This window comes from Podarcis erhardii (genome assembly GCF_964252035.2).
Source record: "Podarcis erhardii genome assembly, chromosome: 13".
Lineage (NCBI taxonomy): Eukaryota > Metazoa > Chordata > Lepidosauria > Squamata > Lacertidae > Podarcis > Podarcis erhardii.
Genome location: NC_138502.1, coordinates 36,696,126 through 36,902,832, shown reverse-complemented (window position 1 = coordinate 36,902,832; position 206,707 = coordinate 36,696,126). Strand labels below are relative to the sequence as shown.

The 206,707-nt window shown below is 47.5% G+C and overlaps 4 protein-coding genes and 2 long non-coding RNA genes across 16 annotated transcripts; 2 read left to right on the top strand and 4 right to left on the bottom strand.

Annotated features, from left to right (window-relative positions):
- Positions 1-3,480: 3,480 nt before the first annotated feature.
- On the bottom strand, positions 3,481-5,643 carry LOC309328320. Its single transcript, XR_014150771.1, has 3 exons — positions 5,506-5,643; positions 4,950-5,050; positions 3,481-3,630 (listed from the first exon to the last, which is right to left on the bottom strand). It is a non-coding gene; the product is annotated as an uncharacterized lncRNA (long non-coding RNA).
- A 385-nt stretch (positions 5,644-6,028) lies between these two features.
- Positions 6,029-28,003, top strand: LOC309327977 (E3 SUMO-protein ligase ZBED1-like). The gene is given in 7 exon segments (XM_081837705.1): positions 6,029-6,371; positions 6,374-6,399; positions 7,370-7,439; positions 8,857-9,119; positions 22,746-22,810; positions 23,172-23,329; positions 25,402-28,003. Coding segments are annotated over 7 exon segments (2,835 nt in total). The 5' UTR covers positions 6,029-6,145; the 3' UTR covers positions 27,429-28,003.
- A 3,328-nt stretch (positions 28,004-31,331) lies between these two features.
- CLEC11A (C-type lectin domain containing 11A) lies at positions 31,332-50,847 on the bottom strand. Its single transcript, XM_081838176.1, has 4 exons — positions 50,581-50,847; positions 44,115-44,331; positions 33,437-33,628; positions 31,332-32,429 (listed from the first exon to the last, which is right to left on the bottom strand). Exons 1-4 carry the CDS (start codon positions 50,692-50,694, stop codon positions 32,029-32,031), a joined length of 924 nt encoding a protein of 307 aa, XP_081694302.1. The 5' UTR covers positions 50,695-50,847; the 3' UTR covers positions 31,332-32,028.
- Positions 50,848-57,592: 6,745 nt separating this feature from the next.
- SHANK1 (SH3 and multiple ankyrin repeat domains 1) lies at positions 57,593-170,839 on the top strand. Of its 7 annotated transcripts, none has more exons than XR_014150684.1 (24): positions 57,593-58,163; positions 88,341-88,583; positions 95,614-95,817; positions 100,097-100,168; positions 100,975-101,083; positions 101,190-101,341; positions 104,407-104,574; positions 104,810-104,926; positions 107,177-107,254; positions 109,261-109,327; positions 111,377-111,662; positions 114,400-114,566; positions 118,251-118,364; positions 122,795-122,870; positions 143,382-143,464; positions 144,792-144,916; positions 146,300-146,435; positions 148,208-148,291; positions 151,018-151,041; positions 151,282-151,338; positions 153,319-153,443; positions 154,120-154,222; positions 155,077-157,603; positions 163,208-163,349. XR_014150684.1 is itself a non-coding variant. In XM_081837562.1 (24 exons), exons 2-24 carry the CDS (start codon positions 88,374-88,376, stop codon positions 163,773-163,775), a joined length of 5,574 nt encoding a protein of 1,857 aa, XP_081693688.1. In that variant the 5' UTR covers positions 57,596-58,163; positions 88,341-88,373; the 3' UTR covers positions 163,776-170,839. The 7 variants fall into 7 exon arrangements, 5 of the variants coding, with proteins under 5 accessions (XP_081693690.1, XP_081693688.1, XP_081693692.1 ...); XR_014150685.1 differs by having other exon boundaries at positions 155,077-157,608; positions 163,208-163,346; XM_081837562.1 differs by having other exon boundaries at positions 57,596-58,163; positions 155,077-157,525; positions 163,208-170,839.
- LOC309328278 lies at positions 146,350-164,085 on the bottom strand. 5 transcript variants are annotated; one of them, XR_014150721.1, is made up of 3 exons: positions 163,955-164,085; positions 147,204-147,379; positions 146,350-146,470 (listed from the first exon to the last, which is right to left on the bottom strand). It is a non-coding gene; the product is annotated as an uncharacterized lncRNA (long non-coding RNA). The 5 variants fall into 5 exon arrangements; XR_014150722.1 differs by having other exon boundaries at positions 147,230-147,379; XR_014150724.1 differs by lacking the exon at positions 146,350-146,470 and adding an exon at positions 146,923-147,070.
- An 8,359-nt stretch (positions 170,840-179,198) lies between the features above and the next one.
- Positions 179,199-188,680, bottom strand: LOC309328200 (uncharacterized protein C19orf81 homolog). Its single transcript, XM_081838248.1, has 6 exons — positions 187,117-188,680; positions 185,598-185,662; positions 183,140-183,230; positions 181,923-182,043; positions 180,546-180,685; positions 179,199-179,442 (listed from the first exon to the last, which is right to left on the bottom strand). The coding sequence occupies exons 1-6, from the start codon at positions 187,221-187,223 to the stop codon at positions 179,235-179,237; spliced, it is 732 nt and encodes a 243-aa protein (XP_081694374.1). The 5' UTR covers positions 187,224-188,680; the 3' UTR covers positions 179,199-179,234.
- Positions 188,681-206,707: the final 18,027 nt, after the last annotated feature.

The window sequence follows — 206,707 nt, the reverse complement described above, 5'->3', positions numbered from 1 at the left end:
GTTACGGCGCTCGTCTCACTTTACTGGTCGAGGGAGCCGGTGTACAGCTTCCAGGTCATGTGGCCAGCATGACTAAGCTGCTTTCTGGCGAACCAGAGCAGTGACGGAAACGCCATTTACCTTCCCGCCAGAACGGTACCTATTTATCTACTTGCACTTTGACATGCTTTTGAACTGCTAGGTTGGCAGTACCTTCCATTTATTATTCACATATGCATGTGTGTGTATACATACATAAAAAGGTAAAGGTAAAGGGACCCCAGACCATTAGGTCCAGTCACGACCAACTCTGGGGTTGCGGCGCTCATCTCGCTTTATTGGCTGAGGGAGCCGGCGTACAGCTTCTGGGTCATACGGCCAGCATGACTAAGCCGCTTCTGGCAAACCAGAGCAGTGCACGGAAACGCCGTTTACCTTCCCGCCGGAGCGGTACCTATTTATCTACTTGCACTTTGACGTGCTTTCGAACTGCTAGGTGGGCAGGAGCAGGGACCGAGCAACGGGAGCTCACCCCGTCGTGGGGATTCGAACCACCAACCTTCTGATCAGCAAGTCCTCTATGGTTTAACCCACAGTACTACCCACGTCACCGTATACATACATAGACACATACATATAGTTTGTTAGGGCATCTTTTCATTTATTTAAAATATTCTCTCTGCCTTTCAACTCTGGGAGTCCTCAGGGTGCACCCAAAATCAAACAAAGCACAATTTCCATTAAAGAATAAATGATCATATAATCAGAATTAAAGCAGCATGGGCAGAATTACATTTTTTCAAACCACTAAAAAACAATCAGGAACCAAATTCACCCCTTTTGGCCACTAGATGTCAGATTTGTCCCATCATTTTAGCTTTAATGTTGCCACTTCAGATGTTCCTGAGCTGATGGCAAGAGTTGCAAAGCAGGGAATTGTAAGGGGTGTGGCCCAGGAGGGGGTGTGGCCTGTGGAGAGTGCCATGGACCAGAGTGTCCCAGAGGGCCACATTTGCTCCCCGCGCAGGCACAAGTTCTCCACCCCGGTTTTAGTACATGCTCCAGTCCTCTCTCTGAGGCTGCAGCACTTGGGAGGCAGTTAAGGAGCTTAATCAGTTAATCACTATTGCTAAAGGATTAGACTCCGGCAGCAGTTCTCAACCTGTGGGTCCCCAGATGTTGTTGGACTACAATTCCCATCATCCCTGAGCTCTGGCCTTGCTAGCTAGGGGTGATGGGAGTTGTAGTTCAACAACATCTGGGGACCCACAGGTTGAGAAAGGCTGGTTAGAGGAAGAAATGCTGACCATCCTCATCAGGGACTTGGGAGGGGGCCCTCTGAGAGCAGCAGAAAAAGCAGGAGTGGTTCATTACTGCTAGCCCAACCCTGGACAGAGGTGGATACTAGGCTATGTTTGTTTAAGCACTTTCCTCCTTATCCAAATTATTTCATTCACTCCCCAAGTGTGCTGCCTTTACAGAATAAAACTTAAGTGGCTGGCTTTGGCATGTTTGACTCAAGAGTAATTCCCTCAAAATAAATGAGGCTTCCTTCCTACTTAGGAAAAAAAACCCTTGCTATTCCATGTCCCCCACCCAGTCACTAGCAGTCTGCTTGTATCATTGGGCTGGTTATTTTTTAATATGTCGTAACTGCATCTGTTTGTTAAATTTATGTCTGAATCTGTAATTCTGTTGAATAGTTGTAGTTGTGAGATAGCAGAAACACAAGGCTACTTTGCTATAAAGCAAGCACAGAAAGGCAGGCTATATAAATCCATCCATCGCCTCCTCTTTCTTGTAAACAATGAAACTCCATCTCCCAGCTTTTGAGTCTTTAGCGGGATCAGGAACCTGAGCCCTCCAGGCGCTGTTGGACTTCATTTCCCATCAGCCCCCACCAGCATGGCCAGTGGTCTCAAACAGGAGCTGTACTCCGACAATTGGAGGGCCACAGGTTACCCACTCTTGCCTTAGCTAATCCCTGCCCATACTTCTCCAAGAATATATATCTGTAACCACGATGCCTAGATGCCAATCTACTGAAGAATGAGCACATTCCACCAGCTGTGAAAAAATCTAGACCACCTTGGAACAAAACATTCACACCCTTTATTTTCTGCAACCAATTTAAATGGGTGGTTATGCCCTCTCTACTGTTACCAGTGTAATAAATGATTCCCCCACCTTTTTTTCCTGCAGTCACAACGTATTCCTCATCACATTTGTGCTGTAATTCGTTTAATCTCTCATTATAATGGGGAGGCCGGGAGAAAGACGGTTCAAGTAAATGGGTGAACATTTATTGGAGAGAGTGTGTTAAAGACAATTACATTGATTATGGGGGAGAGAGGGAAAGGGAGGAGGAAACTAATGGAACAAACACCTCTTCCCTGTCATAGCCCATAGTCAGCACATTCGAAACCACCACTATAATCAGTGTAATATAATATCACCTTCATTAGAAGTCAATGTTTAAAAACTGTGCAACTAAGATTGTGCTATGCAATCTTCCACCATCTTTTCCTTCCTCAGTTGATGCACCGCATATACACACTCCTATTCCACAGGAATTACTGTAAACAGGAAGGGACAGAGCAGAAAGACAAGTCACAAGTGTCAGAAAGACTGGCAAGCCATTTTCTGCTCCAATAAATGTCCCAAATGCACCAATGGGTAGGGAAAAGTCCTTTATCTCAGCACATAGCTTCCTGTCAAAATCAGATGAGGAGAAACAGCGACAGATTGAAGGAATGGATCTGGCTTTGACAAATAGGAACCAGTGTGGTTACAGTACTGTGTGCCCTTTCTCTCAATATATCTGCAATAGATTGGCAAATAGTTAAGTTGCTGGCTAAAGTGTTTTGCATTGATTGGTTGTGTTTCTTCAGAAGTGTTTTTTATTATTTTGAGCAATTGTAAAAAAAGGGGGGGAGTGGGTTGTTGGAATCACTTTATGGATCTTTATATACATTCATCGCAGCTAGTTCAAGACTTTTTGCTGCCTGAGTTGTAGGACAAAGTTTCTATTTAAAGCAGTGTATCTCAAAACTTGGGTCTCAGCTGCTTTTGAACTACAGTTCCCTTCATCCCTGACCACTGGTCCTGCTAGCTAGGGATGATGGGAGCGGTAGCCCAAAACAGCCAGAGACCCAAGTCATAGAAACCCTGATTTAAAGCATTTTTATCCTGCTCTTCAGCTAGAAAGACTCCCATTGCAGCTTACATAGAATCAATTATAAGAAGACAGTCCCACTCCAAGACAGGTTTATAGTCTGAAAAGACTCAATTCAAAAGAACAAAGCGATGAGGAGGAAAGTGGAGAAGAAGCTTAGTCACACACCTGTTCTTAGAGCTGAATAGCTGATCTTTCATCAGAGATGTAATAGCCCCATCTCTCCCACTGCTGCAGCCTCATGGGACGGGATGTGTCTGCATGATCTTTTAGAACTACTGTGGCTCCTTTGGCATGAGCAGAATAAATACACTTAGGATCGTATCTTCCAAAAGTTGCCACTGCTTTATTTTGTGAGCATTCACAGGATCTTCCAAGTTTTTCCCCTCTCCCCCAACATCAAATACAAAAACTTGCAGTCATACTGAGAAAGATCCCTTCCCTTGTTAATGCTATCAGCTACATTTATATCAGCTCTGGAATGACAAATAAACACCTAATCAGTGCACCCTGCATAGAGATGGCATCTCCCCATCGACACTCCAAGGGCAGAAATGTTTGTTTTCAAATGCAGCTCAGTATGCATGAAAGCTAGTTTTTAAAAAATGTTAAAGCTGCTACAGCTTTTTAATTAATGGCTTCAAGTTTCTAATCAATACTTTTAACTACCGTACTATTTATTGTTTTAGTTTGTTGCCTCTGTTTTTATGCTGAAATTTTATTGCATCGTATTCCTTTTTCAGCCACTCTGGAAACAGATATTTATGCTGAAGGGAAGGGGGTTATAAATACTGTAAAAGAAATAAACATTGCAGCCTTCAGAAAAACCAAACATTGTGTAACATAATCAGTCCTTGGATTCCTTTGTATTCAAGGCTCTGTACCTACCCTCAAATAAGAATTATTTAACACATATTTTAAATGCATTTCAGGTTTGCATCCCATGTTAGTAATAATCAGAGCAGACCCACTGAAATTTAATGGGCATGACTATAACTCAGGTCCCTTAATTTAAATGGGTTTACTCTGAGTAGAACTTAATTGGCTCCAATGCCAGGTCTCAGCTCCCTCCCATCACAATAGCTCTTTTTTCCCCCGCTGAAAGAGCCATTTTTATTCCAGCAGGATTTTGCCTTCTGTAGCTGATCTGCGAAAGGCATTGTTATCAATACAGTGGTACCTTGGGTTACAGATGGTTCAGGTTACAGACTCTGCTAACCCAGAAATAGTGCTTCAGGTTAAGAATTTTGCTTCAGGATGAGAACAGAAATTGTGCTTGGGCAGCGCAGCGGCAGTGGGAGGCCCCATTAGCTAAAGTGATGCTTCAGGTTAAGAACAGTTTCAGGTTAAGAATGGACCTCCGGAACAAATTAAGTACTTAACCCGAGGTACCACTGTAATCTCAGCCAATGTTGCACTCTCTCTCGCTCTCTCTGTGTGTGTTGCTCAGAGCGCCTTTACTGCCCTGGCTGGTTCACCAGTTACAACCCCTTTTTAACACAGATGACTTGGCCACTGTGTTCCAGGTTGTGGTAACTTCCAAACTGATTCACTGCAACACACTCTCCCTGGGGCTGCCCTTGGAGGATAACTCAGAAATTTCACTTGGTCCAAAACACAGCAGCCAGACTGCTGGCTGGGGTTCCATTTAGAGCTCATGTTACCCTTATTTTGAAAGAGCTGCATTGATTGCCAGTTCGATTCCGAGCCTAATTCAAAGTGTTAATGTTGGTGTTTAAAGCCCTACAACTCAGGGACCCAAATATCTGAAAGACCCGCTTCCTTCCCTACAGACCTTCCTGGGTGCTGAAATAGGCAGAGGGGGCCCTCTTGGTAGTTCCTCCACCCTCAGAGGCTGAGGGCCATCTCCGTGGTGGCCCCTAAGCTGCGGAACACCTGCAAGAACAAGAGCATGGGTCTGGCACCCTCATTGTACACCTTTTGGACAATGCCAAAGAGGAACTTTAGCCTAGCTTTTAATACTTGAGGTGTATGTTTTCAGGGCCCACCTCGCTTTTATGGTTGAAAACTGTTTTTAAATGTTGCTTCTAATGTTGCAGACATTAGGGTGAAGTGCAAGAAATAAATTTATTATTATTAAATTATATATTACAGTATTATTATTATTAAATGCATTTTTCCTGTGCATATTTTACATCTTTTTATTATGTATGTATAAATATTATACATATTTTTATTATGAGGTTGTTGCCTGTATTAATATAATTTTACTTATTTTAACTGCTGTAAGCTGCCTTGAATCATGCATGGGCACTAGCATGGAGAGGGAGTTTTATATAAGAAATAAAATATTCATTCATTTCATAATATATATACAGATATATACACACCACTTGCTTGTAGGGAGAGTGAAACCTCAAAGCAGTTTACAATAAAATAAAATAAAATAATCACTTAAAATAATCACTTAAAATGTTAAATTTAAAACGCTGATACTCGTCGTCCCAACCTTTCTCCCTCACCCCTCATAACCCATTTCAAAGCTAACTGAACTGCCAACCGAGAACCTTCACTCGAGGAACACCATTGGCCGCTTTATTCACCATGAGCAACCCCATTGGCCAGGAGAGCTCTGAACCCGCCTCCCCCAATTTAACGGAATCCCATCCTCTGAAGCGCGGCTCTTTTTTGTGGTTCCTCCCCCCACCCCCACCCCTCCTTCCTCTCCTATTGGTTCTCAACGGCTTCCCTAGGCGCCCGCCCCTAGAAAGGGAGGAGCGTCTCTCATTCCCCACCCCTCCCGCTCCTCGTGCCCCTCTTCTCATTGGCCGCCAACTCGGCGGCGGGTGGGGGGGAGAAAGCCCGCCTCTTCTTGCCTTCCGCGCCGATGGAAGGCGCTTCCATAGGCTGGGGTGGCGGCGGAACTCTGGGCCGCGCTCTCATTGGCCGCTGACCGCCCAGCCGGTGGGAAGGGATTGGCGGGGCCGAGCGTTCCATAAGGAAAAAAGCGAGAGGGGCGGCGGAGCGCAGATGCTGCTGCGAGCGGCGGCTGCGGCCGGTGTCGCGCGGCTGGCAAGTTTGCAGAACCGGAAGCGGGAGGGAGGAGCGAGGGCGGGAAGGAAGGAGGGCGAAGGGCCGCCTCCCCGCTCCGCCCGCGCGCTCCTCGACCCTCCCTCCCACGAGGGCGCCCGCCTGGAGGAGCTGCCGCAGCGGCATCGATCCAGCTCCGCCCAGGCAGGGCGAGACTTGGCCGGCTTCTCGGGTTCCTTCCTTTGAGGAGGGAGGTGGGGCAGGCTGAGAATAAGTGGGGGGGGGACATTTTATTTATGCAATAAGGGTTGGGGGCGTGGAGGTGAGAGGGGAGCTGCTGCTGCTGCTGCTGTTGCAGTGACTTGCGAGGGGACGGGCATTGATTTGCAAGAGCGGGGCTTGGTGTTGTAGGTGGACGGGTGTCCGGGGGGGCTCTGCATGCAGACGGACTGGGGGGGGGAATGAGGCGGAGAAGCACTATAGGGGAGCCTGGGTGGGGGGGTCGGCGTCAGGTTTAGGGGCGGTGGGGAGCTGGATTTGGGGCTGAGCCCGTCCAAAGTGATTGCCTCGTTGTGGGATTGGAGCTGTTCTCCAGCGTGGTTCTGAACGGGGTAGGGGAGCCAGCCAGTATTGGGATCACAGAAGCCCCATCTAGTTGTAAAACTGCATGGGGCCACGAGGGTCATCCAGTCTAACCCCCTGCGAGGCAGGAATTTGGAGCCCAACGTGGGGCTCGAACCCACAGCCCTGAGACTAAGAATCTCATGCTTTACTGATGGAGCTATTTGTGGGGGACTAGTGAGGGGAAGGTGACTGTGATCCACAGGGAAGGTGATGGGCTCCTTCTGAAGAAAGGAGGTGTTGGAGTTTGATATCAGCATGGCCAATGTTCTAGGTTAGAGGAAGAGGGTAGATTCAGGGTTGGGGAGGGGGGTGTCTGCTGGAAGAAGGTATTGTTTGTGTGAAGAAGGTGGCCATTGGTGTGGTTTGGGCAGAAGTTGATGTGGGGGGTCAGTGTTGTTCTGGGATGGGGAACCTGTGGTAGCGCTAGATGTTGTGGGACCATTGGTCCTGCTGGCTGAGGCTCATGGGAGTTGGATTCCAGCGGCATTTGGAAGGCTACCGATTCCCCTTCCCTGCTCTTTGGGAAAGGATTTAAGGTGACATGGATTTCTGGTGTGAGAAGTACCAACTCTTAACACTTACTCCCTGTTAACATTATAGGCTTCACGATTGTACCACACCATGCAAGTAGCTGAGGATGTCTGCACCAATTTTGAGGATGAGCTACTCTGTAAGTAAAAGTAAAACCTTTGTTTCTGCCCCATCCCAAACATATATGATCCCTTTCCCTTTTTGTAAAGGAGCTCCTAGCCCACTTAGTCACAAATAATAAATTATTATTTTAAGTGCCTGTGTTAAGCCATTTGTCATCTTATCCCGGGAGGGAGAGGAAGAACCACCAAATTCTCTGAAGCTTCCCTGACTGGCCACCTTCAGATATTTCTTACTCGCCACAGGTGATCAGTTGAGTGGCACTTTCACAGCCTGCCTTTCTTCATTTCTAATCTGTGATATAAAATATATTTGATTGCCAAATACTCAAAGAGATTGCGCTCGCATGCACTCTTTTTAAACTAACCTAGCTGTCTACTGAAGGGTGATGCTTTAGTGACAGTGAGTGACACAAGCAGTGCAGGCTAGGAATCCCCATTGACCCGCCTGTGTCAGTGGTTGACAAATTTTGACGGTCCTTTAGAACCAAACCAAATTTCTCATCTCTCCTGCTCTAAACCCCTGCAGAAAGCCTAGCACAACTCTAGACAGGCAGTTTCCCCCAACTGCTGTTTAAAAACAATTGAGAGTTTTTCAGTCAGCTTTGCCATCTGGGCATAATCCATCAACTTGGTTTGCCATTCTTCTCTGGTAAGGACTTCCAACTCTGGGCCAATAACATCCGCGCAGCTGTTGTTCTAGACATAAAAAGTCTTTTCTGCTCCTTCGGAATGTCAGTACCTGTAATTCCTAATAAAAAAGCTTCTGTTTTTTTAACAAAAGTTATTTTAAACATTTTTTTATTTCATTATATATCATCTCCCAAAAAGCTTTTCTTACCTTATAAGTCTACCACACATGATAAAAGGTACCTTCTTTTTCTTTACATTTACAGCAAATATTTGAACTTGTCTTGTACATTTTTGCTAACTTTGTAGGAGTCAAATACCACCAGTACATCATTTTCATATAATTTTCTTTCAATGTGGAACACGCCATAAATTTCACATCTGATTTCCATAATCTTTCCTGAAAAACTCAGAAACCAAGAGGATGAAAACTTTATAAAATAATGGGGGAAATTTATAAGTTATCTAGGAGACCACTGTAAGCAGATGGAAACAAGAGCAGGATTTTAACTCACTTGTTGCGTAAAAAACAGTATATGCTCTGATATAAAAAAGTATGCAGTTGTAGACATTTAAGATAAACTCCATGGACAGGCATGGGGGGAAGTTGTGAGATTTGGAGAATCTCTATAGACAGTATGATTTTATTGCTGTGTATTTATTTGTATTTTTCTATTTGTAAAATGAATAAAATGTCATGGGGGAAATAAAAGAATTGAGAGTAGCAGAACCTGTTGACATGCCGAAAGTCAGCCTGCGATTTGTTGGTGAAACCAGATCTGCTTCCATTTCTCTTTTCCCCCACAGTCTGTGAAGACTGCCGCCTTTACTTCCGGGACTCCTGCCCGCAGCACGGACCCCCTACCTTTGTGGCTGACAGACCCGTTCCAGAAAGGGCTCAGTCCCGGGCCCTGCTCTCCTTGCCGGAAGGACTTCTAGTCAAGGAGCGTTCCCAGGGGGGCCTCGGAGTCTGGAGTGCCCTCCCAGCCCTGCCTCGTGGCTGCATCTTTGGCCCCTACGAAGGGGAAGTGGTACGGGAACATGGCGACTGCACTCGGTATTCCTGGGCGGTAAGAGGCACGATTCTCCCATCGTTTCCCCACAACTTAAAACGTGTAGCCTGGCTTCCCAACTCCACCAGGCACAATAACACACCAGGCGGATCTCTCCCAGGGCAAAGCACTCTTGTCTCCTCCATGCTGCCTTGTTTGCTAACAGAATTTCATTTACATACCATAGAATTATTCTTTGAGGTTAAACACAGTAAGGAAATACGAAAGCTTTCTATGCATTAACAACGCAGCACTTCCAGTTGGATCCAAACTAAGTTAGCTATGCTTTAGTTCAGGAATAGGGGACCTTTCTTCAAGCAGAAGGCCACACCCCCCTCTTTCCCCCTCTTGTCTTCCTAATTGTTTAAACCAATTCAGGAACCAAGAACTTATACATCGACCACTAATAATGAACCATATGTTGTCGACATTACTCCGCATTTATTATGCTATTTTTGTGATACACAAATGACATGAGAAAACTTGGTACAGTGGTTCCTCGGGTTACAGACACTTCAGGTTACCGACTCCGCTAATCCAGAAATAGTACCTCTGGTTAAGAACTTTGCTTGAGGATGAGAACAGAAATCGCACGGCGGCAGCGGGAGGCCCCATTAGCTAAAATGGTGCTTCAGGTTAAGAACAGTTTCTGGTTAAGAACAGACCTCCGGAACGAATTAAGTTCTTAACCCGAGGTACCACTGCATACTTATTTGTATAACATTATTCTTGTTTATAAAACCCAATAATAAGATTAGCAGAGGAATTCTCCCCAAAATATGAACACTGGATATGGAAACAGGCATCAATATTTGTATAAAGTTGTTGTGATCGGTATATTTAAAATGAAAATACACAATTTAAAAGTAAAGCAGAGGGCCACATTTCCTTCCTGAGCAGCCTCCCAAGGGCCGCATTCTATTTTTTTTAAAATAATATTTATTAAAGATTTCCAAATATAGCAAAAAAAAGAAAAACATCCAATTTTAAAACCTTATTTTCAATGGCATCTTTCCAGGACTTCCCCTCCCCTCCCCCTCTTGTATTCCAATTCTTTCAAATAATTCAACAAATTCTTACCCCAAGTTTTAAAATTATTATCATTATCCCAGTTTAAAGATATTTTCCCATCCCCTAAAATCGACCTGTTCCCTTCCACGAGTTCCCCTCTTTAGTATGCAATACAGATTAGAATAAAAAAAAATAGAAAAAAGAATAAAATGTAATTTAACACCCTTTGGATTCCAAATTTCCCTCCCCCCCTTTCCCGGTTGCGTTCCCAATGTCCATCAATGTCTACTGTCATCCTGGAGCTCCCACATCTAAGCCATAATCTTTCACCAGTCCACTTTGCCGTCTTTTTAATAGTCTTTGCCGTCTTTTGGTCATCTTTAGTTTTGAATGTCCAATCTTGGAAGGAGTCTGTCTCAAAAAGGTCCATTTTTTCCATCCAGATCTTTGTATTTAAGAGTAAAAACTCCAATTTTATTTCTTTAGACCTTTCAGATCTGGATGTCCCAAATGTTCCCACTTCCAACTTTGTCCAGTTCTTGTTATTCTTGTTGTTCTTGTTGATCTCTCTCCTCCTTTTTTTTTTTTTCCTGCTCTCCTGCACAAATGTTCTAATTCCAAAAGCTTCTAATTCCTCTGCAGAGGCTTTGTTATTCAGGAACGAAACATTACGTCAAGTCCCTTCCATTCTTCAATAGATAAATCTATTGTCTCCTTTAGTGTATAGACCTCTGTAGACAAAATAGTGTTCCATTTCTGCAGTTTCCCAGGAGATAAAAAGTCCTATTCAAATTCCATGCCAGCAATACTTGTAGTGTCCCACAGCTCCTCTAGAGGGATTATAGTAACTCAGTTTCCTTCCCGATCACACCCAACAGTCAAAGTAACTTGTTATTCCTTGTTTTAAACAATTTATATCCAATTTGTAACAAATGTAACCAGCAAAGTCCTCGTAACAAAGTTCTCTTTTTGTTCTTCCGCTTTGACAGCTGTCAAAACCTCTATTTCTCCTCTCCCGGCGCTCTCACGGCTCGCTCCCGGGGTTTCGGGGGGGGGTGCATTTTAATTCACATTCCACTTTTCTCCTCCAGCCCAGTCTTGTAATTTTCCATCGCGAAATTAATAACTTTATCAAAATAAGGTTGCACTCGATCTTAGTTGTCAAATCCTTTGCTTTAACTCCTCTACAACGGGGGAGGCTGACTTCCTTTTTGCACCTCCCCCGCTCGCTCCGAATTTTTTTTAAAATTTTTTTCCCCTTTTTAATCCAAGTTCCAATTACTCATGGGTTATTCTTTTAAGTCCAAATTTTCAATGGAAGAAGCCAGCGCTCTGCGTCGAATGGCATGCGGCTTCGCTCGGCAGGGAAAGCGGAGGACTCATAGCACCACCCCTCCCCCTGTCACCCGCTCCGTAGCCTTTAAAAAGGCTCCTTCGCGGGTCGGGGGGCGCAAACGGTGCCCGCCGAGTCACCATGCCCATGGGTTTCAGCGCCCATGGTTTTTGAGGGTCCCCGCGTCACCGGCGCGGTAGGACCCAGCCCCTGCCGAGCAGGCTCCCTCCGGAGCTCGGAGGGAGTCCGCCATTCGGCGATGGCGCCAACCCGGAAGTCCCCAAGGGCCGCATTCTAGTGGTGGGTGGGGCCAGAGGCAGAAAGTAGGCGGAGAAAGAGATGTGACCATTTGTACAACAAGCTACGTTCAAGCCGTGCACAGTTCAGAGAATTCCACATTCACATATCTCCATCTGGGCAAGAGGCATCTTCAAAGACTCATTCCATCCCCGCAAAAGCCCTGGGGGAGCAGGGTGGAACAAGGCCAGTAAGGGAGAGATGTGGCCTGGCAGGCAGGATGAGGCTAGAGGGCCACATTGGGACCCTCAGACCTGAGGTTCCCCATCCTTGCTTGGGTCACAAATCAATCACTAACTTGTCCTGTCGATTTCCATGGGACCAGAGCATGCCTAGCTTTATCTGGATCCAACCCAACTAGGGGAAACTGGCGAAGAGGGTTGCCTGCTTCAGCTGAGTAATAGGAAAATCTCCCTACCAGAAACTTCTTCCCAGTTCTTCTTCAAAGTCAACCCTAAGGAAATTGCCATCACTGACGTGTACACTGGTACCTCGGGTTACATACGCTTCAGGTTACAGACTCCGCTAACCCAGAAATAGTGCTTCAGCTTAAGAACTTTGCTTCAGGATGAGAACAGAAATTGTGCTCCGGCAGCAGCAAGAGGCTCCATTAGCTAAAGAGGTGCTTCAGGTTAAGAACAGTTTCAGGTTAAGAACGGACCTCTGGAACGAATTAAGTACGTAACCAGAGGTACCACTGTACCTTGGGTTAAGAACTTTGCTTCAGGATGAGAACAGAAATCGCACGACGGCGGCAGGAGGCCCCATTAGCTAAAGTGGTGCTTCAGGTTAAGAACAGTTTCAGGTTAAGAACAGACCTCCGGAACAAATTAAGTACGTAACCAGAGGTACCACTGTATTTTGCAGTATGAGAGCATATTTGTTTCCCTTCCTTTTTGCAAATCTGGGATATTTTTGGCAAGGTTTGTTTTGCGACTAAGGGTAACGGTGCACTAACTGGAACAGGATGAGATCCAGAGGGGGGGAAAAATCGAGCTGTGGTGCCAGAAAATAAAAGCCTTATCTTCAGCCAAGTAAGAAATGCAGGATGGCTTGTGTAGTCATACAGGCACTGCCAGGTTTTATTTCTTTGAAAAGTTTCTATCCCTTGTGGCATCACAAGCAAGCTTGCAAATATAACACTGATGTGTCGCAGCTACATTTGTTATTAAATAACTCTTAACGTTGCGGTGTGTGGTGGATTACATAAACATAAAGCCTGAAAACTGAAAATATAGGGTATCAGCATTTTGTTATGTTTTGTTTCAAAATGCCCGGTTGCTGTGGGAAGATATATACAGTGGTACCTCAGGTTAAGTACTTAATTCGTTCTGGAGGTCCGTACTTAACCTGAAACTGTTCTTAACCTGAACACCACTTTAGCTAATGGGGCCTTCTGCTGCCACCACGCCACCAGAGCACGATTTCTGTTCTCGTCCTGAAGCAAAGTTCTTAAGCTGAAGCACTATTTCTGGGTTAGCGGAGTTTGTAACCTGAAGTGTATGTAACCTGAAGCGTATGTAACCTGAGGTACCACTGTATGTGTGTTTCATTGTGTCAAAGGCCCAATTCAGAACAGAAAGGGGAGAGTGCACTCCAATCCAAAAAGAAAGGAAACTTTAAGGTGTGCAAAAATATTGTTTCCTTTTCACAATGCCTTTGAGGAAAATTTTACTCTGGGCCACCATAAAACATAGCACTGTTCTCTCTTTATTTCCCCCCTGAGACAGCTCCCCCCACCCCCTGAAATGCAGTGGGCCAAATAAGACTCTTTGTGTCCCTGGAAGTTATTTGGCTGTTTGTTCTAAAGCCCACTTCATGCGTTTCAAGAGTGAAATACATCTTTGCAAAGATGTGCACACGGGCATGTGTTTGCCTTCTTCACATGGGTTTAGCATCCGCATTCTTTTGCAAACAATAAGCGGTTAAGAGGACCCGTGTTTTTCAGCTTTTAGAGGGAGCGCTGACAAAGAAATTCCTTACAATTCCAGTGTAAATAATTGTGTTGCAGTGTGCGTTAGCCAGCTTCCGCATCCGAGCAAATTAAATGCAGAAATGTTTATTTCAGGCCCTGTCTGCACTGTGCGTTTAAAGCAGTATCATACTGCTTTTAACAGTTGTGACTTCCCACAGAGAACCCTGCCGTTTGTTAAGAGTGCTGAGGAAAGTTGTTAGGAAATCCCTATTCCCCTTACAGAGCTACAATTCCCAGAGTGCTTTAACAACCAGTCCCCCTTTCCAGGGAACTTTGGGAGCTGTAGTTTTGTGAGGGGAAGAGGGCTCTCCAAACAGCACCCTTAACAAACTACCATTCCCACTTCCGGGTTGGCACCATCGCCGAATGGCGGACTCCCTCCGAGCTCCGGAGGGAGCCTGCTCGGCAGGGGCTGGGTTCTACCGCGCCGGCGACGCGGGGACCCTCAAAAACCATGGGCGCTGAAACCCATGGGCATGGTAACTCGGCGGGCACCGTTTGCGCCCCCCCCCCGACCACGCGAAGGAGCCTTTTTAAAGGCTACGGAGCGGGTGACAGGGGGAGGGGTGGTGCTGTGAGTCCTCCGCTTCCCCTGCCGAGTGAAGCCGCATGCCATTTGGCGGAGAGCGCTGACTTCTTCCATTGAAAATCTGGACTCAAAAGAATAACCCGTGAGTAATTGGAACTTGGATTAAAAAGGGGAACAAATTTTTTCTTAAATTCGGAGCGAGCGGGGGAGGTGCAAAAAGGAAGTCAGCCTCCCCCCTGTTGTAGAGGAGCTAAAGCAAAGGACCTGACAACTAAGATCGAGTGCAACCTTTTTTTTTTGATAAAGTTATTAATTTCGCGATGGAAAATTATAAGCTGGGCTGGAGGAGAAAAGTGGAATGTGAATTAAAATACAACACCCCCCCCCCCGAAAACCCCGGAAGCGATCCGTGAGAGTGCCGGGAGAGGAGAAATAGAGGTTTTGACAGCTGTCAAAGGAGCTGTCAAAGCGGAAGAACAAAAAGAGAACTTTGTTACGAGGACTTTGCTGGTTACATTTGTTATAAATTGGATATAAACTGTTTAAAACAAAGAATAATAAGTTACTTTGACTGGTGGGTGTGATCGGGAAGGAAACTGAGTTATTATAATCCCTCTAGAGGAGCTGTGGGTCATTACAAGTATTGCTGGCATGGAATTTGAATCGGACTTTTTATCTCCTGGGAAACTGCAGAAATGGAACACTATTTTGTCTACAGAGGTCTACACACTAAAGGAGACAATAGATTTATCTATTGAAGAATGGAAGGGACTTGACGTAATGTTTTGTTCCTGAATAACAAAGCCTCTGTAGAGGAATTACAAGCTTTTTGGAATTAGAACATTTGTGCAGGAGAGCAGGGGGGGGGGGGAGAGGAGAAGAGAGAACAACAAGAATAACAAGAACTGGACAAAGTTGGAAGATAGACCCCTTCCAAGATTGGACATTCGAAATCAAAGATGACCAAAAGACGGCAAAGACTATTAAAAAGACGGCAAAGCGGACTGGTGAAGGACTATGGCTTAGATGTGGGAGCTCCAGGTCGACAGTAGACATTGATGGACATTGGGAACGCAACCGGGAAAGGGGGGAGGGAAATTTGGAATCCAAAGGGTGTTAAATTACATTTTATTCTTTTTTCTATTTTTTTATGTTAATCTGTATTGTATACTAAAGAGGAGAACTCGTGGAAGGGAACAGGTCGATTTTAGGGGATGGGAAAATATTTTTTAAATTGGGTTAATGATAATAACTTTAAAACTTGGGGTAAGAATTTGCTGAATCTATTTGAAAGAACTGGAATACAAGAGGGGGAGGGGAGGGGAAGTCCTGGAAAGATGATATTGAAAATAAGGCCTTAAATTTGGATGTTTTTCTTTTCTGTTATATTTGAAAATTTTTAATAAATATTATTAAAAAAAAACAAACTACCATTCCCAGGATTCTTTGGGAGAAGCCATGGTTGTTTGAAGTGGTATAACACTGCTTTGAATTTAAAGTGCAGAGATGGGGCCATACATTCTTTAACGTGTCTAATAATGTGTGCACCTCTTTATTCCATTTTTGAGATTTGGGGGTATTGGAGAAATTGGGGTTTCTATAAATATGTGAGGAGAGTAAGAAAGAAAGGAGGGGTGTTTGTGTTAAAGCCCTAAACGGCCTCGATCCTGTATACCTTAAGGAGCGTCTCCTCCCCCCCCCCATCATCCAGCCTGGAGACTGAGGTCCAGTACTGAGGGCCTTCTGGCGGTTCCCTTGCTGCAAGACGTGAGGTTACAGGGAACCAGGCAGAGGGCCTTCTTGGTAGTAGCGCCCACCCTGTGGAACGCCCCCCCAGCAGATGTCAAGGCAATAAACAACTATTTTACTTTTAAAAGACAACTGAAGGCAGCCCTGTTTAGGGAAGTTTTTAATACAGTGGTGCCTCGCAAGACGAAAAGAATCCGTTCCGCGAGTCTCTTCGTCTTGCGGTTTTTTCGTCTTGCAAAGCAAGCCCATTAGCGGATTAGCGCTATTAGCAGCTTAGGGGCTTAGCGGATCAGCTGATAAGCGGCTTAGCGGATCAGCTGTTAAGCGGCTTAGTGGCTTAGCGGATCAGCTGTTAAGCGGCTTAGCGGATCAGCTGATAAGCGGCTTAGCGGCTTAGAAAAAGGGGGGGAAGGGGGAAAAAGCCGCAGGAACTCGCAAGACATTTTCGTCTTGCGAAGCAAGCCCATAGGAAATTCGTTTTGCGAAGCACCTCCAAAACAGAAAACCCTTTGGTCTAGCGGGTTTTCCGTCTTGCGAGGCATTCGTCTTGCGGGGCACCACTGTATCTGACACTGTATTTTTTAAATATTTGGTTGGAAGCTGCCCATAGTGGCTGGGGAAACCCAGCCAGATAGGCGGGGTATAAATAATAAATTATTATTATTATTATTATTATTATTACTACCAAGCATCCTTTGGCATTTGCTGAGGGCTGATGGGTGCTCAGGCCTGTTCCAGTTAGGCCCGACCACCTTTCCCCCCGGCTTGATTATTCCTTGCAGTGTGTGGCTTCCAGCCACCCACCATTTTACCTTTCCAACACTACTGTGTAGCGGCATTTAGGAAACTGAAAATGGCAGATGGCTTTGTTGCTGCTGGCTGCCACTACCACCAGTAAGCAGGCAGTACGGGGTGGGGGGGGCATTAGGATTTGCGGGAGGGTCCTTCGTGTCAAGGCGCACTAAATGGCACTTTGCCAAGGATCGCTCAACCCAACTACTGGCCCTGGCAGGAGGCCATGAAAATACTGTGATGGGTAAAGGACAAAAGGAAGCTATCATGCTCCTGGCTTACCTGGGCCTTGCCAGGATTTATGTTAAGAGGGCAGGGGCAGAGACAGAACAGAGCTATCTGCAACCCAATTGGTTAGTTAGTTAAGCATTTTTATTTACTTACTTGATTTGGGGGGAGGCAACTTCCCCCCTGCCCTGCCCATGCAGTGGCTTATTTCTGGGTTTTTTCTCCACAAATCTGATAGTGACAGTCACCTTTTTTAATTTTATCCCACAACCATGAGGACTACAGACTTGCTTAAAAAGTAAAGCTGAGCTTCTCAGAAAGTTTTGCTTTTCACACCATGCCATGTCTTAGCCATGCAATACCATAGGTGACTACAGTCATACCTCAGAAGTCGAACAGAATCCGTTTGGCTTCTAAAATGTTTGGAAACCAAGGCGCGGTTTCTGATTCACTGCAGGAGCATCAGACTTTCAGGTTCCAAAGAACGTTCACAAACCGGAACATTCACTTCCAGGTTTGCGGAGTTTGGGAGCCAAAATGTTCGGCTCGCAAGGCGTTCGGAATCCAAGGTACAATTGTAAAGGTAAAGGTAAAGGGACCCCTGACCATTAGGTCCAGTCTGGGGTTGTGGCGCTCATCTCGCTTTATTGGCTGAGAGAACCAGCGTATAGCTTCCGGGTCATGTGGCCAGCATGACTAAGCTGCTTCTGGCAAACCAGAGCAGCGCATGGAAACGTTTACCTTCCCGCCGGAGTGGTACCTATTTATCTACTTGCACTTTGACGTGCTTTCGAACTGCTAGGTTCGCAGGAGCAGGGACCGAGCAACGGGAGCTCACCCCGTCGCAGGGATTCGAACCGCCGACCTTCTGATCGGCAAGTCCCAGGCTCTGTACTTGATCACTATAATGGCCTTTGTGGTCCACTGCAAATCTAGTAGAGAATCTAGTTGTGCAGCAGTACCCCCATTTGGAGGCCACAACTCCCCATCATCCCCCACTATTGGCCATGCTGACCAGAACTGGAGTCTCAAGAACATCTGTAGGGCCACCAGTTCCCCTTTCCTGGTTGTCAGACTCAGGGAGACTCTGGCTTAAATTTCCCACTTGGCCACCAAGCTGACTTGGGCCAGTTGCCGTCTCTCAGCCCAACCTACTGTGTTGTGACAATAAAGGGAGTGGCAGCAGGGGTAATATCTCCCTGAGCTCCTCGAGGAGAGTGGGATAAACATGTGACAAATAAAATCCCAAACCAGTTTCCTTTGGCCGCCAAGACCAAAGGGTTGAGTTGGTTGTGCCCCAAAAGGTCCCTGAAGAAAGATTTATGTTTTGACACAATGTGGGGCTCCAAAAATGTACCTCTGGGTCACCTTGAGGCTTCCTCCCTTTTTCCACAGATGCCTTCGTTTTGCCACGAATTATAGCATTATGAAACGAAACAAGAACACAAATCCCCTTGACTAAATGGTGGCTGTATTTGTGGGCACAATGATGTCATTCTTCAAAGGCATCTGTGGTTATTTGAGCACCTGATTCTGGGTAGGATTGAGCTGTAAATATGCAAAGATCAGCCTTAGATTGAGGTGCCACCTTTCAGTTTGGAGTCCCCTATGCTTTTGTGCTAACTTTGACTTGTAGTAGCTGTTCAAAGCTCTGAGCAAACTACATGCAGCAATGTATGTATCTTTGAATTAAAGATGCCAGTTTATTTCAAATTTTGCATAAGCTGGAGGGGGGAGAGAGATTTGGAGGAGGGAAATTAACACTTTCCTCTCCTATGGCAAAAAATTCTTTAAAGGAGGCAAATCTCTCATTTATGTCAATGGGGAATTTCCCTCCAATGTAAATACTGGCTTCAGGGAAGGAATTTTCTCCGAACGGCAGCAGGGAAAGAGATGGTTAAACCGCCTCTCTGTGCTTGCTTTGATGCTATAGATTTATCACCACCCCAACTAATACCTGTGCATATCTTTATTTATTACAAGTTCAATGCAAAGGCATTTAAGTCTAGTTTTGGCTCCAGGGGAAATCTTTCCTAGCTGTGCTGAAGATCTTTTGCTCCGTCAGAACTATGGCACTACAAAATAAAATCCACAATTGGATCTCCTGCTGCGATTTCCATTTAATTTGCTTATGTTCATCATTTAGGCCATATTTCTGACCAAAGCGCTCTCTCTTCAGGAGTTGGACAACAATATAAACTGCAGTTACAGATAGGTAGCCGTGTTGGTCTGCCATAGTCAAAACAAAACAAATTCCTTCCAGTAGCACCTTAAAGACCAACTAAGTCAGTTCTTGGTATGAGCTTTCGTGTGCATGCATGTGTATCTGAAGAAGTGTGCATGCACACGAAAGCTCATACCAAGAACTGACTTAGTTGGTCTTTAAGGTGCTACTGGAAGGAATTTGTTTTGTTTTGAATATAAACTGCAGAAAGTGAATTTTCCTAAAACTTTATAAATTACGAAAATTCAAAGGGAAGCAAGAACATTTGGAAAACGCAAAACTGCCAGCGTTAAATGAATCACAGACGGCAACAACGAAGCAGAAAATCAGCAGCATATCCAATAAAACCTCATTAGTCAAAGGATACTTGAAATAGATAGGTCTGCAAATCCAGATTCAGCTACTGTTAATGATTATGATAGATAATGGCCACTGGAGGAAGGCAGCTGAATAAGAGCTCGCTGGGGAAAGGGATTGATTGTTGAACTACTCTGCGACTTGCAGTTCTGTGATAGGGGTCTCCTAGCAATGCTTGGCCCCCTTCGCAAACTACAGCTCCCAGAATTCAGTGGGGGAAGCCATGACTGCTTAAAGTGGTATGAGGCTGATGTTAGGGTTGCCATATTTCAAGAGGTAAAAAACTGAACACAAAATGTTGAGATTTTTTCGGGCCATCGCTCAATACCCCACCGCTGCTGCCACGCCAGAGCCTGAACCAGAGCCATCCGTGCACACACACACACACACACACACATTAAACCCCAAAACCAGGACATTTGCTTTAAAATGTAAAATTCCCCCCGGATGGGCATGTAGGACCCCCAAAAGAGGACATGTCAGGGAATTCTAGGACATATGGCAACCCTACTCATGGGAATTGGAGTCTTAACAAATATCCAGAAGGCCGCAGCTTCCCCAGACCTGCTCTAAGCCTTATAAAGGCTGATTGTGGGCTATGGATCTTTCCACCCGTGCAATAAAAGGTTTAGTTCAGCTGATCCTCAAACCCAAGCACCTTCACCCCAAGACTAGCACAAGTCCTTATTCAGTGTCAGTCAATTCTCTTCTGTCCACACTGATGAGGTGGTCGGGAGAGTTGTTTCTGTTTTTAAATGTGGTTTTTCTGCTACATTTTTAACATTATTTTTAAACCGCAGAATTGTAAAGTTGGAAGAGACCCCGAAGATCATATAGCCCAACACCCTGTAATGCAGGAATATGCAGGTGTCCCCATACGGGGATTGAACCTGCAGCCTTGGTGTTATCAGCACCGTGCTCTTAACCAACTGAGCTATCCAGGCTGATAGAACCTGACCAAGGCCACAGAACTCAGGCCTCTTGCACCAGACTCTCTGTCCATCTCACTCAGTATTGTCTACTCTTGATAGGCAGAGAGGTCTTTCCCAGCCTGGCCAGGTAATATCAGTCATTGGACCTGGGATCTTCCGAAAGCAAAGTGCATGCATGCTCTAGCAATGAGCTATTTCATCTTCCCTCTGTGTTGCCCTTGCCCTCAGTTTTGACATTTCAGCAACCCCAGGAGTTCGAGAGCTACGTAAGGCTGGGAAAAATTGCAGCATGCCCTAGCCACCCAATAAGCTTCCTGGCCGAGTGAGGATTTGAACCCTGGACTCTCCAATCTGAGCACAACACTCACCGCATTGCAACAGCCGCTTGCATGCAATTAATCCTTCCTTTGCTTCTTAGGAGAGAGGAAGAAGATAAAGCTCTCGTTTTTAAAAATGAAATAAAATGCAGATGTGGGGAAAAGGTTATTTGTCACAAGCTGCCTTCAGTATTGGAGACCTCTGAGTATCAGTCGCTAGGCAGCAACAGCAAGAAGAGGGCTATTGTTGCCCTATCAAGAGGCAGCTGGTTGGCCACTGTAGGAACACAGTGATGGACTAAACAGGCCTCTGGTGTGATCCAGCATGCTCTTTTAATGTTCACCTGAGCCAAGATTTGCAAAATGGCAGATTTGCTTCTCTTTGGTACATGGAAAGGCTCAAGGGGAATATTTTTCCAGGTGTGTTTTGGGTGATCAGGATACACAGTCTCCCTGCAACCCTAAAGGAGGGCAGGAAACCGGAATCCAAAGCTGCTCAGCAAATTGGTCCATGTGGAAGGATGGGCAGAAGGTTGGTTGGGAATACAGTGGTACCTTGGTTCCCAAACGCCTTGGCTCCCGAACAAATCAGTTTCCGAATGCCACAAACTCGGAAGTAAGTATTCTGGTTTGTGAATGTTTTTCAGCAGCCGAACGTTCACCGCAGCTTCCGATTGAGTGCAGGAAGCCACGCCTTGGTTTTTGAATGGTTTGGGGAGTCGAACAGACTTGGAACGGATTAAGTTCGAGAACCAAGGTTCCACTGTAACTGATAAGACCTTGGATGACTTGCAGTTGATGTGTTGCATGGGTTTCTGGCTCCCAGTTGCTCAACAAAGGCAGTTTCAAAAAGGCTGTTGGCCCTACATACACACAAAATTGACTGGAGTAGATATTGATTTGTATTAGCTATCTGTAAATTATCTCTGTGTTTGACTTTATGGGCTGAAGGGATCAATTGGCTCCTTTTCCTTAGCTTTTCTGGATTGAGATCTCTGGGTCACTATTTTGTACCAGGCTTCAGTTAGTAGGCCCTGGGGGTAGTCTAGATAATAATATTTTTTTAAAAATCTGAAAACTTGCTCACACCTACTTTAAGGCATTTGACGCTTTTCAGATCCACTGTAGATGGCGCTCTATTCCCTTTCGAAATGCTTTCTGGCTTGTCTCTGGCTTGCAGACCTGAAATCCACCTTAGGCTGCCAAAAGTGATGGGTTAGTGTACAGTGAGAGTGACACACACACACCTGGGCCCAGATCGTGGCACACTTTTAAGCCATCCACTTGGAAGCCCAGCCCTGTCCCTTGGGGCTGGGGTGCCTGCGATATCAGGCAAATTCTTAAGGGTGCATCGAGAACTATTTTGCAGGAGGGTTTCACATTCCTACTGGGAAATTCAGATTTGCACATTTGGAGTGCAGTAAAAGCACCCGATATCACCCTATGTGCAACAAATCCACTTTAGGGGAAAAGAAATAAGACTTTTTTGTGGTTGGGAAAGTGCCAGGAAAATGCACCGGGAAGTCCACTTTAGGGGACAAATCTACTTTAGGGGAAAAGAAATAAGACTTTTTTGTGGTTGGGAAAGTACCAGGAAAATGCACCGGGAAGTGTGGAAAGAATGAATGATGGGGGGGGGGGGCAGGGAGAGAGATATAAAGAGCCTGCTGGGAATTCAGGATGACTGCTTACTGTCATGTAACCTCCCCACAAGCAGATCAGAATGGGTGATCAGTTAAGACTAGATATAATCTAACCTTTGCACAAGTTTTGCGCAAGCAAATCTAGGATGGATGCTCTGTAAATACATACAGAGGAGCCTTAAGGTAGGGGTTGGGTGAGAGTGGAGCTTTCGTTTTGTTCTTCTTCTCCTTCCCTGATCTTTCCATCCCTCCTTCAGGTGCAGGACAACGGCTCCTACTTCTTTGTTGACGCGTCGGATGATTCTAGATCCAACTGGATGAGGTGAGCCCCTTGGGAGAGAGGCCTAGCAGAAGTAAGGAAGGGAATATACACCCGTCCCAGCTTAGCTGCGTACATTATATCCATGGAGCTACACACACACACACACACACACACACACACCCCGGTGATGAATTAGGTTTGGCAGCTTTTCAGCCCCCATAGGATGCTGGAGTGATCCCCGTGGTGAATGCTTGTTTAGTCATAGGGGAGTGCTTCCAGCCTCCTTGCAGACTGTGGGTTGGCTTTACCCTGGAGTCGTACTGCTGCGGCTACCACTTGGTGCATCCACCAGCGAGTAAAGCATGACGCATGCCCCCCCCAAAAAACCACAGTGTGACTCATCCCCGCTTCCTCCCTGCAGATATGTGGCATGCGCCTCCACCGAGGAGGAGCAGAACCTGACTGTTTTCCAGTACCGGGGCTGTATCTACTACCGGGTCTGCCAGACCATACCTGCCGACACAGAGCTGCTGGTGTGGATAGGAGAGGAGTATGCACGCACGCTGGGATTACGCTTAGGTAGGCAAAAAGAAGAAGAAGAAGAAGAAGGGGGAGTGGGACATGTTGCAAGGCCTACTGTCTTCCCTTCTCCCTGCAGTCTTGTAATCACCTAAGGAAGCTGCTGAGCACCAGGTCTGACAATTGGGATACTCTTGACCGGTGTCGGTTTTTCCAGGATCTCCTGCAAACGTCCTTCCCACTCCCTACTGCCTGGTCATTTTTAAACTATTGAGGTGTCAGGAATCAAACCTGGGATCTTCACAGCAACGTGCCGTGAGCCCAGTTAGGGACAAAGTGCACCCAAGAGCCAAATGATCGGGGTTATCCTCTTTTTAAACATACCCCATGACCCTCCCAATGCTAACAGCAGCCACAAAACATTACCCCATTGAGGAAATAGTTCCTGAGTTTCATTCCTTGCATATGACCTAGAAACAGGAGATAAATTCGGCTCTGGATTTAATAGTTCTGTTGTGTGGAGTTGGGGTTGGGGGTCCTCTTTGCATTGCAGTGTGCATTCCTTCACTGAATTCAAAATGGGGCAAGCCAGCCTCACTGCTTTGAGGGCTCTTCTCATTCTCCCGAGTGGGGTCACTGGGCGTTTTGTACCCCAAGTCTTGCCCCAGTGGTGCCACTGTAAGGAATACTGTGGCATCTTGGCTTGTGGTCATATTCCTAGGCTCCCAGATTACCCATTAAAGGGTCTCTCTGGAAGAATATATTTACCCCACAACTAGCCTTCATTTCCCATTATTGCCAAGTTTTTGTTGTTGTTAATGCCACATTTATTTATTTTTAAGTTTTTTCCTGCAACAGAACCAAACCAAAGCAATTCACAGTACATTCGTACCTTGGATCCTGAACGCCTTGGTACTCAGATGTTTTTGCTTTCGAACGCTGCAAACCTGGAAGTGAATGTTCCGGTTTGCGAACGTTCTTTGGAACCCGAACGTCCAGCGGGGCTTCTGGAGCTTCCTGCACTTTGGTTTCCAAACGTTTTGGAAGTCAAATGGACTTCCGGAACGGATTCTGTTCAATTTCCAAGGTACGACTGTACAATGTTGCTTAACTGTAGACCCAGCCTAGCACACTGTTTGAAGATCTGGTGTACACAGCTTTGGGATGGAGTGGCAAGGGGTCGTTGACTTGCCGTGTTCACCTTTGCAGCCCCCTTTTCCCCCTGCACTTGGGTGGGTAAGGAAGAAAACGCCCTCCCTGTTCTCCCAAGCTTGGAGCCAAGGAAGGCATTCTCCCTAAGCCTTGTGCTGTGCTCAGAACAGTTCCAAAGCTCAGCATGGCACCAGGTACAAAAGCAGGAGAAGTATAGTGTCATGGCAACTGCACATGCGAAGTGGCTGTCACAGTTCTAAGTTTGTGGGTCCCTACTGACCAGCCACTGGGAATAAGGAGGTACTTTGGAATTCGGATCCGTAAGAACATAGAAAAAGCCTGCTGGATCATGCCAAAGGCCCATCTGGTGCAGCATCCTTTTCTCACAGTGGCCAACTGGATGCCTGTGGGAAACCCATAAGCAGGATCTGAGCACAAGAGCACTCTTCTCCTGCAGTTTCCAACAACTGGTACCAAAGAAGCATTGCCGCCTCTTGACACTACTGCTTGGTGGGTCTGATGCCAGTTGTGTTTCATCCACATCCGGGAGGTGCAAAGGTTCCCCACACATAGAATCACAGAATTGTAGAGTTGGAAGGGACCCTGAGGATCATCCTTGCAAAGCAGGAATATGCAGCTGTCCCATACGGGGATCGAACCTGCAACCTTGGTGCTATCAGCACTGTGCTGTAACCAACTGAGCTATCCAGTTTGGTCTATTTTTCCAGCAACAGAGATGGAGGTCTCTTTAGCCATAGCCAGATGGTTGAACAGACTTAACAGGGCCCTAACCTGGAGTGTTGGTTGGGGGGGAGGTGAGGGACTGTGCTGCTAAATAGCATGGAGGGGGAGTGGTGGGAACTCCCATGGCACAATTTGCTCACCCCACAACAGCAGAGGGACTGTTCCAGGGTTGGCTGCCTTGCACCTCGGCAGATGTAGCGGACCCTCACCTTTGCGCTGTTATCTCTCCCTTCCAGGCGAGCATTTTAAGTACGAATTTGGCGAGAAGGAGCTGCTGATGAAACTCTTCCAGGAGCTGCACCTCAAGACCCCGCCGCCACCTCCCGCTCCCCACGCCCCTTCTTCCCGCACCCAGTACCTGTGCGGAGACGCCGCCGCCTCTCCCCTGCTGCCCCTCCACAAGCCAGGCCTCCCCCCGGGAGGGAGCCCTTTCCCGCTGCTGGAAGGAACGCAGAACCTGGTGGGGCTGGGGAGGGCGCAGAGCCGCTACTGGACTTTCTTTGGGTTCCAGGGGGACGCCTACGGCCGCATCCTGGACAAGAGCAAGATCATCTGCAAGCTGTGCGGAGTCCGCCTCAGCTACAGTGGCAACACCACCAACCTACGCCAGCACCTCATCTACAAGCACCGCTGCGAGTACAACCAGCTGGTTGGGACCCAGACGGCCGCTCTGGACAAAGGCGTCCTGGGGACGGCGAGCGAGTTTGGAGCCCCCCGGCCTCCCGCCCCAGGCAGGACCACGCGAGCGGTGGCCGACTTCATCGTGCTCGACCTGATGCCCGTGGAGGTGGTGGAAGGAGAAGGGTTTGGGCAGATGTTGGGAGTCCTGGATCCCAACTACAAGCCCCCAGATGCCGCCTCCCTGGCCCACACGGTGCTGAGGGACATGCACACCCACGTGAAAGGGAAAATCTGGGAGCTGGTGCGGACCCTGCCCCAGTGCTCGCTCAGCTTGGACATCTGGCGCCACAGCAACACCCTCACCTACCTCACTCTCACCGTACACTACGTGGACGACTGCTTTGAAGCCCGGGCGAGGGTGCTCTCAAGCCGCCCCATCCCCGAAGAGCCCAGCACCGACAGCCTGGCGGAGGCCCTCAGCGAGGCGGCCAAGGAGTGGGGGGTCCGCGAGAGCACCTCGTACACAGTCGGGGGCCTTGGGCTCACTACCCAGCAGGCTGCGGCGGCGCTCGGTTGGACCGCCCTGCCTTGCATCGGGCAGGCCTTGCGAGCCGCCATGGAGGCTGTGCTGAGCCAGCCGGCAGCGCAGGGTGCCTTTGAGCGGCTGCGGCGCCTGGCGTCCTGGGCGCTGGCCGGGGCAGGCCGCAGCGAGAAACTGTGGGCCCAGGAGCCCCTCCTGCAAGCGCACCTCGGCCGCTTCCTGCGGGACGGGGGCAAGTGGCACAGCGCCTATGCCGTCCTGCAAGGCCTGCTGGAGCACAGCGACCCTCTGGCGGGGCTCGGCCCCGACGGGGAGGCGACGCTGCGCCCCCAGGACTGGGCTGCCCTTCGGGACGCGGCCAAGGTCCTCAAGCCCATGGCCATTGCTACCTCGACGTTCACCAAAGACCCCTTTTCCAGCCTGTCCCTTGTCAAGCCTGTGCTCACCAGCCTTCTCTATAAACACCTGGTGGGCAGCGAGTGGGACTCCGCCTTGGCGCTGGAAGCCAAGGCCGCGGCCCAGAAGGAGCTGAACCAGCACTTCTCCAGCCCAGACGTCAACCAAGCCCTCAACCTGGCGTGCGCCCTGGACCCGCGCTTCCGCGGCCTCGACTTCCTGAGCCACTCGGACCGCGTGGAAACCCTTCACTTGCTCAAGGCAGAAGTGTCGCGGTTGGCAGAGTCGCCGGCAGCACAGGCCTCTGGCCCGCCGGGCATGGCCTTGCCCCCATCACCGCCGGCCAAGGTGCCAAAGCAGGACGCAGGCATCGAGTTCCTGCTGGGGGACCTGTGCAGCATGCGCGCCGCCTCGGGCGCCAGCTCGGCACATCAGCAGGTGGAGCAGGAGGCCAGCAGCTTCCAGTCCAGCAAGGCCTCCGCCCTCGGCCAGGACCCTCTGCAATGGTGGAAGACGCACCACACACAGTACCCGCTGCTGGCCCGGGCGGCCCGCAAGCTGCTTGGCGTGCCTGCCACCTCGGTGCCCGCGGGCTGGCTATTCAGCAGCGCTGGCGACGCCATGCACACCAAGCGGCAGGCCCTGACGCCAGAGCACGTCGATATGCTGGTGTTCCTCCACGGCAACCGAGCCATGCTCTATTAGGACATGGGGAAAGAAAGTCGGTGGCTTGGGTGGGCAGGGCACCCTTCTTTGCCTGCCCCCCGATGGTGCAAGGGTGGCAAAAATGCTTCCGGAGAACCCTCTTCCCTTCCTTCTTTCCTCCCTTCTTTCTTTCCCTGTGGGACAGGCTTAATGCTCTGTGGTTTTGAGAGAGAAGAGGGTGAAGAGGAGCAGAACAAACCATTTGGGCGCTTTTTTGAAGAGGGGTGGTGGTGCCTGTCCAACAGCCAGAAACAGCCTGGAGCGAAAAGATAATAGATATGGCCATAGTAGTCATTTTGAAGAGCAGGAATGGTCCATTTTAAGGTTGGGGGGGGGAGAGGAGGCTGAGGACAGAAGTGGTCCATCAAAGAGGTGGGAGGCCTGATGTAAAGGAATAGTCCACGTGCCACAAGGGAAAAGGGGTGTGTGAACATGAGGGAGGAGGTGCGTATGGCTTGCACAGCGCGTCTCTCGCTTGCATTGCAGCCCCATTTTTCTCTCCTGCTTGGTAGAAGATGCGCAGCAGCAAAGGACAGGGATGTTCCATGAAAGGAAAGGAGAGGGAGCATCTGAGGACAGGATAGTTGGGGGGTGGGGAGGAGTAGAGGTGGGGCTGGAATATTCCATGTGTGTAGGGGGGGAGAGGTGGAGCTCTGACTGAGAGCGGGAGGATTTTGGGGAGTTGGATTTGGCAGGGACTCCGATAGAGGAAACCACAGGAATTGAAAAGCAGGGGGAATACAGAAGGAGCTCACATAGGAAGGTGGAGGAAGTGGGACAAAATAGCAGAGTGGAATATTCCAAGTGGGCTGGATTGTAATTAGCCATATATTGCAAGGGGGGTGGGGTGGAGGATTGCAATTGGGGGAGGGGAAAGAGGCAGTTTTTCCACAGTAGGTATTGTGGATTTCCAATTCCCTCCCCTTAAAAAAAAATTATATATACAATATTTATGTATATTGGTGTTCAGGTGTTCTTTGAGCTTAAAGGCAGGGGATGTTGATGGTTTAATATCCCAAGCAGTAGTTTGAGGAGGGATCTAATCAGAAAACAAACATCTGCCCCTTTTCATTTCCTTTTTCTAGGGTACTGGGCAGGGTGGGGGCATGGAGAAAATTGTGTCTGGGAAATCCCTTCAGGCCCCGAGCTGTCTCCCTTTGCACCTGAAATCATGTGATTGCCTTCTTTTCTCTTCCATGGCGTGGGGTGGGGGTCCCAGGCACAGATTAGAAAGACTCAAAAACAGAGTAAAGAAAAAAGAGGGTGTTTAGAGGACACTGGCCCTCCCCTCTTTGGGATCAGAGATGCCCCCCCTCTGGTCTACCACCCACCCTTCTGGGGCAAGCAGTCAGTTAGCATAATAAACCAAAGAAAGTATTATCCCATTCCTTTCTACTCTCCCCCCCCCCCCAGGTTCGTTACATACACCCCTAGTCCAGTTTGCATGTGGCTGAAATGTGTCTCTCCAGAACATGGAGGAACAAAGCTGAAAACATGAATGCATGTCTTTTCTCTTTCCTGCCCCCTCCCCTTAATGTCACCCCCACATTTGGGGGGGGGGGCGTGTGCAGGCAGCTTGGAGGAACAACTTGGGTTTCATTTTTTTAACCTCCTCCCCCCCCCCCCGCCCGCTCCCCATTCAGTATTGGAACATGTTTTCTTTTGTGTGTTTTTTTCAAAAATTGAAATTGGTGCTTCAACAAGAAAATAAAAGTATGCTTTATTTTAAAAGGGCGCTTCTGGTTTTCTTAAGAAGGGTGAACAGGAAGGGGGGAGGGGGGAGAAGCAGCTGAAGAGATTTACCCCAAGGCAGCAGGTTCATACCCTATGGCAGCGGCAGCCTTCACCAGCTGGGACCCTCCAGATATTTTGGATTAGCACTGCTCCCTGGAGCTGATGGGAGTTTTAGTGATTGAATCATGGATTGTAGAGATGGAAATGACCCTGAGGATCATCTAGTCCAACCCTGTCTTGGTAGCTCAATTGTTAGAGCACGGTGCTGATAACACCAAGGCTGCAGGTTTGATCTCTGTATAGGACAGCTGCCTATTCGTGCATTGTAGGGGGTTGGGAAAAAATTATCCTCAGGGTCCCTTCCAACTATGCGATTCTATAATCCCCTGCAATGCAAGAATATGCAGCTGTCCCATGGGGGGATCGAATCTGCAACCTTGACGTTCTGTCAGCACCACGCTTCCTAACCAACTGAGCTAACCAGTGATCATCTCAAAGCACCTTATGGTGGAGGCCGCCCTAGAAAGCGGCACAGTATAAGGGAGCTACATACAAGAGAAAAACTCCACTGGCAACGGTGAATTTAAATTGCCATCTGACTCCACAGTTCAGCCTATAACTTCTCTCATGTGGCGTCTCAGCTTTCCCCTCATCTGCCCACACTTTGCAGGTGCCAGAGCCCTCAGGTTTTTAGCATTCCCCTCTTTGAGCTCCTAAAGTGCACTCAGCGACAGCTTATAGGCCCTAGTGAGGGAAAGAGGCACACGGTGAGGAATTTCACCTTTGTGTCTTGCTAAACATCCTTCAGTGGGGGGAGAAAGGAAGGCCCAGCTCCCTCATAGAGCTGGCCAGCAACATAGGGTGATAAGACACATGAGCCTAAACTCGCTTAGGCCTAAAACTCACTTGCTAGGCACTATGTACGTTTCCGAGCACAATTCAAATTGTTGGTGCTGACCTTTAAAGCCCTAAACGGCCTCGGCCCAGTATACCTGAAGGTCTCCACCCCCATCGTTCTACCCAGACACAGAGGTCCAGCTCCGAGGGCCTTCTGGCAGTTCCCTCACTGCAGGAAGCCAAGTTACAGGGAACCAGGCAGAGGGCCTTCTCGGTAGTGGCACCCGCGCTGTGGAATGCCCTCCCACCCGATGTCAAAGAGAACAACAACTACCAGACTTTTAGAAGACATCTGAAGGCAGCCCTGTTTAGGGAAGCTTTTAATGTTTGATGTATCACAGTATTTTAATATTCTTTTGGAAGCCGCCCAGAGTGGCTGGGGAAACCCAGCCAGATGGGCGGGGTATAAATAATAATAAAAAATTATTATTATTATTATTATTATTATTATTATTATTATTATTATTATTATTATGTCCTGTTGAACTTGGTGGGGCTTACTTCTGAGTAAATGTCCTTAGGATGGCGCTGCGAGAAAGGTCTGGGGTGCAGAGGGAAGCAGAGAATTTGAAAGCAAGTTTGTCACCCGTCAGTATTTTTGCCTATATAGGGTAGGTCTGCTGTCCCTGATGTTTTAAATATATGAATATAATTGCTTCAGAATAAAGGTTTGCCGTGCTGAGGAATTTATGAGGGGGCTCGAAAAGGGGTTGATGCAGAGGAGCCGTCAAGATAAGCTGTGAATGAATTTGTGCAGGTCTGTTTAATTCTGAAGCAGCCATTTTGTACCCAAAGTTCCCACTCCTCATTGTAGCTTGAAGGGATGCAGTTCAGACCTGGGAAAGTATTGAGCACACTCTCCTCTTAGGACTGCTCTTCTGGTCAAATGGGAACTTTTCTTTCACTCAAGAGTAGGCCCAAGAGGGCCCAATCCATACGAGGGAGCAGAGAGTTAACTACCACCATCAGTTCACTGCCACTGACTCCAACACACCAATTATTTTTCACGGAAAAATTGGCCGTGCCACCAAGGCCACACTGCGTGACAAACGCCATGTTTAGTTTGACCCTCAGAGTGGAGAGAGAGAGAGAGAGCTGCGTTTTCCCAGGCATGATGGCTTCTCGACCTGGAACTGAATGGTCTTAAGCGTGCAACAGGCTTATGGGGGTAGCCAGTGGGGTAAGTAAATAAGTAAAAATATGTAACTAAAAGTAGAAATTGTAGAAAGATTTCTGAGCACTTGGGGGCAAAAGAAAGTCACGAAAAACAACTGTTGTTGAGACATTTCATTCTGAATCTGCAAGACAGAACCAGACAGAGGATGATGACACGGGTGGGTGCCCTGCCCCTCATAACATAAATTCTGACTAGACCCATGAACAGGTTTCGGGAACATAGCCACAATTCCAATAACAAAAAAATCCCCACCCTCACTTTGAGGTGTGTTGCATGCCAGGCCCCCTAAAAACATTTTAGTACCCAAGAGATCCTGTTAGAATTACAATTGCCGAATCGCCATGCAGTAGATAAAGCAAAACTCTGGGACATGCAGGGCATTTTTGGCAGCCGGAACCTGTGCACATTTCCATTGCCATTTTAAGAGAACGAGGGAAGTGTTCATGGTGAGTTCTGGCACCTCTTTTTCGGGGGGGGGGGGGACACTAGGGACTTGAAAAATTCCTGTTTGCAAGACACAGCATTTCCTCCTCTCTGAGGGGGCAAGTTGCTTTTTATTATGGTGTGGGGGCTACAAAATAAGTGGGATGTTTTGGCTAACAGAGCCACCAGTAAGAGTGTGTGGTGCGTGCCTTGGGGTAAGGTTGGGGGTGCGAAAAATGGGGCAGAGCACACTGCCTTCCAGAGGTTGTAGCCCCACATAGCCCAGACATGTTAGCCATTGCACTGTAAGCGGAAGGATACCTATGGCGACCATGCGCACCTGGGACTGGACCTGAGACAGCCGCCCCCCTAGAGGCGGTACTCGCAGACGTAATACATCCGCCGCTCGCAGTCATTGTCCCACCATTTCCCGTCGTCTGAGCTGAGGGACACGCAGTTCTCCCGGGCGCCGCCGTTGGGTTGAGTCACCAGGAAGTCGCGGTACCAGTCGAAGACGGACACGCGCTGCCCGTTCTCGAAGAGCCACAGCCCTTCTGAGCGCCGGTCGTTGATGCCCACCCAGACAGGCCAGTTGTTAGGCTGGAAGGCGTCATAGAGGTAGCGGCGCAGGAAGGCCAGCTCGGTGGCGTCTGCTGGCATGGCCAGGTTCCCTCCCCTGAGCTCGCACAGTTTTTGTGATGCATCGTAGACCTCGAAGTTCTTGAAGATCAGGAAGCATTTGGCGTGGGTCCGGCGGCCTCGCAAGCAACCTTGGGATAGGGCAGAGAGTGTCATGGTTACAACGGCAACTGCTGCTACCTATGGCTTGCGATTCCATCAAGTGGAATGCAAGGAGATGGGTCTCTGCCCCAAGAAGCCTGCAGTCTGAACATGGGGGCAACAGAGGGTGAATGGCCTTGAGAAACGCCTCCATCCTGAAGAATGGAGGCCTTTCATGGCCTATTTTTTTTAAAAAAAAATTACAGTCAAATGAAATCGCGGGCAGGAGGGAAAAGGACAAAATAATTAGAACAGAGAAATTTTGTGATAGATAAAGATCTAATGCAGTAGAAAAGGTTTGAGTAAAAACGCTGCAGAGCTGAGGGTGGGAAATAGTGTGTTTGATTTGAAGGTCAATGTGAAAACGTTTGAAAAATAAGAATAATAAATTATAGAAATATAAAGAGAGAGAAACCCCTCCACCCTCACATCTCAACCTGAGCTTAGTGTGCTGGATTCGAACAATCCCCCTCTGTCCCTGAATAACCTTTGCTTTGATCCTTATGCTTCATCAGCTCTGAGCAGTATATGAAATCCTGACTCTCTGACACACATACATACACACACACACCACACAATCTTGACACCCAAAGAACGACAGCTTTTTGAGCTAAAGGAGGGATTTGGCAACTGGCAGCCTCAGGCGCTCGATCCAGCTCTCAACATGGCTTTGCATTTCCAAAGGCTCTGCCTGTTATTGCCCTTTAGCCGCTTCCTGCCCTTGTAAGCTGAGGGCCAGAAGCAGACATGATGCTGGAGATCTGTGGCTGGCCTTCCTGATCGCTTTTGTCTTTAAAACAAAAGCAAAAAACACTTTACTGGAGAGATAGCTTAGTCTGTAGAACATGAGACTCTTCATTTCAGAGTCGTGGGTTTGAGGACCACGTTAGGCCAAAGATTCCTGCATTGCAGGGAATGGAATCAATGGTAGTATAGGGCTGCTCCCTGTTTTCCTAACCACTCCCAATGGGCATTGCCTCCCTGCCCCTATCCTCACCATCGATTCGTCCGAGCTCTTTCTGGTTGCGCGTGGCGACTTCTTTCAAGGAGTCGAGCGACTCGTGAGCCTCCGTCACGCTCCCCTTCAGTTCAGCCAGGCCTTGAGAAAACTGGGAGACCTTCACGTCCATGAGGTGGAACTGCACATTGAGGCGGTGGACGGCTGCATCCAGGCTGTTCAGGCGGGAGACTGCTTGGACAACAAGGAAGGAGGAAGACGAAGAGGAGAAACAAAGGCAAATTTTAAGGGTCTGGAAGCAGAGGAACAGATACAGTGCTATATTTCTACAAAAGAGGTGCTGGAACCCATCATGAACGCCTCCCTTGTTCTCTTGTAATGGCAATGGTGCCCACCTGACAATTCCGGTGAGTTTCAACTGAAGCCCTGAACAGGAGGAATGCTCTTGTAAGGATATAATCTCACAGGTGGGGAAGCTGTCTCTCTAGATGCTGTTGGACTCCAACTCCTATCAGCCCTGGGCTGCATGGCCAATGGCCTGGGATGATGGGAGCTGTAGCCTAGCAACCTCTGGAAGGCCACAGGTTCCCCAGCCCAGCCCATAAGTTCCAGTGTTCTGCATATTTTATTTTATTTATATCCCACCTTTCCTCCCAAGAAGCTCAAGTGGTATATGAGATTCTGGTCACCACATTTTATTCTCGGAATAACCCTATGACATAAATTAGACAGTGGCTGGCCCAACACCACCCAAATGAGATATTTAAAGAAGATTAGGAATGTTTTGTAGATTATTTGCAAAATTATAAGCATATTAAAAGGTTAACAGTAACAGAGTACTGTTAAACGGAGTAAATTCAGCAGTAATAACTATGCAGATATAGAAAATGAAAAGATAGAGATCAATTAGAATATGTAGAGGAAAAGAAAATAATGAAGTGAACCATGGGAAGGGCGGGGGAAGTCGAAATTAAATGTGTATTTGGTATTTGATTACTATTTATTGTTCTTATTGTAAAATGAAGATGATAAATAATTAAAAACAACAACAAATCACCCAATGAGCTTGAAGGCCATGTGGAGATTTGAACCCTAAACTTCTGGGGCCTAGTCCAACACTCTAACGACTCTTTTTCTTTGGCAATCACTCATAGCCAAGTAAGATTATCTTCCATGAACACGATCTTAACAGGGAGTCCGCAAGCGATTGTGGAGGCCAATTCTGGATCCACACATCCTTCCATGGTGGAGACATAGGTTTCCAGACGGGATTTGATCATGGTGAGGGTTTGCCAAGCGTGCCTTCCTCTTAGCGCGTTTCTTCCTTCCGTCCTGAGTTCAAGCGTCTTCAAAGCCCATGACTCCTTTGGTAAAGGCTGTTCTCCAGTTGGAGTGCTTGCAGGCCAGTGTTTCCCATTTGTCAGTCTTCATACAACATTTTTTTAGATATGCCTTGAGAGAGTCTTTAAACCTCTTTTGTTGACCACCAGCATTACGCTTGCCATTTTTAAGTTCTGAATTGAGTAGTTGTTTTGGAAGATGATAATCAGGCATCTGAACAATGTGACCAGTCCAACAAAGCAGATGTTGAAGAATCATAGCTTCGACACTGGTGATCTTTGCTTCTTCCAGTACACTGGCATTAGTTCGCCTGTCTTCCCAAGTGATGCGTAAAATTTTTTGGAGATGCCGTTGACGGAATCTTTTGAGGAGTTGGAGATGGCATTTATAAGTTGTCCATGTTTCACACTGGCCACCTGCTCTCACAGTTGCCAACCAGATGCCCATGGGAAGCCCATAAACAGCACACTAGAGCAACAGACCTCTCTCCCATGGTAAATCCTCAGCAGACAACATTTAGAGGAGCACGACCTCTGCTTCTGGAAGTAGCATATGATGCTGTCATGACTAAAGGCCATTGATTCTCCATGAATCTGTTTTATCCCGCTTTTATGTAATCTATGGTGTTGGATTATGGTGCTGGAGGAGACTCTTGAGAGTCCCATGGACTGCAAGAAGATCAAATCTATCCATTCTGAAGGAAATCAGCCCTGAGTGCTCACTGGAAGGACAGATCGTGAAGCTGAGGCTCCAATACTTTGGCCACCTCATGAGAAGAGAAGACTCCCTGGAAAAGACCCTGATATTGGAAAAGATGGAGGGCACAAGGAGAAGGGGACGGCAGAGATGGTTGGACAGTGTTCTCGAAGCTACCAGCATGAGTTTGACCAAACTGCGGGAGGCAGTGGAAGACAGGAGTGCCTGGCGTGCTCTGGTCCATGGGGTCACGAAGAGTCGGACACGACTAAACAACTAAACAACAACAATGTAATCTAAGAAGTCATTGCAACCTCTGAGACTGAATTCCATAGTTTAACTATGTATCGTTTAAAGAAGTTCCTCCTTGTTTTTGTCCTGAATCTCTTCAACTTCATTGGATGTCACTGGGGTCTAATATTATGAAATGAAAACTATTCCCCATCCACTTTCTCTACACAGAATTGTAGAATTGCAAGTCCAAAGGGCCCCCAAGTGTCACCTAGTCCAACCCCCAGGATTACAAGAATCTAAACCTTGCATAATGATATACACCTGGGGTGTGTCATTTTAGGGGGCGAAGCTTAACTTTTGCAAATGTCTTCATTGAGGGGTGTTAAAAATATGTTTTTGTGTCCGAGGAATTCAAATCTATTATTTTTTGCGACTACACAACATTTAGCTTTGTAAGTCTACGTTTGATGAAGAAGCACATAAACTCTCTTCTGGAAAATTTTAATGTTACCTCCTGTAAATGTCAGGTAATGCTAAATAATGATTCTATAATAATATTCATATACCATATGACTACAAATACTTAGCAATCGTTTCTAATTATTTCTGTGCAGTTTTACAAACATTTTACGTACTAAGCAAAATGAAATTATATTAATTTAAGCAAGATAACTTTTAGATTCCCAAGTCATGTTATAATTTTTTAGCACCCCTCATTGTTGAAATCTGAAAGGTGAAAAATTCAACATGCCTTCCACTGTTCTGCTCACCTCTTCTCTACACAACCGCAAAAATGCTCAAAATGCTGTCTCCTTTCCTCACATAGGCAAGATGCTCCAGCCTCCAGGTCATGTTGATTGCAGTGGCGTCGCAACGGGGGGCGATGCGCCCCGGGTTCCACATCTGGGAGGGTGACAAGGCAGCACCCCACGAGGTGCTTGCCCTGCCGCCCCAGCCTGCGCATGGTGGCCCAAGCAAAGTTGAATGCATGTGCTGTACGTAGCAACGCCACACATGCGCTGTACATAGCGGTTTGCCACTGGTGCCACTCGAGCGCTATACGGACAGGGGTGGGATCCCTCCATCACCGCTATAGCCGCAAGCAGAGGATACCGGCATCATCCATACGGTGCTGAAGTGGCGGTGGCAAGTGCGGCGTTGCTATGTACAGCGCAAGCGTCGTACGTAGCGACGCCACACATGCGCTCTACATAGCGATGCCCCACCCCAGGTGTCACGGCACCTTTGTTCACCCATGCTTGATTGTCCTCTTCTGCACCTTATATAACTCTACAATATCCTTTTTGAGGTGCAACAACCAAGACTAGACACGTTATTCCAAGCATGGTTGCATGATCAATTTGTGTAAAGGCAATATGATACTGGCAGCTTTACCTTTTATCTTTCCCTAATGATCTTCAGCACTGAGTTTGCTCCTTCCTTCCTTCCTTCCTTCCTTCCTTCCTTCCTTCCTTCCTTCCTTCCTTTTTCATGGCAGCTACACGCATGGGTTTCCCAGCAGCTATAGAAGAGACTGTAACCAGAGTATGGTCTGTCGATAGGCAGCGCAAACTGCCTGGCAATTGTGAGGCTGTTCACACTGCACTGCTAAGGAAAGACACTTTTACTGCAACCCAGCAACCAGTTCCCTAAAATCCAAATTGACTCTTAGCAAAGTGAAAATCCAATGCAATCTCTCTGCTATTCTCCTTGCGCACACTCTTAAGGAGGCGGTAATGCAGTTTGAGGCTCTTTATCACTTAGAGGTATGTTCAAGCCAAGGTGCTTTCCAAGACAAGGAGCAGCCAAATTTCCCATTAGTGTCCTTTGTCTGGCTGACCCACAGCAATGACCAAACCTTACCATGATGCCCCTGTAGCAGCAAAAACAGATGCCTTTGTTTGCCCCACCTGCAATAAAACATCTCTCCAATATCTCTCTCCACAGCCACAGCAGGCGCTGTAACTCTCCAACAGTTTGACTTTGCCCCTTTCACCCCAAACAAGGCCCACTCTTCTATTGTCTCCCCAACAAGAGGGATGTCAATAACCATTCTCTTAAGTAAGACCCTCTCTATAGAGGCCAAACCCTCCCAATGTCCCTATTTTCCAGGGACAGTGCCGGATTTACAGAAGCCATCCCAGTTTCTGATTTGATCCCGGAATGTCCCACTTTTCCTTAGGATGTCCCACTTTTCATCAGAGAAATGTATGGAGTTATACAACCCATGAAAAGGGACGCAGGTGGCACTGTGGGTTAAACCACGGGGTGAGCTCCCGTTGCTCGGTCCCTGCTCCTGCCAACCTAGCAGTTCGAAAGCACGTCAAAGTGCAAGTAGATAAATAGGTACCACTCCGGCGGGAAGGTAAACGGCGTTTCCATGAGTTGCTCTGGTTCGCCAGAAGCAGCTTAGTCATGCTGGCCACATGACCCGGAAGCTGTACGCCAGCTCCCTTGGCCAATAAAGTGAGATGAGTGCCGCAACCCCAGAGTTGTCCGCGACTGGACCTAATGCTCAGGGGTCCCTTTACCTTTACCTTTATACGGCCCCTGAGCCAAGGAGATAAGTAACTAGACAACCTTTAGGAGACACCAGAAGGCAGCCCTACAGCTTCCATCTTCCCTGATTGTTGGCCACAGAGTCTAGGGCTGATGGGGGTTAATCCAAAAACATCTTCAGGGCTGGAGTTTCCCCACCCTTGAAGTAGAGCAAATTGAAGTGACAGCAGCTTCCCATTGAGTCCACGGAGATAGTTGGTACAGCATCACTCTCGTACTCTCAGGGTTGTGGGTTCGATCCCCACATTGGGCAAAAGATTCCTGCATTGCATGGGGTTGGACTAGATGACCCTCGGGTCCCTTCCAACTCCATGATTCTAAGTTAGAAACTGTTCTGAGTTGGAGACTGCCTTTACTGCCTATGTTGAGTTTCTTTAAAAGAAAATTACCTACTGCTAAGAACACGGCTCTGCTCCCTACACAAACAGTAAATTATCACATCATGGGGCCATGTTTCTTGCTGTGGTCAAATTATAAATGCAGGCAGTTCAGCTCAGCTAAGGAATGGAATGAGCAGACTGGGTAGCTTCTAAGGATTAGGTTATGGGGGGGCGTGCAAGCACATCTGTATAAGCCTCTCTGTGCAAGAGACAGATAAGAGAGGGTGGTCTGTGGGTGATGTAGGAGGGATATAGGTGGTTGTGGTCAACTGGCGAGGGGTGTCTGGCCTTGAATAGGCTCTGTGTGCATGTGGGGCAATTGGAAGGAAGAACTCATCAGGGCAGCCAACACCACAGGCAAGAAAGGGGTATGTTTGATGTGTGTGAGGCAGCACACTAGACACAGCCATTAAAAGATGCCTTTGCATTTCATGTGCAAATTTTCAGAAAATGCAAATTGCATCAAGGGGAAAGGCCAATCAGGGCAGGCTGGCAGAGAGGGGTTTAACCCTTTCCTCCTCTGGCAGAAAATCCTTCCTGTGAAAAGGGGTGCTTGCAATGGAAAGACCAAGGGTCAGCAAACTTTTTCAGCAGGGGGCCGGTCCACTGTCCCTCAGACCTTGTGTGGGGCTGCCAAATACATCCCTCAAGACAGCGGAGGTTTGGGATCAGAGTTTTACCTTCTCCTAGATGGGCTCCCTTTCCAGGTGGATGAGCCCCATCTGCCCTTCACTTCCCTCTGCAGAACGTGCAGAAACCACCTTCTTGACCATCGGACCCACGATTGGTGTCACCCACTCAATCTGCTGGAGTCTGTCCTGGCATGCAGGGAAAGCCTCATCTGGTAACCCCACCTGGCTTAGCTGGCCATACACAAATTTAGGAATATTTCCTACACTTTAAAGGGAAAGATCAATGGGGAAGACAGCAACCAGCTGACCTGTGGACCTGTTCTGCCTGTTGCCCAGTTGTTAACTGTTGATAGACAAACTCGATGTCCCTCTCAGTCTCCTTTCTTTTAAGGGTTCTTTCTCTTTACATCAGGCTTGGACTGGACAGACCTTCCTATGGAGACGTGTACTCTGACAGGCTTATAAACAGAGGACTCTGTAAAGTAGGACACACATGGCCACGTTGGTCAAGCAGTGGGGGATTTCATCCTATCTTCCACCACCCTTAGCGGCTAGTCCTCATTGGGACGATAGGGCAGAACTCAGGGAGCCCAACAGTACACAGAGCTAATTCCAGTTTCGGAGAAGTAGGTTGACAAGCAGTGCCCCTCCCTGGACTGGTTCTGGCTTTGGCTTGGAGTCAATTTGATTCCCTCCCCCTCTTTCTTTTTTCCTTTCCCCTCCTGTGATGAGGCTGCATTTTAATGTTTTAATGTTGTATGTAACCTAGTTTTTTTAAGATGTATTGCAACTTGTTATTATTGGTTGTTAGCTGCCCTGAGCCCAGCCTTGGCTGGGGAGGGCGGGGTATAAATAATTTATTATTATTATTATTATTATTATTATTATTATTATTATTATTAATTATCTATGCAAGAAGGCAGCCAGGTGGTGGGTGGCTGTGGTTGGTAGGACAGTGCCCCATTTGCCCTACAGAATATGTCCCCCACTGTTACCCACCCCACCCCATCACAGCTTGAACTGAAGAATCAAAACGTGTACAAAAAAACCCTAAATATATAAAGGATTCCTTCCCTGCAACCCAGTTTTTTGTCTCCCATTTTTAATATAGGGGATAATCATGCTAACCTACCTTGCAGGGTTGTTAAGATAATATATGGGGAGTGCTCCAGTGTGCTAAATATAGTCCTTATTCATCTTCAGCTTCCGCGTTTATTTATTTGTTAAAAGCATTCCTGGATTACTTGATGGTTGAAGGAAACTGCTTAACTCAAGTTAGCTCGACTTGAGCCAAGTGCGATTGAAGTGGGAACAAAGAGCCAAGATGCGCCTTCTGTATTTTTATTTTTAAACCGTCTGTGATCATTCGCAGTCTCCTTTCTTTGAACGTTTTACTTCTATGGTAACTTTCATTTCAGCCACTAAGTCTCGAAGGTTTTCACAGCTACAGCTCGCCAGCAATGGAACCGACGGTGGCAGGGTTCCCCACCCCGCCCTGGTTTCTCTCCTAATGCTGAGGAAAAAAATGTTGTCTTTCCAAGGATGGAAAAATCCACATCAGATTTCTGTGAACCTCAGTGCTAGGTAGCTGGGTGATCCCCCACCCCAGCCCTAGTATTGCGCTTTCCCAGAATCCTTTTCCAGAACAAAGGCCAAATGAAACATGGCACACCAACCAAGGTGTGCAATTTTATCCTGCTGCTGGTGGTGGTGGTGGGGTGTGTGTGTGTGTGTGTGTGTGTGTGTGTGTGTGTGTAAGTGTTATAAATGAAAAGAGCTGGCAGGAAGATTGGACTCTTCAGCAGGAAATGGGGGGTGCTTAACCCTTTCCCCTCCAGACATTTTTTTAAAAAAAATCGAAGTCAGGAGAGGAGGAACTGGGGAGGGAATTTTTGAGCAGAGGTGCAGACTGAGGGGAAATAGTTGGGAAGTCTCCTTTGCCCTCTCTGCTCCACACACACACACACACACACACACACACACACACACACACTTCTTTTCCTCAAGATTCCAGGCTCCCCTGTGTGCTTTTCCTTTTAAAAAATGCCAGGGCAAAGTTACACACAGCTTTCCATCCTGGGTACTTTGGCCCTAAAGGAGTACCAGCGATGCTGCGCTTCAAGCGAAATTTACAACAGCCAATTATTTGTGATGTGAAGGATAGCTGTCGCTCTGAATTTTAAGGAAGGAGAACTGTCGCTCTGAATTACGTGTGCAACATAAACCTTGTTTCTTCTAGGGAAAAGCTTCAGAGATGAGTAAGGAGGGGGAGAGAGATGATTTAGGGTGGGGAAGTGGGGAGTGATTAACCCTTTCACCACAACACGTATTTGCAAGGGCTTGGGAGCCCCTCATGTGTAAGAATGGTTTGGGGTAAGGGCACCATAGAGCAAAAAGTGATGGGTGGGGACTGCCCCACTCCAACCTCCCTCCCTCGTGTAGCTGTTTTTCCCTGTACGAAACCGTCTTCAGAGTTTTGTCCATATGTGAACTGTAGGTCTGTCTTTAGAAGTGCCCAGTGCCCAGTGCCAAAATTGTAGGCACTTGCCATTCGCACTTGACATCAGGGATATGCACAACATTTCGTAACCAGTTAAAAAGATCTCAGGTAACAGGTGATGAGCATGATTATTATTATTATTTTACTTTCTTAGACCTTGCACTGCTGCTGCCCGTAAGTGAATACAGTACTGGACTAGATAGACAAATAGTCTGTCTCACTAGGCCATATACTTTTAATTCCCAAAGGAATGCTATCTGCCACTATGCTATTCTGGTTAACTGCCAGAGGCAACTGGCTAGTGGTTTTTGCAGGACACCAAATGCTGGTCTGAATCCAGCAATGCAAAACCGATGGGCTCGTGCCATCAGCTCTACTGAGATTCCAGCTCCATGGGTCTCCTCTCAATCATTTCGTAGCAGCCATTCCATCTGGCTGCAGGAGGAGGCGGAGAGACAGGAAGCAGGGCCACCCCACTGTCTCAGCTGACAGCTCCCTTTGGCTCCTCCTGTCCCTGAATTCTTTCCATTGCAACTGGTCAGTATGACAACCACTATGCAGCCTGGTCAACGGGTGCCTTAAAAACGGAGCGCGCTTGTTTTCCTCTCCCCTCACCATCCCTTTTTCCTTTTGTGTCATGTCTCTTGTAAACTCAGCTGGCAGAAGACTGCCTTGTCTTAACAGATCTTACGTTAGTTGCTCTGGGACTCTTTTTTGGCTTGGAAAGCAGGATAAAAATACTTCAAATAAATAAATAATCTTAGCACTTACTTCCCTGTGGGATGCTTGCTGGCAGGAGAGATTGCTCTTACCGCTGTGCCTAAACTTTTGATTGCCATTGTGAATATTAGAATTCTAGAGAGGTTGGGGGTATTCCTGGCAGTGCAGCAAAGGGTGATTCCCCCCCCTCCTCCTCCTTCTCCAGCCAAAAGCAGAGGTTTTTATAAAGTGAAAGGAAGTCATTGATGGGTAGGGTTTACTGTTGCTTCCAGCCAAGACCCAAGAAATCAGGATTTATGTTAGGAATTGATTGGAGTTAGATGTAATTGGCTTCTGTGCCTGAGGACAAGCAGAAAGCAGTGGCTTCAGAAAAGAGTGGAAGATACATCATTTGGCAGCATGGGACGACAGGCGAGGGAAGGCTCGAGAAACAGGGTATGTTGAGCTTGCTCAGAATGACTGCTAAGGGAGGGCACAATAGCAGTTTTCAAATCGGCTCATGGCTGAGCTGGGATTCGAACTTGGGCCTCCCTAGAGTAAGCCCAACAACTCCAGAGAGATTCCAAACAAACGAACAAACAATCCTATTAAAAATAGAGAGCCTATGAGCTGTAAAGGAGCTGTGAAGGCTACGAGGATAGACAATGCGGAGCCTATCAGCCCCAGCCAGCATGGAACCGGTAAAAGATTATGGGAGTTATAGTCTAACAACATCCACAGATCACCTTGTTTGTTTGTTTGTTTGTTTGTTAAATTTGTATGCTACTCGTAGATCTCAGGGTGGTTCACAACATAAATTTGCAATATAATAAACACAAAATACGTCATAAAAAGAAGAACAAACACAATCCAAAAATGCCCCTTCCACAACACATCAGATCAATCAGCCAAAGGCCTGGTTGAAGAGGAACGTTTTCGCCTGGTGTGCCTAAAGATGTATAATGAAGGCGCCAGGAGAACCTCCCAGGAGACAGCATTCCACAAGCAAGGAGCCACTGCAGAGAAGGCCCCGTTCTCGTGTTGCCAAGCTCTGGACCACTCGTGGAGGAGGCACACTTAGAAGGGCCTCAAGGATGATATCAGGATCTGGCTAAGTTCATATGGAGACAGGCGGTCCTTGAGGTATCACGATCCTGAGCTGTTTAAGCAGGACCAGCGGTCAAGGATGATGGCAATTGTAGTCCAAAAAAAGCTGTAGACCCAGGTTTGGGAAACACTGGTCTAGACCAAGAGCAGGGAATTTCGAGGGGAGGTGCAATTGTGGGACTGCCTTCGGAGGAAGCCATGGCTGTTTAAAGTGGCATGATACTGCAGCAACAACAGCAATACTCCACCCACCTGGCTGGGTTTCCCCAGCCACCCTGGGCAGCTTCCAGCACATATACAAACATAATAAAACTAAAAACATAATAAAACTTTAAATCTGTAGTGCAGATGGGGCCCAAAGAGAACTACCATACACTGCTCCCAAGCCTGGAGGGCTCCACCACGGCTAGCAGAAATCGATAGATCTATCTTCCATTCTTTTAAGAAATCTCCCTTCAAAGCCAGCTAGAAGAGGATTCTCATTATGTTAACTGGGGTTGTGAAACTGCAAGGCGGGGAACATCACCTTTTTAAAAGGAACGGGGACCTGAGTGCTTTGTGTTACTCACACACATAGGTGAAGTCATCCTCTTCCTCCTGCTGAGCCGGGGGTGCTGTGGTTGGTGACAGCTGTGTGGTACGAGGAGGCTCTTCTACGGGTTCCTCCTCCTCTGCATTTTCGTCTAAGATCTCCTTGCCAGCTGGGTCCCCCACCTCAGTTAGGGTGATCTCCTGTGCAGACTCCTCTCCGGTTGTTTCTGAGAGCTCCAGAACCTCTTGCAGGTGCTGGGAAAAGGGGAGGATAGATGAGGAGGGTTAAATAGGAACAGGCATCCTCAGGCTCAGGGATGGGAGAACAAATGCTGCCCTCCAGGTCTCTCTGCCTAGCTCCTCTGGACTCTTCCGAAGCCATACACCCTCCCAAGCCACACCCCTCACCAGTTCTGATTGATTTGCACCTGGAACAACTGATTGGTTCAAAATTGGGAAAGGAGTACAACAAGGCTGTATATTGTCTCCCCACTTATTTAACTTATATGCAGAATTCATCATGTGAAAGGCTGGACTGGATGAATCCCAAGACGGAATTAAGATTGCCGGAAGAAACATTAACAACCTCAGATATGCAGATGACACGACCTTGATGGCAGAAAGTGAGGAGGAATTAAAGAACCTTTTAATGAGGGTGAAAGAGGAGAGCGCAAAATATGGTCTGAAGCTCAACATCAGAAAACTAAGATCATGGCCACTGGTCCCATCACCTCCTGGCAAATAGAAGGGGAAGAAATGGAGGCAGTGAGAGATTTTACTTTCTTGGGTTCTATGATTACCGCTGATGGTGACAGCAGTCACGAAATTAAAAGATGCTTGCTTCTTGGGAGCAAAGCGATGACAAACCTAGACAGCATCTTAAAAAGCAGATACATCACCTTGCCGACAAAGGTCCGTATAGTTAAAGCTATGGTTTTCCCAGTAGTGATGTATGGAAGTAAGAGCTGGACCATAAAGAAGGCTGATCGCCAAAGAATTGATGCTTTTGAATTATGGTGCTGGAGGAGATTCTTGAAAGTCCCATGGACTGCAAGAAGATCAAACCTATCCATTCTGAAGGAAATCAGCCCTGAGTGCTCACTGGAAGGACAGATCCTGAAGCTGAGGCTCCAATACTTTGGACACCTCATGAGAAGACAAGACTCCCTGGAAAAGACCCTGATGCTGGGAAAGATTGAGGCCACAAGGAGAAGGGGACAACAGAAGACGAGATGGTTGGACAGTGTTCTCGAAGCTACCAGCATGAGTTTGACCAAACCGCGGGAGGCAGTGGAAGACAGGAGTGCCTGGTGTGCTCTGGTCCAGGGGGTCACGAAGACACGACTAAATAAGTGTTTTTGTCTGAGCTCTGCTTTGCCTACCAGAATGGAAGACAGAAAGGGGTGTTTGCACACCCTCAAACATTTTTCCAATGAAAAGAGGGATGTGCCGATTATTATTATTATTATTAATACTCCACCCATCTGTTTGGGTTGCCCCAGTCTCTCTGGGCGGCCTCCAACATATTTGAAAATGTAATGAAACACGAAACATTAAAAAAAAAACTTCCCTATACAGGTGTCTTGCCTTCAGGTGTCTTCTAAAGGCTGTATAGTTACTTATCTCCTTGGCTCAGGGTTTGCATAACTCCTTACCCCCCAACATTATTCCTGCATTGCAGTGGTTTGGACTCGATGTCACTTGGGGTCCCTTCCAACTCTACAATTCTATGATTGCTCCAATGAAAATGTGGACGTCCTAAGGAAAACCAGGACATTCTGGGATCAAATCAGAACTTCCAACAACTGCTGGGGCCCCACGTTTGAGAAACATGGATCTAGTAGTACAAGCCTGCATAATAACCCTGTAGAATGCAAGCCACTGGCCACCTCTTGCAGATTTTTGCAGCCCCAGGCTGACAGCAAAGCTGGAGGCAGATAGGCTACAGTCAGGTTGGGAGGTAACAAGTAGGAAAGGGCTATTGCTCAGAGAAAAGACATGTGATATGTCCCTGGTTCAATTCCCCAAGAACTCCAGGTGTGACTGGGAATGTTCCCTTTCTGAAATCCTGAAAAGCCACTGCTAGTGTCAACAATGGTCCCATCACCTCCTGGCAAATAGAAGGGGAAGAAATGGAGGCAGTGAGAGATTTTACTTTCTTGGGCTCCATGATCACTGCAGATGGTGACAGCAGTTACGAAATTAAAAGACACCTGCTCCTTGGGAGAAAGGCGATGGCAAACCTAGACAGCGTCTTAAAAAGCAGAGACATCACCTTGCCAACAAAGGTCCGTATAGTTAAAGCCATGGTTTTCCCAGTAGTGATGTATGGAAGTGAGAGCTGGACCATCAAGAAGGCTGATCGCCAAAGAATTGATGCTTTTGAATTATGGTGCTGGAGGAGACTCTTGAGAGTCCCATGGACTGCAAGAAGATCAAACGTATCCATTCTTAGGGAAATCAGCCCTGAGTGCTCACTGGAAGGACAGATCGTGAAGCTGAGGCTCCAATACTTTGGCCACCTCATGAGAAGAGAAGACTCCCTGGAAAAGACCCTGATGTTGGGAAAGATGGAGGGCACAAGGAGAAGGGGACGGCAGAGGACAAGATGGTTGGACAGTGTTCTCGAAGCTACAAACATGAGTCTGACCAAACTGCGGGAGGCAGTGGAAGACAGGAGTGCATGGCGTGCTCTGGTCCATGGGGTCACGAAGAGTCGGACACGACTAAACGACTAAACAACAACAAGTGTCAACAATACTGAGCTATGTGGACCCTTGTTCTGACTAGGTATAAGGCAGTTTCTTATGTTCCTTAAAACAGGAGGAAGTGTAACTAGAGAGGGCATTCGACGCATGGAAGGAGCATTAGGTGGAACCTCAGAAACCACCCAGGCAAAACTTTAGATCAGTGGTTTTCAATGTGGGTGGTACTGCCCCCCTGGGGGGGTTGTGGGATTCCCGGGGGGGGGTCCTCTAAGAGGCAAGGGGGTGACAGGAGGATGCTGGAGGTGTAAATGGCTATATCAGTCATTGAAAACCTGGTATCGCTGGACCAAGTTAATCCGTTTTGTAAAATTAATTAAATTAAATAGTTTTGATTGGAGTTTGAATAAATGTGCAATTAATTGTTGCGGTTCTCAGTTTCAGAAAGCTCAGTCGGTGGAGCATGGGACTGCTAATCTCACAGTTAATCTCTTGAGCCCCACATCGGGCAAAATATTTCTGCATTGTAGGAGGTTGGACTAGATGATCCTTGTGGTCCCTTCCACCTCTACAATTCTACGATTCTCTGATTATCTCCCTTAATGAATCATGCATACTGCTTTTCTGAATAATGCTTTTTATAGGGTAGGGGGTGCTGGGATAATTTTATGGACCCTTGGCCCAGTAAAGTTTGGGAACTCCTGCTTTAGAGATGCTTAAACAGCTATGTTTGTCAAGATATTAAGTAAAAGAAACAGACGGAAACAGGCAGAGCAAACAGTGAGATCGCAAATGCACACTAGATAATCACTAAGCTTTGACTTGGCCATCCACGGAAGATGCTAAGCCAAGTCCCAAAACTTGGTTGCTGCTTCTAAAAGAGTTCCATGTTTTAGCGTCCAAGAGGATTCAGAAATCCAGGCTTTGTTCCAGACCTCAGCCACAAGAACGCAGCAGCTCGATGGCATCTGGTCAGCTGGCAATCAAGCAAAACACAAAGCCTTGCTCAAATCGAAATATCCCTTTAAGAAGGAAAAAGCATGCAAACACCCAGTGTGGGGTTTTTTGTGTTTTTTGTTTCGACATCACAGCACAGGTGAGGTCATCCTGTTCCTATCATCCTGCCCTGGATTTCCCAGGGCCTGTTAAGCGCACGAATTTCAGATGCGTAAGACAGAGGCCTCAACTCCTCTGCCAAAAGGAAATAAGAGTCCGTGTGGTGAGAGCAGACTGAGTTCAATGGCTGTAGGGCTGGATGGGAGAGGACAGAATCCAAGCTGTAAGATTATTCAGATCAGGGACCCAAGAGAGGCGTTCAGGGCAAACGAAGAGTTTTGTATAAATTACTTGAGTAGGAACATGCATGTACAGTCAGACCTACCGGATTTTTTCCTGGCTGCCTGAGTAGGTCTAGCTTGGAAAGAGAGAGAGAGAGAGAGTGTGTGTGTGTGTGTCTTAAGTAATATGTTTGGGTTGGAGGCTGGAACTGCCCCAGATCCTAGTATGTCTAAGAAAAAAACACAGAGCAGGCGTCTAAACATTACGCAACTGGAGTGGCCACGTGTCCAATTTTACAGAGGGCAGACCTCTATTTGAAAGCTGTCAGAGAACTGTCTCTTTTAAAACTGTCCTCTGTTTGAAGGACTGTCAGGTCCGGTATAAGCATAAAGAACTGTGCAGCAGTGGCCTTGAAGTTTGCCCGTCAACTGTTATCAGATACCCTCCAACATTTCTCTGATGAAAATAGGGACATCCTATTCCATAATAATAATAATTTTATTATCTAGGTAAAGATAATTTTATTATCTATACCCTGTCCATCTGACTGGGTTGCCCCAGCCACTCTGGGCAGCTTCCAACATATATAAAAACATAATAAAACATTAAACTTTGTTTTAAAAAACTTCTCTATATAGGGCTGTCTTCAGATGTCTTCTAATGGTTGTACAGTTTCTTATCTCATTGGCTTGGGGGGGGGGGTGTCACATAACTCCCTACCCTCCAACATAAGGGGAAATAGGGGTGTCCTAAGGAAAAGTGGGACGTTCCAGAATCAAATCAGAAACCAGGGCAGCTTCTGTTAGTCCAGGACAGTCCCTGGAAAATAGGGACACTGGTTGGGTCTGTTATCACTGACAGCAGACCTAGCAGGCACAGTGGTCACTTGGCCACAGTTTTCCCCACGACGACAAGGTGGACTGTATTTTTATTTCAATTACAGTAATTATTTGCATCTAGACATATAAATTAGCATATGCAAGTTTTGTGAAAGCCTGTCCTCTTCGGTCCCCCAAAGAATTCTGGGAGCTGTAGTTTGTTAAGGGTGCTGAGAGTTTTTAGGAGGCCCCTATTCCCCCTCACAGAGCTGCAGTTTCCAGAATGGTGTAACAACAGATTCTTGGAGACAACCAGGGAAATGAATGCAATAATCGTCATGTCTGAATGTAGCATTCCCACATAGCAGTTGAGAGCGAGGTTGATGGTGGGTCCCACTCCATCCCATATGTGTTCACTGGGGCTGCATACACGCCATATACCAAAAGGCATGTTTCCTTCATCCACCCAAAGAATCCTGGGAACTGCAGTTTTAACCCCCCCCCCCCGCCCACAGAGCTACAATTTTCAGCACCCTTAACAAACTACAGGTCTCAGGATTCTTGGGGGGGGGGGTTTAAACATTTGGTGTGCATGAAGCCTTAATGTCTACACAGGGCTTCACTTTCCTTTGTTCATTTCCCAGTCCAACACATTTTGCTGCCTGAAGCAAAGCCATAAATTGATTGTTTGACAGATTGCAGTGGGGAGCAGGGCATGAGAACCCCCCCGTATCCTTTTGGTGATGCCTAATGGATTCTGGGAAACATTTGCATCTTGCATAAGGGCAGGCCGGACATTCTGGAAGCAACATAGGATCTGTATGGATCTAGGGTAGCCATATTTCAATAAGTAAAAAAATAAGGACACAAACAATTGTTGAGGTTTTTTTGGGGAAATCACCCCAAAGGTTGTTGAGATTTTGGGGGGAAAGCACACAAAATGTTTTTGAACATTTCTCCCCTGTTTGCGAAAACCCAGACATTTTCCCGATTTTTATAAATTCCCCCCGGATGGTAATTTCAACCTTGGAATCCCAGGCATGTTCGAGAAAAACCAGGCATATGGCAACCCTATACATATCATAGGGATGCGGGTGGCACTGTGGGTTACACCACAGAGCCTAGGACTTGCCGATCAGAAGGTTGGCAGTTCGAATCCCCGCGACGGGGTGAGCTCCCATTGTTCGGTCCCTGCTCCTGCCAACCTAGCAGTTCAAAAGCACGTCAAAGTGCAAGTAGATAAATAGGTACCACTCTCGCGGGAAGGTAAATGGCGTTTCCGTGCGCTGCTCTGGTTCGCCAGAAGTGGCTTAGTCATGCTGGCCACATGACCCGGAAGCTGTACGCCGGCTCCCTCGGCCAATAAAGTGAGATGAGCGCCGCAACCCCAGAATCGCCCACACCTGGACCTAATGGTCAGGAGTCCCTTTACCTTTTTATAATTATCATACATCCCTTCCCCACAAGCAATCCTGAGGACTGTAATTTGTTAAAGGTGCTGGGAACTGTAGCTCTGTAAACTACAGTTCCCAGGATTCTTTGAGGGGTTGTGTGGTTTAAATGTATGGTTTGCACTCACACGCTGTTTCCATCATGGCAGCTGCCTCTCTCCCCCCCAACCTGGAGTCCCCTGGCCCAGACCACTGTCTATGCTGCCCCTGTATTTGTCTGTGTGTTAGGAGATGGGGTGGAGAGTTTCTCACCTTCAGCATCAGGGCTCTTCTTTCCTCCTCAGAGCTGAGCTCATCCCTCTGTCCCTGAGCCGCCCCCAGCAGCAACCCCAAGAGTAGCAGCTGCATCAGAGGCCAAATCTCCATGACGCTGTCTCTCTCCAACCAGGACTTGGCGTACAAATGAAACCGGCGTTGCTGGGGGAGGGCGAGAGGTCAGTTATCCCGAATCTCCCACCCAATGAACTCAAGAACGTACTGGATCTCTCTCTCTCCTTCTTTTCCCTCTTTCTCTCTTGGATTTCAGGCTCACTCAGGCGATGGTTGGGGCAGAAATGGGGGGAGGGAGGGACAGAACTCCAGCCAGCCAGAAGCCGGAATGTCTAATTCAATCCAGATGCGAAAAGCAGGCCAGGCCAAAGCCTCACCCAAGTTGGATTGCGAGAGAGAACTGTGTTATGTTGGGGTTGTCACCTGGCCAGCATAAATCTGGATTAATTTATTCCGTTTTGGTTAGCTTTTTTCTAACAAGAACAAAAGTTTAAAATATATTCATTATCTGTGGGGTTTTCCGCTACCCCTCATTTACTTAACCTACATATATTTATATCACACACTTTCATTGGGTGGCTACAGAAGAAGGTCCTCTGTTTGAAGCTCTGTCTGGAAAATGCCCTCTTTTTGAAAGCATCCTCACTTTCAAGTGCTGTCCAATCCAAACCTGGTTTAAAGAAAAGGAACCCGGATAAAGTTCTTGAAACTGTCCATCAACAGTCAGCCCCTGGACCAAAAACGCACACAGATCACCTGGCAACAGTCTTCTTTCTCCACTAGAGTGAGGTGTCTTGTATTTCTATTCAAATGGTAACAGCTCTTTCCCAATGTCTGTGTATTAATTAATTTTATAATGAATGATTTTAGAGTGTTGTTTGTGCTGTACTTTTGTACTGTTTTATTGTTGTTAGCCGCCCTGAGCCCGGCTTCGGCTGGGGAGGGCGGGATATAAATAAAATTTATATTCTTATTCTTATTCTTATTCTTATTCGTATAAATTAGCAATTGCAAATTTCATGTCAATGACATGAAATTTGGGATTTCTCACTCTCTTTTGGGAGAGTGGAATAACTGCCCACCCAACACCTTCACCATAAGTTTACGGTCCTTGGGCAGCTTAACAAGACAGTAAGGACAGAAACATCACTTATTATTATCATTATAAACAAAAACAAACAAATTAATGAAGCAAATTAATTCAGAAAACTGGAGGGGAAAAACAGTCATTCATTTAAATAAACAATAAAGAGTGTGTGTTTATTTGCACACATTTAGAATACGTTTCAACAGGAAGTGACCTCCGCGTAGGCACTTTTGTCAGCTCCTTCCACAGTGCAGATGTTGTGCGTTTGTGTGTATGTCTCCCTTGGTCAATGAGCAATGAGTGTCCCTGCTTTGTGTCTGTGGGTCGCTCCCAACACATTACTCTTTCTGCATGCAGTGTGTGTGATAACCTTTCCCTTAGTGGGTGGTGGAAACGGGGATGCCGAACTAGTCTGATCTAGCAAGGCTGTGAGCAATTAACCCCCCAGCCGCAGCTTAGAACCTCCCTTAGCTACTAACTCACATCGCTGAGGCCACCAGGGGATGAGGAATCAGCTGTCAGACATTGCTCTGTCACACCTGGATGCAGACCCAGCTGAGGACTGCTGCTCCTCCAGCAGCATTCTGTATGTACAGTGTTTTAATTGCTACGAGCTCTGCTGGAAGCCAATTTTGGGCTAAAAGGCAAGGCTGATCAATATAGCATAATGTAACATTGCAGTGTGGAGTGCTCATGTTCAGGGTGCCTGCCAGCCAGCCAGCCATGCCCTTTTGCAGGATACTCCATTCCATTTCCCTTCCCAGTGGTGGAGCGGAGCGAGAATGCAAGGGAACACAGCTATAGGACAGAGCAAGAGCAATGCAGTAATCTGCCGGAAGGCCCAGAGCAAATGATGGGGTGAATGAAGAGATAAAAGAGGCTCTCAGGTCCTTTTCTTTCATGTGGGCTCGTATTTCCACACTAGCGGTTTGAATGGTAACCCTTCCTTGCAAGAATGTTTGTACTTCTAATTTAAAAAGCTGAAGATCTTTGGAGTCTTTTGCACATTTAACCTTTGCAGCCAGAAATAAGCACCGCTGAGTTCAATGGAGCTTCCTTCCATGTAATCAAAGAATCACGGAGTTGGGAGGGTCATCTAGTCCAACCCGCTGCATCTCAGCTAAAGCATCCATTTGTATAGGAGCTGAGGCTGGGCTACAAGAAAAGTTAAGCCGTTCTTGAAAGGCTAGTGATGAGGTGGTAAAATTCCTTTGTTCTGGATACTCCTTGGGGGTGTGGTTGTGGCTGCTGCCCTCTTACATGCCAAACTTCATCACTGCCACTGCACCTCCTACCCAGTTTTCTGTTTCCAACCATCAGTCAGCATACCACGCCCAGTGAGCACACTCAGTCTGAGCACACTCAGAGCACACTAATGCCTGCTTTTGGGATCCTCTCCCCACTGAGGGTTTTCCTCCCGCAACATGCACTCTGTTTCAGCAAATCTTGATGTGCTCCCAAGCCTGCTGCTAATCTCCTTGTACGCTGCTGGTGTTGTTTTGGCTGCATAAAGCTCTGCTCTCCGAGAATGAGCTGCTATTAGAAGATACAGTGGTACCTTGGTTCTCAAATGCCTTGGTTCTCAAACAACTTGGAACCCAAACACTGCAAACCCGGAAGTAAGTGCTCAGGTTTGCGAACTTTTTTCAGAAGTCAAACGTGCCCAATTTTGAGTGTTACTCTTCCGTTTTGAGTGCTACACTTCTGTTTTGAGTGTTACACTGAGGTTTGTCTGTTTTCGCTATTTATTTTGTATTTTTTGTGGCTCTTTTTGTTTTTGTGACTGTGTGGAACCCAGTTCAGCTACTGACTGATTGTGTGTGTGACTGCAGTACATTGTTTATTGCTTTCATTTTATGGATCAATGGTCTCGTTAGATAGTAAAATTCATGTTAAATTGCTGTTTTATGGGTTGTTTTTAAAAGTGTGGAACGGATTAATTCATTTTGCATTACTTTCTATGGGAAAACGTGCCTTGGTTTTGGAACACTTTGGTTTTGGAACAGACTTCCGGAACGGATTAAGTTTGAGAACCAAGGTACCACTGTACAAGATACGTATCGTAGTCTTCTTCTTTGGCAATCACTCGTAGCCTAGTAAGATTGTCTTCCATAAACAGGGTTTTAACAATGAGTCCGTAAGTGACTGCAGAGGCCAATTCTGGATCCACACGTCCTTCCACAGTATTGTAGTATAGTACAGCTGATAGTAGTATCATAGTATAGAAGGGGTGATGGGAATTGTAGTCCAAAATAGCTGGAGGTGGTGAGCAGATGACAAATAAATTACAATCCCAGTGGGGCAGGTCCGTATTTGCCAGTGGATAGGAGTGTATTTACATGTAATTCACCAGTCTTTCTGAACACCAACTTTGTGTGCATTTCTATGGCCCAGGCATGTCAGATAGCAAGTTTCACATGCAGTGTGGGGAAATTACAGATGTCAGTAACATTTATTGGAACATATACAGAGTCTGAATATTGGCCCATCTAGCTGGGATCTCTCCCAGCCCTGCTTGGCAATCCTGGGAATTAAACACAGGGCCTTTTGCATACAAAGCTTAGAATCATAGAACTGTAGAGCTGGAAGGGACCCTGAGGATCATCTCTTCCAACCCCCCTGCAATGCAGGATCCTATATGGCAGGGGTAGGCAACCTAAGGCCCATGGGCCGGATGCAGCCCAATTGCCTTCTAAATCCAGCCCGTGGACAGTTCAGGAATCAGCGTGTTTTTACATGAGTAGACTGTGTCCTTTTATTTAAAATGCATCTCTGGGTTATTTGTGGGGCCTGCCTGGTGTTTTGACATGAATAGAATGTGTACTTTTATTTAAAATGCATCTCTGGGTTATTTGTGGGGCATAGGAATTCGTTCTTTTTTTCTTCTTCCAAAATATAGTCTGGCCCACCACATGGTCTGAGAGACTGTGGACCGCCTCCCTGCTGAAAAAGGTTGCTGACCCCTGCTATACGGAGATTGAACTTGCAGCCTTGGCATTATGCTCAGCACACTCCAGCCAACTGAGCTATCCTGAGTGTCTGCGCTCTGCCCTTTCCTCCCCAATTAGTCTATGTCCCAAGGATGTCAGTGTGTACTCTCTTCTTCACACATTGTATATGCTAGCCATGCCAGAGACTATGGCCCATGCCTATCACTGGCTATACTGCAGAGTCACACATAAACCAGGATCAATTGCTCGGTCATGTGTGCTTTAAATGTGTCCATTGCTGGCTATAGTACAGCATCACACACATTTTAAACTATATTGTCCTTTATAACTGGCAGAAGAGACCTGTTTTTTATTTTCCTGAGCTTTTCTAGCTGCAACTAGGTTTCACATTGCTTTTATAACTTTATGGCTTTCAGATTATTTTATTTTTGAATGCACTTTTTCATTGTTTTATTTTATTGCGGGGGGGGGGGGGAGAGCCACCCTGGGAATATGATGGAACATTGGTATAAAAATACTTATATTATGGAAAACTGCTCAAGACCTCAGATTGGACAGATGATATATCTCTTTATGGAACATGGCGATTATAGGGCAGTGGAGGGGGGGAATCACACATAATCTGAAATTTAGGCAAGGACTCCTTTTATATGGTATGGCATACTTTTATTTACTACAGTGGTACCTCGGGTTACATACACTTCAGGTTACAGACTCCGCTAACCCAGAAATAGTGCTTCAGGTTAAGAACTTTGCTTCAGGATGAGAACAGAAATCGTGCTCCGGCGGCGCGGCAGCAGCAGGAGGCCCCATTATCTAAAGTGGTGCTTCAGGTTAAGAACAGTTTCAAGTTAAGTACAGGCCTCTGGAACGAATTAAGTACTTAACCCGAGGTACCACTGTATATGGCAAAGAGACCTTCTCTTGGCAATTATCTCCATAAGTTTCGGATACTTGGAATGATAACTTGACTGCTTCTTTATTTTCCCTTCATATAATGTGCATACCTGGAATGGGGCAGGCTTTCCTGTAAATTCCTCCAGTTTGCCTTTCCTGCTGTTTCTGTTTCTACTTTTTGTTGTGCTATAACCGTTAAAAACACAATAAATGCTACTTACAATAAAATGCATGCTTATAACAAATAAATTATGAATGAATGCCAGGATTCATGTACTTTATACAGCAGGATGAAGGAAGCTTTGTTCCCTCTGGATGTTGTTGGACTCCCAATTCCCATCAGCCCCAGCCATCATGGCCAATGGTTAAGAATGATAGGAGTTGTGGTCTAGCAATATTGGGAGTCCTGTTGTACAGCCTTGTGTGTACAACATATTATCTGCCTTTATGAGTCTCATTTCTCAGTATTGCTATGATACTATTGAGTATCATAGCCAGGCATTGCCTTATCGATCCCACAGGCATCCCTACCTTTTAATACATTCCACAAGGTTGGTCCATTAGGGGAACCGGGACACGACCTCACCAACCTCAGCTGGGATCCCTCCAGCCTTCATACTTACAACCAGGCCCAGAGGGTGGTACTGACTGTGACAGCTTCCTCCTCCTCCTTAGTCTCAGCCTTGTCCTGGTACACCTCAGTAAGGAGGAGGATGGGGGCAAAATTAGTTGCCTCTGCCTGTCATTGCCTATGGCACCACCTACTGTTGGCTCCCCTGCCTCAAACCCTATCAGCTCCAATAAGTGACAGACACCACTGCCATCAATGCTACCTTTTCCAAGCCACCTCGTTGGAAGTTTGGTACCTCCAGCTAAGAAGGGAGCCTAGGGATGAGGATGGGGGTTCTAGGGATCTTTGCTCATCTTGGGATAAGCAAGTAGGACTGGTACCCAGCAATGGGACAGATATGGGGAAGGCCATGAGCCATTCTGGTGGTACCCAGTACCTGTAAAGGTAAAGGGACCCCTGACCATTAGGTCCAGTCATGACCGACTCTGGGGTTGCGGTGATCATCTCGCTCTATTGGCCGAGGGAGCTGGCGTACAGCTTCCGGGTCATGTGGCCAGCATGACTAAGCCACTTCTGGCGAACCAGAGCAGCGCACCGAAACGCCGTTTACCTTCCCGCCGGAGCAGTACCTATATATCTACTTGCACTTTGACGTGCTTTCGAACTGCTAGGTGGGCAGGAGCAGGGACTGAGCAACGGGAGCTCACCCCGTCACAGGGATTCGAACCACCGACCTTCTGATCGACAAGTCCTAGGTTCTGTGGTTTAACCCACAACGCCACCTGCGTCCCACCAGTACCTGTAGGTGAGGCCAAATATTCAGCAAGGAGACGGACACCTGGAGATATGGGCATGGAAGTGGGATCTGGGGTGTAAAGATGGTGCTCCGATGCAGTGTGTGTGTGTCTGGGGCCAATATCCATACCTGCCAGCCAAAGAGGATGAAAAGTACAAAGGGGAAGAGAAAGGAACTGCACCTTTTGGTCAAGGTCAGTTTGCTCTCACTTTCTGCCTCTGAAAGCCCAAACTGATGTAAACCTCACCTGTCGAGGTGGCTGCAGGTGGGGAGGAAGAGACTGGCTTGGTTCTAGAGATGCTGGCAGGGTCGGAGAAGGCTCCTGGAAGGGAGAGCAGCCGCGCGATTATAAACGGAGGGATGGAAATGAGGCTGATCCCCGAGGAAGCAGCAGCAGCAGCAGCAGCAGAAGAAGAGATCTGAGATGATGGATAAATGGGACGTAAAAAAGGAGGAGAGGAGGCACCCGCGGGCGCCTCAGGGGGGTGGGAATGGGGGGGAGGTTGCAGGGAGGGGGTGCGGGGTGAGGACCTGGGGGTTAGCGAGAGGAAGAGTGGATGGGCGTGTGCAAAGGAGATGCGGGGTTGGGGCTTAAGTGGCCGAAGATGGGGAGGGGGTGTGGTTGCCGGATCGCGCTCCTTCTCCAGCGGCCCCCTCCCAAGATTCACACCCACGTGACCTTATGAATGAGATTGGGGAGGGAAGAGGAGGTGGGCTCGCCAGAACCGTGCATTCCTGAACAGCAAAAAAAGGGAGCAGGGGTGGGGGCGGGGCGGCTGAAAGAGAGAGAGAGAGAGAGAGAGAGAGAGAGAGCATCCTCGCTCCAGCGCTGGGAGGGTGGGAGGCAGGCAGGCAAGCAAGGGAGGGAGCGGCTGGCAGGCAGCGCAGCCCTGGGAGACTGCCCGGATCGCAGGCAGCAAAGGGCGCCGCCATGCAAGCCTGAAAATGCCCCCCACCCCACCCCACCCCCCAAAGACCACTCTCTCTCTCTCTCTATCTATCTAGATAGGCACCTTCCCTTTTTCTCCTTAGCCCGCTTTCTCCCGCGCCCCTCCCTTTCCCCGAGGAAACATCTGGACCCCCATCGCTCCCCGCCCACCTCCCCGCGCAAGGACCGCAAGGACACTACCCGGCGGAGAGAGGCGGGCGGCGGCGGCGGCGGAGGAGGAGGAGTAGTGGTGAGCCGGAGGAGGGGTGGGGGGGACCGGGCGAGGGTCCCCCCCGAAAGGAGACCATGTGCTGAGCGGCTCCCATCCTTGGCAGGTAACGTGGGGCGATGGGGTGGGGGAGGTTAAGCTGGGAACCGGGGAGAGCGCGCGTGGGTGAACCGCTTCAGGGTGTGCGGGGGGGGGGAGCGACCGCCTGGCGGGGGTGCGTGGGGGAGTCGGTCTTCTTCTCGCGTGGGAGGCAAAACGTCACCCGCTTCGGCTGGGGAGGAGAGCTGGGGGTTCCCACGATGGGGAAAGGGGATGGCGGTGCTGTGACACGGGGAGTGGATGGGGGGGGCCGCACCGGAGGTGACAGCGGAGCCACCGCGTGCGGCCACCTCTGTGGACCCTGCCACGCCCCCCTCCGGAGCCCCCACTTTCAAAAAAAAACCACCCCATGTGGGGGCTTTCCGCTTGTGAGCTGGGGTGTGGGGGCGCATCTACTATGGCACAGAGGTGAGTGAGAAAATGTGCTTTACGCGTGAGTGCCTTTCTCACGCGCATGTATGTCTTGGTAGTCCATTAGCAGGCAGTGGGGGGGGGCAGCTTCTTCCAGAAACTGGGGTGCCGAAGCTTCCTGCAAATGGGCGTGAGGGGGGCTGGTGTGCGGGCATGAGTTTCCATGCGCAAGGTGGGCAGCTTGGCTGAGGCATGTGGGCTGAGCTCGGCGTCTGCACACTTGCACACGTGTAGACCTATATACGGGGTGGAATGAGGAACGGGTGCCTGGGGTTGTCAGCCTATGCTTGTGGTGGCGTGTGCGTTTTGGTAGCCATGTGCAGATGTGCTGGTAGTAATGGGGTTGAGAGACAAAGGAGGAGAAGGAGCATGGGGTGGTGGGGAAAGTGTACCGTACGATGGAGGGTGTGCACATAAATTGCTGTGTGCCTGTATTTCTGTATGCCATTACGTGCACCATTGTGCCATCCTTGTGTGCTTAATCTGCAGGTGTAAAATCATGCATGCATTTTTCCCCTCATGTGTGCGAGTGTGTGCATGTCACTGTCTTTTTCTGCACATCCCTCATGCATCCGTACCTTCGTGCATGCATTTGCCCTTGTGCACGCCTGTCATGCATGCTTTTCTCTCCTTGCTGTGGCCATACCTTTGTAAGAACAGCCCTCTCTCTCTCGGTCTCCATGTCTGCTTGCAGTTGTGCATAGACAGAGAGGCAAATAAGTGCTTGTGTGTGAGAGGCTGTGAGCATGCTTCTCCTGAATGGCCAGGGTGGGGGGTGAGGGAGTGTCGGCGCTTTTAAGCAGATCTGGATCCAGTTGGCATGTGTGCCAGGTAAATAAATAATAAATAAATAAATCTGCCTCGCGGTGAGCGCACACACTCACATGCACACATGCTCATATGCCATATACTATGTGCGGCAGGTGTGCTTCTCTGAAACTGCCTGTGCACATTGGCGATTTTACTGCACAAGGGCAGGACCTGGGGTCTTCGCCGTCCTCACGGCAGCTTTCCTGCAAAATGCAAAAGCAAGTTTCTAGTCCTCCTGGCCGTGAAGAACGGCTTGTGGAAATGTGTGGGAGGTGTCTGCAAAACCCTGGGAAACCGAAGTGGGTTTGGGCAAGGTATCCCATATGCGGCTGGGTCTTCAATGCCCTCTATCGTTTCGCTTTTTCAATGCTTGTTCTTCCTCCATGCTGCCTCCCTGCTTCATCTGTGCGCACCTCTGCCATTCCCCCCTCCCCTGCCTTTCACTTTTATCACCTTTACCCCAAAAAAGAAGAAGAAGGAGCAAATTCATTGACAATCGCAATTGTGGAAGGTGTGTTTTGCAAAAGGCACAGACTTGAACCAACCTCCTCCATGTCCTCCGGATGAATAAACCAGATATTTGTGTGTGTGCTTGTGAGCTTGTGTAGCGTTTTCACAGCTCTGAGTTTGTCAGCCTGGATGCATATGCATTCATCTGTATGTTCTCATATTGCCGTGTGGGTGTAGCCACGAGGTCTCCATGTGCATATTCCCCATCACATTATATAGATGAGCCGTGTGGCAGCCACCGTCCATCTGTGAGCAGGCACACGGCCGTTTCTCAGAGCGATCTGCCCCTTTGGCACTCGCTCGCGGCAGAACTCATGCTGGGCTGTAGGTTTGTCGCCATGTGGCTTTCGAGGTGCTGGTGTGCATGCTCTGTGTGCATGCGTGTGCGCAACACAAGTACATTATTTTCCCACTGTACTCTGTGGGCCTTTGTGAACTATGGGGCTTTAAAGCTTTCTTCCTTGTATATTGTCCCATCGTGGATTATTGTACCAATGTATCATGAGCTGTTTGTTACTTGTACAGTACACCTCTCTCTGCACATTGTGCAACATGTGGTTACAGGAACATTAGAAACATTATTTTGTCTGGGACTCCTTAATTCTGTTGTCTGACTATGTTTTCTGCCTCCAACTATGAACTTGCGGCCCCCAGAATTCCATGTATTCCTGTTTTAATATCTTGCAGGTTACAGGTTCTTATACCTAATACCTTGTACATGGATGTCTTGTAGGAGTTCTGCTGTGCATGCCTCTCATTGTGGGGGACGCAGCATTTGCCACACTAACCATTGTGCCCTTTTATATCCGTGTGTGATGGAGGATTCTGTTTCTTGAGTTGTTTGGTGAGGTCCCTGCATTTGTTCATTCTTTAACCACAGTGGTGCTTTAAACAGCCCAAGCTTTTGCATGATTAACCCAGAGGTACTGAGTTAATGGAATTTACTCCCAGGAAAACGTGAATACAACTGCAGTCTGTGCTCTCTAGCTCTCTGGGTGAGCTCCACTGAACACAGCAGGAGTCACTTCTGAATAAATGCACATAGGATTGAGTGGTCAAAAGTACAATTTATTAGCAAGAGCTCACTGAGCTCAATAGAACTAAGAGTTGAAAGAATTTTTTTACTTTGAGTAGACCCACTGAACATAACAGCCATGACTAATTTAGGCCATGACTAATTTAGGCCCATTATTTTCAATGGGTCTACTCTGGGTAAAAGTTGAATAGCTCAGTCAGTAGAGCATGGGACTCCTCATCTCAGGGTCTTGGGTTCGAGCACCACCTTTGGCAAAAAGATTCCTGCATTGCAGGGGGCTGGACTAGATGACCCTCGTGGTCCCTTCCAACTCGACAGCTCTGTGATTCTATGAACACAATCCACAGGAGCTTACTTTGGAGTAAACATGCTTGGTATTGCAGTGTCTGTGGGTTGTAACCAATCTTCGCCCTATTCAGAACAGACCCATTAAACTGATGGGCATGACCAACTTAGGCACGTCAATTGCAAAGGGTCTACTCTGAGCATGTCTAATGCAAGGTTTCCCAAACCTGGGTCTCCAGCTGTTTTTGGACTACAACTCCCATCATCCCTGACCCCTGGTCCTGCTAGCTAGGGATGATGGGAATTGTAGTCCCCCCAAAAAGCATGGTGACCCAAGTTTGGCAAAGCCTGTGCCTTGAGATCCTTCTCTCATGCTCTTCTAGTGAGGCAGATCACTGTTATTCCCATTGAACAGATTCTAAGCAGAGGCTCAGAGTCGGAGCCAGTGGTGCTTTGCCCAAGGCTTCCCAGCACGTTGGTGGCTTACTCTTTCACCTGTCTGGGCTACACTGTCCCCTCCGGGTACAAGTCTTTGTGGCCCCTGCGAATCTGGCAGTGTCCGGCAGATTGTGAGCATCTACCCTAACTTTATAACTTTCAGCAGAGGTCAAGGACAGTTCAGATTGATTTTCTCTGCCATCTGCAACCGAGTCACGTATAATGGTTGCAAAGGCAGGATTAGGTAGCTGTTAACAATGCTTCCCATGCATATACCAAAGGGGCCCTCTTCCTTGCCTATGGGGCCTTGTGAACCCCCCACCACACAAGAGGAAATGCACACAGACACCTCCAGAAAAAAAGAAGGCAAAGGAAGACCAGGATATCCATAAGATTTTCTTAAATTGCATACGTGGCTATAGATGCAGAATTAGAAAGAATCACTAGAATTTAAATAGAAAGGCAGTCCTTCCCACAGCAAGGGTCTTTGTGCCTGCTCAGTCTGCTGCAGCAGCATGCCATGGGTTGCTGGCACCCGGAGCAGGGCAAGTGTCATGCCCTCCTGGTGGACTGGGCAATTGAGGTGGGGGCGCACATCAGGAGGGTGAACGGAGCCCACCTCAAATAGGCTCCTTGCCAGCTGCATCCATCCACCTGCCCACTAGAGCAACCTGGGCTCAGCTACCTGGGCTCCATGCCTGTCGGAGCGGGCCCTCATTGCACCCCGTCAAAAATGTGCGCCCGGGACCACACACACCATGCTATGCCTCTGGTCTGCCGACTAGGTGGTGCCAACTTTTTATGGGCCCTGATCTTCAAACTGGACATGGACTACCCTTCAAACAGAGGGCGATCCTCCACAGACCCTTCAAACAGCGGTCCATAAAGCTGGACTCGTGTGTAGATAACCTCTTTGTACTTGCTGAGGTGGTTTGTGATACTTTGGTGGTAAGGCACCTCTCTCCATGCAGTGCTAGGCCTTGACACCTCAAATTGCAGTGGCGCTACCCAAAGCTCTCACCTTCCATTGGACATAATACTGTAGTGGTGGCACCAGCTGCAGCGCCCCAGAAGCTCTACACCCGGTACAACCGCACCGGTTGCAGCCCCCTAGAGCCGGCCGCCTCTGACAATGGAGGCTGGTGTATTATGGCGAATGGAGCTCTGCCTGCCAGCCTCTGCCTGCCATCAGCTCCATCCTCCACACCCGTCCGTCTCCTTCCTTACATCCAGTCCAGTGGGTGGCACTGGCTGTGGCAGCTTTCTCCTCTTCCTCCAGCTCAGTGTTGTCCTTGTGGAATTCAGGAGGGAGGAGGATGGGGACAAAACCAGAACCAGCTGCCTCTGCTTCGGCTCCCCCTACTGGTGGCCTCCCTACCTGCTGCCCTACCAACGGCAGCAGGTAGGGAGGTTATGGTTGCCACCACGATATGTCTAGGTGCAAATTCTTTTGCAAGATTACAAAGCAAATGGTATGGGGGCAGCACGGTGTGTCTTTTGGTGCTGTGCTGCCCCGCAGACCAGCTGACTGGCATGGCATCGCAGCCACGCCAGCCAGCCAGATGGAGATGTTAGGTGCCAAACCTGGTGACATCTCCACTTCCTGGCAAAAGGCCGGCTGCCTGTCGCAAAACACACCTGGTGCCCGTCTAATTTTGAAAGCTGTTGCCAAGTGCTGTGTGTACCCATATCCATTTGCTGGGCTTGCCTGGCGTGCTGCCACAGCGCTGTGGCACTAGCTCGACTATGGGTTCATCCCACAGCGCTGAAACCATATCAAAAGGCCTGCAACCGCCTGGGTGGGTCTGATGATGTGGGTTTGAGGGTCCTGACCCCACAAGGAAGACCCGTGTTAATTGGTCCTATCCATGCAGTCGCAAGAGATGTGGGGTGAACGCTGTAGTAGCCAAAAAGAGTGCTTTAATAAGGGCTTCATTAGGCAAAAGTGCTGTAAGCCCCAGTGGAAATGAGGGATACCTTGGGATTGATTCCCAAAGAGACCATCCATATATGTTGCATGCTGATATTGAAGAGGGCATGCTTTGTTATATGTGGGAAGTCTGCAAATATGGATTAATGAATATTTTGAAGATTAGCCCTTGGAATTCCAAATTTGTGGAAAAGGGTTTTTATGTGGGCGGGTGCATTAATTTATTGTTATTCTGACTCCCAGGAGTTCAAGACCACTGACAGTCTCTCCTTCTTTAATCTCTCATCCCAACATCCTCTGCAAAATAGGCCAAGGCAGACGGAATGACACATCTCGACAAATGCGTGTTCCTTAATCCACATTTGCCAAGGTATTGCAAATGTAGAAGCAGGGGCTGCATTTTTAGGGGAGAGTTGACAGGCGGGAGGGCGGTACCTAACCCTTCCCATACTACCCATTCCCCCCACCCTGCAAATAACTTCCTGGCCATTTCTCCCTCACTGGGCATATTTCTGGCCTTGATGCCTAGCGGGTCGGGGAGTGGGTCAAATTAAAAATACCAGGAAAGAGAGTTTCAGAAATGAATAGGTAAGCGGGTAAAAGGTAAAGGTAAAAGGACTCCTGACAGTTAAGTCCAGTCGTGAACGACTCTGGGGTTGTGGCGCTCATCTCGCCTTACTGGCCGAGGGAGGTGGCGTTTGTCCGCAGACAGTTTTCCCAGGTCATGTGGCCAGCATGACTAAGCTGCGTCTGGCGAAACCAGAGCAGCGCACGGAAATGCTGTTTACCTTCCCGCTGGAGTGGTACCTATTTATCTACTTGCACTTTGATGTGCTTTCGAACTGCTAGGTTGGCAGGAGCTGGGACCGAGCAACTGGAGCTCATCCTGTTGCGGGGATTCGAACCGCCGACCTTCCGATCGGCAAGCCCTAAGCTCAGTGTTTTAGACCACAGCGCCACCCTAGGTAAGCGGGAGGAGGAGGGTTAATCATCCCTTCCCACTTACTGATTCTCCCCTGAAAATGCCCCCTGACCCCCACCCCATGAATTAGCATTTCATTTTATCATTTCATTTTGCATTTCTGTCCCGCCTTCCCTCTAAGGAGCTCAAGGTGCTACCCATAGTCCCCCCCCCATTTTATCCTCACAACAATCCTGTGAGGTAGGTTAGATTAAGAGACAGTGACTGGCCCAAGTTCACCCATTGCCAAGTGGAGATGTGAACCCTGGTCTACCAGGTCTTAGTTAAATACTCTTAACCACTACAACACACCAGCAGTGTTGTGTAGAGTATTATGTGGCACATATCATAGAATTGCAGAGTTGGAAAGGACCCTGAGGGTCATCTGGTTCAAGCCGCTGCAACGCAGGAATTTAAACTAAGGCATCCATGACAGGTAGCCATCCAACCTCTGCTTAAAAACCTCTAATGGTCCACCACCTTCCAAGGGAGTCCATTCCACTGTCGAACAAGCTCTTACCATCCAAAAATTCTTCTGATGTTTACTCGGAATCTGCTTTCTTGTAACCTGAGGCCACTGGTTCATGTCCTACCGTCCAGAGCAGGAGAAAACAAGCTTGCTCCATCTTCCACGTGTGACAGCCCTTGAGATGTTTGAAGATGGCTATCACATCTCCTCTCAGTCTCCTCTTTTCCATGCTAAACTTACCCAGCTCCTTCAACTGTTCCTCATAAGGTTTGCTTTCCAGACCCTTGATCATCCTGGTCGCCCTTCTCTGCACGCATTCCAGCTTGTCCATATCCTCCTTAAATTGTATTGCCCGGAACTGGACCCGGGACTCTAGTTGTGGTCTGACCAAGACAGACTAGAGTGGTACTATTACTTCCCTTGACAGGACATTACACTTCTGTTGATGCAGCCTAGAATAGCATGAGCTTTTTTTGCAGCTGCTGCTGCTTCGCACACAAATAGTTGCAGGCCCCGTGATTGTTTGTCTCAGAACCTGCACCTTCAGCCAATTATCCCCGTTTTTCTGATGAGGGAACTAAGGCCGAGAGAGAACAACTTAGCCAAAGCTGACCCAGCTCAGACCTCCCAGACCCAAAGCAGGCTCAAGATAAGCTTGTGATTCTGTATAACCATGGTGGCACATATACAGCATCCATGTGCATCTAAGGAATCTGAAAATATGTATATGTGAGAGTGTGCGTGAGTGAGAGAGAGAACAGCTAGTGAGTGTAAGGAGAGTAAGCCAAGTGTGCATGGGTGACACCGGGGAGAATTGGCCTCATTTGGCCTCATTTCACACCCACTGCACGTGGCACTAGAGGGATGCAGAAAGGATGAGGAGACACGCAGAGAGAAGCTTTTGCATCTAGGGTTGACGTTGACACAGGATCAAGCTCTCAGCAGCCTTGACAGGCAAGGCGGTGCTCCTTGCATGCCAGATTTGGACGGTGTGCTCTGCGTGCATCTGCAGGCTCCCGTTTCATGGCTCTGCACAGTCGATAGGGCCAGATCTCCCACTTCCCTCTCTCAAATGGACTTGTTGACCTGGGGTTGTAAAGAGGCTGGGTCAGCAAGGGAGTGTGACACACACAGCAACCCCCCCCCCCCGATTTTCAATTTCTCTCCCCATCTATCTAATCCATCTACATACCTTTCCCCCTCCACTATAATAGCAATTTCTGGGCAGGGGTCCAGCAAGGATCCTCCCATCCATTTGCCCCCTCTGCCTCCAGAGATACAGTTTTTTTTGGGGGGGGGACCACATCTCTCTCTCTCTCTCTCCCCCCCCCAGGCTGGCATTATTCCAAACAGCGCCTGCGCTGCCTCTCCCCCGCCCAGCTGGGCCTGGCTATTCTTAGCTCCTGAGTCTTTGATTCATGCTTCTGAGAGTATTTCTGCTGGGTGTGCAGAGAGAACAGTTACTGCGGTGTGAGGGAGGAGGGATATGCACATGCCTGGCTCAGTGCGTGTGAGACACACACTCACAAACACACTCTCTCTTTCTATCTGCAAGCATGCAGACACATGTCCCTATGCCTGTAAGGATGTGCATGGGCATAGGTATGCTTGGGAGAGAGCTTCTGCAGACCTACATGTGCACGTTTGGAGTGGTACATGCCTGCATATTTCTGCTTCTCTGTGTGAAACAATTAAGTATGCATGCTTATTCCCTAGTATATATGTATAAGAGTACATACAGCTATGAACATCTTTGTACATGATTTTTGTAACCAGGCACCTAGTCGAAAATAGACGTGCATGTGCCATGTGAATATGGCTTGCAGCATTTGTGTGCATGCTCAATATGTACTTTCACGCTCCCATGTATGTGGGAATGTACAGCCATGCCCAAACGGGAGCATGCACTCATTTCTTTCAGGGGCGGCGGGTGGCCCATGAGATCGCAGGCACTCGAATCGTTGGCACGTTGGGAACAGCAGGTGCACAATCAGCTCCAGACTAACACGAGTTTGCATATATATCCATTTGCATATGTGCATAAATGAATGATTGCATGGCTATAACAGGACACGTGCTAATCTCAAGGTGCTTTTGCATCTGCTGTTTCCAGCACGCCAGCATTCATGTGACAGTCGAGGGCCAGATCTGGCGGGGGATTACCCGGTGTAGGGCGGCCCACCCAGCAGCACTGAGATGAGTGCTAGCCCTCCATGCCCCCCGCCTGCTGCTATATTAATTTCTCCAGAATGCAATCCTGTACTATACATGTATGTAGTATTACTATGGAGGTAGGAGATTTAAATGGCAGCTGGGTGTGAGACTAGTCGTGCATGATGACCTCACCCCTATTTGCCATAAAGAAGCGGGACTCTGACAAGACCCTGGTATTTGCCTGAGTATGGTGTAGTGCTTTTGCACCTCAATATTCGGTGCTTTTTCTCGGCAGATTAAAAGAATTGTGTGAAGGAGAGAGGGGAGAGGACTTAGACGCTCGTGCACCGACTTCACTCTGCCTGAATGTATGTGTGTAAAGAGAAGACAGGAGGAAATTATTTTTGACATTTATTTCTTGCTTTATCTCCAAGGAGATAACTGTGGCATGGGTAGTTCTGTTCCCCCGCCCACAACAACCTTGTGAGGTAGATTACCACAGCCTGAGAGAGAATGGCTGGCCCAGCATCACTCAGCGAGTTAGGATTTGAACTTGGGTCTGTCTGGTTGCAGACCGGCAGTCTGAATTGCTGTACCGCACTGGCCTCATTTGGGGTGCACCCGTGTGAGAAAGTGGGTGGTGTGTTCGATGTGAGCAAGTGTTTGTATGTGAAAAAGAGTATAGCTGCAATCGGTGACAGGGAAAGCAGCTCAGCACGGGGAGCCAATTACCTAGAGGCAATGTTCTAAATTTTCAAGGTGCGTTTTGCTACTGGGGTGGTGGGCCCAATTGCAGCTATGTGGAGATTTCACTTGCATACTGGGACAAGTGAATTGTTGCAAGAGCAAGCTACAGTCAAGCAATGTAGCTGAGATCACAGAATCCTAGAATTGTGAAGGGATCCTGAGGGTCGTCTAGTCCAACACCTTGGAAAATAGACATTCTCTTGCGGTGACTGCAACCTAGATTCAACCTAGACTGCAGCCTAGATTTGGCGTCTAGTTTATATGGGTTTCTAACCCAGAAAAACTGTCTGCGGACAAACGTCGGCTCCCTCGGCCAGTAAAGCAAGATGAGCGCCGCAACCCCAGAGTCGTACGCAACTGGACTTAACTGTCAGGGGTCCCTTTACCTTTTTTTTTTTAACACTGCCTAGAAGGGAGAGGTATCTTCTCCTTGCTGGAAGTCTTCAAGTGGAGACTGGGCAGCCATCTGTTGGGGACGCTCTGAGCTATTGATTACCTGTACCAAGAAGGAAGTTGAACTAGATTGTGGGTAGGCAAACTAAGGCCCATGGGCCGGATCCGGCCCAATCGCCTTCTAAATGCAGCCCATGGACAGTCCGGGAATCAGCATGTTTTTATATGAGTAGAATGTGTGCTTTTATTTAAAATGCATCACTGGGTTATTTGTGGGGCATAGGAATTCTTTCTTTTCTTTTTTTCAAAATATAGTCCAGCCCCCCACAAGGTCTGAGGGACAGTGGACCGGCCCTCTGCTGAAAAAGGCCTCTTCCAACTCTATGATTTTAACACTTTATGATGTTCTACAAGATGTTCCTCCAACTCTATGGTTCTAATACCCTGCAATGTTCTCCTGTTGGTATTCCATTTCAAAGGTTGGGTACTGAGTTGTTCCCAGTTATTTCCACTGAGCAGGAGTGTTGTTGGGGAGCTGAGAATTGCAGCTCTGTAAGGGAGAAACTACGCTTCCCAGGATTTTTGGAGCGGTGTGTGCTTTAAATGAAAATGCTACAAGCTCAGGTAGCCCCCCCCCCCCGCTCCTCTACTGTATGAGCAAACCATAGCTTGCTTTTACATCTGCACCAGGCAGACCATGTTTTGCCCTTCAGCCCCGAGACTGAACACAATGCAAACCGTGGTTTCAGTCTCTGGTTTGAAGGTAAAACATGTTTGCCCAGTTCAGATGTAACACCAAACTACAGTACTTGCTCAGGTCACCATTTTTTAAAGTTTGGTATTACATTTCTCTCCTACCTTTCATCCAAGGAACTCAGGTATATTGTCCCTCCCCATCTCTTATCCTCAGAGCAATCCTGTGAGGTAGACTAGGCTCAGATAAAGTTTGAGTGGCCCAAGGTCATCCAATGAGCTTCATGGCTAAGCCTTGAACTCTTCAGTCCTACTCTGATATTTCCACCACTGCACTGCACCACACCAATCCAATGTGTGTGAGGGGATTAAAAGTACCCCCCCCCCAATCCTTCCTCGAAGAAACCCAGAGCGGCATTCTGTTAGAAACTCAGATATGTAAGCTAGATGCCAAATGGTTCCTTAAACCAGGGTTACAGTTGCCAAAACGGTTGCCACTTTGGGGCCAGTTGGCTCAAAAGTCGCATTTTTCAGTACAACCTTTTGGTTCCTGAAATTCATTCGGACTGCACAGATAAAATATATAACGGATTTAATTCTACACTAGTGTGTAAAAACAGTCAAGGTCCAAGGATCCCCAGGCAGGCACTCCCAAAATGGTGGAGATGTCAAGCGCCATCCTGGCACTCGGGCATCTTCACTTGCTCGATGGTCGAAATGTGCGTGGCAAATTTTGAATGCTGGTGGCATACATAGTGGCTGGCTTTATCCTCACAACAACCTCATGACGTTGATTAGCTTGAGCATGTGTAGGCAAACTAAGGCCCAGGGGCTGGATCCGGCCCAATCGCCTTCTAAATCTGGCCCGCAGACGGTCCGGGAATCAGCGTGTTTTTACATGAGTAGAATGTGTCCTTTTATTTAAAATGCATCTCTGGGTTATTTGTGGGGCACAGGAATTCATTCTTCTTCTTCTTTTCAAAATATAATCCGGCCCCCCACAAGGTCTGAGGGACAGTGGACCAGCCCCCTGCTGAAAAAGCTTGCTGACTCCTGAGCTTGAGTGTCAGTGGCCCGACGGCACTCAGTGCATTTCGTGGCAGAGGGAGGATTCGAAACTAACTCTTCACCATCTAAATCCAGCATGATGCTTTGCCAGTTCATATAGGATGGCAAGCTATGGTCTGCTCAAACAAGAGGAGGGAGGAAAAGAACGGGAGCACCTAAGGGGAGAAGGGTGTGCTATATCTGAGCTGACCCCACCATGTATGTCTCTGCCTCAGCTGCCTTCCTTCTAATATTGGGGTGACACTGTTGGAAAAAAATTACACATCACTTCGGAAGACAGGCGAACTAGTATCAGTGTACTGGAAGAAGCAAAGATCACCAGTGTCGAAGCCACGGTTCTTCAACATCTACTTCATTGGACTGGTCACGTTGTTAAGATGCCTGATTATCAACTTCCAAAGCAACTACTCTATTCCGAACTGAAAAATGGAAAGCTTAATGCTGGTGGTCAACAAAAGAGGTTTAAAGACTTTCTCAAGGCAAATCTTAAAAAATGTAGTATACACACTGACAACTGAGAAACGCTGGCCTGCGAGTGCTCCAGTTGGAGAACAGCCTTTACCAAAGGTGTGATGGGCTTTGAAGACACTCGAACTCAGGATGCAAGGGAGAAACGTGCTAAGAGGAAGGCACGCTTGGCAAACCCACACCGTGATCAACTCCCGCCCAGAAACCAATGTCCCCACTGTGGAAGGGCTTGTGGATCCAGAATTGATCGCCAGTCACTTACGGACTCACTGTTAAAACCGTGTTTATGGAAGACAATCTTACTTGGCTATGAGTGATCACTGAAGAACTTTGCAGGGTTGTTGTAAAGATTACAGAGATAATCTAGGTGAAGCACTTGTGACACTATAAAATGTGTTTGGTGAATGCCATGTATTTTCACCGGCTGATGAAGTCTCCGACATTTATGGGGAAATGCACACAATTTCTGTGTCCTGCACGGCGTCCCACGCACCTCCACACCTTCCAGTCATGCGCCGCCCCCACCGCCGCCCCCCCACGCACATACACAAATGTACAGACCCTCGCCTGCTGAACGCTCTTCCTGCTTGCTCTCACTCTGTTCTATCTCAAATCCTCCTCGGAAAAAAGAGAAATCCTCAAATGTCAGAACACAGAATGCAAAGGGAGCCGATTTATGCCAAGGAAGCAAAATATACATCAAGTTTTGATTGTTTGGCACAACCTGCTTTGAATGCAACATTTTAATTCCCAGAGTGAAGAATGCCATGGCAATGCAAAGTCGGATCGGCCACACAGTGGCTTGGGATTCAGCCAGGGCTGGCTCAAGAGCTCTTTGTGCTCGCTGTGAGATGGAGCAAGGGATATCCCTGTTTAAGCGGAGACCTACTTGCAAAGCCACTGAGGATTCTGGGGGCACTCTCAGTTCATGGGAGCCACCATTGAGTGGCTCCTTAGGCCTCACCAAACAAGAGGACCCAGTCTTCCTGATGGTGGGGGGATGGAATGCATACGATGATTTCTATGCATAGATGAAAATCTAGGAATAATTAGGTAAAGGGACACCTGACCATTAGGTCCAGGTGTGGCCGATTCTGGGGTTGTGGCGCTCATCTTGCTTTATCGGCCAAGGGAGCCAGCATACAGCTTCTGGGTCATGTGGTCAGCATGACTAAGCCGCTTCTGGCAAACCAGAGCAGCGCACGGAAATGCCGTTTACCTTCCCGCTGGAGCGGTACCTATTTATCTACTTGCCCTTTGATGTGCTTTCAAACTGCTAGGTTGGCAGGAGCAGGGACCAAGCAACGGGAGCTCACTCCGTTGTGGGGATTCGAACCGCCAACCTTTTGATCGGCAAGTCCTAGGCTCTGTGGTTTAACCCACAGCGCCACCCGCATCCCTCTTTAGGAATAATTACTCATATTTAAATGTTCTGTTTCACCATAATGGAAAAACTGGGACCAGGTAACCTCTGAATTTGCTGCTGAGGTGTTAGTCGTTGATGGGCAACTCCAGGGCCTCCTGCTCTCCTTATTTAGAATTTTCTCTTCAATCTGGACTCAGGAACAGACATGATGGTTGCCCTTTCTGTTCTTGTCTCTGGTGGCTTCCTTGTCTGTCTTCCTGGTTGGGCTAGCCCTGGTGATGAGGACTGTGTCTGAGATCTGCCTTCCCAACCTGAGTTCCTCGAAATCAGGGTTTCCCAAACTTGGGTCTCCAGCTGTTGTTGTTGTTGTTGTTTACTACAACTCCCATCATCCCCAGCTATCAGGACCAGAGGTCAGGAATGATGGGAACTGTAGTCCAAAAAATAGCTGAAGACCCAAGTTTGGGAAACCCTGCTCTAGATGTTTTGCACTACAACTCCCATCAGCCTCAGCTGGCATGACCAGTAGTCAGGGACGGTGGGAGTTGCAGTCCAAAATGTATGGCGCAACACCAAATGTGGGAAGGCCATCCTGTATATTTTCTCTTGGTTAACAAAATGCCAGAAGATGGGCATGGAGACCCATGCGGCACCTTTGGCATCCTGGCAAACAGCCTTTTCTGCAAGGTGCCTCTCTCCCTCCTGCGAACATATGAACAACAGCAAAGGGGGAGCAGGCAGAGAACATCTTATTAAAATAGAAAGCTTTTATCAGCAGGAATCCAGGAAAGCGAGGTTGTTGGAGATGTTGCCTGGAGCATCCATGAGGAACATGTTTCTCCATCATCATCATCATCACAACTGCTATTATCTTGCTTTTTCTATAAATGTACTCAAACTGGGGTACTACACGCAGCGAGAGAGAAGCATTGCACAACAAAATTTAATAAACCAATTGGAAGAAAACAAACACGATTAAGAAAGCCTGTGTTAAAACTGTTAAGTGACAGTATTTGGAGAAAACAACCCAAAACAACACATTTTTATTCATTTGTTCTCTGATTGCTTTTATTTATTTTATTTTGTACTGCGTTTCATCTGATGTCTATTTTCTCTGTGCAAAAGAACGTAATGCAATCGTATGTTTGATATGCAAAGCTTTTGTAGTCTGGCAAAATGAACAGAATATTTTTGAGAATACAAAGCTCCTAATGTGGAAAAAAAGGAACTAAACGTTACCGTACATGTTTTAAAAGATGGGTTTTCGAAGCCTGCCCAAAAGTAGAAAAAGGGGATGCTCAGCAAATTGACCCGGGGGTGCTGTCCCAAAGTTTTGGTGCCAGTGCTAAAAAAAGCATTGTCTCAAATATTCGTCTGTTGTATATCCCCTATTAATGGGATCTGAAAAAGAGTAGAGTTGTGGAGTAGATCATAGGAAAGCTGCGAGTATCAGCAGTTGTCGCCATTAGGCAGTTGCCAAGGGACCCTCCTCAGCAGAGTGCCCTCTGCTGATTCCTGGAGCTTCCTTCCTGCCACATGGTGGTGCTTTAGAGCAGGGGTTGGCAAGGTTTACCTCGCCTGGGCCGGTTTACTCCAGTGGAGATCCCTCTGTGGGCCGGATCACGCGTGCACCCACAATTGCCAGCATCTGCACAGACACGATTTCCGGCGTCTGCGCAGACATGATTTCCAGTCCCACGGAAGCGAGTCTCCGTGCCGCGCTGCAGCAGTTTAGCGCAGCATGTGGGGACTCACCAAGAGGGTGGCTCAGTTCGGGGGTGGCTCGTGGGCCTTAGGTTGGGCCGCTTGTGGCCCATGGGCCTTAGGTTGCCTACCCCTGTTTTAGAGAGATGCCACTGTAGTCAGGAAGGGCCCACCAGAAGTCACTTTGCCCAGAACACTTTCAGACTTGGGGGACATCTCTGGATAGGAGCTGTGAGGTTCAGCGGTCTGATCTCTGGTGAATATTTTGACTGCTGCACTTTGGAAAAGTCCAATGGCAGGTTTCTGGACAAGGCTACAGCTTGAGAAGCAGGCAAAGGTGGTGGAAAGTGCTTCCGGTCAGTGCTGTCACCAGTGAAACAGCTGGGTCTGGGAGCACCCACAGGCTATACCTAGACCCCCAACCAGCAGTATTATTATTATTATTATTATTATTATTATTATTATTATTATTATTATTAGAAGCAGGTGGTGCTGTGGTCAAAACCACTGAGCCTCTTGGGCTTGCTGGTCGGAAGGTCGGTGGTTCGAATCCCCGCGACAGAGTGAGCTCCCATTGCTCAGTCCCAACTCCTGCTAACCTAGCAGTTCGAAAGCACACCAGTGCAAGTAGATAAATAAGGTACTACTGCAGTGGGAAGGTATATGGCATCTCCATGCACTCTGGCTTTCATTGTTCCGTTGCGCCAGAAGTGGTTTAGTCATGCTGGCCACATGACCCAGAAAGCTGTCTGTGGACACCAGCTTCCTCAGCCTGAAATCAAGATGAGCACCGCAACCCCATAGTCACCTTTGACTGGACTTAACCGTCCAGGGGTCTTTTACCTTACTACTACTATTATTATTATTATTATTATTATTATTATGGCTATTTTTATAGAAATATAGGTGCCATAACTCACAATGAACTCCTGCCTTGTTCTCTTGTAATGGCAATGGCGCCTGAGAGGTGCTGGAACTGTGTTCCTCTGAGTTCTGGCTGAAAAAAGCCCTGATTACTCTTTTATTTTATTTTATTTTTTAAATAATATTTATTAAGTTTTTAACAAAAAGAAAAAATTACAAAACAGTAGACAATAAACAAAAAACACACACAGAAAAATACAAAATTCAAATTTCCACATAAAAATAAAAATAAAAAATAAAAATCCCTCTTTCTGATATCTTACCACTCATTTACTTATTTTCATGACTTCCTCACACCTTCCTTTTTTGTATTCCATTTAAAAATTTGTTCAGCAAATTCATACCATCTTAATTTACCCTTAATTAATTCTCCTAACATATTCTAACTTCAAATTTTCATCTAATATTAATCCATTCTTGCATATTCTTATTTTACCTTATTGCTAGAACCACTTTGTTTCATTCCAACGTCATTAACATTCAAAAATTTTACAACGTTTCTGTAAATAAATTTTAAATTTCTTCCAATCTTCTTCCACCAACTCTTCTCCCTGGTCTCGGATTCTGCCGGTCATTTCAGCCAATTCCATATAGTCCATTACTTGCATCTGCCATTCTTCCAGGGTGGGTAGGTCTTGTGTCTTCCAATGCTTTGCGATAAGTATTCTTGCTGCTGCTGTAGCGTACATAAAGAAAGTTCTATCCTTCTTTGGCACCAATTGGCCGACCATGCCCAGGAGAAAGGCCTCTGGTTTCTTCAGGAAGGTATATTTAAAAACCTACTATTTTAATCAATCATAAATACACCCATCTTCTCTGCATTAGTTTATTCTGTTTGCCCAACTCTCTCATTCACACGCACACAACCACCAAACACTGATTTAGGAATTCCATCACCTTCTTGGGAAATGAGAGCAAGGGTGCCTCGTTGTTTGGGTGACAATACACCCAGTAGCAGGAAGGAGCAAAAAGATTTTAGTGGAGGCAGTTCCCCGCCCCCCCCCCCCGCCCCCCATGCTTGTGGCACAAGAACCTGAAATGACTAAAGATGCACAGAGCTAGGTTTATTGGTCAGGTGTACTTTGAGTCCATAGATTCTTCCTTAGAATCTTTCTCCCTGTCTCTACCCCCCACCCACCCAAAGGAGCAAACACATTCCAACTTTTTATATGGTGTGTAAGATATTTTTCATCATTTTTTTTTCCAAAGCAACGAATCGGTTGCCCCCAAGGGAGGACCAACAGATTCTAACTGCATTGGGCCAATAAATTATCCTCTGTGCACCTTTGAGGTCTGTTCGCTGCATTTCTCCATTTGATGTGCTTCTGTATTTCCTCCTTTGGGGCTTGAGGTGTAAGTGCAATGGCTAGACTTAGAGCATGAGGCTTGGATTGTGGAAATGCAAGGTTAAAAAACTGTTCAACTCTGAAATACAGTAGTTCAGTCATTTTTTGGCTTAACAACCTGAGATATGAAAAAGCCTTCTGCCTGCACAAGTAGCCTCTCCATTTTTTCATTTCCACAAGTGACAGATGTACTAGGAAACCTCTAATTAACCATTGCCGAATTCACAGAATATAAGGGAAAACCCAGGTGTATGGCAATGTGATGGGGAAATCAGCGGAAAGAGCTTAAAATCACTATGGGGGAGGGGAGTTTCAATTTTGGGGTCTTCCTTAAAAAAGCTCAACAACTTTGTGGGTGTCAGGAATTTTACTTTTTGAGGCGGGCTGGACTAGATAACCCTTGGAGTCCCTTCCAACTCTACAATTCTATGAATATGTATCATAGGGCTGCCATACATCCAGGAATTGGACAGGAAAATGGCGCCTGGGTGGATTTTTGTCAAATTGACGTATGGCAAGGGCGTGTGTGTTAAAAAAAATTTAAAAATCATTTTCAATTTCCCCCAAAACTTAGATTTTGAGGGGAGATGTTCCCCAAAAAAGCTTGATGACTTTGACCCGCTTTGGGGAATATGGAAACCCTAATGTATTCTTGTTGTTGAACATTGGCATTGTGCTGAGAAACAGAGGCCTAGGGCAGGGGTGATGAGCCTGTGGCCTAATGGCCACATGTGGCCGTCAAACTGATCTCACGTGGGTATCTAGGAGGGGGAAGAAGGAGAGAAAGGGAGCAGCAGCAGCAGAGAGGGAGAGGGAAGGAGGGAAAGAAAGAGATGACAGAAGGAGAGAGAAGGAGGTGGCAGACACTGCTGGCTATGCACACACCACACATTCAAGGCACATTTAAAGCGCATGGCTCCCCCCAAAGGATCCTGGGAACTCTTTGTTTGTTAAGGTTGATGGGAACTTCAGCTCTGTGGCAGAAAGAGAATGAGGAAAGGGGGTGCCTTGCTCTCTTTTGTCTTAGGCCCTGTCTGATTTTTAGCTTCTCAGGGCGCCATCAATTACTCCTGAGGTGATACATGACAAAATAAAGGTTCCCCAGAAGTGTGGCCTACAGGGTGCTTTTCACTTCTGTAGGCAAAGCAGCCGGGGGGGCATGGGGTGGCGGGTGCAGGAATTACTCATTTCCATGTGTTAATTTGTTTAAATGTATGCAAACTTTTTTTAAAAAAATGCCTCAGGTGAAGACTTTGCTTTAAATAGAAAAGGCAAACTTGCCTTAAACAAATAAAGGGGGAAGGAGAGAAACCAAAATTAGATCATTTTGAAGCTAGCCGCGTGATTGCTTTTGCCTAGAAGTGAAATCTAGCCACAAACGCCGCCCATTGGTCTCCCAGAAATTCTGTCAGTTCCTCCAGCCTGCTTTGAATTGCAAAGTGCTTATGTGAAACAGAGTGGTTAGTGAAATGTGTGTATTCCCTTCTGGGCGACATTTTATGGGCCACACGGGCCCAGTGGTAGGCGGAGCCAAAGGCTGAAGTGGGCAGGGCAATAAAAGCCAATTTTACTTTTTGTACAGAAGGCTGGTTTCTACATTTCTACATTCTACTCCAGCCTACCTTGATCTGGTTCCAATGCAGGTGTACTTCCATGACCACTCCCCATCAGGGATATAAATGCTTTTCTGCTTATTTGCTCAAGAAAACTGGAGATGCCAGCCAGATGGAGACTTCAGTTGCTAAGCTGGCATCCAGAGATCTCCATGTGGTTGCAGTTGGACCTGCGCCAGTCGCAAAATGCGCCTGGCGAATTTCAAACACTAGCCCCTTCCGGTTCTGTGATTCACACCACTGAGCTGCAAGCCCTTTCCTCTGCTTAGATTGCCAGCCAGCATTTTCAGCAAATCTGTGGCTCTTATTGGAACAGGTCATGGTCTGCCTTCCTACTTTGACTCTGCCCTCTGATCTAGTGAGGGAATCGGTATGTTTCCACCCTCAGAGACCTTAATTAGTGCCTGCGTAAATATATTTATCCCTTATCGTCACTAAGAGCAACTCAAGTGGTGCCGATGGATGTGAGGTCAAAAAAGGCCACTTAAAAACCAGAGGGAGGCCTTGGTATGCCCAGGGGAGGCTCCAGAATGGGCAGTGCAAAGTACACAAAAATATATTTTTTTAAACTGGCCTAATGGGGGGGAATAAAACAACATAATTAGGATTGAGCAGCTCCATTATCCGTGGAATGTTGAGTGCTGGCTTAAAAAGAATGACAGAAAATGGGGAGACGGAGAGAGAGATATGAGGAATGGCCTTTTTATACAGTGGTACCTCAGGTTACATATGCTTCAGGTTACATATGCTTAAGGTTACAGACTCTGCTAACCCAGAAATAGTACCTCGGGTTAAGAACTTTGCTTCAGGATGAGAACAGAAATCACGCTGCGGCAGTGCAGCATTAGCTAAAGTGGTGCTTCAGGTTAAGAACAAAACAAAAGAAAAGAAAAGAAATTCCTTCCAGTAGCACCTTAAAGACCAACTAAGTTAGTTCTAGGTATGAGCTTTCGTGTGCATGCACACTTCTTCAGATACACTGAAGACCAACACGGGAAGAAGTGTGCATGCACACGAAAGCTCATACCTAGAACTAACTAACTTAGTTGGTCTTTAAGGTGCTACTGGAAGGAATTTTTTTTCTTTTATTTTGTTTTGACTATGGCAGACCAACACGGCTACCTACCTGTAACAGGTTAAGAACAGTTTCAGGTTAAGAACGGACCTCTGGAACGAATTAAGTACGTAACCAGAGGTACCGCTGTAGTATCCTGGAGATAAACATGATCCTTCAGGAAGACCCTTTGCTCAGAGATAAAGCATCCACATTGCATGTCAAAATCTCCATGCTCAACCCACAGCGTCCTCAGATACAGAGGGAATGCCCCCCCCCCATCTGAAATCCTGGAGAGCCATTACCATTCTGTGTAGCCAATACTGAGCTAGAAGGATGAATATTCTGGTTCGCTACAAGGCAGCTTTATACAGACCTGGCTGGCATTCTGCACCAAGGTCATTCCTTTTTAGGAGGCAAGCATCCACGAGAACATTTCATCGCAGGTCTCTCTGGTTCCTCCTAATGAGAGCTTGAGAGTCTTGAGTGCCGAACAGCTGGAAGTAAATTGAGGTAGCTGTAAAAAAACTAAGGCAGTTGGCTTCTATGTACTTCAGGAATTTCCTGGGTTTGTACATGGAAAGAAAGAGACTTTAACAATCAAAAAAACAGATGCAAACATCACATAGACAACGGTCTGACAGGTATCAGTGAGCTTCCAGGCTTACAAGAATGTTGGTGGTAACGGAGGGGAGAGGAAGGAAGGAAGGAAGGAAGGAAGGAAGGAAGGAAGGAAGGAAGGAAGGAGTTTAAAGCAGGGGTCTGCAAAGTTATTGTGGCTTGGGCCGGTTCATGGTCCCGCAGACGCCACGGTGGGCCGGAGTGTGCGCACATGGATGCATGCGCAAACACTATTTCCGGTGCTCCTTCCAGCACGGAGGATGCATGCACAGCTTCCCATTGGCTGCAGGAGCTTCCTGCAGCCAATGGGAAGCCGGCTAGTGTTGCAGAAGGCAACCCCCGCTCTTCTCCACGCCGGTTTAGCGCAGCACATGGGAGCCGACAGCGAGGGTCCCCGAGTGGGAGGCAGGGGTCCATGGGCCGGTTAAACGACCCCCATGGGCCGCTTGTGGCCCATGGGCCTTAGGTTGCCGACCCTTGGTTTAAAGCATCAGTGAGGATGAACGCCAGAATGCCAAACGCGGCCCTCTGAGCCTCTCTCTGCAGGCCACACCCAGACCCTCCAAGTGCCCCTATTTCCCAGGGACAATCCCGGATTTACAGAAGCCGCCCCAGTTTCTCATTTGATCCTGGAATGTCCTGCTTTTCCTTAGGCCGTCCCTATTTTCCCCGGAGAAATGTTGGAGGGTACGGAGTTACGTGACCCCTGAGCCAAGGAGATAAGTAGCTATACAACCTTTAGAAGACCTCTGAAGGCGGCCCTGCAGGGAAGTTTTTAAATGTTTAATTATGTTCTTCTATATGTTGGAAGCCGCCCTGGGTGGGGTATAAATAATAAAATGAGGATGAGGATGGAATAGGACATCCCTCTTTTCATCAGATAAATGTTGGAAGGTATCCACACCACTCCCCCATCCTGCTTCACATCTGCCTTTCTGCCAGGCTAGAAGGTGTCCTTGAACTCTTATAGCACCTTTTGTTTGTCTGGACAAAGGATAGAGAGGGGTGTGTCTGTGTGTAAAGGTAATATTCCTATTTGTTGCATTGCTCATTCTTGCCTCTGGCTCCACCCACCACTGGCAAGGATTCCATGGAATGTTGCCAACAAGGGGATGCATCAGGAAAAGGACCCAGGGCAGGCTGTGGGTAGCTGTTAATTGATTACTTTGCATTTATTTAATTCATTTTTAATGCAAATAGCAGCCATGGGGGGTGTGTGTGTGTGCATATTTATCAGCAAGCGCGCAGGGGAAATTTAACCCTTCTCTTTTGCTGATGAAAATCCCTGGCTTACAAGCAATGTTAGAAATTAGCCAGGGGCCAGGCGCATTTTGCAGGGGCCCAATTGCGACCGTGCGGAGATCTCTGAATGCCTCATTGGCAACTGATATATTCCTCTGGCTGGCCTCTCCAGCTTTCTTAAGCAAATAAGCAGAAGAGCATTTATACCCTTTTCTCCAAGGACTACATGGTTCAGCCCCTTCCTCAGTTAATCCCTACAAAGTAAAAAAAAAAAGGTAAAGGACTCCTGGATGGTTAAGTCCAGTCAAAGGCAACTATGGGGCTGACCCTGTGATGTAGGTTAAGAGGCCACGATTGGCCCAAGTTTCACCCACTGAGCTTCATGACTGAGTGGGGATTCGAACCCTGATTTCTTAGGTCCTAGTGCGTCACTCTGACGACTACACCACACTGGTTTCCTAGAGTACTTCTGCTATGGGGCGGCTCTGTAAATTAAGTAGGTAAATAGATATGGGGAAAGCAAAATGTCACTTAGAGAAGGATCTGAAATATTTTCCTTGAAGCTTGAATTTGTTTTATTCTGTATTGTTTTATTTAATGTGTTTCAAACTGCTTTGAGATATTTTTTCCTTAAAATATAATGTGGTATAGAAATGATAGTAATGATAATAAATAAAATTTCATCACCAAAAATAAATAAAAAGCACCTAGATATTCCGTCATGGTGGCCTTAACCTAGGTTTAAGGTGCCATTTGATGGTTAGCTTAGATATCTGTGTTTCTAACACTGCTTAGAAGCTGTTATCTGCACAGGAGAAAATGATACCATTAGCAGTCCTGCATTCACACAAGCAATATGTGGCAACCAGTTCGACTGCAAGGCTGTTTTTGGGTTTTTCCCTATGACCTCCCGCCCACTCATAACAGCCAGCATCCTTGTTCTTTCTTTTGTGTTCTTTTTTTAGACTGTAATCCTCCATGTGAGGCCTGGCCTTGCTTGTATTTCTTCCATACAACGCCTGACATTCTTAGGCTTTTAACCAGCGCACCGGCATTTTGTGCCTATTCATGCGCAGGACAGGGAGATTAAAACAGAAGAACTGCCGTTGCATGCCCGTGCATGTTAATAACGTCTTAGAAAAGCACCCTCAACACCCCTGAGAGATAGCTCAGTTGGTAGAGCAGGAGACTTTTAATCTCAGGATTGAGGGTTCGAGCCCCACGCTGGGTGAAAGATTCCTGCATTGCAGGGAGTTGGACTAGATGATCCTCATGGTTCCCTCCAGCTCTATGGTTCTATGATCTCCCCTCCTCAGCCCCCCAAAAGTTATTAAAAAAACCAACCATGTTTAGGAAAATTTTTAATATTTAATGCTGTATTGTTTTTAACATTTGATTGGGAGCCGCCCAGAGTGGCTGGGGAAACTCAGCCAGATGGGCGGGGTATAAATAATAATAATAATAATAATAATAATAATAATAATAATAATTATTATTATTATTATTATCATCATCATCATCATCATCCCTGGGTTAGTAGACACAGAGTATAATGGAGTATATATGGAGCTGTGTTGGGAAAATGGCCACTCCAAATTCTCTACCTCATTTGTGTGCAGCAAGAAGGGGTACCACCAGATTGCCCAGTGTTGTGTGGGAGGGATTCAAGTGCATACCAGGAACTTTGGGTTTGTGCAATTAGTTGTACCTTGTTTTGCGGCCGGGATCTGTTCCGGAGCCCCGGCCGCTAGCCGAAAAGGACGCAGGGCAAAGTGCCGTGTCTGCGCACACATACGGAGCTGTTTGCACTTCTGCGCAAGTGCTATTTACCACTTCTGCGCATGCGCGAGCAGCAAACCCAGGAGTAACCCGTTTGCTGGAATGGACACTAGACAAGGTGAATGTTCGCGGAGGTATTAATGTAAAGGGGTTCAAAGCACTGCTACAACATACCTTCCAACATGCCCCAGAGAAAAACTGGGATGCGTGTCTTTCGGGGCTGCGCTCCCATGCGGGCCATGTGACTAGCGCAATAGTACGGCACCGCAAAATGCACGTCTTTCGGGGCCACCATCTCATGGGAGCCAGGTGACTCACACGAGGGCACGCCCCCCTCAAAAAAACAGGATGTCCCACTTAAATCGGGACAGTTGGGGGGTATGCAACAAATGCACTTGAAAGAAAAGGCAGACTTTTTGCAGTTTGTAAAGTGACAGGGTGGAATGAATGAAGAATTGACGGAAAGACATATAAACGCCCCTACAAGCAAATTAGGAGGGAGGGAGGGAGGAAGGATGAATGCTTGTTGTCATATAACCTCTCTGCAAGCAAATCAGGACAAAAGTTCAGTAAAGATGCCATCTGGAGGGGCCCAAATTGTGGGGAACATTCCACCAAATATCCCTAATGGGGAGGACAAATTCTCTAGCAGTGTCTGGAGCAGGAGCTCATACATCTTCTCCCAGCAACCCATCTGGTCCAGCATCTTGTTCTTACAACGGCCATCCAGATGCCTATGCAAAGCAGGAACTGAGCTTCACAGCACTCTCCTCTTACTGCCTCAAACAGGGAGGTGGCTGCTGTGTTGGCAGCCTGGAATATCCAGACCTCGAGTTGTTATGAGACATTTTGGGGTGGGGACAGCAGCCATCCAAAACACGTGGGGCAGACAACATTCTGCGAAATAGCCCCCTTTCCCTGGGGGTGGAAGAGGAGGATATACTGATAAATGTCTTCAGAGAAAAATATCTTCCAGCGGAGCTCTGAGCAAGCTCAGCTTCTTAGAAAACAGAATTCTGCAGCCAGTGGCACTCTAATTTCTCTCTGTTCCTGCATAATCACAGCCTCATGCTCTGAGCATGATGACAGACCCTCCAAGTGTCCCTAATTTCCAGGAACAGATTTACAGAAGCCGTCCAGGTTTCTGATTTGATCCCGGAATGTCCCGCTTTTCCTTAGGACGTCCCTATTTTCATCAGAGAAAGGTTGGAGGGTATGGAGTTATGCAACCCCCGAGCCAAGGATATAAATAGCTATACCACCTTTAGAAGACATCTGAAGACAGTCCTGTATGGGGAAGTTTTTTAAAAAAATGTTTAATGCTTTATTATGTTTTTATATACAGTATTTGTCGCTCTATAAGATGCACCAGACCACAAGACGCACCTAGTTTTTGGAGGCGGAAAACAAGAAAAAAAATATTCTGAATCTCAGAAGCCAGAACAGCAAGAGGGATCTCTGCGCAGTGAAAGCAGCAATCCCTCTTGCTGTTCTGGCTTCTGTGATAGCTGCGCAGCCTGCATTCGCTCCATAAGACGCACACACATTTCCCCTTACTTTTTAGGAGGGGAAAAGTGAGTCTTATAGAGCAAAAAAAACGGTATGTTGGAAGCTGCTCAGAATGGCTGGGGCCACACAGTTAGATGGCCAGGATATAAATAATAAAATTATTATTATTATTATTATTATTATTATTATTATTATTATTATTATTATTATTGAATAGGATGCCCCTAGTTTCATTGGAGAAATGTTGGAGGGTATGCAATGGTCTCTCTTTTCCAAGAGACTCGACACTTCTGTGTTGTCTGCCTGCCTGCCTGTCTTTACGTGTAGTCTCACACATAACAGTGACACGTTACAGTAATGGTAACACTTGAGGTGTTACACAAGTGTTATATATGCACACATTTTACTACCCTTGTGCTAATACCATTTAACACCATCGTTATTAATTTCCATCTGGAGTATTTACAGTATCAAACATCTCGCGAAATGTCCTGTTTTACACAAGAGACTTGGGGTGCCCTGGACTTGCACAATTGAACCAGATCTGTGTTGAGTCCGTGTCTACATTTGCAGCATTTTAGCAAATCTAGTTTCAACCTGCTTTACAACACAGAGAGAGAGAGAGGAGGATACTCCCAAGTATTTTGAATAAGGCCTATCCCAGGCCTGCCATGTGCTGGGTCGGATCTGCACCCTTATGCCACTTTAACAGTCATGAGGAATCCTGAGAACTGTGCTAGAAATTATAGCACTGTGAGGTTAGTGCCTTTAATGAGCCACAGTTCCCAGGTTTCTTTGGCGAAAGCCATGATGCTATTTTGTCGTTTTAGTTTTTGCCTGTTACAGTGGTGCTTTTCCCATTTTCAATGCCTGCTTCGAACAGATTTTTGCGGGACGTACTGAGCCATGAAAGGGAGCATGAACCATTTCCGAGGTGGACTCTGAGCTCCTATTGAAAAAGCCAGCTTGTATTAACTTCAAAGTGGGCCAAATGTTTGTGTGAATTGCCCTCTGATCTCATTGACTTGGCTTCCTGGGGATTTTCTTCTTCTTCTGGCATTCTTGATGTTTTCAAGGACCTATCTTTAGTTATGGCATTATCCGATGATTCTGCGGAAGAGGGAGAAATTCTATGAGAACTTTGTGGTAATACAGATGGATGGATCAGTCTTTTTCCATTTTACGTAGGTTTTGTGTGCATTCAATCACAATGCTTTTTTATTTCATTTTTTTCATTATTTTATTTTTAAAATAAAAGTGCATTTAAAAATTATATACAATTTCTACTAAAATACAAATTTTGTGTGCTTTTCTATGCTTTCCCCCAGAATATGCATTTTTGCATGGATTTGCATGCATAAATACACATTTATGTGCATATATCTGAGCGGAAAAACAAGCTGTTACCTAGCACACACACACACCCATCACTACCTCCAATAAGACAAATCCCAATCTGGAACCACTGCAGAGAAGACTTCATTAGACTTGGTCGGTATGGGGCTGGTTGGCTTTGTGTTGAGTGTGGGGTCAAGCAGTGGTCAGCCAAATTCCTCACTGTGGCATCAGGCTGCATCAGGCAGCAAGGTTAGCAGGTCCGAACAAAAGAACCTTACTTTGCAAAAATTTGGAGAAGTGTACAGTCAATTTGATACCTGAATTCCCACCCATGTAGGTTGGTTGGTTTGCTTTAAAATGCTGACTAAGCAAAAAAAAACTCCTCCGCCACTTTAGAGTTGGACCTTGAGTATGTTACCAAACAAGGGATATCTCTCTCTCTAGTTGCAACTGATGCCAGAATTAGTTTCATTTCCACAGAGAAGATATGGGGAGCTACATCATTCCAGGACAGACCACTGGCCCATGTAACCTGCTATTGTCTACACTGGCAGTAGATCTAGTAGATCTTAAGCGGAGAGCCTTTTACATCAGTTACTACCCACGATCCCGGTGGCAGACAGGGCAGAGATCCCTGCGTGGGGGCCCCTGGCTCATGCCCCCTCCATATCATGCGCCCAGGGCTATTGCACCCCTGGCCCTCCCCACACTACACCCCTGCTCCTCCTGCCCCACCGCCCACAGTATCTGCCTTGCTGCGATAATATCTAGCAAATGAAATTGGAGGTGTCAGGGGGTTCAGAGCAAATGGTGTCCTTTAGGGCTAATTATAGGCCCTTTTGGCAGGTGCCGAAAGTGGGGCAGGCGTCCCAGGGCTGTTCTGCTTTCTGGGACGTCTTGTGCTGCTTGCACACAGATTGCTTGGGCCCTGGGGCCGGCTGGAAACTGGGACACGGAGCACGAAAAGTCAGTGAAGGAGACTGGGGTGGAGGTGGTTGGGGCGGAAGGGAACATTCAGCTGGCATGCGGAGCAAGGACCTGAAGCGAGGGATCTCCGCCTTGCACGTCTTGTGGGGGAAATACAGAGACGGGGAACTGGGAAATGGGGGGGGGGGAGAGAGAGAGAGGGAACCGACAGACATGCAGAAATTAAAAGGGCAAAGTGGGCGGGAGGAGTGAGAGAATGGAAGCACTGGGCAAGCCAAGAGGGAGAATGTGCATGTTCTTCAGGGCATTTCCAGGCATTCGCCATTTTGGGGAGGGATTCCCAAAAGACTGGATTTTTTCGTGATAAAGGAAGCAGCGGGAGAGTGCCTCCGAAAGTGCGTCACCGCACTTGCTTTGATGACCCATCACCTAACCTCCCGCAGATAAATTGGAATGAAGGCATATTAAGCAGCCAACGTTGTCTAAGCTCCCTGAAAATAAATCAGAATGGATGCTCAATAAGCAGCTCATCTGGAAGCATCATGCAGGCATGTATGCATGCAAATCATTCCGATCATGTGCCACTAAGGACCCATTTGGGAGCATGTTAAAATAAGTGTTTTCCTGTTCAAAGCATCGCGCACCATGACCCAGTGGCGCTAAATCAAACCATGCCTAAGTGTGACCCCATATACCACTATGCTGCTGCTGCTGCTATGGTACCTGGCATTACATATTAACCTAGGTTCATAGTTTGCCTCTTCCATACAAACCACAAGCCTTGGCAACAGCTTATGGTTGGGAGCAAGACAAACCATGAGCCTAGCTTCAGATGTAACACTAACCATGGTTTGTTTGGATGTAACAAACCATGGTTAGCACAGGTAGCACAGCAGCAGCAGAACAGGGAGAGGAGCGAAGCGGCTGGGATTTTTCCTGTGAGTACCCACACGGTCACACATTCACGCTTAGCCATGGTTTAGTTTAGAGTCATGTGCGAACTGGGCCATTGCATCAATAATCATGCTTTGGAAGTAGGAGTGGGAAGCAGGTGACTGTGCGCGGATTGAAAAACGAAGTTTGCAACGTCTCTGTGTTCCTCCCTGTGTACAAGTTATTCTCCCCATCTCTCTCTTCATAGCTATGTTCCCCGGGTTTCTTGCCACGTCTGTACTGGAACGAATCCTGCTTTCAGTGCAGATCAAGGCAAGCTGCCTGTCAGCAAGTCTTCCAGGGATTCAGAGCTAATAAGCCAAAGGCTGATGTAGGAAATGCAACCCCCTAATTCCCCTCAACCCCGATCCCTGGTACAATAGTGGGGGGGGGGTTGTGTCTGCCCACCCACCCCACCCCAGTTTGGGGCTTACTGACTGCAGCCTCCCCCTCCACTCCTCTTGCTCAGTACTAGTGAATGGAGTTGTAGTAAACACAGGGAAGGAGCAGCAACTGAAGAAACATAATTGGACCTCCTGTGTGGCACAAGCTGTGGGATGGGGGGTGAAATTAGATTCCAGCTAGGGTTGCCAACTGTCCTGTATAATACAGGTTTGTCCTGTATTCCAGTGTAAAGTGCTACATCCTGTATTGATAAGGTTTTGTCCTGTATTTCTCTCTCTGTGCCAGGTTAGGGATCCTCTCCCAATGCATGTTTTTGAAAGGGGTTGTGAAAGGTCATTTATTTAAGCGCTGGGTAGCCAAGCACAGACAGTGTGTGTGTGTGTGTGTGTGTGTGTGTGTCAGAGAGAGAGAGAGAGAGAGAGAGAGAGAGAGAGAGAGAGAGAGAGAGAGAGAGAGACATATTCCAGAGGGGCCACCCTGTGAGGTTCCAATAGATTGTAATGGATTGCTTTGAACTCACTTCATCACCAGGTGAAACAACAGAACAAAGATTCTGGACTAGATTCCACTCTAGTCGTAGTACTGTATGTCTGCATGTTTTTGTCTGCACGCCTTAGCGTGTCTTTGTTTTGTGTCGGTATAGCAGAGAAAGCAAGAGAAGGGAGGCCTCATTTTTGCTTGACTTGCCTGTCAGCCTTGGTTTGTGTGTGAGAGTGTGTGTGTGTGTGTGTGTGCACATTTGGGTCTGTGCCCGCTTGCTCAGAATGCATTATTCAAAGACCATATTTCTGTATCTGAATACGTGTGTGTTAAGAGATCACATCTTGGCAGAGCAGTGCTGTAGAGGCAATCCCTGTCTCCTTACCACTATGGGCGTAAAAAGAGATCTGTTGGATCAGGCCTGTGGTCCATCTTACCAGCATCCTGTTATAACCATGGCCAAACCAGATGCCTTTGGGGAGCCCAGAAGGAAGGCAAGTGGCTACACATCTCTTATAATGCTCCTCCACGGAGGTAACCTTTAATCTCTTTCTCTCCCCACCCCTGCAGTGCAGCCAGTGATGGTGCCCAGCGCCCCCGACGATGCCCCAGAGCCCCGAATCAAGTGCGGAGGAGGAGGAGCACCTCTCCCAGTGCCCCGAGGGGGAGTCGGGCTCGGAGACCTCCCGCGAGGGGCCCAGCCCGCCGGCCAGCCCCGCTAACCCTGACCACAGTCGCTCCATGTCGGTACCCGAGGACGCACACTTCAGTATGATGGTCTTCCGAATTGGCATTCCTGACCTGCACCAGACGGTGAGGAACCAAAGAGGGGACGGAGTGCGGGAGAGGCATGGAAGCTCACCTGTGCCCAGGTGCATGCTGAGGTGTAGCGGGAGGCAAGTGTGGAGGATATTTTGTGGTTTTTTTTTAAAGAAGCTAGCCAAGTTCTGTATTGAGCGTTGGGGAGAAATTCCAACCCACTGAAGACAAGAGTGACAAGCGATGCCGAGTTACCGTTTTCAAACTTAATTTTTGCCGTCTCTACCCTACCATCCTTAGCTGACACCCTTTTGTGTTTTGTGGCGTAATTCTAGCCATCTAGATGGTCACGATGAACCTAGGAATCGGCCTTAAACTGGGTCAGACGGTCTATCATGCTCAGTATTGTCTACACTGACTCACAGTAGCTCTCTGCAGTTTTGTAAGGGACTCCCATCTTTCTCAGCCCTACCTGCAGATGCCCAGAATTGGACCTGGAACCTTCTGCATGAAATTTTCGGTGCTCCGCCACTCAGCTATGGCCCTTTCATAGCAATAGTAATAGTGCCATCTATAGGTGCTGTAGCAAGTTTGAGGGCTGGTCTCTGCCCTGAGGGGTTACAAGAAGGAAAATGGAAGCAGATTATGCAGGGTTGGCACCATCAGGTAGTCCCTGCTCCTCCTCTTCACAGCTGCAGTCCGCTTGCTTGTTCAGCTACCTCTTGCTCTGGCTGCCCAGATAAGACTGGTATATGCCACTGTCTGTTTGCTCCTTGGCTCTCTGCCTGGCAGGCATGCAGGTGGCAGCAGAGATGAGGAAGAGAAGGGGGAGCAGTTTGTGATAATGGTAGCATGGAGTTAGACTCACTGGGAGGGAACGGGGCAGAAGGTCTTACACAAGGCTCTCCAAAACCTGGAGCCAACACTGAGAATATGTTGTCGTTTCAGTTACGTGTACTTAGGGTTAGGTATCGAAGCGCAAGGATGAGACACATTGGGTCATCCCAATATGTTTTAAAGTGGCCTCCCAGATGTTGTTGAACATCAGCACCCAATGGGATGTTCAGGAGTTGTACTACAGCAATATCTAGAAGGCCACAGGTTCTCCACATCTGTTGTAGAGTATGGTGACGAGGCAGTTGGACAGGATTTTACCAAATCGTTTCAGTAATCGGGTACATTTCCTCTGATACAGGGCTCTTGTTTGCTCCTTTCCCCTGTGCCTCAGATGGACATGATATAATCTGCGTAGCGTGGGTTGCTCAAGGAGGGAACCGGTTAAATGGGCAGAGAGTTTTGTGGGCAGAGAGTTTTCCTTGATTCTGCAATGCTGCCCAGGAAGGTCTGTGGCTGATGGACAAATAAAAGTGGGGCTTCCCTTCTTGGCTGGGCTCCACACACCCTACCACCACCACCTCAGTCCCTAGAGGGGTAATTAATGCAGAACTGGATTCATCCTTAGCTCAGCACTAAAGGGAACTTATTCCTTCCTCACTTCATTAGCAATAAAACCAGGACAGTCAGCAACACACACACACACACACACAGAGAGAGAGAGAGACATTGCCACCAGCACCAGTCCTTTTATCCAGCAACCCTTTGATTTGGAGAGCCATCTGCAGACCTAGGCGAAGTGTGCTCCCTGCCCCCCCTTTCCCTTTCCCCCCCGCCTGCCATTAGGGTCCTTGCATGGCTGCACAACCACTCCCTGGGCACCCCAGAAGTCTTGCCGCCTGTGTACATGCCTTCTTCATCTCACTCGGCGATGATTCCATTTGTATCACACCTTTCCTCCAAGGAGGTCAAAATGGCGCGCATGATTCTCTCCCCCTGTTTATCCTCACAACACCCCCTATGATTGATGTATGATTAGGCTGGGAGACTGTGTGCTTAATGGCTGAGTGGGATTTGAACCCTGGTCCAGCTGTCCATCCACTATACCACATTGGCAGAGCACACTGATGAGAGCCTCCCTAACCCCCCCCCAAAAACACCCCCCCATATCAGGGTTTATCAGCTTTTAAAATTTGCTTTTATTGCCCCACCCTATTCCAGGGGTTTGTGAGTGAGCTGTAGTATTCTTAAACCCAGAAAGTCCACACTCTATGACTTCCGTATCACCTTGAAAAAATGTGTCTGTGGACCTGGACCTTGCTTTTAAGATGAGGTGGTCAAGGATGTCCTGAGTGTTGCTTACTTTTCAGGTGTATTTTCTACATCTGCTTATTTAACGGGCTAGTCATGAGGTCATAAATTATACTCTTCATCATTGTGGAAAATGAGTTCCTCACAATGGATACGAAAAGAAAGAAACCTTAAGCGGCTTGGCAACTAAGCAAAGGAAAAATGAAAGGACACGAATCGGCTTTTGACAACAGTCACCATTGTATATGCCAGGTCATCCTTGTGGAAGGGGTCAACATCCCTGGCCATTCTTTGTGGGAGCTGTACCCCTCTTTGCCCCCCTGTCCTCACAGCCCCCACTACTTCTGGGGGCCATATTTGTGGGGCTCAATCCCAGAACACATTGGAAAAAACTGAAAAAGGCAAGAGAACTTTTGAGTATATGTGGAACGTCTTTGTCATAAGATGGCAAACCCACAATCCCACAGTTCTGGGTCTGAGGTTGTGTCTTCCTGTACATCTCTTTGAGAAGTGAACCACTTCTCAAGAGTAACATCCACCCTGGAAGTATAATCTTGCTTCGGCTACTACTGCTGCTGCTGCTAGGCCCAGCGTCAGCACACAACCGCCTTTGGGAGTTGTCATGGCACATCGCTGCCTCACCCCTGGCTTTTAAAAAGCAACTGGGTGTAGGAGCCACCATTTTGATTTCCCTCAGCATCTCCAGCACAGCATTGTTCTGGGGCATTGTGAGAGAGAGCAGCCTTCCACAGCTACCTCTGTCGCTGTTACCAGGTGGAAGGAGGGGGCACATCAGAAGACATTTTGCCAAGGGCCTGGTGAAACCTGGAACCAGCCTTGCTGCTGCTGCTACTACTACTACTAAAGGGTAAATTTTGCCAAACAGAAGAAGATGCACTTCTTGCAACAAATTTGCATTTGCTAATTTGCATGCATACATGCACATTTAGAAATAACGACTATACTTTAAATAGCAATGTAGTGTTTTTCATTCCAGCAGAGGAGAGACTATGAGCAGGTGACCCATGAATGGCTGCTTAATCCACTATGTAGCTGGTCGCCGTGGTTGATATGCAACTTCATTCCACGCCCCCCGGTCCCCCTCTTTAAGGTTTTTTGTCCTTAAACCAGAATTGGAATTGCTATTCTTTCAAAAAAGAAAAAAGGAAAAAAAAAGGTCTGTCAAATAAAACACCTCCCTCAGCAAAGTAGGACTTATGGCCATACGTCTACAATAAGAACAATGGGCGGTATCCAACTAAGTTTTCCGCTGAGTAGTTCCATTGAAATGAGTGAACTTAAGCTAATGATGTCCAATGGTAGAACTAGTGCTGGATACGGCCCAATAATTTATAAATCACCTCAAATATCTATTTGACTACAACGCCCATCACCCCTGGCCAATGATTCTGCCAGCTAGGGATGACTGGAGTTGTAGTCCGCTGGGGACTCAAGTTTGAGAAACACTGTTCTAGAAGAATACATGTCTGTTCTAGATGGTGTTCAGAGTTGGCCCAAGTATTGTACAGATGAAATGCCAGGGACGCCCCCTGTGGCCCCTTATTCCCCTCACAGTCACAATTCCCAGAGCGGTTTAACAGTCAGTCCCTCTTCCCAGGGAGCTCTGGGAATTTGTAGTTTTGTGAGGGGAATAGGGGTCTGCTAGCATCTCTTAGCACCCTTCATGAACTGCAGTTCCCAGAATTCTGTGGGGCAAGCCATGTCTGTCAAAAGCGGCATGAAAGTACTTTAAATAAATAGGGCAGATGGAAACTTAATGAGAGCTGGCTAAAATAACCTTTAGTCTCTTTCACTTAGCCGTTGCTGTTTGAGTCCTCTATTCCTGCATCTTCATATTCAAACACACACCATATATGTATAACACCACTTCTCCTCTGTGTACGCAGTGTTTGGGAGGATGGGGTTTAAAATGTGAATATTACATTAAGCTACCCAAAGGCCATTGTTTGTTTGTTCTACACTATTTTGGAGAAGGCCCCCTTTCTTTTTTCTGAGTCCCCACCAAAAAACAGCAACACCCAAACCCATAACATTTTACTGATTCTTTAAAGCTGTTCTCCCCCTTCATCTTGGGTCCCATTTCTATTCACAGGGGCAACCATGGAAACCGTTGCTAGAGATCACAAATTGTTGTGACCATGGAAACAGGGATGGAACTGCCACCATGTGTCTGGCTGGTTGTCCCTTCATGACCCCCTCCCCTCCCCCCACTCCCCAAATCTGACCCTGGAAGATGGAGGGGTGAGGAAAGGCGGCAGGGAGGTAGTTGGAAAAAGAGAGTATTGGTGCTAACGTGAGTTGAGAGCCATGCAGAGAAACTCCTTGTGCCGTAAAAAGAGCAAAAGGCAGGAACACCAGTCCCAGTTGAGTCAAATGCCTACCTTCCAACATTTCTCCAATGAAAGTAGGGACGTCTTAAGGAAAAGCAGATCAAATCAGAAACCGACCCTTGACTGTGTAAATAAGGAGTTTTTTTCCTGTCTGCTTTACAAGTTTCCTGCAAGAGTACTATGTGTGGGTCCGTTTTGTATAAATATGTTGCCATTCTGGCCCGTTGCACCCTCATCACGGATACCCACACGTTTCCTACAGCCGCTGCATGTGGCAGAGGAGGCCATGGGGCGCATGCACCCAGTGACTGGCAGGCGCTGTTGCTGACGGAGCATGCCTCAGACTCAGGGAACCATCCCTTTGGACGTGGCCTGGGCCACGCGCGGCTCAAATGCCCCTGCCGCAAATGTAAATCGGAGTAATCAAGTTGGCATGTTGCGTTCTCAACCTAGCAATTTCCTTGATGGGTGAGGCGTTGTGTCTTGCCTGCCTGTCAGGATAGGCAGTGACAGCGCATCGGGGATGAAAGAAAAGTACATGTTGCTTACTCTTGGTGTTGTATTTTAAATTGCCGTAGCCCACCTGGGTGAAGGGCATGATGATGATGATGATGATGATGATAATAATAATAATAATAATAATAATAATAATAATAATAATACATCCAGAGGCAGTGAGGGGAAGACTTGGGACAACATATACTGTCTATCCCTGTGGTGTTGAACCTCTGGCCTGCGCACCTAATTAGGCCCACCAGGCCTAATTTGGCCGGCAAGGCCCAGCATTTGGCCTATAAGACTGCTTTGCAAGCCACACCCACCACCCCGACACCTGACATCATACAGTGGTGCCTCGCAAGACGAAATTAATCCGTTCCACGATTCTCTTCGTATAGCGGTTTTTTCGTCTTGTGAAGCAAGCCCATTGACAGCTTAGCGGATTAGCGCTATTAGCGGTTTAGCGGCTTTTAGCGGATCAGCTGATAAGCGGCTTAGGGCTTAGGAAAAGGGGGGGAAAGGGAAAAAACCCCGCAGGAACTCGCAAGACATTTTCGTCTTGCGAAGCAAGCCCATAGGGAAATTCGTTTTGCGAAGCGCCTCCAAAACGGAAAACCTTTTCGTCTAGCGGGTTTTCCGTCTTGCGAGGCGTTCGTCTTGCGGGGCACCACTGTATGTAGGGCATACATGACGTCAGGTGTGGGTCAGCTAAAGACTTGACCGGGGTGAAGCAGGTTTGCAGACACCCCATACACAGTGCATTACAACAGACACTGCCATTGCCACACACACAAACAGAGAGGCTGCCTACAGATAGGCCCTCTGTCACCATTCTTGTAATTCGTTTTACGATGAAATTCTTGGTAGCTCGATGTCTGTACAGTATTACTTCTCAGATTTTGCCTGGAATTCTCTGTTGAGGAATCACTCGAAATTAGGCCTGCCCCAGGCAATAGCTGCAAGAGGCCTGTAGGGACTTTGTCCCCTCAGGGAGACTGCAGGCCCGTAGCCTGGATTTCAACTTTCAATTAACAGTGCTTTTTGTTTTTCGTTTTTAAAAAGTCCCTTTCATTTGCGGAGATAAGATGGAAAATACGCAGGCTGCATTCTGCACAACAGTGTGGGAAAACATAATTCTAGTGTTCTCCTGGCTGATGAACGCAAAGGCAGCTGGGATGAACAGAAAAGCGTTGATTTTTATTAAGAAGGGGTTTTTTATTAAAAAAATTACCGTGAACATCAGCAACCAGTTACGGGATCTGTTCACAACTACAACCATGCCATACATTTAACCATTACAGTATAGCACTATAACAGTAATGGAAAGTCTTGGGAACTGTAGTTTGCTCAGGGTGCTGACCGTGCAGAGCTACAGTTCCCAGCTTTAAATATCTGATGTGGATGTGAGATGCATAAGGTCTGGGAGTGCTGACAGTTAAATTACCTTTATAATAGTTTCTCCCCAACATGACTGTCGTGGGACAGGTGGTCAAAGAGCCCCCTCTCTGTGAACTAAATTAGCTGAGCAAAAGGAATATTCTTGTACAATCTTGTTCTACAATCAAAAAACTGTAAATTTATTAAGCTACCTCTTTTTTAGATCCTGACTTTTCTGTGCTCATTCCCCACATTATGTAATCTTACCACTCTCCCCCCCCCCCCGCCCACCATCACAAAATTTATAGCCCAGGATGTAGAAAGATCAGTATTAAATCCTTTTTTTCTTTTCTTTTTAAGCCAGTGTGGCATCGTGATTAGAGTGGTCAAGACCCAGGTTCAAATCCCCTTTCAGCCATTAAGCTTGATGACCTTGATGCCCAAGGATGACCTTGGACAAGTGATCACTAGGTCCTTTGGCTTAGCCTACCTCACAGGGTTGTAGTGAGGATAAAATGGGGAGCAGAATGCTGTAAGCTGCCTTGAGTCCCTTGGAAGATAGAGAGGATGTGGATCAATAAACCAGATTTAAAAGGGCCGAAACACTGCTTTAGAGCAAACTCAAAACAAGGTGCCACTTTGTGCCATTTTGATGCATTCCTTTTGCTCTCAATTCCACCCCTCCCTCTCCCACTGGCCCAAAACCATTTCAGAAATGCCTACGTTTCAACCCTGATGCGGCCATCTGGGTGGCAAAGCAACAGATCCTCTGCACTCTCAATGAAAGCCTCAAGGACGTGCTGAACTATGGGCTTTTCCAGCCAGCCACCAATGGGCGGGATGCCAAATTCCTGGACGAAGAGCGCCTATTGCGCGAGTACCCACAGAGTTTCGAGAAGGGAGTGCCCTACCTGGAGGTAAGTCTGCTGGTCCTTCAGCATACTGTAGTCAGAAGGGAGGACTGCCAACGGAAAGGGGACATTGAGCCTTTGGGAGCCAATATAAAAACAAATAGCCCAGGCCGTGTAAAACTGTTGCAAAGGAGATGTCAGTGCTATCCCCCGCCCCAATACACACACGCATGCTTTTAAAATGCTTTTATTTATAAAATATTTTTATTGTCCTTTCAGCCCCTCAAGGCAGCTTACAATGACCAGTTGTATAAATAATACAAAGCAGAGTTAAAAAGCAGAGCCAACGAAAGTGCTAATATCATTAAGATCAACAGAGGCTCAGACATGATTTGGAAGACTCTGCTAGGAAGATTATTTCCTCTGGGTGCCCCTTCTCCCACCACAAGACTAGGCAGTGATCATATCATCATTCCCACCCTCTAAAGTTTTTCATCAGTTATGCACCACTGCTGTTGAGAAGCAGTGAGTAATTGCCCAGGTACCTGGGTGAGGAGAAGATCCTATACCTGGGACTATTTGGTCCTGGTTACCAGGCCATGCAGTTCCAGGGTGCAGCAAACCCTTATTCACCACCAGCCCAGTCATTGAGCAGCAGGCAGCAGGCAATAGGGAAAGAGCATTTTCTATAATTGCACACAGTCCCAGTTGTCCTTAGGCCCCAACTGCCTTAAAATATTATGTTTAGTGGGTGTTTAATTTTCTCTTTGCGTTTTCACATGAAGCTAAACCATAATTTGCTTTAACCATGGCTTGAGCCACAAGAGTCGTCCCACAGACAAGAAAAGAAGCCACAGCTTTTTTCTCTAGAACTTGGTTTCTTCTTCAGCTGTTCTTCCCCTTGGCTTCTGTAGCTTGTCAAGCATATGGAGTGAAATGATCCAACAAACCAAGGTTGTCCATTTTGAACATAACACCAAACCATAGTTAGAACAAGCCACAAACCATTGGTTTACATCATGATTTGTTGCTAGAAAGATAAACCATGCTTAATCTACTGAGTTAGGTTCAAGCATTCTAACAAACCACACTTTGACTCAACAAACCATAGCTTAGCATTATGTGTGAACCAAGCATGTCAGTTGCCTTGTAGGCCTTTTGTCAGGCAATAAGAGAAAATATGACTATTTTAAATAAAAGGGTGAAGCCTTTTACTCAGTGTTTTGAAAGTTGGATGTCTTTCCCTCCAACCTTTATCAACTTAAATCTGGAGACAGATAATTGTTTTGTTTTAAGATAGTTGGGAGGTAGAGGGAAGATAGTTAAAATTGGTATGATAGACCCCTTGTAACATATAGTAGAAACAGTCATTTTTATTTATTTTTATTTTAGTCCCTCATAATCTTTGACCAAATGGGTCTTGCAAGTTTTGGAAACTACAAAAACATGCCAGACCTGTTTGATAAGAAATAATGGTGGATGAGCAAATACACTTTGTAAGTAGCTCTGTCCCAATACCATCCACTCTCTGGAAAAACACAAACAAAATCCCAACAGATATTCCTGGTGCTTCTCTTCCATGTACTGTCATGACAACAGTACAGGCAATATTTTTCAAGTAACCGCATTCATAACACATGCAAATACTCATTGGTCATTAGAAATAATAATAAAAATAATGAGGATGAGGATGATGTTTGGGAAATAAAGAGTGACAAATTTGAATTAAATGTGTCACATCAAAATAATATGTGGGAATGTTAATTGTATGTCCCTAGTTGGAAGGACCCTAGATTTGTAATCTAGATTTGTAGGCTACATGAAGGACATATACTAATTTTGGAGGACGGACTATCACTATACCATACATGCAGAGGGTCTTGCATTCAATCCTTGAATTCTCCAGTTTAAAAGAGCCAGGTCTTGGTAATATGAACAATCCCTGTCTGAGTACCTGAAGAACCACTGCTGGTCAGAGTAGCCCTTTTCAAGGGGTCCTTTGTTTTGGGCAAACTGCTGGTACTGAGGACCCCCTTTGGGAGGCAAAGGATAAAAGCTCCTTTTGCCACACACACAGCAGGTTTGATTCAGATAAAAACCCCAGGCCTACAATCTGCCACTTTCCCCTCTTTCTCTCTAAGGAACTCTAAAGGAGAAGGGGACCAAATGAGACCAAAGTCCCGTTAAGGGTTGTGTCTAATGTTAGTTACACTCATAGTAGACCCAGTGAAACTAATGGACACAATTAACTTAGAATCATAGAGTTGGAAGAGACCCTGAGGGTCATCTAGTCAAACCCCTTGCAATGCAGGAATATGCAGCTGTCCCATACAGGGATCAAACCTGCAACCTTGGTGTTATCAGCATGACGCTTTAGCCAACTAGGCCATCAACTGAGGTCCATTAATTTCAGTGCATCTACCCTGAGTAAAACTTAGCTGGACCCAACACATGATGTATATCACAAAATTGTCTGTTTCACGAGTGCATAGCCACACATCAAGGATACCTATCAATACATCAACTCTCAATAAAAACATGTGGTGAGTTGGATCCAGAAGTTAGTGAAGCTGGAGCCGCCGCCGCCGCCCCGCCCCACTGAAATCAACAAGACTTTGTAATGACTAATCTATCCCATTGATTTCAAATGAAACTGAAGAATGACTTGCTGCCTCTGGATCTGCCCCAGTATGCATTCAGTATAAAACCTAAGATTAGCAATGATGAAACCATAGGCTTGCATTCTAAATATATAGACTCATATGAGGCAAAGGAAGGTGTGGGGGGGAGCAAGAGAGAGAGAGATGAATCCAGCGAATTAGAGAAGACTTGAGAAAATAGATATGTCTCGAGGCACTACTTGAAGAGTGGGAGGTACTGAATCATACAGATATCTGGAGTTGACATTCTTCTTCCAGATCTATAGATGTTAAATCTGTGGTTGCGTGGAGGGCCAGACACATTGGGCAGATCCACCCCATACATTTCAAGGGCATCCGGCGCACATTTAAAGCACATTATGTCTCCTAAATAATCCTGGGAACTCTAGTTTGTTAAGGGTGCCTGGAACTTGAAGCTATTATTGGCCGAGGGAGCTGGTGTACAGCTTCCGGGTCATGTGGCTAGCATGACTAAGCCACTTCTGGCGAAACAGAGCAGCACACGGAAACGCCATTTACCTTCCCGCCGGAGCGGTACCTATATATCTACTTGCACTTTGACGTGCTTTCGAACTGCTAGGTGGGCAGGAGCAGGGACTGAGCAACGGGAGCTCACCCCGTCACAGGGATTCGAACCACCGACCTGATCGGCAAGCCCTAGGCTCTGTGGTTTAACCCACAGCGCCACCCACATCCCCAAAGAGGCATTGAATGTATGGTGTGGATCTGCCTTGTTTCTAGTGCACCTGCATGGAAATGCCTGGACATGAAAGTGGCACGTCGTGCTCTAAAGTACTGCGTGCTCTGCAGCCATTTCACATATTTCAGCTGATGAAGTTCACTTAGAAGTGTTTACTGTGCAGTGTGCAACGGTCAAGTTTTTCTAGCATAGCTTTAACAAAAAGAATCAACACCCTGCTGGCTTTTAAAACAGTTCAGGTCACATTGTGGCAGAGTGAATGGATGCAGAGGACATATCAGGTGGAGAAGAGAACTGGGGAGCAGCTGTAGCTCAAGTGACAGAGCATGTGCTTGGCATGTAGAAGGTCCCAGGTTCAGTCCTGATATCTCCAGGGTGGGCTTCTGCCTGAAATCCTGGACCACGTCTGCCAGTCCATGTACACCAACCAGCCTTCCCCAATCTGGTGCCTTAAAGGGTTTTTTTTTTTTGGACTACAACTCCTATCATCCCCAGGCTGTGGCTGATGGGACTTGTAGTCCAAAAAAGCTGGCATCAATACTGAGCCAGATAGACCATTGATCTTACTTGATATAACGCAAGCTTCCTATGTTCTGTATTCAGTGTGGAGGGGACCTTCCCTATCTTAGGCAGTAACCCCGGCATAAGAACTGGGATGTGAGAAGTATGGCAATGTATCCCTTTTGTAATATGTGAAACGCTGGAGGGCACTGAGGAAATTGTATTTAGTTTTGCCACACGTGACAGAGCATGTACTGCCTGCCTGACACATGTCCTAGTCTCCCTCAGTGACGAACCACACTTGAAGGTCCTTGTATAGAAGTGATTTCTGTGTGGGAAATTCATCTTGCTTGAAGCACCCTGAGAGCTTCTTATGGAAGTGTGAGATTAGAGTTGAGGGACATGCCTCTGCAGAGATGGTTAGGTGTCATGATGTGTAACTGCAGTAACAGCCCCCTCTCTCCCCTTTCCTCACTTCTTCCAGTTCCGCTACAAGACCCGAGTTTACAAGCAGACCAACTTGGATGAGAAGCAGCTGGCAAAACTCCACACTAAGGTGAGAGAAGAGAGACCTTTCAACATCTCCACCCCCCACTTCACCAAACCCCCCATAGAAATAAAAATCTCTGTCCGGAGAGCAGCTGGCTTTAAAAATCCCGTATTTTAGTACAGTTTCAGCATTCCAGCTCCGTTGCCGTGTATGCTCTGTTATGGAAATACTGTGCAGATCAGACAGATTATGAGAGTATTCCGGTTTACTTAAAAGCCACCCCTTCGCTGCTTCAGAGCTAGCATAGAGCTGCAAGCCATTACAGTGGTACCTCGGGTTACAGACGCTTCAGGTTACAGACACTTCAGGTTACAGACGCTTCAGGTTACAGACTCCGCTAACCCAGAAATAGTACCTCGGGTTAAGAACTTTGCTTCAGAATGAGAACAGAAATCGTGCGGCAGCTGCGCGGCAGCAGCGGGAGGCCCCATTAGCTAAAGTGGTGCTTCAGGTTAAGAACAGTTTCAGGTTAAGAACGGACCTCTGGAACAAATTAAGTTCTTAACCCGAGGTACCACTGTAGTTTCTTAGCAGGCTAGTTAAATAAACAGGCTAGTAACTTTCGTGAGCTTATTTATAAGGTTGCATTTAATAAGCCAGAATGCAAAAGAATGCACACCTGGGACTCTCCATGGAAATGAAGGCAGGAAACATCTGTATCCCTGCTTGAGCCCCTCGTGCCCGCAAGACACTCTGGGAGGCTTAAGCGTGAGGCCCAGCTCTACTGTGTTCCTCTTTTCAACCTGCAGTATTCTGTCCCCCACCCCCTTTTCCCTCCCCACAATGGCTGTCACCGGCAACTCTTTCCCCAGACGGGATTGAAGAAGTTCCTGGAGTACGTTCAGCATGGCTCGGCCGAGAAAGTGGCGCGGCTCCTGGACAAAGGGCTGGATCCTAATTACCATGATTCCGACACTGGCGGTAACTATCGAGGGGGCACACAAAGCGGAGGAGTTGGGGAGCCTGGGGTGCCCACCACACAACCCGCCCCTCTCCTCACAATAGTAACCCTGTGGTTTCCCTGCAGAGACGCCTTTGACGTTAGCTGCCCAGCTGGATGGGACCATCGATGTGATCCGGCTGCTATGCCTTGGCGGTGCCCACATAGACTTCCGGGCGAGAGATGGAGCCACAGCACTACACAAAGCTGTGTGCTCCCACCACTACCCAGCCCTGATGGTAATGCCAATTGCCAATTCCTTCTCAGTACTGTACTGGGAGATGTGAGAATAAAGATGTGGGAGCGGAAGAAAATGTCAGCGGCAGCATATCTCCTCCACCTTCCCGACTCCTTATGCTTTTGTTGTTATATATAAGCATATATGAGAAGTATGAGAAGAGCCGTCCCTGCTCAAAGCATCTTACATTCTCATGTCAGGGCCAGATCTTCCTGGAGGCTCTTACAATATTTTGCTGGGATGGGTCGCTGCCGCAAGAAACTGCCAAGCTAATGCCAGGATTTGTGTCGCGTGCAGATCTTCTGGGTTCCCTGTTAAGCACAATCCAATATGGTGGGGTTTCCATGCCAGCTGAATTTGCTAGCCAAAGGGTCACAGAAGGGGCCACTCTGGCTTTCAGTCTGTGGATCCACAGTGTGTCTCTGCGCAGGGGCTACCATGTTCGGTAGGCTGTCATTTAAAAGACCACAGCTATGGTGCATGTTTTGTGGGGAGAGCCACTGCCTGCACTTTTGGAGGAGTCACGCTTTTGGAGGCTGCATGTTGATCAGCTAAGTTATTTTCTCATGCGCCGGAACTGAGAGCCTTTCAACGATCTCTGGCTCTTCCTTTCTTTCAATAGGAGTATTGCATCTAGATCAAGGGAAGTAATAGTGCCACTGTATTCTGCTCTGGTCAGACCTCACCTGGAGTACTGTGTCCAGTTCTGGGCACCACAGTTCAAGAAGGACACGGACAAACTGAAACGTGTCCAGAGGAGGGCAACCAAAATGGTCAAAGGCCTGGAAACGATGCCTTATGAGGAACGGCTAAGGGAGCTGGGCATGTTTAGCCTGGAGAAGAGGAGGTTAAGGGGTGATATGATAGCCATGTTCAAATATATAAAAGGATGTCACCTAGAGGAGGGAGAAAGGTTGTTTTCTGCTGCTCCAGAGAAGCGGACACGGAGCAATGGATCCAAACTACAAGAAAGAAGATTCCACCTAAACATTAGGAAGAACTTCCTGACAGTAAGAGCTGTTCGACAGTGGAATTTGCTGCCAAGGAGTGTGGTGGAGTCTCCTTCTTTGGAGGTCTTTAAGCAGAGGCTTGACAACCATATGTCAGGAGTGCTCTGATGGTGTTTCCTGCTTGGCAGGGGGTTGGACTCGATGGCCCTTGTGGTCTCTTCCAACTCTATGATTCTATGATTCTATGATTCTTGCTCCCCTTTGGCACTTGCCCCAGACAGTAATAGTGGAATGGACTCCCTTGGGAAGTTGTGGACTCTCCTTCCTTGGAGGTTTTTAAGCAGAGGTTGGATGGCTATGTGTCATGGATGCTTTACAACAACAACAACAATAATAATTTTATTATCAATACCCTGCCCATCTGGCTGGCTTTCCCCAGCCACTCTTTAGTTGAGATTCCTGAATTGCAGGGGGTTGGATTAGATGACCCTCGGGGTCCTTTCCAACTCTACAATCCTATGTTGTTATTAATCATAATCATAACTCTTAATGTATATATTGCTTCATGCCAAAAAATAGGTTTCTAAGCAGTATGCAATAATAAAAATCAATGACACAAACGTTGAGGTATGAGCACATGTGATTAAAATATGCAATAAAACAATCCAATTAAAACAGTGCAGAAATTAAAACAGGAGGTTCAAGTCAAGAAGGGGCGTCTCCACCCCCATCGTTCAGCCCGGACACTGAAGTCCAGCTCCGAGGGCCTTCTGGTGGTTCCCTCACTGCAAGAAGTGAAGTTACAGGGAACCAGGCAGAGGGCCTTCTCGGTAGTGGTGCCCACCCTGTGGAACGCCCTCCCATGTGATGTCAAAGAAATAAAAAACTATCTGACTTTTCTTTTATTTATTTATTTATTCAAAGTTATAACAAAACATATTTTCCAAAAACATATCCTTATCCCCCCGCCCGTTTTTCCTCCCTCCCCCCTCCCCCCCCACAAAACCTATCCTCCCACCCCACCCCCCGACTTCCCTCAGTTCCAGTCTTTGGTTTCTCCAATAACGCTATTTTCTGCATGTTACAGAATTGTGTAGATCTTCAAACTGTTTAGCTAATTGTTATCAGTAAAAAAAAATTGTGAATGTTTATTCAAAACCTGCCAAGGAGTCCAGTTCGCTTTGTTGCGTCTTCAAATACTTTGTAAAAGGTTCCCATTCATCCTTAAAGTCACAGTTATCCTTGTCCCGTAACCTATATGTCAATTTTGCCAGTTCTGCATAGTCCATCAATTTTTCTTGCCATGATTCTTTAGAACAACTATCTGACTTTTCAAAGAAATCTGAGGGCAGCCCTGTTTAGGGAAGTTTTCAATGTTTGATTTTTTAAAAAATATAAATATTTTCAATGCAAATTTACAACAAAAATTACAAACATTGAATCCAAAATAAAACAGTACAAACAAGAAAAACAAAACACAAGAGGGGAAAAACACAAAAAACAAAACAATACACACATCTACAAATAAAACCATATCATCATTCTAATCATTACGTGCATATACACATATTGACTTCCTTCCTTTGTTCTAAGACCTCAAAATTTTTGCTCAAATTGTTGTGTCTAATATAGATTACCTCTATCTTTATACTTTTTACACCATTTTCCTCTTTATTTAACCCTGCAAAGCTTCATTCGTTACATACCAATATGCTTACTCCAGAACAATGTTTTTTCATATACTCTTTAGGACATCACAGCATTCATATGGGGACAATCAGACCAAAAATTATTAAAAGAATGGGAATGTGCTAATGTTTGATGTTTTATCGTGTTTTTAATATTCTGTTGGGAGCCACCCAGAGTGGCTGGGGAAAACCCAGCCAGATGGGCGGGGTATAAATAAATTATTATTATTATTATTATTATTATTATTATTATTATTATTATTATTATTATGATGCAAGACAATGCCTGTGTAAACAGGTGCACCTTCAAAAGCCCATACAATAAGCTACTGCAAGAGGAGCAATATGTTTCATTCCTCAAGGGGCATGAAACAACCCTGGGCCGAACCTGCCTTTGCCATTCACGCCGGCCTGTCTTCCTCCCGCAGGCACTCTTGGACCTGGGAGGCTCACCCAATTACAAGGACCGCCGCGGGCTGACTCCGCTCTACCACACAGCTATGGTTGGAGGTGACCCGCGCTGCTGCGAGCTTCTGCTCTACAACCGAGCACACATTGGCGCCACTGACGAGAATGGCTGGCAAGAGATACACCAGGTAAGGGCCTGCATACAGCGGCCAAGCTTCCAGGCACTCTTGAGATGCCCTGTCTGGCAGCCCTGGACTGTGTGCTTCAGAGGGCTAGGTTACCCACCTTACATCCTGTGTGTGTCTCCTGCCAGGGTTGGCTCCAAGCCTAAAGATTGAGGGGGGTGGCTGTGACTTGGCACCTGTCCATCTGACCATCTAGCCCACATCTTCCATTCCTGACCTCTGCTTCCCCACGTACCAGGCCTGCCAGCACGGACACTCACAGCACTTGGAGCACTTGCTGTTCTATGGCGCCGAGCCTGGGGCACAGAATGCGTCCGGAAACACGGCGCTACACATCTGCGCACTCTACAACAAGGTAGGAATGGCGGAAGTAGAAAAAGAAGATGCAACACATATAACACGCCCTGTAGGGATGGGCATCTCTCTCTGATTTGGTTTCTCGTTTTTCCAAATCTTTAAATTTGGGTTTCTCCACTTTCCTGCAGCAATTTGTGATTTGTTTAATTAAAAAAAAAATTCTCGTGAAAATTGGTCAGCGTTGTATTGCACACCCCCCCCCCCGGCAATACACAATTGTGCAAAATAAATGAATAAATAAATCCTAATATATAATGCATTTTTGTACATCTTGTCTGGTTGGCGAACTGCATCACAAAATTCGGAGAAGTGTCGATTTCAAAGAACGATTATGTTTCGGTTCACATACTGGTTTGATTCTGTGAAGTGTGCATTTGGTAGTTTTTCATTAACACGTGGACGAAATTGATCCCCAACCCCCATACATACAACAGTTTGAGAATGGTCAGGCCGATGCCTTTGCTGTGTTCAATCCAAGTTTGCCTTTCCTCTTTGGGATGGAACTTGTGGGAAATGGGCAGGTAGCAGGGAGGAATTGCACTGAATCAGGGGTTGCCTTTTTGGGTCATCGGCCAAAGCCCAACAAGGACCTGCCGTCCAATTTCAAAGAGACCCTGATAGACATCCTCTTCGCTGTTGCTGCCGGTGCTGCAGTTAGGTCACTTTATACTGTAGGCCTTATTTCATTTCATTTCACTTTTAAGTTTGCTTTTCTATATTGCTATACACAGGGCTGTTTTCAAGCTGAAGAAACCACAAAGATCACACGCCGTATAACAATCTGATCCAGTACAAAAATGTCATTAAAAACCATAACTCTAAAATAAACAACTTGTATCAAATAAACCAATATTCAGTAATCCGTTAGAATATCACAGTACACAATAAAATTACTTATCAGCAAATAATGATTAAACAGAAATTCACTCTTTAACAATTACAATGAATAATTTCTAAGCCGTAATCAATAAAAAGAACAGCAAGTCACAGTGCATAAAATAACACAGTACAAATTGAGAAACAAAGACACACAACTTAACAAATTATTTTTAAAAAAGCATCCCTGAACTTCTCTTTCCAGTTGCTCCTAGGGCTGGAGGGTGGGGCAAGGCAGGTTATGATGACCAGCACAAAGTCTGTCTCCTCTTATGCCCCTCCACCTTCTCTTTAGATGGCAATGTGTATTACTTTGTGGACTTCAACATGTGATAAGACAGCCCTGCTGTATTTAGTGGCTCTCCTGATCATTCCACTGAGTTGGGCTCTTGACATCTGCCCTAAAGTCCTGCCTTGAGTGCACCACCAATTGCCTTTTGCAAGGAAGTGAACAGTGGCAGGGCAGTGAGAAAGACCCAGCAGTCGTAACAACCCTCGCACGTGGGTGGCGCTGTGGGTTAAACCACAGAGCCAAGGACTTGCCGATCAGAAGGTCGGCAGGTTCAAATCCCTGCGAAGGGGTGAGCTCCCGTTGCTCGGTCCCTGCTCCTGCCAACCTAGCAGTTCAACAGCACGTCAAAGTGCAAGTAGATAAATAGGTACCACTCCGGCGGGAAGGTAAATGGCATTTCCGTGCGCTGCTCTGGTTCGCCAGAAGTGGCTTAGTCATGCTGGCCACATGACCCGGAAGCTGTACACCAGCTCCCTCGGCCAATAAAGCGAGATGAGCGCCGCAACCCCAGAGTCAGCCACGACTGGACCTAATGGTCAGGAGTCCCTTTACCTTTAACAACCCTTGCACTATCCTTCAAGTAATAGGTAGTATGGGCTGAACTCAGAGCAAGGTTGGGGGACCTTTTTCAGCCCAAGGACTGGATTCTTTTCTGGGCAGCCTTCCAGGAGTTACTTGACAGTTGTGGGTGAGGTCAGAGGCAGAAGCAGAAGCATGCAGAGCAAGTGATGTAAATATTACTTTTTGCACTGTAGTCTTGTAATAAATTCTAATCTCATTTAACCCATTTTGGGACTTACCGGTGCACACACATTCTTGGCACCTTTGCAGATCTCTTGATCAGGGGTCACTAACCTGTAAACTGCCATAGGTTGTTGGGCTACAGCTCCCATCATCCCTGACCATTGTCTGTTCTGGCTGAGGCTGATGGGAGTTAGAGTCCCACAGCACTTGGTGTGCCACAGGTGAACCCTCTCTGCTAGAGCTAGCTGCTGGCAACTTGTCCACCGAGAACAGGATGGAGGGAAGATGTGCCTTATTCATTCCTTCTCTTTCTCCTCCCCCTCCCCTATCTCCCAGGAGAGCTGTGCCCGCATCCTGCTGTACCGGGGAGCCAACAAAGAGATCAAGAACAACCATGGTCAGACTGCCTTCCAGGTGTGTGTGGTGAATTGGATTCAAGGGAGAGCGAGAGTGGGACACACTGACCTAATCTGAACCAAGACATCACAGGGCTGAGCCCCTGAATGTCTTGTCTCTGCCCATGTCAGTATGGCTGTTTGGGGATTTAGGTGGATCTATTATACTAAGGGGACGTGGCTGGCGCCGTGGGTTAAACCACAGAGCCTAGGACTTGCCGATCAGAAGGTTGGTGGTTCGAATCCCCACGACGGGGTGAGCCCCCGTTCCTCTGTCCCTGCTTCTGCCAACCTAGCAGTTCGAAAGCACGTCAAGTGCAAGTAGATAAATAGATACTGCTCCAGCAGGAAGGTAAACGGCATTTCCGTGTGCTGCTCTGGTTCGCCAGAAGCGGCTTAGTCATGCTGGCCACATGACCTGGAAGCTGTACGCCGGCTCCCTCGGCCAATAAAGCGAGATGAGCGCCGCAACCCCAGAGTTGGCCATGACTGGACCTAATGGTCAGGGGTCCCTTTACCTTTATTATACTATGGAATAATAGTTTCCTGGTTTCATTTTGTTGGGATTGCCCTGCACTTCTCACAAGGAAATAGGTACATTTCTTTTGCTGGCTGATTCTGTAGATCTGGAATTAGGCGCTCTCACCTTGTCGCCAGCATTGGCGCCTCGGTGTCATTAATTCTGCATAGCATAGGAGACACGAGGAGGGATCAGTTTCTCCATCTCCACCCTGCACTAAATCCCCAAAACCATCAGATGGAGCTCACAGTCCCCCTAGCCCTGGTTCAAAATACTGTAGCAAAAAAGGGTGCTTGGGAGTTCTGAAGGCAAATTGGACCAGTAGCTCTGCCCTGCTTGTAGGAATCAACAGAAGTCATAGAAAGCTGCCTTATACTGAGCTAATGACCACTGGTCCATCCAGCTCAGTAATTTCTTACTGACTGGCAGTGGCTCTCTAGGGATTCAGGCTGGGGGTCTCTCCCAGCCCTACCTGGAGATGCCAGGGATCACCCCCCGGGGGCTTCTGCATGCACAGGAGATGCTCTACTGCTGGGCACAGCGCCTCCCTTTAGCTGATATACTGCAAACCTCTCCTTGGCCTGCAGCAGCTCAGCTAAAGCAGCCGCCTCTGGGTCTAGACTGAGTCAGAGAATGTGAACGTATCTGCAGCATGAGGTCCTGGACAATACAGTGGTATAACCTGAGTAAGACCCAGAATTCCCTTCAACTCTGCATGAGTTAAGGCCCATATTCTCCAGATATGCTGGAGTCCTTTGGCCAACGCCTGGACAGAAGATTGCCTGGGAGTCCCCTGTAGGCCACCTTGCACTCCGTGGAGGAAAGGTGGGGTGTATATTTAATTAGGAAGGGAAAGAGGCATGGTGAAGAATTTGGCACATTCTCATAGATAGCAGGTGAGGTGTGCTAGCTTGGGTAAGGAGGAGTGGCGTGCAGGTAAGTAAACTGGCTGGCACAGAGTTCTCCATCACTCCTATGCCAGGCAACCCAGGAAGGATGCAAGAGCTCCAACCCTGCACTAGGAAAAAGATAAATAAATGGCAGTCTAGTAACTTTAGTGGACTTATTTACAAGGCTGTGCTAAACCTGTGTCTGGGCTGCATCACCCCAAGCTGCAGACAAGGGTTCATATGAAGGATGATGATGACGATGTGCTACTATTAAACCATAGAAAACTCAGGGAAAACCCATGTTCAAACTGCTCTCCCTGATATTTAATTTTTCAGGATCAGGGATTGGGGAGGTGGGTGTATGAAGAAGCAAGCCATAATGTGAAATCTCCACTTTGAAGTGGACACAGGTTTCCCCAGTTTTAGCCCGCAGGGTGGGCTAAGAAATTGCCTTACGTTGGGTAGCTAGTGGATTCCGGCAACAGAGGGCGAAATGGAGGGATCCAATCACCGCAGCCTTGAGCTTCTCAAACTAGATCCCTAGTTTTGTACAGTTCTGTCAGTGCTCCTGAGGAAAAATAAACATTGTGCATACACATATTCTCTCCATGTTAGGTTGCGGTCATTACAGGGAATTTTGAGCTGGGAGAGCTGATCAAGAGCCACCGGGACTCAGATGTTGGTGAGTTTGATTGCAGGGTGGGTGCTGTTAACATTCCTCCACTACGAACATAAAGGATTTGCAGTGCAATTAGATAACATGCCTACTCACACGTAAGTCCTCTTGGCTATATGGCTACACTTCCTCCCCTACACCCATTTCCCCCCTCCCCACACACCAGTACCAATGAGCACCCTGAATATTGTAGTTCTCTAACGAGGAAAAGAATTTTTAAGGAATGCTTCACAACTACAATTCCCAGGGAACTTTGTGGGGATAACATGTCTGGTTATAACACTAAGCCACAATTTAGCATTATGAAAATGAACCCAGCCTCTCGCCCTGGGATTGCATGTTCCTCTACCTTCACCTTCAGTGCAGCTGCAAGGAATAATTCATGTTCGTTTGCTTTTGTTTTAGATTAACGTAAATTTTGCAAGTTGTCCAAACACTATAAACTGTGGTTAATCTTAGCAATTGCTAGCGGAAACAACGTATCTTCAAACTGTGGTTTATGAAGCTGGTTTGGTTTCACTGTGTATGGTTAAGATTCACCACAGTTTAGTGTTTGGACGACGTACTAAACAACTTTGATCTAAAACAGAAGTGGAAGCTTCTAATCCCTTTGCAGCCATGTCAGAAAAGGAGTGAGGAGGGGGAAGTGAACAACCTTGGAAAGTCTTGGTTCATTCTAACAAGGGTTTAGCATTATGATGCCTGTGGCCCATGAGAGCTGAACTGGTTTAAATTCAGCATTGAGCCTCTTTTCACAAATGACACCTTGGTTTTTGCATTTTCTTTATTCATAAAGTAAATAGAAAACCTTGGCAAGACTGTACAATTGATTTATATATTACTGTCTTCTGCCTTAGCAGTATTCACGAAGTGTACATTCCAAAATGTAAATGAAAGCTTGTAGGGGCCTTAGGCCTGCAGTAGTATATAGCACCAACTGCTTGTTTTGTGCCACTAAGTTGACATCACAGAGACCAGCGCTGAAGAAATCCCAGGTAACTGGACATTTAATGGTGGCACCTAGGTATTCACTTGTTTATCCAGGCTGCTGCATTACTGGAGCTTTTAAAACATGATTTGGGCTCTCTTTAAAATTGTGCTAACTTGCAGGAAATTGGCATTTTTGCAAGCCCTGATAGACACAGCCTGACTTTCATAGCTGAGCTCTTCCTCACTGCTGCACTGCTATTGCTGTCATAATCTTCTCCACGCTATCAGTGTCTTGACCTCTTCCATTTTCCTCTCAGCCATTTCCTGCCTGCTCTTTTCCAGGCCCAGTTTCAGCACCCTTGGGCAGCTGCCAGGACCCCAGAATCTTGTGGGGGAGGGAGTATCCGCCTGCACTGATCCCTGCCCATCATCTTAAATTTCCCACAGTGCTCCAGAGTGCCCAATATAGTACCATTACAGGACATTGTGGGAAGTTGAGGGCTGCCATTTTGATTTTCCACAGTGCTCCATAGCAAGGCTATGTAGGACACTGTGGGACGTTGCGGGAAATGTAAAATGGCAGCTCATAGCCATGGTTATCAGGTAGGCTCACAGCCATTGAGACCGCCAGCATTACAGAAGGTCTTCTGGGGGCACTTCTGTGGGAAAGGTCCCCACTCAACCCTAGAGCCAACAAGTCACCCCATTTCACACATTCAGATTTTGCCAGTCAGTGGGGAGCGACAAAGATCTGTGCAGGATGCTAGAACCTTCTCCCTCACTGCTGGAAACCTTTTTCAGCTGCCCCTCAGGCTTCTGGGTTTCCAACAGGCATTTCCCACGCGTTTTCAAGCACATCCGTGCGACCATATGACCTAGAACCATGTTTTTTTCCAAAAACGTAAGCTGAGAGTCCCGAGAAGCTAAACGGCATGCCCAGCAACACCACCTGAACATTTAATTATGCTAGCCTCCCACAAGAAATTGCAGCGTAACACACACGTCTGCACCAGCTGTGCTCACAACCGATTAAGGCTTTTGGTTGCAGGGTACAAATCCCCACGATGTTCTCCTCCCCAGCTTTCCTGTTTCAAATCTGTCCTCTGACATGGCCGTCCCTTTCAGTCCCTTTCCAGGAGACCCCGCAATACGTCAGCCGGCGTCGGGACGGCTCCCAGAGCCTGGCAGTGCCGCACACTTTGCTGCGAGCCAACAGCGACACCAGCATGAACCTCCCGGACTGGATGCTTTATGCCCCGCCGTCCACCCCGTCTGCCACTGTGGCCGTGCAGAGCCAGAAGATCACCACGGGAACCTTGCGCAGCTCCAGCAGTCCCCGTGGCGCTCGCAGCCGCTCTCCGTCACGCGGGCGCCACACGGACGAGGCTAAGAAGCAGCGCGGTCGACCCAGGTAGGCTTGGGGCTTCATATGTGAGGCTCCAGGCTTCAGTGATCTGAGATAAGCCGACAGAGACAGATGTGATTTGTGATTTGATGAAGATTACAGTGGATTTCTTTTGCAATTTCAAGAGGATTTGTTTCACTGGTTCTAGTGTGTGTGCTTGTCCATGCACACACACACTCGCCCTCTCTCTCCCCCGATTCCTTTGGCACCTAGTCTTTCACCCAACTATTCTGCGTTCCTCAGTAACCTAAATTGCTCCCCTTTCCCCCTGTATTCTTGGTTGCTTCGCTTTCTCTTGAAATGCTCAGGTGTCAATCTCGTTCTTGGAAAAGCACATATACCGTATTTTTCGCCCTATAGGATGCACTTTTTCCCCTCCAAAAATGAAGGGGAAATGTGTGTGCGTCCTATGGGGCGAATGCAGGCTTTCGCTGAAGCCTGGAGAGCGAGAGGGGTCGGTGCGCACCGACCCCTCTCGCTCTCCAGGCTTCAGGAAGCTATCCGCAAGCCGTGGGAGAGCTGTGCGACTTCGCGCAGCTCTCCTACGGCTTGCGGAGAGCTGCCTGCACCCCGAAGCCTGGGGGCGCGCTGAGCTCAGCGCCCCCCAGGCTTCGGGCTTCGCGCAGCTCTCCACAAGAAAAACTAGGTGCGCCCTATGGGCTGGTGTGCCCTATGGGCCGAAAAATACGGTAGTTGATAAGAGAAAATGGGAAAGTTCATCACTTCCTCCAGCTTCAGCTCTACATACTTTTCAAGGGAGAAAACACTTGGTGCCTCATAATGAATGGTGTGGCAGGCATCCAGGGGCTTTGTTGTGCCAGGGGAAGACCTCCAGAATGCCACATTGGTACTCTAGAGTAGGGGGAGGGGGCTGAATACCTGGTTCCCCTTTGAAAGGGGCTGTGATCCAGTGATGCAGCAGGATAATTTTAGACCCTGGACTTAATGGTCTTACTGGGGGCTCTTTATATGACAATGTGTATTTCAAAATGTGGCAAGCCAGCCTGCTGCTTGCTGGGGGAACCGGGGTGCTTCCTTCACACCCTGCTGCTTGGGCCCTGGACATCTGTCCCCAAGTCCTTCCCTGATGGCACAGCTGCCAGGATCGGACAGGTTCGGGAACACCCGACAGGAGCGAGCCAGCAGTAAATCACCCCAGCAAGTTGGAGTTTGCTGTTTATTAGCAAAGCAAGATCAGCACAGGAGTGTCAGACCTAATAAGCACAGCAACTCAAGTCTTCTCCCATGAAGTTTCCCGCCTTCCCACAGCCAGCTATGTCTCCACCTCTCCAGGGCATTTCCCAAGCAATCAGAGACTGCACCTGCAGGCCTGTCTTTGCTTCTCCCTCTTCATGCCTCTCCTGATTCTGGGAGACCAGGAGGGAGGGGAGCTTGTCACAGCAGGAGATACATGTGCCTCTTCACAAGCCTGACCCATACCTGCCTCTTGGCCTCCCTTGTCTCCTACTTTAGCTTCTGCCTCTGATTCTTGATTTCTCTGTGCCCCAGACTTTCTTAGCTCACCTCTTCAGCTTCCAACACCTCTTCTTCCCAGTCTTCTCCCTCTGACCATTCGTCGTCAGCCCACCACCAACCCCCGGGCTCTAAGCCTCCTTCACTTGGGGGTCCCCCAGCTGGTTCCTCCCACCATTCCTCTGCATCCAACACGCCCTTGAGATGGAATGAGATCTGTCTCCTCTTGGGAAAAAGAGTAGCTTAGGGCTGAAATGGATATGATGTGGGGGATCAAAATTTCTCAGTTTTTTGTGTGTGTTTTTTTAAAGCCAAACACAACACCTTAAAAGTAGCCAGAGGGATACCCTTCAATCTTTACCAGAGCAGCAGCATTGGGGGCAGGTGGAAGTACTTAAATCCCTGGCTGCCACCCCTCATTTCTGCACTACTCTCCCAATCAAGACCACAAATCTTTTTTGTGCTATTAGCCCCACTGGAGATAAAAGACAGGAGGAATAAGAGTAAATCCATTCTCTGAGTGTGGATCCTTATGTAGGCAAAACAGCACCGAGGGGTTATCGAAAAATAGCCTGATTTGGACTATGCTCTGTGGGCATAGGATGTTTGTTAAGTGTTGTTGGGGGAACCATAAGACCAGGATGGGGAGGAGGAATGGAATGGAGTCTCCTGAAAGAAGGCCGAGCTGGCTGACTGGGATCCTGAACAAGACCACTCTGCGCTGCAACATTTTATCGCAGGCCATACTTCTGCCACATTAAATGTGCATTAAATTTACGTATGTCAAATAGAATAGGAAGAGGCAACCAGGAATGTGTCATAAAGGGTTGGATGAGGAGTTTGCAGGAGTCCTAATGAAAATCCACCCCACCCCCAGCTGCTAATTGCCCAAGATGTAGCAGCTTCCGTCCTGAGCTGGTAACAGCTTTGGGAGGAAACTTTTGTTGAGATCATGGTGCAGGGAGGAAGGGTCATGAAGCCCTTTCCTTGTATGCTGCAGTCTGAATCCTGAACAGGGAACCCTGCTGCTGTAATGTTAAAGGATGGTGACAATGACAGTGATGTTGATGATAATAATGACAGAAAGATTGAAGTGAGCACATGCATTTTAACTTAGTGTGTAGCTTGGCCCTCCAAGCCAACGAGGAAGATCAGAGTGTTTGCAAGAGGCCTCTCTCTGAGCAGAGGCGAGAGGAGAAAGATGCAGGTCAGGTTCAGGACTCGGTCGGATCATACTTGCCTAACTCTTGGTCTCTCTCTCTCTTGGCAGCTCCAGTGGCTACCAGAAGGAGTCTGCTGGGGGAAGCACGCTGAGTAGCCGGGGAGTGAAGCGGAAACTCTATTCGGCTGTGCCTGGTCGCACGTTCATGGCTGTGAAACCGTACCAGGTCCAGGCCGAGGGTGAGCTCTCCATCAGCAAGGGCGAGAAGATCAAGGGTACGTTGATCTCTGCGCACACCCTTGGATTGCCTAGGGAATCTCTCTGAGCCCCACAGCGCCTGGGTTCTTTGGGGGAGACCAAAGGGCTTGGCATGGGTGTTCTTTAACTTTGTCGTAGCCAGCCTCACACACACACAAAAATGTAGAAGCAGAACAGTTGGGCTTCCCAAAGAGAAAGAAAGAGAGAAATTATAATTATAGTCCTACCCATCCCTTCCATTGATGCCAGGGAGTGAATCTTCAGGACCAGCCATTCCCAGCCTGGTGCCCTGGAAATGTTTTGGACTGGAACTCTCACCCTCCCTGACCATTGCCCATGATCACTGGAGCTGATGGGAGTTGCAGTTCAGCAACATCTGGCAGCATCTGGTTGAGGAAGGCTGATCTGGATCTATGGGAAAGACATGTTACATGCGGGGTAGATGAGGACTCCATGGAGTGTTTGGGGGCTTTTTAAGGACCCAGTTTAAAAGCATGGAGTTGCTCTGTACTTCTTCCCCCAACATGTGCCCACACAGTTTTCTCAGCAGGAGTGGGGAAACCCAGATTTTACACTCAGTGGGAGCAGGGAGAAACAACAATATATGCCCAGATGGTAGGGTTTGATGGGTCCCTTAGTCAGGAAGGAACTTGAGCCTCTCTCTGAATACAGTGGAACCTTGGTTCTCAAACTTAATCCATTCCGGGAGTCCATTTGACTCCCGAAACCATTCAAAAACCAAGGCGCGGCTTCTGATTGGCATCAGGAGCTTCTTGCACTCAAGCGGAAGCCGCATCAGACGTCCAGCTTCTGAAAAACATTCGAAAACCAGGACACTTACTTCTGGGTTTTCAGTGCTCAGGAGCCAAAACGTACGAGTACCAAGGCGTTCGGGAACCAAGGTACGACTGTATAGGGAGGTTGCCCCCCTATCTTGCACCTTCAGAATCTTGCGTTTGGCTGATACAGCTGTAGCTAAGAATCAGGGAAACTGTGAGGCTTGGCTTGTGTTTGTTTGTGTGTGCGTGTGTGGTCTTTAGTTGGTGTCTAGAATGTCTTGGTGTGCATCTGTCAGCCACGCATGAGTGGCCCGTTGTCTTAAGTGTGTGTCTGTGTCCAGAGAAAGGTGGCCAGATCAGAATTTTGTGAAGCAGGGATTATTTTTGAACTGCGGTACCTGAAATAAGAGACGTGATATATTCTGTCGGAACGTAGGAAGTCTACTTAGATAAGCTTTGGGACATTTATCCATCTAGCCCAATACTGGGCAGTATTCAACTAAGTCCTATTCAGAGTCGACCCATCAGAATTAATGAAACTAAGTTGTGTCCATTAACTTCAGTGAGTCTGTTCTGCATAGGACTGGTGTTGCCGCCCTCTGTCTCCACAGACTGGCGGCGCCTCTGCAGGTTCACAGGCAAATGTTGTTTCCATCACCTACTACCAGATCCTTTTAACTAGAAATGCTGGGAATCAGACCCAAATACTAAGCATGTGCTGTCATTGAGAGCTATGATATTTCCCCTACTGAAGATAGAGCCATGAAGTTAAAAGTGCACCCGCTATGTTCAATGGGGCTGTGATATTCTAGGGCACTGATTCTTAAGCTGTGTTGTATCACAGACCACAGTTCTGCTTAGCTTCTTCTTTGAGGACTGCAACATTCTTTTACTGCCACCACGTTGGAGGAAGACCAGTCACTTCACAGGCTTACAAATAAGAAACTTCCTTCTGCACTCCTGTGCAGTTGTGCAAAGCAGGGCTAAAAGTAAGAATGGGGTGGGGAGCAATTGTGAACCAGCACAAACTTCTGCCCCCAAGAAAATGCCCTATAGAACTGGTGATTGATTCTACAGGCAACAGCCAGTGAAATCTATACAAGATTTATAATTGTGCTGTTGCTCAATTTACAAATACAAGAAATGCTGTGAAACAAGACTGCAAAAATGCTGTCAGTACAAGAAATGCTGTGAAACAACACAGTCATAGGACCTTAAATGAAAGGTGTGACAATCTCCTAGTAAGATACAAGATGGAGGTGTGTAAGTGATTTCAGAGGACTCACAAATAGGAGTTCAGTGGTCTAACTGCTGCAGATTGCACAGCTCAGTGGAAGGCAGGTCAGCTAGACCTTTTTACAAAGACTTTCAGAGCAAACCTATACAGTACTGAGTTTAATGGAGCTCATTCCCAAGTAAGTGCCTGTAGGATCACAAACTAGATGAGGACCATGGTGCTTGGACAGATGCTTATAGATATATATTTGATACTGAAGGTGTTGATGGCTTCTGGCTTTCAAAATGCTGCAGAAAACCCAGCCAACTAGTATTTAGCAATCTCCAAAGGAATTAGAAGATCTCAAGACACTGTGCAGTAAGCAAATTACTAGGGGAGAGTGAGACCCTATTCTTCCTAAGGTAAGGGACCAGGTTTTACTGAAGGCCTGGTCTACACAAGCTACAGTTAAGTAGGCTTGAGGATGCAGAATTCTGGGAATGGTACAATGGACTGTATCACTTCAGAGTGCAGATGGAGAACATAATTTTTGAATGTTCCTCTACATCAAAAGCTTTCAACACAGCATACTAAGGATTTTTTTTTAGGGCTTTGGGAGCATTGACAATGGTGGACAACTGGTGTTCATTGAAGCCCCAGAAAAGCATTCTAGTCAGCAACGCTAGTCCTTTCCCAGCTCCCTAAGGATGTCTCCTTCCAATGCTGGGCCTGGTGGAAAAAAATGTCCTGGAAAAAACGGAGACTAGTGGCCATTTTTGGGTGCTGTGATATGGTACGATTTCATGCCAAGATCTCTCGAGCGCACACACCCAGCACATTTTCAGGGCTGCATTTTGCTCTTCTGCGAGAGCATGGGCCCCAAAATTCACATCTTTTGGACTCTGTGGTCTTGTGCAGGTCACGTGACTTGCACAGGAGCATGGCTAGGAAGACGTGCATCATGGTTTTGGGAGTCAAGATATTGGAGAGTATGTACTGCTGGACTGTGGAGCACAGTTAAGTAATCACTGTTCCAGAAAATGCATTTAGATTTCTTTCCCAGCACCCCAAGGAATATGTGAGGGTTCTAATACATGCTTTTAAACAACATTCCCGCCTCCCCTCCAATGCTCTAGAAGCTTGTATTTTAAAGCAGAAGATGTAAAACGAAAGGTGATGGATCACAACATTGTCTGGAAAAAAAAAAACCTGCAGAACAATGGTGTGCCTTCCGCAGCCCTCCAGGTGTTGTTGGACTCCAAACTCCCATCAGTCCAAGCCAACATGGCCAATGGGCAAGGACGATGGGAGTTGTAGTCCAGTGAAATCTGGAGAGCCACAGGTGGCCCAGCCATGCTGCTTTCAGATGCTGGGGACTAGAAACAACAACAAAAAGCAAGTTCCATACAGAAGGACCCAACGCTTACTCATTTATTAGCTTAAAATCATGTTAGCAGGATCCCCAGATGCAGGGAGTATCTGAGAATGCTCGGAGAGCACACTTTCAAAAAAAAGGGGGGGGGAGAGGCAGGGCTTTTAACGACAACAGCTAATTGGATTCGGTTTGCTACTCTAACCAGGTCTCTGTTAGATCAGGTTTGGCCCCTGTGCCACAGCGGCTCTGAATAAGCAACAGAATGGTGAACGGCTGGCCACCTTCGTCCAAAGCGTGTTCGCGCCCCTAACAGTGCCCTTCTCCTTTTCAGTGCTGAGTGTTGGGGAAGGAGGCTTCTGGGAGGGACAGGTAAAGGGCCGTGTGGGCTGGTTCCCATCGGACTGCGTGGAGGAAGTACCCAATAAATCACAGGAAGGGAAGCAAGGTAGGTGCTCCAAACTGCCCTCTAGCCCCTTTCTCTCCTATACACACACACACACACACACACACATATGTACATATAGATTATCTAGATCTACACACACACACACTTATGTAGTCAAAATAGCACCATCCATGTATAAGAGGGAGCTATCAGCAGTCTTGGGGGAAGCCCAAGCTTTGTAGAAGTGCAAAAAACCCCAAAAAATGGTTTTAGGGGAGAGGAACCCGCAAGGAAGGGGGAAATCTCAAAGCAGCTTAGTGAGGACTGAGCACGCTGTTTGGGCACAGAATGCTGGCTGGCTGTTGGGGGGAAGGAAAGCAGGAGACTAGGGAGAATGGAAAGGGAAGGAATATTTAGTGTTTTGTTGGAAGCCCCCTAGAGTGGCTGGGGAAACCCAGCCAGATGGGCGAGGTATAAAAAATTTATTATTATTTTTATTATTATTATTATTATTATTATTAAAAAAATAAGGCGTGTCTGACAGGCTGGCTGGCTGGGCACCCACATAGCTTGTGCTTGGCCAAAAGTGCCTTTCTACCTTATCAGCCCTACTCAACGACTTCGAAAGTGGGGAGACACTTTCAGCACTTTTGGGGGGGTGGGGGACGTGGATAAATTGTTAAGCGTTTGCACTGCGCAGAAGGAGACATAGGGTTTACTCAGAGTAGAAACGTTGAAAGTAATGGTCGTGGCTAACTTGGGTCCATTAATTTCAATGGCTAAAATTTTATTTCAGTGGGTAAAAATGTGACTACAATCCATGCATTTAATATCCAGCAGCTAAGGCTTCTTCCTCCCTCCTATTCCATGTTTTGAAAGTGAGTTTTGTCACTGTGCCAGGTACAGGGAGCTATCTTTGTTTGCTTTAGGGTCATTTCCCCCACAAAAAGCCCCACACACCATGCCCCTGTGAAAGAATGCTATTAAATTGTTGTGAGGTAATTTGGCTGTCCTCAATAGGGGCTTTATCACCCCTTTTCATCTTCTATCCCTACACCTACCTTTTTAGCTTTTAGCATTAATCACTATGTGATGTGGGATGCGGGTGGTGCTGAGGGTTAAACCACAGAGCCTCTTGGGCTTGCCGATCAGAAGGTCGGCGGTTCGAATCCCCGTGACGGGGTGAGCTCCCGTTGCTTAGTCCCTGCTCCTGCCCACCTAGCAGTTCGAAAGCACGTCAAAGTGCAAGTAGATAAATAGGTACCACTCTGGCGGGAAGGTAAACAGTGTTTCCGTGCGCTGCTCTGGTTTGCCAGAAGCGGCTTAGTCATGCTGGCCACATGACCTGGAAGCTGTACGCCGGCTCCCTCGGCCAATAAAGCGAGATGAGCACCGCAACCCCAGAGTTGGTCACGACTGGACCTTTACTATGTGATGATGACATTTCCATATATTTCAAGGAAGAACACATTGGCCCCCTTTTAACATTACATGTCCTCCCCTGTTGCATGTGAAACACATATGGAGGGAAGAAGCCAGAAAATGGAGGGACAGCCAAAATAAAAGTAGAGTAAGCAACAGTCTTCGGTTTAAATTCTGCCCCCGCCTCCTCCATCGCAGATTTTCTTTTTAAAATTTGAGGGGTTTTATAATTATTATTTTAAAGCATGGAATTGAAGCGCCATCACCAGCAGCAACAGTGTACTGCTCCTTCCACGCACACTTGTCCCCAGATTTTCACCGCCAGAGACTTTTCCACCTTCTAACTTCTATCGCTGTTTACAACATGGGTGTCCCTTCAAGTGTTATTCAACTCCAACTCCCATCAGCCTCAGGCAGCATGGCCAATGGTCAGTGGGTGATGGAACTTGTAGTCCAATAACACATAGGTAAAGGTAAAGGGATAAAGGGACCCCTGACCATTAGGTTCAGTCGTGGCCAACTCTGGGGTTGCGGTGCTCATCTCGCTTTATTGGCCGAGGGAGCCGGCGTACAGCTTCCGGGTCATGTGGCCAGCATGACCAAGCCGCTTCTGGCGAACCAGAGCAGCGCATGGAAATGCCGTTTACCTTCCCGCCGGAGCGGTACCTATTTATCTACTTGCACTTTGACGTGCTTTTGAACTGCTAGGTTGGCAGGAGCAGGGACTGAGCAACAGGAGCTCACCCCGTCGTGGGGATTCGAACCGCCGACCTTCTGATCAGCAAGCCCTAAGCTCACGAATCAGGCCATAGCACATTTACAACGATGCTCCTATACTCAACACACACACGTTGCACATTGTTGGAAACTTTGCTAGCTGGCTACGTTAGTTTTTTTGCTGCCATCAGCTGCCCACGTTGGCTTCTAAAGAAGGGGGTTTGAGTAACCGGACTGGTAAACTGGCTGCAACTGGTTCCCTTTTTGTAAACGCAAGATTATTTAATGAGAAAGTTCAATCTCACATTGGATCTGTATGTGCTCACTACAAAATAGTTACAATCAGTGCTTTTTTTCTGGGGGTACTCACGAGTACCCAGTACTGGCACCATTTTTGTTTTCAAATGTTAAATATGCAGCACTTACTGTAGCAATTTCATGGTGAGTACCAGCACCTTGATAAAAGCACTGGTTGCAACTCAAAACGCATCTGGTAATATTTAGTATCTCGATAGGCAGTTAGGCAGGGCCTCGAGGGGAACTGGCATTCTTTGTTTATAGACAACTGAGACAGATTTAACCTAGTCACAGGCTAAATCTGATGAATGCGATCTAAGCGCATTCTCCCAGACAGAATTGTCCTACAATATGTTGTTACTACGCCTAACAGTTCAAAATGAGCCTCACCAGCTGCAATGTGCGAAATAGCAGCCTGCGCACTAGATGGTGCCTTCATCATTACTCGAAAGAAGAGGCAATTCCCTGCTCAAAAGAGTTCTAGAGTGGCAGAGGGCGGGGGGCCAGCAAGGTGTCAATAAGGACATTTATGTTCAAATGTATATTTCTACATATGAACTACCCTTCATCCTCATAGGTGCAAGGATATGTACAAGTGATGCAACTAAACTAGTCATACCCGGATAAAATGCAATACCCCCTTCCGAGGAAACTAAACACATTTTAAAACAGTTAAAGTAATAGAACGGACTAACAGCAATCACCTGTACTTAAAGTGCCCAGGCAAATACAAAGGTTTTACTCTGATACCAAAAGAATTGTAGTGTTGGCACCAGTCATAAAGTATTATTATTATTATTATTATTATTATTATTATTATTATTATTATTAATTTTGTAAGTAAGACCACAAACCTAACTAGCCTGCACAGTTTTTTACTACCTTGCTGGGGTTTGGCAGAGGAGGGCAGCAGAGATCCAGCCTTCCTGCAGCAGCCCAATACATTTATATACAGGGTCCAAGTAGGGGGTTTCCCTCCCGTAGCTGCCTGTTTGGTTTCTATGATGGGTGCAGAGGAGGAATAGTCCATCCGTAAGGCAGACTGAGATAGCCACCTCCGAAGGCAGAATGCATGGCAGACCTCCTCTGCCACAACCAGAGATGTAAGGAGAAGCATCTGCATTAGCTTCCGGTTTTTGGAGCGTCATCAGAGACCTCTGCGCAGTTCTGTGGGGCTCTCACGAGATCTCACCGCAACCTGGAGGCTACAGCCTTCGGGGGGGGGGCAGCACAGGAGGTTGCATGGCAAATGCACAGGGCGGCACCTTCTCCTTTCGCCTCAGGCGGCGAAAAGGAACGGGCTACTCCTGGGATGGAGCGCTCCACCAGCTCATTCACTCGCCTGCATGGAAGTCCCTGTCACCAGTGACTACCAGGCATTGTAGATCCAAAGCTACTACTAACTACAATACAGTTGTACCTTGGAAGTTGGACGGAATCTGTTCCAGAAGTCCGTTTGTCTTCCAAAACGTTTGGAAACCAAACGTTTTGAAGCTCCTGCAGCCAATCGGAAGCCGCAGAAGCCCTGTCAGATGTTTGGCATCCAAAAATAGTTTGCAAACCAGAACAGTCGCTCCTGGGTTTGCGGCATTCGGGAGCCAAAAGCTTTGAGAACTAAACTGTTTGATAACCAAGGTATGACTGTAATAACATGCCACCAGTGCACATATGTGCACATGTGTGTGCTAAGGGCAACTGTAAAAGGCAACCTCGGGGTCGCCTCGAAACACAAAAATTGGGGCTGTATTTTACTAGGGACAAATGCCAGACAATAATGGCTGTCCCTGGAAAATAGGGATGCATGCAGTCAGCTTCCTTTTGGCTCCTTTCCCCTCTTCTCTATGGTGGACACACTAATAGTTCCCCCTTTCTGACTGCCTCCCCCCCTTTGGACATGCCACCAGCTGCGCTGAGCTTGTGCTGCCACTCACTGGCTGCCAGAGGAACCAGCAGGAAGGACAGGAGGTTCCAAAGTTAAGAAGGAAGATGCTGTCTGTGTACCAGGTGCCCTTCTGCAACCCTAATCCCCACGCCTTCTCTGCTTTGCTTTACAGAGAGCCGCAGTGACAAAGCCAAGCGACTCTTCAGGCACTACACGGTTGGCTCCTACGACAGTTTCGATGCCCCCAGGTGAGTGGACGGTGACCCCAAGAGGTTAGGCAATCTGTGGTTGTGTGCAAGGTGGAATTGTGTTGAAATATGGCCATGCAAAGGTGCACAGTTTAAGTGGATTAACGGTATAAAGGCCACACTTTCTGGTGACAGCTTACTCATATGCAAATATAATCAGTTTCTGTGTGTTGTTCCTTAGACTCATTCATGAAAACCCATACACTACCTCCAGTCCAAACAGCGAAGTTTTCTGATTTTTGTGAGTGAAATTCTAGGACAGCCTCTCTGTCTGTGCTTGCAGCATCAAATCAATAAGCCATGAAATGCATGCGCAGCTTGCCTGTGAACACAGCCCCTTGCTGCCTCTTTGCGCATGTGGTGAAACAAACCAGAAAGTCATAGTTAAGCATAGCTTCCTATTATGTGAAAGTCAAGACAAATGTGATGAACAGCTTCCAAACAAGCAAGGATGCAGTTCAAAATCGGCGTCTGAATCCTGTCTACTTTGGGATTTTGCATAACAGGGAGCTATGAGTAACTGATGTTTCCTGGCTTGTTTTACTGCTCGTGTAAAGAGAGGTACCAAGGGATATGCTTTTGCATATCTTGGATTATTAAGCCAAGATTTGATCATGCAAATGTGGCTGTTGGGTCAGAAACAGAGCAAAAAAACCAAAGGATTTCAAGCTAATCAAGAGAAAAAAGCTAATTTCAAAACTGTTGAAGGGGCAATCTTTTTTTGCAATTTTGCGAACAGTGGCTATAAGAGGGAATTGTAACTAATTAACAAGTTGCTACTGATTATTAATTAACTAACCTTAACTTTTGGAAACATAAAATAATTTAACTTGCTCTTTGTGTTGTGGAAGCAAAGTATCCATGAGTTCAAGACAGCTGGATATATTTATTAGGGATATCACGTGATTTTTCTGTTCTGTGGGCTTCAGGCCCTTCCAGACTAGAGCATCTCTGGGAATTTAGGTTGACGCAATTAAAGTGGATTTAAGCACTCTGTCGCCCCAGTACAACAAATCCACTTTGAAAAAGAAACAGACTTTTTCCGCCTAGGAGAGTGGCAAGGAAACGCATTGGAAAGTGTGAGGTGAACATGTGATTCACAGAGGTGTGTAAACATCCTGCAGATGGATCAGAACAAATACCTGTACTCAAAACAGACCAGATATAATCTAACTTCTGTATAAGGTTTGAGAAAGCAAATCAAGATGAATGCTCAATAAATAGGTCATCTGCAGGAGCCCACAGTGAAATTGGTGTAGGGGGTGTCTTGAGACTGCTGAAGCTCACGAAGAAGAAGAAGAAGAAGAAGAAGAAGAAGAAGAAGAAGAAGAAGAAGAAGAACTTGAACTTAGTGAGGCTTAGTGAGATTGCAACCTATTCTCAGTCACCTGAGAGCAAGCCCTGTTGAACACAGTGGGACTTCTGAGTAATAGGGCATGGGGTTGCTCTGTGAATAGGATTTGCTTCATACTTGGTATATAACTGTGTTTGGGAGTTGAGAAGGAACAGGTATCAATCTGCTTATTACGTTCCTCTGCTGCATGTGGTTTGGCTCATTTGCTTGAGTCACATAGCGATGTGCTCGACAGGCATCATGGTGTGATGCATTCGGTTTACTCTGGCTGACTGCTTACATCAGTGATGGCCAAACTTGGCCCTCCAGCTGTTTTGGGACTACAACTCCCATCCTCCCAAGCTAACAGGACCAGTGGTCAGGGATCATGGAAACTGTAGTCCCAAAACAGCTGGAGGGCCAAGTTTAGCCATCACTGGCTTACAGCGTTCAAGAGACCGAATTATTGAGACTAAAGAGGGAACGCACAGGAGGGGCACTAGTGCATGTAATAAGAATGGATTGGATGGTTGTCTCATCCTTTGCAGCCTGGTGGTTCTGTCAGGAGTCTTTGAAGGCTTCGCGGTGATTTCAAGTCGAAAGGCGGGATATGATAAAGTGGGAACCTCGTGACAAAGAAGATGAGAAGGAGTTGCTTGACAGTAGAACAGTCTCCCATGGGAGGTTGCAGACTCTCCTTCCCTTGGGGGTTTTAAGCAGAGATTGGATGGCCAACTGAGATGGATGCTTTGGCTGAGATTCATGGGGTTGGACTAGATGATCCTTGGGGCCCCTTCCAACTCCACAATTCTACGGTTCTATGACTGCTTTCTACACACAAGTTTAAGGGTCATGTTTGTCTGCTGCAGCAACGAAGAGTACTGTGGCACTTTAAAACTAAATTGCTAACCCCCAGTTGAGGGGCTTGTGATCCGCTGCCCCCCCCCCAAGCCCCTCTCCCAAATTTTGGTGACGGCAGCAAAAAGAAAAACCAAATGAAGCAGAGACAGAGCTGGGGTGGGAGGAAACCCCACACACTGATGTGGATGGAAATTACCTCCTTCCCACTCATCAGATTGATAATTTGATTAGTGAAAAGATAGCAGTAAGACCCCTAATGCATGAATCATCTGAGGATTGCTATGGATTCATAGTATTGTCATTGGAAGGGACCCTGAGGATCATCTAGTCCAACTCTCTGCAATGCAGGAATTTACAACTGTCCCATGCGGGGTTCGAACCTGCAACCTTGGCATTATCAGCGCCTCGCTCTAACCAGCTGAGCTATCCAGGCTGTTTAGTGTGCGTGTGAGAGATTGTGGGGTAGACGCACCCCTTTGGGCCAAACCCAGTGCTGTTACTTGGCCCCTGGAGGATTGACCAAGATGAATGGGACCCTAAAGCCAAACAGGGTTAACTTTAAAGACTGTCAGATTTATTATGACACAGACTTTAGGTGGACAAGAATCCACTTCATTCAAGGCAGCAAGCCCTAAGTGACTGTGATTAAAGGTTTTGTTTCCTGATTCCCATTGGACGGTTAAGCTGATTTTGCTTTACCTGCCTTGGCTTGAAACATGTTGGATTATGGGTAACGTGTGCATGCCTGTCAAAAAGAATAACATTTACTAAGAAACTGCTGAGGCCCCTTACGGATGGAAGGAATGAATTATAAAGCCCGGAGCAGCATACATGTATTCCCATAATGGATAACGATGTCTTTTTAAGTTATAATAATTTTTATTAGTGGTAGTACTAGTAGTAGTGGGAGTGGTAGAAAGCATATCTCTATGGCTAGATGCCTTACAGTTGGAGAAGGAAAAAAACAAAAGACTTCCCAGAAGCTAAAAATCTAAAGGATTTTCCTTTTTTCTTTTGCACGTCCCAAGTCAAATAATAAGGTAAAGGTAAAGGGACCCCTGACCATTAGGTCCCACGTGGCCGACTCTGAAGTTGCAGTGCTCATCTTGTTTTATTGGCCGAGGGAGCCGGCATACAGCTTCCAGGTCATGTGACCAGCATGACTAAGCCGCTTCTGGCGAACCAGAGCAGCGCACGGAAACGCCGTTTACCTTCCCGCCGGAGCGGTATCTATTTATCTACTTGCACTTTTTTTTTTCCAAGTACATTTTTATTGTTTTCCTTACATATTCTTTTCCAACAAATTGTAATAACACCATACATTCCCTTTGATTCTGCCGAGTCACAACCCCCCCCTCCCCACAACTAGTATATTTATCCTCTTTCCATCGCGCACATCATTCTCATATTAGTACTATTATACATTGGAGGTATTATGTCAATCCTGCTAGTGTCTTGACCTCTTTACAATTCTTCTTTAAATATTCAATAAATTTACTCCAGTTATTTTGGTATCTTTGATCTCCCTGGTCCCGCTCCTCCCTGACAGTTTGGCAAGGTCTGCATATTCTGTCAACTTCGCCTGCCACTCCTGAATAGTTGGTATATCTTGTACTTTCCATCTTTGGGCCAGAAGGGTTCTCGCGGCAGCTGTAGCATACTTGAACAAATTTTGATCTTCCATTTTAATTTCTGTTCCTATTAAGCCTAATAGACATGCTTCCGGTCTTTTGGGGAAAGTATATCTAAATATTTTTTTGAGTTCATTATAAATTGATTCCCAACATTTTTTTACCTTATCGCAGGTCCACCACATATGGAAATAGTCCCCATCTGCCTTTTTACATTTCCAACATTTTCTTTCTTTTTTCCTATACATTTTAGCTAATTTTACTGGCGTCAAATGCCATCTATACATCATTTTTAGCAAGTTTTCCTTTAGAGCCATGCATCCTGTAAATCTCGAACTCTCCTTCCATAATCTTTTCCACGCATCCAATTCAATGTTATGCCCAATATCAATTGCCCATTTTATCATTGATTCCTTTACTTCTTCATCTTTTGTATACCATTCTAGCAATAAACTATACATTCTTGATAAAATTTTATCTTTACAGTCTATTAACTCGATTTGGAATTTCGATTTTTTATCTTCGAACCCATTTCTCTTTTTATCTTCCTTTAATAAGTCACTGATCTGGTGGTATTGCAACCACCCTGTTAACATCTTTTCAATTTGGTCATATGGTTTGAGCTTTATTCCTTGGTCTGTTTTCCTAGTAATATCCTCATATGTTACTCTTTCCCCTTCCATGTTTACTTTTTTTGTTGTCAACACCTCAATTGGTGATATCCACCACGGTGTCTTTCTTTCCAGGAGGTTTTTATTCCGATCCCATACTTCATATAAAGATTTCCTAATCACATGGTTTAGAAAACCTTTATGTACCTTTACTTTGTTGTACCATAGGTACGAATGCCAACCGTATCTATTGTCGTGGCCCTCTAGATCTAATAGGTCAGTGTTTTCTAAAGTCAGCCAATCTTTTAACCATACCAAGCACGAAGCTTCATATAAAGTCAGGTCTGGTAAATCAAAACCTCCTCTCTCTTTTTTATCTACTAGTATCTTCTTATCTACTTGCACTTTGACGTGCTTTCGAACTGCTAGGTTGGCAGGAGCAGGGACCGAGCAATGGGAGCTCACCCCGTCGTGGGGATTTGAACCGCCGACCTTCTGATTGGCAAGTCCTAGGCTCTGTGGTTTAACCCACAGTGCCACCTGCGTCCCTAGTCAAATAGTAATCCGGTACTTAGCTGCAGTGCTCTTTTTCCTAGAAAAATGGGTGCTAGTACTCACCATTAAATTGTTTTAGTAAATGCCACACTTTTTAACAACAACAACAGCAACAACAACAAAAAGAGGTGCCAATACTGCGTACCCTTGAGGACCCCCCTGAAAAAACCACTGCTTATCTGTAACTATAAGCATCTGGTCAGGATTCTAGATCAAGTGGGCCACTGACCTGATTGACACAGTTGGCGCTGTGGTCTAAACCACTGAGCCTAGGGCTTGCCGATCAGAAGGTCAGCAGTTCAAATCCCTGCGATGGGGTGATCTCCCGTGGCTCTGTTCCAGCTCCTGCCAACCTAGCAGTTCGAAAGCATGCCAGTGCAAGTAGATAAATAGGTACCGCTGCAGCGGGAAGGTAGATAGTGTTTCTGTGTGCCCTGACTTCTGTCACAGTGTCCCGTTGTGCCAGAAGTGGTTTAGTCCTGCTGGTCACATGACCCAGAAAGCTGTCTGTGGACAAACACCCGCTCCCTTGGCCTGAAATCAAGATGAGTGCTGCAACCCCATAGTCGCCTTTGACTGGACTTAACCATCCAGGGCTCCTTTACCTTTTTATTTTGGCCTGATCCAGCAAACCTGTTTTATGATATGACATGATAACATTTATTTTATTTTATATTTTATTCAGAGAGAGAGACTACTGCTTTGCCATGCTCAAAACACTCGCTTAGATCATCTCAGCAGTCTTTACATCAATCCAGTAATGTAGACAGTAATGTACTATTACTTAGATGAGGGCCTTAGATGAGGGCTAATGGTGAGACACATTACGCTTGCATCCTGCCCCTCCTTCAGGGAGCTCAGAGCAGGATACAACATCATCCTATGCACACTCACACACATCCCATAAGACTCATGAAGCAGGTCTGCCTTCTCAGTGCAATGCTCTAACCACTATGTAGCACCAACTGTCCTGGTGGCTCGCCAATGGGCCAAACTAAATGTGGTGGCAGATCTGTGTGTCTTAACCTGGATCTACTACAATCACATAAAAAGAACCGTTGGAGGGGCTGATTTAAGGAAGAAAAGTGGCAAGGGAATGAGGAGAGCTAACCCGCCGCCACTGCTACAGATTACTTCCTTGGAACCCCTCTGTACTCACTAGGGATGGATGAATCTGTCGATTTTGGTTTCCCCATTTTCCTGTCTTCAGTTTTACTCCTTTCTGCAGCAGCATGAAAATCCATCAGCATTTAGCGGAAACATTTCCTGACACAGTTTCACATGCAGTTTTCTCTAGTGTACACTCCCCCCCCTAATATAATGCATCTTTGTATGCTCTTTTCACCAACACATGCATTTTTGCCCACATTTCACCTTTAAAATACAATTTTTTTGTAGACGTTATTTGTTTGGAGAACTGCACCACACAATTCAGAGAAGTGCAGATTTCAAAGGGTAGCTGTGTTTCAGTCCTCATATGTTTCAGGAATTGGGGAGCTTTATAATGAAACGTGAGCTGAACTTCATTTCTCCCATGCACCCATGTGCTCCTTTTGCTTCTTAAACCTCCCCAGTTACGGCAGGTACAGATTTTAAACACCCAGATCTGCTAATTTCGCATCTACTTTGCCTCAGCTGCTGATTTAGGCAGATGCAGCTACTCTTGTTACATCTGGGGGCAAGAATACAAAGCAACTTGTCCAGGTTCTGCTTTTGACATATTCTGAAAACTCGGCTACTTCAGGTTTTCAGCTTTGTTAGGCACAAAACCCTGTGCAGCCGCAAAGCTGGAGGACCAGGCAGTTTCAGCTCCTAAAATAAGCAGAAAGGCCTCTCTTTGCCTCTAGGTAAAGGGTGGGAAATCTGTGGCCCTCCAGTTGTGCCATCTGTCCCAGCCACCATAACCAATGGTCTGGGATAATGGGAGTTGTAGTCCAAACCGGGGCCAGCCCAAGACATTTTGGCAACTGAAATGGCCTTCCCTCACTCCCCACCAGGAAAAAAGGGGGCCAGGGAAGATCTACATCAGAGACAATGAGGGAGGGGGATAGAATGATTGACGTTGAGATCTGCCGCGCCAGGGGAACCCTGCCGCCTGAGGCTGCCGTCTCACCTCGCCTCACAGGTGGGCCGGCCCTGTGTCCAGCGACATTATGAAGGCCTCAGGTTCCCCATCCCTGCCTCCCGTAAATGCACAAGTTCCCACAGCTTGGGCCACTGGCGAAATATCTCTGAGCTTCTGTCTCCTACATCTGGAGGAGGAGGAGCCCAATTTTTCAGCTCTCTTATTAGACTAATTATGGTAGCACCCACCACTTCCAGATCGAGTTACATGAATCATTTACTCGGCACTTACAGTGCACAGTGTGCTTTATTATCTTTACCTTGATTAGCCTCTCAAGAAGCCTGGGAGATAGATGGGGGACTGAGACAGAGCCACTTGCCCAGGGTCATCCTGTGGAGTGGGCTTTCTCAGCCTAAGGCTGCATAGACATACACTCACAGCATATGACCTCCTCCCCATCCCCCATCCCAAAAGAATCCTGCAGGCTGCAGTTTGCTAAGGGCGCTGGGAATCGTAGCTCTGTGGGGGAACTATGGTTCCCAGGATTTTTTTGCGGGGGGGGGGAGCCACGTCTTATAAATGTATGGTGTAGACACAGCCCATGTCCATGTTCCATATTCTGCCAGACTGAGTCTGCAATCTTCTCCTTCAGAGGCATTTGTCCTTAAACACAGCCTAAAAATATTGTAAATGCACTACAGTGGTGCCTCGGGTTAAGTACTTAATTAGTTCCAGAGGTCCATACTTAACCTGAAACTGTTCTTAACCTGAAGCACCACTTTAACTAATGGGGTCTCTCGCTGCTGCCGCTGTGTCGCTGCCGCGCGATTTCTGTTCTCATCCTGAAGCAAAGTTCTTAACCTGAGGTACTATTTCTGGGCTAGCAGAGTCTGTGACCTGAAGCCTATGTAACCTGAAGCGTATGTAACCCGAGGTACCACTGTACGTTGAAACCACTCCCATTGTGCCACCATACTCAGCTCCTGCTGGAGTTACTACATTCTCGGGATTCCCAATTGAAGACCTTTCCACGTGTCCGTATTTTCCAGGGACAGTCCCGGATTTACAGTTTCTGGTTCGATCCTGGAATGTCCTGCTTTCCCTTAGGCCGTCCCTATTTTCATTGGAGAACTGTTGGAGGGTATGCAATTTCACACTCTCCTCCTCTTTTCCAGTCCCGGATCTTGAAGGGAGCAAAACTGCAGGCCCAGCACCAGCAGCTGCCACTCTAGGGCAGTGGTTGAGACCCACCTGCGCTGATGTCTTGCGGTTTGGCAGCCGGCCAGTGATGGGTGCTGCCTGGGAAGATTTCTGGGGGCCACACAGAGAGGCCTGGAGGGGCACATTTGGCCAAGGCACCTGAGGTGTCCCATCCCTGCTTTTGCAGGAGTTTGAACCTGGGAAAACACCTATATTGAAAACACGCGATCTCTCCGTACTTCCTCAGGTGCTAACTTTTGGGTTTTGTGGAACTTTTGAGTTTTATTTTTATTTTTAACGCTGTAGAGCAGGAGCAGGGAAACATTTTTTTTCAGACCAAGGGCAGTCTTCCCTTCTGAGCAACCTTCATACAGTAGGCTGGTTTCTACACACACTGACACACCCTTGTATATCCTCCAGCCAGGCAAGGAAAGGGCATCATCAGAGTTCAAGGACACATTCCAACCAGGCAAAAGCACTAGGGGTGCAAAGCAGGGCCTGTGAGGGGAGCAGAGGCGAATTTAGGGGAGCACAACTGGTTCAGTTGCACTGGGGGCAGATCTGCAGAATCGCCACAGGGGGCGCCACAACTATGATTTAGAATAGAGCTGGAGAAGGCAGGAGGAATGAATTTTTACATTGCACAGGGTGCCCCTGAACTTTGAGATCCCAGAGTCCACCACTGAGGGGAGTGATTTGAGGAGGGTGTGTGCAGTGTGCAGAATAATTCAATCGGCCAGCTAGGAGAGGCCTGAAGGTCCACATTTGATCCCTGGACTTGAGGTTCCCCATCTATGTTGTAGAGCTTTTAAAATGGGATTGCCTGCCTGCCGCCTGAATTGATACAACCCACTCTGCTGACTCCATACCCTCCAACATTTCTCCTGTGAAAATAGGGACACCCTATTCCATAATAAAATAATAATAATAATAATAATAATAATAATAATAATAATAATAGTAATAATAATAATAATAATTTTACTATTTGTACCCTACCCATCTGACTGGGTTTCTTCAGCCACTCTGGGTGGCTTCCAACATATATAAAAACTTAATGAAACATTAAACATTGAAAACTTCCCTATACAGGGCTGCCTTCAGATGGCTCAGATAACTCCATACCTGCCAACATTTCTCTGATGAAAATAGGGACGTCCTAAGGAGAAATGGGACATTCTGGGATCAAACCAGAAGCTAGGACAGCTTCTAGAAATCCGGGATTGTCCCTGGAAAACAGGGACACTTGGAGGGTCTGCAAGTCAGGTCTCTTTCCCCTCATCCGACTGGGCTGGTAGCAGCACTTGGCACCCTCAGGCAACTGCCTGGTTCCGAAAGTCTGGTGCAACTCACTGGCACTGATTCCTGCCTTAAACCCCATCCCCCTGCTCACCCAACAGGAGGCAGTTACAAGGAGCTATCTAAATTTCCCACAATACCCTGGAGTTACACTCAGCTTGGCTCTGTGGGGCATTGTGGGAAAATTTAAACCGGTGCCGTCCAGTGCCACACCACAGGGTCTGATTAGTGGGAGGCTCACAGACATGGGAGAAGACCCCCAGAGGACACTGTGCTGAGGACCCCTTCAAATCTGGAGCAGGCTTTGATGTGCCGACTCAAAGGCCTGGTGGAGCAGGTGATTGCCGCCCGCTAACCTGCTTCCAGGCCCCACGACCATTTCCCAGTCCCTGCAGCTGCAAATGGTTACTGTAGCTCCCCAGCCTAGGCTTCTTAAATCTCGTACATATTACCGCTGTCTCAGTTTACAGGCCTCTTGTCAGCCCATAAATAAAAAGAACTGACAAGAGGTGGCAAACTTCCCAGGTAGATTAAAAGTCTGATGTAGACTCAAGATTTCTTAAGTCCTCTCTGGGCACGTCTTAAACTGAAAACTTAAAAGCTGACTAAAGTAGTCCATTCTTAAAACCTGGCAAGGGCAAACCATACATTTAAAACCCCACAGGGAGGAAAAATGAGAATTTGAAAACAGCAGGTGGGGAGAGGATTAAGCACCTTCTCTCATTCTCCCTCACCTTAGATTTCATAGAATTGTAGAGTTGGAAGGGTCATCTAGTCCAACCTCCTGCAATGTAGGAATCGTGCTCTCAGCCATCCCTGCGTGGGCTCAAACCAGCAACCTTCTGGTTAACAGCCAGGCACATAGACCCATTGCACCACGAGGCTTCCTTGCTACCACTTCCCTGATATCAATCACAGTTTCTTAAGGGTTACTGGCCTATAGTTAACACACTTTTGTGTGTAACATGTAGTTTACTCCTGATCCTAATTGATACACCAATCTTTTTTTTTATTTTAAAAAAAACACATTTATGCATTTTATATATCTTAATACATCAGTTATACAATTGTCATCATTTATCTTACACTCTTTGACTTCCACACACATCCCTCCATGAGGTCTTACTAAGTACTTTCTTGGGTATTTCCCCCTCTACTATACTCAATAAGAACATTTCTGGTTTCTTGGAACCCTTAACATCTTTTTTAGTTCTGAGTATATCATCTCCCAATATTCTTTGGCTTTCTTGCAACCCCACCACATGTGTATAAATGTCCCTTCAATCTCTTCACATTTCCAACATAAATTGGTGATATACCCATCTTCTATGACTTAGTGTAACCTCCACACACCCCCATGTACACTACCTCTACAATTCTGGCACCAGGATGACAGGCTTCTTTGCTCTCTCTCATGCCCATTGACCCTCTTTCACCAACAATGCTTGGTGCCCATGCAGACTATAGGGCTGAATGCAGGGAGACCAACAGTAGGTGGAGCCAGACCCAACGGCAGGCAGAGCCACCCCCTAGACTGGTTGTAAAAAAGAGGCAGCTGGCTGGGGACAGACTGAGGTTGGTGGGTCAGGGCTTCATTCGCCCTAATGGACTTACCTCCACTGTCATTCACCCTCTCCTGGCTCCATAAACAACAACATAAAAGAAAAAGTGCTAAGGTGAACAACTACAAATGAAGCTTGTCACTTTGCTGTAGCCTTCCTCCTCTCCTGCCCGAAATCCTTTTGTTTCACCCCAAAACTAATATCATTACTATAGAGTCAACTCATATCCCCTACTCTAGTTTCCAAGCCATATGTTCCTCAACTCTCCTCCTTACTGTCCTGATATGCCCCAAATTCTGATCCATGTCCCCACTTGCCTCTGAAGGAGGAGGAGGGGGAGTTTGGATTTGATATCCCGCTTTATCACTACCCTAAGGAATCTCAAAGCTGCTAACATTCTCCTTTCCCTTCCTCCCCCACAACAAACACTCTGTGAGGTGAGTGGGGCTGAGAGACTTCAAGAAGTGTGACTAGCCCAAGGTCACCCAGCAGCTGCATGTGGAGGAGCGGAGATATGAACCCGGTTCCCCAGATTACGAGACTACCGCTCTTAACCACTACACCACAATTCTGACCTCCTCCCCCACAACCCCAGCCATTCCCAGGACTGGCAGTTCTGCCCTCCTTTGTGACCCACATGCCACAGGGAACATCTCAGTGTTCTGATGGGGTTTTTTATGTGCACGACTGGCTCCCTTCGTCTGTTCCTTCCCTCGGGCTCCTCAATCTCTGTGACCCTCAATCTCAAACCACTGTCCTCCACAGTTCAACCTGCGCTCTGCCCCACCCTTCCCCGTCGCCCTGGATCCTTCCATTTGGCTCTCCCTCCCCAGCGGACCCAGTTATTCCGAGCCTGTGTGCCGCAGATGCTCCGATTCGCACTGCGCTGTGTTTCCTTCTGTCGGCATATGTCCTTGAGCTCAGAAGGCAGGCAGTGCATCTGAAACTGGGCTGGCTTTGAATCTGGAAACCGGAGCGCTTGATCCGGAGCTCTTGGCCGAGGTGCCACCGCGGAGGGTCTGCTCGCCCGTGCAGAAGCTCACCCCTCCTTCTTCCCACCACGGGGCTCGCACGATTCCTGCTTAGGGTTCTTGGTGCCAAGTGGCTGGATAGGCCCAGAACCCCCTGGGGCAGTGGTCTTTGCCTGCAGCCAGACAGAGAAGATGGGACGTGCCAGGATGCCAGCGGCCACGTGAACCAGTTGGGCAGCACCATGGGGACAGATGTGACTGGGTGAGTGGCATGGGTGTTAGCCAGGATGGGCAGTGTGTAACGGGAATACTTTGGTGGCAGGGAAATAATCAGCGCGCGTCTCCCCCCTTCCCTGTTGTGACCCATTTCGCTTCACCTGTGTCCTGACCTGCTTCTGTAACGGGAATAAAATTTGAAGTGGGAGACTTGTTTGCTAGGGCAGGACAAGGTTCACCCACCAATGGGGGAGATAAATCTCTTGACTCCGAAGAACTAAGAAGCATAAGTCATGAGAAGGCAGGTGCAATCGTTGTGGGGAAGTGTGTGTTGAAAGAGAAGGCTGTTAGTTTTAGAGAGTTTGCACACTGTGCCTTGCAAAGAGCTGTGCATTGTTACTTCACCGCTGTGCGTGCCAAGTTCCTGAACGTTGTGTGCCCATGTAGGAGAGAAAGACTGAGAGCTTATGCACACTTGACGTTTTGTCCCATTTATCCTGCCCAGGGGGCAGAATAGTTTTAGTTTTATACTGCGGCAGCAGTTGCTCCCACCTTCTGTATTGTGTCAGAAATAGGCAGTTAGTTTCCCCTTCATGCTGACCTCTTGTGAATCACCTTTAGCCACTGCTTAACGGTAGGCTCTGAATTTATGGGGGCAAACCTGCAGCTGAAATACTGTAGAGGGGGAAGCAGCCTTGGCTGGGTGGGCAGGATGAGAGAGATTAAGAGAAGTAACATGTCCAGAGGAGGAAGGGTTAAGCACACACATGCACCCCGCACACTGCTTCTCTTCTCAAAATGGGCCTCTCCCAAAGCTGTTTTTCATTTCTTTTTTCTTTCCTTTCCTTTCTTTCTTTTTTTTTAAAAAAACCTCTTAATCCTTTATTGCATGCATCTGCAAGTAACATGCAGTTTGCCCCCATCTGATGAGACAAACATCACCACAGCTAATGTGTCACTCTAGTTCAGTGTGTGCATCACCTTATCAAGATCGTTTCAACATTACTGACCTTGTGACAGTGTGCCTTTTGCATACATATCAATATCATGTCCCTGTACATACCAGCAGTCTGAAAAATAGCATCTCCTCCCTCCCTCAATCAACTTTTGTGGCTATAGGAATGTGTGCATTTCTTTTTAAAAATATATCACAAGAAGCGTTGAAAAGTATCTAATTTTGTCTGATCTACAGCACAGCTACTTGAGTGAACTTCTGCCAACTGGGGGTGGGACATGTGGGGGGGGCTTTCAATGACATATATTGAGGGTCTTGGTGGTTCAAAGCCTTTGCATTGAAGTTTAGCCTTGCTTAGTGATAAATACCTGCCATTCCATTTGTCAAAGACTTCTATGCCCTCCAGAGGAAGATATCCTTTCTCTTGTTCTATTCTGTTCTCTGGAACGCCCCAGCAACTATCTTTGTAGCCTACCATGCAAATACCGTATGAACTATTGTGCAGCCTTGCAAATATATCTGTGTAAGTTATTATCTTGTTTGTAGGCGCCTGTGTTAGACATTTGTGACCTTTATAAAAAGAACCACTTTTTGTAAAAGGAACACCTTCATGGAAATTTCCTAGAGGAAATTCTTTAAGGTGAGCAGGACGATTGCTCTTTACAAGCCTGCCTGCTTGTATGTGTGAGTGTGCAAATGCAAATATGACTAGCCGTACATGAAGAATACTCGCTTGTTTTAGATGTCTGTGAGAGAAAGATGGTGGGCGGGTGGGGCGATGGTGCTGTTCTGCAACTTGAAGGATGCTACAGAAAGAGTTGCATGATGGTTGGGAAGATAAAGCACAACCTTACCTGCAAAGGTTAATTTATAAGCACAACAAACTGAATTCAGCACAACAAACTCCCAAGTAAACTTTCACAGGGCACCAACGCTGTGTGCTAAGAAGTAACGCTCACTCACCAAAATTGTATTCACTGCCAAGTTATGCTGCACAGAATTAAGCTATAAAATCTCTGTGTGTGGTCCTATGCACATTTTTGCTTGGAGACAAATCACTGGTACTTGTAGCTTTATCCTGAGCGCGCGTACTCTGAAGTAAGGGTGAATTCAGGTGCACCTTATGATGTATATGCAGGAACTACGTGGAATGTAATGTGTATTTGGGACTGTGATGGGCTCTGGTGTTCCTGAATGAAAAAGCAGCTGTCGAAACCTTGCTTGCTGAAAACATGGCGGCAATGGAGCCATTCATGCATTTGGGGTCACCCTGTCCCACTCATTGCTGATTTTCTATCCAAGGCTCCCTTCTTCCCTGAATACCAAGGGGGAGCTGCAGCTGGTACTGGTGCCACTGCTTAAGGGAGCCCAAATGCAGCTATGGCACCAGGAGCAGGGGACTAGATAAAGAGTCCCTTCTCCAAACAGCTGCCCCAATTCCAAAGGCAAATCCATTCCCTCCTGTGGCTGTTCCTATAGGGACCCATCATCCAGTGCTAAAAAGTCCTACTGTTGGGAGTGAGGAAACCTATTTATACAGTGATCTTAGAGCTTTTTGACAGGAGGACTCAAGTGAGAGAGGGGATCATAAGGGAGCTCTTTCCAGAGATGGAGCCAGCTGTTCAGAAAGCGAGCCATTGTCTTAGACCCAAAATGCAGTTTTGTTACAGAGTGGAAAGGCAACCGTAGCTGGCTTGGCCTTGGTGGCTTCTATTTCCACAGGGTATCCTCTCATACGGAACAAGCCCTGCTGGTTTTGACTAAGGAAAGGACATTCAGTCTAGCATCCTGTTTCCTGTAATAGCCAGCCAGATGCCTCTGGAAAACCCACAAGCAGAACATGCTTATTGCCGCCACCCCCAGCAGATAGAGGCTTCTTCCTTTAACTACGTAGCCAATAGCCACGGATAGTCTCATCATCCATAACTTTGTCTAACCCCCTTTTATGGCCATCTAAGATAGCGGCCCTCGCTACTTCTTGTGGCATGGAGTAACAAAAAACATGAATGAGGTGTTGGGGTGAAGAAGGGCCCTTTGGCTCGCCTGTCCTGCCTCCTCTGTTGTCATAGGGTGCTGCTTTCCAACTGATCAGGTAGAGCGCAAAACAGTCTTAATTGAGGAAGGATTTGTCTTGGGGGGGGTGCGTTTGTGGTGGGAGGGGGAAGACCATGTGCATCATGTCTCTTGCAGTCTTTACTTTCTCAAAAGAGAGGTGCCCGAACTCATGCTTCTCGTGTGTGTGTGTGTGTGTGTGTGTGTGTGTCGGGTGCACGTGCGCTCTGCTTGCGGCTACTCGGCGCCAGGCGCTCTGCACATGCTCAGAGGCGCGGGGCTCCCTCTCGCCGCTACCCACGGCCGACCGAGAGGTTGAGCCAGCTGGGCCAGCCAACCCACCATCCGGCCGGCCTGCCCGCTTCCTGCAGTGCCGCGGCATCGCCGGGTGCTCGTGTGCGCAAGGGGTTAAGCAAGCGTGCCGGCTGGTCGGCGTGCGCTCTCCCGCTCGCTCCGGCGGCGGCGGCGGCGGCGGCGTTGGACTCGGCTCCTGCTGCCAATGAACAAGGCCGGCAGGCCGGCCTGCCCGCCAGCCCCCCGCTCTTCTTCTCCTCCTGCTCCGTCGTCGTCCTTTCCTTGCTTCCTTCCTTCCTTCCCGCGGTGCCATGATGTGAGTATGGTGCAGCCCTCCCGCCGCTGCTGCTGCTGCTGCCGCTACTGCCGCTATTGCGCCCCCCGCCCGCCTCCCCATCCCACCGCGCGCCCCTAGAATGTGGCTGGGCCCCACGGCGGCGGCGGCAGCGGCGGCTGGGGGCCTGGGATCAACGGCGGCGGCGGCGGCGGAGCCATGGCCCGCTACGACGGCGGCGGCGGCGGGAGCCAGCAGCAGCAGCAGCAGCCGGCCCTCTCTTCCAGCTGGCCGGCCCTGGGGCCCCGGCGCCGGAGCGTCTGGTACATCTACAGGTACGGTCGGAAGAGGAGCAGGAGGAAGCGGAGCAGCCATCGGCAGGCACGGCCGTGGGGCCCTGGCCCGTGCGGCAGCGGCGGCGGCCTCCCAGCCCAGCGGAGCCGGCCCCCATTCATGCCTCGCGGGCCCCCTTCCCCGGCGCCCCATTCATCCCTTCGCCTCGCGCCCGCCCTCCGCAGCCCATTCACGCCCGCGCACCCGCCCGCCATTCATGCAGCCATTCAGTCAGTCATCCAGCGCCGCTGCCGGCTCCCAGCTCGCGCCCTCCGCGCACAACGCCTCCCCCGCTCCATGCATCCGGCCATTCAGCCTGCGCGCGCCCGCCCGGATTGATGGATGGATGGATGCGAGTGGGAGCCACGGGGGGACGATGCTGACGGTGTGTGATGGGTTGAAGGTGCTTGCCAGAGAGATTAGGTATGTGAGCGCGCGCGCGCGCGAGGCAGCGAGGGAGAGTCCGGGGGGGGGGGAGAGAGAGAGAGATTAGCATGCCTCTTACGGAGAGAGGTGTGTGTGCCTGTTTTTGAGAGGATTGCGCGTGTGTGCGCGCGCAGTGTGCGTCAGTGAGGGCTTATGTGTGCGTGTGCATGCATCTCTACATACGGGTCGGGGTGTGCTGTGTGTATGATTAGGTATTCGTCTACACGGTTTGTGTACCTCTTGTATGGCTGCACAGAGAGCGTCTGGGAATGATTTGTGCAAGGTATGCATGGTAGTGCCTCTGTGTGCATGAAGATTCTTGAGGGTGGGAAACGACATGGGTGCAGACTCTCCGTGTACACTGTGAAGTGGCTGTGGGTGCTTATGTGTCTGTGAAGTTTGAATGTGTGTGTATGTGTGTGCACATCTGCATGGGCGCCATCCGCTGCATACAGCTTCACTATTGATTAATGCTGCCGTCATAACTGTATTGTGCCCTGAGATTACGGTGGCTGAGGAGTTCTGGGAAGCAAAGTATTCTATGTGTGCATGTGCCTCTCTATGATGTATATGTGTTGATGTCTGGTCTATGCATATGCACAGAGCTGTGTGCTGGTAAGCAACACACATGCATTCTGGATTATGGTTTGTTCTGTTCTTCATAGTAAAAGCCTGACCCTGTGGAGCATGATGTGCTATATCCTCTACACATACTAAACAACACTCCTTCCAAGCATGTGCATTGGTTATGTACACGTGTAGTGATATATCTTTGTGACAGTCTGTTGCATGCAGACAGTTTTACATACAGGTTTGTTCATGAGTATAGTATGTTTTAAATGTGATCCTCCTCTCCCTGCCCCCCAGTTCACCTTTAACATCCATATGAAAATTTGGGCAGTTGCACATTGTGGTCTGTAGATCCAAATGTATATATTTGGTGCATGAACATAAGCTTAACTTACTGTGTGCATACAGATTACTGTATACGGAGTCTGCATTGACTTGTGAACATTTGAGCATAACATGCATGCTTCAACGCATGCTGTCACATTTATCGTATCAGCGTGTTAACCCTTAAATACGTACACCAGTCCCTGCATATATTATATCTAACGGAATAAGCCATGCACTTTTTAATTGGAAGATTGAGCTTCCAAATCCCTTTACAGTTACACTGCAGTGTTGAAAACTGCAGCTGTGTGCAGCTAGGTTTAGTTGTATCTTGGATTGGGCCTGTGAGGATAAGGAACAAAAGGGAGATCTTTCCAAGGCCTTGTTTTGCCATGGGTTTCTGCAGAGAACTCATATATGTGTTAAATATATGTTAATGTTATGATACGATGATCTCACCAAAGGAAAACTGTTCTGTCACTTGCAGTTTGCTACCTTAGGGTGCTGGGTCCGGGTGTCCAAAATGCTGGGGGGGAGAGAGGTTTTTGCTTCTGTAAAGCACTGTTGCGATAAGTGCCCTCGCTTCAGAAGATGGGACTTGGAGCAAGAAATGTGAGCCGCTTCCCTGTTCTTGTTCCTTTCCACTGGTTGGGTCCATGTGGATCGCTAGAATCTCACGGGTTCTAGCCTCAAGAGGCTTGGCCTTGAACTAAGATGCTTGATAGTCCTTTCTCCAATGCTTCTCTCCCAGGGATATTCTGTGCAGAATTATGTTTCCCTAATGTAGAGGATCTGTGTGAAGATAGTGGACCGGGAGATGGTGTGGGTTTTTTTTTGCTTGTGCCCCTTATACTTGGAGGTACGTACATGGAAGCCCAAAGTGTCAGTCTAGCACATGACGAAGGTGCATTGTTTTGGTTATTGGGTGGCATTAGAGACGCAGTAAATAAATATACTTTGGAAGTATTTGGGGTGCTGAGCATCGCTGTGTTTCAGGTGGGGATTAGATTTATACAAGGTGCGAGGATGTTATCACCATGCATGTACATGCTGGGGCTCAGGAGTTCACTTGTGAGCATGGTGAGCTGTGAGATGGTGTCTGTTCACTTGGCACAGCTTTCCCTAGTCTGCTCTGTATCCAGGAAATCTCCTTCTGTCGGCAGCGTTGCTATCTGTGGGTGTGGCAGCACCGCACATTTCTGTTCACTGCGTGTTGCTTGTATGTGTTTGCCTGCCAGTCAAAAATGTGCTTAAAAAGAGCACATCTCTTACACACATACCTCTTAACTGTGTCCAATATGGACTGTGCGCGTTTCTCTTTCTAATGCTTTGTGCGCATTGAATAGCACCTGTGGTGCGCTAAGGGTATGCTTTCTACAGACTCAAGTAAATATGGGAAAAGTTAGCGACCCACCAGATCAAGCTGCTCACCAGCCACGTGTATCGTGTGGCCTGCTAGATGCTTTGATGGCCTTCCTGTTTCTGCAGTCCTGGCAGGCAACAAAAAGAGGTTTATTAAGTCCTTGGTGGCACATGACCTGTGGGCTAAGTTTGGCTCAGTGGGCCTGTTGTAGAGACTGCTGTGGGTGCATGTTGTAAGGCCTGTAACTGGGATCCATGATGAGGGAAGTAACATATGGAAACTTGGAGGAGTGCTGTCAGGGCAGCTGGAGTGGCAGTGCTTGTGGTTATCGACTAGAATTGTAGGATTGCCAAACAGGGAGCTCCTTCTGCTGTCTGTTTCCCTGTCAGATTGCTGTCAGCAGTGAACTCTGGATTCTTGGGGCGGGGGGGGGGGTTGATAGTACCAACACAGTGAAGCCTGCAGAGTACTTTTGTCATATCCAGTGAACTGGATTTATGGCTGTGTGCCATTCTAACCACACAGTGCTGTGTCTATCAGCAGCAGGCACTGCATTTTCAGTTTTGCAGTACTGTGAAGTGGTTATATTTGCAGTGCCTGAAGCCTGTGCAGTACTTGTGGTTTGGGTATTTGCAGCTAGAATAAATGGCTGCCTGCACTGTGGCACTCTTTCTGCAGTACTGGATAGGGTGGCTGAACAGTGGGCTTTATATTTTCAGTACTGCTCCAGACTTGCAGTAGGCTCTGGATTTGAATGTGCCATGTGCACTGGGACTATGCAGCTTCTTCTGCATAACCTATGCCAGTCTGATGCAGTGCCAGTGAGCATACATGGTACATTTTGTGTTGCAGAAGTGTTGCCCTGTGCAATAAGCCCTATTATCTCTGTGTTGCTTGTAACAAAGGTTGTGCAGTGGACACTGTATTTGGAGTATATGTCTGTGCAGTGTTTTCTGTACTAGTCATGCTGCTTTCCTGCGTGCTAGATTTGCACTGCTACAGCACCATGCAGTGTATATTTGCAATGCAAAGATTGTGCTTTGCTTTTTATAAATTTGCTGGCAAAGCTGTAGATAGCGAGCACTGTGCAGTGCATTCCAAGGGGGTAATGGGTATATTCTGTGCACTGACATCTGTATTTGCATTGAGCGTGTGCTGCTTCTATCAGATGTTGTGTAGTGTCTTCTAGGTTTCCAGAACCTAAGCCCTGTAGACCAGGGAGGCTTTGCACTTGCATTTGCAGTGCTAAGGCCTCCTACAGCAGGAACAAGTTCAGTGCTATTTCCCTTTGCATTGACCCTGTTTGCCCTTTCAGAACCTTGACAATGCGCTGCCTCCTCTAGCGGGTTCCATTGTTAGTGTGCAGTAGGTGCCATATTTGCAGTATCAGAACTTTGTCCAGCAATGGAAAGGGGAAGGAAGAGAAATCTGGAGCCAGCAAGTTCTGCAAACCAGGTGCACCGTGGATTTCCTGCATGAGTGATGCTGTGTTAGCAGTGTGGGGCAGTGTATTACGCTCTAGTTATTCTTTGTACATTGGAAGAGTGTCTGAGTCGGGAATTCCCATTGGAATGTGGCTGCCTCCTAACCTGTCCTGTTGTCTCTTTCCTTTGCAGTGACTACATCATTAAAGAGAAGACAGTGCTGCTGCAGAAGAAGGACAACGAAGGATTTGGCTTTGTGCTAAGAGGGGCCAAGGGTGAGAGGGGGAGTTAGCATCACTCTTGGACACTAGGGCCACCTCTAGCCATTGGCTGGCTGTCAAAGGAGCCCAGGTCTACACTGCCCGCCTGCCCACCTCCACTGCTTCCCCCTGCTTCAGAGCACATGAGCAAGCTCAAAATCAGTTAATGAAGATTAGTGACTGCTTAACTGGCTGTGGCCATTCTTATAGTAGGTTGAGGAAATGGTGGGCATAGGGAGAGTTGATAGGAGGCCGATAGCCTGGGAAGATGGGAGTTGCAGTCCTGCAACATCTGAACGACCAAAGTTCTCCTTCTCGGCCTAAAAGAAACAGTGCCAGAAGGTGCTGAAATGGATGAAAATTGATGCGAAAGGCTGGGTACAAGGTGGAAAATTCGGTTTTCCAGGAGAGAAAGCTAGGCTGGCTCTGGATATTTGGCTTACCTTAAGCTAGAGAGCTGTGCTAAAAAATGACAGGTGCTGGGGCTGACCTTCACCTTGCAGGGATGACCTTGATGTAGAAACCTGCCCCCTAGCCCCAGATGCGTGTGGCAGGGGCTGGTCATGGCCTCGAGGGGGAGAATGGTGCTTTGCACACACACAGAAACAGTGTTTGAAATTAGCCAGGCGCTAGGCGCATTTTGCACCTGGCTTTCAAACACTTGTGGATTATTGAATCTGGACTGTTTGCATGCACTAATACCCCATCCTGTAGAATTCTATCCATTATATTTTATCTGCACAATCAGAATGAATTTATGGAACCAAAATGCTTTTTCTGTGCAGCCTGAGCATGAGCACTCACCATTAAGGAAAGAGGTTTGGATAGGCCAAAATATATGTGGACTGTGCCTGGATCAAGTGGCTTTTCTTCTTTTAAGTTCCCAAAGCTAGCTCGAGGTTGTCATCTGAACTAGCCAGATGTTTAGCTGAGAATCAATCACAGCCAGTCCATCATTTGAAAAGTAAGACTTTGGATCCATCTTGCCCCAAAATGGCAACTAGGCATTCTGCGTTGGCGATTGTAACCTTGGTTTAAGGAGCCATTTGGCGCCTAGCTTATATATCTGAGTTTCTGACACTGCTCAGAAGCGCCGACTCTGTTAAACACTTCCCAAGCTCCACCGCTCGCTCCTGACTTTGGAAAACAAGGGTCTTCAGATCTGGGATTTGAAACGAACGGTGGTTTGTTTTCACAGAGAGGAGGTGTCACAGAAATGCCAAGCAAAGCCATGATCCCCTGTGTTGCCCTCCTGCTGCCACCCCACTCGCTTGCCCACCCCAGCCTGGCAGGTGCTTATGTAGCTCCAGGGGCATCACTTAACACACCTCTCTCTTTACAGCGCAGACCCCAATTGAGGAGTTCACACCCACCCCTGCTTTCCCTGCGCTGCAGTACCTGGAGTCTGTGGATGAAGGGGGTGTGGCCTGGCAGGCTGGTCTCCGCATGGGGGACTTCCTCATTGAGGTAATGGTTTGGCAGACTTGCCTCTGTGCTGCTCTTGGAACTTTTCACAAACTCTTGTGCTACACTCGTGTTGCACGGGGAGGGTGCATATGGGTGCACGAGTGCTTCCTTGGGTATCTGCACTGGGCTCACACATTTAAAAGCAAGTCCGCACCATTGCGTGGCCTGTGTTGTTGTTTTTTTCTAATTACCAGTTTCCAAAGCTTCCTTATGTTTTCCAGGGTTTCCCCTCATTGAACATACAGGTTTGTAGCTTTGATGGCCCGTTCTATTTCTGTTTTAAAAATAAATAGGCGTTTCACGAAGAAACTAGGCTGAATGGCACATAATGCTGCAAATGTTTGGCTTTTGTTAGGACTTTGCAATTATGTTATACGTACCACCACCACAATCCTCTGATTTAGTCATAGGAACACCAGAAGTGCTCTGTTGGGTCAGACCCAAGTTCCATTTTCCCACAGTGATCAGCAAGATCCTGCTGGGGTGCCCACAAGCGGGGCGTGAGAGCCGCAGTATTTCCCTGTTCTTGCTCCCCAGTGACTGGAATTCAGTGGCATTTTTGCCCCCGGAGATGGAAAATAACAGACTGTAGCTTAGCTGCCATGAGCCTCCCCAGCCCCCCTTAAAGTAATGGCTAGCTCACTCCTACTTGTGTGTTTCATTCTAGCAATGAAGTCCTTTCCTGAATCGACTGCTAATCAGTTCTCTTGGGTGATCCTGAGTTCCTGTGTTATATTAGAGGAAGAAGGAATTCTCTCTATTTTATCAGTTGCATCCAGGTTTAGGCTGCAGCGATGGCCCCGCTAACTTGGGAGTTAATTCAGTGGGATGCCGACAACGTAAACAACCCCTGAGTGGGTTAGTACTGCAGCCTTAATCCTACTTCCAAGTTGACTCGTTGAAATCACTGGGGCTTAAGTTTGTCTACTCTGTGCTAAGAGCGACTAAACCTGGACCCCACCTCGTTTGTATGTTAAATTTGCATCCCGCCTTTCTGCCAAGTGGTGCTCAAGGTGACTAACAATGCCAATTCGGCATTTTGTTATATTTTATTGTAACGGCAATGAAATGCAAAGTTAAGAGGAGAAGCACTGTAACAAGGCAAGTGAAATATCATTGAAATCAATTTTTGAAAAGACCAGTAAGCTTCTACATAATAACAGCTCTGCTTATAGGAAGGCCTAAGTTAAAATGAACTTGCCTGCTGGCAGAAGGTCATCTGAGACATGGCTAGACAGGTCTCTCTCGGCGAGGCATCCCAAGACCTGGGGGAAGCCACCAAGAGGGAGAGTCCTCTTGAGAGTTCCTGCTAAATGGTTCAGAAGTTGCCCCGCTGCTTCCATCCCAGCCTGCACTGCTTTAACCATCAGCTCTCCCCTCCAGGTCAATGGACAGAACGTAGTGAAGGTTGGACACCGACAGGTCGTCAACATGATTCGGCAGGGCGGAAACAACTTGATGGTGAAGGTTGTCATGGTGACCCGGAATCCGGAGATGGAAGAGGCCATGAAGAAGAAAGGTACCGCAGTGCATTCTGGGATGGTGCTTTGGGTTCTTTTTAAAAAAGAAAAGAAGTGGGGGGAATATGTTGTTCAGAAGTTAAAGATGGGAAGGCTCTACTCTTGAAATCTTCTCTGAGTTGGAGAATGGGACCTGCTGGGGCTTAGAAGCAGGAACAGTAAGTCCCAGAGGTGGAAAGAAGATAAAGTCCCTACCAGAGAAGAATGGCAGATTAAGATGATGGATTATGCCAAAATTGCTAAAGTGACCAGAAGGATCAGAAATCAGGAAGACCAAAATTTTAATAAGGAATGGGGGAAATTTATAATTTATCTTAAAAACCCTTGAAAACAGCTAAAAGCGTTAGTAGGATGGGAATAACACTTGTAGTTTAATGGTGAGTTTTGGACATAATGGAGAGGTAAAAGATTTGGATTATCATAAAAGATGCAGGAGGAAATGACTAACAATATGACCCACAAAGGGTAGGAGGGAAGTCCAGGAGATTCTTCGGAATCTTGTCTTTATGTTGTATGTATGTCTAGAATCAAAGGAAGACGCGACCTCAGCGGTGCACTCTGAAAAATATATGTGGCCCTTTGTGTTACAGGTCATATGACTCTCCTTCAGGGACAGCTGATTTAGGATGCTTCCCTGAAAGGATAAATCTGGATTAAGTGGACGGGGGGGGGGGGGGATACAGGCTGGAGTATTGATGCCAAAACATCATGTGAGCAATGCAAAAAACTTGCATGTGTAAGGAGCGTCAATCTCACATTAAACTTACCCACGTGGGCACTGTAACAGAAATACCGTCAATCTCTTCAAGGGATAGCTAGAACATTCTTGTATGTTGAGTCACTCTGTGGATTCTCCTATTGTTTTTGTACCAGTGCCTTCCCCTCTTCCTTTCTTTGCCATGGTGTGTTCTGGGTTCTCTCGGGAGCTGACGAATGGGTTCTCCTGCATTCGAGCAAAAGGAAAAGTGGTTAGGGTGGCAAGATACAAAACTTACTTTGGATGAGAGGGCGGTCCAGCGGGTTCGGGGAAAGACTGGTGATGGGAATTGGATGACACAAGTCTGGTTCACAAGCAAGATCCCAGAGCTGCTTCTTGTTTGTTTTTTTTAATTTTTTTTAAATTTTTAAAAGATTTTTCTTTTACAAATTGTTCAAACACAACCATATTCAACAATTTACAAGTTTTGGACTTCCCCCAGCTCCTCCCACAATCCTCATGTTTTTATATTTGTTCCGCATTTCTTTTATAATATATTGCCAGTTTATAATATCCTTACATCTCATTTTCTCTTTACAATACCCTTTCTCATCACAAAGCCTCTTTAAATCCAACTAGCGTTGTCTGTTCATCACAAATATTTTCCAGATAAATCGTAAACTTTCTCCAGTCCTGAGTGAACTTGTGATCTTTCTGGTATCTAATTTTTCCAGTCATTTTATCTAATTCTGCAAAGTCCATAAGTTTCAGCCTCCACTCTTCCAATGTCGCTAGTTCCTCTTGTTTCCATTTTTGGGCCATTAGGATTCTTGCCGCAGTCACTGCATATTGAAAAAGTTTATAATCACTTTTGTTAATTTCTCTTCCTGTAATTCCTAACAGAAAGGCTTCTGGTTTCTTCACAAATGTATATTTAAACATCTTTTTCAACTCATTGTATATCATTTCCCAGAAGCCCTTCACCTTCTTACATTCCCACTACATATGATAAAACGACCCTTCCTTTTCTTTACATTTCCAATACTTATTGCTGCTTCTTGTTTTTAACTGTAGCTGCGCCACAGCAGACAAGACGACTGCCACCTCCAGCCATCTCCTTGCGCTCCAAATCCATGACATCTGAGTTGGAAGAAATGGGTAAGGATGCTCACGGGTTATCATTTCCTGTCTCAAGAGTATGCGGGGAACTGCCATCCCCAATCCATTTCATGATGAACATACATACATGCCCTCTACTGGAGGGAGGGAACACTGCACTAGAAGCACAGTGTGACCAACAGACATGCCAGTGACCTGGCATTTAGATGGATGCATGCACAGCTACTGTGCAGCTGATACATGTGTCATCTTGTGGCCTGTTTGGTTTGGGCAACTACTTCTTCTTGCACTTAATTATTTGCTAAAAATATTGTTTGGGTCACCCCGTAACGGTTGTAGTTCTGCCCTGAGGTGCTTCTGATGTGTGTTCTCCTTTGCCATAGAGCAGAAGATCTGCAAATGATGAACTAGGCTAAGTCAGATATTCAGAATCTTCTCCATGCAGTGCACCCTGATTAACCCAAATGAACCCATTCATGCATAATTTGTTACTATGGTAGAACTTGTTTTTTTTTAGCTGAAGAATTCATTGTCGCCCCCCAGATTTGAGGGGCCCTTAGGCAAGAGGTCTTAGGTGCCTCCGAAGTGGTACTGTTGCCCACAGTATGATTGCAAGACCCAGGCATGGACCTTTGAAGGCTTCCTCTTGACGTCTCACCCCGGTTTGTCCAAATCCTTCAAATTCTGCTTAAAGCAGAAGTCGGCAGGAGAGTTGCATGGAAGCAGTTATGCCAGATGGATAAAGGGCAATCCTCACTGTGACAGGAAGTTGTCGCCATCTGCGTTTCAAGTTACGCATTACCGTCCCCATGTGACTGTGTCCATGGAGAGGGTTTCCAATGTCTGCACTTGGCCTCAGCCACTGGAATCGCACATAGAAAATGCCGCAACACAGAACCTGGAATAGGTTTTTCTTTTAAGTCCCAGTTTCATTCTCCTAGCTGGGGCATACTGTGGGGCAAGAGCTGAGCCTGATTTTGCAACCGGAATAAATTTAAAAGAAACAAAACAAAACGTATTTTAGCTGCTCATCCCAAATCATCATTTTTTTACTGACTGCAGGCTTTGGGGGAAGGTTAGATTGGTTGCAAAATCTGGTGTATATAATGATTTTGGTGTATAAATGAGGGTTTCCCAGTTTTATGCATCATTATGGAAGGGGTGGGGTGTCATTGGTTCTCCTCTGTCTCCATCTTCTTTCTTTTTGTCCACCCACTGCTGCCCCGGATTCTCAAAACCCATCATAGTTGAGAAAGGTGAGTTCCTGTCCCCACCCCAAATTACTCCAATAATGGCAAGAAAATGGGCTGGATTACAGAAACACACACACTTCCCTTTTGCTCAGAAACGGAGACTCAGGGTATGAGGGCTCCCCCCTTCTTCGCACTGTTTTGAGTAATGTTGCTGCTTAAGGAAGGTCTCCCCTCCTTGATCTGTGACCTGGTATCAGTGATCTTCCTGTGTCAAAGAGCGAAGTAGCAGAGCTGATGCAAACATCTAACCCAGCCAAACATTCATATAATTTCAGGTGTGGAAAGGAGCAGTGATTAGATGAAGGGAAGCATATTTTTAGGCAGGGGGATATTTTAGGAAGTGTTCAGTAATACAAGGCGGCTTGAGGGCTTTTCATCAGTCCCCCTATTTTTGAAAACCTGAAGGGGAGCTGCTGCAAGGGACTAAAAAGCCCCACTGCTGACACACTATCGAAGTGGCACATCCCTGGAAAGGGCACTAAGTCATTGTAGAATCTTAGAATTGGAAGGGACCCCATGGGTCATCTAGCCCAACCACCTGCAATGCAGGAATCTCAGCTAAAGCATCCATGACAGATGAACGTCGTGTAGTGTCCTTTCCAAGGACGTTTTTAAATTACACCACAGCAGCTTGGGAGAAGCTTGCACGTTTTTAAAGCGTATTTTCAAAATAGGGGGAAATGAGATTTCAAAACCCCTTGGACAACTTTGTAACTGCAAATACTACATGCACCCTACCTACCTACTCAATACACTAATTTCTCCCCTCCCCACCCGCAACGGGTGTCACCGAATTCTCCCCACCCACCCACTTTGCAGGAAAGAAACGCCCAACAGGGTTGGAGGCTCGTGGGGAGCAGGGCTAGGCGTTTGGGGTGAGGAGTCCTAAAGGCTTATAGGAATCATGGCAGCATTGCCAGAATGTAGATACAAGTAGCCTAATGCACTTCAAGTTCTTTTTTTTTTTTTTTTAGAGAACGATTAAACAGAATACTGCTTGCAGGCTTGACCTTATATCTCCACTCATAACAGGGTTAGAGTATGTGTCTGTGTCTTTTACGTTGTAATCATAGCCTGAGATGCTTCGGTAGAAGCTAGGCCCTCCCAGGCCTGCCCATGCCCTCTTGAACTGGGAGGATTCTCTGCCTTGCCCCCACCCATCCTCAATTCATAGACTCCTTGAACTGTAGAGTTGGAAGGGACCATGAGGGTCATCTAGCCCAACCCCCGCAGTGCATAAAACATTCGCCCAACGTGGGGCTCAGACCCACAACCCTGAGATTTAAGAGTCTCCTACTGTACCAACTGAGCTGTTGTGGGCAGTGACAGATGCCTCAATGCCCGTGAGAGGCCTTAATGCCCAGTATCTTCTCTCCCACATCCTGCCCAAATCCTTCGGTTGTTACAGGGGGTTTCCAGGCCTTACCCCCCCCCCCAGCTATACCTTACTCCTCCCCCAAAAGTGGAGGTGCTAATTTCTTCCCCTCTTGCTATCTCCCTCGCACCATCCAGTCTCCCCCTGGAAGAAGAAAACAGGTGAGTGTCACACATCCCTCACCCCGCCACGCACGCACCGAGCCACCTCGCTTATCTCTCATTGCCTCCCACCCAGCACCGCCCTGCACTCTCCCACCGACGCTCCCATCGGTTGCCGCTGCCACCCCCCCCCCTCCGTCCACACAGCTCCACGAACCGGCCTTCCTAGACATGCCGTCCCCAGTCCACCCCCCCTGCACCTCCCACCCCCGTTATCCTCCCCTCCTGTCGTCTCTGCAGATTATGAGCCGGCGATGGGCACTGATAAGAAGCGGACTGTCTATCAGATGGCTCTGAGTGAGTACCAAGCAGGCCCTGGCGACCGCCACCAGTCTGCGGGAGGGAATCTCGGGGCAAAGGCTGGGTACCTGCGAAGCAGCACTCCTCCTGGGTGCCCTCTGGGAGCATTCCTCATGCTTCATTGCAAGAGGGGGTGCCAGTTATTTCCTGCATTTGTGTTAGCAGGTAACAGAATTTGGCTTTTCACGCTGTGGAGTTTTGCAGCACCACAGTGTGAAATCTTCAGTTTTGTCTTTACTCTGGCGTACATGTGCAGAACAATGTTTGAGGACTAGGGAGCATAGCCACGGCTAGGGTTTATGGAATAGGTGTCAGCCTGCAAAACAAGCTCTTGCCAGTTCTTGAAATCCAACATCCTGGTGTTTGGGTAGCAGCCCCCTTGCTGTTGGGGCTAGATACAGGGCAGAAGCCAACAGGAAAAAAAGAGATTTTCAGGTTTTCCTATCCCATAACAGCAGAGATGCAGAACTTTCACCCTTCCAGATGTTGCTTCTGCACTATAACACCCATCATCCATGCTGGCTGTTGGGGCTATTTATTTATTTATACATACATACATACATACATACATACATACATACATACATACCCACCCACCCCACCCATCTGGCTGGGTTTCCCCAGCCACTCTCGCCGGCTCCCAACAGAATATTAACAACACGATAAAACATCAAACATTAAAAACTACCCTAAACAGGGCTGCCTTCAGATGTCTTCTAAAAGTCAGATAGTTGCTTATTTCCTTGACATCTGATGGGAGGGCGTTCCTACAGGTCAGGCGCCACTACCGAGAAAGCCCTCTGCCTTGTTCCCTGTAACCTCACTTCTCGCAGGGGGGGAACCGCCAGAAGGCCCTCAGAGCTGGACCTCAGTGTCTGGGCTGAATGATGGGGGTGGAGATGCTCCTTCAGGTATACTGGGCCAAGGCCATTTAGAGCTTGAAAGGTCAGCACCAACACTTTGAATTGTGCTCAGAAACGTACTGGGAGTCAATGTAGGTCTTTCAGGACTGGTGTTATCTGGTCTCAGCAGTCACTCCAGTCACTAGTCTAGCTGATGGAAGCTGGTGTACAGCTCACAATGGATGGGCTGTGAGGAGCACCAGTCTTGCCTTCTTTGCCAAATGGCTGGGAGGTACACACACAAAACCCCAAATACCAATCAGGTTGTTTGATGTGGTTTTACTTGTTGAAGGGGAGGGCAGTGTCTGGTAGCAGGGTGGGCTTGCAGCAGTACTGACAGTGTCATCCTTAAGGCTCAGGACTTGAGCCAAGGGTACTGACTCCCAAGCATAAAGGTTCCTGGCTTTCCAAGAGGGCTGGTGGTGAGGAAGTGTAGTCTTGTGTGGGCATGGGCAGAAGGTGGGATAGTGGGGAATGCGAAGAAGTCAGGTGGAGCTTGCATGCACAAGGTTCCAGTTAGAAAAATCCCAGCCCCTCTAGTTAGAAGCTTAACTCAGGCAGCAGGACTGGCCAGGCAAGATTTCTCTAGGTGTGAGAGACCTGGGAAAGCTGGCGCCAGTCGAGGAGACATTGGGGCTAGGAGAGTCTCCCCTAACCTTGATGCCCTTCAGATGATATTGGACCCCCAAGGCTCAATCCCCACAACCATCCGCTGCAGCCAAGAAGGCCAGTGGTCAGGAATTATGAGAGTTGTAGTCTAAAGCGGAAACATCTCAGCATAAGGCATTCTCCAAAGTTCGTCTGACCTTGGTCTGGTCCTGCAATGCACTTTCTTAGGCAAGAATGCAGATTAGGATAGCTCAGCATAGATTTGGCATCCTGGATCCGAAAATGCAATTTGCCCCTGTAAATTTTAAGCACATTGGTGGACCGTAGGGATCATAATTTTAAAAATAAGAGACTACATGAGACTGAAATCAGGTCACCCTTAGCCTGATGGGCAAAGGGACATAGGCGTGCTCTGTGTGGGGATGGTTGTAATCTTGCCTCTTTCTGTGATTCTGCCTCATTTCAGACAAATTGGACGAGATCCTGGCAGCAGCTCAACAGACAATCAACGTGGGGGATGGATGTGGCAGTGGAGGGCTTCCTTCCTTGGGGAAATCTCGGGGCACTGCCAAGAACTATTTCTCTGCTGAGGTAGGATGGAGCACAGCTCACCAGTGGAGCAGACATCTAGCAAGATCTGTTGTTGTTTTGATCAAAGTTTCCCTATGCAGAGAGTGAAACGCTGGCTAAAAAAGTATTCTTTTAAATGCCAATATGTTCCCTTGTGAGTTTTCCTCTTCAAATCCTCGGTTTTTGAATGCTATCCACTTGATACTCTAATATTCTGTGGCTGCTAAGCTATTTTGGGGATCATTTTTGCCCCATCTAAGTTTGGGGTGTGTGTTTTGTTTTGCTTTACTTCTGCAAACCTTAGTATCCTGGTACTAAGTACCTGAGTTCACGATTAGAGTGATAGTTTATCTTCTCTTCTCTGGGAGAGGGGAAACCAATAGTTTTGATAATGCTGGTAATGTTTCAGTTCGTACCTATATTCTTTCTCTTGAAAATTAATAAAATACATTAGTTTTTAAAAAATAAATAAATAAATAAATAGAGTGATAGTTCATTATTGCTGCTACAGCCACATCCTACATGGGCGTAGGCAGGGGGCAGTCCCCTCCCCATCAAGTAAGTAAACAAAAATACTTAACTCAGTTCTGCCCCCCCCCAAATAATCCTGACTACACCCCTGCCACCCAGCCTCTCTGAGTCCTTTCATCTGCTCTTACCAGTTCTCTGGCTTCATCTTTATCTTTCTTTCTTTCAGCCCAGTTTTGAACAGCACCGCCTGAGTCAGGCCAGTTACGAGCGCCCATCCTACCTGCCAGCCAGTCACCCCCCAGGCATGATGCTCCGCCAGAAGTCTATTGGTGAGACAGGGGTTGGGAGGGTGTGCAGTAGTCCAGGTGTCTGGGAGCCAATGTACTGGGAGCCAATGTAGGTCTTTCAGGACTGGTATTATATGGTCTCGGTGGCCACTCCCAGTCACCAGTCTAGCTGCCACATTCTGGATACTTGTACAGCTGCAGCCAGGTCCTGGTCTGGAGATCGAGTAAAGGTCACGGCTCCAGCAGTTGTCAAAACTAAAAGTCCCCGCCTTCCCACTGCCATCTATGTTTCTGCCTCTCCAGGGTTTCTTGCAAGCAATTGAAGACTGTTCCTGCATGCAGTCCGTCTTTGCTCCTCCCATTTCATACCTCTCCTGGTTCTGGGAGTTGGGGGGGGGGGAGCTTGTCACAGCTGGAGGAGACACCTGTGACTCTTCACCAACCTGACTCATCTCTTCCCTCCTCTTACTCACCTGCTTCAGCTTCTGCCTCCGACTCTGGACTTCTCTCTGCCACAGACTCTCCAAGCTCACTGAACCCTGTTACTCCTTCAGCCTCCAATATCTCACCACCACCACCACACCTCGGACTCTGAGCTTTTTTCCCTTGAGGGTTCCCCAAAATTGCCTCCCACCATTCATGGTCCAACCAGTCCATGACAGCAGATATGAATGAGAAATGCCGGGAGGGAAGAGGGAGTTCTCTTTGCTTAGAGCAGGGCGGGGAAGCCTGCAGCTCTACGTGGTGTTGCCCGACTCCCAACTCCCATCAGCCCCAGCTGACAGGACTAATGATTCAAGGATGGTGGGAGCTGTAGTCCGGCTGGAGGGCCGCAGGTTAGACAGTGGAAATATGGGAGAACGGTTTGGTGATGATAGCATTCCTTCTCTCCCCAGGTGCCGCTGAGGATGACAAGCCCTACCTCACTCCCCCTGCCATGAAGTTCAGCCGCAGCCTTTCAGTCCCCGGTTCTGACGACATCCCCCCGCCTCCAACCACCTCCCCTCCAGACCCCCCCTACAGCAGCACCACGCCCTCGCCGTCCGGGCGCGCCACACCCTTGGCCCGTTCCACCTTCAACCCCAGCAGCGAGGCCAAGCTCTACTCAGCTTCCCTGCACCAGGAACCGTCTTACGAGCCGCGCTCCCGCGACAAGATGTCCCTCTACCGCCAGGAGTCCGAGGCGGGGGCCGAGGGGTCGACCGCCCGCGGCTGGCGGGGCCACACCCCAGACCTGCGCTACTACAACCTGCCGCCGCGGGCCACCAACACCGCCATGTATGTCCCCACCAAGCCCATGCGGCGGAAGGGGCCGCTTGTCAAGCAGACCAAAGTGGAAGACGAGCAGCGCCAGCAGCAGGGAGCCTCTGCCTCCCAGGCGCAGCCGTTGCCTCTGCAGCCCCAGATGCCCGCCCCGCCGGAAAAGAGCTCCATCCCCATCCCTACCATCATCATCAAAGCCCCCTCGACCAGCAGCAGCGGGCGCAGCAGCCAGGGGAGCAGCATGGAGGCCGAGAGCCAGCCGGAGACGGCGGTGCCTGTGCCCTCACTCCAGCTCCACAACAGCATGGATTTCACCAGTCAGTTTGGGGCGGCCCTGGTTGGGGCTGCCCGGCGGGACCGTGAGTGGTACAGCGAGGCTCGCCGCAAGTCTGCCCTCTTCCTCTCCACCGAGCAGCCAGACGACGACTCTCAACAGACGCCCATGCCCCGTCTCCGCCACTCCAAATCCATCGACGAAGGCATGTTCTCCAGCGAGCCGTACATCCAGCTCAACATGGCTCCCTGTTTTGGCAGTGGCGCCGGCAGCGGAAGCAGCTCCGGTTACCTCCCGCCTCGAGCCGCGAAAACGTACGGAGCCAGCACCACCAGCGCCTTCACTTCCGTGTGCTCCAGTTTCCTGCCGCAGTTACAGGCCCACTCGACGCCTCTCATTCACCCGCTGACGGGCAAGATTTTAGACCCTGGATCCCCCTTGGGACTGGCCCTGGTGGCCCGTGAGCGGGCCTTGAAGGAGTCCCAGTCCCAGCAAGAGAGCCGAGATGACAGGCATTCGCGCCCGTCCTCGCCCCGGTTCGGAGAGGCTCCAAAAACACCAGAGTCTCCCGGAAGCTCCATCCTGCGGCTCTGGGGGACGCCAGAGCAGCAGCAGCACCATCACCACCACCACCACCAGCGCCCGGCATCACCACGGAAAGAGCCCGAGAGCCCCCGGCACCCCTCTCCCGAGCAGCAGCAGCAGCATCCTCCGTCCTCAGCCAAAGGCGCGCCGTGGGAGAAGCGGCCCGAGGAAGGGGAGAAGCTGGAGCTGCATGTGCGTTTCATGGAGAATTGCCGCCCAACAGAGGAGGAGGAAGGGGGCCAGGAGAGTGGGAAAGCTGAGGTGGCCACTGCCCCCGCGGAACGCGTGGCCGAGGAAAACGGGCTCCCGTTGCTGGTGCTGCCCCCTCCCGCCCCGTCCATCGATGTGGATGATGAATTTGTGTTCACCGAGCCGCTCCCGCCGCCCCTCGAGTTCTCTAACAGCTTTGACAAGCCCGAGTCACCCCCCAAAGCCGCCAATGAAGTCCCTGCTGCAATGACCCCTCCAGCCGTGCCCCCTGCTCCAGCCGCCTTGGACTCCACGGCATCCAGCTTGACATCCTACGACAGCGAGGTGGCCACCCTGACTCAAGCCGGCACAGCAGAAACCAAGGAAGCCCCTCACGTCAACTTCTCTTCCGTTGTGTCCTCCATCGCCATCCCTCCTGCCGAGGCCCCCGAAGCTGTGACGGACTCGGGGATCGAGGAGGTGGACAGCCGCAGCAGCAGCGACCACCACCTGGAGACCATCAGCAGCGTTTCGACTCTGTCCAGCATGTCTGGCGAAGGCACCGAACTCTTGGACACCTACATCACCTATTTGGACGGGCAGGCTTTTGGGGGAGGCAGCGGCAGCGGAGGAGGCAGCAGCAGCAGCGGTGGTGGCGGCGGAGGCAGCACAGAGAAGAGCCCCCTGCAGACCAAGCTACGCTCGCGGCCATTCCCTGGTCGCTTGCCGGTGGCAACCCCCACCAGCTCCACCATCTCGGTTTCTGCATGTACTGAGAACATGTTTGCCCTCACACCCGCTCCACCCTACCACCAGCAGCCGGCCGCTGCCGAGCCGGGCAAGGAGCTGCAGCGGAAATCCCCAACGCTGCCGTGGGAGGAACCCAAGGCCTCCCCCATGTCCACCATGAAGGCCAGCATCATCAGTGAGCTGAGCACCAAGCTGCAGCAAATGGGTGGGGTGTCGTGGTCCCGTCCGCCCGACTCGGTGGCTTCTTTCGGTTCAGAGAGGCCCAGCTCCTTGCAGAGGCAAAGGTACTAGGCGACTGGAGCAGGAGGAGGAGGAACAGGAAGCAGGAAGCCAGCCCCGTGCATGCCGCATCTCGTGTTTCAGTTGGGTTTGTCTCCTTTTCTCATTCTCCCGTCAATGCTTGCTTTTTTATGATTTTTATTTTTTCCTTTTTTCTACCACCATTACATCGTTTGGTGTGCTGGCAGGCACAGGGCAAGGGTGTGTGCTCTTCTATGGAGCACTTTGCCCGTCTTGTTCAGCGGGTATGCATGGTGCATATATTTGCTGTACCACTGGCTTGCAGTTGTATGTGTGTGTGCACACAGACCATCCCAGCTGCTTTTTGCGTCCACTCAGAACACAGGCCCAGCTCCTCCTTAGGCATCCAAGGAGACCATCCAAACCAGCAGCATGACTATAGAAGCATACACACGTATTTAGGGTCTGTTGGCATGTGCGTGCATCTTGCATGCACAAAGTATATACCTTTGTCTTGTACTGTACTCATATGTTCAGGCAAAGGTCTCTTCAAGCCAATAATGGGCAAGACTCTTCCTCTAATGTCCAATGTTTGCTCCTAAAGGATCAGAAACAGACGCAAGTATTTTGAAAGTCACCAAGCCATTGGGTTTCACAGCACATTGTGGCAGGGATCAAGAAACAGCCCTTTTTGATTAGCCCACATGCTGACCCATCCTGCTGAATGGAGCTCATCATTTTGGCTTTCTTGGTGACAACCCCTTGATTATATTACACTGCAGATGGGCAGCAAAAATTGGCAGTCTTGGTCTTGATAGGCCACCCCGCATGGGTGGTAGGCTGCGTTTGCCTTGTGGGCCTGCACTGGAGACCCAAATGGTGTGTGTAAATGCATAGAAGAGTAAGATTTCCCATTTGGGGATGGAGGCCTGTAGTTCAGTGGTAGACCATCTGTTTTTCATGCAAAGACCCCATGTCCAATCCCCAACCTCTCCAGGCTTTCTTTTTGAAACCCCAAAGAACCTCTCCCAGTCAGTGTAGACTGTATGGACCCAGTGATCTGACCTGGTATAAGGCAGCATTCTGTGTTCCTGTGTTCTTTGTGCAGCGTTCACATTTCGTTTTGTGGGGGGATCCTTTCTGCTGAAGATCCCCTTTGTGTTTGCTGTGCAGCACTTGCCTTGCAGAGCCTTGCATCCTAGTGTGCACTGAGTTTACACTCTGGGGAGGATGCTGGTCCCTGCTCCCCACTAAACAAAGGACAAACTCCCTGTGACCCAGCAGGTCTGGGAATGGCTTTCCAACTTGGTGCCACAGCACTGGGGCAGGGTGAAATTCTCCCCAGGCTGTTTTCCACTGCAAAATTCCTTTCTTCCCCGAAAGTTGCGATTAGCCCTACTGGAGGCAGGAAGACAGGTGTCTCTGTTGAACATGCCGTTTTCTTTCTGCACGCCTCTCTCCAAGCAAGGCTAATAGCCAAAGGCAGGAAAGGATTTGGATGGGGGAAATGGCGTGAGAGGAAACTCCCCCAGCACTCCTCTCCCAGTCAAATTCCAGACACCCACCTCTGCTTTTAGGCTTTTAAAAAAAAAGTCTGATGACTTAAGAATATGCTCTAAATTGCAACCAGGACTTAGCTACAGTTTTGTGTTGCAGGGAAAGATTGGTAATGAGGGACAAGCTGTCACTAAGGGCTAATCTAGACTGCCTTTAGTGCCATATTCCAAGGCACAGGTCTAGGATTTAAAGCTCCGTGTCTGAGCATTGTTGGGGTTTTGTTTTGTCCCAGCGCTTCTTCCTGGGAAAACTCATCTTTTACTGCTGAATCGGAGCAAACGGCCATTGGGTTTTCTGTGGGTTGATGTTTGCTCCAACTCAGTGGGAGAACATGGGTTTTCCCAGGAAAGGCGCTTTGACAAAAACAAAACCCAGACATGAAGCTTTAAAGTGTGGCCCTGTGCCTGGAAGGCATGGAACAAAATAGAGTCTGGATCAGCCCTAAGAGAAGCTTGTCCACCATGACTGGTATTTCCGTTGAGAAAACCTTCAGATTCCCTGGAACACAGTCTGAAGACCACTGACACTAGCAGGTTACATCTGGAAGAGCTCTCTGGAAGGCGGAAAGGGGGCATTTTACCTTTAGACCCAGGAAATCTGTGGTTTAGTTGTCTCCTCTTCTGCTACATTATTATTATTATTATTATTATTATTAACAAATGTATAGACTGATTTATAACATAAAGCCATTGAAGCAGTGTACAAGATAACAACAGAATAAAACACTGCAAACAGAAGTTCAAAAACAATGAAATCATTGCAGCAGGCTTAAAAGCAGAAAGAAACATTGCAAATTCTTTAAAAAAGCAATGAAATAATTTCTTCAGATGTACAATTGTTCCGTGACTAGGTCAGTACTCAGGGAAAGTAGGCACCTACTCATTGTGACACTGGACATCTAATTTTGGCTGGAAATCAATTCTAGAGAGCTGCAGTGCTAAAAGCCCAGTTTCTCATACAAGCTGAGCACACCTCTGGGGCAAATGGTGCTCTCAGCACTGTCCCATCTGCGAACCACAGTTGCCAGGCAGGAACATATGGGACAAAGCTGTCCCTTACAACACCCCAGTCCCAAGTTGTTTGTTGGCTCTACGCCAGGGGCAAGGAACCTGTGGTACTCCACTTGAGCTCACATCATCCCTGATTATTCGCCCTGCTTGGCTGGGGCTGATGGGAGCTGGAGTGCAACAACATCTGCAAGGCTTCTGGTTCCACATCCGCGGACTCCGCACACACATCCTTGCTCAGCTTCTGTGCCACGGAATCTTCCATGCCAGGGTCTTCTCCTTCCTAGCCGAGGTTGCGTTCCTGTAGCCACCTGCTCCTCTCTTTGCACCTCCGCACTGTGCTGGTACTTGCACAAGCACTTGTGCTTCCATATGCACACACACTTGCGGAGAGGCATAGGCATTGTGGGTCCACAGCACTCTCCATCCAACGCAGTCACATTGCTGAGTTTTATTTGCTCCATTCTGTCATTCATCTGCGGTCACACATCTGCGCTGGGAGAATTCACATGCCGTTCCTCCAATGCCATGGAGTTGGGAAAGAGAAAAGCTGGGATCTTACACCCAACCCACATAATCAAAGCTGCTTGTCTTTGAATGGGTAGGAAAGATCAGCTGACAGTTAGGACTCCTGTGTCTTTTGTGGGATGGGTTGGGAGTCCTTATTTCATGGGAGGGGTCCTGGGTATTTTAAATGGGGTGGTGGGAAGAGAAGCAGTGGGATGCATAGTCTAATGCAGCCATTCTTGACCTGGTGTCCTCCAGACCTTTTGAACTACAACTCCTATCAGGCTCAGCCAGGATGATAGGCACTGTGGTCCAAAACATTAGATGCTCTAATGGGTTATATAAGAAGAGCCATAACTTCTGAGCACTATGGGAAGGTGGAGTGAGGGGTATGGTGTGGTACAAAATGCTCTGGAATGGAGGTAGGGAAACAGATGGCTTCTGGGAGAAGAGAACCATTCCTGAATTCATTGGAGTGGAATGAATTCTTCCTTCAGAGGCTACTCTAGTAAGCATATCTCCTTCCCACAAGGCAGTTCCGTCCTGCTTGATCCATCCACTTTCCTAGTGTGAGGCAGGCTTCCTGTGGCTCCCTCAATTGCCAGCTCAGTGCACTTTATTCTCCCAGTATGGAAGATAGACTGGGAAAAGTTCCATAGGGCTCCCCCTATTGAGTTCCATTGATGGTGCACATCTCAGCGAAGGAGCCTGTTTTCCTTATCAAGTTGCTTTCCTTTTCTTGGTCATTATGAAGCAGGGCCTCAAGCCCTGTGTGACCCAAGTTAACTTGAGTGCTCAAGTTGCAATGCCTTTCTGATTGCACACAGGAAAAGGCCTCTTTGTTACTTTGTGAAATCATAGGGGGATGACTGAACTTGGAAGGATTTTCATTCATTCCAAAAATCCTGTTGTGTGTGCTTTTTAAAAATGGCAATGAATACATTCAGGGAGGTGCTATTCTGATTTTTTTCTTCCCAGAAGAAAAATCTGAAGCCCAAGTTGCTCCATGAGAGTCAATTCAGTCAAGGCCAATTTTTGATGAAGACTCAGGGCTTGTGCATGTTTCCACTTGTGCTGTGTCTAGAAAGCATGGGTTGGAGTGGTTTTCTGCTTGACCCTCATTTTCGAGGCAAGGGTCTGAGCAGTTTCCCCCTTGCCTTGCTCCTTTCCAAGGGAAACCCCACTTTTTAGCAATAGATCAGAACAATGCTGGCAAGGGCTGATGGGAGTTGGAGTCCCTAGAAGACCACAAGTAACCTACACTTGGAGGAGGCCAAGCCTCCTGACTTTAGAATGGAGTTTTAGTAGATACGTTTAGGCTTCATGGAGATACCTCTCCGATTGTCAAGGCAACCCTGGCAGAAGTTTTGTTTTTAAAAAACTCCCAACCACCAGGTCTATTTTTACGCTTGCTGAAGTCTAAATTTTGTTGTTTTTTTTCACCATGTGTTCCTGTTTGGTGGCAGGAATTTCCCTATGCCTGTTGTGGCCCACTGTTATGCCAACCAAACAAATGTGGGGAGGATGAAAATGGCAGCAGACAAGCGCAAGCGAGCTTCTCCTTTTGAATGAATGTGTCATGGTTAGGGATGGAAATGTGCCTTATGTCAGACCATTCCTGTTCCACTGTTGAGGAACTTCTACCAGCTTCATGAAGGATCACCAAGCAGACGTTACAGTGATTGTGTAGCTGCATTTTCTTTGGAGCAGTGCTCCATATCTAGCACAGCTTTCACCATGGATCCTCCCTTCTCTACACCTACTGCCAGCAACCTCTTGATGCTGGCAAGAGGATCCAGGTGTGGAAGCCATCTAGGTGTGGAGAGCGCTGCCACATGGAAATGGTCTCTGTCCTGGATATGGTGATGTGGATTCTCCTTACTGCAACCTTCTGGTTCTCCATCTTCAAAGGTAATTTGAGAAAGACCAGCATAGCTTCATTTATATGAGGAGTTTGCTGTCTCATGTGGTTTTGTCCTTCATTGGCAGCGCTCCTGCAAATCAGTGCTCAGTCACTTTAATATCTTCCTCCAGATATTTGTGAGTTTTTAAATATATATATCTAAAACAGCAGTGAGAAAAGTGTGTGTGTGTGTGTGTTTTGAAGCTTATTTTCCCCGCAGGCTGGTTTTCTTATAAACTTCTGCCTCACTGAACTTTTTACCCATGGGGACAACAAGCTGTGTGGAGGGAGGGAGTTCTATAAGAAAAACAACCCTCAGGGCAAGAGAGGAGCATCCCCTCCCCCCAAACTTTCATTCCAGATTGCAACATCCCACATCTGCTTTGGGTTTGTTGGATTTCCAAAAAAGGATTCTTGTGCCTGATCATTGCACGTGTGCGACTGGAAGTGTACACAGTTTTCTGCCGAAGTCCAGGTACTGAGATGTATTTTAGCAATTGATTTCATACACCAAGGGTAGGGAAAGTAGACCTTTGCAATGAGTTGAATTTACAGCACTGGTTGGGTCCCATCACCCTTGACTGTTGACCATGCAGACTGGGAATGATGGGAGTTGGGAGCCCCAACAGGGTCACAGGTTCCACATCTCTATCATAGGCAGCGGTCCAGGGCTGCAGGGAAGCCAGTCTTCTACTCCAGTTCATGTTTTCTTCTGGCTAACTGTCTCTTGTTCCTTGTCTCCTTCCCTGCAGGCTCCCAGATGAGACGTCCCCATCACTGATTTCCTCCAAGCCCGTAAGCAGCCTTTTCCATAACTGGCCTAAGTCCCCCCAGGGCAAGCACCCCAAAAGCGTGGAGTTTGACATCCGCCCGGCCCTGCGGCGCGCCCCAAGTCCAGCTGCCCTGCCCAGTGAGCACAAGATTAGCCCTGCCCCCAGGCCGTCCTCCCTCCCTATCCTGCCTTCTGTGCCCATATACACCGGCGTCTTCGATCTCCGCGGCTCGCCCACTTCCGGGGGCGAGCACCCTTTCCCTGGCTTCCCCTCAGGCAGCCGCTCTTTGTCTCCCACCCACTTCCTGCCGCCGGCCACGGACAAGCCGTTCGGCTCCAAGCCACTGCCTTTCTGGACCAAGTACGACGTGGCCGACTGGCTGGAGTACCTGAAGCTGGGCGAGCACCGCGATCGGTTCCTGGACAACGAAATCGACGGCTCTCACCTGCCGTCCCTCACCAAGGAAGATTTCATTGACCTGGGCGTGACGCGAGTTGGGCACCGCATGAACATTGCCCGTGCCCTCAAGTTTTTTCTGGAGAGGTGATGGGGGAAAATTGCTCTGCCCTGGGGAGCCTCTCGCCTGAATGTACAATGGACCTCCACCAGTGGGGAGAAGTGGGGGGTTGCAGCTGTGGGGCTAGGCACAGGGGAAGCTGCGAGGAGAGACCCTGCGGGTGAGGGTGGGGATCCCCCCCTGGCAGAGAGATACTTGGAGAAGCTCACCAAAGCTTGCCTGGGCACCCTCAGGGGTGTGCACTTTCCTCCTCTGCGATGCCATGTAGCAGTTTGCCCATTTCACTCATCCAACCGCTGCCGCCGACACAGCATACAGACACTTCACTTGCAGAGCATCGCTTTCCAAGCTATATATAAGTGTGTGCGTTCCGAGTGTGCAAATCTGCTTACATGCACTCGCCCTTCAGGGCTCCATCGGCATTGCAACTTGCTTCATCACCTTCGCTGCCTCAAATGGATGGCGTCAGCCGTCCAGCAGCTCATGCCTGCATGTATATATAGATAAGAGAAGATAGATATCTATATTTCATCCTCCATGCTGCTGATTGTTCTTACTTTGCAGCTGTTTGCACATCAGTTCATCTAACCATGTAACAGCTTGCCCTGTGCATCTTCACAGTACCAGGGTTGTTATGTACTCTGCCTTTTATATAAAAAAAGAACCTCTGAGAAAAGTAAATTTGCATATATGCTTACTTTGCAAAATTAATTATGTGCTGGCTGTTGAAGAGGAGGGTCCAGATCCCACAAACTCATTAGGAATCTCCCTGAGCCACTTTCTTCCTCCCCAGACCCCATCTTTGGGGTGTTTGTTAAACATTGCCCATTTAGCCGTCTTTCCAGTCATAAAACTAGAAACTTGCTGTCTCTTTTTGAAGTGAAAGCTGAGTTCTCAGCATGCAGGCAATTTTGCACCCATTACTGAACAACATGCTTGAGCAAAGCATACAGACCCATCCCAGACTCTCAACCTGAGCATGCAGCTGCCCTGCACTACTGCCAGCTGTGGGTGAGCCTCGTGGCCCTTTTAGTAAGGCAAGAGGTCTGTTCTGCTGCTGCTGAGCTGTGGCTCAGTGGCAAAGCTGGGGTGTGGGTGACTTGCCAGGCACACACTGTTCAACAAATCAAGCCTACCGTTAGAACTGTGTGTGGTATGGCCTCTTTCCGGTAGCTGGATCCCACATCAGGCTTGTAGTGTTCAAAAGCCAAAATTAGCTGGAGCCAGTAGTGTCACAGGGTTATTACACAACAATATTGTCAACTTGGATTGGGAGGGAAGGAGAAATAGCTGGCACAAGTAGTATCAACTGCCTGTCCCATGTAATTCCAGCAGCATGGGACCAGCCATGAGGAAACATCATTCCAATATGAACAGGGATCATTTTGTGAGTCTTGGTGTGGATTGTGATCTGAGATTGCTTGTGGCTCTTACCGCCCTTTTGTCATAAATTCAGCATTGTAGCACCCACAGGGCTTATCACAAAGAGAACCAGGTGAGGTGCAACTGAATGGCAGAACAGCTGCATAAAGGTGTGTGCCTTTATGCAAACATAGTCAAAAATAATTTTGACCTTATAGTCCCTTATTTGGCTGAGTTTCAGTAATCCTATCAGAAAACCAACATTGGGTTCATTTATTCCACAGACCCCATTTTATGGAGGAACCTGCTCTCTAGTCACAGGCCATTGTTGTCAGGCTTGTATGATCTAGAACTGATGAGTGGCTTGAGCCTGCATTTGGGTGGAAGAGTATGTGCCACATGGCCAGACACAAGATGCTGTATGTAGGGTTCAGCCCCATTCCCATAAGTTTAAACCTAGGTGTGATCTCTTCGCTGCAAAGATAAGACAGTATATGCTGTATTTGTAAAACCATCCTCTGAAACTAAGTGCACTTTGATGTGTGGTGTTGGTTCACTTCTGTGTAGACTTCCAGGGCAAGAATTAGCTCATCCATCCTTATTTTTAATCATCCATGGTGCATCAACAACCTTTTCAGAAGAACCCAGATCCGTTCCTGTTTACAAAAGCTTTGTGGTAAATCGCCTGGAAGCAGTGAATAGTCCCCCATCAGTGATCAGACAAGTTGCTAATTCCAAGCCTGCTTTATACACTCTCTTATGAGACACCTGATGTTGTTAAGCTGATGTAGAGCTGCATCTCATTGGTCATACCAGATGAGTGAATTCATATCAGACCCTGAATTCACACTGGTGACGCAAAAGCAAACAAGTCTCACTCCATTTATACCACAGAGTACACACAACCCTGGCTTTAATAGTCTGCAAAACAGCTTCTTCGCAAGCTGTAGTGAGGTCCCCATATACATGCGTGCTGTTGTGCTCCAGCTCACACCTTGCATATTCAACAACAAGCTTCATTTTGTCCTCATTTCAAAAGCTATTTCCACACCGCCTCCATTTGGAAATGTATTGCGTATTTCTGCACTTCCAGAACGGGGAAGATAACAAGACAATTTCCCATAGAAGTTGGGAGTCTCTCTTAACGTTCTTCTGCCAGAGGGGTATCTGTGGCAACCAGGAATTCCAGCTCCGGATGGGTAGCCAAGATTGAGGGGCTGGAACAGGGAAGACAAAGCGACATAAAAGTAGGGTGTGGGTAGGTGCTCCCACTCTGGGTCTCTTGTGCTCTCTCCTTCGGCGCCATGTGCTCCTGCACCGATTCCAAGGGGCGAGAGGTCTCGGATACTGACCATATCTGTGCTGTGGATGGAGCATCCCCCTTCCCCTCCCCCAATGCTCTGCTGCCAAAGAAACAAGAGCCCAGCGTTACAAGGGGGTGCTCCATAATTTGCTCTCCCCATTGCAGCCATTTGGACACCGGGACCCAGTGCACGGACTGCTTCCCTCCCCCCCAAGACACAGGCCAGGGAGGGGTTGCTCTTGCTGCTGCTCATTGCTGGGATCCTCAGAGTGATGCTCTGTCCAAGAGCGGGGGGGGGGGCGGGGGACGACTCCTTGACTCCTCCCCTCTCAATCTCCACGTCAGGGATTACGAGCTGTGGGGAAAAGTGTGCGGGGGAATTTGTACGATGACTGTAGGCCTTGTGGCTGGCCCCATTTTGCCACTTCACCTGTGCTGTGACTCTTAAAATCGACAGCTGGCCACCGACACCCCCGCCACAACTGTGCCATGCAGCTGACCGCCCCACTCCTGCTCCTCTGAAACCGTAGTTCTGTGCCATACAGCTAAGTCCTTCCCACGACCGTTAACCATGTGGCGTAGCACGCTGCTTGTCTGAGCCACGCCACGTTTCTGTACTACGTGGCTCCCATCACACATGTGCCCATAACTCCATGATGTAGGGTAAACCTTGTGCATCCGACATCCCATCAAGGCCAGCAATGTACCCTTTTCCCTTCATGACCACAAGATTAACCCAGGCATGCAAAAAAAGAAAAACCCAACTGGTGGTAGGCCCCAGGCAAATAAACGTTTACGTGGGCAGCCAGGATATTCACAGAACCTTAAGAAGTTTCAGCTTTTGCTTTTATGAAAATAAGGTGGATTTCTAGCCCTCGTGGTTGGGAGAAAAGTAGGGCGGGCAAAGTGCCGTTTCTCAAAAGACTCAGCCGAGACTGCCAGTGGTCATAGCCTCTAAGAAGGAGCTCCTGTTACAGAAGCTGTGTTCTCGGCGAGTGCTCTAATGCCCCCAGTCTAGCATGTGAAGGGGATTTAGGAGGTCCACATAGGCAGGGTTTTCAAGGTGGCTGCCTGCAGGAAGAGGCAGGTGCAGAACCTCAAGAGGTCTAGGGAGGCAGCCGAAATTGCTGGAAGGAACAGGCAGAGGCAGCCAAGTAGGAACAACTAGACCACAGAGGGATGAGAGGAGGGTACAAGAGGCTGGCCACTAGGGTGGAAGAATTAAGGACTTAAATAGGCATGAGGGATTTTTGTGCTTGGGCAGCAACTTTTGCCAGCTGATGTTGAGCAAGTGGGCCACTGGATGTTTTGAGCGGAGTCGCACACCTTCGCCCCATTTGCATAGCTGGGTTAACCCGGTGCCATGGCTCTGTGCCACGTGGCTTTGTGTGTGCCTCCCTCTCAGGGTGCCTCTCGCCACATCACTCCTGCCCAGCCGCCTCGTGGTGTCCCTTTCTGTCGCTGCCACGTCCCAACGCGATGCCATGCGGCGATTCCCACTGTGCCTGCAAAGCCACAACTCCATACCACGTGGCCTCGCCCTGCCCCCACCCCAGCTCCAGACTCGTGGCTGTCGTTTGCCCCACTGCGCCCCAAGAGTCGCCGAGGCCACACTGTAGTGCCACGTGGCGAAATGCCCTCCCCCTCACTGTGTGGATAATTGACACCTGCCGCCGACGCTGTACCTGAGTGCTGCTGGTCGAGCGGCCATCTTTTCTTTTCTTTTAAAAAAGGGCTCTTGTCTCGTCTCGTCGGACTGGCCGCACTGGCACCTCCTGTCCACAGACCCCAACAAGGGAGCGAAACGAAACAAACAAAACTTTAGAATGTCTTCCATAATGATGATGTTGCGGGGAGGCAGGAAACACGGTCTCCTCTCCAATTATGGGTGGGAGGGGGGTATCTGTGCTGCCGTTCTCAGCTCCTCACGTGGGCGGCCCTCATAGATTCATGTCCCAGCTCTGGGTAAGTGGGGGAACTAAAGCTACTTGATTAAGGGGGGTGGGTAGGGAAAAAGAGAACAGTTATGGGGAGAAGGATCTGGAGCCAGGACTCTTGGGTGCTCTAGGAGGGAGAAATGGGGGCTTCATGGTAGGGGAACTGGACCACTTCTCCTGGGTTCTTTAAAAGAGGCATGGGTGACCTAGGAGATGGAACAGGAGGAACAGTCAACGCTACATATGTAATTTTGGGAAGGGGGGCTTGGAAAGGTAACAGTTATAGATTGTATGATTGGAGGTATATGGCCTACTTTGGGAGAATAATTAATTGGAGGGTCCTATTTCTCAGAGCCCTTAACTAGCAGTTCTTGTGCACAGGAGACCCCAATTTTGATCCCCAAGAAATTCTCTGTTGGATTGTGGAGAGGAAAGGGCAGGCAGTGCCCAAGGAAGTGCCCGTCTTCCCTCTGGGCCTTCTCCATAGTGGAGCCTTTGGCAAGAGCGCATTATGCCCTGTACTCTCTCCCCCACTTACACTACTGCTGTTTCCATACGGCTGCAAGGGAAGGGGAAAGATCCCAAGCTTGGGGAGAAGTGTATGATTTAAGAGGAATGAAGCAAGCAGGACAGAAACTCCGGAAGGCTGCGGAAGACAGGATTCCTCAGCTTTCTAGAAAGATTGAGCATCTACTTAGTCAAAATTTGGATAAGATATTGCTTTTAGCTAAAGATCGAGTGCTCATATTTGGGCAGAAAGTGGGATCTAATGCATATGGGGTGAAAGGAGATTTAGGAGTCACCCAGGGAATCCTGAGTTCTTCAAAAAGACACTTGGGCTGAATGGGTTGAGGTAGAGGCAGGGCTCCTGGGTTCTCCAAGAAGGGATTATAAATTTCCCAGCATTAAACTGGGTTGTCTGAGGGTGTACTGGTCCTAGAAGGGTTGAGAACCGCAGCATTGAATCCTCTTGCCTTAATGTACTGAAATGAAATATGTAATGTTGACTTTGTGATTCAGGGATCTGTTCCCTGGGAATGATTATTGGGGAGGGGGAGGGGAGGGGGAAAGGGGTGGTAATGCCTGCATTTGACACTGGGTTGTGTTTTGATTTTTGTGGTTTCTGGGTGGGGGACAGGGGCTACAGGGAAGGAGGTTGGTACACTCCCCTCCACCCCATTTAATCCTCTCCTCTGGTGTGAGTCACCAAGTTTATAATTGCCCTCCACACCTGGCCTTGTAGCACCCAGGTGTGATGTATAATAGACTCCCCCCCCCTTTCATCTCACCCCCCCTCCACCCACATTTTTCTTGGAGAGAGCCCAGAAATCCCAGTTGTTAACAACTGCACCTTTGCAATGACCCAGATTGGCTCCTGAGCCAAGAGGTGTGGTTTCTCCATCTCTCAAGATTCCTACCCAGTTCCTGACTTCCCATCTCATCCTCAAGCCTGGCATAGAGTTTCTGCTCTAAGGGCCCACCTTGGTCCCAAAAGGTCTTCACTTCCCACCTCATCCCACAAAGCCCAACTGGGTGAATCTGAATTATTCACTTGAGGGTCTAATCTGGTTCTTGTGCTGGGAGAATTGGCTCCTGCCATTCTAGAACCTTCTCTTGGCTACATGCTCTAGAGTGCCAGGGTTCTAGGTCTCTGCTCTAGAACCCAGCCACTTTATTTATTTTTGCCCTTTGCTAGAGAAAATGGCTCTTTGCACCATCTGCACTCCCACCCCTAGAGCAGTTCCTCAACCCAGGATTCTCAGCCCTCCTCTCACCCCGCAAAGAAACTGTACCTCTAGGAAACCTCACCCTGAGAGCAGAATCTCCAAGATGAATGTAATTGATCCTGTGCTAAGCCCATCCTATGGCATCCAGGCAGGACAGACTAAATCACTCACGCTCTCTCTCTCTCACACTCCCTTTTTACCTTCCTCTACCAAACCTCTTGTCCTGGGCCAGAGGCCCTGTCTCTGCCTCCAATGCCTGTGCAGAGCAACTAATGTAATTTACTGATTTTATTTGCAAATATAAACTCTATGGGATACAGAGGGGGGCCCCAGGTGTTTTTGCATCCGTTTATGTGAGAGAAAGAGGAAGAAGCAAGGCTATAACTTAGCCATATGCAGTGTTTTCTGATAAACAAAAGGTATACTGCTTGCCAAGTTACTGCTAAACCTGGTGGAGTTTTACCAGGCAGGAGGCAAAACTGACAGTAAGAATCTGCTTTAGTTTTCCAAGCTGATTATCTGGGGTGGGTGAAAGACACCAACATCCTAGGAAATCATACTGATGAAAAGGTGTCGAGCTAGTGTTTATTCTTTGCAAAGTCACAGATACAGCCCTTTGCCTACCATTCTCAATCATCGCAGGGCTATTTTTGCAAAAGTCCAGCCAATCAAGCACTAACTGAGATCAGACGTATCTGCGGCCTTTTCACAACACGAGTAATTTCCTGCGATGCATCTCCACACTAGGCTGGTTTCACCTCACTTTTTTTTAAAAAAGCTCTTGCACTAGGAAGTCAAACCAGTTTTGTTTTGTTTTTTAAAAAAAGGCATACATAGGTCCGATACTGAAAATAATGTTAGAGCATGGGTGGCGAACCGGTGGCCTTTTAGATGTAATTGGACTCCCATGAGCTTCAACTAGCATGGCCAATGGTCATAAATGATGGGAGCTGTAGTCCAACAGCACCTCAAGGTCATCAGGTTGCTCATACCTGCTGTAGTCCAGATATGTAGTCCACTGCCAGTCCCTTAATGGCACAAAATGAAGCAGACATGCTTAAGCCAAGCTGGCCTGGGCTTTGTCAGTTCTTGGATAGAAGATTATCAGGGAATATATTGCCTTAAACACCAATGAGGAAGAATTATGAGCGGGTAGGGGTAGGCAGATAATGAACTAATGAATAACCAATGATGTGCAAATGGCCGCAAGAGGTAAATCAGGAGCAGGGGACAAACTCCATCAGCTCTGTTGCGTCAGATCCAGTACTCATACCTGATCTCATGAATATACCAGACAGCAGCTCCTGGGAGTTGGGCTGTTGAGGCCTGTAAATGAGGGAAACGAACAGGACAAAAGATTTCCCTTGCTGGTAAGACCAATAGCCCATATTGATTAGCCTGTGACTTCCAACAGTGGCATGCAAGAAATGTCTGTATCGCTCAACAGACATTTGAGGCGCTGCCTTACCTTACACCATTCTGTTCTAGACTAGTATTGTGGGAGTATGCAGGAATAATAACAATTCTGAAAACGTTCGTTTGAAGAAAAAAAAGAGAAATTTGGGGACTCAGGAAGGTAGGAGCAGGCAGGCAACTAGTGCTATGCCCCTCAGCTCCCTCTTATAATCATCCTGACATAACACTACATATCTGGAGTGGATGCAGGCAAAAGAAGATGAACAGGATAGCAGTTCCAGGTCCTGCTGTGCAGCTATAGACTATCTAGCAACTATCCATACAGCAAAACTTCCTTTATAAGAAGTGGAGCCAGGAGGCAAGAGAACAGAGGCAAGAGTGAAGTAGATCCATGTATGGGAGTAGCAAAGGAAACCAAAGACACTGGGCTCTATCCAAGTAAGTCACACTTCAAGAGTAGACCCACTGAGATCATGCTCATTGATTTCAATGGTTCTACTTTGAATATAGGAGGCAATTGGCTACAACCCAATGTCTGGAAAGAGACCAAACAAGCCATCTCTTTTCTGTCAGATGCCACAGCAAGTTCTCTGGGTAGTCTACACGCAGCCTAACGTACCTCACAGGATTGTTGTGAGGATAAAATTGGTTCGGGGACAGAGCTGCATATACTGTGAGCAACTTGGAGGATGGGTAGAATAAAAATATAACTATTATTCATAATAACATTCTCCACCCCAACTAGCCACACTTGAGAGAATGTCTACATAGAAATGTCATTTGGCAGACATTTACTAGCAAGTTTCTGGCCTCACTTTGCATCAATGAAGACTGCAGGGCTGCACTAACGATCAGGGAGCCCGATTCCCCAGCAAGTGTCTCTGCACGGCCAATGGGCTTTGGATCAGACTGGGGCCATGCCCTCTGAGGCAGGCTTAGGGGTCTAATCCACCATCCCTCTGAACTGAGTAAGGGGCATGTTGTAACAAAACTGCAGAGAAGAACACACTGCATAAGAAAAATTCCTGCAAGCAAGGTGACTCTAAGCCACATAAAATATTACTGGGGTGTCTTTCTGTAAAGCCTGAGTTAATATGAAAATCCACCCACCCCATTTATGAGCTGGATAACGTCCTGAACCTGAATGAAGAACACTAAGGAAACTCAAGAAGCAGTTGTATTTCCCTTGCTCCTAACCTCCTGCTACATACCTGAAACACCATACCTGAATGAATCCCTTCTGCTGTATGAAATCAAGATCAAGATTCCTATGGTGTGGCAGAAATCACAGGGCCAAACGAGAGGGGTTTTTAAACACATAGTATACTGCTCCATAGTTTGTTCTTCCTTTATAAAAGGAATGTTGTATTAAAATCATCTCCATGTGCAAACTGCACGGTTGGTAAAGCTTTCCCTTTGTGTTCTAAACATAGATCACAAATTACTGTGAGTTTGAGTGTCATCTGGTCTTAGGGGAGAGTAAATCCAAAGCTCATTTCGTTTATTTTCTCCTGAAGGTGAAGGAATGAGTCCTTGGCAGTAGGGCTCAAATACTTCCAAAGCAACTAAAGAGACTAGGGTGTGTCAGATAGTTCAGCCAGACTGGGATAAAGCCTTCTGTAATTCTATTTTGGGGGGATCCCTACAGAAAAAGGAAGCCAACCCATAAGGAAAATTATCCCTTCCAATCCGATCCATCTCAACTGGGCTATTGCGTTTCTGTAGAATCTAGAATCTCTTCCAATGGTGGTGGAGGAGAGGAGAGATAGCTCTCCTGCATTCTGGATTCCCTGCAACAATCACACACAGAGAAAGCAAGACATGTAGCTGCATCCTACATATTAAGCAAACATCTAGTTTGACACTTTTTAAAAGAAGGAGGTGGCCCTTTTTACGTATTAAACTCCCAATCATCATTCAGCTTGCTAGGAAAAGCCTCATTCCCTGCTATGATGAAGTTGATTACTAGCTCCCAGTTTCTAAATTGACAGGACAGTTCAAGATAGTGCAATCAGAAAATTTGTTTAAAAACTAAAATTTGTATGTCTATAAACCTCAAAATCAGCTTTGCCATGCTCCATATCATCATGAGTATGGGACTGTCCCTTTCAAGATTCACAGTAATTGACTACTCCAAACTGTTGTGTTTCCACAACATTCATAAGTTCCCATAACATTCACAACAGACAATAACAAACAAGCTAGGGGTATGCACTCCACAATGAGCTTTGGGCCAACGCAAATTGTACCTCCACACCTCCAGGAGAGTGTTCTCTATAAGATGGCATTGAATCATATCTACCCAAATGTTTCTTTTGGGCACAGGACAATGTTAAACATAGCACCCATACCAAAATGTGTAGAGAAGAACTGGGGTAGACACTATAAAACTTTGTGCCACCCCAAATCATGCATCTGCACCGCCAAAAGAGTATCTGCTACAATAACACATCAAATCATATCCAGCACAATGCTTCTTTTGGACACTGTCAAGTATGGCACTCCCATGGCATTAATATCCAAAATATGTAGAAAAGAATAAGGAACTGTGTGTGAACATAGCAAAATAAGTTTTGGGTGACCCAAATCATACCTCCACACCTCCAGGGAAGTGTCCACTATTAGACAACATTGAAATGCACCTGGACCAATACTTCCCCTGAGCACAGGACACCGTTAAGGGTACATACCCACAACTATAATAGCCAATATATGTGGGAAAGAGTAAGGAGTAGGAATTTACTGCTTCCTTGAATAAAATACAGTTTTTAAATGTTTTGACAACATAAAGGTTTTCTTGTGATATTGGATATATAATTTAACTGGATATTGTATATTGGGTACTGGACATCTTAACTATAATATTAGCCAAAACAACTGATTAGGCTCAAACAGAAAATAATGTTTGAAAGGTTGCTTTGTTTGGTACATAATGTTTAAGTAGATAATGACACTATCTCTTATTTATGGAAAAAATGTAGAAAAGAATAAAGAACTGGGGGTGTACACCCCAAAATAAGCTTTGGGCCACCACAAACCATAGACCCACACATCCAGGAGACTGTCCTCAACAAAATGGCATGGAGTCGCATCCAGCTCAATGCTTTCCTTGGGCACGATACACTATAAAAAGGCATGTACCCACGGGCTGAAGGTGTACACCCCGAAATAAGCTTTGTCACTGCAAACCACACATCCGCACCTCTAGGAGAGTGTCACAGCACTGAATCATGGCCAGTTCAATGTGAGGCCAACACCAAACACAGAACTTGCAGGTAGGGTTGCCGTACTGTATTGTGAAGAACCAAAAAAGAGGACACGCTTGCCAACTTCTGCTTTTAACCATGGATTGCTGTGACTCTACCCATAAAAAAGAGGGTGCGTCCTGGAAAAAAAGAGAACATATGGCAACCCCATGGCAGGAGAACCAACCATCCCTTGCCTTTGGGGATGGGAGGCAGTGTTGTTAACTCTGTATTTTGCAGGACCCTTGCTCAAGATACCCTCCATGTCCAATCCCATCCATGTCCCTCTCACCACCTGCCCAACTCAGCCAAACCTTAACCCAGGGTTTCCCAACCATGGGTCTCCAGCTGTTCGAGGACTGCAATTCCCATCATCCTTGACCACTGTTCCTGCTAGCTAGGGATGATGGGAGTTGTAGTAAAAAAAACAGCTGGAGACTCAACTTGGGGAAACACCTGCCCTGCTTAGGAAGACTCACAAGCTCTTTCTGCAATTCAATTGAATTGCCCAAAAACATATGGAAGGCGAGGCCGCGACAGTCGGGGTTCTCCAGCCTTGGTCCTCACTCCCCATGTCGTTGGACTATAGTTCCCATCATCCCTAACAACTGGCTATATATTTTTGTGGCCTTAACAATGTCTGGGGACCCAAGAGCTGACGGGCCTGAGAAACATCTGGCGGGAACAGCCGCGGCCGGCGTCCTTCCTCCGAGCGCGCACAGTGCCTACCCCGGCGTCGCCTCAGAGGGGAAGCGGGAGAAGGACGGCAGCGGCTTTGACCGCCGGGCTCTCCCCCCGTCAGGTTTCAGGAGGAGGCAACGGCGTCAGGACGCCACGGTTACCCTCAGCCACCGGCGGTTTTAAGTTTCCCTCACGCGGCGCGGACTACATTTCCCACTACGCACTGCGGCGCATATGCGACGGTTCTCTTTTATTTCTACCCCGCCGGGCATGCTGGGTCGCGTAGTCCGCCTATCCCGAGGCACGCTGGGTAGTGTAGTCCGACCACGCCGCTTTAAGCCACTGCTGAAACAAGTGGCGGGTATTTCCTCACCCTCCTCAAGGCTTCCTTTTTGAAAAGAAAGGAAAAGAAAGAAAGAACACCACGCGCACACGGCGCTTCGCCCCCTACCCGCGGCCGCCCTAACTTGAAAGGCATGCTGGGAAATGTAGTCGCGGCTGCTTCTGTCATCCTGCATTGAAGTCTCGCTGAACTCAATAGGACTCGCTTCACATTAAACATGCCTAGGTCGTGCTGCCCGTCTCTAAAAAGTCGTTTTATGCCACAGTTTTTAATTTTTTATTATTATTATTATTATTATTATTATTATTATTATTATTATTATTTAGAATAATAATATTCCAAATGTGTTTTCATCACTCAGGGCTGCCTACAACCGATGGCGGGGGGGGGGGGTAGACGACCCCAAATAGCATAAAATAAGGACATTAAGCAGCAGCAAAAGGTGCTGAGGGCAGCGATAGACATGTTCTGCCACTGGTCCCTTCAGAGGCAAAATCTTGCTCTTGGCACCTGCCAACCATGCCAACAGCGAGAAGCCGATGACTGCCGTTCACGTTGAAGAAATGCCCTTCGGATGGCCGAGTGCATTCTGCACATGTGCAGGGGCACTCTTGCGGCTGTTATTACCCACTCTGTCTCTTCTCAGGGGGCTTCTGACTATCGTGTTTTCGGTGGCAGGTAAAAAGGCTCCTCCTGGCTTATACTACAAAAAAAAGCCCACCGAAAATGTATGAAAGGATTTAAACATACAAATGACTGCAGGACATTGATCCTTAGAGTTTCATCCAAGTAGATTGCACATTATTCTGGAAGGAACCATAAAGGCATATGATAATGCAGGTTGACGCACAATAAAAAAACTTGCCGCTTCCCAAGAATTAAGCCTCCCTTGCTTATAGCGAATGGAAATAGTTGTTGAAATGTACGCTTTCGTAGCCTGGAGATAAGCTGGAGCCAGGAGCGGAAGAGCTGCCCTGATAGAACCAGTTTAGGTTGGTGGCCTTCCCACTTTGGAGTCTGTCAGAAATCCTCCTCATTGCTCCAGAAGGAAACTATTCATTATTAACATTTAAAAAACAATTCTGGGGCTACTTTTTCTGGGTGGGTGGGTGGGGTGCAGCTTTAAAAGCAGGAAAACAGTTCAACCAACCAAACCATTCAACACCAAACCATGGAAATATTATCATTCTAGATTCTGGTGTCAAACACCTCATATTGGTTCTAGATTTGAAATTAAGATACTGTAAGCACTGCCAGGTTTCAGAGAAAGGCTCTTCTTACCTGTTCTCGGTCTTTTGGCAAAGGTTGCTCCAAGCAGCAAAAGGCCTATGAAATGGATTAGAGTCAACATTTCATGACTCAATTCAATTTCATGTATACTTGCACTGGGTAATCTCTGGCCCCGGGCAGCTAACTGGGAAGGTGTGTGTTCAGGTAGGTAAGTAGGTAGATAGGTAGGTAGGTGTTGCTTAGTGACCAGTCAGAGTGGCATGATCCTCACCGAGGTAACATCTGCTCTGATCAGCTATGTAGTTCTGAGGGAGGTTCTTCTCAGTATGTTTGGTTGAATGTCTCCCTGCTTTGTACAAGGCCTGAAGTAAGATTGACAAAACCCCTCTGTTCCTTCCTCTTCATATTATATTCTGTTTTGTTCAGCTTCTGCAGCAAAGTGCTATCAAGACCTTTCTCCCTTTTTTCTCACCTGCCTTAATTAAGTGGCTTTGCCTGTACTCCATCCTTTATGCATACTGAGGGTGCAATCCTAAGTACACTGGCTAAAGCAGGCCGGACCAACTTTTTTCATATTCCCTGTTAGCCAACCCTCCAAGTGCTGTATGCCAGAGATTTTTGTTCTTTCCTCATTTTTCTTTTGTTTTTTGTCCCCTCTATATCACAATTGCTTTATAATTGAAATTCTTTCGATAAAATATGAATACCAAAAAAAGGCAGCAATAGGTGTGGCCCAAACACTGGAGTCTAGATGTGGTGCAGCAATAAAACTGCTAGCACATTACAAAGCTAAGCAGGGTCTGATATGGTTTTTAATTGGATGGGGAACCATGTGTTCAGATTCCAGCATTGCAGGAGGTTGGATCAGATGACCCAAAGGGTCCCTTCTAGCTACAATTCTTTCACTCTTTCCTCATTCCTCATCCTCTTTGCCTTTCACCTCCCTTTCTTTTGCTCTCACATTTATTTGTTGTTACTCACCCTCTTTCATCCCCGCTTTTCTGTTCTCTCATATCTTCTTTCCTTCCTTCCTTCTCTCCTAATTCTTTCCTCCCCACCAATGCCCTACATACATCCATAGCACATATTATATACATATGCACACACGATTTCTACTTCCCTTTAAAAAATCTCAACAACTACAAAAATTATGCTTCCTGTGTGTGACCCACTTTAGGTCTGCAAATGACGCACTTATCCCAACCTACCAGTTAAATACTAGCAAACCAGGCGTTGTCAACATGTAGTGCCCTGAAGATGTTGGGATAAAGCCTCCATCATCCCTGACTATTGGCCATGCTGGCTGAGGCAGATGGGAGCTGAGATCCAGAGTTGGTCACCTCTGAACAAGGCCATGCCAAGGCTCAAAACTACAAACCCCAAGCCCTAGAAGACATAGAATCATAGAACTCGAAAGGGACCATGATGATCATCCGGTCCAACCCCCTGCAATGAAGGAATCTTTGGCCCAATGACCCTAAGATTAAAAGTCTCGTGCATGAACCACTAATAAGGGGAAGTGTTTCTGCTCATCCCTGAAAGATCACCTCCATGTTGCCAGCATGAAAAACAAGGAATAGCTTACAGGTCAAGATGCATGGCTTGCCTGCCAGCTTGAGCCCTTGCACATGAAACACGAAACACTGTAAAAAGTAAAGTAAAGGACCCCCAGTCCAGTCAAAGGTGACTATGGGATGTGTGGCATTCATCTCGCTTTCAGGCCAAGGGAGCCAGCGTTTGTCCACAGACAGCTTTCTGGGTCATGTGGCCAGCAGGACTAAACCACTTCTGGCGCAACGGGACACCGTGATGGAAAACAGAGCGCATAGAAATGCCGTTTACCTTCCCGCTACAGCAGGACCTATTTATCTACTTGCACTGGCGTGCTTTCAAACTGCTAGGATGGCAGGAGCTGGGACAGAGCAACGGGAGCTCACTCTGTCGCAGGGATTCGAACCACCGACCTTCTGATTGGCAAGCCCAAGAGAGTCAGTGGTTTAGACCACGGCGCCACCCATGTCCCTATATGAAACACTGTACTGTGCTGGCAACGTATGAGAGGGGAAGTCCCGCAAACTGCCTCCAGGGGGTGCCCTCTTCCCAAATTTGCTCTCAGCAGGAGTAGCTGGCAGCTGGATTTCCATCCTACCAAAGGGGAGTCTCTATAGTGGCGGGGAAAGAAGCAAAATATAGACAGACAAACAGCGTGTTTCTCTCTGCTGCTGACAGTTCTCTTCCCAGGACTTCATATCCCATCCAACTGGTTCCCGTCCCAGTTGTCACTAAGGGTGTCCAGCAGGCGTTGGCGTGCGAGGGCCCTCCGGAGGTGCATGCGATAGTCCTCCATCACCAAATCGTCCCAGCGCCGCAGTACGAAGTGGTTTTCGCCCAAAGTCAGTCCCGAACACAGGAGCTGGTTCCGTGTTCGGAAGTCTGACACTGTGATCAGCCACCTGTGTGTGGAGATAGGGAAGGGGGAGATGTTTGTACTCTTATTTATTTAATAAAAAATACTTGTGGACTGCAACTTCCTTAAAACACACACACACACACACACACACACAAAAACACACACACGTGTAAATCAAGAGCTGCATACAGCAATACACACAGTGCCCCGCTTGCTCCTCCTGCCAACCCTAACAAGTACAGACCCTCCAGTGTCCCTATTTTCCAGGGACAGCCCCTGATTTAGAGAAGCCATACTGATTTCCTATTTGATCCTGGAATGTCCCGCTTTCCCTTAGGACGTCCCTATTTTCATCAGAGAAATGTTGGAGGGTATGGAGTTATCTGAAGGCAATCTGAGCCGTCTGAAGGCAATCCTGTATAGGGAAGACTTTAAAAAAAAATGTTTAATGTTTTATTATGTTTGGCGCTGTGGGTTAAACCACAGAGCCTAGGACTTGCCGATCAGAAGGTCGGCGGTTCGAATCCCCACGACAGGGTGAGCTCCCATTGTTCAGTCCCTGCTCCTCCCAAATCTAGCAGTTCGAAAGCATGTCAAAGTGCAAGTAGATAAATAGGTACCACTCCTGCAGGAAGGTAAATGGCATTTCCGTGCGCTGCTCTGGTTCTCCAGAAGCGGCTTAGTCATACTGGCCACATGACCTGGAAGCTGTACGCCGGCTCCCTCGGCCAATAAAGCAAGATGAGCACCGCAACCCCAGAGTCGACCACGACTGGACCTAATGGTCAGGGGTCCCTTACCTTACCTATATGTTGGAAGCCACCCAGAATGGCTGGGGCAATCCAGTCAGATGGGCAGGGTATAAACAGTAAAATTGCCTAACCCATGGGTAGGCAAACTAAGGCCCGGGGTCCGGATGTGGCCCAATCGCCTTCTAAATACGGCCCATGGACGGTCCGAGAATCAGCGTGTTTCTACATGAGTAGAATGTGTGCTTTTATTTAAAATGCATCTCTGGGTTATTTGTGGGGCATAGGAATTCATTCATCCCCCCCCCCAAAAAAAAATATCGTCCGGCCCCCTACAAAGTCTGAGGGACAGTGGACCGGCCCCCTGCTGAAAAAGTTTGCTGACCCCTGGTCTAACCTGTTCTTCCGCCCAGCCGTCCCACAGATCACATTGATGTTCTCAAACTGGATGCTGCGCAGGAGTCCAGACTCAAACGCATCTGGAATGGCTTCCTCTACTGCTGCCAGGACCTCTGCATGGTTCATCTCCTTTTCAGGCTAAAAGGCAAAGGGAGACTCCCAAGTCATCAGCTGCCATTCCATCCACTCAGACCACTCACTGTGAGGTGCAGCAACCTTCTTAAAGGAAGTCTACGAAATAGGAAATGTACAGCTGAGCCAGTCTTTCTTTCAGGACCTTCAGTTACATTAAACTCTGCACTGCACTCTTTTGCGTAAGATATTCTGGGCACCACGATTTAAGAATTGGAAGGGACCCCAAGGATCATCTAGTCCAACCCCCTGCAATGCAGGAATCTCGGCTTTATAAAGCATCCATGACAGATGGTAATCCAGCCTCTGCTTAAGAAGAAGGAGAGTCCACATCCTCCCGAGGGAGGCCATTCCACTGTCTAACAGCTCTTACTGTCTGAAAGTTCTTCTTGCTGTTTAGTCAGAATCTCATACCTTGTAACTCTGGTTCGAGTCCTACCCTCCAGGACAGAAGAAAATAAGCTTGCTCCATCTTACATGTGACAGTCATGTGACAGCAATATTGTCTTTATTGATTTGTACCCCACCCATCTAACTGGGTTGCCCCAGCCACTTTGGGCAGATTCCAACATACACACAGTAAAACGTTCAAAAACTTCCCTAAACAGGCCTGCCCTCAGATGTCTTCTTAAAGTCAGATACAGTGGAACCTCGGTTGTCTAACGCTTCAGAAGCTGAACAATTTGGAACCCGAACGCCGACAACCTGGAAGTGAATGCTTCCGTTTTCAAACGATTTTCAGAAGCCAAATGTCTTCCAATGTGCATTTTTCATTCTCCCCCCCCCCTTGATTCTCGGTTTTTGAACTTTTTGGAAGGCGAATGGTCTTCCGGAACGGATGATGTTCAAAAACTGAGGTTCCACTGTAGTTGTTAATTTTGTTGACATGTGATGGGAGGGCGTTCCACAGGGCATGTGCCACTACCGAGAAGGCCCTCTGCCTGGTTCCCTGTACCTTCACTTCTCGCAGTGAGGAAACTGTCAGAAGGCCCTCGGAGCTGGACCTCAGTGTCCGGGCTGAACGATGGGGGTGGAGACGCTCCTTCAGGTATACTGGGCCAAGGCTGTTTAGGGCTTTGGAGGTCAACACCAACACTTTGAAATGTGCTCGGAAATGTACTGGGAGCCAATGGTAAGCCTTTCAGGACCAGTGTTATATGGTCCCAGCGGCCCAGAGATTCCACACCCCCAGCCAGTTCCTCCCACCTCCCACCAGCCAAAGGATTCCTTCCTGAAGACTGACCGGACTCTCCAGACAGAGGCAAAGGGGCCGGGCAGCTGGTGGCTTGGGGAACTTGCGAATACACGGGATTTCCATGTCCAGTGCCTCATATTCTGCAATGATCCGCTTCAAGTATTGACGCCTGGGGAGGGGAAGTGTGGGGAGGGAGAAAGAAAGCAGAAATCTCTACACCACACTGTTGATTGGTTTTATCGTAGCTATCTACTACATATTTTGGAAACTTGTTCATTGTGCATCAACACCTTTTAAGGCAGAGCTGTAGCTCTGGTGGGGAGCGGGGGCTAGTTGGTTTTTTTGCCCCATGTGAAGCCTCCAGAGGGGGCCTCCATGTTTGTGTGTGTGTGTGTGTGTGTGTGTACACAAACGCACGTGGGGAGCTGTGCCAAACTGGATCTTTGACCCGGGTGAAATAAAAGCCTAGTTTATTTGGAAATATATCCCAAGTCTTCAGTATTCCCCCACCACCACCACCACCACCACCGACTGATGAAACCAAAGCTGGATAACCATTTCCCTGGAAATTACCACCCCACTGAGGACTATGCAATAATTCCTCAAACGGCAGAAGAAATTAAGTTCATTTGGTTATCATCATCATCATCATCATCATTTATTATTTATACCCCGCCCATCTTGTTTAGTTTCCCCAGCCACTCTGGGCGGCTCCCAACAGAATATTAAAAACACGATAAAACATCAAACATTAAAAACTTCCCTAAACCGGGCTGCCTACAGATGTCTTCTAAAAGTCAGATAGCTGTTTATTTCTGTGACATCTGATGGGAGGGCGTTCCACAGGGCGGGCGCCACTACCGAGAAAGCCCTCTGCCTTCTTGCATTTATTACATTTTTTAGCTCATCCCCCCCCCCCCCCGACCAAGAGCTCAGGAAGGGAGACAGCAAGGATCATCACCACTACTGGAGCACCAGTTGAGGATGGGAATGGCTGTGGGGAAGGTCTTGGGGGGAATATACCCGGGAGGCTCAGAAGGAATAGACCGCTCACTGCTGCCCTCAGAATCAGCCGCCTGAGGCACCTGCTTCACTCTGTCTAACGGTAGGGCCAGCAATGCCTCTGAATGCCAGCCACTGAGAATCATAGGTGGGGAGAGGACTGTTGTGCTTATGGGTTTACTGTGGGCATCTAGCCTGCTACTATCATGGGCATTTCTTACATTCTTATGACCCAGGAGAACGCTGACATAAATAGTACTTACGAGGTTTTACGTGGCGGGGGACAATGCTGTTCCAAGTCAAGGAAAAGACAAGAGGTTCCCTCTTCATTCTCGCTTTCCGGCAGAAGAAGGGCTGCAGAAGGAAAAAGGAATGATAAGGATCATCATAAAAATCACATATGGGGGGGGGGGAGAATCCTAAGTACTAAGAAAAACCCTGGTAGATAAGACTAACAGTCTATCACTTCCAGCATCCTGGGGATTTTTTCCCCACAGAGGCAAACTGGATGTCTCCAGCATGAAAGACCTGCAGTATGTTTCCGAGCACAATTCAAAGTGTTGGTGCTGACCTTTAAAGCCCTAAAGTGCCTCGGCCCAGTATACCTGAAGGAGCATCTCCACCCCCATCATTCAGCCTGGACACTGAGGTCCAGCTCCAAGGGCCTTCTGGCGGTTCCCTCCCTGTGAGAAGTGAGGTTCCAGGGAACCAGGCAGAGGGCCTTCTCAGTAGTGGCACCCGCCCTGTGGAACACCCTCCCACCAGAAGTCAAGGAAATAAACAGCTTCCGGACTTTTAGAAGACATCTGAAGGCAGCCCTGTTTAGGGAAGTTTTTAATGTGTGATGTTTAGTTGTATTTTTAATATTCTGTTGGGAGCCGCCCAGTTACACATTTGTTTTATTTGTTTGCTTGTTTATTTTTTTAAAAAAAATATTACCCAGCCTTCTCTTGCCATATCAGCCCCATAGAGGGTTACATTAAGATAAAACAGGCAAGAGATCCACACACATCTCTGCAAGGTCTGTAGAATAAAACAGCCTATCGTTTTATTGCTGGAAAACCCTCCTGCTATAGTCGTGCATTTGTTTACCTGGTTCTGTAGTTGGGCTATCAAGTCTCAGGGCTTGACTGAAGTTTTGGGGTTTTAGCCCCCTTCTCAGGACCACGAGGGGAAGGAGCTAAATCTGGGATTCAGGTAACCAGGCTATTTTCTCTCTCTCTCTCTCTCTCTCTCTCTCTCTCTCTCTCTCTCTCTCTCACACACACACACACACACACACACACACACTGCCCCCGACTTTATTTCCCCATTCTATAGATCAAACAGGCTATAGCCAATATGGTGCTCTCCAGACAACTTGAACTACCATCAGCCCTGGCCAGCTCCAGCCAGTATAAGTCAGGAACGATGGGAACTGTGGTCCAGCAGTGCCTGGTTGGCAGCAGGTTCCCCATCCCTGCCCTAGATGCTTGCAGAATTGAGTTCCAGCATCAGCCTGAGCCTTCTCCTGCCTCACTCCTGGCTGTGTTTCCCACCCCTCAGCTCCCTTCTCCCTCCTCCTCATTTCACTGCTACATTTTTCCTGGCGTGGGTTCAAACTCTACTGTTTTTAGGACTGGATAATTATGTTAAAAGCCAGCGCTGGCAGCACCAGCATCTTCTTCCCATGGGGTGCTGCAGGGAAAGCGGCAGGGAGAAGGAACGTGAGCAGGGCTTTGTCAGCTGAAGCCCCCAATGCTCAGAGAGGCCAAGAATGGGGAAGGGCTGTGGCTTAGTGGTAGGGAATCTCGTTTCCATTCAGAAGGTTCAAGCTGTGCAGACCAAGTCTCCCTATTTTCCAGGGACAGTCCCGGATTTGCAGAAGCCGTCCTGGTTTCTGATTTGATCCCAGAATGTCCCGCTTTCCCTTAAGACGTCCCTACTTTCATCAGAGAAATGATGGAGGTTATGTTAGAATTCCTGCTCCATGATTGCAGTCATGGGATTTTTGTCTTTCACATGACGGTGTGCGTTTTGACTCCACAGAGTCGGAAGTGTCGGAGACAGGATGTTTGTGTTACTGTGTTCCGTGAAGTGGGACTATTGTCCTTTGTTCTTTTTCTCTTTGCTGTCTGATGCTAGAGAGAGAGGGAGCCATGTTGCAGTGCTCCGTGTGTGTTTATATGTAAATAAAGTAGATTAGCCAAAACGCTGAGTTGCTGAGGTCTGTCACACAATGCTGCGAAGACTCTGAGGATCCCTAAGTGTGTCGATGTCTGTTGGCATCGGTCGCTGGGATGTTCGGGCAGAAGAAAGCTTATGAAGCTCCCGAACAATCAACCAGGAGGGAGAAAACATGTCAATCGGGCATGTGTCTCTGCCAGGGTCCTACTCGAGTGTAGGCTGAACTCCTGACAGGTTTCGGAGTTATGTGACTCCTGAGCCATCTGAAGGGAGGTTTTTTGATGTTTAATGTTTTATTATATGTTGGAAGCCACCCAGAGTGACTGGGGCAATCCAGTCAGATGGGCAGGGTATAAATAGTAAAATTATTATTGTTGTGGAATAGGATGCCTCTGTTTTCATCTGTTGGGGGATATGTCTTCAAGCAGGCCTGAGGATGACCTCTGCCTGAAATCTTGGAACCTGTTGCCAGTCAGTGCAGACGGTATTTAGCTAGATGGTATATGGCTGCTTCCTATGTTCCTAATAGTGTTTCATGTGTCTCGTGACCCTTACTTGGCTCCCACTGGATGCCGGAACTGGAACGCAATTTAGCCCCTTCATTCTCGTCTTCTTGCATCCTAGGGAACAGGGGAAAGCAACATGGGTTAAGCCTGCTTGGTAATAACCAAAATGTGACCTCCCCACTCCCCCAACCCCCCCCCAAAAATATGCTCTGGCTTTTGCATATGGAGAAAGAGCAGTTGTGTCTTCCACACCTTTTAGATTCTAAAATTAAGAAGGAATTTCTCAATTCCCACCCCCAAATAAATTATTGCATTGATGTAACCAGCGGTGGTTGGCGTGCCATGGGTTTGTTTATTTTATTTATTTCATAAAACTTACACACTGCTTGATTGTAAAAACCTCAAAACGGTTTACACAACAGGTTGGTTAGTTTTGTGGGCAATTGCACGGCCGTCCGGAGTTTGCACTTCCAGGCAAGGAGGGAGAAGGGACTTGGTTGTGCAAAAGGCAAGGAAGGCCAACAGTAGGTGGCGCCAGAAAAGCTAGTGACAGGCAGAGCTAATTGATTTTCATTTTATCTCAATACTCATCCTATACTGGTCAATTGAAATAAATGTGTTTTAAGCATGTGACACCAGAGGGCGCTGTAGAGCAATGTAAAACCATCACTGTAAAATTGCATTGAGAGCTGTATATTTCTCTTTTTTTAAGTGTTTTTACAGTCAATATAGATCCAGCCCCTACTGAGTTCTACAAAGGCAAAATGCAGACTAAGGAGAAGGAAGCTTACAGTCGGTTTCAGCCATCCACGGTTACGGTTTAAGACAGCAGGCAGGAGGAGGCTAGCAAAGGGCAGACCGGTCAAACACCGCTCCCATATCTGCCATAATAAACCACTGGGTTTCATGCCACATTTTAAATAAGCAACTGCACAGATTAACTTATGGAACTCTCTGCCACAAGAGGCAGCAGTGGTCACTAAGCTTACTTGGCCTTGGAAAGGGGATTAAGGCAAGCATATGGGGAAGGAAAATATGAATAGCTGCTAGGCATGATGACTAAATGCTGGCTCTGGGATTAGAGGCACCTTGCTACTGAGTACCGGAATAATAATAATAATAATAATAATAATAATAATAATAATAATAATTGCTAGCTGCGCCTTTGGTCTTAGCCAGCAGGGTTCTTCTTGGGTTCTTCTGTTCTCTTTTTTATTTTTGCCCTCCCCAAAGCAACCCTGATAAATTAGTAGGAATCATCTCATTTTACAAGGAAGAATAAGAAGCGGAGATGGAAGCACACTGAGCCTTTTCTGACGTTATCCCGCGCATTTTGAAGCAGCCATACATGTCGTTATGTTTCGCCATGGGGAGCCTGTGGGCAAACACAGCCTCATCCCAGGAACTGATCTCCCCTCTCCCCATTTCACATTTGGAAGGATTCGCCTGTTAAAGAAATTCGGCCCAGTTTGCATTTTAAATCACGAAGCCATACGCCCCAATTTGCACCCCCACCCCCTCCAATCAATAACGTGAGCCAAAATCCAGCTACCCTTTGAAAGCCTCACCTCTCCAGATTTTGTGATGCAGTCCTCCAACCGCAAAATGTGTCTGTTGGGGGAAAGCTTTCATACGAATTCAGGTATTTGCGTGACAGCGACATACAGGAATGCATTACAGTATATCAGTGGAAATCGCTTGCAAAAAAAAATATGTGTACATTGGGCAAAATTCATAACATACATAATATGCATGTGTCTATTGAGAGAGATCTGCACTAGAATGCTGAGGAATTTGCACTGTGACTTTTTCTTTTATTTTACAGTTTTGTAAACCTATGGGGAAGTGTGGCGACCTGGATTGAAGACTGAAAAATGAGAAAAACCAAAATGGACAGATTCATCCACTCCTGTTCTCCATATAGATCAGGGACATCATGTTGGGAGACATTTACATTGCAGGGAGGAGGATCAATTGTCATGGGGAGGGCAATCAGGGCTTGCACAGAAAGAAACCAGCTGCATGGGTTGTTTTTTTATTCCCAACACGTTTTGATCTGTACTCTTCCTCAGCAGGGTAATAAGGACTGTTCTAAGACAGGGTAATAAGGACTGTTTAAACATGCTTCAAAGCAGCAGCTTAACTCAAGCCGCCCCATCTGGCTCCTGCAATCAAGGCAAATTTACTTTGACATGTGTTCCAGTCCTTCAATCACAGGGTACTGGAGCGCCCAGTGCCCCAGTTTCCAAACCTGGCACCTCCAGTTAAAAAAAGGACTCAGATAGCAGATAGACCTCTCTGCCTGAAGACCCACTGCTCACCAAGCTTTGTTTCCCAAACTTTGTTTCCCAGCAGTTGTTTATACTACAACTCCCATCATCCATAGCTAGCAGGACCAGTGGTGAGGGATGATGGGAACTGTAGTCCCCAAAACAGTTGGAGTCCCAGGTTTGGGAAACCCTGGAGCAGATCATGCTACAGGTGTGAGGAACCTTTGAACCTCCAGGTGTTGTTGAACCACAACTCCCATCATCCCTGGCGATTGGCTGACTGTGGCTGGAGCTGATGGGAGTTGTAGTTCAACGACTTCCCATAGCTTCTGGACTGGGCTAGATGGACAAGCCATCAGCCGTGGAATAAGGCAGATTCCTTGGAACAGGACAAAGGGTCTATCAAAGAATCTGACCGCTCAGTCGGTGGAGCAAGAGACTCTCAATCTCGGGATTGTGGGTTCAAACCCCATCTTTGGAACAGATCCCTGCATTGTAGAAGGTTGGACTAGATGACCCTCGTGGTCTCTTCCAACTCTACAATTCTATGATTCTGTGAAAAGAAGATAACCACAAAACCACAGCAATATTGGAATTGGAACTCAGCTACATTAGTGAAGAAAATGTGCTTTATATGAGTTATAGCACTGTGACACCAGGTGGCTCTGTGGAGTCCTGTCTTTCGCCAGCGTGATTTCCCTTAATGAAGTTTACAACGCGTTTCCTGAAACGCATATTTTGATGGGTCTAGATCCAGCCTTACAGTTGATTCCAAGGTCCTTCTCTGCACAAACGGAAACCTAAAAAGGAACTGAAGTTTATATGCCCCTGCACCCCAAAATAAGCTTTAATCTATCTCAATAACACAAACATCCCATGCCCAGTCAAACTGGGGGGGCTGCAACACCAATTGGTACATGATGAGCCCAAATGGCACTTACAAAGAAGGAATGGAGGAGGGTACACCTCATGATAAGCTTTGGGCCACACCATAAACCTTAGTTCCTTTCAAAAAGTCTACTGACTGAGATCTTTTTTGAACATTTGTGCAAGTACGGAACTGGGAACTAGTAACCAAATTCATAATAGTACACATAGCTAGGTAGGGATAGGAAACCTGTGGCCATTGAGAGGTTAAAAAAGGGTAAAGGTAAAGGACTCCTGACAGTTAAGTCCAGTCGCGAATGACTTTGGGGTTGCGGTTCTCATCTTGCTTTACTGGCCAAGGGAGCTGACGTTTGTCCGCAGACAGTTTTTCCGGGTCATGTGGCCAGCATGACTAAGCCGCTTCTGGCGAACCAGAGCAGCACACAGAAACGCCATTTACCTTCATGCCAGAGTGGTACCTATTTATCTACTTGCACTTTGACGTGCTTTTGAAATGCTAGGTGGGCAGGAGATGAGACCGAGCAATGGGAACTCACCCCGTTGAGAACCACCAACCTTCCGATCGGCAAGCCCTAGGCTCACCATCCCTGGCTATTGGCCCTAGTCACTACAGCTGATAGGAGCAGGAATCCAACCACATCTGGAGAGGCACAAGGATCCCACACCCCTGCAGTAAACCTGCCCTCTAGCACCCGCCACCCAAACCACTCAGTCACTCCCCAAAACAACATGGCATCCTCTGGAATGAATAGGCTATGGAGGCAGATTCTCCCAGTTCAAGGCCTCCACAAGGCTGGCATCCCTGCCTAGCCTCCTCCAGCTAACCTTATCTTTTTTTTTCTGGTTTAAGAGGTTTCAGCCTTCCAGCAGGCCAACAGCAAAGATTCAAAACCAGTTCCGGGGTTCCAGAATGCTGACTCTGCTGCAAGGGAGGGGGATGTAGAAGATGGGGAGACTGCCAGCAGGTGGAGCCAGAGCCAATGGCACGCAGAGCCAGCTCATTGTCAGAAGCGAGCCCGCAGCAAATCACACAGAGTGGGTGAAATTAACTCCTTATTAGAAATGCAGGAGCCACACAGGCATACTGGGCCTAATGAGCAGGTAGGTCTTGCCCCCTCCCCCATATGAGGCAGTTGCAGAAACTAAAGTTCCCCACCTTCCCACAGCCACCTAAGTCTATTCCCCTCCAGGGTTTTTTCCAAGCAATATGAGACTATGCCAGTGTACCTGCCTTTGCTCCTTCCGCTTCATGCCTCTCCTGGTCCCGGGAGACCAGGAGGGAGGCGAGCTCGTTGCAGCAGGAGGGGAGATCCCTGTGCTCCTTCAGCAGCCTGACTCACCTCTGCCTCTTGGCCTCTCACCTTCCCTGCTGATGTAGTTAGGTTAGGCTGTGTTGTTTAGTTGTTTAGTTGTGTCCGACTCTTGGTGACCCCATGGACCAGAGCACGCCAGGCACTCCTGTCTTCCACTGCCTCCCGCAGTTTGGGCAAACTCATGCTGGTAGCTTCGAGAACACTGTCCAACCATCTCGTCCTCTGTCGTCCCCTTCTCCTTGTGCCCTCCGTCTTTCCCAACATCAGGGTCTTTTCCAGGGAGTCTTCTCTTCTCATGAGGTGGCCAAAGTATTGGAGTCTCAGCTTCAGGATCTGTCCTTCCAGGGCTGATTTCCATCAGAATGGATAGGTTTGATCTTCTTGCAGTCCATGGGACTCTCAAGAGTCTCCTTCAGCACCATAATTCAAAAGCATCAATTCTTCGGTGATCAGCCTTCTTTATGGTCCAGCTCTCACTTCCATTAGGTTAGGCTATATAGACTTAAATATCTTACAGGAGAGAGGCTCTTCAGAGGATGCTGAATCTTACTTTGCTTACTTCAGAATGTGGCAAGCCAGCCCCACTGCATTTGGGGGTCCACCAGCTCATTCTGCTTAGTGGAGCCTGGGACCTCCCCCCCCCCAAGTCCTACCCTGATGGTGCCACTGCCTGCTCCCTCTTTCAGTAGCACACGCAGCCAGCAAAGACCTTCAGTGAACCACATGCAAGGTAAATGCCATTCCCTGTCCTACCATTAACAAGAAAACTGCAGAGGTTTTAATTAAGTTGCCTCTTTGGGAGGGTCTCTGGCTCTGCAGCATCTCTCCCATTTATGCTGAGATGCATAATAGACAGAGAGCTATTTGGAGATCCCGGTAATATTTGCAGTTCCATTTGCCAATCACCTTGTTGCAGAGTGCCAAAGATTAGCTAGCAGCCTGGGAAAAGAATTAAGTTGCTGAAAGTTCCGAGGAATGAATTGCTTTTCCAAATAGCCATTAAACTGTGTTTTCAGAGCGCTTAGTTGTTTTCATAATGGTTTTTTCGGGATATTCCCCAAAAGCCCTACACCCCCATCCAAAAGATTGCCCTTCCCAATGTTCTGTGACCTTGAAATGCATTGAGATGGCCAGGGAGACTGACCCAATACCTGTATATAGGGATTGGGAGTAAATCTCTTTCAGATTGCATTCATAGGTGATCCTACCTAATTCACACTTTGCATACCGAAATGGTACAGTGGTACCTCTGGTTAAGAACTTAATTAGTTCTGGAGGTCCGTTTTTATCCTGAAGCTGTTCTTAACCTGAGGTACCACTTTAGCTAATGGGGCCTCCTGCTGCCGCCACGCGATTTCTGTTCTCATCCTGAAGCAAAGTTCTTAACCCGAGGTACTATTTCTGGGTTAGTGGAGTCTATAACCTGAAGCGTCTGTAACCCGAGGTACCACTGAATTTGAAATTTGCACTTCTCTGAATTTTGCAATTCAGTTCTCTAGGCCAGTGTTCCCCAACCTTGGGCCTCCAGCTGTTTTGGACTACAATTCCCATCATCCTTGACCACTGTTCTTGCTAGTGAGGGATGATGGGAGTTGTAGTCCAAAAACAGCTGGAGGCCCAAGGTTGGGGAACACTGCTCTAGGCAAGTAATGTGTACAAAAAATTATATGCTAGGGCACTAGTCTCTGGCCATTTCAGACCACTTTTAACCCAAACATGCACTTAGGGTCCCATGTCTTAATCTTTTACCATATATTTGCATGGTGGTAGTGCTCCTGTTGCAACTCACCTTGGATCAGGCCATGACCCCACTAGTGGGTCTCAACCTACAAGCTGAAGCCCAGTGTACCAGGGACAGTGGGCTTAAACATGCATATTCTGGCATACTACCCTGAACACGCCTGATCTCGTCTGACCTCAGAAGCTAAGCAGAGTCAGGCGTGGTTAGTACTTGGATGGGAGACCGCCTGGGAATTCTGGGTGCCATCGGCTTGAGCATAAGATAGCTCAGTCAGTACGTAGTGCATGAGATTATTAATCTCAGGGTTGTGGGTTTGAGCCCCACCTTGGGCAAGAGATTTCTGCATTGCAGGGGGTTGGACGAGATGACCCTCAGGTTCCCTTCCAACTCTACAGTTCTATGATTAGCAAATATATGTTTCATATATGCATATATGAAAATACATAATATACAGAGAAATTGTTTGATAACATAAATATAAATTAGGAGAAATTGCATAGACACATGTATGTGCATATTCTATGATTAGTAAATGTATAACGTGTTTCATATATGCATATATGAAAAGACATAATATAAGGAGAAATTGTTTGATAACATAAATATAATCTAGGGGAAATTGCATAGACACATGTATGTGCATATTCTATGATTAGTAAACGTATAAGATGTTTCATATATGCATATATGAAAATACATTATATAAGGAGAAATTGCTTGATAACATAAATATAAATTTGGGGAAATTGCACAGACACATGTATGCGTTTATTGGAAGGAATCCTCACTGAAAAGCTAATGAATGTTAATTTTCTAATTGCTAACTGATGTGGAACTATGGAGAACTGAATTTAAGATTGGGGAGAAGATGGAAAATGGAGGGAAACCAACACTGACAGATTCACCCACCCTGAATGAAACATCAGTACCCCACGGTCAATTGCAAGCTTGACTCAGCTCCGCTCGGTTCATTCTTTGGCAGCAAAGCTCTGCTCTCAAGACACGGTAAGCAAGACGGGACGACGGCACGGTTGGTTGCCAACGCTTGGTCCTCCTAATAGACAGGTTGGGCCTCTCCACCCTGGGTGACCTGAGCCTAGTCGCTCTAATCTGTCCAACAAACCTAACTCACAGGGTTGTTGTGGGATATAAACACAGGAGCAGTCAATGACAACATTCCTAGAGTGTACATGTTAGAACATGGGGAGGGATGTCTGTCTAGCAAGCAGGTAAACTTCCTGGGGACAGACTTCCTCCGCATGTGACCAGAGGTGGGTGTGGCCTCACCTGTGCAGGTAAATGATAAAAGCACAGGGCAGGCAGCCATCTCTCTCTCTCTCATCTTCATCTTCTGAAGGAGTAACATGCCCTCTTGGCTCCCAGCCAAGAGAGGACAGTACTATCTTCCTATAAAATAGATTCTAAGTGTATGTAACCTTTTTTAAGCTGTCTGCCTTCTGGGATCATATTGTGAACAGAACGTGAGTAAACTCTTTTATACTTTTATAAAGACTGTGTCGTGTCTTGTATTTTAAGAGGGAACAAAAGGGGAAATTACCAGAGTAATTATTATAGAGGTTCTAGCGAACCTGTGCAGATGTTACCATTGTGAACTTAAAGGGGAATGTCTATAAACTCTGCTGATATTTTGGGAACTTGTTAGCACAAGTTGGATAAGGATATAATTAGTCAATATATCCTCTCCTGCACCCCAGAACATTCCCACAGTTGTGAAGATATAAAAGGGGGAAGAATTGTGAGCTCCTTGGAGGAAAGGGAGACTCAAACATAATTTTTTAAAAATACGTTAATGCTCAAGTTAAAGCCTTTTTATTCTCTCAGGCTTTTGGCGAGCGCTGACATGATCCTTCTGTCATCTGTCGCCTGCCCACTTTGCTGCTGCCTGTTCTTTTCCTATTGTGTGTGAGGGGGTGGGCTGTGTAGGATTATCGTTTCACCTTATATGGCTTTCCATTGTCATTCTTTTATTTTTGGATTCTAAGGCATGTGGTATGGTTCTCAGAGTACTGGCCTAAGGCCGGGAAGAGTTGGGTTCAAATCCCTGTTCAGCCACAAAGCTTGCTGGTTGATTTTAAGCCAGGCACAATCTCTAAGGATAAAATGAAATGGAGGAGGACAACGTTGGTGCCTTCAGTTCCTTAGAGGAAGGAATCCAAATAAAGCATATTCCATTCACAAGGCTACAATTCCCAGAGTTCCCTGTGAGGAATCATTAAACCACTATGTCAACTGGAACTCTATGAAGGGAATGGGAGTCTCCTAATAACTATCAGCACCCTTAAGAAACTGCATCTCTCACAGTTCTTTGGGGGAAACTGTGACTGTTCAAATTAGTATCATAGTATTTTAAATGTATGGAGTGAATGTGAGCAATGTTGAGAAAGAGGAACTAATAAGTCTGACTTGGTCTAAGGCAACTTCCTATGGCTAATCAGATGACTTTGTCCGCCAGCACGGAGGACCAGGGATGGCTGATTCCCATTGGGGCTGGTAGGGCAGAATGTGTTGGTTTTCGTATTTTTGTTTGGTTAAAAGAACAAAGCACTAGGTAGAAAAATAAAAAAGATAATTTCCTGGAAGCCTAAATCCAGGTTAGGGGCAAGTACTCTTTGGTGAGAGAGTCCCAGCAGGGATTTAAAATCACAAGCCATGCAGCAAAGTAAATGTGAGTGGACACATAGGCTTAGACCTTTAAAATATTGCCTACTAAGTTGCTTCCAAAATTCCCCACCTCCCTTAGCAAAGAAAGAGACCGCACATTTGGTAAGTTAAAAATGGTTTACTTACAAATAAATAAATCATTTTAATTTATATCCCGCCCATCTGGTTGGGTTGCCCCAGATACTCTGGGTGGCTTCCAACACATATAAAAACATAATAAAACATCAAATGTTAACAATAAGCATCTGATCCAATATAAAAAGTCACAATAACTTTAAACAACTTATATCAAATACAACAAATATTAGATAATCCATTAGAATTACAAATGCTTCAAAGGCCAGATTCATGTTCTTTTCCATACAGTAGCAAGATAGGCAGAAAAACTTAGGTCAGTTCCAGAGTGATAAATGTTTCTAAATTATTGGTACAGAAACACGAAGTGGCTTGCTTATTAAGCCGTGTGGTCTAGATTTGGAGCATCGAGCTTAGACCTCTTACTGGTAGGGTTCACATAGTAGAAGTGAGATTGGTAACACTTCCTCCCAAGGAAGGAAGTGCGACTTAGGTAGGCCTGGCAGAACAGCTTACTCTATGGTCTTAATCCCTTCATGTATTAATTAGAGTTAAGCATGCTGGTTTATAAGGCTGATTTATCCCACAGAATTCCATTCTCCCTCCCTCCCACCTAGTTTTCTGCCTCCCCTGCCTGCCCCAACAGCCGGCCAGTATCCCACATCCACTGAGCATGCTCAGTGTGTTCCCCCTTCCGTCCCTAGGATTTCTCCTTGGAGTCTTAAGATTATTTACTAATTTACTTTCAGAGCACATTTATATCACTCAAGGGCCCCATAAGAGCAATTTACATAAAAGAACCAAGCAACAAAACAAAACAAAACCCCAAACCCCCGCACCCATTAATGAACAAGAATGAAAAGGAAAAACCTTAAAATCAAATGGAGCAGAGCTAAAACCTTCACTCCTATATTAAAAGCCATTAAGAACCACACAGAATAAGAGTATTTTTACTGCCCACTGAAATGCTAGCAGGCTTCGGCCTAGCCTCACCACTTAACAGATTAAAGGCATTAAAAACTTCCCTATACAGAATTGCCTTCAGACAGCTTGGGGGTTGGACAACTCCATACCCTCCAGCATTTCTCCAGGGAAATCAGGGACATCCTAAGGAAAAGTGGGACATTCTGGGATCAAATCAGAAACCGGGACGGCTTCTCTAAATCTTGTGTCTGGGTTTTCACTTTTCGAAATATGGCAACCCTAGTTACTATGCAACCCAGCCCTCTCTATTAAGCCCTCCATTCAGGCAAGCAAGAGGAATTTTCAGAGGAACCTGCAGCCAGGCAGAGGAAGGCCAGCAGACTAAGGTCTGGAGAGGGAGATTTTGGCCGGGGAGGGGTGTGTGGCCTGGAAAGAGACCCAAGAACACAGCACAGGAGAGCTGCATTTGGCAACCCTCCAGCATGTAAGGTCTGGGCTACCCCAAAGACCCACGGCTGCCTGAAGCTTCTACATACAGAAACTGATTGGACCAGTAGTCAAACCTTCCTTCAAAACTTGCAGTGGAACAGCTACTGCACCCAAACGCAGCATGGCAGCTTGCAGGGCCCTGTGCTCTGTCCTTCCATGCCTTGACTCCCTCCCCAACCTCCTCTGCCGCCCGAAGCGGTTGCCTCCCTCTGCCTAATGACAGAGCCGGCCCCGTGTTCCTACATGGATGTTCCATTAGCAATAATGTCTAACAGCTGTTGATCAGGCCCCCTTTTTCAAAAGCTAATGGCTACCTTCCACCACACCCTGTGGTGGTGCGCATTCCTCGTGCTAATTGTGCATTCTGTAACCGACTTTCGTGGGGTTCTGGTACAATGGGACAGAAAAGGGAAGGCAAATCTTCCCGATCCGTGGATGGCAGCCAGAGATCTTGGTTGTAGCCCAAGTTCTGCAGAGAGTCTTTAGGAAAACCAGCATTCACTGCTCTTGACATAAACTACAAATAGAATCCCAGAAGGGAGATACAATGCTGTTGCAGACAGAGCAAGACCTTTTTCCTTCACAGACTGCTGAGCTGAAGGACTGCCTGCTTCCCCTTGGATGGATCAGAACCTCCCAACTGGATGGAGCTGCTTCTTTCATCCTGGCCCAAGCAACAGCTTTCCTATTGATAAAGTATCATTTCCTGGAACCAAATCCTTTCCCCGCTGCCAACTTTGTTCTCTTCGCCACCGACGTTTTCGAGCCAACTCGCAGATCAAAATAAGCACAGCGCAAGTGTGGCCTCTCTTTGTGGAGGTGTGCAGAGGTGCCACACGCAGCAAAAAATAAATGGTGCATCTCTTTCTCTCTGTGCCGCAACTCAGCCCACATTTGCCTGGACACAACTGTCTGCTTTGCAAAGTAAGCCTTGCTGTGGTGTAGTGAAACCCGATGATATTTGCCAAGCCAGACAGGCAGAGGAACTACTGGTTAAATCAGGTGTGATGTCAAGTAAAGGTGGGGCTGCCATCAGCATAGGAGTAAGCTCCTAGGGGCCAAGGTACCTTCAGCCCCCCTAAAAATAATCTAGGGAGCTGGACTCCCCCAAGTTGATGGGCATTTCCAGGTTGTTGTGTTTTTTAAAGCAGGAACTTGGGGATACTTGCCATTTTAAAATTACATATATATTTGTTGTTGTTTAGTCGTGTCCGATGCTTCGTGACCCCATGGACGAGAGCACGCCAGGCACTCCTGTCTTCCACTGCCTCCCGCAGTTTGGTCAAACTCATGCTGGTAGCTTCGAGAACACTGTCCAACCATCTCGTCCTCCTTCTGGTCTCCCACCACACCATCAGCCAGATGTGGAAGGGAAGTGATTGACTGGTTGGCCCATTGCCATGGATACAGTTGCCATGGAAATAATGGTCCATGTTGCTGCCCTAGCCCCTTTCCTCCGTAGTGCTCTCCCAAGCATGGGTTCAGTGGCTACAAGTGGTGGGGGCTAGGGCAGCTGGGAATTCCAGCTTCTCTGAGCGGCGCAAATGAGTTATTGCATGCTGCTGGGAGAGAAGGCCGGAAACGTAGAATTTCATGTTCTCAGCAGGAAGAAGATCAATGAGTCGCTATACATCAAGAGGAAGGGGAGGGGGAGATGAGAGAATTGGGACTCCCGAGTTCTCTGAGTGTGGAAGGAAAGCAACCTAAGGAATTTCCTCAGAAGGGATAGCAAGCTGTCTGGGAGAAGAAAGAAAGAGAGAATAGGTGGAAGGCAGAGAAAGGAGTCAGGACGATTTTCCCCAGGGTAGGCGTTTGATCCATAACCTCCAAGTGTCCCGATTTTCCAGGGATAGTCCCGGAATTATGAAAGCCATCCCGGCTTCTGATTTGATCCCGGAATGTCCCTATTTCCCCTGCCAGTGTTGTTGCAGCAGAGCTCAGGGAAGAGGATGACCTGGTACGTGTCCCTAGTGGTGGCGGCCCTAGTGGTGGTACGTGTCCCTAGTGGTGGACACGTGTCCCTATGTGTCCCTCGTATTTGGATAGAAACTGTTTCTCAGGCAGCTAGTCCTAGTCTTTATAACCTTGTACCTTCTTCCAGAAGGCAGAAGCTGAAAGAGATCATTTCCGGGGTGCGTACTATCCTTCAGGATTATATACTATCAGGATTATTATTATTTTTAATCATTTTAATTTGATTTTACAAATATAAAATTTTCACAATCCAAATACATATCCATATATTGAGATTACTCTGAATCTCGCGACTTTCCCCCACCCCCTCCATGGGGTCCTATTCTCAACATTTACAACTGCATATTATTGGTTTATATCAATCCATATTATCCATGGTATTTGTTACAAAACAAGCCAAATTAAAATCCTTCTAATGTTTCCATCTGCTTAGAGTGGTCTCCTAGATAACTTATACTTTTTTCCCATTCTTTTTTTAAACATTTTTGTCCTCTTGGCTCCTGAGTTTTTCCAGTCAGCTTTGCCATTTCGGCTTGGTTTGCCTTTCCTCTCTGGTAGGGTCTTTGTCTCCTTTCCATCTCTGGGCTAGTAACACGGATTCTGAGCGGCTCTTGTCCCATACATAAAAAGTCCTTTCTGCTCCTTTGGGATGTCGGTACCTATAATTCCTAATAAGAAAGCTTCTGGGGTTGTTGTTTTTTTAACAAAGGTTATTGTAAACATTTTTTTTTTCCATTTCATTATATATAATCTCCCAGACTGCTTTTTATTACCTTACAAGTCTGCCACATATGATAAAAGGTACCTTCTTTTTCTTTACATTTCCAGCAGGTATTTGTACTAACATCGAATAACATCAGGATTAAGGGGTTTTCTCAGGACGGTGGAGGGTGTGTATTCTGCATCTTGTCGGTGTGACTCACCCTTCTTCTGATAGGGAATGCTCTGCAGTGAGAGGAGAGGGACAAAAATAGGAGGTCAAGGAATCCAGTTGCAGGGAATTGACCATCAGCTATCCTACCTGGGGGCTGTTGATGGGAGCTGGAGAAGAACAACAGCTGCAGAAACGCAAGTCTCCCAGCCCTGATCTATTAGGGAAAAATGGAAGTGGATGGAAGCCTGGATTTTCTGGAAGGCGTTTTAATCAGGAGTGGGTGACCCTCCAGACGGTTTTTGGACTCCAGATCCCATCATCCCCAACCAGCATGGTTGACGATGGTGGAGTCGGTGCTGTTGAATAAGATCCAAATTGCAGCAGTCTGATTGGTCCTAGAACAATAGGATTCAGAATGCAGCAGTCTGATTAGTCCTAGAACAATAGGTTCCAGAATGCAGCAGTCTGATTGGTCCGCAGGAGCCACCCAATCCAACTCCGGGTGGAAGTGAATCTGCAACCTGATTGGCCTACAGGAGAATCCCAGAATTAGCCAATCACATGGGGCCCATTGTGTAAATAATGTATATAAAGCAGACACTTTGGGGGAACTTGCATTCCTCACTACTATGAGCTGAATAAAGAGCATGAAATCCCCACTCAACTCTGAGTATATTTCAGGTGCCTAGCAATGTATGGAAGGCTGCAGTTTCCCCTCCCGATCTAAAGCATCGGAGGGACAGCCCCATGCTTGAAATGGGTTTTGTGGCCTGCAGCCATCTGAAGATGTCCAGTTGAGCTCCTCTACGCCATCACCCCCGCTGCCCCTTCGCTCCTCCCAGAGTTCCCATGCGTGCTCAGAGTAATTGCTCTTTCCTGTGGTAACCTTGCCCGCCAGGCCTGTTTGTCGGCCAGGATTAGCCTGCGATGTGCTGACATGTGCCGCCGGGTGGCGGCGTGACAGCGAGGGACAGTGACAGGCAGGTGCCTGTAGCCAAAGAGCTGCCCTCTCGTCTTTCTGACATAATGGCCCCATGCAATTTCCTGCTTGTAATAGTTATGCACGGTTGCATGTATACCCAATATGTATATTCACACGGGGCAGGTTGTGGCGTTTGCCTCCTAGGTGGGTCATAAGGAAAGGGTTAAAATGAGTGTGATGTGATTGGCCAGTGGGAATGCAAGGGGGGAGTAAAAGTAAAAGAGTGGGAGGTTTAGAAAGTCAGTTGAGGTTTGGGAGCTGAAGAAGGAAGAGGGAGGATTAGGTGTGGGTTGGTAGAGTTGTATTGTGAGAGAGTGAGAGGAATTGTTAGGTGGAGTCAGATAGATAGTTGGGGATAATCAGTTTGAAGTTGTTAGGAACTAAGATTTAAGAAACTGACAAGAAAAACTAACTGAAACCATAAGCTTGTTTCTGCATTTAAAAATAAACTTGATTATTTGTTTATGTTAACATCTGTCTGGACTCGGTGTCCCCCCGTGAGAAGCGGGGTGGTGGCAGCAGAAAAAGCAATTGCATTGGTGGCACAGGGTCAATAGACCGTCAAACGTCCGGTGGCCCTGTGTGATCGCCACACAGGTCTTCAAAATGCAGGTAAGCCGGTTGAGTCAATTTATAATCTGTTTACCATGAGTCAAAGGACTCGGTTACCCCAAATCCTGTGTTTTATAATTTCAAGATGAGATTCTGCAGAGAAAGAGGGCGTCCAAAATGGCAAAACGAGTTTATTTATTAAACAAATAGACTAGTCAGGTCTGTTAAGCATCTGCCTTGCTATGTAAATTTGTTGTGTTTTTTTTAAATATTTTTTATTAAGGATTTTCTTGTTTTACAGAAGTGTAGTGCCTCGTATTTTTTTTTTTTCCTTCTTCCATGTAACATTTTTATAAATCCGTTTCATTTGTTGAGGCATTAGGGGGAGAAGAAAACAGAAAGAAAAAAGAAAGGGGGGCGTGGGGAGAGGGAGGATGGATGGGGGTGGGGTCGGGTGGCGGTGTTTCTATTATGTTTAATGTATGTAGAGTTTGGTGTCAGCGTTGCTTGTGTTGTTCACTTGTGTTCCTTTGGTGGTGAGAGAGGTTGGGTTGCTATGTAAATTTGGACCAAAGTGTTAGCAGGGGCAGAGAAAAGGGATGCGGTGGATGCGGACCGCCCCAGATGTCACCACTGAGGGGGGTGACAAAATGCCGGGCAGCACTCACCACGTCTTCTGGGGAAGACGTGGTGGCTTGGGCACATGCAGGCTCCACACTACCCAAACCATGGGTAGGCAAACTAAGGCCCGGGGGCCGGATCCGGCCCAATCGCCTTCTAAATCTGGCCTGCAGATGGTCCAGAAATCAGCATGTTTTTACATGAGTAGAATGTGTCCTTCTATTTAAAATGCATCTCTGGATTATTTGTGGGGCCTGCCTGGTGTTTTTACATGAGTAGAATGTGTGCTGATCGCCGAAGAATTGATGCTTTTGAATTATGGTGCTGGTGGAGACTCTTGAGAGTCCCATGGACTGCAAGAAGATCAAACCTATCCATTCTGAAGGAAATCAGCCCTGAGTGCTCACTGGAAGGACAGATCGTGAAGCTGAGGCTCCAATACTTTGGCCACCTCATGAGAAGAGAAGACTCCCTGGAAAAGACCCTGATGTTGGGAAAGATGGAGGGCACAAGGAGAAGGGGACGACAGAGGACGAGATGGTTGGACAGTGTTCTCGAAGCTACCAGCATGAGTTTGACCAAACTGTGGGAGGCAGTGGAAGACAGGAGTGCCTGGCGTGCTCTGGCCCATGGGGTCACAAAGAGTCGGACACGACTAAACGACTAAACAACAACAGAATGGGTGCTTTTATTTAAAATGCATTTCTGGGTTTTTTGTGGGGCATAGAAATTTGTTCATTTTTTAAAAAAAAAAAATAGTCCGGCGCCCCACAAGGTCTGAGGGACAGTTGACCGGCCCCCTGCTGAAAAAATTGCTGACCCCTTGCCCAAACGGTCCGCCCAATGCCTCCCTCCCAGCTGTAGGGAGGCTGAGTTCCCAGGCAGACTCCGGAGGCCCCACCCTCACCCCACCGCTATGAGCGGCTTGCCCCACCCCTGGGCGCACCATCCGAGGCACCCAAGTGCTTTCCTCCACCGCTGAGTTTTAGCATGGGTATACATCCGTAAATAAGCTTTGCGACCAGGGGAAAAACAGGACTACATTACCTCAGTCTACCTTAAAACAATATTGCCTGCACCTTTCTGGATGACCTGACTGAGCATTCATTTTGCTTTGTTTGCAGGGAGGTTAGACAGTCTTCACAATTTATTGAGCATTTATCCTGGTTTGTCATTGGGGAAGTCAGGTGACATGGCGTCAAGCGTAATCCTACAGTTTCCAGGGCATTTTCCTTATCACAACGAAATCAAGTTTTGGGGAGGAAGGAAGTATTAACTTTAATTGTGCGACCTGAATCTGCCGATATGTGGCTGAATTGCACCCCCAAAAATAGTGGCAGTCTGGAAGTACCCTGATAGGATTATCATCCTGATATTGTTGATGGGAGTGTGAGGCTTTGGGAAACTAGCTTGCCTAAACCCAGCTATTCAGCATATGGCAGAGTGGGATTTGAATCGAGGAATTCCTGACTTGCAGCTCAGTCTCCCGTTGCTCGGTCCCAGCTCCTGCCCACCTAGCAGTTCGAAAGCACACAGTGCAAGTAGATAAATAAGTACCACTCCGGCGGGAAGGTAAACTGCGTTTCCGTGTGCTGCTCTGGTTCGCCAGAAGTGGCTTAGTCATGCTGGCCACATGACCCAGAAGCTGTACGCCGGCTCCCTCAGCCAGTAAAGCGAGATGAGCGCCGCAACCCCAGAGTCGTCCGCGACTGGACCTAACGGTCAGGGGTCCCTTTACCTTTACTCTTAGTTGCTACGTGCACAGAATGTGTGTGACTCCAGTAATGGTTTAATGTGTCTCTTGAAAGAAATTGGGGCTGCATACACACCATAAACTTAAAGCATGTGTCTTCCCCCAAATTTCTTTGGAACTGTAGTTCACCCTCAGAGACCTACAGGTCCCAGTACCCTTAACAAACTAAAATTCCCAGAATTCCTTGGAAGGCGTGTGCTTTAAATGTATGTATGCAGCCTGAGAGTTGTATCTCTCTAAGTCCTACTCAAAGTGCTTTTTCGTAAAGAGTGATACTCAAAAGTTGATCCATTGAAATTAATGGCTCTGCATTCGCCATGCCCATTAAATTCAGTGGGTCTACTTTGAGTCTACTTTGACTGAAACCCAGTGTGTCTATATGGAACCAGAATTTTTCAGGCAGCATTTGATCCATCAAAATCTTCTGTGAAGCAAGGAATGGGGGCTGAGGAGCGGGAACTCACTCAGCCAGTTATGAAAGCAGCCATCCCTTACTGGTTGCTGGCAGGCGCCGGGTCCTCTGAGCATGCACAAAACGTTTCACATTCCAGACAAAGTAAACACAGCCGGCCTCATAATCTGGGTGTTGGAGCATCAGAAAAAGCAACTTCTAAACAGGCATGTGTCCTTGGTTCCTTTTATTTTAGAACTGGCATGTAAGTGCATACGAAAGAACAGCTTGTGAAGATGTGAGTTGATCACAGTGTCCTCTCTCTCCCTGCTTCATGTTAGACTCTGGACGCCAGAAACCACATGGCCACAGAGAGTGGCCGGGCAAGAGCAAAGCCATATGTTTCAAGTCAGCATAGCCCAAGGGCTGTCTCTGCACAGAGCAAGCACAGAGAGACAAGGCGATCAGGAGTGAGAGACTTCTCTGGTGAGCCTAGGCATGCTGAGAAATGAGTGGCAGGTGGTGCATGCCGTTTGTGGCTGCAAAGGCGCACGCCAGCCGAGCATGTGTGCGATGGGTGCACTACGGGGGGGGGGGACGACACACAGAGCTGAACCCTCATTTTGGAAAACGAGATTCCAGAGATTGCCTGCTCAAATCAGTACAGTCACAAAACTCTCATCTGGAGGGCCCAACTTCCAGAGCTGAAAATTATTTTTGCTCTATAAGACTCACTTTTTCCCTCCTAAAGAGTAAGGGGAAATGTGTGTGCGTCTTATGGGGCGAATGCAGGCTGCGCAGCTATCACAGAAGCCAGAACAGCAAGAGGGATCGCTGCTTTCACTGTGCAACGATCCCTCTTGCTGTTCTGGCTTCTGAGATTCAGAATATTTTTTTTCTTGTTTTCCTCCTCCAAAAACTAGGTGCGTCTTGTGGTCTGGTGCGTCTTATAGAGTGAAAAATACGGTAATTGTTGAGAGTGTGTACACGTAAGAAGACCTGTGCCTGGGAGGGTTGAGCTGGGGTTTGAACTTGAAGTGTAGAATTGTGTCCTGGACATGCACACCAACCTTCCCCGTGATATTACAGTCTTCACAACATAAGCTGCATGACAATGTGTTCTGTATTTTCCTCCTTACACCCTTTGAAATGTAAAGTGTTTATGACCAAACTTGAAATGGGTAATTAAATTCATAAACAAGCATATACTGAGCTCTCAATCTTTCAGTTGAAAATTGGGTTGTAGCTTTTTTACAGTTTCCTGCCTCCCCTTGAAAACGGACACGAAGCTGGGAGGGCTGGTGAATTTGAAGCATGCAGTCGTGTTCCCAATGTACACACCAAGATTTGTTCAAATGTCCCGGGAGTTCAAAGGAGACACCAGGTGTTAGGGGAGGGGCAGAGCAAGGGGGAACGTCGTGCTCCTTGTGGGGTAGTTTGTCCACTTTTTCTCCCTATCCTGCACTCAGCTCTCACTCATGGCTCCTAGAAGCTATCAGCATGTGATAGCAGCAACACCCTGGGAATGGCTTCGACTGCCCAGCTAAACCAGGTGAGGGTGTCAGGAGCTCGTCCTACACTTGAGTAGGACCCTGGCAGAGACACATGCCCGACTGGTATGTTCTCTCCCTCCTGGTTGTTCGTTTGGGAGCTTCAAAAGCTTTCTTCTGCCTGAACATCACAGTGACCGATGCCAAGAGACATCGGGCACACTTAGGGATCTGCAGAGTCTTCGTAGTTACGTAATAGACCTTAGCAACTCAGCATTTTGGCTAATCTACTTTATTTACATATAAACACACACGGAGCACTGCAACATGGCTCCCTCTCTCTCTAGCATCAGACAGCAAAGAGAAAGGAACAAAGGACAATAGTCCCACTTCACGGAACACAGTAACACAAACATCCTGTCTCCGTCACTTCCCACTCTGTGGAATCAAAACACACACCGTCATGTGAAAGACAAAAATCCCATGACTGCAATCATGGAGCAGGAATTCTAACAGAGGGTTGGCTGATGGGTCTCAAAGGCTCAGTGAGTTAGCAACTTACCCTTGCATGCAAAGACAGGCTCTGGCAGATTGAGCAGACAGGACCTCCATACACCCTGCCCAGGCTTGCACCCTGAAGAGGTCACTTTGGTGCTGGTAACACAGCAGTTTGACTTCACCCCCGAAGGTGCACTCCATTATCTCTTGAGACAGAGGGAAGTCAACAACAACCACCTCCTGTGCAAATGTGTGTGTGTGTGTATAGCTAATATGCCATCTCGAAACAAAGACTAGTACCTCAAACATGTCTACTAAACTTCCTTCTGTTTTGATGTTACACACAAACTGTCAAACAAGCCTTACAGAAGAGGATGCAGAATTTGCAAATTAAACCACAGTTGTCCCGTAGAGGAGCCCTTTATTATTTCTAACATCAATTCACATGGAACTTTATAGAGCAACCTCAGTTTAATACAACTCCAGGAGGCTGCTGCCCCCGTGAGCTTACAATCTAATTTTTAAAGGGTGGGAGATAATAATAATAATAATAATAATAATAATAATAATAATAATAATAAACTTTATTTATACCCCGCCCTCCCAGGGCGGGGGGGGGGACCAATTTAAAATACAGGTTAAAATGCAATTTAAAATGCAGTCTCATTTTAAAAGTAGCCCATAGATCAAGACCATAAGGGGAGGGAAACATAAGGGTCAGACTGAGTCCAAACCAAAGGCCAAGCGGAACAGCTCTGTCTTGCAGGTCCTGCGGAAAGATGTCAAGTCCCGCAGGGCCCTAGTCTCTTGTGACAGAGCGTTCCACCAAGTCGGGGCCAGTACTGAAAAGGCCCTGGCCCTCAGAACCACTGGCAGTCATCTTTGAGAATTCCTGGAGAACAGGCGAAGTCCCGGCAGACGGGAGGAGGGCAAATGTTGTCCCTATTTTCAAAAAGGGAAAAAGAGAGGACCCAAATAATTACCGCCCAGTCAGTCTGACATCAATACCAGGGAAGATTCTGGAGCAGATCATTAAGCAAACAGTCTGTGAGCACCTAGAAAGGAATACTGTGATCACCAATAGTCAGCATGGATTTCTGAAAAATAGGTCATGTCAGACAAACCTGATCTCGTTTTTTGACAGAATTACAAGCCTGGTAGATGAAGGGAACGCAGTGGATGTAGTCTACCTTGATTTCAGCAAGGCATTTGACAAGGTGCCCCATGATATTCTTGTAAAGAAGCTGGTAAAATGCGGACTTGACTATGCTACCACTCAGTGGATTTGTAACTGGCTGACTGACCGAACCCAAAGGGTGCTCATCAATGGTTCCTCTTCATCCTGGAGAAGAGTGACTAGTGGGGTGCCACAGGGTGCAAGATTATGGCCCAGGGGAAGGGGGAGTATGTGTGTGTGTGTGTGCGCGCACACACACAAATTCAATAGTGCTTATTTTAGGGTTGCCATACACCTGGAATTTTCCCAGATATATCTGGTACCTCAGGTTAAGAACTTAATTCGTTCTGGAGGTCCGTTCTTAACCTGAAACTGTTCTTAACCTGAAGCACCACTTTAGCGAATGGGGCCTCTTGCTGCCGCTGCTGCACGATTTCTGTTCTCATCCTGAAGCAAAGTTCTTAA

Excerpts from the sequence above, each read along its gene's own strand:
- LOC309328200 (XM_081838248.1), bottom strand. The coding sequence starts at position 187,223 with ATGCATTCCTGTATGTCGCTGTCACGCAAATACCTGAATTCGTATGAA. Across the intron at positions 185,663-187,116 it reads GCATCACAAAATCTGGAGAG|GATGCAAGAAGACGAGAATG; the intron begins GTGAGGCTTTCA and ends CCTGTTCCCTAG. Across the intron at positions 180,686-181,922 it reads GCCTCTGTCTGGAGAGTCCG|CCTGAAAAGGAGATGAACCA; the intron begins GTCAGTCTTCAG and ends TTTGCCTTTTAG.
- SHANK1 (XM_081837562.1), top strand. The coding sequence starts at position 88,374 with ATGCCCCAGAGCCCCGAATCAAGTGCGGAGGAGGAGGAGCACCTCTCC. Across the intron at positions 95,818-100,096 it reads AGGGAGTGCCCTACCTGGAG|TTCCGCTACAAGACCCGAGT; the intron begins GTAAGTCTGCTG and ends CACTTCTTCCAG. Across the intron at positions 114,567-118,250 it reads CAAGGGCGAGAAGATCAAGG|TGCTGAGTGTTGGGGAAGGA; the intron begins GTACGTTGATCT and ends TCTCCTTTTCAG.
- CLEC11A (XM_081838176.1), bottom strand. The coding sequence starts at position 50,694 with ATGGAGATTTGGCCTCTGATGCAGCTGCTACTCTTGGGGTTGCTGCTG. Across the intron at positions 33,629-44,114 it reads GGATGACTTCACCTATGTGT|TCTCCCGCCTGAACAGCCTG; the intron begins GTGAGTAACACA and ends TTGTCCAAGCAG. Across the intron at positions 32,430-33,436 it reads AGAGCTCGGACGAATCGATG|GTTGCTTGCGAGGCCGCCGG; the intron begins GTGAGGATAGGG and ends CCCTATCCCAAG.